This window comes from Acanthaster planci, linkage group LG09 (assembly GCF_054643075.1).
Source record: "Acanthaster planci isolate LZ-2023a linkage group LG09, COTS_SCS, whole genome shotgun sequence".
Lineage (NCBI taxonomy): Eukaryota > Metazoa > Echinodermata > Asteroidea > Valvatida > Acanthasteridae > Acanthaster > Acanthaster planci.
The window spans coordinates 14,698,869-14,942,661 of NC_141785.1; the positions used below are offsets into that span (position 1 = coordinate 14,698,869).

General features: G+C 42.7%; 9 protein-coding genes across 22 annotated transcripts in view; 2 read left to right on the forward strand and 7 right to left on the reverse strand.

Moving 5' to 3' along the window:
• LOC110982232 (uncharacterized) overlaps positions 1-486 on the reverse strand; it is a 14,857-nt gene extending 14,371 nt beyond the window's left edge. The window contains exon 1 of the mRNA XM_087140635.1: positions 1-486. This exon is cut by the window's left edge and continues 459 nt beyond it. Coding sequence (XP_086996761.1) covers positions 1-7 — 7 coding nt within the window. The 5' untranslated portion in view covers positions 8-486.
• Positions 487-5,656: 5,170 nt separating this feature from the next.
• On the forward strand, positions 5,657-7,630 carry LOC147798196 (uncharacterized). The gene is made up of 2 exons (XM_087141756.1): positions 5,657-5,908; positions 6,327-7,630. The coding sequence occupies exons 1-2, from the start codon at positions 5,671-5,673 to the stop codon at positions 7,157-7,159; spliced, it is 1,071 nt and encodes a 356-aa protein (XP_086997882.1). The 5' UTR covers positions 5,657-5,670; the 3' UTR covers positions 7,160-7,630.
• A 19,669-nt stretch (positions 7,631-27,299) lies between these two features.
• Positions 27,300-36,903, reverse strand: abhd15 (abhydrolase domain containing 15). Its single transcript, XM_022240514.2, has one exon. The coding sequence runs from the start codon at positions 33,231-33,233 to the stop codon at positions 31,893-31,895; it is 1,341 nt and encodes a 446-aa protein (XP_022096206.1). The 5' UTR covers positions 33,234-36,903; the 3' UTR covers positions 27,300-31,892.
• A 37,592-nt stretch (positions 36,904-74,495) lies between these two features.
• Positions 74,496-82,015, reverse strand: LOC110982239 (uncharacterized). Its single transcript, XM_022240530.2, has one exon. The coding sequence runs from the start codon at positions 81,403-81,405 to the stop codon at positions 80,299-80,301; it is 1,107 nt and encodes a 368-aa protein (XP_022096222.2). The 5' UTR covers positions 81,406-82,015; the 3' UTR covers positions 74,496-80,298.
• Positions 82,016-93,381: 11,366 nt separating this feature from the next.
• On the reverse strand, positions 93,382-99,986 carry LOC110982261 (uncharacterized). The gene is made up of 2 exons (XM_022240558.2): positions 99,471-99,986; positions 93,382-94,960 (listed from the first exon to the last, which is right to left on the reverse strand). The coding sequence occupies exon 2, from the start codon at positions 94,910-94,912 to the stop codon at positions 93,845-93,847; it is 1,068 nt and encodes a 355-aa protein (XP_022096250.2). The 5' UTR covers positions 94,913-94,960; positions 99,471-99,986; the 3' UTR covers positions 93,382-93,844.
• Positions 99,987-102,868: 2,882 nt separating this feature from the next.
• Positions 102,869-105,908, forward strand: LOC110982273 (uncharacterized). Its single transcript, XM_022240576.2, has one exon. The coding sequence runs from the start codon at positions 103,144-103,146 to the stop codon at positions 104,854-104,856; it is 1,713 nt and encodes a 570-aa protein (XP_022096268.2). The 5' UTR covers positions 102,869-103,143; the 3' UTR covers positions 104,857-105,908.
• Positions 105,909-110,775: 4,867 nt separating this feature from the next.
• On the reverse strand, positions 110,776-117,621 carry LOC110982224 (uncharacterized). Its single transcript, XM_022240503.2, has 2 exons — positions 115,117-117,621; positions 110,776-113,231 (listed from the first exon to the last, which is right to left on the reverse strand). Exons 1-2 carry the CDS (start codon positions 116,436-116,438, stop codon positions 113,123-113,125), a joined length of 1,431 nt encoding a protein of 476 aa, XP_022096195.2. The 5' UTR covers positions 116,439-117,621; the 3' UTR covers positions 110,776-113,122.
• Positions 117,622-118,179: 558 nt separating this feature from the next.
• LOC110982223 (uncharacterized) lies at positions 118,180-128,025 on the reverse strand. Of its 5 annotated transcripts, none has more exons than XM_022240500.2 (6): positions 127,867-128,025; positions 123,398-125,809; positions 122,722-122,911; positions 121,872-121,979; positions 120,072-120,251; positions 118,180-119,259 (listed from the first exon to the last, which is right to left on the reverse strand). In XM_022240500.2, exons 2-5 carry the CDS (start codon positions 125,780-125,782, stop codon positions 120,097-120,099), a joined length of 2,838 nt encoding a protein of 945 aa, XP_022096192.2. In that variant the 5' UTR covers positions 125,783-125,809; positions 127,867-128,025; the 3' UTR covers positions 118,180-119,259; positions 120,072-120,096. The 5 variants fall into 5 exon arrangements, with proteins under 5 accessions (XP_022096192.2, XP_022096193.2, XP_022096194.2 ...); XM_022240501.2 differs by having other exon boundaries at positions 127,845-128,017; XM_022240502.2 differs by having other exon boundaries at positions 127,827-128,017.
• Positions 128,026-129,198: 1,173 nt separating this feature from the next.
• On the reverse strand, positions 129,199-243,278 carry LOC110982238 (uncharacterized). 10 transcript variants are annotated; one of them, XM_087140856.1, is made up of 31 exons: positions 243,140-243,278; positions 218,546-218,683; positions 217,348-217,736; positions 216,451-216,604; positions 215,897-216,055; positions 214,365-214,460; positions 212,040-212,867; positions 210,410-210,655; positions 209,343-209,477; positions 208,323-208,454; positions 197,940-198,201; positions 153,030-158,663; positions 151,463-151,700; positions 151,137-151,214; positions 150,725-150,837; positions 149,360-149,522; positions 148,730-148,900; positions 147,447-147,575; positions 146,158-146,472; positions 145,388-145,483; positions 144,907-145,008; positions 144,409-144,591; positions 143,375-143,506; positions 137,405-137,619; positions 136,526-136,733; positions 136,115-136,195; positions 134,738-134,934; positions 134,127-134,202; positions 133,577-133,762; positions 132,893-133,057; positions 129,199-132,515 (listed from the first exon to the last, which is right to left on the reverse strand). In XM_087140856.1, the coding sequence occupies exons 2-31, from the start codon at positions 218,601-218,603 to the stop codon at positions 132,447-132,449; spliced, it is 11,010 nt and encodes a 3,669-aa protein (XP_086996982.1). In that variant the 5' UTR covers positions 218,604-218,683; positions 243,140-243,278; the 3' UTR covers positions 129,199-132,446. The 10 variants fall into 10 exon arrangements, with proteins under 10 accessions (XP_086996982.1, XP_086996976.1, XP_086996979.1 ...); XM_087140850.1 differs by having other exon boundaries at positions 151,463-151,703; XM_087140853.1 differs by lacking the exon at positions 243,140-243,278 and adding an exon at positions 242,831-243,083 and having other exon boundaries at positions 151,463-151,703.
• Between the last annotated feature and the right edge of the window lie 515 nt (positions 243,279-243,793).

Sequence of the window (243,793 nt, forward strand, 5' to 3'; positions counted from 1 at the left end):
GAGCCATGGCTGTCGTTCAGCGCTGTGACCACGTGGATCAGACTGATTTCCCTGTGAACTTGTTCTAATACCGCTGAAATGTCCACCAAGCACTTGGCGGGAATAAAAGCTATACACATATCACTGATTAGATGCTTTGATCCAAAACCATTCACACTGGTCTCTATATCAACCTTGAATTCTACAGGGTAGTATTTAGCACTTGGCCGATACGTCAATGCAGTTTCATAACAAAATGAAATGCAGTGCATTAACCGCGAACGCTAAGCACAGGCGCATCACGTATCATGGCGGGCTACACACAGTGTAAACGGAACTAAACAGACACAGACCCGAGCTAGTGCATAAAAACACGCTCTGATGAAGGGTCATGTTGGAACCTCAACCATGCCGTGTGCACAGCGTTAATCCCGCTGAGCTGTCGCCTCACACAGGTTCACTGCCGTACACACGACGAAGCGATATGATGAGCTAGTCCCCCTTAACCCCGCGACAACGACCCACCCTGATCCATAATGTGCATGATGCTCGTTCAAACAACTAGCGCTGTGTAGCGCGTGCTACAGAGAAGGCGGCCGTTGGAGTGAGGGGTATATACTTGCATTCACATGCTCAGTTACTGACCGTTGTCTGTCACCGTCTTGGCCGGGGGGGGTGGAATTGATTTAAAAACGCTTGACCAACACTGAAATCCTTAAAAGAATCGTAGAGTAACCAAATAGGTGGTATAAATGTATTACCGTTTCTAAAATGATGGTGCTTTCAATTTATACCAAAAATTGACAGGAGGAAAAAATAGAACTGATAGAAATGACAACATGTTTCGGGAGTGGGGATGGGGAAGGGCAACTTGTCCTCCCCTGGGGGATATGTCACTGCTGCTGACCCAACAAGGGAGCATATTTGCAACTCATGTCTCCAGCCAATGTTCTTTGACAACAATTAAACATTCCCGTGGGCACACAATACAATGGTAACAATGAAGATACATAGAATCGGAAATGTTGATCTCCATGGCCTTTTAACTGGCAATGGTTGACTGCTCTTGTTGCGCCCAATAGTTTAGAAGAATCTTTTTTTTTTACCTCCAAACTTGCTTCAAACTGCTATAGTAAAATATTGGGAGGAAACCAGTTAAAGGTGTCTCTGCATAAGGTTTTCCTACAGAGACGTGTCTGTGCATCTTTATCAATGTATAAGAACTACTTGACATCTTTCGTGGGTTAAAAGTATTGAAAAGTTCAGCAAGAAATCATGCATGTTTTTTTGGACCACGAGTGGTACTGTTGACGTGATGTCCACATAACTTTGCATGTAGCACCAACTTCAGCCTTAGGAACCAAAATGACTGCTCGTTATGTGTGTGCCGCAGCGTGCAGTTACTGTGTGCTAAAAGTCCATGTGCATTGACGCATAATCCACCATGTTGGTTCCAACGATCGAGATACTCATGTCACAACTCTTTCTAATATTATCAGCTCTGGGTGGCCCGTCATCACGGGAAACACTGTTCAGTCCCCAGCCCAAACTTGTTCACCGACAGCAGCTATGGAAAAGGTTTACTTGGAGCGGTCATTGCGTGTATTATGGAAGACAGATGTCTGCATGCTGTCAAAGACAACAGTGCGTGGTTAATTTCTACCCTTCGTGAAAAATACAACAGGGGAACCAGAGCCCCCCCCCGCCTTTTTTGGGGCGGGGGTTGTTTTTTGGTTTTTGAGGAGGTATCGTTACTTTTCCCTGTTTCTTCTCTGAGCTGATTCACATCTCGTTGATTATTCTAAGGATTGAAATATGTATGGATTGAAAATATGTCACATGTATTAGGTATAAATGCTGGGCACCGCACCCCCCCCGCTACCCACACCGATAGCGGTAAGCATTTCGATGTATGTAACTAATGTACGAAGCCATTGCAAACAAGCACCATTCGTTCAGGAATAGCTATCGAAAAATTGCTGAGTTCCGGTCCAGAGGGCCTAAAAGAGAAGCGCACTGCGATAGGAGATTCCCGGAATTAAACACGACTGGACATGACATCTGCCAATGACTTGATTGTCATCTCAACTGATGATTTACATCGAATACCGTGTATTCTGATGGGCAAAAGAACGGAGAACAAAAAATGCAGACTTATCGTTGCAGGTAACATCTCGGAAGCCTTTACCGCGAGCTTCTCAATTACATTTTACTACGTCTTACTGACAGCCAACTCAACAGAGGGCGTTATCGTTTCGTCGACCGAACTTAAAAGCATGTGAATGGTCACAACTAATGCTTCAGCGAGTTCATTCCAGGTGATCTTTCCAGTACGAGCGGCAAGGGGTTCACACATGAAGGTAACTTCGGGTCTCACGCCTTCCTCAAGATCGAGACATTAGTTAGTATGAGACTCGAGCTGGACCAAGAGAGGGCACAATTTTCTTAGCCAGGGGGCTCCTTTGGTCGGAACTGAACTTCCCTGGTTCACTGCCGACTGAAATGCACGCGTTACGGTCGCATCGCAACCAACAAAACACTCCCGACCAATATGGCTCTTTTCAACGGTGCTTCTGCTCGAGGCGGTATTATAACTCAATTTCCCTAACTAGATGTAGCAGGTCATCTTATCATAGAGCAAGAGCCCAATGAGTTGGCACAAACATGAACCATTTTTTCCACAACACAACTTTTCTTCAGTGTGGGCTTAGGCCTACGCGTACATCATTCCTAATTCTAGCTTACACCTTGTCTTCGCAGTCATCATTCATTTTAACACTCCTCAATCCTCAAACTCGAAAATGTTTTCGCACACCCTGAGGAAGTTAATATTAGTTAATTTGTGCATTATGCTCCAAGCAAAATTGGCCTGCGAGCTTTGGTGAACTCCACTTTCTCTGTAAAGTCAGTGTTGAGACCGCCTCTTTTCAGCCTCATCTTGGATACCGAGATATTCAGCGGGGAAAAAAAGCTCGATTAATCCGACAGGGAGGTTAGATGCTAGACGCGCAGTACAGAGGCGGAAGCCGGCAGTCACAGGCTGCATAGCGGTTAATGGGTAATCAGAAAGTACACGGGAAATCGTGCCTTTCCCGCCGATCTCACGGAGACGCTGCCAACCGGCTCGAAACAGCAGTGAATTAATTGTTAAGGGTGAATGTATGTGGTCTTTCATAAATTTGTCTCGGCCGTTATTGATGCAAACCGAAACGTGCTTGAACTCAAAGGAAAATAATAATCAATCAGCCACAGGTGCCCAGCAAAGTGCAATTTCTTCCTCTTCCAGTGAACCCAAAATATGCCGCTATTGTAATATTATTGTATTTCAGGATGTACTTTGCGCCGGGGAGATGTTAATTTTTAATTACAGCTTTTTTCCTTTATAAATATACACCTCGGATAAGGGGAAAAGCTGTAAATGAAAGTACCAATATTATTGTACCAACATTACATAAATGCACTTACATTTGGAATCAAGTGCAAGGCTGAGGAAAGTGAAGTAGGTCATCATGCTCACATGGGCGTCACCAACAGGGGCAAGGGCGCCCCCTCCCACACACACACAACGGAAATGAAAAAGGAAAAAAAAAGACCCCCCCCCAAAAAAAAGAAATGATAAAAGGAGATGGAAGTGAATGTTACTTGAAAAAAAGACCACTGGTAATGGTTCATCAGTTCGTTGCTGGTAGGTTCATCCTCGCAAATGTCAGGCTGAAAAAGCACTTTGCCACCCCCTCTCCCCCAAAAGATCCTAGCGACACCCAGGATTTTTCAAATGGTTGCGGCGTTGCCATGGTCTCACCGCACAGCGTTCTGCAGGTGAGAAACACTCTACACTGATTTAATCATGCCCAACTGGACTACAGATGTCCATCTATGATACCGCGTCGTGGAGTTTCGTCAGCATAGGTCTAGGATTGTGATTTTCAAGCCCTTGCAGGCAACATTCTCTGCGACGACGAGAATTTATAATTGTCACAAGCGATGTAGGTGCTCGTTCATATGTCCATAATGTTACCGATGCAAACACGAATACTGAATCACTCAACTAAGCATTCAAATGTAAAAAAAAAACTGATAACAAAGCCAAATTGATTTGAAATGAGAGTTAAGATTCCATTCTTTTTACTCTAACAAACACTACCCGAAAGAATTTATCAGACAAAAATGGTCTTCGCCAGGAAAATAAATAATCGTTGCTTAAAGAAAACATTATTTTTATTTTAAATGCGCAAGGGCAGATGTCCCTCTAGCTTTCCCGACAAATCTATCCCTAGCTAGATAACCAGCACCGGTTTGCAATGTGACCATCGTCCCAAGATAGCGCGCCCTTTCTATTTCGCAGGACTCTATCAGCCCCCCCCCCCACTATGCTTACTATGCATTTACACTATAACATGAGGCATTTGAAATCCTACACAACACCTTCATCCCGCCCGTGACATACGATACAGGGCAAAATCTTTCCGTCCCGAAAATGGAATCATCGGTTTACCGCCTGGCGAGGGAAAATATCCTTGAATAGCACAGGCCGCGACAGACGGAAGCGGAAGCCGTGTGCAATCACGTGGCCTTCCCAGTCCATTACGGGGGGGGGGCATTTTGCAGAGGCTGATGACGTCACTGTAATGTCTTCCCCAGGCACCGCTTAAACTCCTTGCCGAGAAACTTGACGCCCGGAGTCACGAGCGGTGAGGTGGCCGGAGTCACGAGCGATGAGGTGTGCCGCCGACTAGGTTTCAACCATGATGAGAGGATGGGCGCGTATGCGCACGTGCCTGCATAATCAATATCTACGTGGCAACACCATGGCTACGCCCCGGATGCGCAACTCGCACCTATCCAGAAGACCCCCAGAACACGATACATTAGAAACTTCATTTCTGCATCGCTCAAGCATAAACTCTCCCACAACATGTTCTGCCTATTTTACTAACAAAGGATCAGGACAAGTCATTGCCATGGACGTGTCCAGGATGTTAATAATCAACATCAATGTTCTTATATATTCACGCTGTTCAAAAATCAGGAAAAAACCTCCTATAACCAGACGATACATGCTATGACCAGAAGATCGTGTATTGCAGTCTCTAGTCTGTGGCTTTATTCTTTACAGAAAAATAACAAATCACACTCACTTATTTTTTTCTAAATAAAGGTTTTCCCGCCCAATTTCGGAAAATGTTTAAATGAATTTGTAATAGCAGCATTCATTTTCGAGCGAAATAGAATGAACATTCAAATCCCCGTTTCTATTTAACAAATAAAAAGTCTATTTAATAAAGGGTGAATTCAGTTGTATAGAGTCAATTCAATTTCCTGATATTGCACTGGTTTGGTACAGTGACACTCATTTTTTTATGCGAAATCGAACGCACATCTGCAGTTCTGCATTCATCTTAATTCGAACTCAGTCTGTTTCGTAAAAATAAATAAAATAATTAACATATGCCTGGTAACGAATTGGAATTCGTTTGTGTGCTCACAGAAGTTACATTCTTTGAAGTGTTCATAGTTCAGTGGTTAATGTTTGAATATTCATGACTAGAATAAAATATTCACGTTGCCTTTGGGAACATACCGACTATTGTAAGAACCCTATATAAACACTGACGCTGAGGGAACCTTCCTTCCTCTGCCACAATCGCATCATTATACAGCCAAGTAAGAGTTTACACATGCTTTCTTGCAATGGCTGAACGGAGATACAGAAAAATCTCAGACCTTGACCGGAATCGCCTTATTGATGCCTTTGAGGATATCAACGCTGACTATCTCCAGGTAGCAAATACGTTGGGCATCAAACACTCAACAACCAGATCAACTGTTGCTGTATATCTTCGAGACGGTCGTCGTAATAAGCTGCCACTAGGAGGACCCCAAAACCAGAAGATTGACGAAGACATGAAAGATGCCCTTCTGCCAAACTCTTATATAATATAATAACTCTTATATAATATAATTAATATACCCAAACCATGAGATATGATTATAATGTACAAGGACCTCCGAAAAGTAGAAGCAGTATTCTTCCTAGTGATACCTTGATGGTATCTCTCATGTCATGCATGACTGAACACCATTGTCTTGGAAATGGGGCATCCGAACTCAGTTGTAACACTTTGGATAAACCAGTGAATGAGGTTGTCCTCTGTCATGCCTGTCCTGGATAAGATAAGGGGCACACCGATTATTTACACATTACGTAATTTACAGTTAATTATGCACCAAATAAATGAATACTGCTTCTACTTTTCGGAGATCCTTATACATTATAATCATATCTCATGGTTTGGGCATATTAACCCCTTTCCTCAGGGTTTGGTTTTTTTCTGGGACACCCTGTATAGATGATAACCCCCTCCTAACTTTACGACAACTCAATGATCAACTGCGAGCCAATCTTCCCGACAAGCCCTTCGTGACCACCAGCACCATCGCCAGAACTCTAGATGGTGTGTTTGTAATTCGCAAGCTAACGGAAGATATTTCCGAAGAGAGAAATTCGCCGCGGGTATTAGATGAACGAGTTAGATTTGCAAACTGGTTTCTAGAGGTCGGTGTGCTTGGACACACCGTGTTCATAGACGAGACTGGGTATAACATATGGACCCGTCAGTCTCATGGCAGTGCTCCTCGTGGAGAGCCAGCAAGACGAGTCGTTCATGCCGAGAGAGGCAAGCAAGTTAATGTCACGTTTGCCATTTCTGGTGAAGTTGGACTTGTGGCTCACAGAATATCATCGGATACTGTGATGAGAGAAACATTTGAGGAGTTCTTAGCGACAACTGTACAAGAATGCGATATGCTATTCCCTGCTGGTGAACAGATATATCTGATATATGACAACGCTCGGCCTCATATCCGAGCCGAACTACCCCCTCACGCCGACAACTTTGCCATCAAGCAGTTACCCCCATATTCATCATTTTTGAATCCGATAGAAATGTCGCACTCAGCTTTCAAGGCGGGAGTGACGCGCACACTGGGCCTACCTGAATGGCAAGACAGATTTGGAGACGTTGCCGCCAGAGTCCAAGCTGGTGTAATCTTGCAAGTATGGAGATTTCTCCGTCTCAAGGAAGTGGCTGCACTCAACATTGGAGACGTGGCACCAGTAAAGTGCCCAGCCTGGTACCACCATGCTCGGACGTATCTCCCTCGATGCGATGCCAGATAGATCATTGATGTATGAAAATGATGAGAAAGGACTTTAAGAAATAAAAAAAGAACCCCAAAGTCCCAAACTCCCTTCGCAAGAACCACGACAAGATATATTTCCCAACATTTTCACAAAATCTCTTCATTTTGATTAGATTTTTATTTTGTAACATTTCATTTGCGTACACTGTTATAAAGACCTTTGATTTATATACAGTTTGATAACAAACACACTATAATTCTTCATGAGTAACATTACATTCATTATCAAAGTGGTTTCTTGATTTGTTTAACCCTGTATATTCTAATCAAATCGAACGCACATTTTGCGAATTTTAATTACAGCAAATGAAAATAATACTCAATACCGACTATTTACTGTAAAAGACTGATTTTCGGTGAATAAGACTACACATTGGTTACAGTTGATAACAAATACGTCAAATCTAAATCCCACTAACTTATTTGTAACCTCTTAAATGAAACGTAATGCACATTCATTTATTTGAAGGATGCAAAACGAAGTCGAATGCCCGTTTTGAGAAAATAAAACCAGGTTTTCTGTGAGTCGTTTTCAAAATCCACGCCAAATCGAATTTATATTTTACAAATTAAACTGCGCATTTTCCGAAATTAGCCGGGAAAACTATAAGTTTATCCTCGCACACGAATTAGCGACAGTTTCATTTAAATTAGCACGAAACAGATTGACGATCTAGATCACCATTCAAAGAGCAAAACTGATCATTCAATTTCATTCTAAGAGCATGCAATTGCACAATCTTGTTATTCAAAAAGTGACAGGTTGGCATTCAATTTGGAAAACCACGCAAAAAGCATTCAAATTCGCGCGGACACTCCCGTTGTATGTGTTTTGTCGTTCAATATCGTGAATTAGCAAGGATTTGTGAGATTCATGGGGTGCCATTCATTAAATGTTAAATCTTCTAATTTTTTTTCCTTCTTTGTGACTAATTTATGCAAATATTCCATGAAAGAAAATGTTTGGTTCACGGGTAGAGATCTCTATAAAACTGCAAAGTAACATTCTTTATATCACACATGGACAAAGTGGGGAAATGTCTAAAAAGGATAGCAAAATTAGAATGAAACATGAAAGCAAAAACATTACTCAAAACATTGACGAAAAAGAAAATAAGCCATTGTTTAAGAGAATCCTAAAATCTTAGCAAACATGGAAAGTGTCTCTTTTGTTTAAAATATGTAAAGAAATTACAAGTCAGTAAACTACATCTAAAGGATTTGGCTTTCAGCATCCGTGATGAAGGTCCAAGGACAGTTTCATTTCTACATTTTGATTACACGGGCAAATGTACTGTATTCTTGATGTGTAATTTGTTTGAAATGTATGAAATAAACCTGTACATTCAAGTCAATACGTCGGACACAGTCCTAGCGTGTCTTCTATTTGTAATCTCCCTTTCTGTTCTATGCGCATCTTAATTTGCCATACATTCCTCTTACCTTCAAGTTTTCCAATTAGAAGGTTCAAAATGCGAACATGATTGCCCAAACAACAATTTGGGAGGAATTTCTCATTCACCCAGCGCGAAATCGAATGAGGCTTTTGCACTGTTCAATTGAATGAAATCATTTTTGAATTGAATTTGTTACAGTGTACAATTTGACGCCTTTAAAACGAATTTGAAGACCACCGTTACGAAAAAGAAACACGGGAGCGACCAGCTTAATAGATTGGTTGGAATACGAATGAACAATAATGAATTTGACAGGGAAGATGACCAATTCGGCCGGGAAAACCTATAATTATAGCATTTTACTTTTTATGGTCTTTGGTTGTGCATAGTTGTACTTGTAAAGTTTCAGCATGTTTGCTGCCAATTGCATTAAAAAGGGGGACAAACCAGAAATAATATACCAGAAACAATTCCTTAGGACAGTAACATATCGACATAATGTATTTCTCAAGTCCACGTATCCGTGAAAGGGTTCAACAGGTTCCATGTTGGTCTCCTTTGAATTCTTATAGGGAATGAATCTTTCACAAGTAGAGAGCTTCAAAGTCACCATAGGTTGATTGTCGCACTCCATGATCATTCGCTGCAACATTTTTTCCCAATTAACGGAGTTTGCATTACCAAGAACATCCATAGAAGCACCAGACGGTTCTTGACAACACACAGATTGGTCTGGGAGCTGTGAAGTCTGCGTTTTCAATAAAAAAAAAAGGTCCCTTGCTTATCTCAAACAAAATGGGTCGCACTCGGACTCCTTGATGACGAAGTATAAATCCGGCGTTCTTCAATCCTATTTGGAAACAGGCCGAGAAACGATCATATTATACGATCCGGAGGGAGCCATCAAATAGGTTAGGCACCGCCCCGTCATCTTCCTCGCGCCGGTAGCTGCTACTGTGATCCCCAAGGGGTGGGAGTAAATTGGAAAAGGCAAGGAACTGCTTGCGTTACTTTGGTTGCAGATGATTGCGGACGAAGCATAGATCATGGGGAAAATGAGATCTTCGATTTAACGCGGTTCTCCAGAGGTTCGGTTAAATTGATACGTCCCGGGTATTCCACAGCACAGTGATAATTGTTCAGGGAAAGAAACTTGGTTTCCAACAAATTAAACTTGATGAATGGAACTTCCAGTTCACATTCCTGACGATATGTGCAGGCTTTAAAAGACGTAAGCTTGATTGAATGCCCAAAGACCTACACTCAGCAGATAGATTTGCTTCTAGACTCAGATATCAAAAATTGAACATTTCTGATTAAAATTCTTCCATAAAACTAACCTAAAAGGCACGTTGCCTGACAATTCGGGCGATTCACAAGAGTGCGCCTCCAAGAATTTGCAACGCGTTGGCCAATCACGTTGCGCGAAATCTGTCGACCCAATGCGCGTTTGAAAAGTGTCGACAGATTTCGCGCATTGTAATTGGCCAACGCGTTGCAAATTCTTGAAGGCGGATATTGTGTTGCCGTCGAAACACTACGCATTATAAAATCTGTGGTGTATAATTTAACACCGCACATAAGACAACACCTATCCAGCGTTGAATTATATGGATACCGAGGGTATTAATTTTACACTTATTTAACACTAAAGTTTTTGAAGTGTAATTGAACAGATTCATTATAAGCTCTGCCCCCGGTGTTTTGACGTGCCTGCGCGCACGTATGATACGCGCAGTGAAACATGCAGTGCAGGATTAGACATGTATCAGGTGTTCACGCTACCTCGCTACCAGCGCACTGCAGTAGGCGGGCCTAAGAAGGGACTTTTGAGACAAACCGGTCCCACCAGACGGGGCCACTACTGTTTGCATCATTTTGAGACTGAGAACGCGCAAAATCCGCTTAAACGTAAAGCAAACAGTACTGGATTGGTCATGCGGAGCCGGGGTGTTTGCCGCCACCACGCGTAAAAGTCTCCACTGATCGGTCTGTTGTGAGCTCGTTCAATCAGAACCACTACAAATCCTCCCCCCCCCAAAAAAAAATCTCCTTTCTCTGCACCTCCTGAGAATTTGCTTATTCTGTCTTCCTGGTGAAGGGGAGAGGGGCACTTTCTCGGCAAGAAGGTCAAGATGCCTGTTTTGCTTACAGCAGAGGCTGCCTAACCGAATTATACAGTTTTACCCACGACAGAATCTGCAGCTAAATCTACAATTCAATATTGGCGAAAGGCAGCCTTTCCCATCCACAGCCAGCCCGAAAGCTCGGCGTTGAGGCGGTTAATGGAACGGTGGTTCGGAGAAGAAAGGAAAAAGAGAGAAACCAGACTAAAGGCTAAAGAACTCACACACGCGTAAAATGTTATCAATCTATAAAGGAGTGTAAGTTAACTCTGCCACTCACGGCAAAAGAAATATGGTGTGGTGTTTCCCACCTACGAAACGGTTCAAGCATGACATGGCAGAAAAATGGCGTGGTATACCTCTTCGTATAATAGATTGGTTGTATATTAAATGTGTATTGTTGTTAAAAATGTACAGCTACAATAAGGACTGGCTTATTTTACTTTTTTTTTTACTAAATTCCATCAAGTCTTGAGTAGGAAGATATAGACTGCAATATGTGCAACACGATAGAAAGACAAATAACCAAAAATATAAAAAAGAACTGTACCATATCTTATAAGTCAGATCCAGTAATAACCAGCAGCCAATGTCATTCCCGGAAAAAATCTTAAAGTTTCATCAATACCGTGCTCTTTTTTTAAGATAGTTCGGGTTACCACGGAAACACTGTGGCGATGGTTTGCTGACAATTTAGCAATGTAGGTAACGTCATTGTGAACACAGGGACAACAAAACAGACATCTGTTTCAAAATATCACCAGATATAGTGCTGTCCTTAAGGAAACAAGGAAAGAAATCACGCTTTTGCTAGTGTTTTAAAATTACTTGTATTTTTTTACAAAAAGGCTCAGATTATTGAAGGTCATCCAGAGGGCGTTGCTTTTTTTCTGTTGGTGACCCAATTACAAATTCTTGAATCTCGAGAGCCATGAGCAATTCTGGTGCTATTGTCTAATGTTTATACGCTTTCGGCGCCGTGATGTTGAAACCATCTTCAGTACCACTGGCGACAACGCTGACAGAATACTCAATATGACTCATCAATTATAAGACAGAAAGATCTTCCACGAATCCACAACCAGTTATGGGAATAATAGTAATGTCATAGAAAAGCAGGGACCAGCAAAGATAAAAATGGAAGGCAATCAACATCTTTTTTTTCTCATTCCATTTAACTTGACTCCTTCCAGTTTCCTGAAGGTATCTCGCCAATGAGCTCAACAAAGTCTTTACTAGCAGAGCGAGCCTCGTGACTTTCTTTCAGGGACTAAGGGGCAATGGGTCGAAATTGATCCGGTTCCTAGATCGATTGAAATGCAAAGAAAGCGGGTAATTTAGTCTAGATTCTGATCAACACAATCAGATTTTATGAGGTATGGCCAGATTCCACAACAGGATTAAGACAGAACAGTAGAGAAAACCCGTATTTCCTCGAAAAAACACCAGACCGATCTCTTATTTTCATTCGGTTTAACCAGTTGCTCATCAGCGGTACGCCAAATCATCATTTCAACATGGTTCAAGGGACAGATTGTCAGCTCATCCTATTACCTCGGTAATGCATTGTTATAATTCCTCAGTAACCGACACTTCCTTTTGAAAAAGTCTATGTATTCAAGTATGACATATCAATATAAAAAATATGACAAGACAATTGCAATTAATGTGCCCCGACTACTCTAGTTTCTGCCAACAAGAGGCAATGTCCAGGAAGCCAATCTATTAACAAGCTCATTAAAAGGAATAGAGTGAGAGAGAGGGAGCAGTCTGGCTGGTCGCAGCTGTCAAAACGCAAACATCGGGCAAACCACTTTCCTGCTAATTTGTGAACGGGCTGTCAGCCGAAATGGACGGCGCAAAATGTTCATTTAAAGAGGGATTCTACTCGTATGACTTTTCCCTATGTAACAGTTGGCAGAGCCATATATGCATGAAATCCGTAAACTTTATAACCGAGGCTTCCCGTGGGCTGGCTTCCCGTGGGCTGGCTTTGTGTGTTCTCGCGCTGACTCATCGACACATTTAGGCTAATTAACTCAGCCAAAACGTGAATTTATCCCCCAAAATGCCCTTGGCATTTTGCAAGAATAAGTAGCTCCGAAACTCCAAACTCCCCCCGGCGCAATTTAATTACACTGAACATCCTCCGAACATGATGTGTGAGAAGGACGAGGTCTACAAAAGTGTCATCGAGGCTGGGACCTCCCTCGAACCTGCATTGTGACCATGAAAATCCTCTCGCATGTCACGATGCATTTTGGAAGGCCAGGACGCGAAAGGGTTGGAATTGATGAAAAGCATGGCTGTCAAAGTATAGGTCAAATAATGAGGAAAAGAGAAGAGAGATCGCAGCAGGTCTTGGTTCGCAACATCACAAAGCCCCTTTAATTTCTACTAACACGTACCTCTCTCAAATAATGAGTCACTCAAGTCGGGGTAATCCAGTGCCATTTTTTCTAATGGTTCATACTTGTCCAAATCTAGCCACAAACCCTCTGTCATCAAGTCCGTGTAATTAGGAAAATAATCAATAAGACTTGGCTGGAACCTGCCAAGCGGGGTCCATCTTTGACGCTTCGCACTTTTGGAGGGAAATTGTTTAAGTGCCAATTTCAGTGGCCCGAAAGCTTCTAAACCGCAAACTCTTCTGGTCAGTTGTTTCCAAAGATCCCAAATGGTAAAATCACCGTTAAAAATGACGACACAATACGGGCGATTCACAATAGTGCGCCTTTAAGAGTTTGCAACGCGTTGGCCGATCACAACTCGCGAAATCTGTCAACCCTTTCCAAACGCGCATGGGGTTGACAGATTTCGCCGTGCATCGTGATTGGCCAACGCGTTGCAAACTCTTGGTGGTGCACTATTTTGAATCACCCGTATTCAGTGAGGGAATCCATGGCGGGTTATAGCAGCTACGTCATGACAACAATCGCAGCGACATGCGACAATCTCCGGAATACAGTTTTGATGTCTCCCTATAAAATGCCAACGAGCCGAAGGCAGACATGGATCACTGGACAGGAACAGCGTCACGGATGAAAGTCAGCCTGCCCACCCTTTGCTGCTTGATTAGCATTATTAATACGAACGCCGTGACGAATAGCTAGACTGAACCTCAAATGTCAATTATGTTAAACATACTGATGTTATGTTGGTACACAAAACCACCGCCTGGAGCCATAACTTCCCTCTATACCTTTGATGGGCGAAACACGAGTATAGACTGTCTGGGCTGTGCAACTGTCGAAAAAGAAATCCTTCCATTGCCTGATGTGTATTGAGAGAAACCAGAAGCCACATCACATCACACGATGTCGACAAAACGAAGAGAGCAAATAACGGGGCCAGGAAACCAGGTCCTCTGTCCAAGTAGCCGAAGGGGGGATACGAAACGATAAAAAAAATAAAACAAAAAAAACCCCTAAGACATGAGCTAAAAAGACCTTAAAAGATCAAGACAACTATTCACAAAATAACTAAAAAGGACCGCACTTATAGCTAGTTTTAACTCATCCTACACTCAAATAGGTTCCCAGCGTCTTTATGCCACTCTCAAGATCTGATTATACTGTGTTCAGTGCGCGTCAGACAGTGTCAATATTTTCGCATGTGAAACACTCACATGTTGACGTCCCATTCCGGTAGATGGACGCAATTACATTTGACCTTCTCCAGCGCCCCTCCAGGGACAAAATAAAATGTTCCAATCGTTCGACCGTCAGCTGTTCAATATTTCGTCGACACGTGACTGCGCACTATGGTAACATGAATTGTCCTTTTATGTGTTTATCCTGCTCTTCCCCATAACGACCAACTGCCCACAGTGGTGAAACAAAAACTGAAAGTCAGACAGTCACCCTTGCATTGTTTGTTTTGTAAAAAAAAAAATAACAAAAACACGGGACTTCTCTTTATTTTGCGTGCGACAAAACAAAAATATGCTGGTACCAGGTGTTAGCATTCAGAAACTTAAGGTAAATTACACTGGGCGCTAGACAACGCCGTATTCTTGCGTTTATACGGCATGAGTTAGCATAATTTAGACGGCACGAAACGTAATGATATAAGAAGGGCTAAATACAAATTTAGAAAAAGTATACAAATAAAATATAGAAATTATCCTTATTTCCGAACACAGCGTCCAAACCATGAAGCAGTTCAGTGAATTCATATAATGCTGATATTCTTGCTGGAAAAACTTCTGATAACACAGAATGCAATGTCCTAGCCGACGAAGAGGACGCAACCACGACATGAGCGGTTCTGGTGGTCTGTTTTTCGCGGCTCTGATGTGCTACAAACGATGAAAAGCTGTGGACAGATTACATGGGGGAAAATGAGATGGGTGAATCGGGCAGAAATTAAAGTCTTACCGTTAGCTTCTCAATATTAGAGATGCACCGACTGATAGGAATCGGAGGTGGTTTCAACCAAACGATTAACAGTATCTTTTTCACAAAATACTGAGAATTTGTTGCGTTTTTTTCTACTAAAAAATGAACACATGCACATTGTGGAAATGGGGGACATGTTAAAATAAGACCCTGGCAGAATCTAACGAGCAAGGTGAATGGCCATGGGGAAAAATGATCCTCTTAAGCACGCCCTTGCAGTAATGTGGTATGTGTTAGCGTGGGGGCAATGTTTGCCACAGGAAGTACGCAAACATGAAGAGGTAGCAGGTAAGTCTCCCACTGGTCCTCAGAAGCCAGGCTCTCAAGCCCTACAAGTCCAACAGCGAACCTCGAAAATCCAAGCCAGCTGAAACCAGAGACCCACGAGCAGGAGCGCCGCTTGGTTAACACTTTCCGTACCTCGCACTTTGTTTTTCATTCGAACGAGTGGCAAGGCAGAATGGACGCTTTAAGGAACCCCCTCCACACCGAAGAGGTGATTGAATTTCGACCGGCAGATGCAAGGAGATGGGGACTGAGTGACCGGTTGGGAGATGTCGAGTGTCCTTTTCCGCACGAGTGATGGGTCACTGCATTAAAAGTTGGCGAGGACAACCCTTTCTCGGGATACCTTCATTGACACGAGCACAACGGTCCAAATTTGGGGTGGAAGATTCAAGGTTCTCATTCCATCACAATTCAAATCCCAGCCTTACTTCGCTGCCGCAGACGTCTGGACATGACATAAGCCTCGGTGTCAAAGAATACCTAATCGAGAATTGATGGTTTATCTTTCAAGGCAAAAGGGAAACAGTCGAACAAGCGCAACATGGATTTGCGATTTAAACGTTACCCGCCAATTTCCACGGAATTCATACGAAAAAATCTGGACCTGTATTGCCCTTAATCAGCACACAGAGGTAATTGAATCCACTGGCATCCATCTTACCAAGCCGAATACAATGTAATACAAAGGCTTTGTCAAACACATTCACTTGTGGTATAAATAGTGAATGACAGGCAGACCTCCTCTCGCCTATGTATTCCGCATAGTAAAAGAATGGCCGCCAGTGACTTCAATTAGGTGCAAAAGCATTACCAGTCCAGACATTTTACATGACGTCCGTACCGATTTCTAACATGGGGTGAATGCGCCAGAAAGCTTCTCCGATTGAATGAAGCTACACCGACTGCACGCCGAAAACCTAAACACGGAGACCTGGCCTTCTCCGCATGAAAGGCTCATGTACTTTGAATCAGTTTGATGTGCTAAGAGCAGCTTGCTTTGATGATGCCTCATGTTGGTTGAAACATAAACTGCTTGATACACATCAAAAGAATCTGCCGCTTGGTAGAGTTTCACTCGAGTTAATTAATTACTGAAATATTCCACAAAAAACACTGATTAGAATAACATTTTAAACACATATATCAGCCCTTCTCAGATTCGGTTTATGGGGAGTGTACATTACTTATAATATTTTCTTCATAACTTTACTGACAGTACCCTTTCAAAGTGAACAACTCAAAGATTGAATGTCTTTTGCATTTCTCGCTGCCCATTTTAGTTGTGGCTTTTCAATTAAAATATGAATTCATCTTGCGTGCTAAACCGTGGGTATAGCCTTATTTCGTTCAAAATGATTTAAGGAACTACTTATGACATACCTGTTTGTGGATTACAAAATGTAAGTTCTCTACTCCAAATTGAATAAGAGCCATTTTGCTTCAACCAACACTCGGCTCCGTTTCAGGCTTCGTCTGATTTTTGTACGAGTGGTTTCGATCACAAAGACGACACCCGAGACAGAAGCAAAGCCGAGGATTGGGAAAACCCCATTAGCTATAGTTTATATACCTGACAGCCATTTTCGACCGATCTTAAAAACAAATCGGCAAGATATTCCCATCAATTTCGAACGGTTTGTGCTTTCATGCACGGGTATTCAATAATGACACTCAATACACCGCCATCGTGCGCTGTCCCGTATAATCTGTTTACATGATTAGCTAAGACTCGAGTGGGTGGCAGTGGGAGCCAGGAAGTCCTCGCTGGATTACCACAACAAAATACGTCTTTTCCCAAAGAAAAGCATCAGAGTGCAATACAACAAGTTGAGGGAGAAAAACATACGACAGTTCCCGGCATGCGGCGGTATATGCCGGCGGAAATCCTCAGCGGAAAGCCTTGTGTTTGAAGGAGAAAGTCCGCGTCTCTGAAACGACTGAAGACTTCAACAAACACGATGCGCTCCTCCGTCTGAAAAAACACCTGCTTGTAAGGAAACGATTGTCCCATCTGATTGTCTCGGCCGAGGGAGACGGGCTTTTGTCAACCCGTAATAGAATGACTATGCTCCATTAGTGACAGCTGGGTTTGACCATCGCCACCCTCTTCTGCGGTCTTCCGTGAACCAAATTGCAATAAGGGATTCGGAGCAATAATTCCTTGCAATGAACAACTAGCCAGTATCTCGGAAGGAAGGAGCACTGGATCAAATACTCGCATTGCACGAAACGCAATCAGAGCAAAATAAAAAGATAAATAAATAACTTCGGAAGTCTGGGAGGTAGCTTGTAAACGTCTGGTCTGAGAATCATCGGCACGCTTGCCGCCATCTGTCCCTATAAGCTCCGAGATTGGCCAGAGAGGGCGCAATATTCCCAGCAACACAGGCTCCCTTTGGTGGGAAATGCACTTCGCTGGTTCACAAACGACTATGAAATGCACGCGTTACGGTCGCGTAGCGACCTACAAAAAGAAAACATCTGACCGGTATGGCTCTTTTCAACCGATGAGCGGGTGTCTCAACTCAAGGCGAAAAACAAACGTCAGACAGGCAAGTTTACGTCCAAATTAATGCGACCTCTTGCACCATCCTATTTCTGCCAGGTGAGATATTGTAACACAGTTTTGGTGAGAAATCCCACCAAGGCTGGCTGCACTAGGCCTATAAACAAAGTCAGAAATGCAAACATTTCCTTTTCAAAAGTTTTCCTGGTTACATTTATACAATAAAACCTTATTTTTTTCAAAAAATCCTTGAAAATATTCGATACACTGAAGAACTTGCAGTCACACATCGGCAGATACAATTCGTTCAATACCAAAACTCACTTTAATTAGTTTGGTTAAAAGGGAGACTTTTTCCATACCTATGCACTCTCGGATCCAAACTTTTCATTCAATGAGCATTTCGTGACTGCGCACCGTCACAGTGGGTTATAATGTTGACAATCGCGCGCCACACTACCGTCGTTGCGAAAGCTTTGCACCGCAGTACGCATGGTGTCACAGGATTCGACTTCAGGCTGGGTCAAAGTTCGACAACCGGAACTGACTGCATGTTTGTTAACGGTAAAATTCTTTGCCTGTATTCAAAATAATGCTGCAGTCTGTCCCCACGAAACGATTGTCGACCTCTTGTAGTTGGGTCGCCAGAAGACATCGAACCTAACGTATAGGGCCTAATAAGTGGAAAACCTCAGTCGTAGAAAACCTCTAATTTTCCATGCATGCCGGTCAGAATGATAGAGTGCTGATGTACTCCTCAAGCAAGTCCTCTGCATCGCGAACCGTAAGCCTGACATCCGTTCCACTTCTTCTTAGATCATTTCCTCGAAAGAAGTCGCTTGCCCTCCTGGCCGCATTATTACTGTTGATGATTTTCTTTGAAGAAGTACATGCGGGCAGCAACGACGGCGGGTCTCATATCTCTTCCCCTGAAGAACCAGCTGGATACGAGCGAGTATTATGGGGCGAAGGCGGTGCACGCGGTGCAGAGAGGTTGGGGACGCTGCTCCTTTTCCCCGCCATCCCAACTCCATCTCATAATCCTCCCCCGGGGTCATTAACTCATTCCACGACCACATGAAAGCATGTTCTCAGATTTGAGATCACTTCGTCGACGATCGTTCTTTCAAGCCCTTTCGAGACGTTTGGTCTTCATAAAATGCAAATGCTCGCAGCAAGGCAAACACATCACGATGAATTCCCGTTACCATGACTCAATCTCACCTGTGCGTGCATATTCCAAAATTGCCTCCCAGAAACTGAGGTATGATTTATAAATTAAAGGACATTTTGGAGCCAGTACTTTCAGAGGATAGAAGAAATGCTACGCTTATGAATCGTTATTACGAAAGATGCGCAGTTTCAGAATCACTACGTATAGCGTTGCGTTGATGTATTCCACAGACTGTGACTCAATACGGCTGTTTCACAAAAGTGCGCCCTCAAGAGTTTGCAACGCGTTGGCCAATCACAATGCGCGAAATTTGTCGACCCAATGCGCGTTTGGAAAGGGTCGACAAATTTCGCGCGTTATGATTGGCCAACGCGTTACAAACTCTTGGTGGCGCACTATTGTGAATCGCCCGTATTCTCCAGATAGTAAGATGGGCAAGTTGAACATGCATATCGTGTGACATTCTATGGCAAAACGTGAAGTACAGTTAAACATATTTTTTTTTAATTAGAAAGCACTTCAGCGGACAGACCAATGAACTTTTTGAATTTCAAAACGCGAATATCAGGCTTTTATTTCATTTTGGTGGTACCAAAGAAGTGTCATTGCAAAAAATGAACATTATGACCCGTATGAGTCATTCCATTCCACATTGCTTGATGAGGAATGTGATTGATGCAACGTGCCAGAGAATAAATACACTCCCTCATCACTCGGTGGACAGGTACATGTTAATTTTGCACCTACGTGTGAACACAGGAGGCCAACATAATAAAGTATTTCATGCACCATGGCAAATGATGCGCCTAGCACAGATAAGTCAGTGGATTGACAGTATGGGACCCCGTGTTTCACCGTGGGATATCACTGAACAAATATTATACGGCTGCACCGCATGCACGTATGGGAGGCGCTGGTGTCCAGAAAATAAGCTGTAAGTCTGAAATATTTCGTGTCTAAATTACAGACCAGAGTACATTACATTGACGCATGACCACAGCCAAGACTGTGTCTAATTAAGATCTTTTTAACCTCGCCCGTTGGATGGGATTCGAGGAGTTGTTTATGTTACTGTCTGGGGATGTACCATATACTTCGTTATAGGAAAATGGTTCTTGAGAAAGGACTATAGTCTTCATGCCTCATGGAAGCTTCCCTTGTTGAAATGTTGGACTTTACTCCACTTAATTAAACAAAGTTGGGTTTCCTCAGTATTTTGTCTTAAAACATCGCTGACGGGATGGTGGAGCCGCCGCCGAACACTTCCTCATTGACTCGGTGTCTTATCTCAAGTACCACAGAGTACCATAGAGTTGCGCATCTATGTGTTGCACAGGGAGGTCATTCAAGAATGAAACCCACGGATTAGACGCGGGTCGTCCCGTCGAAAGTTGGCATCGCGTCGATGAAGTCGTCTCCACCGTTCCTCTCATCATGACTTCACCCCGAAGACGGCACCGACGAGTGGAAAACGGAGGAAGAGGATATCCCTGGCGGGAACCGCAACGCGGGACCTGTATTAACCGACAGTCCCACGGTGACACCATCTCGGGGACATTTCACAAAAGATAACAAGTTACTAGTACGGCGGCGCTGATTCTTATGTTTTGTTTTGAGGAACGAGCCGCTAAGTCCAGCATAATTTGCCCTCTATGGGAGCCACTCTGGCTAGCCAGGCTGGGAAGTAACGGCAAGGCCGACCTTGGAACGCTGGCAACCGTATAGTGGCGTGCGACAATTAGATTCCATTCAATTTGAAATGTGGAATATATTTGAATGATGACAACTTGCCCCGAGGTAGTTTCCAGAGGGGTACCTGCAGTTGGATTACCACTGTATATTACTCCCGTCTCCCTCTCTCTCCCTTTTCCCCAATTCTAAGGCGGGGGTTCAGTTGTCAGAATTATATCGATACCTGGCGCCCGGGTAATGGTGGACGTAAACGACGGCGGGCTTCTAATTTGATATTGACGAGTAAGTGACTCTCCTGGTAACGGCCAACTGACGAGAAAACGTGGTCAGGGAAACTCTCGTGTAGATCGGCACTTATTGAAATAAACGGTTCAGGGCTGATGCTGCCAGCCTGTTGTTAACCGAAAGTGAACCCAGCAAACACAAATTTAAAGTAAATTCCACCAGTTGGGCATCGATCAGTTTGAGTCCACATTATGGGGGACCGGACAAATTGAGCACGTGCCTCAAAATCGGGCAAACATTTTTGAACTCATTTCGCATGCACCAGAAAGTACACGAGTTTGGTGCCTCCAGACGTGTACTTCAAGTAAAATATTTCTTACAAAGATAGGCGGAAGGAAAGGCCCGCGGCGTTAACCTCCCTTCCGAGAAATTAGCCACCTTTTCTATGATTATCATTATCATTAGTTCTTATTTTTATCCTACACAAGATATCTTAATTAATTAAACTTGAACACATTTAACGCATTACACTCAAAACGATCACTAATTGATATTTTTTGAAAAGTGCAAGGTACAAGTGTTTTCTGTCACAATAATATGTCAGATGTCACTACAGCCGCTCGCGCGTGGCTCGGGATGATAAATATTTGCCCTCATCGATTGTCCCTGCAGAAATGAACTCGTGAACATGTGGCTTGCACGCGCGCCCCTCCCATGGACGTGTGCTCTGCCGGTCCAACATGTCGACAACTACAATATTTGCGAGAATTCACGACTCCAAAATTGGCCCGGGAGTCCCAGCTCAAGCGGCGTTGCACGAGCTCGCGTGACGTCCGCACCAGCCGCTGATGTCCATGATGATGCAGTGTTTTGCGAGGAGCTGACGCTGCAGTGCGCTGTACTGGAAATCAGTACCGAGTCAATCAGCATGCAGTCACAAGGGTTCGTAAACGTCAATACAGTTTGGGCAGCCCGTATACTAATTTCACTGAACGTGACTCGCCTATTCCGTGGCGTTTTTTTCTGTTCCAATTTCGGTGTGGAAGAATTCTACTCAACCATGTCAAGTTCGCAATCGATAGGCCTAGCCTAAACACACTGTAGGTCACACTTTTTTTCAATAAACCTTTGGTAATTGTCAATAAAAAAAACAGTTACCAAGACAAACTCTGAAGAAACACGAAATAATTCATGAAAAAAATGCGACATTTTTTCTAGCCTTATTTAGCTTTACTTCTATCCACTCTGCGCCTCAATACATTGTAATAGATTTGTTCTGAATGGGAGAAATCCTTGGTGCGCCGCATTATACACTGGAATTATTCAACTTACTCCCCCAACCTTCCAGAAACAGAGCAAGATAAGTGAATGAGCTTATCATTATCCGCATGAAAAGACTAATTAAGTGGAACTCGAGATAGCAAGTGGACAGTCCCCGCCGAGATCCGTCCCTTGACCTAACGGGCGGAATTTACGTGCACCCGGTGCTGTGTTCAATAAGCTCGGCTCCAGTCTGCGAATAATAGGCACCTTCGTGTATGCTGATACATGCCGAGGAATGGCGCCCCGAAGAGGCATGGGGAGGGTAACCCTACCCGGATAATTTGAGGGCTCCTTTCTCAAGTTAGAGGCTATATTTGGCCCGATGTTTACTGCGGGCCTGAGGGGTTTTCTGTTCTGTTCTTCCCCTGTCCGGGGCAAAGAGAGGATTCCTCTTTTGGTTAAGCCCATTCATCAAACACACGTCCTCACTGGAAAGGGTAAGAATGCCACTGGTCCGGGAATAATAGCGGGACATTTTGCGCACTATTTTGTGCCATTTCCGGCGTGGAAAAGGGTCTTATCTCATCAAATATCAACGGTGCACTTTGTACGGGTTCGATTTCAAAATCACATGCTGTCAGCTGAGGATGACCAGCATATAGCTGCGTGAGAGCACTTACACTGCAGGTGGGAGGCGGCTATCGCGCAAAAGCAGAGACTGGCAACCTGACGGACGACTTGTTCTTCATCTGAGTCCTGAGACAGATTTTAACCAGAGAGGTTTCGATCTTGCTCCGAGTCCGAGCTTGAGTGGTATCCTTCAAAACAGGATGGGATGATGGCTACTCATGGACGAAACGAGACTCAGTGGGAAATTGGAAGACAAGTTACCAGGAATTAAAACCCTCATCAGCAAGTCGCAAGACTCCCGAATAAAGCATCCAAGTTTTCCACAAAAAGAAACAATATACATTATATACGGTTTGTGGGAAAGCAGTGAAATTCCGCCATTTTATTGATTGTCCCTCTGATATTTCTCCACTGAATTTATTACTGATAAATTGGAACATCCAGTGCCTCCTTCTGTGTAACCCTAGCCCTTTGCTGTATTTATAATGTGCGCAAACTCATATTCACGATTTGTGTATGAAATGGAGCTAAAAGACTCTACGCACCTTCAACACTCCTGCTCAGAGCCTTTCACCCCTTAGATAACAACATAAGTTTGTTATCAATTTGAGTATGTGACAACATTAATGAACCGAGGTAAATCCTAGACTCAGAGTATGTCAGGAAGCTGACACGAAAGGCTCGAAATCGTGTATGGCGTAATCTTTACACAAGGGTCCAATTCTCGATGGAATACACTCTATACCAACAACAGATGCAGAAACCCGTGTAAATTGAGGGAGCCGTCCAACTAATTCTCGCCTCTTCATTTAGCTGGCGGGGTGAACATTCGCGGCCCAGGGGAGTCGGGGCAGGGGTATTAGACACTCTTGCCCGTTTTGCCCTGCCCGTCTTTGCCGCTGATGCGGCACACTTATGTATTGATGTCGAGGTGGAAAAGAGAAAAACTAGGCCGAAGCGAATAGCATTGATTTTGGGGGAGAGGTAGGGAATGTGTGACATGCTGCCGTCAGGGTCTGAAGGGGATTCCCATGGGGTGTGCTCAACTCTTGGTGGGTAGATGATGGAAGGGGGGATGAATCAATGGTTGATGGAATGTCAGATATGCTTCGTGACGTCACTTAGGCCTATGGCTTCCGCGTTACCATTAGAGGCACAGCGAAGCTGGAGTCCAAGAATGCAGCCGGGAGCGCCTATACGAACGGCAGGTATATGAGACATTGAAACTAAAGATCAAGCGAGAACCAGTCACAGATAAAAATGTCTGACATGGCCTTTTTCTTGCCGATGCCCCCTTTAGCAAATGCAAACTTATTTTCTGTGATTGGCTGGTTGGTGAGCCCGGCCACCCTGGTCAGTCGACCGATCCAATTACCAATTGCTGTAATAACAAACGTGGATTGTTAGGCAAATGACGAAATTCGAAAAGTTTGATAATACATAATACATTATCATAGTATGTAATGCATGTGCCACTCAACAAACTAGGCTCCACGTCAATATTCGGTTGAAGTGATCTTTTTCCCTCGGATAAAACAAACTCCAAGGCTACAGATAACGGCAGGAAGTTAAACAATTCTCAAAGCTGATCTTTGAAACTTAATTAACAGGAACCAGACTGAGAAAACGGGAACTAAGAAATACCGTGCAGGAACCGAACCAAAGACATCCCCCATTCTTTCCTTTACACTTACTCCACGTAAGCCAACCTCTACCCTTTTCCCTTTAGTTTGTGTCCACGACGCTGAATAAAATATTTACGTAATTCAGGAGCCTATTCCAATGTATTACCAGCATGCTTCGTATCGAGGCATTTCACTGACCTAATGAGTCAGTTCGGTTATCAGGTGCACATGGGTACCAAGACATGCCGCTTTATTTTGGGATCAATGGCAGGAGATAAATTGTACACGTCAATGGCGGCAGTGAAAACTGAACTTACAACATCAGATGGAGCACATAAAACGCAGTTAAGGTTAAGACATACAGAGAAGTCAATTTCTTAGTTTATCTCACAAAGTTTGCATCTATCCAACGGGGGAATCCTGAGAAATTCTGAAATGCGTGTGCGCAGTTGGAATACCATAATGGCTTTCGGCTGTTAAAACACGAACAAGCCCTTTGAAAAAGACTAGCGGCGAGTTGAACCGGGCCAGACGAATTCGTGCGAGAACGCCAGCACGGAGACTCGGTGGACTGCAGGAGGGCATGACATTTTCATCGATCCAAAATGAGGCACGTGCGAGTGAATATAATGAGAGGCGTCAAATGAAGAGGAAGATAAACAGACATGGGAGAAGGTGGCAATAAAGGAAAAAAACAGCAGAGACAAACTTATCAGAGCAGAAGCGAGATGGAGTTGAGCCCTCGAAAAGCACGGCCTAGGTTGAGCAGCCTGGCCAATTCACGCCACAGAGATCCCTCTCGTGGCAGGTGCGAAAACACGATGGTTCATCTCCGGAGGTAAACGCGCCTTGGTAGGGCGATTTCCTACGCTTTATTGGCCGGTCAATTCGATTTATTATTTTTTTTTCTTTGATGTTGCACTTGCACGGCCGTGACTGCCGGGGCTTGTCTTTTTTCAGTTGTCAGAAATTAACTCCAAACCAGCGAGTCGCTCGCACTTGATGTCTTGCGGCGAAACGTGTTCTTGTTTCATCAAGATCGTAAAATGGGAGAAGAAAAGTTACCTCACACGAGGAACACGCACTTTCGACAGAAAATAACTTGGGGCGTTTCCCACCTTCCAAAGTGCTCTACACGAGCGTCTTAGGTTAAAGACCGCATCTGCATTCAACAGCTTATTTGTGGCACGGAAATGCATCTGTGTAACACTGAGGCAAAGTGAAGGTTTAGACTGGAAACTGGTCCTTCTCCGAAGAAATTTGGCGTCGACCGGGAGTCATTTGGCGTTGATTGTACAGCTTACAACAAAGTAATGGCGAATTAAATCGGTTGTTTAGTAAAGGCTAAGGGACCAACGCCTTGATAACATTTTTTTATACATTTACTAATAAGTGACCACCTATACTCTCCTCTTTCCGTAGATGTCGGATTGAAGATGAGCAGAGATGGCAAGTGTCATCTGGATGGAGGAAACTATCTTCATACTGTTCTTTTCAAACGTAACACCGTCTACTCTCACCGTGGATTTGGAAAGCCACTTCTTCTGCGTGTCCATGCAAAAGAAATTTTCTCTTTTTCAGCTCGACGTAGAAGTAATTACCAACGTTCAGTCAAGACGTACACTTCTTCAACTGTAACAGCATTTGCTATTCAGTCTTTCGAACCAAACTGTTGATTGATTCTTTTTTAAAGTCAACATTCGTAAAATATTGCATGATAAAGCACGATGCGCAATACGGTGGATGGCAATTCAAATTTAATTTGAAGTCAATTTTAATATCAGAGTAGAAAGTAAGAGAATGAATTTCTTTGCGGCCATGACGATATAATTAAAACGTGAACAAATACTGTGATAAGATCTACCGTTTCATTGACATGGCCATCAAAACAATGTCCATGTTCGGTTCACTCACAGCGTAAAACGTAGGCCCTGGCAATATCTCTGATTACGGAAGCAACTGCAACAATCTTCATATTTGAGCGTCCAACCGGCGACTTTAAACGACCTCCCTCTAACGCAGCGATCAGTCTTGCTGTATAAAGGGGGGAATTCAGTCATCGGTTAGCTTGCTCAAGAGATCGATGAAAGAAACCGTTTCTATGAGTATTTGGAACGTAAGACAGACCTCGCTTTGGATTTTTGCCATGGAAACAGCTCCTTCGGGTGAAAACGGCTGCACTGTCCATAAAAACGAAACGGGGGGTTTTGAATTACCGTTCGCATGTGCCTCAACACCCAAGGGGGATTTCAAAGGCAAAGAGACTCGAGCGGAAGGAAACCAATCTGCGTTTGTGGGTTAAAAAGCACATACACCACAGGATGAAGAGTTACGACCTTTTTTTTTCTTTCTAGGGCGAGGCCTGGGTATTGAGTGTCGCTGCAACTCATCTTCTTTGAGATGCTGAGCTGGAGGAGGGGGAAGTAGAGGGATCGATCAAAGGGTGGTTGGACTGGCTGGGGGGAGCCAGACATTGCCCTACCGTCTGTGCCTAACGCGGTTATGGCTGGTTCACCTGGTTGGTCGCATCAGGGAGATGATTGGTTGCAGAGGCAGCCTTTATAACGGCAATCATTGCATTCCGTCTGTCAGGTATACTCCCTCAGGCGCATCCAATCTAGCGGGTACTCGCGCTAATTGCATCTGCTCTATCATGTATAAACCATGCTTACGCCCTGAGTTTCTCCCTGGCAGACTCCCGTGTTAGATAACGGACCGCTGCATCCGACTTTTGACATTATCATTTGGTCCAAGTCTGCCCAGAAATAAATACACCGTGAACTCACTCGTGTCATAGGATCAAGGAGAAATATCAAGCGAAGACTTTATTCCAATTTCGAGACTTTCAAACGTAGATCACTAAGAAATAAGCAATTTTTGTGAACTGGGAATATCTTAAACATCTTTCGAAATATAAAAAAAATGAAATGAAATCAAGTCATGTTCGTTAATGATTTAAAGCATATACACTCTGCCTTTCCTTCTAAGACGTATAGGATGATTTTAAGAACACACGTTTCGGTCGATGGATAGTTTAATGAGAAATAAACAGCCGAAAAACGCCCTCTCCATCAAAAAATCAATGTAATCAGTAAATTTACGTTCAAGTATACTGCTTTTAAACAAACTTTTTGAAACAAGTTGAAATATTTTGAAATAAATAACGAGGTCACGAGCTTATTGAATGAATACCGATGGCATAGCATTACGCATGATTGGGCCTATACATGTACACTGCTGTTTCAGGTCAGAAGCAAGGATTATATAAACAGCATTGGAAAAAAACATAGATTTTGAGGATATTACCCCTTGTTATCTACATGTAAATATGACTAGTGTTCCGATAAGGAAACCGCACAATATTGGTTTAAATAGGCAATTAAGAAATCTCCAGCTAGCAAACACTTGATTTGTTCACTTCTGGTTTGTTTCATCATGCATGTTCGCAAAAAGACGGGCGTGAAATTACACGCAAACGTGCGTTTCTGCAAGGCCACCTTGACATTAATTCCTGTTGGTGGCTAACAGAAGACAAAGAGTGTTTTCGATTTCTATCAGAGGTCACTCTGATTACACTTCCATGTGAGTTGAGGCTTGGCGCACTTGACAGCAAAACAGTGACCCTTCGGGCATTGATATTACCAATTATGAGCCCATACACTCAGTCAACTGCAAGTACTGCGTGTGTCATGGACGAGATGATCAAAAATAGCTCCAAAACCTATTCGATGAGGGCAGAAAATGTGATTTGTGGGCACTTAACACACAACCCACTTGATCTGTTACTGTAGCCGACTGACATTAATTGAGATAAATGTGTTGCGTTAGGAAGGAAATTCAGTCGGGCGAAGATCCATTTGGGGGTTTAATTGATATCGTGTACAGTTCTCGTTTTTTTAACCGCACCTCAATTTTTGGATGGGAAACAGATCAACGAACTGTCCCTTGAATTCCCCAATGATCAATACGTTGTTTGTGAAAACCGCGGGCGTCAGACGTCAAGGCGGACATGCCTCGACGAGGAAATGGTTTGACATGTACTTGTAATTCTCAGGGAGCACAAAATCACAGTGCGTGCCCGAATCACATTTGACGTGTTGAAAATGACTTTCATTTTGAGACTGATAAGGGAGAACCTCGGTATCTTCCTTTCGGGGAAAAAAAATTGATCAACACGTCGTCTGTCAAAACAAATCGGCAACAGACATTCATCCAAAGTGTTAGACTAAAAGCATTTGGGTTGGATTTAACCCCCAGTTACCTGAAAGTATAAACAGAAATCATCTAAGGGCAAGAGCATTAGTACCTATGCAAGATTCCTTATCCTATACGAGCAACCTTTAATAAAGGAACTGAATAAAGCTCGATAGATATTATGCAATGCTGCTACAACTAGTCAACCAATACAGGCATTTATTTTGTTCATGAAGACGGATGTGGTATTTATCCCACATGAAAAGATGACCTTTCAGGATCACTTATGGAAGCTCACAAATAGATCCCAATCACCCTCCCTCATTCGTGGGCTATTTTCGTCATACCTGCAATAATGGTAAGACGACCTCTCTTTGGTACTATGATATAATGATACGCAAGGGCTTGGGTGTAATTCTACACCAGGCAGTCTTACTGTGTCACTTTCAAGGGCGGCCACCCTGGCCAATTGATTTTTAGAAGAGAACTATAATTATTAAACCGAGGCCATGTGCACTTTTTGAAAAATACTACAGAGCAGGCTTGCACATAGCAGACACTGTTGGCTTACAAATGTTAAACAGTTGCCACAATTTTACTAAACACCCATCGTGAAAAAGTCGTATAAAAAGTCTCAAATCTAAATGTTTGTTTACACAATAGACAAATTTGTTGGTAGCAGCTGCGATATTTATGTTCTTAGGTCGGAGGGTAGGGAAACAAACTTCTGCCGCAGGTGATAAATCGCGACTGGACTCATATTATTTTATTGCGCCTTTAAACACGTCGAAATGCAGGTATTAGCACTGTAATGGTCAAGGTCATTTTCCGATTATCAAAAATGTAGCCACCTGTTTCAAGGTACAAGGAATCATATTATCACCTGACTTACCCTCTACGACAAAACAATGATAAATAAGACTAAAAATGATACGGATCAATTAAATTATTCACAAGAAAAATGTGTTAAATCTCAGTCATCTAACAAAGCGCGAAGCTCAACAATCGAACTTTAGTACTTTTTCATTTTTCACTACGTCTAAAGCACTGACATATCGTTCAAATAAGAAAAAAATTGAAAATCCAAAACAAAGACACTGAACAGAAAAGGCTGAGCAAAAGATATTACGGAAGATTCTTCCATCACACAGGAGTATAAGGTCCAGAATACATTGTAATAGTTCGGCGACTTTTCCCAGTCAATATAGCTGCACTCTTGGCATTTGTGAACTATTTCGATTCACCCGTAATATTTGAGTTGGATGTTGGGTGCAAATACCGAGCGAGTCAGATGTCCGCCATCAAGGTAAAATCTTTGGCGGCTCATCCGCCCAAATGAGGGGGAGTAAAGAGACGCCGTCCGCAAACAAATCACCGCTCGTTTGGACTTTGTTTTCAAAAAAGCTGACCGCACTGAGGTCAAATTCTGGGCGGCAAAAGAGCTGACAATGTAAGACGTCCGATTGGGGGCTAAAATGTTTAACACAGAATAACAGGTAACCGTCTTAATTTCATTTCCCCCAAGGGAAATGAAACCTGTTACGATCAACGGGCACAGCAATCTTTTGTTGTGTTGAAGGCAAGGATAGGACAGTGCGACAGAGACAGCTAAAATGGTGTCGATCTATGTTGGGCTTTGCCGCCGGACGTCAAATTCCCCCAAAATGTCATCCTCGTAAAGGATTGCGATTATAAGTAGGAAACACTGCAAAAACTGGGATGTTAAATTTAACACCCCGGGTGTTATCAGAGGACTACACCAACACTTTTAACACCCTCCAGTGCACTGTAACATTCATAGGTGTGCAAAGTAACACCAGCAGTGTTAAAGTAGCACCCTATGGTGTGGCCATTTCATAACACCAAAAAATGTTTTTAACGCCCCAGTGTTTGAAGTGTACTTCTGCAGATTCTATCGATACCACTGTTTAAGGTATAATGCGCCTATCGCGTCAACCAAACCAAACAAAATGCATATGGCATGTTCTATGAATACACTTTTGGTTACAACTACGATGCTATACCAGGAGCAGTGCAACGATATGAATGGCGTTTGTGTTCACCTATTATTCGACAAAATTCAAGTTTTTTTCTGAGTTGAAAGAGCGCAGGTTAGGTGCTTGGATTTCAGAACGATAACGACTTTACATAGACTTTTTTACGCTGGTGTTTAACAATGAGAACATCAAAACGAGTATACAAATGATTGAATCAATGCAAACTGTCACTGGGCAGAAAAAGATAACCAACGAGTAAGAAGGGTAAACCTAGATAAAGTCGTCTACCGTTTCTGAAGGTACCCCAAAGTAAGTTGAAAATCAGTGGCATATTCAGCGGAGGGGGGGGGGGGAAGACAAGTTTCTCCCCGGAGACTGGTTGCCTTTTTCTTTTCAATTGAAATCACAAACACTTTAGAAACGATACTACCGTATTTCTTGCGGATGAGGATTCTTTTAGGGACGGAAAAACGCAGGCAAGCGTTGTGGGAAACATCTCCATATTGCTCTCTTCCACCCAAAACATGGATAAGCCTTTGCAGACAACAGACATGGGTAACTGTTATTAGTCATGCCGGCAGAAAATATCCTCCGGTGAAAGTACAGCGCCAAGTCTTCCTACACCGCGCGTTGTCATTTACACTGAAAATCAGCGCCCGTTATCACTCACACGTTTTGTACATGTACCAGCGCTGCCGGTTCAATTGGCTTGTTTATTGCATTTTCATTATTTACATTTCCAAGAACAATCAGCTGAAGAGTCCCTTTTATGGACAGCTATACTCGGGGGAACCTAAGCAAATATTTCGCAAATTGCTTAGACAGCCTCAAGCAGGCGTATAGAATTCTACATGAGATGAACCCACGAAAGAAATTGATCTATCGTGGTAGAATCGTGTTAACCCAACTTGTGAAATACTGTACAGTTACATCATATGCAAAAATGGACGCGGAATGCGCAAAATCTGAGACAAACAAAACTCAACGCACAAAATTCTACAGTGCTGTTTAAAGGGCGTGGCTAACTCGCGATAGGACAATATTTTAGAACTGTTGTTATCGATTAGGCTGGAGTGCGTCGTCAAAATAGCCTCAGTCATTCGAAGAACATATTTTAAAGACAAGTGTAAATGGAAAAGTATAGCAAGTACATGTACATTTAAAATTGAAATATGCCTAAGGTAGCGTCTACATTATGGTCGAGTCGTCTGGTTATTCGTACCCACACGAATTGAAACAATGTATTTCAGCACGGTGTCTATGTAGTCCACAGCAACTCGATGTGCCCATGACTGAGGTCTTAAGCCTTCGTAGAATCCACAATAACCACCTCGTGTGGTCGTGGCAAGCATGACATCAGGTAACGTGGTGAAAAGGTCATAGGGTACGAGGTCACTTGGGTGGACTGGATCATCCGTGCTGCTAAGACATAGCAATGGAGCTGAGATCTCGTCCGCCTCCCGCAGTGGATTGTTAACCTCCCAGTAGTCGTTCATGCTCGGCAGTTTATGAATTTTTGCGAAGACGGCCTCTTCTAGACGGGCGAGAGACGAAGCGCCAAAGGCCGCTACCGGATCAATGACTTCGGCCAGGTTGCCGGCATGCCGCTTGAGCGATAGCTTAGCACGCTGCAACGCCAGCCAGTGGTACGGCTGGGAGATTTTGCGTGATTCATAGAGCTCCTGGCAGTCGTAACTGGGCGAGATGCAGACAGCCGAGGCCAGATCTGTCGAGGAACCGTAATCCCCAAGAAACGCAATCAAGAGACCGCCGCCCGCTCCGATGCCCACGGCGCTGAGTTTGGCGTCCGGGTAGCTTTGGTGGATGTACGTTACCACTTCTCTCAAGTCAGACGCATCCCCGTAACTCTGAAGCTTGGGCGTGGTCAGCGGAATTCCTCCGTGGCCACGTCGGTTGAATACCATGACCCGATAACCTTTTTGCATGGCCAACCACGACAAGTCCGACACACTACGGTAGTCTGTATTCAAATCCGGCACGATGATCATGATTGGGCTGTTCTTATACAGCGTCCAGCCCGCGGGCCTGGCAATATCAAGAGCCACTACACCGCCGTCGTCCATCTGCAGATACTCCCGACTGAGGTTGACCCATTTTTGGGGCAGCAGGGTAACAAGGAGAGTCTGTACGTGCGCGTTGCGCGCCCAAAACGTTGGGCAGTAGGGCTTTGAGAGGGACGAACAGTGCGCGCGAAGGTATTGTGACAAGGGGGAATTCTGGTGATAGAGCTTCGGCGGGGCGAGCGTTTTGGGTGAAAATGACACTAACCTCTTAATCCATCGGCCGAACACCGAAGCTAGGGCTACGAAGAGAGCCAGTGTTCCGAGCAGCACGGCACTCATAGAGTGGGTCAGTGCGGTTTCTCGTAGACCGCTGAAGCTATGCCGTTGGCTTCCAAGAACGCTCCCACCGCTGCCGCCACCAGCTAGCTCGCTGGCTGCTCCGAGAGATGCTAGGCAAAATCCACGCTGATCGTCGCTGCAGTAGGTACTCGGACCACTGGCATCATTCATAGTTGCCAACGGTACGGTCGCCCCGCAATTAGCGCTGTCGACAGAATATTATCGGCGACTCCAGTGACTCAGGCGATCGAAGACGACGTTCGTGTAATCACACTGAAAGCAGAAATTGACAACAGCTGGTCAACAGGGTTGTGTTGACCACTTCAGCCAACGGATGCCCATGGTCAGCAGATGGGTCACTCGTAATTTTCTCCCGAACTGCACGGTAACCGAATAATGCGATTGGCGAGACCAATATCCACTTCACACAGTATGGAGGCTATTTCGTACGTGCAGTACAGTCACGTCAAGTGCCACGAGCTTGTTGACATGAGCATAACTTTATTTATTTATTTCTGCTGGTATCAACGTTGGTATGCTTCAGTGTTCGTTTTTTTCAGCAAAGTGCAAGCTTCAAGACAGGTCAGGTGCCTTCCAACACAGAATTTAAAGACAGATTGAGAAAAAACTGAACCCAGAATTGTCTGTACCTTTCAAGGTCTTCAACTAACGTAGTTTTATTCAGATGAAAGCTTTTGTCATTAGGCTACGCACTTCACGGCAACGACCGAGTGCTATGCTCTGTAAGGCGTTGCCAAGCTTTCCTCCATCTGTATGTGTGACTGACTCTGTCCGTCGGCGAAGAAATTCTTCAATTTCACTGGACTTCTCTTGGTTTCCGGGAAGACTTAAACGACAAAGATCGGCAATCTTATCAATTCGGCATCACAACAGGAAGAAGCTTGAACTCTGGAGACTTTCTGCGGCAAATCGTAATGCCATCAACTTGAGCAACTCGAGTCTCGGGAGAAAACAGAAATGACGGCGAGACAACAATCGCTGACTACACTCTTGATAACAGCGGCCATTTGCTCGTAATACCTTGAAGATTCCTCGCTGTCCGCCAACTCACGTTAATCTTCTTTAATCATTGTGAATGACGTGGGATGTAGAAACTGACACATCTGTTCAAAAATCGAATGTAGATGAGTTTGCAGGAAAGTAAGTGTAGATAAGTTACTCCGTTTGGCTCTAACGTCTTAGCAAAATCATGTAAACAAGCGCACAATCATATCGTGTGGCGAGTGGAACACACTCTGAACGGACATGTCACTCGTTGTGCTGTTTACAGTACTTTCTAATTAATTCTCAAGAGTTTCAAAAGGCATCTTGGTCCAATATTCCCAGCTGTCAAGCTACATGCAGTTCATAGTCAACTAGTCTTTCTGGTCGGAAATGACACTCTGGCTAGAGTCGAGCAACGCACTAGCAACTGAAGCCGTGTCGAATGTCTAGAACCATCCATCCGAAAACAAGAGCTCAAGCAATTTAAAAAATCAACACGAACGTCACTTGATGAGCAGACTTGGAATACATGCATGCGCATGAGTGCAGTGTCTCTCCATAAACGTGTGCCGTCGCCTCTTCACTCTGTTGAGTGTTTTCGGCTCCAGTGTCGGCGCTGTTGTTGCCCAACCGTTGACACACGAGCAGTGCCGTTCGCTCGTCGAGCATGTCACCGGCACAGTGGATGATGTCACGCAGTGACTGCCCATTGAGTATTTTTTTTTTCTTGGCTGGGCTTGCGTATCAGTGACTCCTGTACGGTGTGACATCAACCGCAGACCGCCTTGCCCACACGGCGTGTTAAACCTGTGACTCCTCGACAACCACAGCTGTGTAATAACTACACATTTTTTTTATATTTGTATGTCACGGACACTGATCCTTAATGCCCTTGATGATTGCAACGAGATGATGGCGTGCGTCTGCAACATCCAAACAAACACAGCAATTACACAGAGCACTGAAAACTTGACGTGCGAGAATTAAGTGCATACGCAAACTACGTGTATCGACTGCACTCGAAAATCGGTCAAAATGAGATAGAATATCAAGTGAGTCCGTCACGCGCGAACATCTGGCATGTATAATTTCGTACTACCTGTACACACATGCTCGGCAACTTCGCAAAACCTTACACTCATGCGTACTTGTTAACGTCACATCGCCTGGTTATCTCCTCACCCTCACCGCGATGTGGCATCACAACGGCGCCGTAACGCGCAGGTATAGTTGGTGTTGGTGGGCGGAGTGACTAAGCCGTGCACTGATTGGCCGCTGAACGACTGACTGGCAAAGAGATCGTGACTTGGTAATAAGAGGCGGTCTAGTCCAGGCAGGCGAACGTTCTGCAACAACTCGCCCGGGAAATGCTTCAAGGATAGGCCTAGGGATGATGGGGTTCCCATGGCAGGAAGTGGACCTACCAAACCAGCAGCTGTCTCGGGTGAGGCATTTAATTGGCCGAGTGATAGCATGCATATGTTATTATACTGAACCAGTAATATTTAGGGGCAAATAATGCATGCAGTTGGTGTTTGATTAAACTGATAATCGCCATCGGCGAGGTACAGGTACATAACTCCTCAGCCATTCAGTAACTGCTTTCATGCCGTGTACCATGAATGAAATTTTAAAAATAGAACACTGCTTTTTATTTTTTAAGAATGTCATTCATTTCAGACATCTGCGTCAGTTTGACATTAAAACATTTCAGACGGAAATGTGCCGAGGTTTCACTTTCACTCAACGCTAGCTATTACAAATTACACAGAGAAACTTCGCGTGTAGGGACATGTCGAGAACGCACTGAATTAGTCTTCGTTTCAAGCAGTACGAAGCTCAGTAAGAAACGGGTGCTGAGGGATGCGTCATTTGTAAATTGTCTTAAAATGTCTTGATGCAGCCATTGTCTCCCGCCAAAGTTTACTGCACAGGTTTCATGTGCCTGTCTTGCATTGTATATCACCTGTGGAGGCATGTACCCAAGCCAAAACATTGGTGATACTGGACCAAGTTCGCATGTGGCGAACGACTAAATTGTAATGTAAATTGTAAAATTCAAGAGTTCCATTGCAGAAACACTTGTCAAGTTCTTAAATCGTGTGCCGGTTGGCGACTAACTGCATAGAAAGTTGACCACGAAGGTTATCTTGTAATAGCAGAAGACAGAACAGAAGAGAAAAAACTCCGAATGACGGCCGTGTTTGCATCGATTTATTTTCTCATCATCTTTGCATGAATAATGCAGAAATCAAACCTGGCGCGCACAGTGTAGGTGGGTGCTATGGCAACATTTGCACAGGGGTTGGCAGGCGGCCAGAAGTTGAGCGTTCGATGACACGGAGGCCGCGACGAGGACATTGCATTATAACATTCACACCTGACACGAATTGTCTTCTTTATACGATGCCGCCGTCGATCTGATACTGTGCTTTGTTGATTCCTTCGGTGAAGCTGAAGACAAATGATGGTGTTGTCTTTAAAGCCAACCCTATACATTTCAATCGCGGTTATGAATCGTGGATTTTTCTGATACAAATTTTATGATAGTCCTTCTCAAAAACATGCTACTAATTTGGTTGAGTTTCTAGTGCATGTTCGTCTTTCGTGTTTCCATAATATCAAACACAGCTATTAGAAATTAAAAGTGAAATGAAATAAAATAAACTAATGCCTGCAGCTGACGCAAAATACAGCTTATCGACTTCAATGATGAAACAATGATTTCCATTACCGCTAATTAGGGAGACATTCCCATAAGAACGTGCACACAATTTTTCCAACTTTACTGTGCCATAATTCAATATTCCCTTGTCTGATCTGAACCAAGCTTTGTATGTTTTCAATTTAGACCCTAATTTATCATCTCTCAAAATTTGGACAGTAAAATTTGGCCTCCTTCTGGTAGTTTGAAAATAGGGAATCTCCCTAATGCTGAAAGATTTACCACAAAATGTCTCCAAAATGACCCATTTGTAAATATTAACCTTCGTTTGTAATTATTTCTGTACCGAAATACTTAAACATACTTCTGTGAAGGCAGCTAGTGAAAGCTTTAAAACAAGCAATGATAAGAAAATACAGCTTGCTACAGGTGTACTGGAACCACCAGAATTGGCTGGAAAAAAAGTCAGGTTAGAAGAGTTGAAAGAAAACGACTGAGGAAAACAGGGTCATGAATTTTTGATGCACGTGAGGAAGGTACGAGGAAAATAGCGTGAATGAATGCATGTGCTTCCAATTTACACAGTTTATGGGGCATTCTGTACACATACAATGCGTTGCAGTTGGAACAACAAGCAACGCAGCTGTGCCCTAAATATCGACTTGCTCTTCTGCGAATACAAATTGCTTTCTCCCGAGTACACATCGAGGGAGTTCGGTATCAGGGCCGCCCCAGGGTCGGCGTATTGTCCTTCCTTCTATCCAGCAATGCAACTGCCATGAAGTCAAGCAAACGATCTACACGTGCATATCTTTATGTGTATATACGTGCAGAGGATGTGCTGGCTTGTTGCATTTTACGGCTGCTGTTCTGAGAAAAAAATGCCCACACGGCAAGATGTGCAATATCATTCAGATACATGTAGCTTTGGTACCATGGATGATTTACTGCACACGTTTTTTTGTGTGTTCACGTATCTATGCCACCGACTACACCTCACCTTTAAGAAACATTGAATTAATTAAACCAAACATCCCCAACTGATCAAACACTTTCGAAGAAAAAGCAATGGTACATTGTAGGCCTGCCACACTTCCATATCATTATAATTCACCTAGGGTCTACAGCAAATTCGAATAGAAACGCCTACCATGAGATAAGTGGTCCCGACTTCTCATCTCGAAACATTGATTTGGCTGTTCCTGTTCTTTGCAGAAGTCTGTTTGGCTGTACCCGTACAGGTATGTCCGTAGCTTGAATGTACCGGTACCTTACGACCTCGGACCGGTTGAATGCAAGCGTGGTCGTACATGTATATGACAGGTCTGATCTTCCGTGCGCTCAACACAAGTGGTCTTTCTCTCTCCTAGACTCCTATTAAACTCCTGTGTTGTGATTGCAATCTGCGGAGGTTGTGATTGACCTCAATTCCGGCAGCGTCTTCGTTCTTTCATAGAGCATGGTGCCGTGGGCTGTCCAGCTTTCCTCTGGCTGTTTAGCCTTTCTCCCTATTTTGTCCTGAGCCAGCTGTACGTAGCTGAGTAGGCTAACTGTCTGTCACGTCGCTCTCGTCAGCGCCGCGTCTGAGTTAAATCCCGCCGCCATTTTGAAAGCATTGCCTGCATGAGAAGAGCGCCACCAAGAGATAAGATTGCGAGAGTAGCTGGTCGCTTTTCAGGGCGCTTTGAATTCTTTGTCTTTTAGAGTTTAGGATTTCCTTTCTGCCAATTAAATTTATGGATGTTTCTGTCGAGCCTTCAGTCTGACTTCCACAGCAGTTAAGTGTCACTTGCTATATTGTGTGAGACATCCCAGAGTGGTTTATGACTTCGGCAGGCAGAAGCTTGCTCTGTCGCATGGGCGTTTTTTTTCTCCAAATGTGTGTGTGAATGGGGGGGGGGGTCTTGATTAAAACTAATGCGAGCACGAAGTGCGACGTTCTGACGGCGTGAAATTCGGGGCCCACTTAAGGGCGCCAGAAAATGTCGGAATCTTAAATGCTCTGTGGTGAGACTTGAGGAAACCTTTTTTAACTATTGCATGATTTTTTTTTCAAATAAGTTTTATTTATGATGCACTCAAATGTAACAAAGTAAATAATGCATTTAAGAGAATAATTGAAACAAGAAGCCTCCATAAGGTGTAAATAAAACTGTTTGAGGCTTTCCGTTTTCTTATTTTAATTTGCACCGTTGTACCAAGCACCACATTTTTTCTTAAAATTTGGAGTCATAAAACAGCTAACCTGAAAAACGAATCAACTGATTTTACAAAAGGTTTCCAAAAACTGAGTGTGTGGGGGGGGGGGGACAATATGACGTCCCCCGTCCTCCACCGATTGATGCCCATGCCCAGTCGAAAATTTTCCCGTTTTGACTTTAAGCGTCAAGAAAGGCAAGAACGTTTCGATTCCATACTCCAACAAAATTTTATGTACTTTCAATGTGATTTTATTATTGAACTTTCACTCAGACTAACAGTTACAAGCTAATGCGACTCGTGGCCCTTTGACGGATGGTGGTAGAGTTTACCAATATGCCCTAGATATCCACAATCTCTTGGCTCGAACCACAGCTATAGAGTTCCGGATCCGTGGAATCGAACCCGCCATTCACGAACTTGCGGTGCAATCAGAGCCAGTCGAACTCTTGACATTCTATAAACAAAACTCGGTGTGTCTGGTCGGATAACCCCGTATCGAGAGGCTCGAATGTCGTTAATTTCCTGCACTTCGCATCAGCGTGCTGTAAATCTAGATGAGCCGTATTATATGGACGTGTCGGACGGTGTTATTGGTTTCGTCAGCAGTGCCGAGCTGTGACAACATTTTCCGGGCACAAATCATCCTTTCTGTGAGCCAGTTGAAGGCAGTGGGTACACACAAGAGTCAAAAGCAACTTATCTTCGGGCTCAAACAGAATACCGCTCCTTGGGTGTCCGCCATGATATGCTTATGTAACAAACAGTGTGGAATGCTGGGTAGGGCCTACAGCGCCAAAACACTCATTATGATTGTAAGATAACATGGAATGCCGGAGGGACGCACTTGAAAGCTTCCCAATTAAAGGGTGGTTGCAATCAATTTGCTTTAAAACAAACCACCATTCACCCTTGTGTCTCAGTTAACCTTATTTTCAACCTTTTCGTCACTATTTCAAAGGATATACCTTTCATTAATAAATTCATAATTATGAACGCATGTGCACAAAATTTGGCCTTGGCGGCAAGAAGTGTGGGCGGGCCATTGAAAATGTACGGGGATGTGAGTTTGATGATCATTTTCTCTCAGTTTTTCTGGCTTTGTTCATTTTTTTCTTCATCGTTTTTGAAGAATTTTTTTCTTTCTAAATCGTTTTTGTTTTGTTTTTTTCTGATCAAGCCGGATTTTTAGTGCTCTGTAAAAAAAAACTGAATAATCGTGATTTTTCCTGTGCGTACGAGAAAGCTGTTTCTGAGTATGCTCCCCCTTCCATCATAAGTAGTATATAAACTACAACATTAGTGTTCTTGAACCAACCTGTGCATTCGTAAGAACACGTACAGATGTTCAATCTACCTATGGTTCAATGTATATGTACCGATACTGTATTCATTTGATTCGCTGCTTTCTGAACTTGGGAAATCTTAAGAACCAGACCTCTTTCTCTTTGGAATCTGCACTTTGTCTTGTACAACCCCAAACGCAACAACTGGATACCATTTCTTTCGGTAGTACTCCAAATAACCAAGTTCAATGGTAAGCTATGTACGTACAGTATACGTGTACATTGAACATCAGGACGTGCTTTTACAAAATGCACAGGTTGGCTCCAAGAACACTAACGATGTACTTTATACTACTTCTGATAGAAGGGGCCACACTAAGAAACAACGATCTCGTGCACACAGGAAAATTACGATTTTAAAATCTTTCAACAGAACACTAAAAATTCCACTTGAAATAGAAACTAATAGCAAAAACGATTTCATGGGATTTTCTGAAAAAAAAATGAACAAATTCAGAAACCCTGAGAGAAAATGATCATCGAAGTCGCACCCCTGTACATTTTCAATGGCCCGCTCACACTTCTTGCTGCCAGGCCATTTGTGCTCATGCGTGCATAATTATGAATTTATTAGTGAAGAGGTCTTTAAGCAAGCATTAGTCCCTCTCTGAGACATACTTTCGGTAAGGATATCCTGGATTCAAAATTTAAACAGAAAATGTAGGCATTGATTTACTTCTTCCCCGGATGACATCACAGCTACAGTGCCCTCAATCGTCCTGGAAAGCACGGACAATTTTAAATGTTCCAAAAAGTGTTTTTCAGTGCATTGAACCAAAGACGAATGTATAACAGTTTTCATAAATTAAAGAATAGTAAAAATTTGCAAATAAATTTTGTCAAAAAAACTCATGGCAGCTCAACGAATTGTGAGAAATAAAGTTAGTTATGCTGCGATACATGCTTTAAACTTTCTCTTTCCTGGCAGATGCGTTGATCTGAACTTAACGTTTCGGCTCTTAAAGACACTGGCGGGGTCTGTTCCCTATGTACAAGTGGCCGTTGCTTGGCTATTTGCAGAAAATTGTACGAAGACCTTTACTGTTGGAACACCTTACATATGCAGTGTTAGTGTGACTCGTGCATTCAAGCTGTTTCGATTATTTGAAAGCTTGGGAAGTGATGAAGATAGCTTCTTGCTAGTTTGGCATAACATTTTAAGTGAAATATCCCTGTATACCTTATCACTGTCGATTGGGGCATAGCCTTTTGTGTTTCAACCTCAGTGTTGTCGGGTACTGTTGTCAGGCTGCTTATGGTGCCAGAAACTTAACTACTGGTGACACGATCCCGAAACCCTTAAATACAGTGTGGAATAATTTTCGAATCTGCATTTATTTTAGTACATTTGCTTTTTAAAAGCTCCTCTCCGTAAAGGCTTTGTAAATTACTTCCAAGAATATTAATTTTTAGACACTAAAAACTGCCAAATCAGGAGTAGAAATATCTTTGCCGAAATTAACCTCTCACTTCTGAAAATCTAAAAACATGACGACTTGCGCAAACCGGTATACTCGTTCGCAAGTGAAAATGTGCAAATGTGATTTGTGATGATCTTTAGGTAAAAACTGAAATCGATGCAGGACACTATAACATAAGCTGTACTTTTAAAAAATATTTACAGGAGCGATCAGCACTTACGAAAAAACATCCCATACTAATCTAACCTATGTGACAAGGACGACTGCACTATGCCAGTCCAATTAAATCTATAACCATCAGTTGAAGGTGGGTAAGTTCTTGTACATTTTTGGTTTTCTCGTAAGTGATGATGTGGAAACAAATGTGCATTAATAAGGAGTCCTATAGGTATGATAATGCGGGATGTTAACAGTGATATATGATATCTCTTGTTTTACCCATATTTGTTTTTTCCGCAGTTTTAGGCCGACTTCATGAATACAAAGATAAAACATTGATATGAGTGTTTTGGGGAGTGGTTTCAATTAGAAATCATTCTTCCAAAAATTACAGACGGTGATAGGCGGCCCAATGTAAAATCCCCATAGGCTGGCAGCACAAGGGTTCCGGAAGCTTGCTGAGAGACCCTTTACTTTCAGGCTTTATTGCAAAACTTCTGTTCTTACTTGCGTTCTGCCCATGTGTCTATCTCCGCAGCTTGTCCTTTCTGCTTCGGCTGCTGTGATACTTACCTCCGTCCAGCTTGGCCACCGAGTGGCTATATCCTCTTGGCGTTACCGACCGTCACGATTGAATTTCATCCAGGTACACAAGAGGTAATTACCGCAGACCAAAAGCCTCTCGGAACGCCATATCAGCCTTGGTGGCGGCGATAGCGGCGAGGTGGTTATCGAGTCTTCAGTCAGATGAACCGAGTATTAACAGGAAAAAGGTGTGAGATTGTAGCCGGTGCGTGAGATGAAGATGGATCAATGGAGCTATTAAGCGTGCGTCAGCGAAACAGTGGTCACTATGTTATGTGACCCGCAGTCTTCAGTGCTTCAAACCTCAAGTTGTTCTTGTGAAGCCACAACCGGTGCAGTCACAAACACTCTCGTGTCAATGGCACAAGGGAAAGGGCCCCCCACCAAACCCCAGACCCCTTTTAAGTAATTGCAAGCATTTCAGAAACAGAACTACTACCTTCAGGCGGGAGCATTTTTTTACGACTGAAACAAGTGGAAAGTCGATTTTACAAAAGAAATCCCAACTTAGGCCTCCTCCCAGACCCGAGACATATACGCCACTGGTTGACCTCAGTGTTTTGTCAAAAGAAAGACAAGCAATATTATGGTATAAAGGAAGCAATTATAATAATTTACAATCAGAACCTTAACATAACGGGGTTGTCGTTAAAAAGATATACAAATTGGGACTTGAATTGTCCTTTGTATGACTTCGAACTGCCTTGACAGCAGGATGTCCACCAAAGAGAGACGTCCATTTGTCTATACCTCGGGACGTCAATGTTTTCGGAAATATTAGTTATTGTTACTGCATGAAAGAAATTGTTAGTGTTTTGTTATGCATAATAACTGAAACGTTCTATACGGTTATATTGTGGGTTCACTCCGAGTTGTGTTCTTCATAATTCATCACTACAACCCGACAAACCTGCCTTTCCACTAGCATTCTCAACTACCGGCAAATCCTGATGTGATAATTAGTATGTGGAAAAGTCGATAGGATGCTGCGTTTGTCACGTATCAGGCCCGAACAATTCTACCGGTTCGGTGTCGAAGGAAATTTGCCAAGCATTAATTTTTCAGATTGGATGCATTTCCTCCCTACCTGGGACGTCTCCATTATGAACCAGTGACAGTTCTCGTAAAGCGGACGACTGCAGACCACTTCACTTTTTTTGAAAAATGAGCACGCTCAAATTAGTGACGTGCGTCATCTATCACGAAGTCGACACGATTAGGTAAATTAAGCGGGGTTTATAATATGACCAACGGTCTCGTATATCTCTGTTTACGTGTTCTGTGTTCGCGTCTAATGGTGTTTTAATCATAGACGGCACATTGCGTTACCGCTTTGAGTCCATCACTCCCCAAGTTGGTAGATTTGGGCATACATCAATGACAGGGCGAGAGTTCAATATGGAGCCGTTCGAAACCACTTAGCCGGCCATCATTAACTCGTTGCAAAGACCTCATCAGCTAGATTGGTCCATTAGGATATAATCAAATAAAATAAACGCGCATATTATAAAAATGTTTCCAAATGCTCTAACATTGCCCTATGAAGGTTGCATTTATTAATGACGAAATGATGCTTTGTTGGAAGTGCACGTTGAGTGAAGTTTTCTTCCTTGATGAACGAGCCCAATCTTAACTCGTTTCTTGGTAAAATACACTCGGGCTTGAATTGCAAGAGAGAGGAGCTGAAGTTCCAATCAGAATTTTGCATGGGGAATTTGGGGGTGTTATTGGGAGAAGCGATCTGCATTTTGAAGTACGGAGATGGCTCTGTGAATACCAAGGATTTTCAGGGTATTACCGTCAATGTTATTGTCATAAAGAAAACTTGATTTCCAGCTTTGTTTTCCCTCAAATATTTAACATTAATTATACAAGTCACAGCCCACTTCAGGCATTCATTTTTGGTGATGTGTTCCAAGGTGTTTTCCCAGAGAAAGGCAAACGTGTTTGAGTCGGAATTCGAAATGCCAAGTGCTGGTTGTAGGAAATTAAGACAAAAACTCGCACGGCTGCACCGTCGGCGAAACTGAAGCGAAGCACGAGCCGTCACGGGCTGTGGTGTTTCCTTTGTATAAATTTGCTCGCGGGCTGCATGCGTCGTGCGCCGCCCGACATCACGGTCTGGCGGTTTCTTTGGAAAGTCAAACACGCTCCGTCCACAAACTGGCTGCGGAAATGTTGGCATGTTTGGACTGGATTAGATGGGCTTTGCTTCCCCCCCCCCGTCAGTTTCCAATTCTAGCCCTGTCCAGCGAAAAAGCCTTCAAAATTCCTGGCACTTTAATTATGCTGAAGATTCGAGAGTTTCCATGCACTGTACGCCTAGACGCTAAGCAAGATTAGTAGTGTAACCAGAACGCTAACTCAAACCTCTGAGTTGAAGTTTCACCGCTCACTTCAAAACTGAGGTCATACCTAACCAGCTAGCAGCGATGAGAACAATTCCACACACAATTACCTTAGCCGCTCGGCAGTTCTAATGGCTTCCATGTGCGCACGTATTATATCCAGCCGCAGCCCTGGCTTTCGGAAGCAGCCTGACAACAGCGATTGAAACCCATCGTTGGCGTGTATTAGATTAACTCTTGCAACAGGACAGGGAACCAGACTGTACAACAAAAATGCCATGTCAGATGTTTCCTACTAAACTGTTTTGCTTCATTAACTCGGATATGCCACTAAAATATTTCTAGTTGGTACAACCTCATGACGTGTATTTAGCAAACTCGATCGTGCTGCCTGGGAATGGCCATTAATGTTTCAATTAAAGATGCTGTTCTATACACGCTACACATGACGACAAACTGCATCAGCAGGTTGATACTGAACGAACACTTCCCAGTGCACATAAATTATACCAGTGCCGTGTGAAAGTTGAATTCTGTGAACAAAATGGAGCAAAAGGATGCCAAAGGGAGTCACTTGCTTCACAGACGAGAAAATAACATCGGATTTCACAGGTACGAACATCAACATAGATTCGCGAGTTAATTGACACATTGTTTGTGGAAAGAGAAAACGAGGAGGAATCTTCTCTGTAACCCACGCCTAATGATCACTCCGGTTGAAAATGATTTTTTCCCCCAAGCGCGTCGTGAATGGTGCCCTTTATGCTGGTTTTCTGGAGTTGTCAACGTCCGGCAAGGGCCGTATACACAACATGTTCCGGAGTCCGGAGACAGCATATTCGCTTCGGCGGCAGGTGCATCCCGTAATGACGGGGGTTGATGGAGAGGGAGACGGGGGAAATTAGATAAAGTGCACGAATAAGCGAGGGCGAGCGATACATTCTGGTCAAGTGGCCAGCTGGTACACGTCGCGAAGGATCGGACAGGGGGGGTCGTATCCAATGGAGAGATCGATGTCCCCAATTTCATCGCCCTGTGTCTCCCGCAGGGAGACTTCAGATTCATCTCTTTTTTTTTTAATCCAAAATTGGAAAGGCTGGGGAAATTGGAGCAATTAAATACAGGGAATTCGGAACCTAACAAGGAAACTTGGATAATTTTCATCGGCTGCAGAAGTAATTTGCTGAAAAAAAAATTGGGAATGATTTTCAAAAAGGTCAGAGAATCCGTAACTGTCACATGTTACATACACATAAGAGAATTCTTTGATGACATGGTGAATAGACTTTAATATTTCAAAAATAAGTATCTTTGGGTGTAACACAATATGCGCGTTTCACAATAGTGCGCCTCCAAGAGTTTGCAACGCGTTGGCCAATCACAATGCGCGAAATCTGTCGACCCATTGTGCGTTTGGAAAGGCTCGACAGATTTCGCGCATTGTGATTGGTCAATTGGTCAATCGCCTGTGTTCGTTTGCACCTTTACCTGCATAAAAAAAGAAAAACAATTTGAGTTGTTAGTTTAGATGTCACGAAGAAATCTGTTTTGTAACAACTTCTTTTTGCAAAAAAATTCGTGAATTTCCATAACGATACTGACCTGACATTCCAAGGGATTTTTTTACGAACTCGCGATTGTTCCCAACCAATTGTCTTTACTATATCGCCCTCATTGTACCGTGTTGTGGAAGAAATACCGGCCCGAGAGTCACATGTAGTAACGTGTCACCGTGTCACGATACAAGTTGATTTCGGCTTTGGTGTCCCCTTGGGGCCACCTACCTTAAGGGCCTCCTCATCTCCTCCCGGGTATCTCCGCATTATTCCCGGGGTCTACATCCCTTTCAGCGGGAACTCATTTTGTTGGATCTTTCACTCACATGATTCGCCTAAAACGCCTTGCCTAGTTCTCGACGCCTGACAGAGCAGAAAGCAAGATGTGAGTCACGCGGCAACGACTCTGAGGAAGTATTATCTAAACTCACTAATGAAAAACAAAAATGCAAACTAAACACTTCAGAAGTTACACAGCAAAAAGTCTTAAGCCAAGAAACCAGTGCCTCTAAAATTATGTAAGGCCCCGGGATTTGTGCATCGCATGTTTAAGGTATCAGACTACTCCACAGCACCAAAAGCCTACCGTGTAAATTTGGAACCATCCGGAATCTGTTTTGTACCATAGTTAATGGTATGGACAACTTTAGTGTAGATTTAACGCTTATAGAGAGACACAGCTCCTTATTAAAATGGTTTCGCTTTACAGCCATTTTGCAGATCAGTTCTTTTGCCCCTCACGAACATGTACGAGAGGTCTATTTGTGAATGTCTCTGTAGAACAAAAGCAACGATCCCCCAGATAGCTGCCACACAAAGCCTCCACATACATTTTATTCCTTTTTTTTCTTTTAATAGCGAGAGAAAGGCAATTATGGTCTTTTTAAATTCCATTCCTTTCAAAAGCACTTATAAAATCCCCAAACTGAGTCTCACCCCTGAGGAAGGCCACAAAAAGTTACATGAAAAAAAACTTCCTAAATCCCGCTTGAACATAAATTTTGCCTGCATCCAACCCCCTCCCCATAAAAATTTGGTGCAGGATCCGCCTTTCGAAGGCCTGGTATATATGAACATGTAGTCCTGTCTGGGCACGATGGCTTGGCTAAGGTATGATAATATTTGAAACGTTGACATCCACTGCTTGGGCAATCATTTCAAATTTTCTCTTATAACAAGGTCCATACATCCCCCATTATCTGCGAGAAAAGAAGCGAGCATCCGCTAAATTTCCTCCTCACAACCTGGGCGACATACGCCGCCATAGATGACTAGGGTATTTTTAAATCGACTAGATGTTGTCGAGATGTGTCCAAGGGATGAGCTCCAGGCAACCAGAGAGACCTGCTCTCCAGCGCATTTCAATCAGCGTTCTTTATTATTGTGTTATCTCCCCCTGGGGGCATTATGAGGCCTGCATTATCAAAACAGCCAAAAAATGTGGACTTGCGAGATATGTCAAAATCAATAATGGAAAAAGGGACAGAGGAAAACTCATTTCACAGTGCCTATTTTTCTCCCCATGAAGCACACGTGTTTAGAATATGCACTAGACAAAACAACGTTACCATGCTTTCTTGAGACTGCAATTTTGCTGTTGCTGAGCCTGCCAAAGCCAGTATCTTAAAGAAGCCTCCATTTTCAGATGAGTTGAAGAGGAAAAGAAAATCTCGGCAATTAAAAACGATGGGCGAAACTCTGTCCTACTGCTGCGCGGTGCACATAAAAACCAGGGCTAAGATGAGCGGGGGAGGGCTGCCAAATATCCATGTTGATGGAAGTATCCACGAGCCAACCAAACGGGTTTCGCTTAGACCAACACTCCAAATAAAATGGGCACATGTCTGTAGATAAGCACATTTTGCCCTCCGCAAAAAAAAAAAAACCACACAACCAACTACTCTTGAAATATCTTCAATATTTTGATCAAACTTTTGACAAGGCTAAACAGAAACTCAGGCCCTTCCAAACAATCTTTCGCATGTAGCACTGCCCACTATTTTTTTATATCATAATACTTGAAGTGAGCAACATTAAAGTGAGTATACGGGTTGAAAGACACCATTTTTGTTGCGCTTGTCTTCAGCAATCTTGATTTTTGATTGATGAATTGCTGTTATCCATCATCACTTCTTATATTAATCTGTTCTTCAGAAGAGTACCTTCGCCTATACAGTATCCACCTGTATAGGAATAATGCCTGTAGGTTTACATTATTTTAAGATACACAGGAATTACCTGCATGATGTCTTCCATTACATGTAGTCTTATGTAATATTGTTGTCTCAGTGAGGGCCAGCGGCGTAATACCGTTTGATACGGCAGATAGTATGTTCTAAAAGCTAAATAAAATGCCAACAGCTGAGGTTTAAGAAGACTATTTTTTTTACTACACTTCATTTGTGAGGGTAGACCGCAATATTTCAGGGAGTAAACATCAGCATTTCTGATTTACCGAAAATGTGCCGTTGCTTGAGACATGCAATCAAAGGTTTATCGAAACCGATACCTTTGTTGTCACGGCAATTTAACCCCGGATGAGGCTGAAAAGCCCCGTCGACTGTAAACTTTGCAACCAATACACGCCTGTGCCATGCTTGAATAACACAGAATGTTACTCCAGTTGCAAGCGACCGGCTGGCGGAGGTCTTGCGTCGTCTGAAATTCCTCCTGTCGCATCCAAACATGACACGCGAGGCGGCGCAGTTGGATTTGCACGCGGTATATTTTGTGCCACTCGATATGGGCCGTCACCTAAGCTATTCAGACACACACCGCCTCCGACGTCCAGTTACCAAGTACGATCAGATGCCCGTCGACGAAGAATGAAAAGTGACCAAAAATGTCCCCCAAACAGTTGACATTTCAAAGATTTCAGCCACCGTTTGCCAGCTTAAACGGTTGCAGCAGCGTGGCTTATTGCAGGTCCAGGTACTGAGTCCCTACCTGACTCATTTAGACTGGCCTGCAGTGAAAACTTGCAGGTTTTGCTAAACGTCACAACCAGTGGTTGGCAAAACTATGTCTGGCTGACTGTGAGTACAAAATCGAAACATTTCACAAAGTCCTACTCACACAAAAATACTCACACAAATATTAAAACACCTTCTATTTTAACACTGATGAAGCAACACGAGCCCTTTAAGGCAAACATCGTGGCAAACTTTGCAAGGGTGTACTTCCAGTAAGCTCTGGCCACCCATACAAAATGGCGTCCGACGTAAACAAAAGAAAGGTCTATAGCAGTGCGCACACTTAACGGCAACAGCCACCATTATTAGTTTTCTTTTAAATGAGCGCAAATCTCGCGCAGTAAATCCTTAGCCGTCCTCACAGTTTTCAGAGGCCTGTATCGTTTCTCATCCCCGTTACGTCTGCTCTCAACATGTGATTTTTTGAGGAAACTATCGCCAAGAAGATAAACCCTATGCCACGTTCAAATGTTCACGTTTAATGTCTATACTGGTATCCATCCCCTGTTGTAATTGCTAAATCCACCGCTGCTATTGGTGGCGTAGCTAGGGGAAGCTACCCCTTATGGGAACCCCCCCCCGAAGAGCCTGGCTACGCCACTGTTTTCAGCCAGTCTCCATGGCTGATATTAATTACCGGCCAATAAAGTGGGGGAGGTAGCATCGGTTGTGCTTAACTACACAAGATGGAAATCTTTGTGCGGTATACCGGTACTGTCGCTCTGGTAACTCGACATTGCACTTAAACCGAACCATTTTAAGGATGACAGTAACACGTGAAATTGCATCGTTTTCCTAGCGCCTGAATGGCAACTGAGAAGTTATACAGATACGTCTCCGTCAAATCGGTCACGACGGTGCCGAGCTGGAGCGTGACGTAAAAATGACGCAAGACCGCCTCGAGTCGACAAAGGAACGCCAACGTCACTCCTCTGGGATATTACCGTGTCATTAACTAAACGGGAACAAATTTAGCTTATCTTTACTTGGCGACTGCAACCTGGCCGTCCGTGACGCAAACCGGCGTCCAGGGGACCGGCAACACGGTGAAGAAGCTATACCGTGCTATCTGTAATGTGTCATCTGTGGAGGAAGGGGGAGAAACACAATCAAATCAGACGCTGTCTTGTGCAGGCATATGGAGGTTTTATCACCGGCGGGGAAATAGGACCATTTTCCAATTTGTAAAATGCAGAAAGCTGAAAGTGATAAGAGCACCTTGCTCCGGGCAGGCGGTTAGTATTGCACTGACGGAGCAGCTATACAATATTTCAATTACGGAGGATTTTCTTTTTCCTTTCATAAGTACAGTGACTGCCCTTAGATGTAGGGCTATATGATATCATACCCCAGAACCGCCCATAACAAGGTTATTTTCAATTAATTTTTTTGCCTTGGAATTCCTTTTTTTGGGTCGCTAGTAGGTCTATTTGCGCTGTTCAGGCTCGTGCGTATTACACATGACCAAAACGAGCTAGCTTATGCAGCAATTATTTTCTTGGACTTACGAACAATGATATTTTCTATTAGGTTGTCAAAGGGTTAAAGTTTTATTTTCAAAAGTAAATTTTGTAAGGAAACGAGAAATCTCTAATAAACAAACCTAGTCTTTTCTCCATTTTTATTATGTATTTTAATGTAACACAAACCTTGAAGTATTGAAGTGGTTGTTATCAGTGGTAGAACCGAGATTAAATTGGGAAGAGGGGCAACGCAGGGTGGGTATTTTTTTTCTTCAAAATTTGGCACGGAGAGCAATGTAATTCTATATACGTTGTGTTCATTTCAAGATTTCGGGGGGGCGGCCATTACCTGGGGTGGCTCGTTTTTCTCTGGGCCCCCTTTTTTCCCGTTGTAAGCCTATATTATGCGACTAGGTATTGTCAAGTGAACCCATTGGTGTCCTTCAGGACGCGTGATGGCAGCAGACAAATATCCTTGATTTATTTGCTTGCGTCAATTGGAACATGTGCACGTTAGCCTCAGCATGACGAAAACGACACAGAAAAGGGCTGCTGTGTTTGCTGAGCATTTCGAAAGTTTCCCAACTTAGCACACTATGGGCAGAGGATCAGGCACTACCGCCTGCTTATTGGCAGCCGTTTTACAGGCAACCATTTCTGTGAACAAATACTTATGACATTCAACCTAAATCCCAATCTTTTTTCTTCATTAGTGTTGGGGAAGATGTTTTCACGAGGATGTTTTTACGGAGTTATTCATCTTTAAAACAACCAAGGGCTATTTTAGCACCCCGTACTTTGTGTGCTTGGTTTGCAGGAAATTTGACGCTTCGCAGTCAAATTTGATGATGCTACCGGGTTTCCTGTTTTAATTTCTTAGCTTTCATTAAAATTGTCTCTCCACATTCATTACACTCTCCCTCTCTCTTACCCAAATCTCTTGTAAACTGTGCTCCATCTTCCATCCCTAAAAGACAACCTACAGGGATCGTTTAAGGGCATCCGTGGATGCGTAATGCCATGGTACGACAAAAGAGCCCGCCGCCGCTTCTTGCAAATCTCGAAAACTACCCCAAAAAACGTTGAAGCGCCAAATCCTCCGTGGGCATAAAACCACTTAGGCCTCTGAAGGGGGGACCGTCTGCCGTCCACCGTTTAATCAGACCGGCAAGACCGGTCGATCGCGCTCCAGGTTTTTGAACCCCGGCATTGGAAAATTGAATCTGAATGAACTTGAAATATTTATGGACCGGGCGCACCGTTGCGAGGGAAACTACATTATGCTGTGTATAGTACACAGCCAGTGGGGTTAGATGTGTTTTTTTTTTTCTTGAAGCGGTAAACGGTGCATTCACTAACCCCCCCCCCCGGCTAACGGCTATCGACGGAGAGAATGTGAACCAACATCAGCGCTGAAATTTAATTCTTGCCCGATACGCGTAGCAATGTCCAGCCTGATAATCAGATAAGACCGCATAATGAGCTATACACTCAACTGAACAGCGTCTTGTTTCTATCGCTGGTCAGTATTATCAAAAGCCGTCTGAAAAAAAAAACCAAAGCCACTCATGAGAATCCACAGGATTTTGCCTGCTGGCCCACTCCGCCGGAACCGAAAAAAGTTGAATGAAAGAAAGACGCTGTGGTAAACGTCAGACTCGAGAGAGGTAATGCGGCTAATGTTTCCAGGGAAGCTCATGAAATCGCATAAAAGACTAGTTTGCGTGCAGGTGTAATGATGATGGCGTAATTATTCCGAGTGGCAAATTATCCTGCGACATTCATCAAAGCTGTAATGGATCACTCTAAGTCATTCAACGCTCCCCTTTAGGATAAAAACCAAACCGCAAAAATGGCGCCAATTTTGAGGCGTAAACATGACATGCTTACCACAGACTGTAGATTACATGTTATGTAATTATACGTAGTCCCAAATAAATTATTTACGATGGCGACAAACGGTTTGCAGAACAGGCTGTGTACCGTCATTGCCCCACTGAAAATGGGCTCGTCGACAATGCATTGTGAAAGGCACACAAAAACCTTAACATAAACACAAATATGCACAAATACGTGACGAAATTTGTACGGAACAACTAGTCGTACTTTTTCATTGTGAAATTCCACAAATATGACTAATAACTGAAGACATGACTGATATGACTAATATCTTTGATGAGGGTTGTCCTAGGACTTCGAGTCAGATTCACCGTCCATTCCAGTCTGCCGCGAGGGCCACCATTCCTCCAAGATTTTTTTTTTTTAAATCGGGGACCGCATTCATTGTGCGGCCGAGCGTGCATACGTCTGACGGCATTAGCACAGCCATACAAAAATTAACCGGCCTTGGACGGCTGGCCAATCCCGCCTAATTCCGCATGCCTGACAGCCGACAATCAATGCAAATTCCCGTCTCAATTTTCAGCGCCAGGGCCGAGGTATTTTTTTTCTTTTTAATTTCACCATCTGAGCAGGGCAAATTGTATTTGCGTTTCATTTATACCAAACATGCGGTCTATATTTCACGCAACGGTGATGAAGCGGCAGGAAATCCTTTTGGCTTCCGCAAACATTCAGGGAGAACAACGGTTCGCAAAATTCATAGTTTCGTTGTTTGAAAAACAAAATTCTTTTTAATCGGTGCCGACCTGCTCAAATTAGAAGTTTATATTTCATATCGAAGTTTCATTCTTATAATCATGAAAGCATTTTACTTGAAAATGACTTACAGGTTACACGTAAATTCAACACAGCCGACCATTTATGCCACATGTGCGTCAGTGTGAAACAGTTTTATGACCAATGTGACATGCAGATCACTCCTTTTCAAGGGCATCAAGAAACCAGACTGAAAAAAGTGAAGGAACTCTCACTTTAAAGTGATGCATTCTCTCGACCAGAAATTTTGGAAACACGTTTTTTTTTTCGAAATCACTCCCCTGTTTATTTTGTTAATTCAAACTGTGGCCACGGTGTCCAGAGACATATGTCACCTTTGTACCAGCTGCTACATCAACAACAATTTTATTCTGAGTCATGAGTAACAATTTTAGTAAACACTAAGACCTCAGAAAAGTAAGCTGCTCGCTTGCAATGCAAGAGAGACGGTTGTATGCTGTTGAAGGTGTCACGACTGGTAGAATAAGAGGACCCTTCAATACAATTATATTACTTCCCATGTGTTTCAATAACTTTATTTCCAACTTTTGATCTGCTATTTCAATCTGTATTTTGGAGTCTTTTTGGTTTTTATGCCAATGAGAATTTCCATATTCATGAGAAAAACTGTAATGTCATCTCTGATACTGAATCTCAGTTTTGAACTGATTGATATACAAAACAGCTGGAATTTTTATATTTCACTGTTATGTTACGTTTCTTAAGCCCCTAAGCAACCTTTTTTTCACAAATGCTTTGAGAGAGCAGTTTAAGGGATTCTAAATTTAAACATGAAAATATGCAAACTAAAAAGTGTCTTCCATGATTTACATTACAGCAATATTGCTCTAATTTCTCTGGTAAAGCTTGAACAGTTTTTAAAAATGCACTTTTCAATTACTCTTAACCACAAAAGGATTCAAAACAGTTTTCCTAAATTAAAGAAGAATAAAAATGTACCAAAAGTGAATCTAGGAAACACTGACATGGATCCTTTAACAATCTGTATTCGTCAAAATGCAACATTTCAAGAGATCTGGGCCTCCGACTGCAACAGCCTACTGTCGCCTGCCCCGTTATGATGTGTAATCAGCTTCAACTGGATAAGGTACGTTAGCCTGCGGCAATCTTCCCGTAATTACAGCGGCGAAGGTTGGGCGGTGGGGCTTTTGTGGTGAAAACAATCAGAGCAGACGTGCAGGCAACATGATTAAAACGAACAATGACGCGCAACATTGTAATCCAAAAACATGATTTGGAAAGTATTTCAACGGATCAATAAGAGCCTACCTATTTACCTGTACAAAATCTGTAAAACGCAACTAGTTCATGCTTAATTAATATAGGTGTTCCTGGTCAGTTTAACGCATAAACATTCAACGGAATGATGCTTCGTGCTCTTCCCAAAGACTTCCTAGGCTTGTAATAGGAATTGGAGTTCGTTTACAGTGTAATTTAAGATTACGTACAGCATTCCAATCATTTCTGCTTTGTTTGTCCCGGGGCTATTGAGAAGATAGTTCTATTTTGATCATTCAAATGCACTTTCCATTTAAATTTCACGATTTCAAAAAGAATCTATATCCAGCCGGATGTCTCTCATGGGAGATGAGTGATGGGAGATAGAAAATGACAACGTCCCACAAATCTTGTGCCTGGGGAATGTCATGAAGTATATAAGTAAGAACACTGCGTGATTCTTTATGAAATATTTTGTTTTATGTTTCCATGTTGATGCATGACTTTTAGCAGAACATTTTAGTGTGGATTTCCTTTTCTTAAAGAAGAGCTGAAAGAATCTCCTAGGTTAGGTTTGATCAGTAAAATGTTTTGAACTGTTGAATATGTATCCGAAGAGAGTTAAATGAAGCGCATACCGGGGAAACTGTATAGATGTACTTTTCAGACTTCTTCGGCCTGCACTTCTCTTAAGAAATTAAGACCTCTGAGTAAGTCACAAATAAAGATCAGCCAATGTCAGCTAAAACTGCAAATTAAATGGCATCCTTGACATTCTTGTGTACAATCCAAAACAACATAACGTTGAATCAGAATGTAAAATGTTATATTCACACCGCGTATACGGGTACCGAGGCATGGCAAGCTGAGGACTGCTTGGTGGTACTTCTTGCCTTGAAGATTAGCACCGTATATAACGACATCTAGATTACCAGCGGAGGCAACACCTCACCAATATTGCACGGCATTTCGAGATCGTACCGATTGGCCAAATCGCACGACACACACAATTACGGTCCCTTGCACCGCCACTCAGTTCAGCGAACCCTGGGCACGATCTCCTTGCTTTGGGGCCCCTGGCAACGAGGACACCAGACTCCTCTTCCGAGCCCGTCCCCCGAATTAGTCTGGATCCTGATGGCGTCAGGCCTTGACATTGATGACGTCAGAGAAGGAGCGGCGGGGAAAGATTCCAATCAGCCGAGCTCCAATCCCCAATCAAATTTCCCCTCCACGACTTGGAACAATATCGCCGAGGCTAAGACGAACTAAATCCCCAGGGACGTCACGCCACGTGCCCGCCCCGTCACCGAACGGGGGGGGGGAGATAACCACTTTAGATAGCCAAGTCCCCGCTAGTGCGTTGTCCACCTTGCTGACGTAAGTCCATACATTTTGATGAGAACCGAAGAGAGTCATTATTCTCCACTCCGCCGAAATTCCAGCTCTTTGGGGGTTTACCTGACCTGTCACAGACGTTTTTTTGCTGAAGATCATCTGAAGTAACATTGTGATCGGGGACAGGGGATTGAACAAAGATCTTAATCTGAAACTCTAATCATCCAATTTCATACGAATCTGCCCCTGCTCCGTTGCCACAGGCTGGCTTTCAGTGGTAAAGGTCAAAGGAAAAGTACTCCAGAGACATCGTGGATTTTTGACTAAAGACACCCTTATTTCAAGGGTTTGCAACAATAGTTCATTTTCTCTATAATTTCGTGGCTAGGGTAGACATAATGGTCAAATTCTTGAGTCGTTGCTACAAAATTGATACCATAGGATTTCAACAGCAGAAAAATGTTCTACCGAAGTGTCTATGCTAGCCTCCAATAGGGTCAGGTAGTATATTACCAGTTTTTCAACCCTTGTGAATTTCAGGACCACACGATTTGAAATTACTCAAATGTGAAATTTAAAAAAATAGAGGATGCACTCGATTTGTTCCTTACAAAAATTTCATCCTAATTTTGTTAAACTCATTTTACACTTGGAACAAATTAATCGTTTAGTCTTTAACAAGAAGAGTAGATACGAATATCAGGTTTATTCCTGCCTCTCATTATCTTCTTTATCAGGAATACTGCACACGAGGTTTACCGATTATTCATCTGACTCATTTAATCATTCCAGGCCACTCTTACCTGTCTAACTCGTATGGTAACGGCCTCAGCCGTGCATTTCCAATCAGAGCGGATGTCTCGAACCGCTGGTCCAGTAAGATTTCATCAAGTCGAGGAGGGCAGAAATCTGTCTTCTGAGTTATCAACAAGTGAAGCCTGAGGATACAGTGTCTTCCGAAGGCCAAAGAATCCACCACTTTGTTATTCCTTATTATACTGTAAGTCAGGTCAAAGTGACTTAGTAAACGCGCAACGCAAAGGCTTCGGAGGAATAAGATGTACGCACTCAGCTCAGATGATGGTTGAGACCAAGGGCTGAGGCGGTATACAAGATGGCTGCGTGAGTATTGAATAGCTACCGATGCCCTAAACATTGGACGTCATTCTGGGGTCCGGACTTCGGTTCATAAAACTAAAATGTCGTCACTACAGGCACAAGATGACACCAGAGACTGCAAACGACTCGAGACATGGACGATAGTGACACGAGAAAGTGCATCGAAATGATGGAAGTTTCGGGAGAGAATGTTCCCATCTACTAAGTGATTAATAATCATATTTTATTCAGAGCCGTAGCTCCTGGCCGAATCCCCAACGGGGATGTCCGGAGGTAAGACGTTCCTCATTCAACAAGCACCGTTTTTATTCATTATGTTCGAGGGATTGTGGGTGGCTCATGTCTACTAAGTCTTGGTCAGGATTTCCCCGGTTCACTATAGTTCATCATAATTACTGTGACATAGGAGGATAAGATGAAAGAATGAAATGCAAGCTTTTTTGGATTTAGGAACAGTCGGGTTATTTGTACGCGACATGGACGGTGATAAATAGACAAACAGAGCCGTAACTCCAGCTGGGTCACTCCCCCAGGTCTCGAGGTAGGACACCCCTCGTTAAACAACCAGCGTATTGTTCATATTGTATGAGGGGTTGATTTTTGCCCGGCTATAGTTTATCATGACTTCAAAGGGTAAGATGCAATGAAAAAACCCGAGCTTTTTGTGATGTACCCTTATACGGACATCTCATTCTGTGGAATGAAACCTGCAATGTCGCAGTTCCTTGTTTAATACGGTCGATTCACAATAGTGCACCTCCAAGAGCTAGCAACGCGTTGACCAATCACACTGCGCGAAATCTGTCGATCCAATGCGCGTTTGAAAAGGGTCGACAGATTTCGCGCACTGTGATTGGTTAACGCGTTGTAAACTCTTGGAGGCGCACTTTTGTGAATCACCCGTATTTAAATTTGACGAGAAAGAATGAACACGAAAAACCAGTAGTTCAGGAAAAGATAAGGATGTGTACCGGTATTGTGTTGGGTGTATCAAGGTTGTTCACCTCGGCGGTCTTGATTTTGGTCCTTCGAGCCCAATGCTCTCAAAGCGTGCTTTTAGATGAAATCACGGTGTTATCACCAGGCACCGTACGGTTGACCATTTGCGCTAAGTAGCCTGCGGATCGTTCGTCCTGCGTTGCCGACTGTTTGTTTCATTTTAGATGAAGCCGATAGCGATATTAATGGAAGTTGACGCAGATAATGTCACGAGAACATTAACAGATCATCGTCCAAATTGGAAAGATGCTCTGCCTTGCCGGTTTGAGTGAGCATAAACACGACCTGCTGAAGAGGTAGGGATAATTCTCCGCTCTGCAAAGTAGCAACTGCGGTATCTCTTTAATCTAGAAAACTTCCAGCTGACGGTAAAACATCCTCTTTCAGGATAGTACCTTATTGGAATCGTATACAGTGTATGTTTAGCTCTGGAATGACAGTTCGTGCCAATATGGCATTTTCAACTCTGTCAATTCGCGGTTTTCTTGTACAGGATCCCCATCAATGATATTGTAGCTTCAGTCATCCCTATAGAGATTCCCCCGTCCCAGTGTACCTGACGCTGACACGATGATGCCTGCTGCATCCACTACATGAGTTTGGGTTGTAATAGGTAACCAAAAGGGGGAAATCGGTCTACGCACTGAATCTATCTACACAGTTGTCTAGAAGTGGGTAAAAATATCGATTTTTAATGGCGTCTATCCTCAGCTGCGAGGGTGCAAGGGGCAGAACTTTGAAAGTGGAATGACTGACGAGGGACAGGCCCGGGCCGCGGGCGATTGTGTGTGTTGTCCTTTTCCCCTCTTTTGCAGCGGTTCGCACTAAGCTTTTCCTTAGATCAATCTCTGCTCAATCCCTTTTTATCATCCGCCAGACCCTTTTTTTTCAAATGGTCAATCTAAACTCGCACTCCACTCTGCCGCAGTGCGTTTGTTATGATATCCAGAACCGCTTTTGCCATAAAAATAGACGTTTTCGACATTCTTGAATTTGCGTGCAAACAGGCTATTTACTCGAGATAAGGGCGGTAATGGGTGAGCAAACAGAACCGCAGCTCCGGGCCGAATCCCCCAGGAGAGGTCCGGAGGTAGGACGCTCCTCGTTCAACAGCCACCGTTTAATAGTCATAATTCTGGAGGGGTTTAAGTAGCTGGCGTGTGCTTGGTAAATTTATGTCCGTCTCATTAGTTTTGCGTTTTGGTGCATTTATCTTGTGACCTCCACGGACTGTCGTGCTCAAGGATTCATGACGTGACTTTTAGATCTTCCGTGGAAGTTTTCGAGTATATTTCTTTAATCGACTATCCCACATGACTGCTACTCGGTGCACTTATTTTTGACACTCAACAGGGTGTTCTGCCAGTATTCTACCTGAGTATCCTGAAAGAGTACCTTTAACTGAGCTATAAAATGAGAGTACCCTCGATGTAACCACAGTTTGGTACTCGATATAGGCCTACTTGGTACTCGATAATAATACCTGACTTCAAATTTCAGTGTCCACTGTATATCACAGAGGCCTATGTACAAAAATGTTTAAAAGTTGTTATGGAGAAGATGAGATTTGAAGCTTTTCATGGTGGAGGTAGCCAGTAAACTGGATAGGTTTGTGGTATCTCTTTTTAAGCATTTGGGGTACCACCGGTGCTTTTCTGAACCCTACATGCTCAAAAAAAGAGATATATCCATGGTGCTACCGCAAACCTATCTAGTTTACTTGTTGTTGAAAACTTAGTTTCTCCATACGAAACTGCAACAATTAAAAGTGATATTCTTAAAGAGCGATTTTAAAGATTCGCTTGTTTCCCTTCTGAATTGGATGGAAAACACGTAAAGACGCCTTTCCATGTACGCGTCAACACTTGCACCAAGCGTTGTGTATCTGTCCAAATCGCTCCCGGGGCGATTTTGACAGCCAAACGCAACGCACACGTGTGTCCATTTTGTACCCGTGAAACTTTGAAAGTGAAACAAAGAAACGCATCGTGTGCGCAACGCGCGCACCCAAAAAACGTACATATGGAAAGAAGCTTTTAAGAAATAGCATAGGTGTCCTCTCACTGGTCAGCTTTTGTACGCTGAAACTGTGTAAAAGCAGATTTGTCAGAGGTTAGTATTTTTACCCCATAATTACTGTAGAATGAAGAAATAATCTATGTCCGTACTAACTCCAGATTAGTGATTCTATAGCCAGTCCAGAACGTGATCGATCAGTATAGACCCGGTGTTTGTTTATAACGCAAATCAGATGGTCTTCATTATAGACCTGCCGCTCTTTCTTCGCAAGATGAGGAACGACAGGGTTTAGCATGGATATTTATTTATTACATGAATCCCACAAATGCAATATTGGTTGCTATGTCGGACTCGAATCGGCTAGTTGAAGAAAAAAATAGTGGGGTTTGTGGGTTAGAGCCCCGGCTTGATGTTCTTCGCCTGCTCAGCAGAATGGACACTAAAATTCATATAGTTCTCCCTCATTAACTCTAAAAGCATCCCGTCTCACTTCATTACCGGATTGAGTATTCGAGCGAAACGCATAAGAGCTTGTTTGCTTGCACTTATGGATGTAATATGGAGCAAAAAAGGTCCGCTTAAATCTTGGTATGGCACCAACATAACATGAAGTTGTATTGATTAATGATGGACACCCGTAACATGCACGACTAAAAACAGTTCAGATACAAAGCCTATGGGTTGATCCAGGCACTTGAGCGACCCCTTTACGATGACAGCTTACATTTTTGTGCACAATTCAAAAATAGGCCCTACTGGGCAAATGAAGTACGCTAAAGTGGGTGGCAAAAGGTGAACATTCCCATAGGCTTATTGATGAAACATTCATTAAAACTTTCTCATCTCGTTCTCAGAAAACGCACAGGCATGCATATTGAACGATTAAGAAACAGGAAAATTTTGCGACTCAAAGAAGGTATACGTTTTGGAATATGAGTTAATCTCCATCCGGGGTCTGCCCTCGGAGGGACGGGGCGTATGATCATATAAGGGAGGATACGCGGTGTCTCAGAAACTAAAATCAATTAATTTTGGATTTTTGTTGTATTTTACATAATCTCTGAAAACATTTCAACCTTCGTCAGTATATCTGTATGCATACCTCTCGCCATGGGTAAAGTCAGACGGTTCACCTAGTTGACATACGGACACCCGTCAGGCGAAAATGGAATGGCATACCCAAGTTGGAAATAGTCCACAGCTCCATGTAGTATACTTTGCGCAACGTACGTACCGCTCGCGTGAGAGCGCTGGTTTGCGTGCGCAGGACGAAAACTGCGCAGTGTCATAGGCGTCGTATTAGACGATGGCCGTATGACGTTTTGCCGTCGGGGTGCGCCTATACCGCCGGGCAAACCAACCCAACTGCCTCATTGTGACTAACCCACCCCGAAAATCACAACTTGACTTTAACGATAATCTATGCAGGTCTATCAAGACTTCAAGTAACAACATGCAGTTGGTTTGCTTTTGTTGTACACAGGAAGTTGATGCTAAGTGCCCAAGAACACTGGTTTCTAAGTACGATTTTCGAAATATTCCAACTGTTTACTCTCAAAGCTGAAGGCGTATGTTTGTTCGAGTCCACTGGAAGTTGTAAGTGCCAGCTGGTGACTGGTAAAATTTGTTCCATCAAATGGAGCAAGGAGATTTCAAGTGAATTTCTTCTCGAGGGCCGAGTCACGCTCGTATACATGTACTTGATCAACCGTCCACTTGATGTCCCAGAATGTTCAGTGTCACCTTGAACAGAAAAAAAATCTCTGGAAATGTAGAACACTTGAAATTCTTCACTTCAACCTCTGCACTGTTGGGGAACTTTTACCCCGAGAGGTTTTGTTTTGTTTTGTTTTATTCTGGTTTTTTTTTTTTTTATTGCCAGTTTCTCAAACAGTGTTCCGTGTGAAACGCGCAGTAAAAGGCGGTTCAGAAATGGGATATTAGAGGGCGCTGTTCAATAAAAGGCCAGGTGCTCGCGATTCTGAATCCCAACTTTAAACCTGGGCTGATTTGATCAGCACCGGTCATCTGTCAAAAGATTTTGCTAGGTATCCCAGATACATTTATGCATATTACAGGTGACTAGGTAAAATCGACCCGCGGGCCGATGTGACAATCTGTCGCTGATCGACCGTCCGGACCGGCCCAACGCGCCATCTCCAATGAAACTCAAACCAAACATGGCAAAACCTGAAAATAACAGAATCAACCACGTAAGTGCATATGTTGGCATTATTTCACATCATCTGTAGGGGCAACTGACAAGGGTTGTCGGTTGTCCCCTGAACGGGCGAGCAGTCAGTATCGTAAACCTTCTCTTACGTGCCTGCTCCATCTGCACCGTGCGTTCGTCCCACACAGATCCGTGAACATATTATACGTACAGTACCCGTTTCCCAATCGGAGCCTAGCGAACTAGTCCATTAGGCGGTACGGTCTGAGTCTGCTTGACAAAGCTCTTATTGCGTAACCCTCGAGCTGGTTCAGCAAGTGCGAGTCGTACGCTTAGTCGCTGGGCCGGGCGGACGACCAACAACCATGTTATATCTTAATTGGTAAGTACGCACGGTGCTCAAATAAGGCGTGCGTTCGGGGGTCGGACAAACTCGCTGCTGGTGAACAGCACATAGAGAACCAGCAGGGGGAGGAGGGTTGTTGGAGCGCGGCGCAGCTCCCGCACAAACTTAATCCATTCGACAGCGGCTGCAGCAAGTATATATTCCTCTACCAACGTATAATAGTGACTAGAGAGTCAAGAGTCACGATCCACCTACGAGTTACATCTCCAGTCTGATCTGGGGGGGGGTACTTCACGCCAATCTGCACTTCGTTGTCCTTCATGCGTAGGGGTGTGTGTTAGAGCATGGAGCTATAATAAAAGAGCTACCTGCGCCAATATTGGCATACCATCCCGCGGCAATAGAAATATCTCAGCCATTTCGTGCCAAGGAGAAAAGCAGCAGTGTAATTAGCCGTATTTGCTTAGGACAAACTTTTCCCTGACCCACGCGCGCGTGCGCCCTGTCAAAGGCGACAGGTTCTACATTCACTCGTGCACCAATAAGAATGATTACCATTGTGCGTCACGGACACGTTTTAATGGAAACCGGATCCCACACGCGCATTCAGAGTCAAAAGCATTGTTATTACTTTTCTCCGAACACTCGGGATGGTAAAAGCGTCCCCGCGGACGTTTATTACTTGTCCATTTTGTATTTTAATGCAATAAAAATAAGGCCGAGGGCAATGACATGCACAGTTGTCCTCGACCAAATGCTTTTTTTCCCCCTCTTCTTCGTTGTCTGCATCCTTTTGCGTCTCCACAGACGTCATTCACAGTTTTGTCCGTGGCACTTCGGTAACATCGAGCAACGAGTGGGCCGAGCAGCCCGTTGGATCTGCTTGGATTCTGCCGCAGCGTGAAACCCATTCGAGTCGCCTTCCCTCCCACAAACGAAAAGAGTGAGATCAAACTCTTCGGCCGGATCGCTGATCAGCTTACTGGTGACACAAAGTGGGTCATTCGGCCCCAGCGGGAGTTATAAGATGATTAGTCCCGTCCCCAACACTGGTATAATTTTGGTGATTTCCACGAATATTCTATGAAAGTGCAAGGTTTTTGATGACATCAATGATACCTTACGGGCATGCAGTAGGTGGCGACGAGTCCCAGAGGAGATGGCCAGACGATGGTGATAAAAATGACAATTACATCGAAGAGGAGAATTTATCAAATGGATGAAATGTGGCTCCATAATAATCTTAACTAGTTTTGTCTTTCAGTGCACGGCTGAGATCCAGAAGCAGTGGCGTATCCGGGGAGGGGCAACTTACCCCTGCTAGATTTTTTTTAAAGAATATATCACAGGTAAGAAAGTAATTGGTATTATATAAAATATTAGCACCAACATCCTAAGAAACAGCACCACGAAATAAAGGAAGGATCTTGGGACCGCGAGTAAGGCTTTTGATATTTTTCTCTCCAACATCATGTTCAATTAGCCCAAAGCCACATTCGCTTTTGAATTTGCCCCCCCCCCCTGCCAAAAGCTGGATTCGCCGCTGTCCAGAAGAATTACCTTCTGGCTCGCGGCTACAAACTAAGACACGAGCGGACGGTCGCGTGTGATTTAATGCTTTTATTTAGTTCATTTGGCGCCGTGCGAAGAAAGCCGTTTCGATTGTGCTTGACAGGAGTTAAAAAGGATCTGCTGAGAGGTAGGTCAGTCCTCCAACTTTGTCACTGGACCAGTCTGTAGCCCAGTAAAAAAACGGATCACTTTTACGTGTGGTGACAAGTGTCCACTGTGACTAAGGGGCATTCAACTCAACCTGATTCCCCAGTCATTAAAAAAGTGTCGAAGTTTAACCTCTCAAAGATAACATCCTGTACACGATTTCCTTTAAAAGCATTGGACACTCACACGAAGCCCTGGGGTGAAGGTTTACATAACCCGGCCTCGCGTAGACAGTCCTCGCCATTAATGCCACGCGCCTACGTGCATGGCTAGGCGGGAGATAACGACTGAAACGGGACCGGCTGTATGGCATTCGGTTTACGGAGTTTGAGCTGGCCGTGATAAGACCAGGCGACAATCAAAGTCAGTGCACCTTTCACCAAAATTTAATTACTCCGCCGGCTAATCAGGAACTTTGTTGAGCCATTTTTTTTTATTAGCCCGAGCTCTTTGAGTGCGACAACGCTGCTTGAGTGAGAAGACGGAGAAACTGAGCCGTCGTGCCGTCGGGTCAACGTCATTTCTAGTATTAAATCTGCCCGGACTTTGCCAAATCTCTCGTCGGGCATTTGGGGCCTTCGAGTGTCTCGCCTAAGTGATTTCTGAGTCTGGATTATGCCAATGTCGGTGAGGTAACTTTAAAAATATCCAAAATGTCATTCGAGAGCGAGGTCATTTTTAACCGTCTTCACTCCATCTCGCCTCGGTGAGACACCGAAATGCAAGTGTGCTAAGCCAGACTCATTCAAATCTCGAAATTCGCGTATAGCTGCGGCTTAAAACATTGCCTTTGGTCGGCTAGAATATAATTTTTTTGAAGTCACGTGGTCCAAGATATGTGTCGTGTGATGATGAGCCCCTGGTGAGGAGATATCAAAGGTTCAAGGCAGCGGCTAGGAAGAAAACGGTTAGATCCCGGGGAATACGAGCGAATGGTCATCGGGAGGCATAGAAATGCAATAAGTCGGTGCATAGCTGCTTTGTTGCAGGTCAGTGCTTTTGTTTGCACCAAGTAGGTTTTCCTGTGGAACAAGGCTGCCGTGCAAGATGGCTACAATGCAAAGCCTCTACTGCTCGATAATGCACGCTGTTGATCTCTGTATGTCTTGGTTCGGATGTACTGACTTCACTTTTTCCAGCACTCCCAACCGATAGGTACATATATTTTCAGGTATTTCCAAACAGTAGTTTTAAAAGGAGAGTTTTCTTGGATATAAAACCACTCATGAAACTCCTGACAACCCATACCTCTCGCATACATTTTATATACTGCGGGGATTCTCGATCTGTAAGTGACAGCTACGAGTTTTGATCTTTTATTATCCGGGCTTCGGACATTTCCAGCGAACATATCAGACAGCGTCTACCCACGCCATCTGGTCCAATGCCCCATCGAATTCCCATGATCTCTGCTACAGCTCCAAAGAAACCGTAAGAAAAGTCCTTACTTAATTCTCGCTCATTGGAAAGGGGCGGATCCCGAAAAAGTTACTTTCCTGTGATCGCTTTAGGCCACCCCTTGGGACGTCAAGGCCTTCTTGGTTCCGCCTTGCCGATGGATATTTGCCGGCATGATATATACATCAAGTGGGGGTCCTCAGGCCTGTTCACGGTGAACATGACCCCCCAACATTAGACATGTCAGTCAAACCTGAAGCTCTCCGGATTGTGGAATGTTGCCGTGGGGACGATCAGAGCCTTAATTAAAGTAAATCGCAGACAAAAATTCACATTTATTTGGCGTATGGTTGAACCATACAGCAAGGACACAGCGGTTAAAACAGAACCACGGAGCTCCTCGTAGGCGTATGCCTCCACTGAACGTTTGCACCTGCCAGATCACGACTGTCGAGCGAACCACCCCACCCAGCCGACCAAGGGTTTTAAGTGATCGATGTAAAACTGGTCGGTTGATTCACGCACCTCGCCACAAAAACGTCTGATACCTTCTGCCAGAGTAAATGGGAAATGCTTCTTGCATCATGTGGGGAGAATGCAAAGGGTAACTTTACTACACTAATAAAAAGAAAATGTTTAACTTACACGGCCACTTTATTAACACGATTTCATCAACACCTCTCAGTATAAGTTGATTAATGCTTCTTGTTAAAACAACACCTTTTGGTCAAGGTTTGGGACCTCTACTTACTTTCTCTGGGTTTGAGCATCCTTGGGTTGCCAGGTGTCGTCCTAATAAGTAACTGCCTTCTCGACACTGTTAAAAAAAACAGACAAGAATGGAAAGCAACCGTTTAGTCCTCCGAATACAGGAGTCTTGCAGATTTTATTACAGTACCAACAGTGAACATCGGCTGATGTACACTCACCTCTCTCCATAGAGGCTTTGCATGCTAGCCATCTCACAGGACAGCTCTTTTGTTCACAAGAGTACGCATAAAGGAAGTTTCCCCGTGGAACAAAACAACTTCCCCGCAAGATGGCTATCACGCAAGGCCTCTATACATTGGGTGTTTGTTGTTTATTCCATACGACACAGGTTACTTCCATCACACACACCTCCGCAAACTCATTATGTGTGTTCAGAAAGTCTGTTGACGTCCAACACCCACGTATTGTTTGTTGCCAGCTCAACCGATCCCATTTTTCTTGAAAGGCGCGCAAAGTTTCGACAGCTCACGCATTCATCGCCAAGCTTCTCGGGACTCAGACACGGCTTGAACCCGACACACTTTCCATGAAAATCTAAGAGATAAAAACAGACGACAGCTGAGAGTCACCTCGGGGAAGAAATTCTCCAGCCGGATGTATCCACATTGTTCCCATCGTCATTAACACAAAACGAGACCCCCCCCACACACACACACGTGCACACGATTCTGACGAAAATAAGTGAACAGAGCCATTCGCGACGACAACCCGAGGGGAGGAAAGAATCGAACGACACTCCTCCAATTATTTTCGGCGGGAATATAACATCAACGATTAATGTGTCCTCGGCAGAATAACAGTGGGTGTAGAGATCTTTTACTTGGAGAATGTGATTAAAGCCCCCGGCCCGTTGGAACGACAGGAATTCCTAATCAGGACCTGACGTCGAAGACTTTGTTTCCAAGGAACGACGACATGTCTCCGGACGAGAAAGACAAGTACTTTAAACAGGGTAAACATACACCCGAAACTTCTCAAATCCAAGAACGATCCAAGTTATTTCGCACAATACATTTTTCGTCAAGCTTAACGTGTGGATTTTAATCGTGATCAGTGATCCGTTGTGGGTTCACTGACACCAGAACCCGCAAAGCGGATGGGGTGAACCCAGTGTTGGGTTCATTGATCGAGATCCAGATTCGTGTGAAACATTAACAAAATGGGCCTCCCTGTATTAAGCATAGTCAGTGATCTGTGGACGGCATTCGCAGCTCACTGCTCTCCCGGATACATACTTCTGTTGTCTCTTGCACGTCGAGTAAATCGTCAGCTCAGCTGTGCTAAACTGTGGACACATCATGCAAATGAAACAGACGAAACATTACCAAGCGCACATTCCCAGGAGGCACACCTGTAACACTCCATTCAGTAATATATTTTGAAGCTTCACGAGGGAAATTCCAATTAACTACAAAATCACCCATTTACACCTTGCACGAAGTTGAAAACATAATGTAAGTGTCGAACTTGCAGCATCGTCTCATAAACCCCAGAGTAAGATCTCTAAAATGTCACGGGGGTTAATATTGATAGCATAATCTGCGGGTGATTTGCCTCAAATTCAAATGGGCTCTGGAACATCACACTGTAGCGGACGTGATTAAATCCTCAAGCTTAATGTGTCGTTTCGCGCATTCAATCTGTTAATTTCTCGTCTGAAGACCTCAAAGCCAGGCGAGGTTGCTGACACCAGGGACTGCTTTTAGTTGCAATCCCTCCCGGCTTACGGTGATGTTTGTGGATCGGGTTAGAGGAATGGAAGGCTTAGTTGCTTTCCCAGAACGGATGATTGTGGATGCCGTGATTGCGCAGTCGTGTCACAGGAGGTGCTGCTTGCAGGTAGGACGTGGGCAAAGCGAACCCGCCTGGCGGTACGGCTGTACCGAACTCGCCAACGGAAAAAATGCTGAAAGACATTGCACATAGGCAGTTGGTTATTTTTCGATTCCTAGACAGAATCTGAGTAAATGCCCGCCATCTGATTGGTGGGTTGTTGATAACGTGTCACTGCACCCAGAAGTACGGGCGGCCACTCAGCAAACAACGGGACTTTGTTTTAAACTGTGGCTAGCATGTGGCTAAATCTCATGCACCTATCAGAACGCTTGATTATTATATGACACAGCTAAATGCAATGAAAATGCTTTTACTAAATATATATACTACCTTGGAATGACCATACATACCACAGTCGAAGAACGATTGTCAATTGGCTTTATTTTCTGAAGACTCAATCGTCAATATATCAGTCAAAAATTGTTGATTCGCTTATGAGCGCCATCTGTTATTGTTAATTTGCCAACTGATAGCAAAGGCTAACATTTACTCAAATTATGGTTGCAACTTCCCTATAAAGGTCCTCAGAGCCAATGGTCAAATTTAGGATTGGAAAATACTTTGAAGGTCACACAAGATGAAACAAGAGGAACGCACCTTGGTCTTGAAATATATTTTCCAATTCCCACCTGATGACCCCTAAAAATTCCGATTTTTTTTCTCTAGAGAAAAGTACCTCCAAAGCGGACCTTTCCTTGACTTGACGTGAATTCAAAGCAAAACCACTCTTCCCCCCCCAAAAAAAAAAGATGTATGAGGTCCGTTTTCTTAGGGTCCCACATGCTCAAAGTCCGTCCTCACGAAGACAACACATCATAAACCACACTTGCCGCTTGCGAACTCTAGACTTCGCAGCCTTCAAATCAAACCAGTATGGTTAAGACTCTTTGGGTTTCACTTGATCTTCAAATCAGCTGAAGGATACTCTTCCTTTACCGATAGGATGCACCCTTATGACAGTTTCTTCGACTTGTTGGTGTTTGGAGGACAGTGCTCTTCTTGCGTTCCCGTTCATCAGGCGAACTCTGCCGCGAGACGCAGACTCACTTGGGAACTTCATCATCACTCCTGCAGAAGCGTGACTTGAATGGCAGGGAGGCACGGGGACCCAGCAGCGTTGTTTATGGGGAGAATCTGTCTGCGGGGGTCGACTATGTGAGGAGCAGAGGGGGACTTACCGTCTGTGTGTGTGTGTGGGGGGGTATATTCTGGCCCGTCAGTCCTGTCAGGCTTAACACTCAGCAGTGAACCGGCTTCAGTCGGGGTGTCGACGGGGAGGGGGCATTCGCAGAGAGGGCACGCGCGGGCATCGGGTGTCTGCTCCTAATCAGCAGTGTTCATCCGGAATTTGGACGGCCTCACTTCACGGTTACCCATTGCCGGTTCGTCGAAGTAAAAGGTGAAGGCACAAAATCCGCGGGCCTAAGACTGTCTGTATGGAATGATCACCACTGCAATAATGAACATTGCTAAAGACTATATGAAAAAGAGCTGGTGACGTTCCGAATTTAATCGCAACGCCAATGCTAGAGGTATATCTTAAATATTCCATTGCAAACCATTGAGATTGTTCAAAGCAAGAGATCAGGAGATGAAAGATAGACATGCGCTGATTAGAACCCTTTGTAAATATGACCTTTACAAAAATCCAATCCCGAGTGTTGTCTGATATGAGTCCAGACTAGTTCTGTTCAAATAGAATAAACCTTTTCCATGTTTCACTTGCATGCATTGCAGACAAGGAAAAATCAGTGACACCCCAACAAACCTTGAATTTCCCTCCGTCTTCCCTTCTTGACAGCCTCCCCCCTCCCGTGAAGCGATAATACGGCCGTTTCAAGATAGGGCGCCTCCAAGAGTTTGCAACGCGTTGGCCAATCACAACGCTCGAAATTTGTTGACCCTTTCTAAACGCGCATTGGGTCGACAACTTTCGCCCATTGTGATTGGCCAACGCGTTGCAAACTCTTGGGGGCGCACTATTGTGAAACAGCTGTATTAGAGACCGAACTGGAATACAATATAATTTCTTGGGTCCAAGTCATCACGAACAACTGCTCCCTCTCATCGCCACTATACATATCGAAAATTTCCGTCATACACAAAAACCTCATAGCAAAATTTACCTGAAAACAAAACTTAATACCTACTTGAAAGAAAGGCCCAACTCCAACAAAACTTTTTCTGGGTTCAAAAGAAAAAAACTGATTTTTTAAGGTGTTGCAAAGGAAATCAATTAACTCACCTAGGCAAAAAGGGTGGAGTTCGGCCTTTCTTTTCATGAGGTAGTCAATCCGGGCGATTCAAAATAGTGCACCACTTAGATTTGCAACGCGTTGGCCAATCACGATGCACGAAATCTGTCGACCCTGTGCGCGTTTGGAAAGGGTCGACAGATTTCGCGCGTTGTGATTGGCCAACGCGTTGCAAACTCTTGGAGGCGCACTATTGTGAATCGCCCGTATTATTAAGTGCAAAAACGGAGCTGCTGAAAAACAGACGCATGTCTTGAACTAAGTAAAATATTTAATCAGAAACAACATCAAACACACTATCCAATAAACACACGTTCTGCCGGTTTGGGGGCTCTGATATAATACAGGCAGAAAACTGATGGGCGATTTCATTATTCCTTTTCACACGCTTTCCAATTTCCGTAACATGGCACATCCCGAAAGACGTTGCTCGTTTGGCGCGCACTCACCAATGATCTGACAGTAGAGACGATTCGCGTGCATTATCTTAATTAAAAGTTACGGACACCAGCGCTGTGCCAGCTTCGCACGTCGGCGGTGCTTGCCACGCCGTGAAGGACGTGGAATACTGAGAAACGAAGACCATCCCATGGCATGGCTTGCCAGTTGTAGAGGAGAGACAATTTCCCCCGAGCAACAAATCTGAACCTATTTGCCCCTTTCGAGGTACTGAATAACCATGAACTCTTTTCACGGGGAACGGAGTTTAACGCCAAATGGCTACCTGTCCGGATTGCACTCCCCAGACACTATCTGTAAACCAACACGAATTCTATCCAGAATACAGCTGAGGTTCAATGACCAGTTGATCGTTGACGTTGTGAAGTTCAGAGATGTTTCAGGCACGCATGCACAAAATGTAGCCCTTGGGGAAAGTTGACCAAGGTGGACATATCTGGGGCTCGAAAGTGACGTCTCGGCGCTCGGGATTTCTGTTCTGGAACACTGTTATTACTCGATACAAAATAAATACTAAAAAAAACGTGTAAATGTTCGTGCAACATTCTAATATGTTTCAATACGGATATAGTCTTTGTTCATGCGGGGCGAACTGTCTGAGCTCTCTTGCTATGACACAAGTCCAGGTTGAATTTATACAACCCTCTTGCAGAGCAAAGTCTAAGCAAGACCACCAAGGAAATGTATGGCGCCCTCACCTGACCTATGCGAACACGTTTAGATGGATTAAAATTGGGTAAGAAACTGAAGACTACTTGCCAACCTGTGTAGCCCCTGCGACTGCACGGTGAAGCCGTCAATTACATGTTGGGATGGACAAAAAGTTGACCATACCGTAAAACGTGGTTTTCACATGAAAAAAGAACCACTCTTCGTTACCAGTGTCCGTTCATCAGGCTAGGGGCTAGAGTATAGTTCGTTACATGTTAGCATTATTATGCGTCGGGTTTGATTACGATATTTGAGCGTGGAATACATTTCCATTTACATTTTCTGCTAAGTAACCATTATACGTAACGCGGACGGACAGTAACGACCCAAGAGTTGGCGCTGTGCTGCCAAACTGGTTGTCCACACGTTGAGTCGCTCCATCAGCCTCCGGTTTTATTTGTGGAATTAAAGATAGTTTGTCTGGCGTCTGAATGCATGCTTCAGTCAAAAATACCTATCAGAGTGGTAAGAGAGTAAGGCATGGAAATTATTGCTTTAATAAATAATAAATGGTAGGCCCTTGATGCGTACATGTGTGTCCTCGTAATCCTGTTTGATCGTTATTGGATATTTTCAGTGTATTCGTGGCCAAAGATTCTGCAGGCGGGCGCTCCACCTAACGCTCAATTAACTATTTTGAAGAGTGGCAGACACAAAAGGAGGGCGCTGCTTGAAGTGGGTAGGCCTATACTTGGAGTATAAAGAAAAACAATTTTTCTCAAAACGATAGCCCCTTCCAATTGTGTTTGTCATTTCTCAAATAGACTAATAGGCTTCTCCTGGAAGCCACGTAAAGTTGCACGTTAATCGTTTAGCAACAATAGCGAAACGTTGAGCACGGTGTCCCATGCAGCACCAATCTATTCAACAGTACTACTCTATCCCTTTAATTTGCCAGTGGCGTCACTACGGGTGGGGGGCGTGGGGACACGTCCCCCACCCCAGCAGATGCCTGTGTCCCAAGATTCCCCCCTGGAATCTATGAATAACCCCCGTTGCAGGTGCAGCTTATATTTTTGTGGTTTTCCCCCTTGAAAAAATGTGTGCACCCCCGGGTTCCCCCTAGACATTTAGCCCTGGTTACGCCACAGCACTTTGCGTCTAATAAGAAGACCAATTTCAAGCATGGGCTTCTAAGTACATATACAGTACATCACGTAAACTAAGCCATACAAGGCATACAACTTTTCAACGACAGCGGCAACTCAGACACATATAGCGAGGGGGAGGTACGTGCCCCCCCGGAACTCCCACCCCCTCCCCCAACCTCTCTCAAGAGGAGACTGGCTACGGCACTGGTGCTTGGGTGCACACGCGTTATTATAGCAAGGCCCTGGTTTACTATGGATTTTCAATTTGCCGTTTTGTTCAACATTCCAAGTGCCTTTTATTTTGTAGTTGGCTTTGGCGCTTTATATTCACACTGTTTTCTCTGTGTGGTCCGAGAGTTGCGAAAAAAATCACAAGTTTGCCAAGAATGGGATTCGAACCCATGACTTCTTACTTGTTAGTTTAGTCATCTCAACCAAGTTCCTGTAGTTAAAATTTTACCTTAGTATTTGGTTCAATTAAAATCTTATTTTCAGCTAACATTTTGGAATGTTGAATTGAATATTGAAAATTTGTTGGCCAATAAAATCGGTACAGGAAACTTTTTACTGGAAGGCCTTGAGAATCCATGATGAACCTGTCAGCTGTTGATGCCAATTTTAATAGCAACAGTTTGGTTCAACGAATGTGGCCTCTGCTAATCAGTAGTGTTTGTCGTCAAGAAAAACAAGATCCACTCTTTGCCTGCTCTCTTTAACGTCCGGCTCCATGCCCATACCCAGATCAACATTGATGACCGACCTACATAACCAGCGTCGTGAGCCAAAGTGAACAGCGCCATCTGCTGATCAGGGATCAAGCACAGAGAGAACCAGTCCGTCTGGCATGAATGCCACCATCGACGACGAAACACGACAGCGGCTGCAACAAATCGTACCTACATGTACATGTACATGTATTTGAGTACGTGTAATCGGCCGGCAGGGCATCCTGTGGGGTACAATGATATCTGCAGGTGCGATGGGTGGTGGAAGGGGACTTCTGTTGGATCTGGGGGTCGAGCCAGCCCCTCCTAATACAGAGGCTTTTTTTATTCATTGAAGGCTGGCGTTTTTTTTTGGGGGGGGGGTTCCTTCTCTAAGAGGGAATTTTTAACTGCGCATGTCCCATTCTAGGGTCATTTGCATACGTAATGAGGGTCATGAGAATTCGTGCCAGGCAAACAGCTGTATCATTTCATGAAATTTACGTCTTATTTTCACTCTTTGGAAATAAAAATATCTAACCAAAAATATTTTCATGGTATAGATTAGGCCTTTTCCTAACGTGTTTTGTTAAAATAAAACTAAGAAATATTATTAGAGTGTGTGAAACTCTTTACGTGAGCGGTAATTTGTTTACGTTTTGATGCGATTTTTGAAGGCTCTGGGTGCGCATGGACATCACCATCAACAAAATTCATCATCGTCCTCTTACTGTGGGAAAAACTTCAGCCCCTAATTCAGTCATGAGTTATTTCAGTCACCGAACCAAGACTTGATACAACGATACAAAAATGTGAGCTTTTTTTTATTATTCGATTCATACGAAGACGCTCGCCAAAAAAGGACCAATGACAATGTGGTTGCATATTCAAAGCAATTCCTGCACAAGCGACTGTTTATTGCTCCAATTTATAAGTAGAAAAATATTTTCCACCAGAAGTATGTACACATACGTGCGCTCTCTATCAAAACATACAGGTAGACATGCATACACAGTGATTTTGTTGCTATATTCACGATTACCGTCTAAGGCATAGTGGCCAGGTTAGCTCTGCACACTGCCGTTAATGGATTTTTCTCCCTCGTTAATTGGGTTCTCTTTCTCTGAGCCAAACATTTTATTGCCGCCATTGCATCGATCCTTCACGGACTACACGGATTCTGACCTTTTCAACAATTCTATTTTAAGCCACCGGTCGGCATGGCAACCGCATCAGCGATGCACTGGTTCCCGCGCCTTATTGCACGAAATGCGGGAAAGAGAAATATATCTCTAAACAGGGCAGAATGCCCTTTTTTGCCATGGCATACAGCTTGTGATGTTATCGACACAGATGAGTGAACAAACCAGACCGGTGTTAAGGGTACTGAAATCGGCACTGTGACAAGTTTGCATAGGTAATTAACAAGGCTAGACCATGCAAGTGTGCAGAATACCAAATGTCTTTGCTTTAAAAACTGTGAGAAGTCGCATACATGTATTTATAACAAAAGTCAGCATGTGGAGTGAAGGCGATTTCTTTTTACCTGCAAAACCAAATTTTCACTACACCCTCAGCTAATTTTCAGGAGTAAACGTGCAAGAATAGTGCCCTTTCTAGAGATATATTTCTCGTTCCCATATATAAAGTAGTTTTGCTATTACAGTAATTTTTATCTCGGAATACTTTTTACGTGGACACCCTGTACATGTACACGTACATGTATAAACATGTATTCCATAATAGTCTGTTTGCCGTTTTCTTATTGATAACAATGGTACTGAATAAACGGCCTACGGCATTATAAGTACACACTGCAATTGATCCTCCCAGGCAGTGACAATGAATAATTAACAGGGGAGCCTTGAACTAAAACAGGTATGCAACCTGGTAGTAACTGCAATAGACTGTCTTCATGTGCCCGCCATCTTGAGTTGAAAGCGAGGCGAACCTTTTTCATTTAGGGAACCTGGGAGTAGATATAACAGCGACAAAATGAAATTTCAATACATTTCATTCCATTTTGATAAGATCGATTTAACACTTGTGATGAATTATATCTAAATTGTGAAGCCACACTCTAACAACTGAGAGTGAGGTCTGGAATACAAAACAGTCCGGCACCATCCATTTCAACAGATTAGATTGAATAAGATAGATTCAGGGAACATGATAAAACATGGCTTCCCCCTGAATAAGGTCTGCTAACCGATTCCAACATACTGCTGTTTCAAATTTAAGAATACGATTTCTTCTTTACCTGTTAGTGCTTTACCGCGGTATATGCAATACTCTGATGACAGCAATCACAGTGAAGATTGACAAACGAGAAATATAAATATCCCATTTTTTTTCAGCATGAATGTTTTCTATAAATACACGTTAAAATCACATTGTGACAAATTATACATGCATTTGAACTACCAGTACTTTTCGTCTGTTAGAAAGCCCCCTTTTGGAGTAGAAAATCCGCGGTCCTGTCAAGCAGCATAAAGATCAAACTTAGTTGGTTCTGCTGAAAACGAATTTCCGAAAATGTATCTAAACTAAAACGTACCACTTGTTTTTCACATTGTAATAAAAACATTCATGTTTAATTTAAATGAATTGACGTACAAATCTAACTCAAGAAGCTTATGCCACCCCTGAGTTTGCGTATCCTCACCAGTGAAAAAAGAAAATCAGCAGAGAAAAGAAACCTGTTGGCTAGAGAATGCCACGCAAACAAGTCATCTTGTATTACAGCGCGCCGCCTGAGCCAACCGAACAATGAATAGATTAAGGCGCACCCATTCCGGGTAAATATTTAGCGCTCAATTCTTTTCCCTGCCAGACCCTGCAGACACTCCCGAATAGACCAGCGAACAGGCTTTGCTGCAACAGCTGCTAAACAAAAAATCAACTGGTGAAGGCCAACTGGTTTTTTTTTTACATCATGCATGTACAGTGTATATACAAAATGAAAAGGGGCAGGATTCGTTTGTGTCTGCGGCCATAACGTTTTTTTCGTTCTTCCCATACCTGGCAATAACCATTTCAGCATTTCTTTACATATGTCAGAAAATGAGTACATGTACAAATAAACACAATGTAGAGCTGTCAAATGCTATCGTGAGAGTATGATATCAAACATAGCATTGTTGAGAGAGACCTCATTGAGGAGTTGAAACTATTTGAACACTTTCGAGTTTCGGAGGTTGCACGAGGGATCTTTATTTCTTGGGTTGTGGCAAAAATGATTTCAATTTCAGAGGCAGTGCTTGCAAGCCGATGGGTAGGCTGATTTTAACGCCCCTGATAATGATTTTCTTTACAATTAACACTTCAACAGGCTACTACATCCACGCAAGTAGTCAGTATAAATTTGGCAACTTATACAAAGTAAGAACGAATCGCATATTTTTTTCAAATCTTGAAGTACACAAATTAATGCCTACCCCATACGCATTCTTATATGAAATTAATTTCATAACTTCCATTTTAGCATATAGTCAAAATAAACTGAAATTATGCAGCCAAAATACACGCACTAGATTAACCTAAACCAAAAATGTAAAGATATAGGGGGCCCTACACCATGCCGTCGTCAAATTTGTTTCCTTTACGAATGTGCCAATGAGAACACCGATGCACGTGGGTAAATACTGTACTACAGAAGTCTTGCACTGCTCGATCATTGTGTACTCTGATGCACTTGAGGTGCTCCTCCAGATACACACTGCAGGCACAGAAAGGCAACGGCAATTTGTCTAATTGGATGCATGAGAGGCAGTTCTACTTTATAAATCTAACAGCTGCTGTGTGGTCTGCGTGTACAAACTACGACAATAATACGTGTATTTTTCGGGTATGTTTTCCCTGAAAGAGTGCCCTCCGTGTTGTGCTGAAGACAGATCTACCTATCCCCTAAGCTCGGTTCTGAATTCCCAGCACCGATATTTCACTCAATCAGTTTTCCGCCCACTTTCACAAATATATGTATTTTCATTTGTGGCAAGTTAAACGAAAGTTTTGGAGCCGTACGTCGAGGCAACTTTCACCGGTCAAAATCCCACTTTCACTGCATTTCAAATGCACCCTAATTTGCCACAAAGCATAGGGCCTAATAGCCACACAGCTTATCATCGTGAGTTAAGTAAGTACCTCAATAAAAAGCCATGTTCCATGACTGTCATTTAAGAGCATGTCACCCCAATTCCTGCTGGCGTTCAGGATCCAAACTCACTGTAAATGAAAATCCCTCCAACATGTAAAACACCGTATACATTGTACATATAACTTGTCATCACACGCACGCGTTCCCTCCAATAATACCTTTCGTGAAAAACCTCGGCCTCGTGTGTCCACGCTGGTTTATGGTCAGCCCCTTGTACGTACACGTACACACACGCTTAACGATGATACAAATTAACAGTCCGCCAAGTACACGCAATAACAAACAACAGTGGTCCTTTGCCCTTCCGTGTTTTCAGACAGTCACACGACGTTGAGCACTCAGAATAACGCCGATCAGACTGCGAATAGGGACCAACATAAACATGTCGCCGAGTCTGAGCGGAGTTCTTGACCAACACAACAAACTACGGTATAAGCAAGGGTAACAAATTACACTCAGCGGTGAGAATAACAACGAAAAAAGATGGAAACTACGAAAAAGGATTTCAAGGTGAAAACATGCCAACGTGTTTTTCCTCTTCCTCGGAACGCAAAATTCGTCATCCCCTATTTCACTCTGAATTCAGAAATATCACTGATTTTACATTCACGAGTAAGAACTATCCTTTTCGTCGCGTTCTGAGAAATATCGATAAACCTCCAACTGAGAGCAAGCTTTGGAAACTTTCAAATTCGTTCCTTGTGTCTATAGCCCGTGTAAAGAGAGCATAATATACAAGAAAAAAGACCCTAGTTTAACAACATTCATACCGCAGGCCAAAGCATCACCGGTATAGCAACCATATGGCTCAGAATACCTTTGAAAAAATCTATGAAAATCAATAACTTCAATTTACCTATGCATATTTGCAAAGACGCGATTATCACGTGGGTTGATGTTAGGGTTCATCGCCGTGAGTGTCCAACAGAGAGCAGGTTATTCCGTGTATGTGAGGCACCATTTTCGATTAAATTTGAACTAGCTTTTGCTCACAAGAAAAAGATTGGGTATCTCAGGTTTACAACATAAAAGCGAACTGTTGCCAATCAACTGACGCAAGGAAACAAAATACCTCGTTTGCTAAACTGTCTGCATATCAATGATAATTTTCTACTTTGAACAACCCGCAAATATTTAGTCTGGTTCCGCCACTGTTTGCAGAAAAACTCGTCTTGAAAATAACTGTTCTTAACTACACACACGTTCCACAGGAGGTTATAAAAAAATTAAATACATCCAACGGTCCGAATTAGCATGAGAATGAAAAATTAATGGGGGCAATATTTACATATCGAAAACAGGTGTGCGGATAGCGAATGAATTCAGTTGTGTGATAGGAACTTATGTTATGTTTACATTAAATTAAGACCCAGAAGTCTTAACTAGCATCACCAAAGAAAAAAATCGAAAACTTGTTCCTCTTCTTATGTAAATTACTACATGTAGTTTTAAAAATGAACTGATTTTGAAATGTTGGCCCATTTTCTTACATTATTTAGGGCGACATAAAACCAACTGTGCATGTTTTTGTTTTTTCCTTCTCTTTTGAGTCCTCACATAATAATTACGAGAATATATATATGCCGGTGCAAAACCGAACAATGACGAGGAAAAAGTGAAATGGACACAAAACTAGACCCCCCCCCTTGTGTGAAGAGAGCGAGATTCGTTCCTCGTGTTCCGTCTAGGTATTATCTTGGCAAGAACATCACCACCAGATCCCCACCAATCATTTCTTTATGAATCGACCATCTCACCCGGCATCAAATAGCCTTCTTTTCCATGTCGCCCCCCCCCCAAAGCGACGGTAAAGTGAACAGGGTAGCTTATGTTTTTGATGGTAGCAGTCTATAATATATTGCGGAAAGATTAGATGTGATGTACCATTCCTCAGCCGATTTGTTTTTCGTATACTTTAAGAAAATGAACCTTTTTAGTGGTCATACAGCTAAGAAATTATTATAACCAAACGTTTTCTACGTCATGTAAGAAGGGGTGGTTATTATTTCGTCAAAAACCAGAACAACTTGTTCATTGTTAAACTGATGGGCTCTAGATCCTCGGTATTTCAAAATCTCGAGAGTTTAACGGTAACCTGTTTCTATTCCACATGAAACTTTTAAAAAAAGCCTCTTAAAATATACCACGAACGTCTAAAAACGAGACTCGCATATAGTACAAACATTAGAATTTTTGACATAAGCAACAAAATTAAGTTTCCGTTACTCATGACACATTATAAGTCACCTGTTTTAAAAACGTAGGATAGGAGTGGGTAGGATTTCTATTTATGATTGCCGGGTTTTGCTTAAGTACCAGCATATCTTACACAACTGTGGCATGAGCTTCATTGTACACTTCGTTACTCTTCAATGCCAAATTACAAAGTAATGCGTAATGCTCGTTGTATAATGCCTTGCCATCCAACTGCTTCGTGGGATCGTTTGCTCGAGTGATCCTAAGTTGATTTTGTTTACTTGTTTGCTTTTACAGAGAATTCACCCTCAATAAAATAATTACCCATCCTCAAATGATCTCAGCATCGTCCGCAAACCTCACCGATTTTCTCTTGTTAGATTTGTCGGTGAGGTTCTCTTGAACCTGCTGGTTTTCCTTCGAGTCCGCAGCTTTCTTGCCGTCCATTTTTCTCTCTTTGGGACTCTGCTTTGGGCTCGAGCTCGGACTTTGCTCCTTGACCGTAGACAGCTGCGACTCTCGAAGTAATGTGCTGGGCGAGTCGGACTTCCTGGTGTTGAATCCAACCACCGAAGTCTGCGTGGTTTTGCCGCCCCTGCTCTTAGCGGGTAGCACAGGGCTCTGGTGACTGAAGGATGACGCAGATCGGCTGGACCTCTCCAAGGCGGGACTGTCGCTGCCCTTCATCGGGTAATCGGCCGCTTCGGACCGGGCTGATTTCTCGTCCTCCCGCTTAGCTATGAGTCTGGCAATTTCCGAATTGTTGTTGGCCTCGGTGATACTCGACTGGTGCTGCTCTCCGTGCTCCACGTTCATCCGGATCTTGAGGGTCGAGACGGCCTCTTGCCGGCCACGTGACCGGGGGAGGTTGAGAGACTGCGACCTGAGCAGTCCCTTCTCCCGAGACTGCTGTTGGTTGGATCGCACCGTGGCGTAGTCGTAACTTTTCCGGTAAGCCAGCTGAGTCTCGGGTTCTCCCACGCTGTTGAACATCTCCACCAACTGAAGAGTCAGCGTTTTGGCAGCGGTGGCGGAGTCGCACAGAAACGCATGACACTCATTCTGCTCCTCGGAGTTTTCACTGACGTTCCTCTTCATGATGAAAAAGACTTTCGGGCGAGCAGGGTCCGTTGCCCCAAAGAACATCTTGACTGCCTCCAGGAGGATGCAGTTGTCCGAGGATTCGGAGGGATCTGAGGGGGGAGAAAACCCTTTGATTTTGTTGATCACCAGACCGTTCACGATCACTTCCACGGTGACGCGTTGCGCCTGTTCCTTACCCTCCTTGTAATTCCGGTAGAGCGTGTCCAGTGCCACGGATGCATCGTCCAAGCCAGTGGTCTCAGCCACGGGATGACGCCCCAGGTAAAGGACGGGCATCCTGTCGTTGGACGACGGGGCGAAAGATCCCCGGCTTCGTCTCTTCCAGAACGCCATGTTTGACGGGGACACGACGAACGAACAAGCCCTCCGCCGTGTTCCACTTCAGCGCGTGGTGGCCATAGGGGATCGTAATGAGTATTGATGAAATAATCCAACGTGCATGGCAAACAGCTACCACGGGGTTCCTTCCACTGACACGTCTGCTTGACTACGGTGGCACAGCGCAGGCGCGGGCTACAGTACAATGTATTTATGTATTCATGCGTTGTCATTGTGATGGTACAGCCATAAGGGCATGGCAAGGCCGGTACAAAACGACTGCCGGGCAATGTGTAACCAACAAGAGCCAGCCTGCTACGCAGAAAGTGTCCTATCATGAAAGCACACATGCAAAGTAAACGTACTCGTCAGGAGCCTTTTGTTGTCCCCCAACAATGGGACACAAAGCGGAGTAGGCAGTCCCCCTCGTGAAAAGTTAACCCGGCGTTGGGTGTGTTTGCGTCAGTCGATTCAGTAGACAAGCACACGGCGCTATTGTGGGTGAGCGCACACTGCGATAAGGGGCGTTCAACAACTTTCACGTCAGAGGCACAATTTTCCTTTTTTCCCTCTTGATGCGTGAACAAATTGTAACAAATAGTCACCCGACGACACAACGTTTATCCACACCCATGTACAAAATGCAGTGAACAGATTATCACAAAGTTGGTCTTAAATTAACGGCCATGTGTTGCCACCCGTCTGTTCCGCATGTCCAGCGGTGCTAAAGCGACGTTGGCCCTGTGCCGTGACAGTGTCGACCATCATGTCAAGATTATGTCAAACCGACTTCTCGGAAATCATCCATTCACCTGCACTCAAAGTGACAATTCAATTAGGCATACAAACTGAGCGGAGAATTACAGCGTTGCGACCCTATTACCATCATAGATAGGTCCCCTTTTTTCAAAACTTGTTAATTAAAAGGCTGCCCATCCATGTGTAATCCCACAAGGAAAGGCAACCAGTAATTCACTAAGAATGCTTGTTTAAAGACTGCAACGCGGCAGATTTGCCAGATGAAGAGTGAATTTTTATTCTTGCATCGTTCTGCTGGAAACTGAGATAATAAAATCATGGTTAACGACAGGACCACAATAATGGTATACGCGTATTCGAGGAACGGAATGTGCAGCTCATGGCTGTCCTCAGTACCATTTTGCATGGTTGTTTTATGCAAAACACCGAATAAGCAAGGTGCATTCAGCATGATTGTGGTCGTGTGTACATAAGGAATTTTCCTAATTAAGCTAACTGTTCAAAACTCTGATCCCACCACCCACCGCATACGCTTCCCAAATCCTTTCTGATGTTCTTATGGGCATTAAAATATTAAATGCATGTTCTTAAGGAAACGTACTGCAATAGGAAATGCAAATACTCAAATTCAAATGTGACCGTTTATTTGTAAAATTTGAAAGCCCGCTTAGGTTCAATTAGACGTGAGGAGCAACTGTACTGCAATGGCAAACTGCGGACAGACTCGCATATAAATTTCACTCCATCGAAAAGACAGACACACACTGACAAATTATAGGAAAACGAAGGAAAATAGCAATGTAGTGAAGCTTACAATATGAGACAGAGGAAGGTACGTGAATAAAGTCTTCTCAGTTATATTCAATGATTGATCAACACCCAGGTGTTGAAACTCAAAACATGAGTCAAAACGTTCGGTCAAGGACTACGAACTTGGTGTGAGTCATTCTGGTTGTTTTCGGGGTGTTGCTTTAAAGGGCCCATGACCCGAAATTTACTCGAAAACTTTTTTATGTCTAACTTTTTACTTCTCTTCGATGTATGAAAAGTGTTGAGGTCCCTTTTGGGTTTATCTCACAGAAAAAGTACACTTTTGTACACAGTCATAAAATGCCCATGCCTTCTTTTCTGACTGTGAGGGCGCCGTTGCTGGAATGTCATCTCAGGATAGGAAGACATGGCCCACTGGGGGATTCTGTTCAAACTGTGAACCCAAACTTTGCCACTAGAAACAAGTTGCCCCAAATATTTTGCATTATGGCCCAATGACATGCAAAGAAGGAGTCACTGAGGAAAAGAAAAGTCAGGACTGCAAAATCTCAAATATTCTGGCCAATGTCGTAGTGAAGACTATCACAAGCGATTGAAGTGAATGCTATCACCTCTTTTTTTTCGAGAAAGATTCTGCTAGGATCCAGCAGTCAGGCCCTCCTTATTTTGTGATTTGTATTTTAGGTCACTGTTGTCAGCAAGCAGTTTGCAGCAATTTTGTATTACATACGTCCATTTTTATTTGCGTACGGCTTGTATTCAAAAAGAGGTAAATTTCAAGGGTATTTATACGCAACTCGAAAACTACCAGAAGTCTTTTTGGCACTCTGTATCCATCGTGCAAAAGTAAAGAAATATGAATTTCTTCTTTCAAACATTGTAAACAAATATCTGTCACTTATGTTACAGAAGTCGGGACGACCATGTTCAGTCACAGGTCACCTCCTTCCACAAGATATTAACAACGTGAACAATCACAAAGGAATACTTTTGGCAGAGTTCACTTGAGTAGCTTGTAAACTGTAAGGCAAAAAAGCTGTGATATTTTCCTTAAACATTAATGTCTCAAATGCAATTTCCCTTAGCATAAGAATGAGAAGGCGCCAAAATGCCCTTAAAGTGGCAAAATGAAAATTGTAATGAGGAGTAACTGGCACATGGATTGATCATGTTTATGTCATATGGAGTGATTTAAAAAATCACACTGCACGGCCCTTTAAGGGTTGGAGCGTTTCATACTGCGCCTCCAAATACGGTGGTTTTGTACCTATCCATTGTCAAGACTTATTCAACACATGCTTTGGTGTTTTTCGGCACCTTCATTCAAGGTTCCCTGTGGCTTTATCCTTACATTTAGTGTGACGTAGCGTCTCGGCCAAGACAATGAACTAAACCACGGGAAGAATGAGCCCCTCTTCGACTGGAAACATTCTAGCCGGTACATGTACACGTTTCGAGTAATTTCTATCTGAATCATTCGGAGTGTAACTTTGGAGGGGCATTTTGAAAGCCGCTAAACTGGAATGGTGTATTTCAAAGCAAACGCTTGTACTTCCGCGTGGATGGAAATTGAACAATTGAACCATAAATTCTGATGGCTGTTGCAAAACATACGAAACGAAATGCTACTGTACGGTCCCACCCGTTAGTCGAAGTGGTGCGTTAAGACGGAGGAGTCAATATTGGGCCAAAGCTTATAAATTTCACGGAGAGGCCCAAAACCGGCCTGAGAAATCGTAAGCAGAGCTGCATTCAGAGACCACAGAAGCACACTGTGAGGGAGAACACTTGTCCACGAAACTTTGCTTTGCAAGATTTGCAAGATTTGTGGAACCATTTTATTGTGGGGGGCAAACTTGTTTTTAAGGGGGGCAAAATTTGGAATTTTTTTAAAGTAACCTTTTACGGCTTATCTGAGGGGTGAGACTATCTTTGGCGCCTTTTATACGCTTTAATTTTTGAATGATGGAAATTAAGTTGGCCAAAAAATCGCCCTTTTCTCAGTAACAAATAAAAAATGACCGGGGGGGGGAGGATGCCCCCTTTCCAACCCCGGATCCGCCCTTGGAAGTTTCTTGCCTTATGCAATGCAATCACTTTCAGTGTTTGCTGGCTAACGTATCAACGATGGCAACAGTTCTGTGTACACCAAGCCATACCTCGAATTGCACAGGGTTGCTTTCTTTTGAACGACATAAAAGCAACACATCGGGGCTCCAACAAACCGTTTAGAGAAAACCACAAATAATAAAGTAGGTGCTTTCGGCAGCCCTGAGGGTATGACAAATAGTGAAGTTGTCACACGTTACATGTTCTTTTCCACCTGTTAAACACTATGCCTATGGCGAACAGGAAAAAAGATCAAAGCTACAACCATTGCGTTCAACCGACAAAGTCGAATTTTGCGCCGAAAATATGGGAAGTATTTGTGTGCGTCTCCTTGCGACTGTCGAAGTTTGTAACCAAGGACAATATGACACAGAAACGGCCCACAGACGACATGTCCTGAAATAATCTTTACTGAGTGAGCGCCTCGTTATCTTGGGATAATCCCGATTACCCTATTCAATGACCAATTACCCACAAGGTATATGCAAGGCTAATTGGTGAAAGTCTAGACTAACAATCTCCGACTTTTTGTGCTGGCTTTGGTGAGGGCGACAGTAAGGCCATGTGCGATTTGAAATCTTCCTTGCAGATGTCTAATAAAGTTCAAGCTCCATTGCTTCTAAGATACCACGGCCATGAAGCATTTTCCAATATAATTGTGATAACTGGTTGCAGGCGATCGTTATTTCTAAGATTTTCGAGTAACTAACGACTGAAAGTCCTTTAGGCCTGATATAATCGCCCAGACTGGCAAATTATGACGGTAATTGCACAGCAGGTAATTATTTTCCGATCGTGGGATCGGGAACAGCTTTTGTGGCCAAACTGTTGGAAAAATCTCTTTGGCACAACGGGAGTGAATAGGTCCAAACAGATTTGAATGAAGTCAATCAAACGAACAGCCACAAAACACGCGTGGACAGCAAAACTAAAAGATTTGACCTTCCATACGGCTGACGGCGTATAAAAGATGAAGAATGGGGAAATATTAAATTCTGAAAAACTGCGACAAAATAAATTGTTGAATTTAATGTTTAATGCACTGGTTGCGCAGATTGAGCTGATTTAAGAGACGAAAAATGTGCGTCATAACAACCATCGGAAATTTGGACACTACAGGACATACAATGGGAGAGAAGTACTGTAACATTATGAAATATAGTCACAAAAATTACGAAGCTCAGGACAGTATTTAAATCTCAAGAAATACTAGCCATATTCCGTCGAATTTTGTGAGTTCACTGCTGTGAGTGGGACTTTTTACCATAAACGAGAGCTCGTGTTGATATCAATAAAGATTTGTAAGCATTTTCGCGGGTTCCACCCAATGTTCCCTGTCCCTGTCTTCCCCAGTCCCTATGTTCCCTGATATTCCCCAGTCCCTATGTTCCCTGATATTCCCCAGTCCCTATGTTCCCTGATATTCCCCAAGTATATGCTCCCCACTCCCTGTTCCCCGATGTTCCAAGTCTCTATGCTCCCCACTCCCTGTTCCCCGATGTTCCAAGTCTCTAGGTTCCTCGGTGTTCCTCAGTCCACTTGCTCCCCACTCCCTGTGTGCCCTGAGTGTTCCCCAGCTCCTATGTTCCCTTGTTCCCCAGTGTGCTCCAGTCCACATGCTCCCCACTCTCTGTGTGCCCCGAGTGTTCCCCAGCTCCTATGTTCCCTTGTTCCCCAGTGTTCTCCAGTCCACATGCTCCCCACTCCCTGTGTGCCCCGAGTGTTCCCCAGCTCCTATGTTCCCTTGTTCCCCAGTGTGCTCCAGTCCACATGCTCCCCACTCCCTGTGTGCCCCGAGTGTTCCCCAGCTCCTATGTTCCCTTGTTCCCCAGTGTGCTCCAGTCTACATGCTCCCCACTCCCTGTGTGCCCCGAGTGTTCCCCAGCTCCTATGTTCCCTTGTTCCCCAGTGTGCTCCAGTCTACATGCTCCCCACTCCCTGTGTGCCCCGAGTGTTCCCCAGCTCCTATGTTCCCTTGTTCCCCAGTGTTCTCCAGTCCACATGCTCCCCACTCCCTGTGTGCCCCGAGTGTTCCCCAGCTCCTATGTTCCCTTGTTCCCCAGTGTTCTCCAGTCCACATGCTCCCCACTCCCTGTGTGCCCCGAGTGTTCCCCAACTCCTATGTTCCCTTGTTCCCCAGTGTGCTCCAGTCCACATGCTCCCCACTCCCTGTGTGCCCCGAGTGTTCCCCAGCTCCTATGTTCCCTTGTTCCCCAGTGTGCTCCAGTCCACATGCTCCCCACTCCCTGTGTGCCCCGAGTGTTCCCCAGCTCCTATGTTCCCTTGTTCCCCAGTGTGCTCCAGTCAATATGTTCTCCAAAACTTTAGAAAGAAAGGGCTCATTCTATGTTGAACATTGAGAGGGGGGACATAGGGACAGGGGAATATCGCTACAAACTTATTTGCAAGAAATGACTCGTGCAAGGTTATAACGGTATTTTGGTTAGCTCATCGCCAAGCCATCAGCCTATTTGCAGTTTGGCGAAATTTTGCGCCAACACAAAACCTTTTATCCAAACCAAATAGCACCCTCCTTTTGTGTCGGGCATACATCAAATAGGCTAATGCAAATGTGCCTTTTGACAGGGAACACTTGGCCCAAAATCTTTAGATCAACCGCCAACAGGTGGACTTTCTAAAAGCACGTGCCTATGAGGCGCCCTTTAAGACTTTATTAATACAAAAAAATCAAACGAAAAAGTGTCGAAACTAATATATATAGGACGAAAGTGAAATAAATCTAAAACAAATACATAAAGGACGAATAAAGTATATATAGGACAAAACTAATACATAAAGTACGAAACCAATCTATATATATGACAAAAGTAGATTTAAAGGACAAGGGTGATTTATATAGGACGAAATTAATAAATGTACGACAAAACTCATATATAAAAATAGAACGAAAACAATATATAGGATAAAACCAGTATATGAAACTAATATATTTAGGACGAAACTAAAAAATATAGAGCTAAACTAAAAAATTTAGAACGAAACTGATAAATAGGTCAAGCGCCGCCACCTTGACGACAAACCGGCTGTGATGCAGAGCAAAATGTAAAATAGATCGAACAAAAACGTAAAATATAAAGAACGAAAACGTAAAATATATACCCCCTTGGCAATGGGCCTAGGCCTACTGCTACTAGTAACGTGCTACTCGCGTAATGCCCGACACTGGGCAGCAGTCCCCCTGGCGCCGGAGGCTGACTGTCAATAACGTGGTCAATCACAATCGGCATGATCTGGCAGCAACCGGCAACGTTACAGTGTGGCCTAACCGTGACGAGGGGCTTTCTCGGTTGTTCTGTATGACCCTAGCATTTCGGAACAATATTGAGAAAGCTCTGCATCACTTCGGAACAATTGACAAAGCTCTACATCAGGGTCAGGAGCGACGTTCACGAACCCGGCGGTCGGTAGATGGCGCCTTGTCATATATATTTTGCTCTATATCGCAACCGGTCTGGCGTCGAGGGGGTAGCGCTTCGCCCTATTATTAGTTTCGTTCTATATTTATTAGATTCGTTCTATATTTATTGCTTTCGTGATTTTTATATACGATTTGTTGTAGGTTTCGTCTCATATAAACCACCTTGTCCTTAAATGCACTTTTGTCTTGATATACATAGACTGGTATCGTACTAATGTATTAGTTTTGTGTGACATATATTTCCTTTAAATATTTGTTTTAGATTTATTTCACTTTCGTCCGATATTATATTAGTTTTGGTATATACATGTTTATATTATTTCCGGTTGATTTTTTTGTACCAATGCAGCCAAAAGGACGCTCCATACGTGCCGCCGCTTTGGTTCATAGCCTAATGCGCTCATCAGCCGCAAAGCGTAACCAACCCGGATTCGAAATCCTAACGGTATGATTGAGAGTTACAAACTTGAACCACTTGGCCATATCCCTCGGCAAGATTGTATTGGGAGATTAGGACTAAGGGTGCATTGAGAATCATGTAGGGCTCATAGGGAAAAATCAGGGTTTCTTTGTCTTTGTGGAATCTTGGGAGTAAGGTGAATGAAGTATAGTTCCTAAACTTCTCCTTCCCTTATTATGCTGCTTCCTCCCTAAGGATCAGACAATGATCAGACTGAAGCCTGCACCGCCACAGCTGTCTAATTGGACAAACACTTGCAAAAGGACTTGCAACTCTTCTGTTCAGCAAATACTTGGGCATATTCGCCATAGCACCTTTCCCAAATACTTTACTCGTAACAAGAGCCGCCCTTGACAGACTCCACGGATAATACGTCATCCCATGCTGCAATATAGCGCCTTGCGTATGGTGTGCTTGATGGTAGGGTGTTTGCGTTAATTCAAATCATCTCATACCAATGTAAACGGGGAAATTAAAGGTCATTGGTCGGCCCTGAAACATGAAACTGATTGTAAGTTAATTGCTGGCCAGCGTCCACAAAAATGCACTGTTTACAGAGAGATACAAACACATTTTTGCCTATAGTTTCATTGGGATTCGTGCAACATTTGATTCAATTTTTCGTACACAAAGAACGGAAAAAGTACCCAGCAATCACGGTGAAACATTATCTCTATTAATTCTAATATACGATAGTGTTAGTGCGTGTAAAGATTCCGAAACTCAGGCCGTGTCTGAAACGGGCTTCCAGAATTACGGCTAGGCCTAGTGTCTGCGCGTCTCCACACATTTCCAATGGAGCGAAGACCTAGACCTAGCTCCAGACAAGAGATTCGGATATGATGTGGCCTCAGTGCAAATAGACAACACTGTGACATATTTCGTAATAAGTATACAGACCCTCAAAAAGGTCAACTTTTTCCAAGATTTAGGAACTAACAAGTAAATATAAGTTTCAGAGGGGTCTAGTCTTTTGCTTACAGTTTTGTTGAACTGAATATTCTCCAGTCTGCTGTTTTCCGCTGTCTCTCAATTGGGTTATTTTCTACCGAACAATAACAATTTACAGCCACGTGGACGGGTACGATGCAACCCAAATGGTAAGCGTGCACCCCAGTAAATAAATTCCCACAAACACCAGTGATAAATCTCTATACACTGTACTTCAAAATTCTTTTAAAAATACAACATAAAATGATGATCAACAAGTCGACTTCAGTTTCATGTTCCTGTCAATTTTTGGTGGGTTGATCAATGACTCTTTAAGAAACTCTCACCTAAAGCAGACCAAAAACGAAGGAAATTTCCCAATAGGAAAGTAACCATTTTGAAACAGCATCTCTCTGCACTACTGTATAAGTAGTGCCACTTTCGGAACCGATCGTATCCAAAATGCTCACAATTGGAAGCTCTGTGAGTCCGAGCCAGATGCTCAATGCTATATTTCTTCATTTCCCCAATTACGTGGCTATCGTGAGTCTGATAATGCCTTGAGTGTATAACTCAGCGGACAAACTTTGGCATATTTACGGACAATGGCAACAGCGCCCTCTGGCAGATGGGGTCTCTATTTTCCCTTTTCTAATTTCTAAGTCAGCAGAACCTTTTAGCAAATGGTGAGAGCTCCCTCTCGCTATCGGGACAAATTATTACTCATGTTGGTTCCAGCTTATGGGCCTCGAACTGGACCAAGAGAGGGCGCTATTTCTTAACAATCATCGCGGAGGGTTGCAAGCCAGTAAATAAACTATCATAGCCAACAGTGATAAACACCTGAACTTCAAAAATTTGGGAAATATACTCACGAGTTTCTCAGGCGTTCGAGATGCACATCAAATTAAAGCCCTTTTTATTGTTAGCTTTGTTTTCAAATTTCCATTCATTAAGCCACGACTTTGAAGTTTTTCCACGGAAGGTCACCCCTAAAAAGCACTCGTGAAGTCCCACGCCAGTTTGAAATATTGATGCTCACACTTCTCGAAAAATAGGCCGTTTTCGGGCACTGGTTTCTTCCAAATCTCAGTCAGACACAAGCTGGTATTCGTTTTGCTCGCTTAAACCTGTCTTTTCTACAAATCTTCAAGTTCACGGGCCACAAAATTCTCTACTTCGTAGCGAGGTTCTGTGCATACAAATTGTGATTTGGCCCGAGCAAGACGTTGTCGGCCTATTTACTGACCTGCAACCGGAGGCTCCTTTGGTACTAACTGCGCATGGCTGGTTCACAAACGCAAGCGTTGCAGTCACATCGCTACCCAACAGATGGAGTATTCACATCTATGTGGCTCTTTTCAACCGATGAGGGAGTGCTTTTGCTCGAGGCGGATAATTTTGACTCTCGTCAAATTCCGTCTCACAGCGGCAGGGGGCCCTGTCGGTTGTCAGAGCTTCGTGCCGTTAAAAACTGTCATGTACATGACGTTCAATTAATCTGATTTGTCAGGGTAAGAACTAGAAAAGAACCAGCGGCCTCCAAAAATGAAGTTACGTAGAGAGCCACAAATGAACTTATTATCCGTTTGACCCGATAAAAGTGATTTATCGTTTTAAAAGTTACAAAATCACATCGTTAGGGAGCACTTGGCGTGGACTTGCAGTGCTCTGGTGATCCAGATGACAGGATTTCCAGACCGCATACCCATATATTCATTTCACAGCTTGTATTTCGACTGATCAAAGTTTAGATTGAAAAACGAGTCACGAATGTTTAAACATTCTTGCCACATTTGGAGATTTTGGGACACCAAACTGTATGACCACAAAAACTTGACATGTTTTTATAGCCAAAAAAGTCTCTTTTTCTCATGCACCATAAAATTATTTTTGCTAATTTAATTGTTTACAGAAGTTAGACCAGGCGAATTGATCATGAACATATTATTCCAAATAAGAACAACTCTCGCATATTGGTTTCAATGAATATATCAAGGCTTTATTCTGAATAATAAATTTGTTTTAAAATGAACTTTTAGAGAAAAGTGAAAATTACTAAAAATTCAAAAATGTATCAATATTATTTGAAAAAATAAGACGCGTTTTCTATACATACATGTAAATGTTACAAATATTGAAGGCGAGAAAACTGCCGGTCATTAAATTTGCAATGATCTGATTTAATATGCCCTCACATTTCAACACCATAAGCTAGTCCGGCGTTTCAAAACCTAAAGCATTCGAGAACAAAGCACGCGGATGTATATTAACATGTCCAGCAGTACTTGCGAGTCAGATGGGGCTGCGCTGATAAGGCCGACCACGCGCCAACAATGGCGGTGCGCATGCGCTGCGCTTCAGAGGGGTATCGAGACGTTAATTTACAACATACATGTAGGCCTTTGTCTTACAGCAGCTTTTGAAGAGCTTTAGGCACTACTTTTTACCTTGTTCTTTAATGTCAATTCTGTAGCCAACTTTTCTAGCATATGAAAGGATTTGGCGCAATAGCCCGTCTTTCAATGTTAGCTTGTTAAAGTCAAAGAAAAACGCGCTGACAGAGAAGGGATATGAAAAAATAAGGAAAATGGCCCATTAGTTGCGGCAAATGCGGGGAAGCTTTACTTTCCTTTAGATTTAAAATAATCACCAAATAAAGTGAAGTTACACTGTACATGCAGTGCACGTCTCGATCCACTCCTGAAGCTTCGGCTGCGTATTTTTTGCGCAAAGCGCGATGTCCTTTCCAGTCTTAAATTAAGAACGGTTTATCAACGGCTCGCAGTTACCTTTCAGAGTGATCGAGTCCGCTGCGTGTGAGTATATCACACACTTGTATAACGTATAATCGCAAATTTCATCATATTAAGCCGATGATAATTGCTTGTTATTTTGACAACACACTTTTGTCACAAAGGTGAACAGCAACCATTGGAAAAGAAATGATAAATTGTCCGTGCTATATACATACAACCTCAAGTCAAATAACATGCAGCTAGCTGTCAATAAATAGGAGTAAATAACAATAATACTCTCATTAGCTGTTTACACAAATGTAACTGCATTTTGAAATACAATAATGATTAATACTAGACAAATATATTTGATTGATATTTGAGATATTAACAGACAAGTTCAGATTCCACACTGTTAAATATTTACAGATGACACACATCATTTGAAGCTTCGAAAATACTTTCAAGAGTATTTCGACGTATAAAATGTGGCACAGATTTAAATCCTAAGTACAGAAAATAAACGCAGTTAGTATATTATAGCAAAAGTAGGGTTATTAATATAAAAAATCTCAGGAAATAAATCGAACGCACTGTGAGTACAGTTTTACTTCAACTCTTTATTTTTGAAGTTGAGCCCTTCTGTTACTTTTGTATTACGCAGCTTTCAATGCGGTTTTTCTAAAAAGAAAACGGACTTCATTCATTCTTCCGTTGACTTTTACCAACATATATTTCAAACACTGAAGCATCAGACTTATTCGTGGTAGGTTACTTTTTGAAGAGGTAAAACGTACGTTTTAAAAACGTTCAAGCAGGTTGAGAAACAAAATCATCAAGAATCAGCGAAATCTTGTTCTCAGTTAACTAAGCCGTCCTTCTTTAATCAATCATCACATGATCTTGTTTCAATAAATCTATCCTTTTTCTAATTGTTTTAGTGCTCTGTTATCGATCATACCCACTACAACCAGATTGATAAGAAACTGACAAAATCTGCGAATACTGATTTAATCAATTAAAAAGATAGTATCCTTCCAGTTCCTAAAGTCTTTTCTAGTAATATGAAACATTTCCCTGGTCACTCTTCATATTGAAGCTTCTTGTACTAGGTTCCTGCGGGATCATTTATCTGAGATGGTGGCACGAGCGTTTTGATGTGCTAAAAGAATGACTGACGAACCCTTTTTTACTCACCAGCCTCGAAACATCAGAAATCTGATGTCAGTGCAGCCTTTCAGTTTTGTTTCAAACCACCACTCCACCCGAACCAGCTGCGGATGAGCTAACCGGAGGCTCCCGGTTTACAACTTCACTTAAGGCACTGCAGACTTCGACGTCCTTCAGTTCTGCTTCAATGTCGACGTCAAAGTTCAGCAGGGTCGGGTCAGAGAACTCCATCATTCTCTTAGAGAACTCCTCGAACTCCGACGGGTCGGATGACGGCTCCTCCGAGGAAAAGATCTCGCTGTGCTTCTTGTTGTTCCCAAAGTGGAACCACTTGTCCATCCATGCGGCCACTTTGTCCACCAGGGGTGCTGTTTCTTCTGGCGGCTTGGCCAGGGGCTCCACAGTCAGTAGCTCGTGGTGGGAGTTTTTCCTCCCCGCTTGCCCGCTCTTCCCCTGCTCCGATGCCCCGGTTACGCCCGGTCCAGCCTTGATCCTCTCCCGCAGTCTCTCGCTCTTGATGCACCGGCTCCACGACTCGAAGGCCACCCTGAAGGCTTTGAGCAGGTAGACTACCATGGCACGGGCGAGAACGGGGTCGCGGCAGAGGAAAGCGTGGCACACGAACACCTCTGAGGAGGACGCCTTCACGGACTTCAGTGCCTTGAAGTCCTCCACGTTGTTCCCCTTACAGTTCACCGGGGCGCCGCTGCAGTTGCTGCCGTTCGCGCTGCCGGTCGCGCTACCGTCACCGCTACCGCTGCCCCCACTGTCCTTATCCTGCCCGTTCGACTTGTTGATCGCACCATTGGGACGGTAAGTCGTCACAATAGTAAAGACGTTCTGGTACTTTTTGTCTGCGGCACCGTACGTCACTGAGTAGATCGGAATGAAGGTCTCTCGCCCGTTACCCTGGCCGGACTTCTCGGTGACCCATATCCCGCGGCTGGAGATGGTCAAACTGACCGTCTGGAGTTCCCGGCCGTGAGCCTTCTTGACCAGGTCTTCCACCACGTTCTTGGTACACTCCCGACCCATCTTGGTCTTGGTCAGGCTTCGGCCCAAGTAGTGCACGTCGAAGAACGGCAGTTCGTTGTTCAATTCCAATTGGGCCTTCTTTTTTCCCTTTCGACCCAAAAGGCCCGCCATTATGAAGCTCTATTTTCAAGCGTATAGTCTACGTTTCCTCGATCATCCCTGAAATGAAAACATTCCATGCCAAAAACTTTTTTATCATCTCTTTCAATTTCATAAACAAATGAAATATATTTTTTTGTTAAATTTGAAATTATTGTTAAATGCAATTTTTTTATTATTGTTAATTGCAAATTTTTGTTCAATTGACTTTCAGTATTTGTGATTTTATTGTAGTGATTTTTTAAATTGTAAGTTGTTCGCTTATTCAGCTTTCAACATTAGCAAAACAGTAATGCCAACACACTCTAAAAACTCCCGGGTCAGATTGACCCAGAATTGGGTCCCATTCGGCGTAACCCTTTTCCAGATCCAAATATGACCCCCTTTCGGGAATGGGTCATATGTGACTCTTTCTGGGTCATAATTTGACCCGGAAAAGGGTCACGCCGAATGGGACCCAATTTAGGGTCAATCTGACCCGGGAGTTTTAGAGTGCACGTCATACTATTCAGTGTCATGACGTTGGGTGCCGCAAATTTCCTTTCGATGATTGCTTATTAAAAGGAGAAAAGAGACATATGTTCTTTGATTATTTCATTCTCATGGTCGGTCTATCATTGGAAAACCTGCGTCGAAACTGTTGCAGGGAAGATCACCTATGTCAACCCACAACAAGGTTGCAAGCCAGGATCCAAAAATTGCCTGCGCCGACAAAATCAACCAGAAATTGCATGCTGTCAAATTCTCTGCTATCAAAGCATTCTGTGGACTGGAGGGTATGTAAACTATGAAAGGTGCAGGCCACAAATAGGAATGCCAGCTTCTATTCCCGCCCCTTTAAAAGTCCTGTACGAATTGATATATCATGAACCAATTTATCTTGTACCCGAGTGACGGTCGTAAATATGGGGGCTTTAAACGCTTTTTACGGGATAGCACCAAAGCTTAGTTCTGCTGTGTCAGGTATACAAGCTTTCTCGCAATCCCTTTTTCACGCTACAAAACCCACAACAGCCTCTCACTAATCCATTCTTAATCAAATCAGACCACAAACATGACCAAACAGTGGTCCGGTGAAGCAGGATAATTTGCCCGTTCACTTTCAGATCCCTCAAGGACGGCAAGGTCATTTTTATGAAGGTCTAAAAATGGCATTCTCATATATTATGGCGATCTCCCACGGGAAGTTGGAGGAAACAAGGACAGAATTTCCTGTCAAGCCGTATTTCTAAATAATGTTCAGCGAAAAATCCCCTTTGGCAAAGACCGTGAGAACATCAGTGTATGTTGGGCATTTTTCTTTTTGCAGTGAACGTCTATACTCAGTTTATTTGCGACCCTTTCAATGTTCCTATTTAGACGTTTTGTTTGGGGGCGTCAACAAAAGCACTGAGCCTGCTTCCCCTAAAGGTCAGCCGCCAGTGCTCTTTAGCGCGAATGGGTTGTGGAATGCTGTTTTTATTATGTTCTGAAAAGCCCCGCGTCCACCCATCCGTCATGCTGTTCTATTGGTGTGGTCGTTGGTTAGTTTTGTAAGCCTGGTATGTTCGCATGCACCCAATTATCTAGTTCTTCATGAACTTAAAAGGTTGATACAGTGTCTTTATTTTGCCACAGCCCTGGAAAATGTGTTTCAATCTACCTTAATGTCAAGTTTGTAGTAGTATTTCAAACAGCATTTTTTATAGTCTTTTTATGCTAAAGCAAATTTGATGTTCATATTAAGCAAAACTGTGATGTCATTTCAGGGAGAAAAAAAAATCTACTGGAATTTTAATTTTCTTTCCAAATTTCCTTTTCTGAGGGGATTTGGTTTGTGTATGGCAATAAACCACTGAGCAAACCTTTCTAAGACACGTTTTCACTGGTAAAATACATGTAAGTTTCGCCTTTTGCACAGAAAAGCAGATACACTAAAACTGAGTGTCTTAAGTTTCCAGCAAAGCTTGAACTATTGTAAATGTTTAAAATTATGCACTTCACGATATTCTTCATCCACAATGATGCCAACCTGTTTACCAACATTGAATTGGAATGTCTGAGAAAAATCCATTGCATAGACCTGTTTACATTTCTTTCCCGGCGAAGTGAAACACACTGAAGGACGTACAAAAATGATTTGCAAGGAAATGTTGCGGCCTGAAGTAAATCCGAGCGCTGTAGACAGAATCAATTAACCCCTTAGGGTGTACGTAAATCGTATTGAAATCGGAGAATTTGGGACTGTTAGGGACAGCTAGAAGCTACCTAGTGATGTACACAGCTGTCCAAATTGCCCTTCCCATTTATATAGGGGGGGGGCTCAATGTTCAATTTTTTCTACTTTTCATGCCTGTATGGAAAAAGAAAGCATAAAATTACCGTATGAGGCGGGTTGACGAATTGAAATATGAATTCGCAGCAAGACGTTACGATAGGGACGGCATTTTGTTTCAAAGATTGGTGGTATGGTCGACAGGCAATCTATGCACCGTGTAGCCCCCCCCCCCAAAAAAAACCGGGTATAGTTTCTTTGCTAAAACTGCCACACAGATTCTTGTCATTTGATTGGTGGAACACGCATCACGTGACATTCACAATTCCTGCCATTCATGCTGCGTCAGGTACTACTCGCCCAGGTGCGGATGGTGAAAACTATACTGCGGTTAACGACATCCTTGTATCCTCGACATGTGAATGGCCTCGTCCCTCAAAGGGCAGCGCGAGCGCAACATGCAGCACTGATTGAAACCTAGGGGGAATAAAATTTGGTCCGGAAAGTTACTAGGATTTGAAATTGTCTGAAATTTATTTCAAGATAAATCAAACGACAAGGATCTTTACGACAGTTACATAACACGAGTGGAAAAAACATTCATTAGTATGGGAACAGGACTTGACGTATTTCGCCATTATCTGAATCAATGGGTACGGCGGCTATTTTACAAAAGTATCGCCTTGACTTTTCTCATGAAAGGAGAAACGACACAATCTGTTCGAGTAGTAAGCGTCAGTATTCGATTTTAACCTCACCTGACCTTTCTTGAAACTTCAGCAATACTGAAACAACCACACATGGATCATATGAATAAAACAAGATGGCGGCTATATTTTCTTTAAAGTAGTGTTTTTCAGCATTATGTGGAAAGGGAAGAGTTCGGTTCAGATTCATGCAGTGGAGTCCAAAGTGTGGGATGTGGTTAAGATTACAAACTGCTGCTAAATTTAAACAACCGTTATTAACGTGACTCAGACTTTGTATAATGGACACACTCTCTGCAAAAGAGTGAAAACTCACCCTCGGGAGGAGCAAAGCCTTTAAATGTACCACTCCAAAAGAATGAAAACCACTCTAAAAAGAGACAGTATCACTTGAAAAAGAGCAAAATATTCAGTCTTTCTGGAACCATTTAAAGGACAACTATGGCCTCTCTTTGAGTAATTTTTATTCTTTTGAGGTAGTTTTCACTCTTTTCTAGAGTGGTTCTCACTCTTTTCAAGTGGATTTATGAGGGATGCACTCCTTTCAAGAGTGAGTTTTTCATTCTTTTGCCTTTAGAATGCACACCAGTAACGTTTGTTAGTTAAACATTACCGTCTGCGTTTTCACAACCCAAAAGCAGCCTGTTGCAATTTTGGTACCAGCGCTTCCGGAAAATCGAAGAAAACTGTCTCACTTGCAGCTGTCATTTCGCGAGAAAAATAGAGCAGCCATGTTGATATTAATATGCAGACCGGTCGATAATTTCTACCACACGTGTCTGACTCATTTACAAGCCATTTTGACGTCGCTCATTTGCCGGGCCTGCTCTGGGACAAAACAGGTTGATGGGGAACCTATCAGTTTTCATGACATATTCTGACCACACCCCGAAATAATGCACGGTTGCATTATTTCTGTTACTTAAAAATGCAAACAATAACAACAGGACGAAGCACCTCTCATGATAATTTTCTGCAAATTACTAGCCCTGGCATTTTCTAACTTCAATTACGTGCTGCCTGAATTCGAACAGAAGGAGTGATGATTAAACAAGTACACTGTAATTAAATTCACTGGCGAACGAATGCGTATGTGTCTTGTTAATGATAATGGAGGTCTCGCAGTAATACATGTACATAATACCCTTATGATGTTACTGAAATTGACCGTTAGGCTCACTACGAGGTGCCCGCACAGAAAACTAATGGACCAACGGCACAGCAGCAGTTGTAATGGACGGGAGATGTACATGTATAAATTACGTAGCCAGAATTTGATTGAACGGGCCATAGCCATGTTACATTAAACCCCATGACGGACCTGTGACATGACACCTCGTATGTGTTTAATGTTGGCTTTTGTATATTCGTAACATATACAGTTTCACTGTCAGACTGTATTGCAGTTTGCAGTATAAAATGACATTTAGTACGGAATGTGCCAAGCCACTTGGGTGGATTTGGCATAACTAGACTCATTGGTTACGGCAGTAACAGCACATAATATTCAGCTCTGCCCTCGAGAATCAAACTTCATGTGCAATGGAACCCGTAAAGCAGTGACCCTATTAATATGATCTACGATCATTTGTAAAATATGAAAGCTTACCAAGCGGTCCGGCGTCTTGATCTCCGACACGAGGCGAGCAATAATGGCGATGCTATGTCGGAGGGTTATTCTTTCCTTATGCTGTCGACATACCACAATTCAGACTAGAATTGTGACGAAAGCCTGCAATTCTGGAATCGTGTAGCAGTTGGAGTAGGTTGTCCAGATTTCAAACGGGGCGGTACACTCAGAGGTAGGGGGTTCCATGTGTGGTTGTGAGAGGATGCGGTCTTCACATTGGCGGCTGCACTGTCCACTCATACTTCCATGTTAAGAGCTATTGATTCTGACTGCGCGCCCCACCGTGTGTACATACTTCGGTATGGCGATTCGAAAGCCTCTACACTACGTGGCATTCGATGGGGGAGAAAAAAAATTAGATGGCTGTCTTCACGGTCGGCTTACTATGGTGAATTGTCGCGCTCCCGGTGACTATTGTGCTTTCAGCCGTTTTATACCTTGATGACGGTACGGTAGGGTTGACTGCTATATAACCCCAGTGCGAGATATTCATGCAAGATATGTCGGGCAAGGGGAAGTTAAAAAAAAAGAAAGAAAGAAAGCGTGACGTGGGAAAGGGCCGACGTACTTTTCTCTCCTGTCAAAAAGTTCATTCCTTGAAATCTTGCAAAAACAACTACCACTGTAAACGTCAGTCTGCGTATATTTGTGGTAGCCCTTGCCGTTCAAGCATAATTTCTCCCCTAAAGTGAAGAACAATCAAGCTATGCAGCTGGAGAAATGAGTTCGTAATCGCTCGCTTGTTGCACTTGTGTTTCGATCAGACCATAACTGAACACATTGGCACATTCTAACACATAACTGATCAGAGACGACTTCAGCTATGTTTCATTCCCAATGGCCCCCCCTTTAGTGGCGGAAATTGGCATTGGGATTTATGACTGTCGCAGCCTGCATCCTGCCATTGACACGGGCACTGTGTAAATGACCAGCAATGGAATTTCGTTACCATGGTCACACTTCATGTATATAACATAAAGTAGTGGCGATGTGCTTTGACACTTTTGATTTAAACATAATAGTCTTGTGCAGAGTAATAGCGTGATATTGAACTTCATCTCACTTTGTAACCCTTTCTGTACACGGCAAAGGAAAAAAAATGCAATCTCAGAAAGCCACGGCAAATCATCCAGTGTACACTTAAATGCATTTCACAAGCCATTGTGATAGTGTCGAATTGCTTTATATAGCGCCCCCTGCTGACAGGTCGTTGGCACTGCATGAATCCGAAGACGTTCGGTATACATGTACATATGTTCATGTACAAAGTGAACAAAGTGAACCTCATTGATTTGATTTGTTTTGATTTATTCACTATTTCCACACAATATTATTACATAAAAATAAATTAAAGAAAAGCAAACTCAAAGATTCCCAAGAGTAGAAATATTACCGGTAGGGATGACGCAGTTAAATTAAAAAGTTAAATTAACTTATTTCCATTGCGGTCCCAATTTCCATCGGTAATCATTATCGACACCAATAGTCACACTGACGTCGAAAAAAGTCCATGCCAAGTTATAATTATTATAGTACAAAGCGGTACGTGGCACGGGTGAAAATTAGTCCCTCCTGCTTCTTGGAATCAAGCAGGTTTACAAACTTCGAAGACATTATGCCGGGCAAGGTTTGCAACACCGTCCCATTAACATTGTTGACAAGTTCCGTTGTTGAAAATGGTTGTGTGACTGGCGATTATTTAATCTGGGCAGTGCACTACGTATTAAAATACCTGATGCGTTATTTTAGTTCTTGAAAGATTATGCAGCAAAACACGCAAGCCCCTCCAACCGTTGCCCTGTTCATTTGTGACCCGGTATATTAAAAAAAAAAAAAAAGTTATAGGATGTGTCTGGAAGGTGATACCAATATACACTTGAACAATTAAAATTCAACATTGTTCATTTAAATGCCACAGCTTTCGGCAGACATTGTTTTTTGTTTGTTTGTTTGTTGGGGTTGTTGGGGGTGTTGGGGTGTTTGTTTGTTTGTTTGTTTGTTTGTTTGTTGGGGTGTTGGGGTGTTTGTTTGTTTGTTTGTTTGTTTTTGTTTGTTTGTTTTTACTTTGGATCACTTTGAAGTATTAGAATCAAGAATCAGGGAGAGGTTCACAATTACCAAGCATTAGCGTGGATTGGGAATGGCAGATCACATTTTACGCCGACCGAAAAAAAATCTGGCGGGAAAGAATAGGGAAGTGGGTGCACTCTTCTGACGCTTTGCCACAGGGGTTATTATGACGTCAATCCCCATGCCCAACACATTGATTGTACCCTCTCACTCTCTCACATTCCCCCTGTATGGGGTCCGTATCATCCTTCACCATCGGTATTTGAAGAGCTTATTAAAGCGTCAACCTCTAGCTCGAATTTCTTTGCATTGGGTCAACTTTTCCTCTTTAGTCGACGCGGTCGCCTTGTTTGCATATGTTTTTATCTCAGGCGCCATTTGGGCATGTTGTAACAAAAAGCTGTATAATTTGGTTGAGGCCCTTGGTTTGGCCTAGAATCGTCAAGAGCATTTTTTTCCTGTCGAGATGCAGCAAAAATATCATGATTTCAATCTGTTGTGACAGAAAGGAATGACACTCATAAATATGATCTAAAATCAACTGGGAGTAGCCAGTCAGGACTTTCAGAAACACTGACTTTTTTGTTTCTCGGTGGTCTTTGTGGTCTTTTAGGGGGTTGGTTTCTTTCTGTTCTTTGTTTATTTTCACTTAATGTTTTGAATATCTAAATGTTTTTATCGATCACAATGATGTATTGCCATCATTAAGTGTGCTCTGTACTTTTTAACGACAAAAGAAAAGCACAAAAACTTTTCAGAATGCTTCCACACACTTTTGGCGACTGTGTACGGAAACCATGAGTTGCAACAACTTTTTTAGCTGCGCATAGTAACATGAAAACGTCATGCGGTGTGTGAATCATGTCATGCTGGCGCAACACTGTCCTGACGACTGTTCTGTTTTTGTTAAACTGCCAGTATAGCAACATAATACAGTCATTTTATCAATTACACGACGCAATAGTTGTTGGCAAGACATAATTGAAAGAATCCCAGCGAGTAAAAAATCACTTGTTTCCCGTAGACACCGATACTTTACATTCTAAAACACTTGACTTAAACACGAACACGGTATCTAATGATCTAGTTTAAGTTTTCCGCCAACCTAAAGGAGGAGGCAAAAAAACCAAAAAAAAATAGGCAGATCACTTTCCAAACTCTGAACACGAACCGAAACAGCCGCAGGGAAAATCTTTACTTGACAACAAGCATATCGCTCAAAACTTCATCGAACCACCGTCTGCCATCTCTGCAGTGTGTTTTGCTGATGTCACGTATGTATGAGGCCGCAACACGAAAAGTTTTTGTTCGATGCTTAGTGGCCCGTACATTTCCTGTACCGAGTACTCAGAAAAAAGACGTGAGAGTCAATTGAAAAGGTCCTTGCATAACAATGGCGCCATGATCCGGATTGTAAATACAATACCGCGGTACCAACCAGAGCCAGACTATGGGGCCTACCTGTAAAAAAAACAGGTGCGCCAGGACACGGTGAAGGTGCTACTCCGTGGGTACGGCACGACCTATACCAGGGGAAACATCTATTCAAATTTTCATCGTGAAGTACGTTTATGACTTCGAAATGGCGTCCAAGGCGCTCCCGAGAAGGAAGAAAGAGGAGAAGAAGATCTCCAAGAAACTGGTGGTGCCCATAGAGCAAGAGCAGATGGAGAAGTGCCCCGTGTTCAAGGTACACTACCTGGGCAAGATCCCGGCCCGCGGAGAGTACGGCCGGGAGTTCATCGACGAGTCGGTGGAGACGTTGTTGAAACTGAAGGACAGACAGTCCAAACTTCCCAAGACTGTCCTGCAAATCACTGAGAGTGGATTCCACTTCTTGGACGTCAACGGCCCTTTCGGGAAGGAGAAGCACGTGCTTATACCCATACACCACGTCTGCTATGGCGTGGCCGACGAGCAGAATCCCCAAGTCTTTGCCATGATCACCCGGACCGACTCCAATCCGGAAAACAGCCTCCTGGAGTGCCACGCCTTCCTGTGCGATCGCAGGAAGGTGGCGGCTCAGATCACCTACTGGCTCCTCAGGACCTTCCTTCACGTCTTCGAGGATTTGCAGAGGAGACGACGAGAGAGACAGGAGAGAAAGCTCAGACGGCAGCAGGAGGCAGCCCTGGACCCAGCAGCGAGCATTGCCCGCCAGACGGCCGGGTTTCAGGACTTAACCCCCAGCTCACCGACAGAGACGATAGCCCCAGACATTTACAGCATCACCCTTGAAGGGTCTAAAGAAAACGGTGGTGTGACGGCCGTGAGCTTGACCAGAAACCGACCTCCGAGCTTCGGAAAGGAAGCAAAGCCCCAGGATAATCACGTCGGGAGTCCCCGCAGCAGCGGGGGGAGGAAATTCGCTACCGTTCCCGCCATGAGATTCGGCGCGAACGAAGACCAGGTGGGAGGTGGGAGTCGCTGGCGGCAACCCGTGCACCAAATGCACAATTCCCACGAATCGCTCAACTATCATCCCCCCTTGAAGGTTAGCGTTTCTGCTGACCCTCCTATCACACCGCACCGGATCCGAAATGAAGACACAAACCCATCTCGGCCCCATTCTTTCAATGAGGGCAGACCGAACATGACACCCAGTAACCTGCAAAGTGAAGCAGCATCAGTGAAAATGGAACCCTTGGGAATCAAGGGGCTTTCGAACCCAAACGCTCCACTTCACCACCAGCAACAAGAAAGAGCGCGGTACATGAAAAACCCAAACGCAGGACGAGCGTCCCCGTCAAAGACACCGGCGAAACGCGCCAATCGTCCCCTGTCCTTCACTAGAACAATCCCCTCCTCTTCCGGGAGCACTTCCCTTAGGAGCTCCGCGACCAGACAGGAGTCAGACTTCATCTTCATCGAGATGTTGCAGGAGGAGTTCTCCGCGGTTGACGCAGCCAGCACCGAGCACAACTCCACCATCCGACGGGTACCTGGTCCTCGTTCCTCCCAAGACCGCCAACTGCCCCTAACGGATACCGTACCCGGGTCCGACTCCAACGCAGCGGCCCCGCCACTGAATCAGAAACTCAGCAGCGAGGACATCGAAAAGAGGATCCGAGAATGGCTGAAGCGGAATTCGCCGGACGCGGAGAACATTTCTTTCGATGACAGCGGTCTCGACCGAATTTCTCTAGCGGGAACTCTTGCTTATCACAACTCCAAGCGCACTGCCAGTGACACCCCACGATATGCATCAAGTACACAACCGACTCACTCGCGAATAGACCGTCGAAGTGTCGCTGGAGCTTTCAACCACATGCCATCTGACAGGGAGTACTTCTAACGACTTGCTGACTTTCACCTGTGTTTCTCCCGCAAATAACTACATCAACTGAACATTTTAAAAGCATTGTGCAATTTTTCACATCCTGGAAACTCAAACCTTGTTGACCCTCTTTACAGACATTCTAAGAATTTGTTCACGATGTCCTTCATACTTGTGAATTCTTAACAGATTCCTTGAGAGAATCTTCATATGGAGCAAACTAAAATCAATGCCAAATGTGCTCAATGCCAAATACACGATTCAAGGTGACTGCACTTCAGATTAATGGGGCCAGCCCAAAAATCCCCATTTTCATCTCGTCCAAATTTATACTTGAAAAACTTTACTCCAAACTACCCCGATACAAGGATGGAACTGGCCTTATGAATTATGGGCCAAGAGAAAGAGAAAATGCTACGTTCATTTTCACCCTCTGTCATCTCAAGTTGTCTTATGAAATAGCACTCGAGACACCATATTTATTATAGTCATACACGTCATGTACATGTAGCGTTTTTTTTTACTCTTCAGTGCGACCTGGCGGCGGCTTGCTATAACCAAGGACATACATAGCCTACCAGTCAAGTCGTACATGTCACCTTCGTTTTAATGTTCACGGCTTGCTTTCACCGAGTGTTAATTGCTTACCTTCCGAGTCCATTTTCTGCTATTACCCTGAAAGTAAGGCCTTCGTGCTTCAGACTCCATGTCATTCAGTATCATGGGTAGGATGCTGAACGAATTTAACACGGTGAAATGTCCCCGATACATATTAAAATATGTCGATATGCACATCATTTACAATAACATTGTGTAAAAGAAGTCCGCTGAATTTATTTTATGAGTAACAAGCACGTTTTGAAATGAGTGATATAGGTATAAGTTTACCATTTTTGTCAAGATTAATCGACATCTAGAAGCATATTTGTACACAGAAAAGACAAACAAATACCACCAACAAGCATGTGGCAATTTGCTTTTAAACGTCAGAATGGAAAGCTGTTGAATGATACGTTGATGAGATTATGTTAAAGACGGGCGGAATTAATAAAACGATTAAGTTTAAACAACGTTTCCTTTACGTACGTGCGTATTATGTTAGATCATAACCTTTGTCCATCATTGGTAAAACGTTCTAAGGAATACTTTGAAAGTGCTAAGCTGGGGTATTAATATTTATGTATAATTTGGTTACTTTACTTTACCCAGGGTATTAGATCAGTTTAACACTTGTTTGATTGGGCCCTACATATACATTTCTATTCATCAAAAACGTAGATTCACTGGGGAAAATGAAATGATGAAATATTAATCAATATAAAATGCAAGATGGGCAGAAAATTACATTGACCCATAAGTCTATATCAGCCCGCAGTTTGCTTTTAAATATTCTAGATCATGGCAATCGCCGATTGTATGGTATGGCCAAAGTCCAGCACAAAAACCGTCCGATAAAATGGGGAGATTCCCACCCAGCTCAAGTTCGTAGTCTCTACATTTCAAAAGGTTGAAAATTCATTCTATTCAAATGAAAATTATCTATCTCCGATCGAAGCCATAGGGACAACGCAAATTCGAGTGAAACTGAATCAATCAAATAGATCGAGATTTCACTCAGGTTTCCACTGTAAGGGGTTCTTTTTCAAACTACATATGTCAATCTAAATTCAAAGTGAGTTTACTTCAAGTCCCCATTGCTTTACTCTTACGGTTTCAGAGGGCAACGTTTTACTAGCAAATGGTAAAATTTAACAGCTGCCTTTATAAAAACATTCTGGATTGAAAGAGGAAAAGACTTTTATGTCGTGCCAGGAGTTTACAAAACATGTTTGTCCTTCATAGTTTCATATAACTACAGAAATAACGCCCTATTTCACCTTTGAGCGCATGGTCAGTCTTTCACTATGAATAAAAACCCTTCGAACACTAACGAAATAAAAACAAGAGCGCTGAAAAAAAAATCGCCCACGAAATCTTGAAATATTAGTTCAAACCTGAGCCATCTTTTCTTTGCACAAACGTCCCTGGAGACCAGCATGCCGCTGAGATAATGGTTGACATGACGGAATATTGGAGGCGCCCCCAGCGGGAAATGGCGCGCGCCGCCAGAGGATATAATAGCTGGAGCTAAATCATTAAGAGAAACAGTGATATCAGAACAGTGGTAGGCGAATGGTTATCTTACATGTACTGTATACCGATGCTGAGTAATGCATGTGGCGCACAAGGCATGATGGGAAGCAGGGTAACACAGCGACAAGTGACATGAAACATCCCACCGGATGCACTGTTGATATGTTTTTCAAAACCGTGAAAAACACTTGGGAAAGTTGATCGAGGAACTGGGAAATGAGATTACATGGACAATTTTGATAATACCAAAGGCAACTCAAACCTTTGAAAATTGTCTGAACGCATATGAATCACTCCACACCGTATTTTAGGCACGCTTTTTCCTGTAGTATGGGGAATAGGATTCCAAAAAACCGAAATATTTTCAGCAGAGAAAGAAAACCTTCAAGACCTGATAGCCTGAAACAAATCCTATTCTAACCAATAGTCGACCACAAGTCAATCCACTTAGAACAGGGTTTTCGGGCTGGGATGTTCAAGCTATGCGTGCCGCAGCCGGCTTTATTCAAGAATTTCCGAGAAAACGTGTACAAAGTGCCTTGCACAAAACACACATCATATTAGAGGCTTTTAACCTGCAACAATGCAATGGAGATTTGTATCTTTCCCCAAAAATGTATGCCGTTAAAGATTATCGCGCTAAATAGGCACCTTTCAATTTCACTGACACAAAGCAACCGAGAAGTGGTCGTGCATTCGACAGTGCATGCATTATTATATTGTTTTTACCGCAGCTTATAAGCTTTTTAATGCGGTCCTCGTAAATGCACAATTGCGTCCAATTTAATCTTACTGTGATTTTCGTTGTGCCATTGGGGCATTTGGGTGACTTTTTGGTTACAGTAAAGAAAAGTGTGCTACCCGCTGTATTTGGGCTAAAGAATTTGTATAATTAACATCCTGGATATTTTCCTGTCTTAAATTTTCTTTCCTTTGCTGACTCGTTGTTGTTTCAGTTCATGACTGTAGGGAACTGGGTAAAAGTATCTAACACGTAAGATGTAATAATCTCATTCTGGGGGGCACAATTTCAACAAAAAAAAAGAAAACAACAGTGAGCAGTCTTAATTCTTGCAATGACATTATCGCAAAGGCGCCCTCGTTTCTCAGAAAACAGCAGGTTCAATACTAATTGCTAAAGTTCACTTGTAAGGATGATTCGCCTAAAGGGGTGTCAAATAGTTTTCATATTTACAAAAAGAATAGAAGGTTGCGCCAATGATAAGTTTTTCAAGTAAACACACGTCATGGCCGTTTAAAATGCATCTCACCCACGAGATGCTGTATTTCACGGTTCTTCAGTGGTGCTTCGATCGTCTTGGTTTAACTTCTGTTGTAATTCATGTAGCACCATCTCTTATTACTATCAGTGATGGGACATGAATATTGAATTATGTATATGCAAACAGACGTTTCTGTCATCTCGTCACAAATACAAACTTTGCCAACCGATGCTTGGCAAAACTAGGGTTTTCTGTAAATACACATCCAAAAGAATATTTGCAGTGTGGAAAAATATCATGCAAACAACAAAATAAAGAATGCTGAACACTTCTACTGGAAGAAAATGCTCGCTATTTTAAAACCACTGAAGCAAACTGTGCAGTATAAGGCAAGGGTGACCTTTCTGAATAGTTGGCAGCCCGTACAGGTCTTTGAAGAAGCAGATCCCAAACTTTGCGGGCAGTCAATGGCGCCCTCTGTTGGCCTTTTCTTCAGATTCTTCCGCTAATTTTTATTTTATTTACCGGGGACTTAGTGAATTCTGACATCAGACGGAAAAAGGGGCCGGACAGACACATTCACTGTCCTCCGCCTATGGATGCATGGGCAAACGATCGTAGAAATATTGTCATAGAAAACTTTTATTGACTCACACCTCCATTGAGCCCGCTAATCCCGTTTGTTTTTCTCTGCAAGGTGTATTTTATATGAGGTGGGAACGTGATGCCTTTTTTCATATACATGTATTTAGTCAAGCTCTCACAGTGTCCAGGGAGTTCCAAAGACCCTATCTCCTCCTCCCTGATTTAGTTTGATCTGTTCTTTGCTCTATGGTTTGATGAATTCCCCCTTCACCCCCCAACTCTCATGGTCTAGACAAATTGGGGTTTCATTTAGTACAGGGGTATACAAAACACAAAATACAGGCCAACACCTCCTAAATTCTTCAAAATCTGGGTAGGGGGATTTTGAATATAATGAGAGATGGAAAGCCCATCGTTGCGATTTTCCAAGAGGCACGATGTCCTTTCAAGTGTTCCGCACAGTTAAAGATTTATGTCAAGTCTTAAAATAGGTCTACAACCGGTCGCTCCCGTCTGATATGTAAATCTTCTTACAAAGTTAACAAACTCACGTGCACGACGTCACGGTCCCCTGCTATGCTGCTTTGACAATCTGCATTCTGCCCTTAATCCTCACGACAAATTTGACGTAGCGATTTAATATCTCAACCATAGCTTGGCACCCTGCTTCGTGACCGTGGTCGTCGTCTGTAAACGGTGGTCCCACACGTCATGCACCGCTCCTAAGCTTGCCACACTGCACAATAAGTCCCGTGAGCATGATCTCGACATACGTCTTGAGTAATCTCCCTGATTAACTTGCAAATGGCACAGCTGGGCAAAATATTCGCCAACATGGGCAACATCTGTTCACTGAACAAACGTCAACATGACAAACGAAATCAGCCACTCTTGTCTAAAAAAAATGCCACCCTGGTTCACATCGTCGATCTCCTGCCGTTTGGACAGCCGCCACTAAGACTGGTATCCAAACGTGGTTAATAAAACGAATTTTGAACCAAATGAATAATACACGTAAATGGTCACCAGCGAATTTGAAGACATTGAACTCCGTCCATGGAAGGACCAACTCAAAACTGCGCCAGGATCTCAGCAAGATCAGGACTCCCTTTGTCATGTTAATACACCCTGTACACAGTACAAAGCATGCGTTTCTTAACGCCCTTCTTGACGTATTTCTGTTTATAAACACGTTTTAGGGTGTTGCCCGGGAAAGGGAAAGATTTGGGTGTGCTTCTAAAATAGGCCTACTGACGTGAGATCGAAGGCATTCATTGTGAACGCGGTAAATGACATTTACGCGACACAGCTCTCTACCTTTCTGCCGACGTTGGCCTCTGTATTGGTAATGAAACTGCACCGATTTGCACGCTCATCCGGGGCAGATGGAGATAAATGAGACGCATGCAGTCAGCATATTGGTTTTAAATTAACTGCTTAACATTTGTCATGGCCTTGCGGAACAGCGATCAATTTCAAAAATTTACACATGAAAAGTGAACATTTTTCCTCTATTCAGCCACAGACATTATGTATAGAAGGTTTGCATGGTCGCCATTTGCAAAACAATGTTTTTCTCCCATAAAATTACGCACAATTGAGGTTTCCCCGTGGAACGCCAGAACTGTCCTACAAGATGGCTACCACGCAACTTATATGAGGCTTAAGTACTTGTATGAGGCCCAAAGTCACGCACGATCTTCCGTGAAATTACAAGCGTGGGCGTTTTACGTTTGCGGTATATCCTGTATAACAGTCAAGCAAATGGCAATTTCTGTCCACACATTAACGAAAAAATGTAATGTCATCTCAAGAAGAAACCTCAATAGCTAATTCAGCATACAGCTTTTTCTAGTTATGATACCGCCGCGACTTTGCCCTTAAGTTATTTGTCAGGGAAAAAAAGCTAGGAGGAGAAAACAAAGAGAAATAGTAGTTTTCTTACATGTAGAAGAGGAAAAGAAAGTTGCACAAAATATGTTCCGAGTACATAAACTCTATTCACATCAAGGACCCTTTAATAATAAATCAGATGCAGTATCCGGGATTACTCGGATAGATCTGCAACCATGGATGCGGTTTTTGATTGGAACTGTATGCATGGTCGGTCAGAAGTGCATTTTTATTAAAGGATTTACTGTAGCAATTTTTTCTGAACGAACTGTACATACCATCAAAAGATTTACAAAAATAGCTTCACAGAAACAACTACTGAAAACAGGCAAATAAATCTCACAAAAGTATGGTATCATTGCTACTTAGAAATTGCACCGTTAGGCTAAAACAGACATTATTTCACTACTTTGCGCCTCACCAAACCACATTCCTTTAAAAATAGAACTTGTTTTGACCGAATACAATAAATGCATAAAAATGGAGAAAAGAATTTCAACTATTAGAAAATAATATTTCGATTACTGGCCATCTTAACCACTAATCCCTTATGTTAAACGTAAATCTTTCTCATGTCGATTTTTGGTGTGGATTGGTCACGTCAACTGGCAGCTAAAATAGAATTGGAAATTGGGCTCATCAATGCATATACTAGGATGCACAGAAAACACATAAAACACCCGAAGGGTTTGGGAAAGATTAACAGACCGTAAATATGGGACATACTGCCTCTTCACCTGAACCATTTTGAGAACGTCAGACATTGAAAGATTTTGACCATTAATTAAAAACAATCCTACACAAACCAAACCAAGCCCAATTTAAATATCCGAAAAACGCAATTGCAAATCCTGGATTTGAGCACAATTTTTGTTTTTTCAGCTTTTCGAGCATCACAGTCATGGGACTGCATAATAGTTTAGACCTAAGAGCCATCAAGGCAACACAAACTCTTTTCTAGATCTGAAAAAGCAGATTAATAGTATTGGATCATCGATATTTTGGGACTGAATTTCAGAGAAATGTACAGCGTGTGTCCATTCTTCTGGGGAATATCCAGCTGTATGATCACGCTCCTTTAACGGCGCGTACATTATTCCGAACATGAAAGCGGAATCCCCCTGCCCGGCAACTTTGACCTAAATGCTTTTCATTCCGAAGGACTAACTTGGTTAAAACGGATAATTCGCCTCTGCTCCGAACAGCAAACAGGAAGCCACTCTTTCCACTCATTGAAATAGTATGGACATTCCACCAACTTGCACTTTCAAGCTGTCAGACTACATCATTCGGCTTATCGTTAAGCTTGGTATTCAGACAGCAAAACAAAATTCACAAGAAATGTTGGTCGCCCACCAACACACACAGATAATTAATATTGAATCCAACTCTGGTCAGTTATCATGCACCGCCATGAACATACGCCTATAGATGTACCTTACACAAGTAGGAACATTCAATGTCAATAAATACATGTCACACAAGAAATCTGAAACATGAATGTACATATATGTTATAGAATAATGTCACGGCTCATTCTGTTTGGTTTATGCTGCTACCTGTACTATCAAAGTAAAGATTATATTTTCAGTGCCATGGTTTGTGCGGTCTCGTATGTCTACGTTGAATACCAATGACAGATTTTTTTTTCACACACTGAGCCAAGAATAGCTTAAAAAGATTTGTCCGAGCAAACAGCAGTGTCATCAAGACAATATAAATTATGTGAAGCATGAAAAGGATGAAACGTTCATGAAAGATAATTTTTTTCAGATAATTTCTGTATCGCTATTCACAAGCAGTTTTTTTTTAATTTCAACGGAGCATAGCGAATAGTGAACAATTTAGTAACTATATTATGAAAAATTATACATATCGTCAATAAGGGTTACCACTCATAATTTATTAGGCATCCTGGCAGAGTTTTGGGGAGGACATCAGATCAGGTAAGACTACAGGGTTACCCCAAAAATGCAAGCCAAAAGTAACATTTATTTTCTCCCAAAATGATTGGCAGAAACAGTTTTGGATATCAAATTAAAGATTACGATGTCATTTTTCCAAAACTGAAAAACATGTCAATTTTTTGTATTAAACTGAAACTTAGGATGTTATCTTTTCACAACTGTTAAGTGACATTTCTGAGGGGGCACCTGGGTGTTCACACATTTTTCAAGGGGTATTGAAAGCTAAAAATATTTGCATGTAAAGCTGCATCGGCTGTGCACCTTTCGAAATTTTAATAAAGGACACCTGTGCGCTCTTACTTCCGCGGGGGGGGCTGCTCACATCGTAGTTACGCCCGTGTGTTTCTTCCATGCCACAACCCCCTCCCCCTTTGAGAGAACTATATACCGATAGGAAAAGGGAGCAAAGCTTTCCACTGCCTCATTCGGGACTTGTCTTCTCAGTTATAGTTGGCATGTAGCGGTTGGTGATGTTGGGCTAGGCTAAGCGTCACTGGCCTCCGGCTCCGCACCCTGACCCTCCCCGCCAAGTTCCACCTTCTCCTGGTGGAAGACTCCTTGTGTGTCCACGGTTGCCCGGTAGCAGATACGCCTGAAAGACACAAGTGAATGGGGGGGGGGAATTCGTCAGCTGTTGGATCGAGATTTTTCACCGGGTTGGATCTTCTTTTGACCCGGTGTCTATTACAGTCAAGCTCCAGTCAAACACAAACAAATCAAATAATTAAAAAGAAAATAAAATTCAGAAGAAGCAAGAGTATACGATGTACAATAATGTAAACTCAATAGCCACCCGGGATTAAAGGCTGACAGATTTGAGATCCTGAATATGGCGCTATGGAAGACTCCTAAATCACTACAAAGCTTTAACTAGGGAGATTCGGGACAAGGCTGGTGCTTATATTAAATTCGTCATGCCCACGGCTGGCAATGGACTTTCACATTAGAGGCGCCCGACCTTGAAAATTTCAGGCTCCCCTTGTCACTTTTCTTGTCTCTTTTTTCTGATTGATACCGGATCAACGCGATATGCCCTGATGATCCAAAATTAGTTTCTGATTTTCCATGCACTATGCCGTTTCCAGCTCAAATCTTTCAACCCCAGTTTTCAGTACAGTGATTAATGGTTAAAGCGACAATACCTATTCACTGCGTCATGCCATTTCCAGCCTTTGGCTTTGTGTATTACACAGTTGAATCTCACTAATAACATGTCCTTGGGACTAACCTTGAATCGTCAGGAATGAAAACACTTTAGAAGAAAGGATTCAGACCTAAAATGTTCCTTCTTACAAGCAGAGTATTGTATCAACATCACAACGCGCGAAATCTGTCGATCCTAGCCAAACCCGCAGTGGGTCGACAGATTTCGCGCGTTTCTGATTGGCCAACGTGTTACAAACTCTTGGAGGCGCACTGTTGTGACTTGCCGTATTGTAACTTGGTATTCTCCACAGATCTCTAGGTATAAATAGAGATCAGTGATATTCTCTCTCTACCTACAAGGTAAAAATGATATGGGCAAAGCAGAATAGGCTGTGCTGAATGGAAGGAATTCCTTCATGGGTTCGATGGTAGGGGATGTCAAACTCATGTAAAAATGTTAATCGCTTTGATGTTCATCCTATAAAATATTTATTATTTTTTTAGAAGGGCCGCGGACAGACTGGTCTATACAAAGAGATTCATTTCTTGGTGCCCACAACCCAAATCACATGATTTTAAAAAGTTGTAATAATCATTAAACATACCCAAACCAAAGACATAGCTATATGACTAATACATGTTTTGCTTCCGAACGTCAAGCCAACGAAATATAAAAAGGAACATTATCCTTAAGTACGTATGTATGTACACATACAAATACCATTTGTCCTAAAAATTTGTAAAGCATTTTTTTTTTCGGGGGGGCAAAACTTTGGCATTTTTTCATGTAACCTTTAATGACCTTTAGCTTTCTGAGGGGAGAGGCTAACTTTGGGGGCTTTTGCACGCTTTCAGAAGGGAGGGAAATTAGACAGACGAAATATTGCCTCTTCTGTAATCAATATGAAAAGGCTCCCTTTTGAAGGGGGCATTAGGATGACCCCCTTGCTGCCCACCCACACCCTTGTTTGACCATCCTCATGGTTTGTCCCTGTTAACTGCCTTTCTTGATAGATACATGTATACCCATGGGAACTAACTTTCAGATAGGATAGGAACGTGTCCATATCCGAATGTTAAGATAATGCTAATGATAATATTTAATAAGTTTATGGATCACAATTATCATGTTGATGATCATGAAGGTTTTGATGCTCATGGCGTCGGAAACTGTGACATTATACATGCTATCGATTTAAGTAATTGGCTGATGATTGTAGGTCATTTAAATGCGGTGTGATTATAATGCTAACCCTGATAATGCACAGAGCCTGAGGTTAGAAAACAACGCTTTCTTTTCATGTTTATTATTTCATAAAAGAAAAGGATACCTTGCTAATGTTGGGTGTTCTGTTACCATCAACTTCTTCAGCATGTCAGCGTCCATCTCCATAAACTCCTCCAGATCCCCGATGCGCTTCTGCAGTGAGGTGTCCGCTTTCCCCTCTCCGTCCCAGGAGGAGACACTCCCTTCCCTCGACCTGTCCGGGGCAAGGACCGGAGGCGAGTTGTCCCCGTCACTGGTGGAGGAGTCCATTCGCATGGGCCGGGACACGATGCGAGCCCTGTGCACCATGGTGCCCGTGGCGGCCCCCGACGCCTCCACGAAAACCTCCGAGGGATCGCTCTCCTCGACGGTGTTATTGTTGGACGGGAAGGGGGAGACTGGGGCCTGGGAGCCGTCTTGGAGGACAAGGCCCACGGCCTTGGACGGCCCGTTCGGATTCTGTCCTTCATGGATCCCCCCAGACTCAACGTGCGCCTTCACCTTTACTTTGCCCCTACCCTTGATTTTCACCTCTGTGATTTCTTTACCGCTGTTCTTTGCAGGTTCCTCCGGTACGGGCGTGATGGTCGGGACTGGCGTTGATGTCTCCCCGTGGGCTCCGGCCATGGCCTTTCTACGCCGGTCCCGCAGTATCCTCTTCCGCTTGAGGTCCTCGTAGGCCTCGATGTAGGCCTGGAGCTGCCAGTAAGTCAGTTTCTGCGTTACTTCGGGCTTGGCGCAGACGAAGGCGTGGAGGATGAGCATCTGGTCTTCTCCCGGGGCAGGCTCGGCGTTCATCCTGATGATGCAGGCGAAGATGTTGGGGTGGTCGTTGCTGCCTACTCCGTAGGTGATGTGATGAAGGGGCACGCTCATGGTGAACCCGTCCTTCTTGGTCTTGAGGAAGGGCCCGCTGACCTCCCAGCACCGCAGACCGTCTGGGTTGAAATTCAGCATGAGCCGGGACAATTTCTGCTTCTCCCTCAGCTTGCAGAGCTGCTCCACGGGCTTCTCCACCGCATCGCGCCCGTACTCCATGTGGGTGGGCATGCGACCCAGGTAGTGCACCAAGAAGGTCGGGTACTCGTTCGATGGCCCCGACGGCGGAATGGTGATCCCGGACATGTCCTTGTGCTTCTTGCGCTCCCGGTCTTTCGATGCCTGGTACCTGTTGGCCGACTCTGACGTGCCGACGGCAGAGTCCGTGGTTGCCGCCCCTTCCGCATCCTCGCTGGGCGGTGCCTCCGACCGAGATTTGAAGCCGGACAGCCCCTGGACGCTACTCCTCTTCTGCTTCTTCTCCTCTCGCTTCTGAGCTTTGACGGTGTCTTCAGGAAGATCCACCGTGGACTTGTTGCGACTACCGATCCTCTTCAAGAACGACATGGCGATATGATCTGACGCGAGGGCAAAAAACCCTCTCCTATATTCACCACAGGCTCTACGCGATCATCATAAACTCTACGGGTGAAATCTGGATATGTCACATCCGTTTGCCGGTTTACAAGAAGTCCTGACAACAAAGACAGTCTCGTGACAGATGTAGGCGTTGGAATGTTAAAACTTTCACGACGGGAATCACCCTAGAAACACGGGACAGTCACCACTCCTGCCGGGCGAAATAAAAATGGCGGCCCCTTACCTTTCGGCACGGATCTGACGCATGACTCCCCTCAGCTTTCACGGTTCACTGAAGCCAACGAAATCATGCATGCACAAAGCCCAAAAGTGGTCCCCTTTTTTTCTCACGTCGGGCCACAATGAAAGCCAGAGAAAAATAAACGTCAAACGTACCTTTCCCACAGACTCGGACACGGTGATCGCACACAGCGCTGTAAAATTATGATGGTATCTGTACGCCCCTCACGCTGAGTGCTAGCTCGTGCAACACAGTCCCGTATTTATCATACATGATTCACTAGGCTTGGCAGCAGCGCAGACAAGGCATTCCATGCTGACATGGCCCTGATGACTGCAATTCGAATACTGCGGATTCAATCCACTATTCCCCCCGGGACGAGAATATTAGCTCCAACCAGGCGCGTCGAGCTGTCCACACAGACACCGATTTAACTCATATTCCCGTCTTGACGCATAAATAATGAGCCGACGAAAAGCCAAAGCAAAGCCCGCGTTTTCTTTCAGCACAAACGCTAATCGATACTTGGACTTCCAATCTCACTTCGTCCGTGGAGGCATATAGCTTATTCAAGGACCCCCCCCCGAGACTTCACAGTTTACCCACAAATTAAAATCGATAACGCTGGGGTCTTTTACATGTCCGTGTGTACCCTTTTACATGTATGAGCTCCGAGTGCACCAGGACTTCGAACATAAGGAAACAGTTTACCCCTGCAATGAATAGATGACAGGCTAAACCAACAAGCGCGCACAAAAGAAAACTTGTTCGAAGAAAAGCAGACGCCCTTGGAAGGATGCGCTCTATTTATATGCAAAGATGACCCGTCCAAGCTGGAGCTGGAGGTTTTTGAGATTCACGGGAACTCCCAACGGCATGTCTACGCACACACACGTCAGGCTTCTGATGTGCGCGGTCCGACCTTACATGTACAGTCAAGTGTGAGCACGATGAATGATGAGACAGCAAACAGAGCTCGGGTCGACGGACCCCCAGACACGACGTCATACTGATTATGCCGCCATGAATTCTGGGAACCCACGTGGGAACTCCACGGCTAATGTTGTCATCCATCATGTCATTAATGTTCTCCATGCACGGCGCTGGAATTTCATTCGGTTTTTTTTCCTGGCTGAAAACAGCCGAGTGCTAATGTGCAAATACGCGGTCGTCTTTCTCTGTTTTTCACTGTGTCAGTTTCATTTCTAAGAAGGCTCCTTAAAACGACTACAGCGATTTAAATTTAGACGTTGAAACCAACAGAGATGAGGTGTGGGCAAACTATTTCCCATAACATGTTCCCTACCAATAAGCCTCTCGGCTTCCACTTTTGGCCAGGGATTATTCTTTAACCCTAACCCCTTGGGTGTACGTAAAATCATATTGAAATATCGGAGGATCTGGGACTGCTCGGGCTAATTTTGAGCCCCGCTGACAAATTTCCCTCTCCAAAATAACCTAAAACAAATACAAACGTTTCTAGGTATATAACTTTTAAAATGATTTAATTTCAATTGACAGGTAAGTAATGACTTCTTGTTAATAAAACATTAACTTTACGGAGACGTTAAAAAATGTCTTCAACAGTGGATGAACTTCTAAACATCTTTGATTCCTCAAAGTGACTTGATTTTCTTAAGAGGGTGGTAATTTAAGATGTTTTGAGGCTCATGCACCAAAGTTAATTCCATCTTTATCTTGAGCTCCACATTCAAGCTGTGTCAGAATTCGTGGGCTTGAGGCTTGAAATGTGCCGTAGCTGTAACCGCTGGGCTCCAGTGTTATTCCAATCCGCAGCCGAGAAAGTCAGACACCACCTTCGTTTCAAATGTTTGACACTGGAACCACATGGAAATACTCCCAACACTGGCACCCAATGGATGCTTCCATGCCTGAAAAGGGGAAGCTGTGATGAGCTGGAGAATGTCAAAGTAGTGGTTTAAATTATAAAAAAAAAATGAAGCCTGAAGCCAAAGGCAGAGACGGAGCTGAGATTTAAAAACAAGTCTGGTGCTCCAGTGAGCAAATACAACTTCAGTATAAGGACAATTGAAGAAAACACGGTAGACATTACAATTAGTTCGGTCTACAATTTGGCAATGTTCAGGACCGCAACCTCCATCAAAAGAAGATGAGATCTGAAATTTTGATGACATCAACTCAAGCTGACAAATAATTTGACATGTTGTGTTTCAGTGCATTTCAGCAAGTAGGAGTACAATACATGAGTAGAAGTCTGCACTGAATCTCATTTAATCTCACCCCTTTAACAAAAAACAGAAAAACTTAATGCAACTGAGGTCAAATCAGTTAAAGGCATTCCTCAAGATCCCAACAGGTTTCTGTCCCTACAACATTCAAACCACTCGGTACTGCATCCAAAGTTTCCAAACCATGCATCTCTCCTCTAGTGTAACTTCTTGAGAGCCAAGTCACTTCTGTGATTCAGCCACATTGGAAAAGGCAGCATCATGTACTTTACGTGCACTTGCAGTTTGTAAACATCTTTTTCTCCGTCAAACCAGATCTTCAGTTCATCAGCCACTGTAGCAAACATGAGAATCATACCTAAAAACCGAAATCAGAGTCCTTCTTCAGTACACATAAGGAATGGCAAAAGCATAGGTCAAAAAGGTAGACAGTAGGGAAGGTTGCTCAGACAGAACTCCTATTTAAATTAGCAATATGAGAAAAATAACCCCCTAAAAGGGTAATATCTAACATGAAACCAGCAAAATCACAATAACTGAATGGTCCATGTTATGCCAATGTCTTAAATTCCGTGTTTGTCAAGCACTGGGGAATGACTGTCATCAACTTGGGCATCAGCGTTGAAGTAATGAGTTTTGGAAACCCCCAAAAAAGGAAAAGCTGAACAAAAGTTCCAGAAATGGTTCCCAAATTAAACAAACTTTTCCTCCTCTAAATACATAGCTTTGGAAGTTTGGATTGCTCTCTGACCCTTGATAGCTTTCAAACCATACTCCAGTTCTGAGCCCACAAATTCCCAGCTTGACATGGACATCTGTATGTTTTGAACAACCTCCAGCAGTGTGATCTTTCCCTCAGGACGTGTGATGCTAAACACTGATGTAGCCAGTAGACAAACAGGGCTACGGTCCCTTCTCCCAATTTTGTTTGAAACTAAAAGAGGGCAGAATGATTGTTTTGGACAATTTCATTTCTTTCCTCATCCAAACTGATAAAAAGACCTCAAATTTAGCCTTATACCTGAGAAAGCCAATAAAGGGTCCACAAAGAAATGCCCCAAGCAAAAACTTTGGTTTTGCCCCTTGGCTGCTGCTTACAATACCAGATCGATCTTTAGAAAATGGTATCAAGGGTATCAACAGTTAGCCCAATACAGCGTACACACACACCTTCAATGTCCTGCCGCTCAGAGCTTTAGTCACTGTCCGATGAGTCGTCGCTGATGATACCGCGGAGGTTGGCAAAGTGGTCGACGGGCTTGGCACGTCTGGGGCTAGGGCTTCCCTGTTGTCGGCCATCCGGAGACTTCGCCAGGTAGAGGCTGCACACATTCCTTCTCCTGGACCGTCCTGTTGAGTGCCATCATAAAATCTGTGGCTTCAATTCTTCAACGACAGTATTTTACATGTACCTACAATCACCCCCAATCTTTGTAAGTTCTCTTAAGGTCGTTTTGACGCCTTTGTAATTTCTTTATCAAGGCAAATTATTCAGAAAAAAAGAAATAAGAGAGAAAACATCCGTGCCAAAAAGACCAGGTGCAGATCCAGGGATGAGGGGGGTCAACCCCCTACCATGAGAAAAAACAAACAAACAAACAGGTAAAATATAGGGACAAAAATAAAAATGACGAAAGCAAATTTAAAAACAAGACAGCATCTCACAGATTCTTCAGGGGTGAGATTGACCAATGACAAAAATAGCTGAAAACAACTGAAAAAAGGCATAAAGAAGCTGAACTGTGAAAATCTCCTATACTTTTGTACACAGCCAGTGAGGAAAAAAGAGCTGAAATCCAAAACAAAAAAAGCTGAAATCAGCTAAAAAGCTGAGAAATCTCAACCCTGTTCTTCTTATGTGTACAAGGTGATTTTTACAAATAGGAGAATTTTGTAACGCAGCAGGGGGCAAGCAAATTTTCACGGACTAACATAGAGGGTGCATGTCACAGATACCAACACATACAATGTCTGCAATAAAAGATGCACCACAATTGCTGTCGGGCAGTTTGATGCTGTGGAACACGGGCTCAGGTAGAAGCCTGATCAAAGGAAGCTATTAAAGATAGAGCGCACAGTACCTCGCCTGAAGTAAGGCCGAAGGATGGTAAGCTGTATGCTTCTTGTAGGGACTGGGACCGCTGATAGCAAAGGCGATATTGTGTCCCAGGAGAATAGGTACCGTGTGTATCCAATACAGTCTGAGCGTATTGGGAGTAGCATTGTCTACTAGCCGCTCAGCTCATAAGAGAAGCATTGTGTAGAGCGCCATCTGTTGAGATACGTTATTCCTCGCCTCCATACGGCTGGGAAAGTTGTTGATCCATCCTCAGAGAAGATAAGCTCCTTCGCAGGAACTGCTCCCACACGGGGGATGTGACGTCCCAATGTACTCCGCAAAAATGAGACATTAAAAAAATCTCCGACCTGAGTACCCCCCCATCGGAAAAATTCCTGGATCCGCCCTTGAAGGCTTAACCCTAACTGCCAATGAAATGACAAATCCAGTGCTGAACAGTCCAAGCACATGTACTACTAGACAGACCACCAGCAGTATTTCACAAGGTCTTCAGCCCCAGATATCTATTTTATGCAACATTATGTGCACAAAATATTTTAGTCTGGAATCCATTTCAAGACTAAAAGGGGCTCGTAAGTGCTGGTTGGACAGAGGTCAGTCACAAAAAGAACTAGCGAAGGGTTTGATGTAGTGGGAAAAAATGTGTGCTCTGATTGTCTTCAGGAGGAACTTACTGCTTTGTGCGGCCGAAACTTGCGGATGCGGCTAGGAATAACACGTATGCCTATGAAAGTCACTGATTAGTGGCTGTAACCACTTGACATGTGTGCTACTCCAAGCCACAGCGGGTTGATTAGGACACAGCATTAGTGCTCAAAGCCACATTGTTTTATCATTACTACGTTTCAGATTTGTTGCTTGTAGAAAGCACTTCGTAACAAGTTACTCACCCGACTTGGAGTTTCCCTGGATGATGTTTTCGGCATTAAGAGCTGCTAGCTCTGCCAGTTTCTCTCTCCTCTCCTTCAGCTGACAGCATTTCCTGAGAGTCGGTTTGCCTGCCAGAAAAACAAAGAGGAAAAATCACTGATATGGACAACCTAAACACTGGCCGGGTCCACGGATCTACCACAGAAATTTGCTGTAATAGCGTGGCACAAAGGTTGCTTGGAATAATGCACACTGACTCTGGTTTCCAGTTGGCTTCTTTGTTTGGCAAGATAACCGCCAGAGTGGAATTTTGTCTTCTTTTTTTTTTCCCGCCAATCAGCTTCCAGGAGTGTTCACCAGTGCAACAATCAGCTCATATCAATGAACATGAAGTTCCAGCCGGAGGGATGTCTGGACTTCTGTGTGGCAAATTGTTGGCAATTTTAATTTGGGGGCCTCATTTTGGTGAAGAAATTGACTGTGCACATAATTTCAAAGGGGCACTCCCATTTGCCAAGCATTGTACGCATGCACGTATATTTAAGGCATCTTTCTGGTGTCTGTTTGAACGTGAGCACTCTACTAATGTACACCTCGACAATGCCAGCAGAGTATTTGTGGTGTTCTTCGGTGATGCCAGTGTATTCAATTTACATTGAAATAGCCTTTTACTTCCTACGAGTATACTCGTAGTGGCAGAATCTGGTACACTTGTGGTAGACAGTCGACGTGTTAAACATATAACAGCATGAAAAATTTTAAAATGTGGGCAATGGTGTGCCCCGTTTTTCACTTTGACATGTGCAGCTGGGCACCCAGTTGTCAGATGCTGGATAAAAACATAATGTGGTGGACACCTCTTCCACTCACCTTTCATTCCAGCATCCTGGAGAACCTTCTGAAGGATCTTGATCTTCTCTCTTTCATCCTTGGCATCAGCAAACAACTTGACGTACGCCACCCGCAGGCCGCTCTGTCGGACAAACTTCTTGAAGAGCTCCAGGCTATTGTTCTGTTTCTGGGCAGCCGTCTTTGTGTCCCGTCTGCTGTTGGCAGAACTCTGCACAGCATAATCAAAGACCATCCTGAATAATACGCCTTGAAAGCAAGCGCTAAAAAGCTTAACAAAATGCATTAAATTACAGCTACTAATGCACATCCTTGACAAAATTTGGCCAGGATGCATCAAGATAAAATGATAGTGCAGGTGACAGCGAATAGGCAGTGCAATTTGTTGTGAGAGTGTGATTTATTGTGAGAGTGAAAGCTACCACTTTGAAAACAGCTGAACCCTTAGAGATACTTCTGATGTTCTGGGGTACATGGCTGACATACATGGTGTATGTTTACAAGGGTTTCACTTTTCCTTGCTGGATGTAGTACCGTCAATGAGATTTTTCCGAAGGACAAATGCAGACAAAATTTCCCCAAATTCAAAACTGACATTTCTTGCCACAATACAAAGACAACATGCCTCATCAAATAAAAAAATCAAATCAAAATCAAATTTGATTTTGACAATGTAATGAAGTGAGGCTGCTCAAACCTTTCTTACAGTTCCATCGCTCCCTGAGGTACCTCTTCTACTCTGGGCATCTCCTCTCTCCCCTGAAGATCTCTCATTCTTTGTCTTCTGGTTCAGCTTTGTTTTCTGCGTGTCCTCCTCTTCATCAACTGATGAGAGACTGCTGATGGTCAGACTGCTGCTGACAGAGCTGGAATCTGAATCGCTGTTGTTTTCTTGATCATCTGTCCTTTCCTTCCTTGTTTCTTCTTCTTGGAGATGCTTCTTTGTGGACAGCTTTCTGGACTTACCCCACCTTATCCTCCTTTTTCCTTTTGAAGAATCTGATTTCTTTACCTTTCGGTCACTTTCCTCACTGCTACTAGAATCTTTAATTTGTTTGGAAAAATCCCCCCGCTTCTTCCAACTTCCATCCTGTGGTTTCAAGTCTGTTTCTACGGCACCATTATACTCTTCTTCTGATGAGCTCTCCACTAGCGTCTCGGTTTTCCCCCGTCTTGCGGATGGATCTTGCTTGAAGAAATTTTTCTTCAAAGAGAGGGGCTCATCATCAGAATCACTGTCAGAAGAAACACTCGCGTCACTAGCAGATGGGCTGCAGGGTCTCAAACTCTCTTTCTGAAATTTCGATGCAAGGCCTTGGTCATCACCACTATCACTTTCAGATTCGGATGCACGATATCTTGACTTTGCGTTGTGAGCAGAATTCTTCAGAGATTTTGTCTCCCGAACTTTGGATTGGCAACGGGGACTTGCCTTGGATGCCGAATGTTTCCTTGGGCATTTCTCTCCGGAAATTACAGTGAGTTTCACTTTGGAGCTATGGGAATTTGTTTTTGAGATGCGACTGGGCTTGTTGGAACATGCAGTGAAGTCACTGTCTGAATCACTGACATATCCTCTTTTGGAGCTGCCAAAAAGATTTTCTTTCCTCTCAACAGAATGAGACTTTTTCTTCGCTTTCTTTTTACTGGCAAGTGTGATTATCTCACTTCCAGTTTCAAAATCATCTTCAGTATCCGAGTTCTCTCCCAGTTTTCCTTTTGACAATCTTCGCTTCACACCGACCCTGGAGGAATTACTTCTTGCAACAAGCTCATTTTCGCTCTCACTGTCAGAATCAGATAAATGGACCTTGGAATTTCTTTGACTGGAAGACAATTCTGCTTGAGCCTTCCCTAGAGGCTCGTCAGAGTCAGGTGAGGACTGGGTGCCAGATTCTTCATTTTCATCACTGCTGGAATGCTCGAGACCTTTTACTATCCCCTGTGAGGACACCCTCTGGGAAGACTTTCTTGGGCTTCGAGTGCAGTTTTCCTGATTCTGTATAAATGCCCTCCGTGAATTAATTGAGCTTTCATCCCCGTTGGAAAATTCCTCCTCAGAAGACTCCTCAAACTCACTGCTCTTGTTGTCCTCCTCAGAACTGTCAACTTTAACCTCTACCTGACCACGTTTACGCTTGACAGAAGACGTCTCTTTTCTGTCGGTATCTACATTATGTTTACGATTTCCAACCTTGATCCTGCTCCTCGGCAATGAGACAAGATGTGGTGACAGCCCTTGGAGAAGTCTCTTATCCATGACTTCAATCTCCACGACAGGTTTGGACTTCCGCATCTGACTTTTCAATGCCAACGTCCTGGGACTTTCAAAGTCTGCTGCCGGCACTTTTCTTTTCACATCCTTCAGGGTATTTGAAATCTCTTTCGCTGCAGCTTTGGGACGTGCTCTGCCAGCACAAGGAGGATGTAGTGATACAATCTTTAGCTCTTCTGATACCGAATCCTCTTCGTCGTTGCTGGAGGATAACAAATTTCCTCTAAGTTTTTGTGCACCAACACGCACTGAGACCTTGCCTACATTTGCACAATCATTATCAGCATCGTCATCAAGATCATCGTAACTGTCATCGATATGACCATCACTGTTGCTTGCTGATGGTTTCTGATCACCAGGTGAGGAAGCAACATCACAGTCTTCATCATCACTTGAAGATGCTTTACTACCAGGGGCCGACGTATCTTTCTGCTCCTGGCATCTAGACAGTTCCTTCAAATCGCCATCCAAATCACTGTCAACATCTTCATTCTCCTCATCATCTCTGGGAGAGGCTTCAACCACATAAACAGGAGAAATATTCTCGTGGTCTTCAGATTCGTCACCGTCTTCCTCCTCGTCGCTCAGAGATGTATCACTGCTGAGTTTGTTCACTGCCCCACCCTCTTTGTCACTATCTACCTCCTCCTGCCTCATTCTCTTCACGTCTAGCCTGACATTGGCAACACTCCTCAGTCTGTGAGTGAGTGCACCTTTCCCGGAAGTTTTCCAATCCCAGTCCTCTTGTTCTGATTCTGAGGAACTCTCCGGTAGAAGAATCCTCTTCCGTTTCTTGGTAGCTGCCATGATGTTGAATGTTTGGAAGCCAGAGCCCTGATCACAAGGAACCAGGAGAACAAAGTAAAATATCAGCCATATCAACAAGAAGCAAAATAAGTCAAGTGGAAGTGCCCCAAAAGTTTTAGAGCACACTGAGCAATATCTGGCAATATTTGTTTATAAGTATGTTATCCCCTTTGGTGGATTTGCATGGCAACAAGGTACTAGGTAAAGATCTGTGGCTAGAGCCTAGAAGAAAGATGGAGACACGACCCCCTTTTGCCTTGCCACAGTGTCGGCTGTGGTGCAAAGTCAGGTCAGTGTCCCTAGTTCCAAGGGACATAATGTTCCTGCTTGGAAAAAAACTCAAATATGTATGGTTTATGTCATGGGGATATCTACCATATCTGCTGGCGAGTCTCTCCGCGTCATGGGCCATTGCATCGGCTGAGTTTTCTGAGCTCTACATGTGTATAAGTGTACATCTGGTCACATGTTTAGTTGCCATGCCGTCAAAATACGAAAAGCAAACACGATCAAATATCTAACTGCCAATGCCGTAATGTTGGGGTACAAAAATCAGCAATTATGGAATTATGCAGTATTTGTAGAGCTATAAACCTTTCAAACAAACCCTACTCATCTGCATCACTGTAGAATAAGACTCCTCCTAAACAAACAAAATACATGTAGGACAGAGATTGATGATATTATATGCCTAACTTTGGTCGGAAGGAAAGAGTTCCATATCTAGACACCACTTGACGGCCTGTTCACAAACTCTATATGAGACTGGTCTGAAAAATGTTAAGTACTTTCTAATCACATTGTAACTGCTCCAGTATTTTCATTGCTAAATTTGACTCGTGGGACATGTTGTCACTTTCTGATTGCTACTAAACTGTGAGGGAAAATTAGAGATGTCCATATGTGGTTGTCCCTAGCTCTACTGACTGGAGCCTCTTTTTCAAATATTGGACTGGATCAGCCGTTTTTGAAAAAGAGGAATAGTAAGTAACGCTCCACTCAGTAGAACTAGGCTGTCCCCTACCTTCAGCACCCTGGTCCTACATGTATAAGGAAACAAGGTTCAATTTATGACAAAATAAGTGACATTTTGTCCTTGAGCAACCATTCCTTCGTGCTTAATCCTAATAACTCTGGTTTAGGTAAATTTTGACAGTTTCTGAGTAAAAAAAAATACAACTTTTTTATCTGCGTTTGGCAAGAGACAACTGCTCAGTCGGGTCATGCCATTTCGTTTCCAGGCTCGTTAACAGACTGTGCCATTGTGAATATACCAAGATTCATTAAGATTCCTCAAAAATCTTCATCCAAGTCGAGGAACCAGATTGCACTTGCCAATTTGTCTTTGCTCACAGCTCTTCCATGACTTCGTCGAGACATGTCACATACACTACCAGCCATTTTACCCCATAATTTTCCTAAAAAAATCAAAGCCCATCCTCTTTTCACAAACATACCTAATCTTTATGATATGAAAGAGGGCATCAGTGGAAACTTAGGCTACATGTCTCTAGGTGGGTTACATTCCTTTGTAAAAGCAGACTTTGTATCCTCATAATTTACAAGAACAGTGTACTAACGGATACCAGTACCAGGGCATACACTGAGGCTACAGCCTACAGGTATTGATAGGCCTATATGGAATGCTTTACGGTCGACTCTGTCCATGAGTCAACTCGGTCCCAAATCAACTACATGTATAGGCCAGGCTCAGGCTGGTAAATGAACCATTTACCATGTTACAGGCCCAAGCCTGGCATGCCTGGCCTAACTTAGTTTTAATAAATTTTGTGAATTGAACTTTTATGTATTCGAATTTACTATTCATGTTTGCACAATCTTGAATCTTGCGTAAATTTATTGTAGGCCTAGGTTTCTCCTTCCTGAGTTATCTAAGTTTTCTTACAAATGGATTTTTTTCAAAATTTACTCAAGTCAAGGCAAATCAACTCGGGATGATTCCTTGGGATGAAATAGGCCTATCGCGCCGTAGGCCCCAGGCCAAATTTGCGTAAGAAGAGTCAAGATTGTGCCAAACGTTTGCACTCAGAGTTACACTAACCAAACAGCACCAGCAAGCTCACCTCACACAGTTGCTGGATGATTTGTAATGGGCGCCAACATAGAAATTTAACTATGAAAACCGCGCGTTTCTGTACGCAAGCTATACAAGGGAACGGAGGTCGGAGAGGAGTTCATTTCGAGATTGGCGTATACGGCTAAGACTAGCTATTTACCGCGTAGCGTGATGCACGCACAGGTCAAAGCCCAAAGCCGTAGCCACTAAACGCGAGGGTATTAATCAGACTGCGGCTTTACAGCCGGACAATTAAGGCATTTGAAATAGCGCCCTCAAACGGTATTAAATACTGCTGCAAACTTCGCTGTCGCCCAGCGCGATTTTGGATGAGCGAATAAAGTGTAGCCTATTGAGAATATTTTCAGCAATGAGGAAGAAAAATAAAAAAAAATATCGAATTGATAACCGCCGCCTGTGAGCCTTGTGCAACGCACTGAGGGAACTCCCTCGACTGGCAGACATTTACCCAGATGCGCTGCGCGTCGTCAGCTGTGACCCCATGTGACGTATTTCCTTCACTAAAATATCTGTGCAAGGCCATCAGCCTTCCCAGCTGGGCGACGAGCAAAGCTGCAAACATTAAGTTAGACAAAGTGTGAGACGGACGGTGGTTAGCTCCCCTTAAATCGGAGTGAGAACGAGTGAGAACGAGGAAAACCCATCTCAGCAAAAGACTTCCCATTTACGCTCAGTTTGGTGGCGGGGACTGACGATTGTGAAATTTTGTGGCAAATTTCACTCCGAAAATATCTAAACCCAAACTTGAAGGACTGTTTACGAGATAAGCCTAGTCTGTACCGGCGCGATAGGCCTATACATGAGCCCTTCAATTCCCTTGTGTCTCGGTAAATCGACTTCCCACACTGGAAATCCATTCTGCCGGTTATACGCTGCCTACACGCTCTAGTCATTATGAGGGAGACCACTGTGACCACAAGTGGGCAAAATACAATGTAAGATGTCACTTCCCTAAAACACAGAGAGATCATGATTTAACTGGCTGAACGAAAGGCACACGTACAGAACGTTTAGCAGACACCCATCCAGTCCTACCTACGTCCACAGCTATAGATTGATGACTTCACTCTTACTTGGTGAATCGTATTCCCTTTGCACCCGTCTTCTTCTCGAGTTAGTTTTTCTCCACAGCTGAGAATAAGTACAGTATATCAGTGCCAATCACAATCACAGACTTGGATATAATGATAAATAGTTCGTTATTATAATCAACCCTGATAACGATAGCAATCTCCAGGTGTGCGGACATGCACACGCATTACTCGGATCAGTGCGCTTATACAAAATACCAAAAAAAACTTCGAGGAAAACAATCAAATAAATCGTATTCAAAATACTTTAATTAATCTATCAAAATACAATTCTCTAAATTTAAATGATCACATTATACTCTTGAACGATTCTTGAAATAAAATTCTGAGTTTAAAAATACAATTCGTTGTCAGGCAGTCTCCGAAAAAAAAGTTCAGTCCGTACGTGACTTAAACTCGATTTGTGTAATTATATGGTCAACTGAGTGTAATGCGCTCAGGATATCTTAAGGTAAACCTCGACAGGAGGGTCCCCGCAAGAATTCAACATACCAAGGTACAATTATACGCTTGAAAGACCGACAAATTGATATAGAATACGCATGCCATACTTAAATAATTCGAAGTCACATTTTGTTATTTCTCAGTGGCTGTTAAGCACTAGAGAAAACAAAGACCAACGGTACTGAACAGAGTTTAATAGGCCCAGTCTGGGTTACAAGTTCAAAGTTCATGAGAACATATAAACGGCTCTTTATTTACTGTTAAGGTGCCAGAAAAAAAATAACTTCAGCTAGTTGGTTTGTGAAGTCTGTGCATATGAACAGTAAAACTACAAGTACTCACGATAATAGAGTCTCTACAAGAATACTGCGGGAAAACGCATAATTATCATGACGTGGTACACGTTTGGAGAATATATGCCATTGTCAATGAACAAGACTGTGGTCATGATAAGTGCAATATTAAGTGGAGTCATAGTATGATAAACTATTTATATCTATAAACTATTTCGGACGGAATATTTAAAGGTGCATTATTTGGAATGAGCTTAACGTTTCGTGAACAGAAAACTCGGAGAGATAATCTTCCTTTCCGCTTCAAACAGACATCCTCACGATCGCTTCGACCAGGTTGCCGTATGAAATTCTCTTCGCTGTAACGGGTCGGAAGTAAAATCGACCAACTGCACACGTGAGTCAATTTATGCGAAGTGAAAAAAAAGATGCATTTGTCAACTATGAATCGAGTTCAATCGTTACCATATCCACCCTTATATCTGAAGGATACTGAGAATATAAAATCGATAACAATAAAATGCGTGTCAGGTTCATGCACATTCCAATAAATCAAAAAGGTTACACAAAAATATTTTAGTGCCGTTTTGGAGACCCAAACCTTGTTCTGGAGGCTTGAAAACATTTTTTTTCTCGGTAAAAAGGTACTGCCGTTGTAATGAATGTATGCCTTTTGGGCAGTCATTAAAATGTCAATACCTCGTTTCCACGGAACAGTTTAGAGAAGGAGAAATCGTTTGAATTAAGACGGATAAAAACGGCAGGTTTCCTTTAAAAGAAACACAATCACAATTTCATTACTACGTTAAGGTTAGACAAACCATTCAAATGTAAGAAAATTTACTCGTCGGGAATGCGAGTTCCACCAACAATGAACAAATGATGTGGATTTAGCTCCAGTTGGAAGTTGTTTCAAGATAAATAATCACATTTTACAAAATTCTCAAGGAAAAGCACGTGATCCCAACAACACTCGCCATTTTCTTTTAAAAAATATAATTCAAGACTCCAAAAAGTCGATCTGCCAGTTTTTGTGAAGACAGCAACAAGCCAGCGGCAGAACTTGTAGCTTAACAACCAAGCGCTATCACAGTAAAAATGCATTTCTTTAAAACGCAGGCTCACGCAAGTTCCCAATCAAAGAACTCATTCAACTCGTGTCCTTCCGACAGAACCAAACCAGCAATCATACTATCTTCCTGCAATACCAAAATGGTTGATTTTCATTTCACATCAAAGGAAATTTCCAAAGTGAAAATTTTGCATAATCGGGCTGACACTTCAGCAAATTCAAACAATCGTGCATTTTTTTAGAATAAATAATTTCATTCAGTATTTACACACATTTTTTTGCATTAAAATGAAAGATCGGACAGATAATAGAAATCTACAGAATTTACGAATTAACATACAAGTCTAAAATTTTTGCTTTGGTCTAATTTCAGTAAATCACATGGTGGGAATGTGTGAAAGTAATTTTAAAAAATGAATGCATGCACCGTGATTTAACTATTTCAATCAAATAGGCACATCTGGAAAATCTTAAAATGCTAAAATGTTTTATATAAAAGAAATAATTTGAACTTTCACTTCAAATTATATACAAAGAGCAATCAAGACACAAACATTAAAAGTAGCACACAGGCGTAAACAAACAGAATCTCTGTATTTTCCCATGATAAAAATTGAAAAAAATTAAATTTTAAATACCCTGTGTTAGCCGACCGTAAAGTCATTTTATGTTCAGTTTTCATGGTGGAAAACACACTTAAAAAAAATTGTCAGTAAATTTTAAATTATCCCATCAACATTTTCTTCAATGTTGCATGTACAAGAAATAAATCTGTATCCAAAAGTGTGGATAAACACAAACACTGAGTTGATAATAAAGTTCAATTCAAAATAAACGGGGTAATGGGTTACCTATGTGAACAGACCGTTTAGCTCACTGCAGACAGAAAAAACTGCAAATATTCACAGAGAAACACGTGGAAAAAAATACAGATGTCACGTTCAGTGACTTGTGAAAAACTTAAGGCTGTTGTGTGCGTATCAAATCTGGTCTTGAAATAATAATTATGTTGCCTATTCCCACAAAGCCACAAGAAATAGTGACGACTGATTGAGTGTAATTTCTCTGTGAGGTGCTTGCTCTGCAGAACGATCAATTCTTTCAGTACAAATGTTCACCCGATGGTGAGTGGCTGAAATTCTTCTCTTCCATTTTCTTCATGTTTGTGCAAAAACAACAAATGTGTGCAGGGTTGAGGACCCTAAAAGCTGTCTGCTGTAACTAAACTGTGTTTCTTCTTTTCTCAATGGGTTTTAAGTTCTGAAACCACAAGCTTGGGGCTGAGATTTCACATTGCAACATTAGATTACTCGGTGTGATCAATCACGATGGCTACCTTGTCTGGGACACAATGCATTTTCATTGTAATGTGCACAAATGCATCATGGTTTTCGCAGGATCACCAGGTGAGCCATGCTGACGGTGTTCAAGTGTCTGTCGCCTCTTTCTGAGGGTGCCCTGGTGAGGATTTACTCAAGAAAACTGGGTCCACGAGACACACTGTGGAAAAGCCACCAGCCGATTTGGAACCACTTTGCTCTAAATTACACGGAACATGTTTATTCACTGTATATCCTTCTTGGCCAATGCACCGATGGTTTCAGTTAAGGAGGTTGGTTTGTCGGCAAACTTTCATGGCAGTCTCGTAGAAGATATGGACGGTTTATCACAGACGGACGGGGGTCCGAGTTGGACTGGCTAGCTTGGAATAGGCTCGCTCCATCTTCATCAATTCCTAGGGAAAATGGATAAAGAATTCAGCAGAGAATAAAGTGATGGAACCAGCACTTTTTTCAATTCTTCCAAGAAAGCATCTTCTTGTGTTTGACAGCATGTTGCCATTCTCAGCATTTATTTAGCCCACAAATCTATGTTCACACAAATAACATAAAAAGGCCAAGTAACATTTTTTAGCTTTGAGAATTCCTAAAAATGCTAATAAACTGTGCAATTAAACCGCTCAAAATATCTGCCTGCTGTAACAAACCCAGAAAACAGCTGAGAAATGTTTTAACTCCAAACTCAAGTGTCTCATGACTAATCAAATCAAATCATACCAAATCCCCCAACTCCACAAAAATCTAAATGGTTTCAGCATCTATTTTTTCTTACTTTGGTTTGCTGCGTGAGGGCCCCCTGCAGCCGGCTGTTCTCAGAGATCTTTTCGCTGACGGAGGCGGCATTCTCTCGGCAGCGTTCCTCGGCCACCTGCAGCTGCCGTTCCAAAAGCTTGACGCGCTGCTGCAGCTGGTACAGAAGGTGGTCTTTGTCGTCACTCTGCTCGCAAAGGAAACAGATGTGAAAAGAAAACCAAATAAGCCATGACTAAATCAACCAACTACAACTGGGAGTCAGACCCCCTCCTAAGAACTCGGCTTTTCACACACCAATCTTGTTCAAACTTGGCATGAATGTACGAGCATTCATTGTAAGTACGCCTGTGAAGTCTCAACTACAGCAGGCGATGGGCTTTCTCTATCATTTATAGTTCACTCTCTCGCGAGTGCCACTTTGTGTACAATGTGCATGTGTCAATGAGAAACGTTAACATTTATTGGCAGACCTGTCTTGGTAAAAATGGGCTTTTGTATTAAAGCCATCTATGGAAAAACTCCTGCTGGCTCAGCATGATAAAAAAGTTCACTTCAGTGATGCAAAAGAAATATGTTCTGCACCCTCACCACTTACAGGGTTAACACCCCCACAAGCACAACCTCATGACACTTCAGATGTAAGGTAGACCACAATTAAGTTCCTGTTTGTGCATTTTTTTCTCCCCGGTTCACATCCTCATACCTCACTGTGCTTGCTGGAGTGTGGGCTGGCCCTCTCCTCCCCTGAGCTCTCAAACGGGCCCCGGCTGCTCCTCCTCAGGCTCATGTTCTCCGACCGCAGCTGCTTGACTCTCTCCTGCAGGTGCCTCAGGAGGCGGATGGTGGAGGCGTCGCTAGCCGAGGAGACGGTGGAGGGACTACCATTCCCCTAGTGACATAGACAGGCACCAGAAACATTGACTTTATTTACGCCGATGTGGGGAGGGGGGAAAATTGAAAAATGGGATGGGTCGTGATGCGAAATTTGTTTCGATGTTGCATAAGGTTTCACAGGATTTTGTGGGGTAGAGAGCTTTGTGAGAAATCCTCATAAGCAAGCAGTTGAACTAGTCAAGTCTGGAGGTGAATGACAAAGACATGAATGAGTTCTTCTGTCACTTTCCAGGACAGCAGTCACCTGATTTTTGTTATGACACCCCCCAAAAAATAGGAGCTCAGGCCTTGCAACTGAAGTGGCTTGGTGCATAATTAACCTCTACCTGAGAAAGCACGACTAGATCTGAAAAACTTACCGAAGAGTTTCTAGACCTGAGATCGGCTTGGCTTCCTCGGTAGGACCCATCTCTCTTGCTTGCCTCCTGGAGACGACTGCCACGTAAGAACGATGATGAAAAGCATGATAAATATTAACTCTAGCTACACATTGCCTATTCCACACACTTACTTACTCCAGAAGCATAGGAACCACAAACCTGTAGCACTGTAGTTACTGAAAGGATCAAGAATGCTGCTGACATCATCGGAAGTTGGAACCAGTGTTGTATTCGAGTCCATTACAAGTCCCTGTAAGTCCATCACAAGTCCATCACAAATTATTCAGCCTTAAGCCAATTCACAAGCTATTCATATGAGCTGTGACAAAAGCATTGTTTTGTCATTGTTCACCCTGTTACATAACTGGCTTTGTGAAGGGACATGTGACTGAAATTTTGAAGGGACTTGCAAAAGGACTTGTGATGGACTCAAATACAACACTGGTTGGAACAACTCACATAAATTTTCCATGAAAACAAGTTTCCCAATAATGTGGCATAAACCAAGGCACAAACTTTCTCAGACATGAGTCACTGCATTTACGGTCCATCTCTAAATTTGCCAAGAGATCTGGAAGCAACCGGCTTACATCTCCAGTTCCTTGCTGAGCTCCTCCTCAAACTTCTTGGCCATCTTGAGGGCCGTCTCTTCCTTCCACTGGGTCATGCTCTGCTGTATCTCCTTCAGCTCAGAGTCCTTGTCCAGGAGGCGCTGCTGGAGGGAGGCCTCAGCCGTCCGCTGCCGGGATATCTGCTGCTGGAGCTCCTCAACCTGCACCAGGTGATCCTGGAGAAGAAAGAGAATGGAAATTGAGGTATGACAGCAATGAGGTCTGGGGCAGACAGAAAGAAAGAGACAAGATGATAATGGACTGTCTGTTTAAGGGATATCTGCTGTTAATGCTTCTCAACCTGTGTCAAGTGATCCTGGAGATAAGACAGAGTGCATGGAGCCAGTGATCTACAACAGATATGAAGGTTAGCACTGGGTAAGGTAGGACAATCTGGGTCTGAGATGTTGAGGGCCCCCTCCCCCAAAAAAGAAACACACAGGGGATGAAGGATTGTTCAGGTCTACTGACATATTATCTGCCCATGCAGCTTCCCCAGCTAGCATTGATACATTGGGCCAACGTCGGCGATCGTCGCATCCGTCGCAGTCGTATTTCTGCTGTTGTTATGACGTTGGTGAAGGGCTGGAATTTGGACATTGGACTACAAACGTTCAGTCAACATTGGCAATTGGTTTGTTTTATTGACGTTGAGGTTGCCGACATTGAGCCGATGTTAACGCCCAGTACGTTATTTGACGTCGGCATCAGGCACAATTTGAGAAATCGTTGGTGAACTGTAGCCGTAGTTATGTTGTTTTGCAGGAAAATCCATTAATTCTGCTTTTTTGAGTGGAGAAGAAATTGCAGGAAACGTGTCGTTGGGCATTGGTTTTAGTGTTTATTATCTGGAAATATGACAGATATTGAAGCTACTACAAGAAGTCATAACCGTCGTGGTCTCAAGCAAGCTGTGAGTGCTGCAACATGTACAATTGTGATTCAACATAACATTCCAATTTCTGTTGCAAGCTGCATTTTGTCTACAAACGGTATGTTTAAACTGTGTTATGTGTCTTTCGTGTCTGTCATTATATAATATAAAAAAGCTTAGGTCAAAGTGGTAGTCAGAAGTAATATTTTTGTCAAAATTACGGAGTTCAAGTAGGTTACATTTTTTTCATTCTACAATTGAGGAACAGTTTGTTTCAAGTCGGCGACAAATGAAATCTCAAGTACATCAAAATTATACATGCATAGTGATATTTGATACAACAATAACGGGAAATGGTGTATTAAGTTTGATAATTGTACAGTCTAAATTATTACCAACATGTAGGGAAAAATTCTTATATAGAATGCCTATTAAACTTGTTACGACGGCTTCTTTTTTAACTATAAAGCAATTACATGTACCTGTATCAGCCTGTCTCTCATTGTGTCCATATCTCCAGATTTCTTCTCAATTGTACTTGCAACTTTTTTCACCTCTTCATCCTAGAATATAAAAAATAAAGGAAATACTTGTTATCAACTAATGTTATAAAATTCAAAGTACTCAAAATCGATTACACTCACCACTCAAACTTGAAGCCTAAAAAAACAGAAAAAGAAAAATTTCCTTTCCTTCTGAACTAAAACAGACCTAAGTATCTTCCAAATATTCTTCATGAACCGCTTATCTCTGTTTAAAGTAGCGACTCTCCTTAGACCCTTAGGGGAATAATTTTGCAGTCTTACAATTATCAACTAGCACTTAACAACCCATCAACAGATCAAAGTGGTGGAGTTTGCAGTTGGTTCAAATGATCAATTAAATCTGACTACCTTTTCTTTCTGCGCTTTGGACAGCGCCCTCTTCTGTCTCTCAAGGTCGGCCTTCAGACTCTGCACGTAGTTCCGCAGCTCCTCGTTGCTGATCCTGAGGTTGGTCAGGGCGGCCATGACCTGGGTGCGGCCAGGGGCCTGGGCAGAGTCGGGCATGCCGTGGAGTGGGCTCTTTGGTGACCGGGTTCCGTTGAGGGACTTGCTACCCCTGGTATACAGTAAGGTGAAAAAAAGGAAAAGCATAGTGTGGTCCCTGTGTGCACAACCCCGCACTCTTCGGGAAGAAGGAAAACATTGCTGTTACAGATTGACAATTCATAGGTGAAGCTGGCGGAATGGTGAGGTTAAGGGAGTTTGAACAACCACGCCCCTCCACTTGTGGGCCTGCTATGGCAAAGATTTTTTCCGCTTTGCCAAAAATACATGTAGTAACCATGAAATTGCAACATCATGTCCATAATTATTATTAAGACTGGTAAAACTGTAAAAAAAGTTCCGCAGGGACTTCTGTTGAACTGAACCCATTTTGTGAAGCAGGTTTCGCCCTGATAAACTGTTGTTGATTTCTGTTGTGAGCTAACATTCGTGTGCTCCCTCTCACACAAAGCTTAAAAGCTTGTACACATTCAGTTGAAAACTGGTTGCACACACTCCGTGAACTGACATATGCAATGTGTGCTTTTTCATCAACGAACCCCACATCACCATTCCGAATTAACCTTTGTATTGATGACGCCACACTTTGTTTGGTTTGCGCTTTCCTATGGTGCTCGGTGGACCGTGGGTCCTCATTGACTACATAGGAATGTGCATGTGTAAAAGAAAGGTGCATCATCAGTATGTAGGCCTGTCTATTCTGGCACTACCGTCTATGCTTACCTTGAGATGTTCATCTTCAGCGGCGCGGAGCCGATGACTGCTGCCGTCCTCTTGCACTCCTCATTGATCTCCGCCAGGATGCTCTTGCTTCCCGTCACCCCAGCTGACTTGGCCTCGCGGTCCTGATGAACTTTGACCTCTGACCTCAGCCTGGTTACCTCCTCCTCCTGCTGGCGGATTTTCATGCGAAGTTTGTCCGCCTCAAGTAGGTTTTCCTTTCGGAGAGAAAAAAAAAATGAGACAAAGTCAAGCAAGATTGTTTTAATTGATCAAACTTATTCAACCACTTCATGCCTGAGGCCACATGGACACAGTGTGGCAATCTGTATTTAAAGGGGCAACTAGGCATTAAACCATTAACTGTTCCGAGTCTTCAGTGACAGATGTGTATCTATGCATTTCATTACCCTTTGGTTACGTGCACACATGAATGTGATGCCTGGAAAGTTGGCAAAATATGAGGCTGCGATAGGAAAAATTGGTAATGTGCCTATACTGTTCAAAATGACTCTCGAACTTCGGAACTGGTGCCACCAGGCTGTTCTTCGAAAGTTGGCTGCATAACTGTCTCTTTTTTAAAAATCAGATATTCTGGTGAAAAATAAGACCAGCCCCATCACCAGCTTTGGGCAGGGGGAGCACAGTACTAGCTGGTGGGGGTATATCATATAAACACACACGACCCCTGGGAGGCCGGGGACCCCCAGAAGAGGGGGTCTGGTTCCTCTGGGCCCCCCTAAGTGACGGGCCTGAATAAGACTGTGAGCTGTGAGTGATTAACCATAGGGATGAGTTTCTTTAATCCTCTTTTAACTAAGTATTTGCTAACAGTCCTGCTTAATTTGAACACTAAGCAGAGTAAAGTCAGAGGCACAATCCTTGTATTTCAAACAGAATTCTCTCTCTTCAAGCCCCACTGAAAATTGCACACTGTCTCTGGGGTCCATCCCAATTCCAACAGAATCTTATCATCATTGATCTTGATGGGTTTGGAACAGAGAAGATTACAAAGGAGGGGTGCATCTGCACGATAGGATCTACGAGGCCAAACAAATTGTCATAGCTGGTAAAAGTTCCAACAGTGTGAAAGGCTGCAGTGTCAGCTTTTTCTAAATACTTAAAGCCAGTGTATTAAAAAAACCAGTGTAATGTCAACCTTAAAGCTAAATTTGCATTGGTTACAAACTTGTCAAAGGTTTGAATATCAAGATACAGCATCCAATCATATGAATCCTAATATTTTCATGTGTCTATAAAATTAATCTTTTGAACTTTTTCACTTGTTACTCTTATGTCACCCTGGATATGAAGTTCAGCAAAGCCCTCCAATGAATTAGGAGAAGGGTGTTGAGCATTTCTACATTGCTTACATTTAACACTTTTATGGTGAGTCGCAACAGGTGAAGACTCTCAACGTAGGGAATATCACGTGAGGAATTGCTGGTGGTACTGTTATCGATACAGTAATTGATATCGCTAGCGCTGTTTACATCGCTCGCTCTATCCAGACATCGGAAAGTCTCCATGGCAACTACTCATGCACTCTTCCCTGGGAAGATGACAGGACACTCAGCCAGACTAGTCACTCACTGCTGTCGCTCCTCTTCATACAAGTCATCGGTGATGTGCATGGAGGTGCTTCCTGCAGGCTGCCACTCTCAAATTGGTTTGCACAGGGAAAGATCTTTCACACCCTGTGCGATGCGAAGGTCAAGATGCGCATATTCATGAGGGCCTGGTAAAGTGATTGGGGGTATACAGTTTCAAAACAGCTTTACCAAAGAAGAAACATTGGATCATCAGATCAATCCCTGAAATACCTTCTGCTTGGGTGGTTTTGTGATGTAGATATCTCTCTCCTAATTTGTCATCCGTTAATGGTTGCCTGGGCTAGGTGAAATTCAGTGCCTGCTTGTCATCTCCTTTGACGAGGAAAAGTTCTTTCTCCCACTCCTGCATGTGACATGAAGGTCAGCAATCCTCAAAAATGCTGATGTACATGTAGAATAATAATGGAGTGTACAGGTATAGGGTCTGGATGAAAAGTCAACATTCGACTGTAGAATCCAAGTTTTTGAATATATTCAAAGTACGAAGCTTCCAACCCTGCATAGCATTACTTATCAAGTCCAAATATTACAACAGAAATGAGTTTTCCGCTGCCATTTATCAAGTTCAATAACCAGCTGGGAGTCATGAGAAAGTCATCCGAATGCCATCCATAAGAAAATATGTACATGTTTCTGGCAGAGAACCTGACATTCATAAAATGAACACCAGAGACATGAAGAGTACCAAAGAACCCGCCATCGCAGTACTTGTTATCCCACAACAAAATTAACATCCACAGTGGATATGGGAGCTTGCAAATCTTGTCTTGAATGAGTGGACTTCAACAGATTAAAAGTCCAACTTCACAAAACGGAGGAATCTGTGACGTAACAAAAGTAAACCCGCTGAAAGTGTCATAAAATGGGTTGGAAAAGTGGGGACACTAAATCTCTTCACACTGACAAGAGGAATGACATAGATGACTGACCAAAGCAAGCGACAGAATTGATCGTCAAAGATACGGCAGGAGATGATGTATCAGAACAGAAAAGACACAACAGAGCAAAAGGGGAGGATCATCTCAAGTCAACCAGCAAGTAGGCAAATCACGCCATCCAGACGATGACATGGCCAGATCCACTATGCAGTCCAGGAGTACAAAATACTACATGCGGAGATGTTGACTGCTGATTAAGAAGTTTCTGATAAATTTATCCCCAGAATGTAGCTGTTGACACCGGAAGCTGCAGAGGAAGCCAGCACAGCATCAAAGCCAATCGTTATGAACCACTTGCCAATTTGTTCAGCGATTGTGCCTATCAAACTGGCGACAGACATCAAGAGATCAGTCCAATCCCACCAAAAATGTCAATACCAGAATAGACTTTGGCGTCCTTCAAACACCTGAAATGAACTTGAAAATTAACTACCTGCACTCCTTCAGCTAGATATTACACAAAGAAGCCTACATTTTCAAGTGGCCAATCAGTTTGACCCGGGACATCAACCTGTGTGTTTGCACACTGAACGAGCCACTGCACTTGACATAGTTGTACAAACTCTTTTCGGCTATGCTTGGCAGTGGGCCAACAATATCCAGGCAATAAAAGTAACTGTTAGATCAGCAGACCGGGCCATACAAATAAGCAAGACCATTCCATGGTTGACATTAGGGGTTCTGCAACTTTGAGGAGAGACATTAAATCATGTGTGTAGCATTTGTCACGTACAGCATATGGATACTTGTGGCTAGCTTCACAGGCACAAAAGAAGGTACCGGCCACCTCCTATAGCCACCTGCTCCAGAAAATCTCGACTTGTTTTTTTCTTTTTCATAGAGCTTTTTGGAAAGGAAAGAAATTTTATCATGCACATCTACATACAGTGTATATCTCTGCATTCATTTTAAGTTTAGGAAGATGCTGATGTTCCTTTCAATGCTGGAAGAGACACTTCAATTTAATAGAAATTCATCCTCCGTTGCCCGCATGAAATGAAAATGCACACTGGATTTTTCTTTACACTGAAATGTTTCCTTAATAAAATAATAACAATAATAATTACACTTTAAACTTGAATGCCAGTGGCACTTTACAGCATTAAAACATGCCAAAGGAAACTACAAAGACAGATTATAAGCACAGACAAAAGGCACATCAAAACCTAACCCTTCCCCCTTGTAAAAATCATCCAAATAGGTTGGTTAAAAACTCTTTAAAGTCAGTCAAAGAGGAAGTTTTACAACAATAAAACATAAAGAACAATCAGAGATCAGAAATTAAAAACATTAACACACTTTACAACTTTAGCAGAACATACATGTAAGCGAACGCTTCTTTGAAAAGAGGGGTTTTAAGATTTGCCTTAAAATCAGTAAAAAATTTTAACTTGTCTCTGATGGCACATGCAGTTCATTCCTTGAACAAGCTTTCTTCCCATCCCCCAAAAAACCTCCCCTGGCCACACCCTCTCCCAAACTTGCAACACCTACAGAACTCTTTTCAACATGGGTGTGTATTATCTAACGGTACTTATCTGCACAGAGCCTGTTGTATATGTCAACAAGAAATGAAATCCTTCATGTATGTGCTACATTTCCTATCATTTTAACCACAGTTGAACGGAGAAATTCATCATTAAATCACTCCACGTGAAAAAATAAACCTTGAAATTCTATCTCCTTTTTTCACCTGTAGCTGCAATCATGTAATGCATCTAAATCCCTCTGGGAACAACTTGAGAGGCTTACAAATGTCAGACTGTCATCTTGATGAAAACACACCATAAATAACAGCCTTTTCCTTCACCTTTGGAAATAGAAAGGTCATTGGAAGAAGCGTGGGTGAACACTGAGTGTCAGGGACAGGTGATGTTGAGAGGAAAAAGCAATCCACTAGGTGTACTCCCCCTATACAAATTGCTCACAAATCTACTCTTTTGAAATAAACATAGTTTAAACACAAACTCTTATATGAAATCACCCCCCCCCAAAAAAAAAGAAAATGTTCAAAGTATACTTCTGAGCTCCCACAACCAACATCCACAGTCACACAGAAGTCTGACAAATGCCCTTATTTTATTTCATCTGCAACTTCTGTCCTAGGAAGTTTATTCTAACAGACTAAAATTGCCCCAAAATCTTTCTCAGCCTTAGCAGCTGTCAGAACCCCTCCTAGCTGGTTCACAGGACATCAAAAAATGAAGTGGAAACAACTTGCTTGTCAGTAAACAATGTCATTATCATTATGCTACTGAATGTGACCCAACAGGGCAAAACTTGATGCAAGTCACTTCTGACTTAACCTTAAATGAGACAAAAGAGGGGGTGGAATCTGCCCCCGAACATTTCCTGCAACAGTGTCAGAGTGCATGTAGTCCACGCACTAAGCCTCAGTAACATCTTGCAGTCATTTTTGGCATCAATTTTATGAAAATCGGATATACTATTCTTGCACATTGCACACTTTTTCAGAGACATGTAAGCCAAAACTCAATACTTTTTCCACTGACCTGCTCCACGCATGTGGGCCAAAACGAGTGAGGCCATGAACTTCAAATGATCATAACATCAAAACCCTACATCGTACTGCACTGCAACTTCACCTTTATACGGATAAGCGTCTGCTCATTTCAAAACAATTGGGCATGTGACAGCTTACCCCCCTGCTATGAGATAAAATACGAGTCCAAAACTCCAAAACTTATGTTGAGGACTAGCTTGCAAAGAGGATGAGGTTAGGTTTTGGGATATCAAAATACATTTTGTCACTCACGTTAACCACTAGCTGCCGGGGAACCTCGTTTCGAGCACCATGGGTTTATACACAGACTTTGGATGCCCGAAATTGGACAAAAGAGCTGGTCTGTGTAACAAAAGGCAGTACTCGGAACAAAAGTTCTGCTGCTGGGAATTGCCCTCATTTTTCGGCTTGCATTTTTTTAAGGTAATCCGTCACTGTTTTTAAACAGTATACTACTCTTTTGGGCGCACAATGGACAAAAGTGCTCCAGGGCTCCATTGATGAGCGACACAGCACCCCTGCATGCTAATCCAGCCGCGCTTGAAAAGATACCACTCGCATTTACTAGGAACAAAGGAAATTACGCATCACCTCACAAATTCTGGGCTCTCTTTACAGGGCAACAGACCTGGCTGAAATACTCAGACGTCAATGGAGGTTGCGTGTCAGCTTAGAGTCATTCGTATGGATGTAAACATCCATTAAATGAAATGATGAATTTTTGAAGAATTTTGAAAACTGAAAATCTTGAAAATGGCCCGTATGTGTTCACTGCATTTTTAAAAGCACCTGGCAGCAAGTGGTTAAGAACACTATCATAGATGACTCTAAATAGGACATACAAGTTGACATAATCTTTCCTGTGCCTACAACTGAGATAAAACTGTAATGTGGTTACCTTGGCAAGCTGTTCCCTGAGTTGGTCTAACTCCCTTTGGATATCTTCCCTGGCTTTCTCTCTCGCCTCAGACACTGCCTCCACTTTCTCCCGACCAGCGGCCAGATTCTCCTCCCGTAATTTGTCCAGTTCCTTCACGGTTGGGAAACGAAAGACAATAAATCTTAACTGATTTGTTCCTTGGAAGGAGGCAATGGAGAAATCATCTCCTTGTGTATGTAACATGTGGCCTCAAAATCTTCAGAAAAAGGATCATTTTACTCTTTTGACACCTGGACAGAACACCCGATTTTATGGCATTCGACTTTTGCAAGAATGCAAAGGTCTCAATAGAATCGCCCCAAAACTGTTGTCGGGATGTTGGTTCATAATCCTCCGAGGATAATTTACTGATTGTCATCAGTGTATGATTTTTAAGACTAACTCTCCATCCCCAGGGTGTATGCAAAATCAGAATCGAAGGATTGAGGGCAGTAAGGGCTAATGGGCGAGTAATAGTCCAAGACTGATTTAGTCAGAAGTGCCTGGTTTGGAAACGATGTATCACTCATGTTCAGTTGATGGCTTGTAAAGTAACCTCTGCTGAAGTAAATCAAACTGGAGGCAGCACGAAAATACTTGTTAAAAACTTTACCATTTTTAGATCTTGAAATACATATTAGTTCAGTCTGTAACCTGGCCCACCTTTGGGGGAGGAGTTTGTCTGCTGTGCAAAGCTACAAAGCTGGACTAGGTATAGACAAATGATCGAGACCAGATCTCTTAAAGTGACTCCTGCTGCCATTTTTAGAAGAAATTCAGTTTTCGATTGCATAAGAAAAAGCAGGCTGAGCAATGTTTTGAGACACCAAAATTTGGTATCCTGATGAAAAAGGGGCACTGGGTGGCTGAAAAATGTTGAGGGGTTTATAATTGTGCAAATTGTGCAAGATTATTTCAAAATGCCTTCAAGTCAAAAGTGCCTCCGCTGACTTGCGACTCATTCTGTGCGGTCAGGTCACATTTTAAGGAATTTGGTTAACATCGGGACCAACCTCCTTCAGGACACCGACTGTTGTCTGCATCTGCTCCAGCCGCTGCTTGGTTACGTGCAGTTCGCCTTGCAACCGCGACGTCTCCTTGGCAACCTCCAGCTCCTTCTCCACATTCTCCTCTCTCCGCCTCCGGGAGTACTCCTCCTCCATCGCCCGCCGCTCTTTCTCCACGGCCGCCTGGACCTGGAGCAGAGGGACGGCAGTCAGTACAAAGCTTGGCAACAGGAAGTGCCTTTTCTGTATTGTTCTCATAGTAGTCAATTTGTGCCTGACAACAGACCTGGACTTGAAATTTTACGAGACTGCAATGTTGCAACTACAGCCCTGTTTAATATCTCAAGGATGGACAGACCAAAAGTTGTTGTTGCTTTCTGACCGACTGTTACCAAATTTGGACATATATCCTTGTGTGGTTCCTTCTCCATACAGTTCCACTAGCGAAAGCTATACTCCCCTGGACAATCTGACTCATTTTAATTAATTCTAATTTCAGTGTACCTGCTCCTCTGCCTGTTCCCTGAGCTGCTGTTCCATCTTGTTGGCTTCCTCCGTATGCTGCACCAGCTGCATCTTGACTACATTCAGGTCTTCCTCTTTCTCCTGCAGGGGGAGGGAGTGTGTTGGATAGCATGTGGGTCCAAAAGTGTGACATTTTGGTGTCCCTGTTTCACCTGACCCGTGTGATTTGGCATGGAAATATCACTGAAATTGATTTCAAACTATTTCTATTTGTTTGACAGGTAATTGGCATTAATTTAGCACTCTTAGAAATTAGAAAATGAGTTCTGAACTTACAAACTCATATGTCAGATGTGACAGGGACAGAAAACATTTGGACCCCTAATTTATAAAATGACCCAAGTTTTAATAATTTCTGTATTGTTCTCACAAGATTAATCACATAATTATATTCTCTTTGTAACCCTGGTAATTTAAAGACTACTGAATATTTTTGAGGACTACTGAATTGTAAACTCACTGAAAGTGAGCGCTGAGTGATCCTCATCATCTCTGAAGTTTTCTGGTCCAAAGCAGTGAGTGCTTCCTTCTTATCCTTCTCAAGACTCAGTTTGAGCTGTAGGATGACGAGATGCCAAAACAACAGTCACATCAAATGATAAAAGTCAAACATATAGTTTATATGGTGTAATATACGGCTTGTCTTTGTCTGCACAAGATACCCCAACCAGCGTTGTAGACAAGTGCCTAAAAAAAAACTCCAAAGTCATAAGTGCCCAATCTAAATAAAAGCAGCAAACTATCAATGGTGGCTGGGGGGAGAGAGGACCCAAAGGGCCTAGTCACAACACAATGGGATGAGGTTTAATGAACTGTCTATTAAAACCTGATGCCCGGCAGTCTCATAACTCCCCCCCCCAACTTTGAGAATAATTCCACTGCTGTTGCAAACTGTTCATATATTAACAGCAACAAAGGCACTTAAATGAAAGTACCGTGACAGCACTTGGAATGACTTATGAAAAATATTAACGTAAAGTACTAGTGAGATACTTGACTGCCACACTGAAGTACTTGTAAAATACTTGACTAACTACATTGCCCAAATGTACTCATTCCATCTCCTCCTCCCTCTACAGTGATTCAACTATGCTGCCACTTGTGAATGTATGTGTAACAGCACTTGGGATTACAAGTGGAACTTTTTGGCACACCTAACATTGTAAAGCACCCAACTACAACACTGAAGTACTTGTGAAGCACTTAACTTGCAACACTGCCCTAACTCACTTGTTCCATCTCCTCTTCCTTCTCCCTCAGCAGTGCCTCCCTCAGTTCCACCAGTGCCAGTTCCTTTGCCACGTCGGCATTCCGCATCTTCCCCTGGGCTTCTCGCACAACCCTCTCTGTCTCGCTCTGCCCTTCCTCTGCCTCCCGCTGTGCCGCCAGCACCTGGTCCCTCAGAGCATCGTTCAGCTTGTCCTTCTCCGAGACGGATGCAGCCAGGGACTGCAACCGTTGGTCCTTCTCGTGGGTCTGGTGCCGCAAGGCATCTAGTTCCTTCTGGAGCTTGCCACTCAGCTGCTCCAGGAGAAGGTTCCTTTCCTGGAAGAAAAAAATTAAGCAAAATTAAGCAAAGAGCTTGAAAAGCGGGCATGAGCACTGCCAATATTGTTTGTGATTATTGTCTGGCACTTTAATTTTTTTCCGTTTTATTTTTTTTTAAGTACATGCAATCATATTTTTAAATTCATATTTGAACTGTTCATCTTTACCCTTGGACCCCGGGGAAGACCATGAAAATATTGTGAAATGGGCTATCCTGATAAAATATCAAACATAACAAAATAAATCAATATTAAAAAACAATCAAAACATCTACTATTGCAAATGTCACTTTCAGGAACTGTTCCATATCAATGGATCGGCTGTGACCAAGCATCAATTTCTTACACAATATTTTTGAGTGAAGGTGCTTGTTTTCCACACTGGATACAGACTTTACTGACAACTGAAAGGTGCCTCTCCCTACTTTACAAAGAAGATCAGTTGTGACTACTCCTTTTAATAAACAATGGTGAAAGCATTACACTGGCCCTCTTCTACTCTTCAGAAATCTCAGGTAAGAAGGCAGCGTAACCACAAGGTTACAGTCCAACCAAGAAGCAGCAAGAAAAGCACCACCTGATGAAGACGGTGCACAGCCAAAAATTCAGAGCATTGGTATAAAAACTGCCAATTCTCGTAAGTTTGAATGCGAGTCCTTGCACTCCAAACGTACACATTTCAGACATTCGTTATTTTCCTCTCAGATTCTCAGCTTTTTGAACTTCTTAAAAACTTTTCAGTGGCGTAAGTTTATGTCCGAGGGGGGCCCTTTACAGATGAATCTATCGTACCGAGATTGGAATCAAATCAAATCACATCAGATAACTACATTAGGGGATAATTCAATTATACAGCCAGCAGACAGACTGAAGCTACCAAGGTATCTGATTGGGCCCTACTTCTCAACATCTACCATAGACCACCCTGTACAGTGCATTGGAACTGCTAAAAAGCTTATTAGATTGGTTTACCTCTATGTCTGAGTGCATTCCATCAGTGTGCTCCGAGCCAACCGTGGCCTGTAGTTCCTTCACCTTCTCGGCAAGGTTGGTCTTCTCCACCAGCAGTTCTTCAATGGTATGGCGGCTCTCTTCCAGCTCCTGAGAAAAAGAAGTGTACTTTGGGAAAGGAACACAAGATCCGTTGCTGCAAAGTGCACCATCTGCTAACCCCAGTTAATTTTTGCTTGTGAAAGATGTATAGTCTACGCTTGTTCTTAATTTTTTCTCGTGGAAAATGTGAACAGACTATTTACCACTTCGTGCCGGGGTTCCCAATACCGGAGGCCTTAGGCTTATATGCATAGCCGGGGGGTGCCCAAAATCAGACAAAGGAGCTGGGCCTCGTAACAAAAGACCGTACTCGGAAAAAAGACCAAGATATAATCACCAGGGACAAAAGCGCTCCAGCGATGAGCGATACAATACCGCTGCACGGTAATCAGGTCACATTTAAAAAGACATCAGCAGCGCACTGGGCCGATATCGGGAACAAAGGAAATTATGCAATACCGCACAATCTGGGCTCTCTTTACAAGGTGGCAGGCCTGGCTGAAAAACTCTGGCATCAATAGATGTTGCTTGTCAGATTAGAGTAGCCACCAGACGGTCATTCACCCGGGTGTGAATGTCCAGTCAATGAAGTTATGAATTTTTGAAGAATTTTTAAAACGGAAAATCTTGGAAATCCCCCGGGAACTTGTCATGCAAATTCTAATTAAATCCGGCAGCATATGTTTAAGCATATTCCTTTTAGACAAAGAAAGTTAAGAGCACTGTATACCACAGTTATCAATCTTAGACTGTACAAGGGAGCTGATCATGTTGGTAAAGTGTACAGGAAATGCTAAAAGCTCAATATTTTTCTCAAGAACACTATTACATACTTGAACAAAAATCTCGCAGTGATGCAGTGGACTATATACACAAGTGAACCCTAGTGAAGAATAAAGGAGAGGCTCTACCAAAATGTTAATACCATAGCTACATGTACCATTTGTCTAGACACCACATCAACCAAAAAGAGGTGAGGACTGCATTTTCAGAATTGACACAGGACACGGTTGCTAGGGTAGGGTACTCAAGAGCCGTAAGTCAACCCTTTGTGGAGTTCACAGAATGGGTCACCTCAATGAGCCACATTCAATATGCTGTCACCCCTAAGTCAACCCTTTGTGGAGTTCACAGAATGGGTCACCTCATTGAGCCACATTCAATATCCTGTCACCCCTCAGCAGTGACATGACTCGTCTTACCTCCTGCAGGGATTCTAACTTCTCCCGGGACGATTTCTGCCCACTGAACAGCTCCTGCTTGGTGTGGTTGAGCTGCCTCTCCAGCTCCGACCGCTCAATGGGGGACAGGTCTCCCTCGCCGTTCCGCAGCCTTGTCTTCAGCTCATCCCGCTCCTTGATGACCGCGATCACCTGCAAAGCCATGTTAAGCAGGGGAGAACATGGAGGAATCACTGCGCATGACAAAACATCAGTAGGCAGATAGCTGAAGTAACAAAGTTATGAAAACATACACTATAATGCACACTATGTCAGGATGCCATACTGCCATAAACTTTTCATACAGAAGTAGTTGATTAGACAAGTTATGAGCCGTACATGCGCATTCATCTATAGAACTTCTTCCAACTTATCAATTTGATCAGAATTAGTGATAATCCTGCTTGGCAAATAAATTGCCCAACCCACAAAAAAAATTACAAAGACCGTAAAATCAAACTTATATGTTGAACTAACGTTTAACATTACTCAGTGCTCTGTAAATATATGAATGCAGAGTTTGACCTTCACAACAATGCACAACTTTTCCAGTGCATTCACTGCTAACATCTTGTGAAAATACGTGCATCGGTATGTTACTGGCAGATCTACCTCTTTTGGGGATAGCCCAAGCAGATTAGTGCCTGTACCAGCATTTACTTCTTCGGTGCCTCTGTGACTCTGTGACTGCTTGATGGATCCAATGGACTGGGTCAGGTCTTCCAGATCACGCCTGGCCTGATCTCGCTGGTACTCTAAGACCATCAACTCCGACCTGGCAGATGAGAAATATTGATCATCAAATATCTACAACCAGTGGCATAACATTTTTTATTTCTCTAATTTCTGAGCGCGAAAGTGATAAACAAGGGTGAGGAGAAGGCACAGGCCTCGAGCGGGAGGGAGGGAGGCTCTGCCCCTAGTGGCCCCCCTTAGTTACGGCTAGTTACTACTGCGTCTGATAGTGGTCTATTTAAATTTCACCATCAATGCAAGCATACAAGGGAAGGTGGGATCTTCCCTATCAACGAACACTGTTTAAAGCTGGTTCCCTGCCCCCTCCATTAAATTTTACATTCAAAAGGAGTGAGGCTGGAGTCCATCTATGATTACGAGAGAATTGTCACTTCACTGCTTCACATGAGACATATGCTTTATATGCGTGGCCAGGGTCTCCGAACTCGGACAAAGGAAAAAGAGCCCTGTAACAAAAGACCGTACTCCAAACAACAGACCAGGCTGCTGGGCATTTTCACTTTCAAAAGTGGTGATAATCCAGCCTTGTTTTGAAACCGTATACCAGGGTTTGAGGCATTTATAGCGAGCGGATTACCACCGGAGACAAAAGCGCTCCACCACCGCAGTGATGAGCCACACAGCACCGCTGCACGCTAATCTGGCCCCTATTGAAAAGAGGTCAGCAGTTCACTGAGCCAGGTTCATGAAGTAAAGAAAGTTACATAACACTGCACAATCTGGGCTCTTTTTACAAGGCTGCAGGCCTGGCTGAAATATTCGGGTGTCAATGATGGTCACCTGTCAACTTAGAGTAGTGCCTAAAGATTATTTTGTGCGGCTATAAATGACCTTTAGATGAAATGATGAATTTTTGAAGAATTTTGAAAACGGAAAAAATGATAATTATGCCGGCCCAGCATCATCAACATTGAAAAATGCCCGAGCATGAAGTGGTTAATACAATCAAATGCCACAAAATGTTACAGACTAGGAAAACGCTCGGACTTGTAAGCTATGGTTTGTATTTTCGCCACTGAGTGAACCTCTTTTAAAGACATTCTGCTCACTCTTGCTGAGTTGAAAGAACCATGAGCAGTAATATGGACTTCCTTTACCATAGGTTTATAGTATTTCTACAAACGTTCTACACCAAGCCTCTTGTAAGTTAAACAACACACTTTGCCCTACTGATCTACAGAATGTCTGCCGACTAGGGCATCATTTCACTTTCGGTCCTACCTGAGGCCATCAGCTCTCTCCATATTCTCCCTAGCTATCTCCTCTGCTTTCTGGATGTCTCGCTTGTTACGATGGACAGCCTCACGGAGCCTCTTCAGATCAGTCAAGGCATCCTGGACACAAAAAATATGAAAGTTCAAGAATCTGGCACTCCCGCACGATTTTTTCCCCTGAATACTAGAGAGATTGCCCTAAGTCTGCGGGTTTTCAAACCTCAATTTTCAGTCCCGGGTTTGGCCTGAATTCCATGAAACTTAATCCCATAATTAAGATCATCTGGCACATTTTGCATCACACATTTGCTGCTGAAGAAACACTGAACTGTCTCATGTCGCGCCAAAATTTGAAATATCTGAAAATCAATCTAGAGCCAAGGCCACAGATTAACCAAGATTTTAAAAAAAATTCACACCTGTTTTCTGGAGGATACCTCCTCAAAACTAGACTCCAGTTCATCCAGTTTTCTTCTCATCTTAGTCTCTGTCTCAAGCTGCAAAATTTTATTAACAAAACATCAGGAATTGAAAAAATATGTTTTCCCACATAAAAGTCCACTCTGTCCAGTAATGTGTCAGAGAGCAAATCACATTGTAAATCAAGTTGTACCTGAAACCCCTCCAGACCTGCATAAGAAAAACATTCATTTGTCATTTGCCCTGTCATTTGTGTCAGGTCTTGTGATGGGCGACTATGACGCGGCATTGCTTCACAGAAGATAAACTTCAAAAAGTCACTCACCAGTTCTCTAACAGTCGCTAGGTGGTCATTATTGGTTCCCTCCTCCACGTCTCCCTCCATCTCTCGGCCGTTGTCTCCCTGGTGTCTGCCACCAGGATTTGCCTTTGGGGTTGATGTCTTTACTCTGCCATCCCACAACAGTTTCTTTTTCCTCCTCTTGCTCTCCAGTTTTATCCTTGCAGCATCTCCTGGATGATGATTGTCGTTTTCTCTGGAGTATGGCTTGGCAAGACGATATCTGCTTTCAAAAAAGACAGAACAAATGTAGAATTCCACAGCAGGAAACTGTCTGGCACCCTGAAGGTTACTGAGAGTTCGCCACACTTTCTTTCACTCATGACTTCATTACTAGGGCTAATTTCATAAATCTGCAAAATAGAGACATTATGCTGCACATTAAGTTTGCTTGACAAAAACAGATTCCCATCTGCAGAGCCATACACAATACAGGTTGCTGGCAACTGGTTCTCTGCTGAACATGCTTAGCACATAAGCTTGCTGAGCAGTATTTTATTTCCAGAGGCTGTGTGAAATTCAGCCCTGGAAATGGAGTGACTCACAAGTGCACCATAGCAGCTCCTTGCTTGAATGACTTCTGTCAAGGGTTAGCTTCACAACCCGGGCACACAATAACCACACTAAATATGCACAATAACTGACACTGTGTATCCGCAGTAAATGAGAGACTCTATCGTGTCTACAAACCAATCTGGCAAAAAGAATTAGAAGCCATTACTGCGGGGCCAACAGGTGGTGCAAGCGTCACATTCCTCTCTGACCAATAGGGTCGTGACTCGCTTAAGTGCACACGCGAACTCAATTAAGACATGTGTGAGTGTGATATAGCGCCGCAGGAATGGCGTCTCCTCAAATTTGTCTATAGTCAGACCTTGCTCAGTGATCTATATATAAAATATATTCAGTCTGACTTTTGAGTGACAAAAATGCCCCCATGTCATTTTTTCCATCTTCCAAACTCAACATACGATATAGAATTTGCCAAAAGTACCCTTTTCATCAAAACATATGGTCTTATTAAGGAAACTCGCACAACTCACACTGCAATATAAGTTCAATGTTGGAACAGACCAGAAATACAACTCCAAAGAAAAGAACACTATCAACCCCGCAAAAAAAAGTGCCGAAAGAAACTAAAACCAAACCAACCTTAAACACAATAAAACAAACACAAAAGCCCGAATACACCCCCCCAGAAAACTGCACCACTCCCAAACAAATTTTAAAAACACATAAATGCAAATAAAAGTTTGCCTGCTTTAAAACACCGAAAAATGGCCATCATAGTAAAAATCTATCTCATTGCAAATTTTGCATGCTTATCTTTGGAGGGGGGGAGACATGCTATTTTCTCCTATTCAGTGTTGTGCACAAGTAGGCCCCTGACACTTCAAATTCAATGCAATGAATAAGTCTGACCTGAGAGGAATTGATAAAATTACCCTCTAGACTAAATTCTCCATTTCAGAATAAAGGGCAAAACTGATCTGAGAAACAAAGGAGAGATTCCTCCTAAAGTCTGACTGGAACCCTCCTTTACAGGGTATACCTTCTCACTTCACCCTCCTCCTCCCCTGGCTGTGACTCATTTTCATCAGTGCCCATGTTATCTCTGCTCTCTGTAGCTGCCGGCGACATCTGGTTACCAGGGGCTTCGCTCGCCAGGGCATCCTGCAACTGCTGCATGAGCTTCCCTGCCTTGCTGCAGATCTCCTCGAATGTCGGTGAGAGGCGGGACGCAGGGACAGGCGAGGGACAGTCTAGACTGAGGCTCGTCTGGGAGCAGCTCATTGAGCCGCCCCAAGCCGGCTGGGCGGAGAATCTCTGCCAAGCGCTGGACAAAGAGGGAATTTTAACTTCCGACCGGAAGGTCAAGATTCGGTGAGACTTGCATGTCTTGCTGTCATCCTCTCCGGCTTCAGCAAAATCAATCCTACCATCGGACGAGGTTGAGACATTCATAAATTTCTCACACTTGTAGAACTGTGAGTGAACAACAGCACCACACTGGGATGGACTGGAATTGCTCGTAGGCAGCACTTGCACAGACACAAAATCTGATGCTGGCTGTATTCTCTCTATATCCACTTCAGAAACACTGCTGCCAGTAGGGGAGACTAAATCAGGCTGAGAGTGCATTTCAGCACAGTCTAGTGGTGAAAGTAGGTCCTTTTCACAACTCCCCAAAGCATCATCAACGAGATCAAAAGAAACCAAAATTGACTGAGGACTTCGTTTCAAAATGGAGTGAGTCTCTTTCATAAATTCAGCTGCTTGTGCAGATTTATTTTGACCCTCTTGTTCTGTGCCTGTTTCTGTACACAGGTCAACTGTAGATTTGTCCTGACTATTTTGATATTTCTCATCATTTACATGTCCCATTACAAAGTCACAAGAGACTTGCAAGTCTGCTGTTTGGGGTACATCACCAGTATCAGTGAACCCTGATGGGACGGACATGTTTTGGTCCCTGCCTCCTTCACTCTTTGAATATTCAAGAGTCTCCTCTGTGACAGGGACCATTTCTTGGAGTAGTCCCACTTCTGAGTTCAATTGTGTTGTGCTCGGACTTGCAGAAAGAGGGTTTCCACTGATGGAGTCGGTCAGCGGACCAAAGGACGGCACTGAGAGAAAATTGGAGGATTTACGGCAAGTGGTCGCCTGAAATTGCCAACTCTTCCTCCTGGAGCTGGTTGTGATTTTAGGAGTGAAACCTGAGAAGTCATCAGCGGAAGTACTGGCCAGAACTGTGAAGTCTGACTTGCTCACTTCTTTGCAATCATCACTGCTTTCATCAACTTGAATGTTTGGCCCCACAACTTTTGTATCCACAGCTGAAAAAGTAGCTGTGCAAGCGCTGTTACCTTGAAGCATATTTTTATCCAACAGTTTAAAGGAATTTTCTGCTTCTTTTCTAACTAAAATATTTTTTGACATTTTTATGGTGGCTTTGTCAACAATTGGGACAGGGATGTCATTTTCATCTCTGGTGTTTACTTCCTCATAACCCTCATCATCGAGCATTTGATGTGCCCAATTCTGCTCTGGCGCAACACAATTTCTCTCCCCAGTGGAATCCAATTCTGCTGATCCCTTTATTCCAGGGATAGCTGGTTTTTCAGGAGCTGGCATTTTCTGCTCATTCTCCTCCTCACCCTCCTCGTCCCGGATGCTGACAAGGCTCCGTTGCCGGACATGGCTTTCCAACTTGGCAGCGACCTGCTGCAAGGTCTCCGTCACGGTCAGCGGGCGACGGAAGATGTCAGAACCCAGTGAGCTGAATCCCTCGGTGGAGGAACTGCTGCGCTCAGTGATGACGCGGCCAAAGCCCGACAGCAGGGGCTCCATTCCATCGCTGTACAGGGTGCTGCGCTCGCTGAGTGTCCGCAATTTCCTCCGCTGGTAACTCAGGTGAGCTTCCACGGAGGTGCTCCTCATGATCTGGGGCTGATCCAATCCCAGCTTCCATTCCTCAATGGTGTGTCTTTCTTTCTGCAATTGGTCCAAAGGTTTAGTGCCCTTTTCCGTTGGTCCTAAAGCAAGGAAATGGTTTGTAATTGCTGAGGTTAACTTCATTTCACGGGCTTGTAGCAAGCCACCTTCTGTTAATGAATTGGACACCTTAAAATTTTCAGAATGAACAGTGTCTCCCACGAGGATTCTTCTGTCTGGTTTGTTGGCTGCATCCTGGCCTCTATGAGCAATGTGATCAGTGATGAATTCTCCTTCGCTAGGTAATTGGCTTTCATTTCCTTGGGGGTTACACATCTTAGCATCCTTGGAGGGTTCATCAGCTTTTAATGAGGTGCATATGCCATAGCTCCCAGGATGACTGTTGTGCGGGCAATGATCATTATATTCCTCGTAAGTGTTAAATTTTTCCTCGCTTTTGCCGTCATCACTAGTGGAGATTACTAGTTCAGGCTGAACTACTGCTTTATTTAGAATATCATTCTCTGGGATGGGATGTTTGTTCAGAATGACAGCATCACTTGGGGCCCTCAGATTACCAGATTTAGTTGCATCATCACAAACAAATCCCTCCCAATCAGAGTTGGTATTATCTTGTAGGCATGATCCAGTAGAGTTCACACCAGCCACTGATTTATCCTCCAAACTCTCAGATGAGATTTCCTTTTTGACTTCTGTTTTTTCCAACTGTGCACTCTGAGCATCAGGGCTATCCTCATCCATTGGCAGATGGGAAAATGAATCCTGACTTTCCTTGCTGTGAGCGTTATTGTCGATGTGTTCGGCAGCTGGCATCATGCCAAGGTCAGATGTCTCATATGCCATCGGGGTTACTTCGGAAAAGGTGACTTTAGAGAAGCTCTCCCCATCGGAATATTGCTCTCCGTCCTCGTCCTCTTCAATGGTGGCATCAAAATCAAAATCAACGTTGGAATGGTGAGGGGAGGAGTAAAAGCTGTCAGCCATCTTGAAGGGGTTTCGGGATTTCTCGATCGGATTGGAGGCTAACTGCTCGAAGGTGCCAAAATTTTGATGCAGGTCTTCATAATGGAAGAGGTTCTGACCTGCATTACCTGAGTTTTTGTTGTTGTCTGCTGTGTGAGGTATGTCTTGATTATCTTGACTGGTCATATCCATTACGGAGACTTGATCAGAGGGTTCCTGGGATGCCCCTTGCTCTTCTTCTTTCTCAGTTATGATTGACAGTCCTCCATCGGATATCTCCTGGCTCAGATTTCTGAGCGGCAGATCAGAGACAAGTCCATCTGCTGTGGTCATTACGGATTCAAGTGAGTCGCGCCTCTCCATGTGGCTATCATGATTTTCCTCGACTGCAGCTACAGTTGAACTACTTGGCATGACAAATATTTCTGGCGAGGAGCTGTGCCCATCTGAGTGTTCGCTAATCGATCCAAGGAAGGAAAGTGGAGAGAGTAGAGGGGAGTGCAAGGTGGGACTGGTCTGACAACAGGCTGAGACTGACTCAGAGATGACACTTCCCCCAGGTGAGTCAAACACATTGTCATCATCCTCATCTTCTATGATGGTCAGGTGAAAATCATCCTGGATATCTGCAAGTGAAGGTCCCCTTCTCTCACTGCTTGAACTGAAAGAGCGGCCCTTGACTTTTGTGTCTCTCATGTCAGTTTGAGGTAAGAGCTCTGAAGATACATGGGCATCGGAAGTGTCTGGTGTAGATTTTTCCAATGCAACAGGAAGCTCCTCTTTATCAGGCAACTCTTTCTGTGAGTTGAGCTGACTCTGGAAGCTTTTAATGGGGGAAGTCAAAAGACCTGATTTGCTTGTAATGCCTAGTTCTTTTGAGGGAATGGTCACTAGCAAACTATCAGATTTACTGTCTAGGAGTTCACCAGACCTGGCTTTCCTGAATTTAGACTCTGCAGTGGTGACTGTTGTTGAACAGGTGCCGCGCACTGTTTCATCCTCACTGCTCCGGGGTGAAATCTGTGGGCTTCCTGTCCGGGACGGCTCGTTTTCAAATCCTGAATCCTTGGAATCAATTATGGCTTTGACCACAAGGTACTGCTCCATGCTCACTTTGTGATCTTTCTTGTCTGTGTCGACATCAGCAATGGCCTCATCTACATCCACATCAGTTGTGCCTTGCCTGGACATGGCCTCCCGCGATTCGACACTGGGCTGCTCCATGACAATCTTCAATTTGCAGTGAAAGGCTGGCTCATCTCCCACTTCTAGACTCTGTGGTTTGAGCAGATGCTTCCGGGCACTGGGGATTTCATTTTCTGTTTGCTTTGATTTGACCATCCCGGGTTTCAAGCTCTCATCCTCCTCCTGAAGGGTCTCAAGGGAGATGGGCAGTGAGCTCTGCCTCTTCATATACTTTCTCCGTCTGTCCCTGGAACTTGATTTGTGGCTCTTGTGAAAGGGACTGTACTTCCCTCCTCCCGGTGATCTTCTAGCTGCGGGAGGCTGATCCCCTTGTTGGAGGGCTAAGACTTGATGGTTGGGTGGACCCTGCTTGGATATCTCTGAGAGCGTCTGTCCAAATGAGGACACAGTTGCAGCCTTTCTCAGAGAGCGTCGGAGCCCTGCTAGTTTTGCCTTATCAGCTCCCCGCTGCCTGCTCATGACAGCATCTTCCATTTGGTGTGAATTTGCACCTTCAGACCCTGTGGCATTTATTGAGCTTGATTTAGGGGAGCAGACTGAGGTGCTCGGTTGAGACAGGCTCTGACTCAGCCAATCCTCTTTCCTTGCAGGTGGAGACTTTTCTTTTGGGGAAAGTGCCCTCTCGGGCTTTGCTGGCAGATGCTGGAGCAGGTGATTGCCAGTTGTGTTGCCCAGAAGCCTTCGAACCTCCTCCATCCGTTGCTTGACCACCTGCTGCCTCCAGGACTTCAGAAAGCGATTGGGTATGCCAATGCTTGCTCCACCGAACCCTAGGTTTATTAGGACATTCTCTGCAATGGTCCATTCCCCCTCTGGATGGTGATCACTGCCCGTTGAGCTATGACTGCTATCCACACTGGCACACCGGGAAATCATGCTGACTGGGGAAGTGCTTTCCACCCGCAGCGCCAGTTCTAGGTCTGTCTCATTTGGCAGCCGCATACGGCGGCCGCTCCTCCCTGGGATCACGTCCCCACATTGCATGTTCAGTGCTGTCAGGGACCTCTCCTTGGACAGGGCACTGCTCTGCTGTCCCCCTTCTGGTGCCTCATGGCTTCTCACAGGGGGGTCCTCGGGCAGTCCCACGTGAGACCGCCTACGGGCTGTCTCCGCTCTGGTTTGATCCACCCACTTGGCAACACTGGAGTTCATCTCGTCTTCGTCATCCTCTATCAGACTTCGCCTGGATTTTCCCTTGAGGTGGCCCGATCTCCCACCCTCTGCAGAGGCAGATTGGGTTGAATCAGAAGTCAGTGAAGAGCCCTGATCCTTGTGTTGGCAATCTTGCAATTGTTCCTCGGTAGGGATGCCACCAGTCCAGGGTCCTCCATCCACTTGTGGATGGGACTGGTCTAGGCTGCTGGAAGTGCTTCCAAAGCTTTGCAGCCTGCTGGGACAGCAACTATTGTCCAGGGACTGGAGTGAAGAGCACTGGTGGCTGTGTAGGCTCTCAACTTCCTCGTAAGTGGAGAAAGAGTCTTGGCGCTGGGCGTTCCAGGCAGCTGCCCTCTGCCGGCCCACTGAAGGGTCTTGCCATGATGGGAAGTTGGGTTTGTCGGTTCTGCATTGAACAAAACACAAAGACACAGAAACAAATTATGAAGGCATGCCAAAATCGAAGTGTAATAAACGTCAGGTCATGACACAAATGCCAGTACCTTTCCAACAAGTTTTCATCTTCTTCTGCACAGTGCATACCTTCAGGCATGTCCTCAAGTCAATTTTTTGTCTGACACTTAAAGCTGCAACCCCCCAGGCACCCGAGCTACGACCACATCTGCTGTCAGAATATGCTCTCATTTATATGCAAACAGCAAAGAACTACACTTTGCTCTACACATGGTGTAAGTCTATCTGAACTAACACAAATGCATTGCAGATAAAAGAACTCACAATGACTACCAGGTACGATAAAATTCACCGAGGAACTAAACACTCTCCAATCAAAATATTTGAACATAAAATAAAAGAAATGTTACACATAAAACTGGTGCAAAATGCTCGCTGGCTACAGTGATCTAAAATGCACAACCAAAACAGACGCCTCCAAATTTCTAATCCAAGCCGAATCTTCCTCAAAGGCAAACTGACATGTCAAAATGAAAAAATAACAGAGGAGAGAAAAAAATCCCAAAGACACATCTCATATTCTGCAAATGACCTTCACTCATTTACTTTTAGAAGTTTGTGAAATGTACACGAGGTTGGAACCTTCCCCAAATTAGTGACACAAAAACTCCAATTAGGTTGACAGGCCTTCACTATAAAAGGAATCGATGTTAATGTGAGTCTGGACCCCACACGCACATACGTGTGTCACCTCTACCCTCCCTCCTAATGGGTGAATGACCCCCAACACAGGATAAAAACCGCATCACTGAAAAAGCTGTTTTTCATGAGCTGCCACTTCTTTCGAGACAAACATCTGATGAACAATGACAGAGAATCGATCTGGGATAGGTGGGATTATTAAGTTACTCAGCAGTGCCTGTAAACTCTGACAGTTTTACACAAACACACTCAGCTTGAGCATTCTTGTGTCAACAATGAATAGATTGGGTACAGACAGACCAAAGACTTTCGGTTAAATCTCTGGCCTGTAAGGCATCCTCTCCAAAAAATACATTTCTATCTGAAGCGATTAGGTTCTTTCTTTTTTTCAACAAAATGTTTTTTTCCTTTTTTTTGGACAAGATGTTTCTTCAAGGGAAGAGAGCTGAGCTGCAACTTGATGCAAAAGGACACAAGCTGGCAATATCGGTACAAAAGAAGTTGTTTCAAAGACTTGCGGCTTCAAGCCTTCATAAATGAATGTAATCGATTGCATTCAGACATTTCTCTGGTTTGATCGGGAATTGCACGCGGATATCTTTTAAAAGGTTTGACAACAAGCAATTTGTTATCAGTAACAGATTGCCAACTGCAAATTGGATGGCAAAATATTTACGGGTATATCTGTGGGTACAAAGTAGACAAGTCCTCTGCTGTTACAAATGAGATAAGAAAAAAGGACCTACATACGTGAATTTACATCACATGCATGTCGTACGACCAGATATATTCCATGTTTGAAGGATGGAAAATCCCACCCAGCTAGAAGTCCGTGGAACTCTGAAAAGTACTTAAAAAACTAAAACTCAATTAAAAAAACACCCAAAACTTTATGTTCTAGTTGAATTTCAAGACCTTTCCAAGATTGAGACAAAGGGAATGTTAAGAAATATCAAATGGCCCATTTATTGACCCTCTTTGGGGAATCCTCTACTACAGACAAATGTGGAAGACTACAGCACAGTACTCAATTTATAACATACATGGGTGATGAATTGGCTTCTACTCCAACCATTTACTTCAATCCTGGACATTAAACCCAAGAAAAAGTAATAAAAGAAAGTGATTAATACTGAATGACAGGCAATTCAGCTGAATGAAATGAAATAAAACAAAAATTGCTGAGGATACAGCTCGTGGAATGCATCAGTTTAATATAACTAGACTGTCTATTATTGCCATCTAGCAAAAGGAAGGAAATTAGGGTCACTTAAGTGCTGATGAGTGGAAGGAGTTGTTGGGATGTTTTGTGCCATTAAATATCGCTACTACAATTCTCCATATTATCTCTCAGTCCAATAAAGTTTGTGTACACCGAATACCCAGAGCTGCACATACACCTTTACGACGTATGCCTCATTAAATATGTTTGTTGAGCGTTGACAAGGATCCTCAACCAACAGCCAACACAGAGCAGACTGGAACAAAATTGACAACAAACTGAAATGCATATACATGCACATGCATACCATCCAGTTGTCATTAATTCCTTCAGTAGGTTGACCACACCCACCTGCCCTCCAATAAACATTAATTGATTTGCGACACACTCTGCTACACTGCTTTCTAATCAGCCAGCTAGCCCCCCCCCAGCTGTTGGATGTCTGCACTAATGAACAGGATGTCATGGGTTAGAATCCCACCCAAGCAAAGTAAGGTTGCGAACTTCCTTTCCCACACTCTCATGCTTTACCAAGTGTGCAGTGCTCATTTTGTCAAAAAGCTATGGCAAAATTTCTGTCTAGTGAGTTGTGGACAGTAAAAACACAAGTGACAAGAATTTGCTGTATTGCCCAAGATGAATCAATACTTAACATCACGTTTAATATGTTCTGTTACCTCTTCCCCCAAACAAGACAATGACTCATTTATCTTCAATAAATAATCTGCCCGGTAACATAATTGTACTTAAAAATTGATTTAATTTGTCTTATCTATAGTTAACCTTATTTTGGAAAATTGTTGGTCCATTCTTGAGACAACAAATGTTACGATTTCCTTTCAATGTGTGGCACTATTCTGATTCCAAGTCGATATGGCAGCTATGCACTGAGCCATGTAATCCGCTGTCACATAGGTAGATGACAGCAAAGCCACATGAGCACACAGTCCTGGATGGCCTCGTGTTATGATAATCACTTCTGACACAGGTTCGGAATCGATTGGTTGGAAAAATAAATCCACTGCAGGGTATGATAAGATAAGGACGGAGTTACCAGATTGTCACTGCCGATAATGCATCTGCAATCTAGTTGCCCAAAGGAGGAGATATACCAGAATAGAGTGGAGAGAATTTTTTTTTTCTCCAAGCGAGGTTACAGGTATTGATAACTGAATGCAACACTTCCTGGCCGCTGTACACAAATCCGTCCCAATCTGCCCAATGCTGGGACTTACTATGTGAAGTGTAGAAAGGTGTAAATCCCGGAAATCAGTACTACATCACATACAAACTCTGGCAAAGAATGTCTGATTAGTTTTGAAGAATCCATGCAGCTGGAAATTTAACTCTTACTCATCATGGTGGCGGTAAAAAAATACCAATCTATTTCAATTTTTCCTGGAATGGACCTTTATGAGGCACAACTTCTGAGGAGTATCGGGAATAAGAGAGACGGTAGCTGTACGCAAACATCTCCAGCCACGAATTGTTCAATTAAAGCAAAGATGCACTGGAACTGTAAGGAAATGATTAAATGGAACAAGACAACATGATGGAAAAACACATTGTCAATTTCCCACTCTTGAAAACCTGTGCCCACGCAGTGTGGACTGTGTACACTGAAAGATTGATACAGGACCAAATTTTTTTGCGGGGGGAGGGGGTGAAGGGGACCCATGGGGGGGAGGATTTGAGCATTTCTTTATGTATGGCCTTTCTGAGAGGTGAGGCTATATTGAGGGGCTTTTCACATACTTTGGGAGAAAGGACAAGTGAAATAGTCCAGCAAATACCTTTCATGTTTCAAAAACTAACCCTCTTTTCTTTTAGAGGGCGGGGTGGGGTTGGGGGCTACTTTTGCTCCTCAGATCTACCTATGAACACACTTCACAGACAATGAATGCAGGACTGCTCAACCACCAACTTTATCATCCATTCGTGCACTCTTCATTGCTTATTATTCACAACATATTGCCGAATTTGGCATTTTATTTCCCTTTCCTTTCCAGATCTTTGTTCCATACATGTATGTTCAGGGGTGGTGAGATGGGGGCAGAGCTAGCACTAGAGCTGAGGGAGGGTATATACTTACATCAATGCTATAGATTAATTTGAGGAACACTATCAAAGTGTTAGACACCACACGATGTACGTCAGGGGTGTGGGTGGCCGCATACAGTACTGGAAAAACTGACACAGCTAGCATTAAGCTGAAATGTCAAAAGTTCCCCTGATTTAGTTCCGAGCAGGTGTACAAAAAATTTGAAATTCAGAGTAAAAATCTCTACTCCCAAAACCTGAAATCAACTGCAAAGCTGAAATCTCACACCCCTGGCATGTGCATACCATGCTAACGATCATAAAAAAGCATTACTATGATGTGCAAGAGGGATATTTGTGGAGTAACGTGATAATGGCATTTACATGTAGGGTGGCGGTTTGCAAATATACTGAGAGAATGCATTTTAAGAAAACACATTCAGTCTAAAAAACAAAAACGATGGCAAGGTAGCAGGTGATATTCATCAGCGTATACTGCATTGTCCATTAGCTAGATCAGGTTATCGGATCTTTATTTGCCAGTGAAATTTTCTCTCACAGTGTCTTCCACCGTGCAACGTGACGTAAACTGTGCTGTCAAACGCAGGGCTGAAAATACCTGATTGCTAAACAAGTTGGACGAGTCCTTGTGTATTTCCAGCTTTGTCAGGATTTTGATCAGAGCTTTTCTTTTCCTCTGAAAGGAGGGAATTAATGCACTTCCAGCCAGTGAAGAGAAAAAAAACCAAAGAAAAAAGCTCTTCATTTGTAACAAGTTATTTGACAATAAAAGTCACGAACACTGTCAGCAAACTACTTCTGCTTGTCAGTTCACCTGTTTTCAATGCCATCTACACGCAGGGATGTAGCTGGCAAAATTTGAGCTGCTGGAGATTTTGGGGGCTAGATGAATCAGCGACAAGAGTAAGTTCGCTTCTTCCCCATTGGCAAGCAAACAAGAACTGCCGGCCCAAAACAAGTGCGCATAATGATCAACGTTCTAAATTTAAAAAAAGGGGGGCAGAAGTGAGACGATGCTATGTTTCAGTGTTTGATTGGTTGCTGCATCAGCTTTGTCCCAAACAGTGCTTGGACAAAAAAAAAAACCCAAAACAAAATAGATTGCTGTCTGGATTTCCATCATCATTTCAGACAGGCAGCAATCTCAGATAAAAATCCCATCCTCGTTGATTACAATCACGCCAGCTGGAGAATCGTCCAACGTGGCTGTACGTGAACTCCATGCACTGCCAACTAAAACCTGATGCCTTTGCCTCAGCCTTGCTAACAATGAAAACCCTGATTATTTTTAATTAATGTAGCGCACGTGTGTTCAACCATTGGTGACACTCATTAGACGGGCCTGATTAGCAGTACAGGGAGTCAACAAAGAGCAGATACAGTTTAATGATGCACAACACCTCAAGGACAACATTACTAATGTCTTCCTAACTCATTAAGGTCCTCATTACGGTAGGCAGCTCAGTCATGACAGCTGCGTAGCACCAGATGTGGCAATCATGTGTTGATGGCTTCCTACCACTGTCTTGTCAGGCTTCGCTGTGGTTGATTCTTTTTATTCCTTCCGATAAAAGTTGTCCCAGAGTGTTTTCTCCTTCCGTCTGTTTTTGACATAGGCCTAAGTGTTTTGTAAATGCCAAACCGAGGTAGACGAAATAAAGTTCACACTGAATCTGCCTACTGGCCACGTTTCAATGACAAAGAACAACTTTTCACGGAATAAAGTTGAAGACGCACAAGTATCATCTTTTGAACTTGTGCTACGGTAGGCCTATATACTTCTAGAATGGCAAACCGGTACCAAGGCAACCCGTCTTACTGAGTCAGTGGTTAGGGTTTTCAGCTTCTGATTGCAGATTGTGGTGATATTGTTGTGATCATGGCCAAGTCACTTCCCCAACCCCCCCACATGCCTCCATCCACCCATGCAGAAGCATAAAAATGGGTGTCTGACACTGTCTGTGAGGGCAGAAAATGGTTAAAGTTCATTTGTGCCTGAAACGGTGTCACACCATCTAGGCGTACACTCATGGAGAACTGAGGTGATTTCAGGAAAGGTTTTAACCCAATGAGCTAGAGGACTCGTGATTCAGCGCCCTTGATTGACAAACATTGCCAGATATTATGCACCTCTAATGCTGCATTACTGTCTACCTGTTCTTTTCTCCTGAGGATAATCTGAATTCCTGGAGAAACCCCTGTGGCGAGTTTCCTACCGCAGGACAATATCAACTCATTAAGGGCGGACGCTGCGCTTTTGCTTGTAATGAGGCCTTACATCTATCTGTATGCATAAACAAGCTCAATAAATAGTACACTACAGGTTAGAGACACACACCTCTGTGTTTGTACTGGCTTTCATGCATATCAACGCTGTATATGTCAACAGTGACTAGGACTTACAGGAAGAAAGATCGGCACAAGTGGAGCATGCTACTGCTACAGGCAACCTCTAAAAAAAGCACTCAACAGAGGGGACTGCCCTCAGAGTTGACTTGAAAGACATACGCAAGCGACGTATACGAGATACATGCACACTGAATTTGCACTGCAGTTCAGTTTAATTCGGACAGTTTTTTCCTCTTTATGTATGAGTGGATCCTCCCAATTTTAACCTAAAACAGGATGGCTTCAAAGTATTACTGTGAAGGATTGAGGAATTTGCACTTAAAGAATATAAAGAAGGTTTTTTAAAGCCGAAACTCTATACCATTACTGGATATAGCTCTAAAAGTTTCCTGTGGTAATCAGCCATTTGCGAGTTAAATTTGAATAAAATCTTGGGCACTGAGTTATCTGACTGCACATAAACATAACGATTTGCAGTCCCCAGACTAAAGACACTGTTGCTATACCTTGTGATTCGGGGCAAGCTTTCACATAGCGACCACCATCTCTGGAATGGACTGGTTCCTTTGTGCTCTTCTTATCCATTGAGAATAGTGTATTGTTAAAGGCATCTCTTATGTAACTAAGCAAAAGCTTGCCCCGAATCACAAAGTATAGCAACAGTGGCTTTAGTAAGGAGAATTCAAGTTGTTATGTTCACATGAATTTAAAGAACTCAGTGTAACAGATTTGGGTCAAAGTTAACTCGCAAAAGGCTTATTTCCACGGGTAGTTTCCTGTGGTCATTTGAAAAGAAGGATCAAGAGCATTAACTCCATGGGCGGTGCTTGATTCTGACCACAGTGGTATAATTCAATAACCATATGACAATTGACTGCTATGGTAGAGGAGACCGGGATATGTAGCAGTTGGTCTTATTTTGGTGGGAGTAGGTCCCACTTGTACATGTTGATGACTGGAGAAAGGCAATAACCACAGATGCCCAATGCCCATATGTATGGTGCGCAGCCACCACTGACCAAATATTTAATGGTCATGGCATCATGTCATCTTTTTCCTTCCCAACTCCCTGTGATATGAATGAATCTTTAAAAGGATCCAAGATTGAGTTCTTGGAGTCAAGGATGATTTATACATGCAGTTATTAAGGTAGAGTCTTAGAATCACAATGCCACATCACCAGATCATGGTTTGACTATGGCATCCTTGTGCAGACGGGTCCTTTGGAGGTGAGCAGAGACATGCAAAACAAGGGGTTTAGCTCTCAATTTACTGGGATGAAAGGACTCAATGACAGATCCCAATCATGGCAACTGACATCTGATGGCAATAGCTTGGGAAATGTCAAACACCTAGCAGAGTTCACTAACCAAGTAAAGACTGTAATAGCAAGGAGGGAAAACAGCGAAGGATTCCAATCCATCTCCCTAACACTGCCTGGAATAGGGGCTACAATTGGAACAAAAGCCCAATGATCACTCTCACAAAAAAAACCACCTGCTTTCATTTAAACATGACCACCTGCAGCTAAGGCCTTCCATAAAAGCCAACAATCACAAAAAATCTCTTGGGGGTATTGATTGGTTTGAAAAACCTGTTTTTCTGTCACGCTCTTTATGTCCCAGAGACACTTATTAATCCAGACTGCAGTGAACGAAGTGCCAATTCTGGGAAGAAATTGGGTCAACTGCAGTCAACGACATAATGGAGTCGAATGGACTTGTTCCAAGCCACTAAGAGTGATGTACTCATTACTCAAGTAGATGCAGAAGTAAAGAAATGAACAGACCTTATATTAAAAATGCCAGATATTTAAGAAATACACGTATAATGTGCATACACGTGTAATTGAGGCATCCAGCACCAACAACCAAACTTAGACACGACAGCATGGATTGACACTGTGGCCGTGTCCAAAACGGGCTTCCAGAGCTACGGCTAGGTCTATTGTCTACACGTCTCCATGCATTTCTAATGGAGTGAAGACCTAGACCTAGCTCTAGACAAGAGATTCAGATGCAGCCTGTGTGTAACCTCACGGTTAAAAAAAACCCCAAAAAACCTCTACATATGACAAGAGACACTGGGGCGCCATTTCTGTCCACACTCAAATAACTCTCAGGCAAAAGCCATTTTAAGATAATATGCACTCTGTTGGACAATGTTTGCAATCTAGCACTCACGTCATGTGCCCCATTGGCGCAGCCTTTGGAGTAGGCCTCAATGTAGGCCTAGTCGTACAGCTCTTGCACGGCAAATGCAACATTACCATACACACGTACCTGTACCCGAGACCACTGGAAATGACGAATAGCTGGGGCATATACTAGAACATATACAGTATGTTGCTGAGTGCATCACCGCTTCACCCGCACACCATCAACAATGTAGTAATACATCTCAAGCTAAGTGGGGAAGGTTCAGGTAACTGTCTATCCAGGTTCCACAATCCATGCTTCACGCATGTCATTTCTTACAAGCCCTAGCTGTTTATAAATCATTAAGAACTTGCAAAGTCCTTTTTGTATATGTCCACTGGCAGATCCATTATTTAAAAATGAGAAAAAGGAAGTTGTAAACCTGGCATTTATAAAAGGCAGGTGCCCAAAACGAAGGTAAACCAGAACACTCACACAGGCTGGGTGTAAGTTTAGGAGAACTTCGTCCTTTATGATAGTTTTTGTATAACTGGCTGAAGGCAAGAACAAAAAGGGGGGGAGGAGATAGGGGTACATCGCTACAACAAATTAAAAGAGGAGGCAGAGTCATATACCGCATTGATCTGTCGCAGTCAACGCTGTGTGGGTTATTTAGTAGTCAAATTCGGCTCTCTGTTTAGCCAGTGGTAAGGTGCTTCAAGTGAGGTTTATCAAAGTACCCAGCCAATGGCGAACCCGGGAGTTGTCGGGGGGAGGGGGGATGGGGCTAAAACAGAAATTTACCCCAAAATAGCTCATAATGGTCAAGTCTCTGATCCCCTCCGTTGTGCCACAGAAGACTCAGATGCGTGGCCCTGAGTTATATTATCAGCGGTAGTAGTAGAAGATGTGTAAGATGTATATTGTATCTTCATTTTTTCAGAAAGGAAAGTACAATGAACATTTGAAAACCCCCTGGGGGGGGCAAAAAACCAAAGCCCCAGCCCCAGCTATCCCCCTTTGTTTGCAACACTGTACACAGCCCACTGTTCAATCCTGTGGGAGTACCATTACGTGAGAACGTTACAACGGGCCAAATTTGTCACCTTTGATATTTAATTGTAACCTTTGAGGTGCACCCATTAGCTCCAGTATTTTTTTCTTAGAAAATCAGAGAAACTTCTTCGTGATAATGGCCACTTTAATGGGGCAGACGTTAATGGAAAAATCACTTTTCCAAAAGTCAAACCCGCGTGCATCAGTCCCTATTTCTTTGCTTTTGATATTAGAAATTTTCTGGTGGTGAGAGGGCGGATAATCTGAAACACGAGAAACCTTTAATATGACTGTCATTCAATAAGGCACGTGCAGTGGTTGAAAGGAAGAGGTGCTGCATGGGTGTTGGTTGAAGCTTAGCATGGAGCAATATATCTCTGGCTCTCTTCTGTGCATCTCCAGACTACAAACAGAGCACACTGTTCTTTGTGTTCTTTGACCAACGGCTCTTCTCGGAACCAACACCTCCGCCCGAAAGAAATCGCTTCCACAGTGTAAGAGCAAGCACGCCTCTCTGTGAGTTTTGATGGTGTCATGATCTCACCTAGGATGGAGGCCGTGCTGAGCTTTGAGAAATCATCCCCCCCTCATGTGACGAGAAATCTCCAACCATGAAGATAGACAACAATATCAGACTGAGACAAATATTGGTAGGTGGTGGGATGGAGAAGGGGGGGTTTACAGAGAGACAGAACTATGCAGTCGATTCAGACAGGAATTTCAATCACATTGACCACATTCAGATGAAAACTTGCAAATGCAAGAGGTAGGCCTACATGTGAAGAAGAAATTTCCAAAAGTAGGGTGCTCCAATGGACATAACCTGCAGTGTTTTTGCAACAGCAAATTCTTCCAAATTAAGACAACATTCACTTAACAATACAAAACAAAAACTCTCATTATGCCATTTCACATATTTTGTCGATCAAGCTATCAATCCAGACTCGAGCAGCATGGACAAGTGAACCAGATGACTACTGAAACTCTGGAGCATCACTGCTCGAATCATTTTCTGTGACAGCAAGCAGATTTGTCTGCTTTCTGTCTGCCACCCTGGCGGAATTGAAGGCAACCTCTGGTTCTCACTCTGTCCAAACAGAAAATCTCCAGACCACCAAAGCTAAGACATGTCTAGCAGTCCCTGTTCAGTTTCATTAACAGCAGAAGAGTGATTTTCTTTGTGGCAGACCTGAAAGCGGATCTATGGCGATCTTCTCGCACATCCGTGTTGAAATCATTGCGGATCCATTGTGGGCGGGCCCAGGTCACGTATTGAAAACTGTTTGGTCGGCCACATTCTTTTAATTTTCCGCACAGAGAGCCTCTGAGCCCCTGTGGTCAACCAGTGCAGAATTGTACCAGTACACAGTGCCAGCAGGACCCGTGTATAAAGCCAGCAGGTTGTAGCTCTACACTACGTGGTCGGTTCTTGTTTATTTGAAATGGGTTTACCAAAGTCGCGTGGAGGAAATTGAAAATGACTTTTGTACACAACTTGCAGGAATAAATTAAAGCAGACAACACTCTCATAGTCTGGCCTTCGTGTGAAGCCTCGAGTTAAAATTGACATCACAAATACATGTTGGAATGAAGTCATAGGCAGTGTTCAGGTACATGTACATTACTCCTGTTTAATACAAGTACATGTACATGTATAGTCCTGAGAGCATAAACAGCAGAAGTACAATCTGTGAATATGAAGCAAGCATAATACTCTCAATACAGGCGATTCACAGTAGTGCGCCACCAAGAGTTAGCAACGCGTTGGCCAATCACAACACGCGAAATTTGTCGACCCTCTCCAAACGCGCATTGGGTCGACAAATTTTGGCGCATTGTGATTGGCCACCGCGTTGCAATCTCTTGGTGGTGCACTGTTGTGAAGCGGCCGTATTAGACTGAGAGTACACTCTCGCATCACTTGGTTATTTCAAGGTGGCAGAAGGCAACCTTGAGCATTTGAAAAGTACGAGAGTGATAAGTATGCAAGATTACCCTGGACCCATGAGTACGGCGAGTAACAAATGCAACTAACGCAGCCATAACAGTGTGCAATGACATATAGTATGCTTTGGTCGTTCTTTGCAATGAACTAAGGCTCACTAGCTGTTGGCCCAAGGTCAAATTAGTTTTAAAATAAAATGTGAGACTTCATTGTACTATGCTAATCAAATTTGCTATTTTACTTCCTGCCCGCTAAAAGAATTAAAGCCTTTATTGATAGAGACACACAGCAGGGTCAGGGAGCAACTTCTGTCGACAAGAGGGGAATTTCTTTCAGGGAAATATGAAAGCTGGTGTTTGTAACGGGTGACACGCTCTGAGCAAATATTTGGTGATAGCAATGTCTCTTTCAGTTTTCCCACCAAAAAAGTAGCATTTGAATAGCTTAAAGATCTTGACATGCATTTCATATCTGGACATCAAACTGTCATAAAACGGATGGCATGGGACTGAGTACATACAACTGCGCATAAATTGTGAGCTTTGCGCAAATTTGAATTTTTTTAATAAGTCTGTTGCCCCTGCAGTTGCCATGGAGAAGAGGTATCTCTCAGAATATTATATTTTGCTGGCTTTTACTTCATGCACTGCTTTGAGAAAACTCAAAAGGATTGCCGCGAGGAGCATAATTTCCTTTTGGGAGTTGGGCGAAAATGAATTATGTAAATATGCACTTGGAAAACTGCCTGAGCGGTGCACAATGGAAGACAATTTGTACAATCAATTTAGTCCGTGTACCAGATTGTGCCTGGGCAGGAGCTTGCAATTTAATTTATTACTCGCATCCAAGGCCGGTGGCCTTTCCTTTCTATTTTTGAAAATTTCTATTTCTACTTTTTGGCGGTGGGCAGTGGGCTAAGGCAGCCTGAAATATCACAAATTCACAGTTTGGAGATATTTATCCTTTGCATTAGAGGAAAGAAGGAGCTCTTCTTTTGTTATTTTTGTTAAGATGATGTGTAAATTAAAAATATTTCTTTATAACTGTAATAAGATATCGTTATTTTGTGGGAAGGAATCTACAGTGCTTTGAAGGGAAATTCAATATAAAACCAAACATGGGGGAGCAGTTTGACCTTATAAGGGAAGAGAGTCTTATGCCAATTATTCTTTTTTGTATCAACATTCAACTTTGGAGTGACTGAGCACCAGGAATCTTCGACACGTGAAAGGCTTGCCCTTGAAAGCCCATTCCAGTACAAAATGAGGGACAAAATATAGGGTGTGCCTTTTCAACCCTCTCCGCTGGAATGAAGAGGACCACAAGCTTCACGATCATTGTGCCCTTGCCAGCTGTTAAGGGGAGTATTCCCTAGGGCATGCGCCGGGGAACCGAGACTGGGGATTCATCATCCTACGGCACAGAGGTCTGATATCAGAGGTCCGGTTTGGCGACTTTATCAGACTTTTGGGGCTTGGATCCGAGTCTGCGGATCCTGAAGCCATCTCTGAAGACGGTACGACATGTGTAAGCACATTGAACACAGCATGGGCTGGATTGATCTGCTAATGCGAGGATACGTTAGAAGAGCCCCGCCCTTTTTTTGTTTTTGTTTTCCCTGATGTGTGTTATCTAGAATCATCTCTGGACAGTATCGAACGCCACAAGCACCACTTAAATCAACCAAGAACAGAACTCTGAACATTTTATTTAATTGAGTTATGAGTTATGGATGCTGCTCGCCCACACTTTGCAAGCATAAAATGGATCTAACCGATAACCTGTTTTGTTTATAGTGATTTAAATTTTGTTCAATTTAAGTTATTAAGTATTCATAACAAGAGTGAAAAGTGGTCTGTTTTATTCATGTTCACCTTTGTTTTGGTTTCCCTCTAAGGAGTAAGCAATTCAGAGGGCTGGATTTAATCTTTGGGGTGGGGATCATAACATTTGTCGTTTGCGAAGTATAACTCGACCAGCTTGATATCAGATAGGAAATATACAAGGCCAAGACTGCAGGAACACTTCGAACAACTTTACATTAAACAACTTGCTCCAGCTTCCAACGTTGTCGTGCTGATGGAGACACAAAACCCACTGCTGTTGTATTAATCCTGTTTTTTTCTTTTCAGATTTGTCCTTTCTGGTTTCTCACAAGTTGACACTGTTTTCAGTCCAACCACAAAGGACTGTTTTTATGCTGTCATTGGTAAGCCCACATCCTGAAAATGGCTTCCTGATTTTTTCTGATAACATGGATGTTTCTGGCCGCTATAGGCGTGGCGTCCACTGCCGGCTGGTATCTCTACAGGCCGAGACTACTTGCCCGTTTTGTGGCCTGTATGATCCTCGACCTGTATTACTGCCTTTCTCGGCCTGTACAGGCTGGTCTAGCCCGTCGGCATTTCAAAGTCGCTGAATTGGGGGCTTATTTCTCAGGCCTTCCACTGATGAATAACAAGGATTTAAGCAGATTAGTGTCAAGTGCGTTAACAAACTAAATTTCTTGATTAGAGTGGTACATTTATCCTTGTCGTACAGATACTTTGAAGGAAAGCATGAAGGAATAGGTCAAAGGGCATGCACAGGTTTCATAATAATTCATGACTCTCCTGGTTCACGGTCTTGATCCGTCGATTTTATGAAAGTGTAAGGTTCTTGTGAGAAAACTTTTTTAGTTTAGGCAACATTACTGCAAGAATGCAGTTTTCCGACTTCAAAGACTGGTACACTGAGAACAAATGTAGAACTGTACTGGCCGTAAAGGAACGCTGCAAAAAAAATCTGACAGGAGTTTAAGGATAGAACTGTCAATGAAGACGCGGTAGTAGGGCCCTTAAGTGCAGATTCGGTCAGAAAGGGGCTGGCCTGTAGAGAAACCGGCCAGCAGTGGACTTCACGCCTACGCAGCGACATCTCTGACCAGGGATGTTGCTGAAAATGTTTGTGACTGTCATAAAAATGTGACTTGATAAAAACCCTCCAGCCTTCACCACTCGCGCAATTTTCACATACTTTTTGAAGCCATTTTAAACCAAAGATTGACAAAACACAACCATGATATTTCATTATGCAATATGAACCTCTGGGTAAATACTCCCCAGTGAAATGTCAGTGACAGTGAAATGTCAGTGACATTTCACAATGAAATTTCACTGGTGTGACAATATCTCCATGAAATATCTACCTCAGGGTAAATATTATGATAAATATATCACACACAAAGTTTACTGGTGGGACTGTTTAACCATTCTCAATACAGCTTGTCCACAACCATGTTCAATACAATCATTGATTGCAATCTCCAGTCTAAACTAATCAATCGTCTGAGGAGAACACCACCAAAATGTTCCCGTTCTCACAGCCTGTGAGGTTCTGTATTTTCCTTTCAGTCAAATCTCACCCCTCTAAGCCAAAGTACATGCCACCTTTAGTCCGGCGCAAGGCAAACAACAAGCGACAGAGGCTTTTTTGACGTCTGAATGTTTGCCCAGGTAATTTGCCTTGCCCACCTTGTGGCATGAACATGGACACCGGACATGGCTCGGTTGCCATTGCTACGGGAATTCAATGCCCCGAAGATTTGACGTTTGGATTCACAAAGCAATCCCACTGATGCAATGATCAGGTTTGTTGACCAGTGACCAGGGAATGTTTTTCCTCTATGTGCATTACTTACATGCTAAAACAACTCTGTATGGAGACCTTTTACATAACGAGCAAATAAAACTGACAAAAATAAGAGTTAAAAATTACAAACAAAAACAAACAATACATAAAACAAAATGAAAAAAAAACCACACAAAATGAAGTGAAACCCTAACAAAAACAAACCAAAAAAATGCAAGCAAATTAAGAATACTACCAGAGCAGAAAATATCTGATAAAAAAGAATTATACACGGTCATATCGGGTCTCACTTGATGATGAATGAAAGTAAAACAAAACACCCACTCCCAAAAATCCAGACTCCAAAACACCAAGAAAAAGCCCCTGATGAAAACTCCAGTCTCCAAGGAGGTAACTCCCATGTGTTCAACCTCTTTTGACCCCAGTTAATGTCTGATGCTGAACTGTTTGATTATATTACTCCCAGATTTTTTTCTTATCTCTAAAACTTCTCTTTTCATTGCCTTGCGTCAGTTCATTTCTGACTTTTTGTAGCACCACAAGCACTTTCAACAGCGATCCTACTGATCTTTCAATTTTTTCCCCCAACAAATGTCTACAGGCAGTGACATTTTGAAGGCAACCTACAAGTTCATGTCAACAGCAGTCTGATGACTGTGTCAATGTTTTTTAAGTTGAAACCTGAGAGCTCTGCATTCAAAATAGACAAGCAAAGGATGAAGCAAAGATAACATTTAGACAATGCTATGCTCTATCGAACATGTAAGGCTTGCGTGCTACCATGGTAACAGCATGCCATCTGAAAAAGATATTTTGATACTGGCAAGTTGGCTAAATGCTGCTGGCACCTTCAAGACAGACAGAAACAAATTACTTGAATGCTGTAAAAGTACCAGTGTATTCCAGGGATTGAACTCGGAAGAAGGAAAAACAAGAGTAAACCCAACTTTGTGCATAAACAGTATATCTGAGTTTGTAATGGCATTCTCTGGCTGCAAAAAATCATCTGTTACAAAATAAAATCAATATGTGGAGGTAATACATGTACATGTACATCAATGCATCAGAGTACACAGCAAAGGATCTAATGATAAGGTTTACATGTATATTTCCCCCAAAATATCCAATCCATGCGGGTTATGTTGAAAATTCATCGTGTAAGAAAAAATCAAATTGTTTAAAGCATCCATTGAAATGTCTTTAAAATAGCAAATGCAAAAAGCCAACAAATTTAAGCTCTATTAACAGCCGAATGAATAGCACAGTACGTCCACGTACATGTATAACTACTTGCTTTCCCGTTCAAATAGGAAATTCTCCTTTCACACAAAACATACAAACGGATTCTGGAAAAAGTACCAGACACGCACAGACTCAGAGCACTAGACGCAGTATCTGGGCAAAATCTGGAAGTAGCCAAAGCCCTACAGACATACAGTGCATGTATTTCCCCTAACAGTAAATTCATCCCCCTTTGATATGGCTCAGACAGTTTGCCAATATGCACGACGGCAAGCAGTGCACAGACTCCGACAGGTAATGGATTGGAAGCGCGGGGAGGCGCGCAAGAACTCAGCACCCCGACGCCTCAAGGATTTCGACTTCCTACAGTCCCTAGACAAACTCGGATGTATCCTTCCCAGGCTATGTCTGTTTCTGTTTTCCATTATGCTGCAAGGCAATTTGCCTTCAAACCCCTCTCACTTTTGAGTGAGATGACATTATGAAAAGCCAACGGCACAGGAAAAGAATCGTCTGGACTGTATATGTAAACAACGCAACCGTTGCCACTCAAGAGCAATGCTTTTACAGGACGTCAACATTGGTAGTCAAGCAAAATGTGCATGGGATTTTGCAAAGTTAGAGCCAACAAAATGAAAGGAAAAGTACCAGTGTGTCTGTAATTGGACGAGAAGCAATTTACATGTACTTGATCATTCAGAAAGCATAATATGGTAGAGGATTTGTTACTCACATGTACATGTACACTGAATCAACAGCGTACATGTGTATGATGCATTTAAGCAGGGTGCAGATACTGACATGTTGAGTCATTCCCAGCCATAAATTGCCCCCTTGAATACCATTGGATTGGCTGAAATTTGAACTGTGTCGATTCGTTTGTCGGAGGCATCAATTTCTGCCAGAAAACTGAGAGGGATGGGGGGTTGGGGGTGACAACTTGAAATGACACCGGGAGGGGGCTAGTGTTCATGATTCAGATGTACATATGTAACACCTGCTACACTCCTGCAGAACCTTCTACCAAAATGGTGTATATTTAACTTTTTTACATTGTTGTCCCTTTTGGAATGCTACTGAATACGCTTTGGTTGTTGGGAAGTCCAAATAATCCTCCACAGCCTACCTTCATTTTTTACCCCACCACAAAAAAGTGTGCGTGTGGGGCGATTCTACTGTCCATCCCTCCCTGGTCAAAAAAGTGAGAGATATGTACCCCCAAGGGCCCCCACCCCCCCCATTTACATCCATGTCGTTTGTTATTCATTTTATGATCGGTGATGACCCGTATCAGACATCAGCATGCAGTGAGAGAACAAGATGGCCTTTCAGACCAAAACAAAATGCAAAGAGATTCAGTTTTTCATTTTCTCCATGACAAAAGTCATGCATTTCATACCGGCAGGTATTCGATAACAGAAAGGTAGGCCTCAAGGGAAATGAGTTGGTGGCTGACGAAGTAAGAAATGAAATTCACATGTACAGATGAGTTTTGTACTTCTTGGCAGATACCCTTAGGGGATGTTATTGTCTCCCAAGGACTCTTTGTATTGCCTGCCCTTCTGCTGTATGTATTCAACACATCACTGACATCTCCATCTTTAATGCATGAAAGCAAATCAAACCGTGGGAAGCATCATGGTCATGCCAAGCGTGCAGGGTTTGCAACTTACATGAGACTTTGACATACACAAACTGGTGTACTGGGGCCTGCAAGGGCCACATAAAAACACCCACTACTTACAGGTTTTTATGCAGATGAGCCCATAGTTAGGGAGAAACACATTGATTTGCCAGTGCCGAATTAACGAAGAAAAATGGGGACAACAGAAAAAGTCCAATGGCCAAAACTGTGGACATACAGATTCAACCAATGAAAAGAGAAATTAGGGGCAAAGTCTGCCGCAGGTCCCAGCTGGTTACTTCCCAGCTTATGCTGGTGTCCATTTCAACTCCTGGGTGGAGAGAGGCAAGTAGGTCAGAAGTGGCTTGCTGAGGACGCTATACGGCCAACAGCTAGATTCAGACCCGGACCTTCTGATTGTCAGTCATGAAGTCACAAATCCAATACCATCGGGCCACACGGTAGGGGACTACTTGAAAGACACTGGGGAATAATTCAGCCAAATTGTTACATTGACTCCTTTCAGTCTCTAAACATCATGTTTTCTTTCTTCTGCGACTTTCCAAATAAGCCAGTAATTGGGTATTCAAATGGTGCAGGCACAAAACAGAATGTACGTATCGTCCGTGTAGGTCATTTGGGAAAATCAATATGCAGAAACGAGATTGGCCGTATCAGCATTGCTGCACTCAGACGCCCATGCTAATCAACATGTTTGAGCTGGCCAGAGGACACTTTTTTTTCCAAATTGACCTTGCCTGAATTGGCTTATTGATCATTTTTCGAATAGATAATTCTCAGGCAGTATTGCTCCAATTCTAAATAATTAAAAACAGCTGATGGAGACTATGCATACAGAAATTTAAAAACTGCTTGGTTTTATCACAAGCAAATGCACATTATTACAAAGTCCATAACTCCTAGCCCAAAAGGTACAATATGTGTTGAGGCAAGTTGGCATGGAAATGCACATAATAGTAAGATGATGCATGAGGTATTACAAAAATACATCATACAATGCAGGATCTCCCCTACAGAAAATTTTAAAAGATTTCAGTGTAGCTGGCGGAGTTCAATCAATAAAAGTTTGAACATGTCAACTCTGTTGTCAAGATGAGAGAGACAGAAAAAAAAAAAAAAACGAAAAAAATAACCCAAAAACAACGTGAACGCACTCATCCACTCAGATGCAGTCTGGTGTGTACCCAGTATGTAAATGTAAACATGCAAATTCAGTTTGCAATTCAGGTTCCAAATTCAGTTTTTTTCAATTATGTTTGCAGTACTCTTTAGGTAACTCCGAACGCAAAATGAAAAAATCTGTTTGAGAGTTTGCATATATAGCATGCAGGCACTTCAGGGGCTAGAATTTTTTCAAACCGACATGTGCCAGCCGTATGTGGACAATGCTGCTTTAGTTAATCCCTTACTAGCAAAGAACTGAATACGCCCTGTCAAAGTGTGTCGTTACTGCATAACAAATGCAGAAAGTTCCATCTCCTGAGGAAATCTAGTCTACCATATGAACCCTACGCATGAACGATAGCAGGCACTTTGTGGCGTTTCAATGGCATCAGCCCAATGGACTGACTCCACTGGTTGACAACTGCACTAGCCTGGTTGATGCAGGCCACTCCTTGTGTACACTCCAAGGGAGCTGGTAGGCCGTTCCCAGACACCCCACTGTGCATTCACTCAAATCTTGGCTACTGGGGCTGATTTGAGGTTTCTTCACTTTTTTTTGGATTGTGTATATTTTTTCACGAAGAATTCCAATTTTTGTAAAAGTTGGTAAACTGGGTGGTATTTTTCCCCCCACAAGTCCAACAGATTCACTTGACCCATCAAATTAATATACCCTAATTTAATTGCTAAGATAGCAAAAACAACAAAAGCAAACAAAGAAGAAAATATCCCGAGAGTGATGGCAATCCAAACCCCAAATATTCACACAGGAGCATGTGAACCTAACCAACTGTAAGATGGAATCACAGGTGCCGTATGCGGCATTGTAACAAGCAGATTGTATTAACCATATGCTGCCGGGTTTAATTTGAAGTTGCATGATGTATTCCTGGGGGATTTTCAAGATTTTCCGTTTTCAAAATTCTTCAAAAATTCATAACTTCATTTACTGGATGTTTACACCCACACGAATGACTGTCTGGTAGCTACTATAATCTGACAGACTACATCTATCGACACCCGAGTATTTCAGCCAGGCCTGCCGCCTTGTAAAGAGTTCACTGCTGGCGTCTTTTCAAAAGCAGACCAGATTAGCACTTGGCAGTATTTCATCGCTCATCCCTGGAGCGCTTTTGTCCCCGGTGGTAATCGGCTTGCGCTGAATGCCACAAACGGGGGTATAATCTTTCAAAACAATGACGGATTTCCTCCGCTATTGACAACTGAAAAAAATGTTGGCAATTCCCAGCAGCCCGGTCTTTTGTTCCAAGTACAGTCTGTTCATACAAGGCCAAGCTCCTTTGTCCAATTTTGGACACACCGGCTTTACGTAAAAAGCCAACATCTCCGGTACTGGGCACCCCGGCATGAAGTGGTTAAATAGTGCATGAAGAAGTGTTTCAACTGCCAAGTTTCAATGTCCCCAAGAGCTTTGGCTCAATGGTCACTAACCCTTTCTAACAGTTCTCTTCACATTTTTTTACACCAACTGTGTAGGCTTATGGCTAAAGTTTTAATAAATATTTACTGTTTGGCTGCAACAGCCCTTGCCGGCTGGAAAATGGAAGAAGAGGGTTTGGAAGGGGAAAAAGAAGGAAAAGAAGAAACGAGAAACTACAGCAAAATTGGAAAAAACCTTCTCTCACTGATAGCTTCCAGAAGTGAAAGTGACACAACAAGAGCAGGTGCGTCTTTGACGGACTTATTAGAGAAGACACAAACAATCCAGTGCCATCATCGGTGTTTCTGTGACACTACTCCAGGGCACAATATTTTTAAACATTATCCATAAGCATTTGCCAGGTCTAATCTTGCCCAGAAATCTGACGGACCTCCGTTATTAAAACCGACTGCATCCTGAGACTGGCTAACGAACAAAACGTTCATGCTAGTGGCAACCTAGATTAGAAACGGCACATATATTTTTCTAACCCCCTTGATGTGTCGTTAGGAAAAATGAATCAATTGAAATAGCACATGGAATAGCCAAATGGATCACGACAGAAATACATTTGTGACTCGCTGATGTGCTAATTCAACACTTGTGCTAATGGCACCCTAGATTAGAAATGGCAAATCCCTCCCTCCAGAAAAGCACTGATAAAAAAGTACATCCAATATAAAAAAAAAAACATGTAAAAGGACAACTGACCTATCACGGCAGAACTGCATATCTTTGCAGATTGGGAAATATTGTCCAATTACAAAATGGATGCACCACACACAACTCTGGGACAAAATTCAAGATACATAATTCCATAGGGTTGACTGGGAGACCCAGCTAACTTGCAAACAACGACTGGTCAACTCAACTTGGACACTTTTTTGCCACGCCCAATTCTAAGAAATGAGTGATCTTTTCCATGTAATTGTTGATGTGAAGTGTGACTGTACATAGACAGGCATTTGTTACACAATGGCTGAGTAAATCCCCATCGTCTGACAGGTGGGTATTTTATCTGTGTCACATTATTTCTCCCATGGTAAAGCTAGGCCAGCAGCATTACGAAAACAGAAGGTCTAGTGCACATTAAACAGAAGCTCCATTCCACAGTGAATGGAAATCCTATTGCAAGGTCATACTGCTGTTAGTGGTATGCAGCCCTATACACAAAATAGCTCGTGCTGGGATTTACAAAGGCACTGTATTAAACAAGCAGCCCTCATTGTTAATGTCTAGTGAAAAACCATGCAGAATCTTGTTGGATTTGGATTATCATTCCTGCAATAGAAAAAAATTCTTCAATGTAAATAGGACAGTGGATAGGAAAATATACTAACCAATGCACTCATAACCATTACATATAAATGCGAACACAAAAGCAGAAAACAATTTGTCTAAAAAAACAAAATGGTATGCAAATAAGAAAACAACTTTGTATTTTGATAACTAGTAGTATCACATGTCAACAGAGCTTTGTTAAGATGATGTTTCTGTCCTATTGCTTTGCCATATCCCTGTCATCACTTAGGAATTGAACACTGCCCAAGCAAGCTGCAGTGATAGCCCCAGATTTAATGTATGCACAAAGTAACACAGCTCTTTGAAACGCAGCAACACCTGACATCAAACCGCAGTGGGGAATACGGGAGAGAACAAAAAAAGGATAACATGCACAAAAATAATACAGATCGGATTACTTGCATCATAGCCCGAGGGAACACAAGATATGAACACGGGGTTGTAGGGGGATATAAAACGGTTGTGGAATGAAGCCTGACAATCCAAAATGATAATGCGGGAGAAACACTTTGAGTAAGTGAGGAGAGAAAGTAATTGGCTTTGATTTGTGAGCATTATAGCAGTGATTTGGCTACGAAAAGGAAGGCCTAGTGGTGTTCAAAACGGGCATGAGCGTCAACAGAGAGTAGGATGAAAGCATCAATACTTTTTTAAAATCGATTTTGTGAATTTGAGGCACGGCATCATGGAGTTGCACTTCACTCATGTCTGCCACGCTGTTTGCTGCTGAACCACGTATACTGGACAGACACCCTGTGGCAGTGCAACTTTCAACAGCTGACTCCAGCAAAGTTAACTTTGCCGAGGTACAGAACCACACAGCACCAAATGTCACTTTCATACGGCAGCTCCAATTTATCGGCAGAGCAAAAAATCAGCAGAGAACCGATTGCAAGAACTGTGGAGTGTATGACATCTTGGCTGGTAACCTGTTCTTACTAAGATAATATGTTGTGTACTTTGTGCATTCTTGTCTCAAAAGAAAAGGTTTGAAGCCAAACAGTCAAGTGATGTTTCTTTCGTTTAATTTTTTTCTAGTCACTGGTTTTCAGTACAGTTCTGCTCAGCACAAACATCGGACAAGTGATATTTACATCAGCTCTACTAACTTGGCAAAACTCCCAAATGATCTTTTTACATCCATGCAGCATGCTCCAACATTCAGCACACTTGTACTTGTGTCACATTTGTTGTGTGCCTGTGAATAAAAGTGGTCCACATTAATGTAGGGTTCAAAGACAGTCTGGGGACTTGCACAGGTCCTCTCTGGAATTCAGCTTGAGAGACATTTTGGGCCAAGATTATCTGTTGCAAAATGAAGAGGAAACTAGGTAAATCATCAGAAATCTGGGTGAAGGAGCAGTCCCAGTGAGAAGAACATTATGGTTTTCTCTGACTTATCTAAACAACAGGGGAAACATATACATGTTAAGTACACGTATGGTACATGTACATGTATGCGAAACAAGTCCACATGTATGAATCTGTGCATAGTATTCAGTGTGTGTGTGTGTTTCCAAAGAAGTGAACTGACAATTCCTGACTGTGTGCAGACTTGGTATCAGGTCAGTAAGTGATATGTGATTTGGTCTGGATCTCCAAGCACTTCTGGCTGCTGCAAGGTTTGGGATCAAGAGGCACAATGCGCAACTTGAACCTTGGTATGAGTGCATTTGCTACACCCAGCCTCACTTTCTGAATGATTTTACTACATTTTACACGCCACTGCGCAAGGAAATTTCAGCTAAGCTTACGGACAAAACATGACTGTTTAATGACTTGTCGCCAAGTCCCGAGTGTTTGCGACAAATAAAAGCACTGGGTCAATTACCAAGCTAAAAACATCATTAATTAATTAATAAGCTTCGCCCGGCCTGACAACTAAAATCCTTCGTACATGTACAGGCTCTTCCTGCTTCTTGAAACCGGTATCCGCAGCTCGGGCTGATGACAGGGCAGGCTCAGAGCTCGGAGGTGGCCCACGTACTTGCACATGCGAATTTAACATCCCCCTTCTGTTCTCTGCTTAAACTTGTGTGTGGTTGGCTAAAATGTTCAACTCATGGAAAAGCCGAGGCCAAAAGTACAAAGGACAAAGTGCTCTCACTTCGCTGAAATAACTTCTCTGCTCTTCTGATGTAAGATGGCCACTTTATATTCGGGTAATGAGGTGCAAACATGGAGACACTTGTAGGTAATCGTCGGACAATAATTATTGAGTCACAACAAAATGTCAAACGAACATGTCCAAGTCACTGTGTGCTTATTTGCACTTTCCCTGATAAATGCATACAAGTTTATGGTGAACTGAAACCTAAATCTGTATAAAGTAAATTTGGTTTGTTTGAAAAAGAACAAAACAAATTTGTTTGCATAGTACACTGGTACATCAAAATGACTTTTTAACAGTATGCTTACTAAGGGTGAGATTTGGGATGAAGTGAGATCCACACAATATGTGACTGTTCAGGGAGTAAAGTAGCTAACAAGGCATTAGTTGCAAATCTTACACAATGAAGTCTCTAACATTGAACAATGTTTGAATTTTAATTCTACAAAATCTGGAAAAGCCAGAGAAATCACACTCCAAGCTAACTTCAGCAAAAAACCCTTGTCTTCAATTATGTCAGGCTATGTCTTGCATGATTTGACATGGTTTGGGCAGTGCTATGGCAAAGTGTTTCATACCTGGCCGTTTCCACTAACAAAGTGTAGTGTTAACATGTTAACCACTCTTAGGAGATTTGGACTGTGTATCAATGATTTGATAACAGTTTACGTTGGATATATTAGACCACTGCTTGAATATGCAGTCCTGGCATGGCATTCTAGTCTCACCTTGCATCGACATGATGCAATTGAACAAATTCAAAAAGGGCTTGTAAAATTATTTTGGGTAATGGTTATTATTCTTACCGGGAGGTGCTTCAAACTTGTAAACTTTCGGAACTTCAAGAAAGATGACAACAAATTTATGTGAAATTTGCCAAAACTTTATCAATGTCTAATGTTTTCCGTAGTTGGCTACCTACATGTAAAAAGAGAGCTGAGGATAGCGGTTGAGTCTTACAGAGTTCAAACTTGCTTTCTGTTCCTAAGGTCTGTACCCAAAGACACGCCACTGTCTAATGTTTTCCGTAGTTGGCTACCTACATGTAAAAAGAGAGCTGAGGATAGCGGTTGAGTCTTACAGAGTTCAAACTTGCTTTCTGTTCCTAAGGTCTGTACCCAAAGACATGCTCAAAGCCCAATTCCGTACATGGTAAAGCTTTTGAATAAACAGAAATTGTAAAATGCAGTGTTTACTCAATGACCGCTGTTTTGCATTTTTGTATATATATATGCTTTGTTTGCAATATAATTTAAATTTTTACACAATAGGTTAAGTACGTTATATTTGTAAATACCTTTTTTTTTAAATTCCCCCCTTCAACGTTCATCCTACCTTTTTTCCCCATTCCTTTTGTTTAGTTATCCGGTCTGTTCTATATGCATGTCTATAGATGTCAGCGGGTTTTTTTGATGATTTTTGTTTGCTATGTCATTTTGATACTTGTTTTTTTAATAGGTGAAGTTTGATTACATGTTTTTAATGTGTACTGTCGTTATACAAGATGATTTTAGTGATTTTCCTGTTTTTATGTTTTTAAATAGAAAGATTGGTTTGTAATGCATTTGTAATTCAGCCGTATTGCTGTGAAAAAAAACAAAATGTAAAAAAACCATAATAATAACAATAAAGTAATGCTCGTGTGCATATTACAAATATTCACAATCAGCTCAGTGGGTGAATGCACATATTATAAGGCACTAATGCAAAATGCCTCAACAACAGGACTTCATGAAATACAGCCAATATGTGGAGGTTCTGCAATCACAGATCACCATTCCTTCATTATCCAGATGGCCTTTGAAAACCTTATCCCCCATGAATATGGAGAGAGATACAATGCTGGCTTGGGGTTCCAACAAATCCGCTACGTAGGGAATGAAATTAAGATACAGGTACATGTGTGGGTCAAATGTGACCCGCTCTGCAAAAGAAGGTAATAAGTCGCGCAATTCCAAAATATGTTATGGCTATTTGGTGAGGGCAAAATGTCTTCCGAAATGTGATGTTGTGTTTTTTCCTCTATTAGCTTGTACAAAATTTATGTTTACAGAATTTGTGACGACAAACATGGATACTGACGAATAAAAATGAAAATTGATCATTCACTAGGAAATCCTACATAGCATTGTGTTTCCAAGTGCTACACTTTCTGAGTTTTTCTCGAAAAGTGTGGATAAAGTGTGGATATGCAAATGTTTAAATATCTCTGGAACGCAGTGCACTACAGGGGTCATTCATAAATCAAATTGTAACTTTTGATGAGCTCAATCCAGCCATATCAAAAACTGATAACCTGAATATGGCGACTTATTACCCATTTTTCTAGAGCCGGTCACAAATGTCAAAGACATGGTTATGATACTACATGAGTGGTGTCCCTAAAATTATGTTATGGTCTAGAATTTTTGGCCCATCTGATTGGATTTTCTTCCCTGAAGGATTCCAGAGAATATTAGGAAAAAACCTGTCTCAAATGGAAATCTTAAAAGACATCTTTGCCATGGCTCTGCCGTCAATTTCTCTTGGCTTGTAAATTTCATGTGCAATTGAAGACCGGTTGTGAGTGGGTTGAGGGAGGGGCTGGGGTGGGGCTGAGAGTAGGGCTGGGGGTGGGGCTGATTTGGGAGCTGAGGGTGGGGCTGGGAGTGACTGTCAATAAAAAATCACAAAAAGGACTTTGAAGTGCAGTGGCAAAGCAAGGAAATTTTTTCATCTGCCTCGAAATGAGTCCTGAAATTCTTCAACCACAGAGAAACTTGGGTCTAGACGAGTCCAATGAGTAGAAGTGGAAATCATTACTGCAGTACAAATTGTGCAGTGTACCCTTGCTTTTGGTGCCTCAACAGCAAAGCTCATGAAGGGAAGCAAAAGAGCCCTGGAATGAAAACTGATCAGATAAGAGTGCGAGCTGATAACGACTCTGATTGCCATAAACACCTCAAATCATCTTCCTAACCCATTTCAGACAGACTTGTACATACAATTCATCAGGCAAGCCAGCGTGACTAGTAAAGAAATGTACATGTACATACCTCTTCTGACAGACCTCCAAGTCAAGTTCCATGGAGCGCTGGTGCCAGCTGACTACAGCCGAGCCTTGGTCCTCTTCTAGCTGATTGCCAGCCATGGCAGGTTAAATATTAGACTGCTTTTTTTTCAGTTACAGGAGGTACAGAATGGAAATGTAGCTTGAACTGTGCGAGTGTTACCCAGACAGCCAATGGCATTGGTTAAAGACCCTCTGCGGTCGTCAGTCAGCACGCACATTGCCAGCATATGACAACCTTGTCTGCACCTCTACGTCAAGACTTTGGTGGTCAATTGTCCACTTTTGAGGCAGTCAAGGTGTGGATCTCAGAGTGTTCATATCCGGCCGGCAATGCATCGTGGCCATTATGGGGAGCTAGTCTGCACTTGACCGGTACTTCATCCCCTGATGTCATTACAGGATGCCGGCCGCATTCACTGCATTCTTGCTTAAATTGCAACAAAGCAGTATTCATTGAATGCACATCACGCGAGGAAGGACACTTCTGCACAGCAGCAGTATGGCTAAAAGATTACTTTGTTGACCATAGAGAGACAACTCTGTAGTTTTTCATTATGGAGGTCACACAGTGAAGTTTGGTCCTCCTGTTTCACCCATTTTGTGCATCTTACTGATGATTTTGCTCGTACATGTACTCACGTATAACTCCTTCCAAGGGAAACATGTACCCCAGCCTGTTGGTCATTTCAGAGATATTTGCAAACGGGTCAGTCTCAAAATGCTGCGTGGAAAATTTCAGCATCCATGCTCCTCGCAAGCTGAGCTAGAATTTCTTGGTCTCCCCACTGATGCTACAGCAAACTAGAACGTCAAAAAAGAATCAGTTTGCATGTCTAGTTTCTTCCTTCTCAAAATGGCAAGGACGATGCCATTTTTTGCCCTGAAAGATGCAGGAAGTCTTAATTGAGTCTCTGGAGCCCTCACTTCATGAGCAAAGCCCCCTCAAGAGTGATTGCAGCTGCTGTCTTGTCTTTAAATCAAACTATGCTTGGCAGAAAGCAATGAAGCATCTCCGCGTCCCACCAAACACAACTGCATCATACGCAGGTACCGACACACACACGATCCTCCCTGCACTCTATCCTGTTGTTATAATTGGCACTCAGCATGGATCAAGAGTTACGCTTTCCCCCTGCATCGCCCTAACCACCGCTTCCAAACAGCCAATCAAATCAATGCCAGCAGACTTGTTGATCTGTACGGGTTGTTCCATTCCCAGATTTTGTATCCCACTCGGCGAAAATGCTACATTTGCTGGAGTATCGGGACGTTGTGATTTCTTCTTCCTTTCCTCATCTATTTACTACTTCCAGATGTCTGTGATTTTTGTGACATATACTGGAGAGAACGTGATCTTTCTCCTCGTTTCCTATTAAAGCACTCAACGGCTGTCAAAGCACATGCCACTCCATTACTGATGGTCGTTATGAATAAGAACTGAACAGCAAGCCCGGACAGATAAAGCAAGGCGACAGATATTCCTCGATAAGTGCAACATATACATTTTCTTAGGCATGTTAGGCCTGCTGCGCCGCACACCACGTGCAAGTGGTTCTTGGCAGCTGATGCATATTCAACAGCCAGCAGTTAATCGATGGTACAGTCCTAATCTTGATGGCTGGTGCTACAATCAAGTCAAAGGGGGAATGCATCAGCTGCACTTAACTACCAGACACAAGCAAGCTAACATTTTAGCTGAAATACCACTTCCTTCTCCAGTGGGAAAACGAATCAGAACGAATGCCAAACACTGAATACCATAAAACAAGGCATAGTCCATGTGCACATGATTCCCCCTCTTCAGCTTTGGAGTATACCTGCCATTTCAGGCCAAAAAAAACACAAACCTCAATTTATTTGATTAACTAAGCTCCGCCTTGTGTTGAGAATGCCATAAAAAAATTATGCCCATAGTCAGCAAACACTCACATCAGTTCTGCACTGTCGCACGAGAAAAAAAAAATGTAAAAAAAAAAATTAAAGCAAAAATTTATTGCAAAAGGGAAAATAAGTTCTTGGGTCTCGTGATTTCATAGCCGGTGCTGATGTGCGAGACTAGATGGCAAAAGCACAGATGCAAATCCATCAATCAATCAGTGGAGGGGGAAAGATCTTTCCCATTTATACGGCCGAGCTCGCCTGACCAGCCTCGTACACAATCGGCACAATCCAAGCATGAATGAGAGCCCAATAAGAGATGGGCGAGAGAGGCAGGACACATAGAGCTTTATAGCAAGCAAAGCTCACGTTTTGCTTTGGTGGCCGGCCCTAATGACGCACACCGCACAGCTGCGTGCATATGCTATGCACAGTCCACAGATGTGTGTGTACCCAGGAGCAATAAAAGCATGTGTCTGGTGTCCTGTGAACCACTGGTGAGATAACAGCAGTCCATTAATGGTAATTGAAATCCCTGAGTACACATCTTGGTACCCCCAACATATCATGATCTCTGATTTCTGAATTGAATCTTCTTCTCATTGAAGGGGGTGATTCGGTTCGTAGGGCCCAGGGCCTGGTAATCCAGTAAATTTCATTCTAAACCTGTTCACTCAAAAATCGTCTCGGTCATCCCTGCTTCCCCCCCCCCACTTAAAATGTAATGGTTCGATTTAAATGTAAATTATTCCGCCTACACCTGTATGCAATTTCCTTTCAAAGTTTAAGGGCCTGGTTGCTTGTTCAGGTTCAATTGTAGTTTCATAAACACACCAGGATCCTGTCAATTTGTATGTATTTTGAAAAGAACCTCTTCATATACGTAGATACTTTTGTAAATTTCACAAGTACTTCTGGCACAATAGCGCAGACTGTTCAATAATATTACGCTTGGATGGCTATTAAAAACACAAATCAATCCAATATGTGCACACAACAGTGCATTACACATGTGTACTGGAAAATGGACTTCATGTTTCCATGCAAGGGAAAAGTAATGAAGATAGGGGATAATGAATGGAACTTTAGAAATTCTGTATAAATTGCATTTGCACAGATCTGATCAAGAAATTGGCTCTACTCAATCACCGGTACTTTGATGAGCCCGACCTCACTGCAAGGCCCCCCCCCGCATCACAGAAAGGCTTGTGTATGCAGAGAGCAACTAGACCATTGATACCCTGTGCCCATTGTACCAGCTCAATGGATTTAAATTTCATTAACAGTATTTGCCAGAATTTTGTCGTTCTCCATGACCAATCGGGTAATTGCAAAGCGTACTTCATCTGTACATGGAAACAGGAAGTATTGCAGCACGAATGTTAAATAGAAAACAATTTGCCGTGGACTGCACGCACACGGCAATACCTGAAGTGCACGTGAATGCAATCACAGTGGTCCGCTGAGTGTTGATATGGAAAATGTTTCCCAATCAGTTGTCCCGTGTGTGTACTGCGGCAGTAATATTTAATGAGAGGACATTTGAACACTAATCCTGAAACATCTCAAAGGTGATCAGGGTCCTGATACAAGTTTGGCAACATGGCATCAAATTTCAAATGTGTATGCACACCACGACACAAGATTATTTTTGTCAAGATCTCGTTGTTGACTGCACAAAGCACAGATGTTTTAATGTGTTCATTCCTTCGCCTGAACAGGGAACTGTCAATTCAATTTTGTCTGTATCGTGATTTTAACTTTTGACTCTGGGAGAAGGAGGCAACAAAGAATAGCAGCTTGACAATTCCACAGTTGAGTCCTTTCTCAATCTCAAGATGGTCAAGTGAACTGGCATTAGCGTCTTCCGTGATAAAAAATGGGCAAAATGGGCAAATTGACACTACGTATAACACTGCATTTAGATGTTTACTCCCGATAAAACTTGTGGAGATGAGTGATGGATATACACCGATACGTTACCTGTGCAAGGGTCGATCATGATTTAATTCATGCATCGAATCCAAAAAGCTGACTTAAATCAAAACATGTGGCTTGAACTGAACAAAGGGTAATTCTAGAAATTAGGGGTCCATTTTTTTGTGTCCCTGTCACATCTGACAGATCATTTTGTAAGTTCAGAACACATTTTCTAATTCCCAGGAGTGATGAATCAATGCAAATTACCTGCCAAACAAATAGTAATAGTTTGCAATCAATTCCGGTGATATTTCCATGTCAATAAAGGTCAAATGTAACAGGGATACAAAAATGTCACACTGTTGGACCCCTAATTTCTGGAATTACCCAAAAACAAAACAGATTAAAAATTCCTGCCAAACCAGGCTGTATGTAACACATGTATACATGTGACACTTTTTATCAATACTACAAACAATGATACAAGTACACGAACACGAAGGATTCACAGAAGGACATTTGCCATTTAAAAAATGGGACACCTGGAAAAAATTACATATCAGTTGAAAAAATGAAAACATTTTTCCCTTGTCAAACTCTGTTTTTTTTTAATCATTTGATTTAAATTAATTAAAATTGATGATTTAAATCAATGTGATTTAAATAAGCCTTTCCAAGTTAAATTTGAATAAAATCTGGTATACTGAATTATCTGATTGCACATTAACATAACGATTTGAATTCCCCAGACGAAAGACCCTGTTGCTACACCTCGTGATTCGGGGCAAGCTTTTGCATAGCGACCACCATCTCTAGAATGAACTGGTTCTTCCGTGCCCTTCTTATCCATTGAGAACGGTGTATTGTTGTAAGGCGTCTCTTATATAACTAAGCATAAGCTTGCCCCGAATCACGAAGTGTAGCAAAAGTGGTTTTAGTATGGAAAATTCAAATTGTTATGTTTACATGAGATTAAAGAACTCAGTGTACCATAATTGGGTCAAAGTTAACTCACAAAAGGCTTATTGGCCAACCCTGGCATCAATGCTATCTGACTCCACAGGGCCATTGATTCTACTGGTAGGTTAAAAGAACTCTCATGTCTCGCCTATAAAGACGCGAATACCATGCTCAGCATCTGGGTTCAAATTCACACACTGCAACCATCTGACCACAGCACTTGGAATGAACTGAGTAGGACCAAGACACTTCAAAAGAGAGATCCACCGATAGTCCTGCTGGAGAATTGGAAGACTTGTAGCACTCACAACGGTAGAGACAGACAAGCACCGATGTTAAGGACACGCTACGAAAATCGGCAGTGGGGATTCAGAAGTGGGACAAAACTCAAGAAGCCTTGAGGGCAGTGAGACCCAAGAGGGGCTCTTTATATGTACAAGCTGTGCATAGCTCCAAGTTGAGAGACTTCAAATTTAAAAAATGCAATCAAGTAGTCTGCCATGTCTAGAGTGCATCGACTTATATTAAAACACAAACCCATGGCAGAGTATTTACATTCAAACACACACACATGCCATTGTTAGGCTAATAATCCAACCTGTGTATTTGAGTATACATATACGTCTTCAGCTGCTTTTAGCTTGCACCAGGATTAGCATCAAGACATACGTCTAATTTTACCATACATGTACATATCTATCATCTGCATACATCAGAGACGGGATCTATTTCAAGGGAATCACCAACATGATTATATACATTGCCCTGGGTGAGAAAAAATTATCACTTCAGTCGCCAAGGAGATTCCTCTGGATTTCTTGGTAGACTGCATAGTATGGCAATATCCCGGCTGCATGATCATCTCTTTCATTGCAAATAATGCAGGCCAAGGTCACTCTTGAAAAACAATGACATTTCTTTTGAAAAAGTCCCTATTTTAATCCACTTGTCTAATCACAAAAGCAACAACAGCACATTCGTACAATGTACGTGCATATGACAACAATCACCAAATCTTGCAATGTGAAACATTAATGTTAATCTGTCCAGTGAGAGAATATACTCACAGCCTGTGTGCCAAAACCAAAGCGAAGGGTCCCCAGAAATTCTGCAATTGTAATGAAATTCCCAAACTGTTGGCATGGAAACCCTGAATCAAGGATTTTCTATTGGGCAAGATATACTGTCTGCTCACTGCCTACGCATCACAGGCAGGACCCTGTCACGCTTTCTGCTCGCTTGCCGACGGAGCGGACAAACAGCGCCATGAAAGTCACGTTGCCCAGGGAGATTGGGAAAAAAATTGGGATTACATGTATCACAAGGCAGCACGAGCCAGCATCTGATGAGGGCAGAACAGCCAGCTGGAGGCTTGGCTAGCTATGGCCCGCATCGTTTGGCTGCACTGGCAAAGGCTGGATGCTACCCTGCCGTCCCACTCTCCTGTCGCCGCATGGTGGTTGCTATGGTGACACTCCTGAGCTCGCAGCAAATGTGTGTCTGGCTCACTTGTCCCTTTGTAGGTCCCCCCCTCTCTCTCTCTTTTTTTTGGTGAGCATGTTCCTTTGTTTGCAGATCAAACACTTCAAGTCATTGCTCCGCATTAGGTGCCTGATTTGCAGTGCCCATAAACAGGGTTACGGATAACACAACTCATCCTACAGTGGCGTAATAATGGAAGTTGAATTAAAATTTCCCCTTTGAATGCACTTTCGTTAATGTTAAAAGGAAATAATCAGGAATGTCTGAGTACATGTAATTGGGTTCTGACATTTTCACTTATATTTCAAAAAAATACAGGCAAAGTTGACTTACAATAAAGGTGGCCCTGTATTATGCGATACTAACCCTAACCCCTAGGGTGTCTGTAATGATCATTTTAAAATTGGAGGATTTGGGACTGTTAGGCCTATGAAAAAGGCACGCTATATTTAGGCTACGACAGGAGGATAACATGAGTTGCTGTAGACTTGAGACTTTCTCTGTTAGGAGGGAAGATCACTGTTAACGATTTGCGAAACTTGACACCCTAAGGCTACTGACCCCTCCCCCATTGAGAGTCATTTCTCTGCAGTCTGCGCAATTCTCATAATGTACTCTCCGTACCAGGACTCCCCGCTTTCAAAACAGTCTTATTCCTTATTTTGTGAACTTATTAAATAAATAGATAGTTTTAGTCCCTTTCTAGTACTAACTTGCATGTATTGCTTCTTTTTTGGTCCATTTATACCTGCTTTTATGGTATCTTACCAAGGATGATAGTGGAAATTATAGGTGGTTGATTTATTTGTGTTTCAAACCTAATTTCCAAATGTATTTTGTGTGTAATATTTTTAAACACAATTTTGCTAAATATATATATATTTTTTGATATGCAATGAAATTGTTAAATAATTGGTGTTTTAATTATTGAGATTTTATTGTGATTTGGCCATTGGCCATGAGAGAAAAAAAATTAAACAAATCAACAAACCAAATAAAACATTATTTTATTTGACCATTTTCTCAGGCTCCGATCAACAGCACCTTTAACTGGGTTAAAGAGTCCATTCCACGCATTCAGAGATATCTCATATTTTTTCCTCCAAATGTGGTCCAGCTTTTAATGCAGATTGAAGAGCCAGTAACAGGGGAATCTTCTGTCCACCTAACACAATCCCAGTGAATGAATAATTGGAATCAGAATCTCAAGTCCGCTTGGTTTCCGTTTCTAAGACAACAGCTCTGAAGTTCCAATCAAGATGTCACTGACAGAATATAAATCTCTCTCAGCAGGAGGAGCAGGGGAGGTGTTGGGAGTCAACTTACAGTTTGTCTTATTTGTCTTCAATCCTCAATGGATGTGGAACAAGCGGGCCCAATACATGTAATTGCAGGTTCATCTAAAGTCTCAACTGGAAGTTCCAGATAAGAGCTATAAATGGGACAGCTTGGGAAAACATGGAAAACAAATCCCTGAGCGATTGTGTATATACTTAAAAGCCGTGAGCACATACATGTGCATGTAGGCACATGTGAACGGACCAGTAAGCCAGTAAGTTGAGAGTGCACACGGTTTGTCCAAACATGGCCTTTTGGCAATCAAGCCGACCAGCGCCGATCAGTGTCTAGCTTCTGCCATTCACAGATGCTCTAGCAAATCAAAGTGTCTGATCCATACAAACATAAGGGGAGTCAGGTTGATGCAGTGGCTCTTTCCTCACCATCCACCCCGGCGACCCGGGTTCGAATCCCGCCTGGGTCAGCATGTGGATTGGGTTTTCAGTCCCTGAATGATTCTGTGGGTTTTCCCTGGAATATTCATATGTGGTTTTCCTCCCAGCTCTAAATTGAGGTTGTTGTCTTCTTAATTGTCATTTCATCCCGTAATTGGCGCTAATTTTGGATGAACACAAATAAATAAATCATTCCATTTTCAATACTGTACATGGGTCACTCAGAACCTTTCATAATATTAATTTTAGGAAGAAAACAATTTTCCAACAACAGTGTTCAGTATTATCTTGAATTCTGCAGACCTTCCCAGAATTTGCATACATTACACATTACCTTTTAGACCAAAACAGGTGCAAGTATAAACAATAGGGACCTCCACTACACAATTGGAATTAGCTGCTAATTTAGTTTCCAACAAGTAGACTCAGATCAGTGAAAAGTACCACCATAAAACAACATTGTCTTGTAAACTTTGCCACAAAAAACACACATGTAAATGAAACAAAACGCTGACACAACAAACAGGTTCCTTACAAGTCTGCATCACCAATACCCGTTGCGGCCTCGATCAGCATTTGACCAAAGCCACTTTGGACCGGGAAAAGCAATATTGCCCAGGCAACCGCCGCTTGAACGACTAATCAGAAAAAGCTCTGGTACATCAACAACCGCTGGCACTAATTCTCTTCTCACAGCCTTGTTTATTTCCTATGTCTCTTCTGTTTTTTCACTCGGAGCAAATTCTTCATGGGTTACTGATTGGTGCACTGGCAACTGCAAAAACATCTGGGAGACTCTTTACAGGAATGGAACGGATGGCTTTTAGAAATGCTTCACGAGGTACAGCTTGACAGGGCGCAGGTAAATTAAGTGACTTGTTTCACAGGACTACACCGCAACCGTACCTTTCAGAATTTTGAGGCAATATGACTGCATGCACTTGTGCCAAAGATAACATATCCTTTGCTTCTTGTAATCAAAAGCTGTATTCTCAGGAATATTGTCGCTGCACTTTTATGCTATTCATATTTTTTACATTTTTCCAAAATATCCTGCAGCCTCAAAGGGAAGCAATTTTTGCTTGATTTTACCAATATATAATTACCATTCCTACATGTATATACGAAGAGTCTGTATGGAATTTCTATTTAAATCCCAAACACTGATGCAGGATAAATTCTAGTTAACTTGTAACATTACCAGCTACTTTGTGTCCTTGCACAAGCCCATGGTCTAGCAGATTTTCCACTTCAATGTTAACGAGGTCCATGATTTCTCGGTGTAAAGAGCTAAAAATTGTATTTACAAAGGACGCAAGACTCAACGATATCCAGAGCATGTGTGCTTTGCATGAAGAAGATCAGTTGCTGAGCTAATCTTTCAACATGCCAAAGCCAAATGTCTGTCCAATCAAAATGAAGCAAAAACCTCCTCAGCTAACCAAGTCTGTGAAAATTTGCTTCAGATCCAACATTCCACTCAATGCCCTGAACAAGTTATAGGAGCTTGCTGGTTTTGAGTACATTTGAATTTGTGATATGAACTCAATGTCTCAGAGGAGATATAACAAATGCCTTGTACGGAGACTACACAAGCACTGTTTTAAGCTGATTGGTTTCTGAAGAAAATAATAAAATGGCAAAATGTGATCCTCCCTGACACTGAAGATTCACTGGACAACAATTATGCCCATCTTTCAAAGGATCAACGACTGGCTGCAAGTTTTCCTTGATACAAAAAACCGTAGCCCAATGGAACACACTTCCGGTAGAGGCTCCCAAGTTTAACTCAGTCCTCAAATCTCAAAGAGCACTATTCTCTCACACTGAAAAAAAGGGTTCTCCATGAGCAGCTACAAGTGACTATTACATCCATGCCCACTTTGGGACATTCTACTCACGAATCTGAACTCTATCTATTGAAATAGACACTTTTAAACTCAATCATGCCTGATCTTTTAAAAAAAAAGGTGTAAGTCCAACCATTTTGCATACTAAACATTCCTCATCAACAGCAGCCGAACAGTTTCAAACATGGGGCAAGGCCCAGCCATTCGACTGAAAAGAATATAATTACAAAGTTGCAATGTGCCTCCAAGTGCTGACAGGCCTATAAAGTGAGGGACAGGCAAAATAACTGCCTTTACTATTGTGGGGGAGACAATCCCCCCCCCACCCAGGCGCCGGTGTTCCTCATTCAAAGAATTATGATTTACATGACACTTAAGGTATAAGTACAGAATCCAATTTTATAGTGCTACATAACAGTCAGTTTTTTTACCGACGGACCCTCTACATACGTGTATGTGACCCACTCTGCAAAAAAGGGTATTAAGTTGCACAGTGCCAAAACACGTAATGGCCTGTTCTATTTGGAGAGGGCAAAATTTCTTCAAAATTGCGATTTTCTGATTTTCCTTTAACAGCTTCTACAATATTTACATTTTCAGCATTTGTGACTACAAACATGGATGCTGATGAATAAAGATGAAAATTGATCATTCAGTAAGAAATCCTACATAGCATTGTGTTTCCAAGTGCTACACTTCATGAGCTTTTTCTCAAAAAGTGCTTTTATTGATTCCAAAAATGTGGATACATAAATATCTACATATCTCCGGAACGCAGCACACTACAGGGGTCCTTTATATATCAAATTGTAGCTTTTGATGTACAGAATCCAGCCAAATCAAATCTGGCAACTTATCCACTTTTCTAGAGTCGGTTACATACGTCATGGAGCCCATTAAGCAATAAGCACACTATAAGCACTCTTAACGCTAAAAGAAAAAAAACAGCACATCCATGCTACGGGACAACAGCATGGCTTTCTGCTACTGTAAGCATAACTTTTCTGAAAACTGTGAAGTAGCAGTAGGAGATTTTTCTAGCTTTATTTTGCAAACTTAACATTTTTTATAACGAACAAAAAAATTTAATTCACATACAACTTTGCAGTTAATTTTTAAACTCCCAAAACAGCCTTAACCATAAGATAAAGGATCAATAAAAAATACCAAAAGCCATGTAAATAGAATCCCATTACAAACAGGTGAGAAGATTTTCAAAAGGCCGATGAAATTTTTCAACTTGGTTAACCTTAACACAGAGTGTTTGATGAAACCAGTGACGTGTGGTTAATTTGAGGCCACTAACAAAAGCAAGCAGAAAAGTGCCTTACCTTGACACCAATGCCATCTTCATCATCTGAAGCAAAGCCCTGGTCTACGAAGTGACGAGCTCACATACACGTAGAAACACGATTCACATCAAATGACCACACCACAGCCAATCACAGGGGAGCTGAGGAGGAGAGGGGTGAAGCCCCACGCCACCCAGTGCAGAGACATATGCATATTCCATGTGCTAAATGCAGTTATACTATATGCAACTCAAAAAAATAACACTGATGCAACAGAAAACTGGTATGGTAGGTGACGAAGAAAGAAAGTGATAAATAAAAAAAAAAATTAACGACTCTTGACGGGTGAATAAACAAATGCCACACCAAACACAGAGAGTATTTTGAACTTTGAATTTCCTAAACAGGATATATACAGTACATAACCTTCTGAAATGACAAAATATACAATGGGCGTCACATTGAAAATAATAAGCAGTGAACAGCAATAATGATATTGTCATCGTTGCCATGAACTGAAATGTACGCTTGTAATGTAAACACTTGAAAAACAGCTCAGCAAATAAATCTAAATTTTACAGTTATGTGGGTGTGAGCCAAACTCCCACTCACTGAGATGTAAGGAGGCAATTGCACTTATCACAAAATGACATACAAACATGCGGAAGGTATGCATACCTTTGGGAGAAAAATGCTTACAAGAGTTTTACATTATATTTACTCAATCCATATTCACATGCTTGTGAGTTGTGGAAAGAAATCCAACTAAATGCCTTTTAATTAACATGCAAAGTTAAAAAAAGTTTTGCTTTGTGAACATAAAAAAGATTGAGTATTAGGTAGAAATAAATGTAGTGCTAATGTAGCATTCGTGAAAGCCCAAATTATGCGCGACCGTAAATTTGGTGCGAGAGGAGCGTACTCAGTTTCCATTATCAAGTGTCAGTTCATGGTGTAAGAGACAATATGTACACCGACGTGCTTACAAAGATACAGACATGAATGACATCATCTTCAAAAGATCGAACACCATTTTTTTCACAGGCAGAACATACACAGAAAAGCATAACTCGGCAGTATATACAGCGTCTCACCTTGCTGGGTTCTTCTTCTCATGGTTGGGGCACGGCTTGGCTGCCACCAGCTGACCGAAGGGGAAGTGGGGGTGCACCCCGACCGCCGTGGGGCTGCGCTGGGTGGGTGGGCTGGGGCTGATGTCCCGCGGCGTGCTCCAGGGGCTTGTCAGCTGCGACCGGATAGGGCTGCTGGGCACACGGGAACTGGACCGGCTGGAGTTGAAGGCACTGGCCCGAGGGGAGGGGTCTCCAGAGCGGCCGGAATGTTTGATATGTGCACCTGTACAGATCAAAGAGGCTTTATTTTTTCACATTTTTGTTAATAGTTCTAAGTGTTCACATTTGGATCCACTTAATTTGACACCAACCACTCTTTTATACAATATTTGCCTCTCGGTGTATACCTTCACCCGCATCACAAGTGCGGTTTTCATAATGGCCACAACTACTAAACCAAAAGAATCCTTCCCCAAGTGTTTGAAGAACCTGGTGTAATTTTAAACAGTTATACTTCTGCAATTAATGCTTCCAATGTTAACACTGAGAAAGCAAAATGAGCTTTTTGAGGAAGCATATTGTTGCTATTTGACCAAAGGTGAATTTTTTTTGGCAAACATTGTTTGCCCATGCAAAATGGCGGTCCATGCCTGTGAACAAAAGAAATCTCTACTGGTCTCTCCACCTCAAATTAAAAAGGACAAAGAACTAAATCGCATTGGTTTATCCTGTCAATTATGCATATAGCTTAAGTTGACACCTGTGTCCACTATGTACAATATAGTGGTCTTTCAATAACGGCCTCTCGAGTCCAAGTAAAAATTTGAGGGCAAAGGATTGAAATTGGAAATCTTGGATCTTATTAATCCTAAATTAAGCTTAATTGACAAGGGTCTCTATTATGGCCTTCAAATGAAACTGACCCTTTTTAATATCACTTTAAAAATAGCTTACTGCAATTAATGCAATCATTACATCAGACCCTCCATGTACAAAAATGGCAAGTGCTTTGAACAGGCTGCCACCAGCCATTACAAGTCCCTGCAGGTCCCCGAGTCATCCGGTCTCAAGCCAGTCAGTTGGTATTCAAATTAACTGTGACAAAGGCTTTCCTGTGTCATTGTTCACTCAATTACTTGCCACTGATCTGGCGATGTGACTGCACTTGTGAAAGGACTTGTGATGGACTCCACTAAAGCACTGACAGTAAGTTCACTGCATGGGGACGCAATGCATGCAGCGGTCGAAGTGTCGCGAATAATGCTGCACTAGCTGCAGAAAAAAATTTACTGCTACAACGTCCGATCCGACTAACAAGGGCTGTCAAAGCAAATTGCTCCAAGTATGCTGGTGATATATTATTGCATAGTGTGACATGGTTTCAAGCTCATAAGTGAGGCTCAAATTGATATGTGTTGAAATTAATGCTTTTCCCTTGCATAAAACAAATTTCACGGCCACATATTTGGGCAGTCTAGCCTTTCAAAAGGGATCTTTTCCAACAGGAAAATGACTAGGGAAAAAAATGGACCCTGACAATTCAAATCATGCAAGCCAGCTCCATGATAGAAGTCAGCTTCACTTAACTCCCTTTTTTTCCTTCTTTTGTGTCCGTGCCCCCCCCCCACGATCCATTATACATGCATAATTCATGTGCCTATTATGACATATTGTCAGTGGGCTTCAAACATGACATTTTGCTTCAAAAGCCCTGTTTGCTAACAGCAGTGGGAAGTCGGGTCAGATAGCTACAGAAATTCGGAGCAAGCTGTGGCAACTTTCAAGTGGCACCAAAACACATTGGACACAGTACAGGTCTGGGGTACCTACTACTCTTGATGTGTTTGTATCGACGAGCGTACGTACCGCACAGTTATTACAAAACTTTCCCAATATGGATAGTCAACAATGAGGGGAACTGTTTTTAAAAAAACTTCAAAATTACAAAAGTGTGAGTTGTGCATCTTTCACTTGCACACATGTATCTCACGAAAGCTACTTTTTTTAGTACAACTTACAACCCTAATAACACGCAAACATAAAACAAAACATAACTCAAACAAATGACAATAGTAAAACATGGAAAAGGAGGAAATAATATCCTTTTTCAGGAAGCAATAGACATATATTGCAAAGAACTGGAAGCTGTGAGATAAATCTCTTGTGCCAAAAAGAGGCCGTTATCATTGAAGTTAAAGTCTGTAAGTCTCTGTAAAAGGCAGAATGGACCAACAGCACAGTTACACTGTGTTCATGGACATCACGTGTGTACAGAATCTGTCATTAGTGACAGGAAATGCCAACAGACCTTGAAATATTTGATATTCTGATTACAATCTGAGGGATAAAAGACGAATGCAATCAGCAAGACAGAACAAAACAGGGAATTTCTACTGGGAGCTGAAGGCTTTATTTACTCAAATTTCAGTCTGTTCATGAAAACTGATTGTCATACTGCCGACAGCGATGTGTATGACATTGACCAGCCCAACAATGAATAAGAGGCAGCCAGTTGTGTCTTCACATCCGTGTCATGATGAAACCTATCTGGTGAATGTACATCAAGTACATTCTTTCAGAGCTTCATCCATAGTCTCGCATGCTTGTTCATCCTGAACCCATCAGGTGATGATGAGTGAAAAACCAAATCGTATTAAAACTGGAAGACTGGCGACTGTCCGTGGGTTTCATATCATCGAACGGCGCGGGTCTGAGGGACGGCTGAGGAGAGGGAATCAAATAACACACTGTAACAACACAAGGTGTGTTCCCCTGGGGGAGGGGGCAGGGGAGGAACTGCATGCATGATTAGAGAACAAGTTCCTGAGCTAATGTGCAGTTGCACTGCATCTACATGTCCACTTGTTATCCATTTGACAAGGTATCTTACAATAAGTCTATCAGAAATACAGTTACACTAGAGGTTTCATGTTTGTTTCTGCTGTAAAGGCAAGGTGATTCTGCACTGCTATCTTCAAACAGCATACTGTTCAATTCCATTACGGATACAGTGTCAATCTGCAGCATTATTGAAATCATCACTTTATCAGGGTTACCAGTTAACATTTGATTAAATGCAGCTTTTCGGAGATTACTAATTCGCTTTCAATTACTTTTGCAAGTAACTGTCAGCTTCATGATCTGCAACCGATCTGCCATTAGTGAAATCAAGTGTCCATAGTGTGCAAGACTATGAAGTTAAGTATGCATTTTTTTCTGATCCTTTCTGATACCTATGTAAAAAAAAATCTGAAAATCCTAAAAATAGGAAAAATATCATGCCTGCCAAGTGACACCAAAGGTCACCCCACCTTCTGGGTTTTGGGGCATTAATCTGTTGTCTGAATCTGTTCACACAAAGCTGATCAGGCGTATCTTTTGGGAAGAGATGCGAGGCGCTAATAACTAACTAGGACACTGCTAACTGGCATATCTCTTTGCAAAGCAAAATTAAGAAAACAATGAAATGTCTCCGACTTTAGAAGGGCAGCCAATCAAAAGCCATCAGCCCAGTGCAATCATTTCTAGAAAAAAATCAATCCCATATCCAATGTTTATTGTGAGAAACCCACCTGTTCAGCAGCTCAGCACTATTACGCTCTATGCTTTGTATTAAATAAGGGCAGATCTTCTAGCATTCATCTAACTATCCCAAATACCAAAGATTGCAATCACCAATTTGCTCCATTTTGTCAATCTGACATGCACATGTGTTTCAACAGTTTATAATTAAAAATATGCCTGAAAGTTGAAGTTTGTATGTGTTTAAAAAAGAATTATTCGTCACATCGTACACAACATTCAGAACAGCAAAAGATCACATGACATCAATAACTGCACCAAAGAAATTGTGAAAAGATCCTATCAAGTATGGCAAGAGTGAAGAAAACTGTATGACGACTACATACATGGTTCGTGAAGAGATTTTCCACGGTGTTGGCCACTGTTCTGCAAGTAACGGAAGTGGTGCATTTTTTATCGCTCCTGCAGGTTTCTCTGCGACAGTCCCAGGTCTGCTTCCAGGAGCTTTGCTCGACGAGAACTGCGTATTTGCCACAGCAGACAGCTTCAAGTTGTGGCTATTATCGGGGGCCTCGGAGGTCCTTGTGCAGGGGAGCTTAAACTAGCAAGGCGAGATGACCTTCCGATGCTCCCTTTACCTCGCAGCCTTGAAAGATCCAGAGATAGGGTACTGCCAGTTTTTCAAACACTGAAAGGCTAAACGGCAGCTGGGAATGGTTAGATCCGAGGTTTTTTCCCTCCCAGTGGATGTTGAAGACGCTTGAGAGAGCAATTATTGTACTCCTTTTGAGAGGAATTCAATTTGTTCGATAATGGCTCCGGAGCAGCCGAGCTCAAGACAATAGAGGGCAAAAGGGAGGAGGAATTGAGTGAGTCCAGGTTTGTTTGTAAGCATCCGAGGATTACACACGTACGTTAGAACCCAAAATACAATATGATATCACCGGAACGGAGAAGAGAACTGACTGTTGCCAGATGGAATGCCAACATCTGGGCGAGTTATGTGCAGCAATGACGGAAAAAAAGGAAGGCGGCATTGGACAGTGTGCGGCAATAAATTATGAATTCCACTTTGAGAAACAAGAGAAAGAAAAGCTAATTGCCCTGGTCTGGCCTTGATAGATTGAGGCAAAGGTGATGATTTTCTTATGTGTGCTTTTACTGCAGTATGGCTGCAGGTAACGATGATGAAGGCAGGGAGTTCTGATGAATAATGCTCAATATTGATTTCCTAGTAAGTGACACACTAGAAAGGCCAACAGATTAGCTGGAGTGACTGCTGTATACAAGGACTTTTGTATATGAGGTGAGATGTGCTGATTAGTGAATTTGGTTTATAATGTCTCTATTTTCCATCGGGATGAGACTTTAATGGTGTTTAAATGGAGTGCCTGGTTATTTGGGGATTTATGAAAACGGTTTCAGGGCACAACAAAAAATGGGACCAAGCATAAACTTTGTGGCTACTTGTTACTGCCCCAACTCTCTGACAGTATTCAGGATAAAATGGAACACTAGTATTCAAAATGCAAAATTGTGTACATCACTGCTAATGGTTCTTGCTATAACAACCACTATTTTCAACTTCAAATTGTGCAAGATAGGCCGACTACATGTATGGCCATATCAACCAACTAATTATAAAGAATTAAATACAAGTTCTCACGAGCCTTGCCCCAAGAACCCTGCTACCAGAAAGCACTGATTCTGTCCTACTGTACAATGTATTTACGATTCTGAAAACCTTTTGCTCTGTTGCATACAATGTACATTGTTTTGAAATGAATCACAATTCGTTTGTCATCAAAAACATGAAAGTCATCTAGAAGAGATGCAGTGTTCAGGATGTCAGATCACATTATCTTCTGCTTCTTTCCCATTCTAACCAATAACTTTCTGAAAATAAGGCTGCGTCCGAATCTGTTGTCTAGAGCTAGGTCTAGGTCTCCCCTCCATTGGAAATGTGCGGAGACGTGTAGACAATAGACCTAGCCGTAGCTTTGGAGTAAAGAAGGAGAAGTATCTTTATCAGTAGTCAACACTTCATTTCAGCAGGCAAGCTTTACTTGTAATTTCAATTTGAAATCTCGATTCACCCATTTCGCTCTCATCTTTATCAGTAGTCAACACTTCCTTTCAGCAGGCAAGCTTTACTTGTGATTTCGATATGCAATCTCGATTCACCCACTTCGCTCTCATGCTACAATACATCCAGACACTAATTTGTTTCTTAATGTGTACGGTGACAATTCATCATGTGAGATTCAATGATGATGTCAGGGCAAGGAGAAAGATAACAGGAAAAAAATGTATCTTGATTGATGGAGCAAAAGCAGGGTCTGTCAGAGAAAGGGGTTGAGTAATTTGATTGCCAGCCAGGCTAGGCCCAAGAACAGGGCAAGTATGACAAACTGATCGCACAGGTACAGGTGTATTCTGGACAAAGACAGGAGATGTCACAAAGTGGATCTAATCCATAAGGAATATCAGACCAATACTGAGGAAATGAGGTTGTGTCACAAGCACTGGTATAGTAGCATGCATGTGCCTGCATGCCTGGGTTGTCTCTCTCAATTTCGGCAGACGGGCTGCCGACTTCGTTAAAGTGATTTTGCCTCTCCAATTTTTAGATTGTTTTAAGTTCAGAATTCGGGTGTTGATTTTTAACTTTGAGGCATTAGAATTCCTCAAGCAATTTGTTCAATTCTTTCCTCCTTTCTTTTTCACCGTGGGGAACTTTTTGGTGTTTTTCAGAGGTTCTCAGCAGTTGAAGTACAATTCATTAAAATTCCAATCACAAACAAATTGAAAATACACTAAAACACACCAAAAATATAGAAGAGTAAAAAACATACACAGAAATATAAAAACACATTAACTTTAAATCTGAAACAGCCCCCCCCCAAAAAAAGACTAAATATCTGACAAGCAACAAAAGTAGTGCTGAAAACATTTCAAACGAGGCTTTTTGTGCTTTTAAAGCTAGCTAGGGTAGTGGGAAAAGGACAGTTAAGAGATGAATTATGTAAAGTCCAGCTGACCAAATTTATCATTTGTGTTCAAGTTTCATTGCAAGGGTTTGGGTGCCAGCCTAAAGCAGCCTAAGAAGGCCCACTGTGGCATACCGGTAATACGTGCGCCTGTTTATCTGTGTATGTACATGTACACATACACAGGATCCCAGACTAAAACACTTCCCTGACTAGAGCCTGAGTTTAATGGTAATAAATTTCCCTACAAATGCATTTCAACATTTCATTTTTTCCTTTGGTCATATATGTTGCTTTGATTTAAAATTGGTAAAAATATATATTCACAAGAAATTGATTGGACAAATGCATTTTTGTACTAGTTCAGAATGGCAAATAGTCAATTTATGAGTGCGCAGAACTCTTTAAAATGTGTTGGCTCAGACCTTGGCATTAATGGTGCTGCTCTGCGACAAGCATCAAAGGTGCTACTACTGGAATCGCCTAGCCAGACCAACATCAGCTATCCCTACAAACACAGATTGTCAGACTGTGTTTGTACATGGCCTATGCTGCAAAGTCTGTGTACACATACTGGCTTATATGCTTTAGCAGCTGTGCATGATAAAATGGAGGAATTGTACTCCATATGTTTCCATGGTTCCTTGCCATAACAAACGAGCTGTCACTGTGTACCAGTTGCAAGGGGGCGTATCTCAGTTGAACATCAAATTAAAGTTCAATTTTTAAACTGAAGTTGTTTCCTGACAAAATCAAGACGGGCAGGATTTCGTCAACAGCAAATTCAGCAAGCAGGATTTAAATCTCCCACAGTTCCCTTGTATTCCTTCTGAAATTCACTTCGCTGCAACGCCTCCATGATATACATGTATATGCTATTCTTGTGCAATTGCCAGTAACTTTGTTCAGGCAGCAAGGGAACTTTTGGCATGATCGGCCATGTGCATCAGGATGTATTTCCTGAAATTAATTCTTATTCCTTGCACAGCACTCCCAGTACGCTTGTGGCAGGCATTAATTGACAACATCTGAGAGTTTATTCCGTGCCAAATGTTGATGACCGATTGTAAAGTACAGAATCGCAATAGAAAAAATAGCATTAATGGATACAGGTAACTTCGAGAAAGCTGACATTTTAGAAGTAGAAGCTGAGATTTCAGAAGTATTTTTAAGACGGAGGGAGGCAGAGAGGCAACTGTCATTTCAAGTATAGAGTGAGCATGAAAATCTTTCACCAACCATTCCTTAACAATGTACACATAGGCCTTGTGTCTCTTGAAATTTGTTTTAAACTCAGTTGTAAGAATTTATCACGATATTCAGGTAAATTTCAGAAAATGGTTGGTAAATGTTACACTTCCATAAATTTGGGCGTAAGACAGGATAGGGGAAAGACTTCATTTACCATTTTGTAGAGAGATCATCCCCTGATACACTCCACTTGACCTTTAGAGTCAAAATTTGTTCCTTTTTATTTTTGGACATTACAGTACAAAAGCACAATATTGGCGCAACAAATGCAAGCGCTCTTGATGTCATTTAACAGTAGCAAAGATGATTGATGCAAAGTACACGGGATGATTCCCCCCTTGCAAAAAAATACATAAAAAAATGAAAAAAAAAAATAGAAACAGAAGAAAAGAAGACAAGGGAAGGAAATGAAGGAGAAAGAGGGGGAAAAATCCCCAATTTGCTGAAAACACCTTGGAAGTGCCCTCCTTGCACTGTTGACAATTTGACAGTTTGCTGCCAAAGAGTGCTCTGGCCCTTACCCCCCCCCCTCACCCCAAAATATAGCAATTAATCCCCATGACTGGTATCAGAATACAACCACTCAGGAAGATCTTGGTTGTGATGCATCCATGCTTCTCAAACCTTTAACAAAAACATTTATGTAATGGCACGAGTGCCACAAACTTGCCCGGCAAACTGACTCACGGCGGTGGCAGAAAATGATGTGCAGCTGAATTCCTGGGTCCCCTGAACTGCAGGGTGGAGCAGATTACGTTGTACATTACTTGTTGGAACGTCATCCCAGTCCGGCGTTCCCAATAAAGATCGCTGCTTCCTTACGGGTAGAAAGCACACATGCCAAGTCGTCATTTGCGTACACTTTTTAAGTCTTGTGATGCTCCCGACATTAGAGAAACAAACATAACGTTACAGTGCAGCGGGATCACATTCCGTGGGGAAAGCACTGCACAGGAAATGAGCTTCTTTGCTTGGGGGCACAAGACAAGAATGTACTTGTATCTGTCTTTCCTTGCTGTAAACTATCAAGTGGGCCCAAATTAATTAAGAAACATGACTGTGCCTCGTCCTCTAGATTAATTTCAAGCCCTTGGCGGTCTTTAATACCCAACCTTAGCATGTCACAAGAAGATCAGTCTATCAGTTAACCAACAGGAGTTATACCCACTACGTTTGCAAAATGACATTATGAGGTTGTAAGACCATAGCCTTCCACATCTTCCGAATTAACCGTGGAGGAAGATGGAATTTAATGCTCCTTGGAGATACCTAAAAAAAGAGTCCTCCTGAAGACAACAACTGCCTATTGGACTAAACATTGAGCCCCAACCACCAGACCTTATCAGAGGATACTTCTTCTCAACACAGATTTTTACCAGCACTGCACACCCTCGTTTACCGAAATTTCCTGCGCAGCGGGGGGATTTTTGTGAGCTAGGATTCAGGAGAGTTCCTTGCAGTAATAAACTACCATGACAGCCGGGGTTAAGTATAAACTTCCAGAAAGCAGACTTTGGTAGAAATCTCTAAAGCACATCACCATGAGACAAAAAAGGACGGTCATCTTACATGTAGTTCTGTCACAAGAGGGCAGCATTTAGATTCAGATCAACCCTCCGGGCAACTTGCATTGTGAGGAATTAAGAGTCATTTTTAAAGGCTGAAAACTGCACTACTGTTAATAACATGAAATAACATGGAATTTTTCAATTAAGCATGGAAAGTACTGACTACCTATGTACTTCCAGCATGATTTCTGCAGGAGCTTATAGAAAGGGTTAGACTAGAAAAATGTCAAGCAGCTAGAGGAAGGGTTGAATAAATCGGCACAATGGCTGAAACCAATCAAAAATAAGCTGGTCAGTGGTCCACGATTGAGCTGTCAGTGGGCTGTTGATGGTGACACACTATAATGGAGCTGACAGTGGGCCAGCTGTTCCTAGCTGACAGGGGAGGAATACCGGTAGTAAAGTCAGACTACAGGTTTGTGCAAACACAGACTTCAAGGGACCACCTATTCCAAACAAACCAGTGAACAACTATAGGCTAAATCACAATCACCGTTTTTGCACAAAGCAATGAACTAAGCCCACTCATTCTTCTGAGTTGATACAGAATGCCTTCATCTAGATCACATCCAATCACCATTAGTGCTGAAAGTAGGTGCCAAGGTTTGGTTCGGGTTCGGTTCGGACGCAGTTCGGAAATTTTTTGCCGAAATTCGGTTCAATTTGGGTTCGGACATGTACTGTGTTGTGCATGTACATGAAATGTACACACATGTCCGTACATGTACAATGCACAAGGCACAATGAGACATCGAAGAGCTCGCTATAAACGTGCCGTATATGGTACTTCCGTTAATACAAGCAATAAATCTCCTCTCCATCCCTATCCACGAGCGACTTCAACGTGAACAACAGTGATATATGCGAGGTACTTAAAAGCAGCTGTCATCATGTCCCCGGTGCTCACAAAGCGTGGATACTGAAATTTTGCGCACATCTAGACGGAAACTGGTCATGAACATTCTGCTCAGTATGCCTGCCAACCAGTGGGTGCAGCACATGCCTCGGACACACTTCCATGAGTGGACGAGAGAGTGCCGTCCAAACAAAGTCCCTATAATCTAAGGTCTCACCATTCTGATGTCTGCGGCCTTGACTCCGTCCGTTCAGGGACTGTCTGGTCGGCGGACTGCCAGCCTCTGACTTGGATGGGATGGCCCGCACGCTGTCCAGATCACTGGTGCCTTCATCTTCTGTATCGCCCTCTGGAGTGAGAAACAGCCAATGAGGAATGTCACCGACAAGAATTTTGCCTCTCTGTGACACAATTATCACTATGGCACAGGATACCCGGTGTAGTCTGAGAGCCGGTGAAGAAATCATCACAGGCCTGTATGGGCAGGACTTGAGCATGTAACATAGTGGTATTTGCCTGCTCAAGCAGAGAAAAACCTGAGAACTTTCCTTGCTTCCGCCATGGAAATGCTGAGTTCCAAATGAAGAGAGGAATGCTTTGAGTTCTGATAAAGGCTCTAAGGTTGGACAATCTGTTGGAATATCATGGTCCCATGCTAATGCTAGAAGTTAACCTCGGTCATGCAGGCAACTGCCCCACTGCCCTTGGTCTCTGTCTATGCCAGCTGAAGCCCCGTCAAACTTCCCAATGATCATTGCCTTGCTCTCAGTGACCCTTATCTCGATGACAAGAAGCTGTACACACTGGCGAGAAAATGACTACTCACTCGCTCACAACAGCCCCAGCAGCGAGATCATTTTAGCTCAAAGGCACAATATTTCATGAGAATGAATTGGCCAAGTTTGAAAAGCAGTCTAGCATCACACATACTGACCCTTAGAGTCATTCATTCAATATTAATTTTGTAAGAAACTTTGTTCTCTTTCAAACTTCATCATTGGAAACACTTCAAGGACCCACTACAGAACGGTATTTGCAACAGAGACAACTATGCATGGTGGCCAAGTTCTTATGAACTACATCAAAAGATCTGTGTTTAAAATGCAAAATTTGATGGTTTCACCTGAGCTGATGTCAAGAACTGAAACGTATAAATCGCTGGGGATTCCCTATTCTCCAGCATTACTGGTAAAAGGTTTTGGAACTCAAGTGCAAGGCTGGAGATATTCTCTTTTACCTTTTGGGGAGTGCCTTATCTTCTCTATCTTCTTTTTCCTGAGAATTGCCTGGAACTTCCTCTCTATTTCTTCCATTTGCAATGGATCCAGGTCGCTCTGGTCACCAAACTCATTGAAAACCCGCACCTCGGGACCTGCAGACAAGAAAACAAAAGTAGCAGCCTTGTTGTTTTTTTTAAATTGATATCCCTGAGGTTAAAACTGGTTCTTGCCATTGCTTTCCCTTGCCAAAAGTTTGTCCTTGTTGATGGAACAAGATATCGCACCCAGGATGAATCCCCGGTGTAAATCTCACAGAATTCTTTACCTCGTTTTTAAGGGCAAGTGAGGTCGAGTTGAATCTTCTCATGTAAAAGACACAAAGAAAATAGTTTTAACATCTGTGGTCATCTCAAATGGATAGCTTCCTCTCAGAGCCCCCTGAAAGTTAGTTTAGAGCTGTGTCTCACACACCTAACACAACAGAAAAATCTTTAGGTGGACTCAGACTTGTACTGTCTTTTTACCCCCTAGGTGTATGTAAAATTATTTTAAAATTGTAGGAATAAGGACTATTAGCATGATTAGGGTCAAAGCTTCCTGATACATTTGCAGTGGCATTACTAGGGCTGAATGTCCGGGGGGCACCCGAACATGCAAACATTTTTGTCCAGGGAAAACCACAAGCAAAAAAACTGTATTTCAACAGAGATTATTTACAGATTTCAAATGAGGGGCACCGGGGAGGGGAGAGGATGGGCATCTGCTGGGGGAGGGTAGTTACACCACAGGTCATTTGACATATCATATACCTGTCTTGCATATGCATGAGCTACCCTTCTAAAGTTCTTTGCCTCATAATGGTGGTACTCTAAGCGCTGCACCTCAAACACACACACCAACTGCACTCGACATTTGACCTTGAGCAGAAGCACGCCCTCATGGATTGAAAGAGTCATGTTGGTGGGGAGTATTTATTTTGTTGGTAGCAATGTGATTGCAACACTTATATAGTTGTTCATGTACCAGTTGCTAAGAAAATTGCGCCCTCTCTTGGTCCTGCTCAGGGCCCATCAAAGACTGATACCTTTCCTCAGAGCCTCCTGGAACTTCTGATGCACCATGCCTGTCTCCACCGACTCCAGGTCGCTGGGGATGGTCACCTGGTCAAAGCTCTTGACCGGCACTCCTGCCACCTGCTTGACCATCAAGGAGCGGAAGCGCTGCTCGTACTCCTCGGTCTGGATGGACTCGGGATCACTCTGGACAATTGCGGTGTGCCTGCCCCTGGACAAGTTGCTGAGATTTGCATATTTTGGAGAGTTGTGCTGATCTGGTGAATTTGACCAAAAATCACGAGAAACATTTCAAAAAATCGTCTGAGACACTACGAACTAACACTCAGTGGTGTGCGAGGTGATGCAATTTTTGTGAATTTTAGAGCAGCGAGGTATTTTCACTTTCACGAAATGGCACCCACTACAGTGTGGCACTTTCAGCGTGCACTGCGTGCATTTTTGTTTTCACGAACTGATACCAATCTTAATTTCACCAGTTTAAAATGACTTTTCATTCAATTTTTGTGCGATGCAACAAGTATACAGATGGATTAGATTCATGTTAAACTTTTCCAAGCATTTTTCTTTGCACTAGTGTTGTTTTTACGAGCTTGGGTGTCAGCTCATGAAAACGAAAATTAGTGTATTTCACGTCAGTTCCAATGTGTGCACGCCCCAATGGTTGTCAGTGCGTGAAACCAAAATTGTTGATAACGCAGTTTTCACGAACTGACGCCCACTTGTGGGTGAGTGTCAGTTCGTGGCGTTGGTGACAAAACCAGCAGTACATTTTGTATCATCGGGGGAAAACACATTCGTATCAAAAGTGGAAAAACAAACAATAAGCATGCATCCAAAAAAGTTACCCAAAAAACACAAAAGTGTGAATATTTCAGCAATTTTAAATTTGAGGATTTACAGCTTTGCATAGTGGAAAAAGCAGGAAAGATTGCTTACAACATCACAATGGAAAATAGCTATGTTAAAATAATGATTATGAGAAAATGATGGAATAAATCAAGTGTTCCCCTTTAATATTTTCGGAACAATGTCCATACTATGCAACCAAGTTAATCTGCATGGCACAGTGACCCTTCCCATTTTCTGAAAGTGATTGGGTGCCAACTAGGTTCAGATTTTTAGAGTCTCTTCCACATTTTTGATCCACAGAATTTACAGAGGTGATCTCCAAAAAATGGTTTTCATTTCAACAAATAAGCCAGGCAACAAAGATGAAATCGTGACAGCTTCTCAAATCCTGACAAACACCTGCCAAATTAATTTCAAAACAAGGCGCTGACTGAAATTTTAAAAAGCAGTAAGATATGTGCATGATTAGAAAGCTGCTTGAAAGCATAAGCGAACATGAAGAAAACGAGTTTACATGTGACCAGTAAACTCAACTAATATAAGCAAAGCCCAGATCTTATCACACCGTAGCTGTCTCACTCCTTCGGGCAAAACAGTGTCGCTAAATATAGATAGAGGTAAACAAGCCATGGTGACACTGGTGTATTTCTGTGATGCCCTACGGACTCGCAAGCAGGGAAAACACAGGATGGAATGCTTGGTGAAGGCATTAATGAGACATAGCTTGACGGCGTAAGATGATAAGGCATCTGATGATGAAAACTGGGTTTCAGACGCCTCTGTTCTTACCCGTCACCCTCGCAGCCTCAAAATGACCTTCATAATCCTCTGTTCTGATGGAGTCGGAGCCAACGTCGCTCTCGGTTACACCTTTACGGAGATACATGTATTCTGGAAGACCACTGGGTTTGGACGCCGGTAACGTGACCGTCCGCTTTTTCCTATTTCTTGATTTTCCTCTTTTTCCCATGCCCGGAACTGTCAGACGGTCGGTCTTTTTCAGGGGAGGCGGCGTCGCTAATTTCTTAATTGGATTGCTATTGGACGGATTATTGTGGATTGTTCTCCTTGGGGTGCTGCTGGTCATGCTGGACGGTTCGTGATAGACGATGCTCTTCTGGAAGACACGTTCAAAGTCCTCCGTTGCGATGGAGTCTGCATCGAAGCCTCGCCCAGCTCGGCGATTCTCCAAAAAGGACTGGCTGGTCGGGGCCAACGGCTGCCGGGCACCTCCCTGCCCATCAGAATTCTTTGCACTTGTAGTTCTTAGGCTGTCCTGATTGGTTATTGGAAGATTCTGACTAAGTGACTCCTTGTCATGGTTTGGTGGTGGGACTTCTTCAAACAGTGGATCACTGGTTGAGTCAGACAAAACTTGAGAAACCATCTTTTGGATTCGAGAGGATATTTCTTCTGTTTCATTGTTATCATCACTTGGGCTCGTGACCTCATTCTTGTCACTTGGCATCTGGTCAGGTATCCTGCGCACCCCGTATGGACTCTGTGCATTGTTTAATGCGGGGTCTGAGGGAGGAGACCTGTAGTACTTTTGCAGTGCATCGTGGGAATGTGAAGGACCATGGGAACGCTGTGATGGCGGTGCATCTTTGTCCGAATCTGTGTGTATTAGCAAAGCAAAAAGCAAAGAAAGGGAAGGGAGGAGTGGATATTAACAAAGCTCAGGTTAGAGAAATTAGCGCAGGGGGATTAACCACACTTCCCTAGATCTGCCCAAAGTCAAGACTAGGCTGCAATATTTTGATGTAATAAGGATCCGCTATTCAGTGTAAACCAGAACCACAATGGGAATTGTCTGTTGCTATGGTCATCAACTCCACAGCGCAGGTCAAAGGCAAATTCTTAAGCCCAACTTCTCGGCACATGTAGGCCTATGTTGAAAATGAGTGCAATCTGATCACTTTGCACGCAATATTGACTTATTTGTTGTGAACAAAGCCAGAGAGACAGTAGAAAAAAAGTGAAGTGGTACCAAAAAACTAAACTTGAAAGTGCTTTTCAATTAAAACTGATAGACAGAAGCACTCGAGTAAAAAAGAACTCAAAAAAAATCTCCAAGTCAGCTCGGGGTTAATGGTTAAACTGCATTAGCCACTCAAATAAATTTTCTAAATGTTAAGCTACTGCAAGGGTATGCCTCTAAGTTTTCTCAGTAAACTTAACCGACTGTTTGTGTGATGGCTTTTTATTAATGAATTATTACTGCTTTGGTAATTAATATTATAACTACAGCAAGGTTAGCAGCATTATGCAGTAATGAAAGGCCAGTGATGTTGGAACATTCAGTACATATTCAAGGCTCGATTTGATGAACATCTGTTAATAATGGAATTCTGTGCTTATGATCGCCATTGTCTGTCTTCATTACAGAGTCCTTTACAATACTTAGTATTCGTACAAGAAAAAATTTCCTGATATCTTACAAAATACATCAACTGTCAGCAGAGAACCTTTGGACGATAAGAAAGGCTGTGGGATTTGGCCCAGACATCTAAATTGGCTGAGTTTTGAAGCGTCGCTATTTGGTTTTCGAGAGGGAATCAAAATACTCGCAAAGACCAGCAAAATTCCTTGATGTTCCGTGGGCCCTTCGGTAACCCATATTTCAGGACTGCACATGCACCCCACAGTACAGCCTGTATCCAATGATGGCAAAGTGAGTGCAGAGCACAAGACTGTACCACTGATCTCTATGAGACAACTCATTGATCATACAAACAAGTGAAGTTATGTGCCATCTGGTTCCTGATCTCCTTCATGGGAATGTGTATAAAGAACCAGTCTCAACCACTACCCCCATCAGTTCAAACATCTGAAGTCTACTGATCGTGGAGCGGTAAAATGGAGGACACTGACTTCACTTTTTTCAGCCAATAGTCTGGCACCAACAGCAGGAACCATACACGACACATGTAGATCATGCTCAGTGAAAGCATACAGTACTGACATATACATGTACATCTCATTTCACCCTGCTTGTCCACGAATTTCTAATGCACGTGCAAGTGGGGGGCTCAAGCGTGGCTGCTCTTAATGAAAACAAAATGGAGCATCCCAAATTCAACTAATGAGATACTCAGCGATGGTTCAGGATACCTTGAAGATGTAGAGTTTCTTCCACTCTCATCCGAACGTCCTCAGAACAGATGGAGTCAACATCACTGAATTCCACGACCACCTGTCGCTGGGGAACTTAAACAAAAACATTAAAGAAATTAAAGGCTGATATGTCATAATAAATCAGTAAGAATACAGATTACTGTGTTCCACCACTGCAGTTAATTTTTTTACCAACCTCCAGCATACGTGTATATCTAAACTAGAACGGCATGGCTCGCTGCTTGTTATGAATTTGAATTTCTTTACTGTAATAACAGGAAAGAAAGAGACATCCAAGTTATACAAATATGGTTGCTAAATTAAACAAGAAAATACTAACCAAGCTTCATCCAAATTTTTTACAAGGTTGACATACGACTGCAATACAGATGTACAAGATATTTTACTGACCTTAGCAATAAAATTCATTGTACTCTAGGAGAAAAAATCTAGTTAGTGCTGTGCGCAGACTGTGGGTTGAAAGGTGCCTGTCGTTTAAAAGTAAATCAACAAAGATCACCAACAAGGGAGATACAGGTACAAAGGCTTCACAGTTCTTTACAGGAGACAGGAATGCCTATAGAATATGTGGGTCCAGTACAGTCAGACTAGACCTGCAAGCACTCAATGGCACATTTAAACACCTATAGACCTGCAAGGAAATACTTTAACATTTAAGGGCGGCCGGCCGGCCGGATGGACGGATAGAAGACGGAAATCAGTATTACATAGGCTCACACTTGCTTCGCAGCTCGCCAAAAACTACACGTAGATCAGCGAGTCACGAGTCTGTCAGTTTCGTCCTTATTTTCTTTGACACACTCACTCCAACATGAGCTTCTTAAAGAAATAAGGAACTTTGTAGTTCATGGCCTTGCATTTCGCGACCTGGAAGTTTGATTGCTATTTATGCAACAGAACTGCAGCCAGGTTGCAAAAAAGCCTGTATGAGGTAGTTTCATTTTCAAACTGAGAGTTTTTCAAAAAAAAAAAGGCTGCTCTCAAAACTGCACTTGTGAATTTGATAAAAGTGTCATTCATTTACAATCTATCAGCTCTGCACTTCAGGAATTGAGGGCGCTATACACTAAAAACAGAATCCATCCATGAGGAGTATCCACTCCACGCAGGAACAAGAGTTGGCGTCGTTTAACTCACAAATGGTGTCCCTTTGGTGGGTAAGCAATGCATGCTTAAACTGGTTCGTGCTCGTTTGGCAAAGGCCGTGCTGAGCACACGTGCCCAATTTTGTTGTTAATGCACCCTCTCTGCATGCGCACTTGGCACAAAGTTGAAATCGTCCCCATCAGCTTCTCTTTCCTTTGTTGGCAGAGAGGGGAGGTGCTTCTAATCTGATTGGATTGTATTGCTGTGTTTCACTGACTTCATCGCTTGTGAAAGTTTACAATAAAAAGGGACATTAAGTAGGTAACTAAAATAAAAGCCAACCGTGTTGGACAAAAAATACAACGTATTGTCAATGATTCCACGAAGGAAGAAGTTTAGTGAAGGAGATTGATATAACTTACTCCTTTTCTTCCTAGGTTTCTTGCTGTTACTGTTCTGTCTCATTCTGTCCAATGCTACATTCTGTGCGGACCTATGATGGGCATTCTCCCCATTGGGTAAGGGGCTTGAGTCCCCTGGGTGGCTCCCTGTACCTAGGCCAGTGTCTGTGGCACTCCCTTCTGTTTTCAAGACAGAGATATGAGCAAAATCAATGCAACGAGCTTGCTCGTGGCTCAGTGTAAAGCACTGTAGCCGGAAAACGTTTTGCTTAACTTAAGCAGAACATCGTTTTGCCGCTTAAGCACCATTTCAAGGCGTGGATGTCCTGATGGTTGTATGCACATGGAGTTTAATACTGTTTCCTCACTGACTTCAGCAACTTTTTCCTCCAGGGCTAAGCATGGCTTTTCTGGGCTTACTGGTCTCTATGAGATAGAGGCTCTTACTGGTCTCTATGAGATTGAGGCTCTGATTGCACAAAAATCAGCTGTTAGACACGACCATCAAATTGGGCCTAAGTAGTACTCTTCAACCCACAATCTCTCACTCAAGTCCACTGTCCATGTGAACCTACCCTCAAGGGTTCCTTCAGCCGTTTCACTGTCACTGGACTCTGTAGCTGAATTTATCAGCATTGCAGATTTCTGACTGCGTTTACTGCTTCTCGTCTGGCCAGAACTGGTACTGTTGCCATGGTAACTGTGCTCGCTGTGCTCACTGTTAAGGCTCTACGTGCAGTGTAAAGACAAAAAGGTGTTCCAGTCAAAAAGATATTGTATGGGTTCCATTAAGGTTCCGTTCAGTTGGACTGATAATGCTGTAAACTCATTGATTAGTCTTACAATGAGACTAAGAGCCAGACAGCAAGGGGTTCCCCACTTCCAAATGTCAAACTGTGAAAAGACCAAACATCTATGATCATAAAAACACTAATCGGATTCGATGTTCAAGAGGATGTCACAGTGAACCTCACAAATGTTACATAATGAGGATGATCTCCCGGTTACAAAGGAAAATATAAAAGGACGAAATTCCAATTGTGAAATGTCCAAGAATGGTCAGGTTTTTCATTCTTTTAAATAGAATTAAGAAATTTTTGCACTAAGCAGTCGGCACATATTTACAAAAAGAGGAGAGTCTTATGAAACGTTCAGGAACTTCAAGGTTTTGAACTGTTAAACTGACTGATTGATGTGTTTCTGTATATTTTCAGTACAATTGTCACTGTCTGTCCATTTACTCACTAATTGCTCCATGCTAGAGAGGCCTACTGGTTCCATGCATATCCGGATCGCTATCAGTGATTCGGTGTTGGTTCACTTACACCAGAACCAGCCTAACGGATGGAGTGAACCAACGTTGGGATCACTGATTGAGATTCAGATCCATGTGACACTAACAAGCCCACATTAATGGTCTGTTCTGCCCATCATAAATGTATCTCAATGATCCCTAACACATATGGACTCACCCTGTTGATGATGTCATTCAGCTCAGCATCTATATTGTCCAGGATCAGGTCCACGTGGTGCATGTTCAGCACCGTGTGTCGCTTCTCTCCATTCTCATCTGTCCGCGGTCCCCCGCTCCCACCCAGGGCCTCCCCAGAATCCTCCAGCATCTCACGGACTCCTCCAGCCTCCTCTTCTCCCGCAGCCTCCGGATGAGGGAGATGCTCAGAGGTGTTGCTGGCATCTTCTCCTGCCTCTGCCTCGGTGGACTGGTTGTAATTTGTCTGGAGCCCATCCGCGTCCATCTCGTCACTGTGGGGATCTTCATAGTCTAGGTTGTTTTCGTTGGCATGATGGCCTCCGTCCTCAAAGCTTTCAAATTCCCCTTCTGAAGTGCCTGAATGGGAGTCTAGGAAAATTCCCCCCCCCAAAAAAATGACGATACAAATAAGCTTTTTCTAAGCTTGTGTAGAGAAAACAATCATTTAAATTATACTGTAAAATGTGAATTGGACACAATTCAACTTTGGGCAAAAAAAGATGCAAACCACTTTATGACATTAAATTCGTCATCAAATTCAATAGGAACTGACCTTAACAGTGTTCAGGTTATTACATACTGTGGTTATCCCACTAACACGAGTGTAGCACACAGTATGTAGTGTGCCCGTGTCCCACATGCTTTTTCACACCTGTCTTTAGCCTCAGGATCCCATCTGGTTAAATTATGGGATGTACTACAGAAGGACAATCGTCCATTTGGGAATACCTCCATCCTATTTCATGCTTTCCTCATCCTGTTTCTCTGACCTAGGTTTGAGGTATTATCTACACTCAATATCCCCTTTCTTGAGTTTCTAATCAATTTTCCATCCTACTTATTCTTCTTTCAACATCAGATACACGTGTTTCTCCAACCAAATTCCCCCAGTCCACTGCATTCTGCCACCCTATATGTCTTCTGGCAACTTCAGTGTCTTTCCAGCCAAAACTGCACTCAGACTACTTCGAGAAGGCGCCATGACTACGGAGGCACTGCACCCGCACGCGCTTTCTCAAGCTCGATGCGACGCAGGCATTTGGTAAATCAAGACATCCTATTGGTGGAACGGGCATGTCTTACATGCATACCACCTGTCCAGGATCACTGTGCTACCCTGCAGTAATGGCTTCTACCTCTCCCTGCCAGATCACACTGTGGACCAGTCCATCACTCACCTGGTGTTGTAAGGTCTGACTCCCTGCTTCTATCCTGATCACTCCATGAGCTGTTCATCCTGTCACCCCTGACCCTGAACCAATGTTAGAGCACTCTCCCCTTCACAGCTACATGTACGTGGTCACTGTCTCATCTCCCTGCACATGAAGAGATAAAGTAGAATTAAGATGTTCTGCATTCTTACACGATCCGGGAGCTTCCAATATTCACCTTTGTCTATACACGTAGAGGGCTCCTCCTGATCTTTAACCCACCCCCCTCACCTTGAAGGTATAAACTCAGTAACTCACAAAACATTGTATACATGTATATTGCTACCAAAACATTGAACATTCATGTACTATTGACCCAACAACTGAAGTGTTTTCACGTTAGCCTACTTTCCACAGATGTATAACGATCGCTGACAGCGTGGCGGGGTGTTAAAACAGACAGACGAAGAGGAGATGATACATGGTGCCATTGGACCCAACAAATGAAACAAACAGGCATCCAAAACTGAAAATGTTGATATAAAATTTGTTTAGGTGCCGCTTCATGGACACAATGGAGCTGAACTATTGACACATCCACTTCATTTCTTTTCTGGTCAGCTACTTTGTTGACACGTGGGGTTTCATTTCACAGTCACTTGGAGAAAATGAGTGAAAGGAGGTACTCAATGGCGAGAGAAACATTACTGTACACCTTCTACATGTACATGTATGCCAGCAACCATGTTTGTATTCTGACATCTCGACTCAGAGAGTTAAACTTGACCCAACGCTGCCGACTATCTGCATCAATGTTTTCAACCCTCGCAATGACGTATTTCTGTATGCGTATACATGTATGTATCATGACAGACTGTTCAACAATGCCATCTGCAATGCTTTATGCCAACGTAAATACTACGCTTTAATTCAGACATAACAGGCCTAAAAGTACGTGGAGTTTACTCTGACATGGAGAGAAAGAAAACTATTGGAAAAAAATCCTTTTTCTGGGTTGAACACAAGCACGTCAGAAATTTACCAAAGGCAAAATAATAAAGCAGTTTGACATTCTGTGACTGGGGAGGAGAATGGGCACTGGTCACGGTTACGTGAATCTCAGACAGGAAACAAAGGTAACGGTAATGCAACCTGGGTAATATGTACTCTAAATGCACTGGATGTCCATTAAATGGGTTTATAAACTTGAAAAATAAGGGAATAAATATGTGCTTTGCCAGTCTTTAACCTGCATTTAAGACCCGCTCCAGAATGGATGTGACTAGTGCCTGAGCTGCAGGCAAGGGCAATATCAGAGTTCTGTCTCTTGAGCCAATCTTAAAGGTACCAACCAAGCACATACATGTATTTATTTCCATTTATACAGTGCATGTAGCCAGAGAGTCAAAAGAAGTCAACATATGATGGATTTCCAATTATTTTGTTCTAGAATTACACTTTCATTTTCCTGAGCAACCCCGTCCATTTTATGGTATATTCCTTTTGCAAGTTGTCCAAAAGAATACATGTATCCATATATATGGACTTGACACGCACGTGGCGAGTCACATATACACAGACTCTTGACCAATCAGATTCGATTGACCTGTCTCGTATCCAGATGCCAGCGCGTGATTTACACAGCGGGCATTATCACATCTCAGCAGGCACTATCGAATGTTAATACAGGGTCAAGTTGTACGTTGTTGAATAGGGAGACTGTCTGGGGTATTTATGATTGCACTTCCAATGTGTACGTGACTGTACATGTACAATGTCTTAAGGAACAGTATGAGGTAAGATCTGTCTGGATGCATTTTAGGCTCGACATATTTACATTAGCATGGAACCAAACACAACAAGATGGTAATGCTGATGAAAGGTGTGACAGCATGAATAAGTATTTTTTTTTAGACTGCTTCCCACTGGCTTGTTAAAAATAAAAATTATGCAGCAATCTGACTCCCTCAGAGTAACAGTGAAACATTGTTGGTAAAATAAATCTTGACAGAGTGCTAGCAGGAGGACAGGTCAATGAATTTTAAGAAGAGATGGGGGGTAAAGCCAACTAAAAGACCCCCAACGACTTCAATGACAGCTTCCGCTTTACATGTTCAAATTGGTTACATAAGCCCAGCCGCCTGTGATGCATATGCTATACATGGTCAATCGCCCTCTTCGCGGGAGCTCCAGTTGACTGTCCTCGGATGCGAACGACGTTCGTCTGAGCCCCATCTATATTGATTAAGACACGCAGCCGACCAGGTGGAAAAAGACGAGATCAAGTTGGGGCAGATTCCCCCCCCCCTTCCTCCCCGATGGGATTAGCCGGCTGATATGGCCCAATTAATGAGCTCACACAGGGCGTGAGCTGAATTCATTCACAGCTACTGCCCACTTGTACACTGTTGCTATGCAGTGATGCAGCGAAGGAAGGGGTTCCTACTGCAACGTATTTGGCTTCAGTGGCACCAGTAGGAGATGATTCTTTCTCAAGCTGGACCATCAGACAAAAAATCATAGTTCAATGTGGTAGGTTCGAACTGGCAGACTTCTGCATGATGCTTTTAACTATAGGGTCTGCTCCTTTGACAAGTGTATCTGCTGGAACTATGGTTGGCCATCAATACAAAAGAAAAAGAGTGATTCACAAAGTGTTACAAATCCCACGCAGCTATAATGACACTAGATAATGATACACATACTACTAAATACTAAATGAAAATACAAACCCTATTTAAAATCAATTTTGAACAACTTGGAGGTAAAATTAAAAACCAACCAAAAAGTGATATTTCTGCAAAATTGTAAACCAACCAAAAAGTGATACTTCTGCAAACTTTGGCCACCCATGCAAGTTGTAGGCAAAATGAAAGTGGTCTTTTAATTTGGCTTTACAAGATTGCTTATGCTACAGGTAAGTTAAGTCCAAGTAAAAGAAAATGAAGAAGGAAAACCTATCACATGAATAAGCCACTTGCGAGTTAAATTTGAATAAAATCTGGTACACTGTGTTATCTGATTGCATAGAAACGTGACAATTTGAATTCCCCAGACTAAAGACACTGTTGCTATACCTCGTGATTCGGGGCAAGCTTTTGCATAGCGACCACCATCTCTGGAATGGACTGGTTCCTTTGTGCCCTTCTTATCCATTGAGAACAGTGTATTGTTACAAGGCGTCTCTAATGTAACTAAGCAAAAGCTTGCCCCGAATCAAGAGGTATAGCAACAGTGATTTTAGTATGGAGAATTCAAGTTGTTAAGTTCACGTTAATGGAAAGAACTCGGTGTGCCAGATTTTATTCAAATTTAACTCGGAAATAGCTCATTAAACTGTCTTTGTTATCCTGTAGAACTCTACACTTTCAAGTTGGCAGCATTACACTTCAAGAACTTAGAATCACAAGTAAGGCATCCGAAAGCCAGGAGCTGTACATGTATTGGTGCTCTTATTCAAATAGGTGGGGCCTTAATTTTTACTTGTATGTACTTGTCAAAATAAATTTTAATTGGACAAAAATAATTATTCAAGAAAAAAAAAGCTGCACGATGGAACATGGCATTTTAAAAGTTCAAACATGGCAGAGAGGCAAATTCACCACTTACGTACCATAAGAAAACATTTCCCACTCCTCTGGAATTCATTAGAACAATCACTGCTGGGTATTTTGAAATTAGTCATTTCAGAACACCCATGTGAGTACTCCTGAACATAACAAAGGGCACATAAATAAACACTGAACAGTAGACAGTGCAGAAAAGTTGACAAAACATACCACAAAATGATTCCCAGTCAACTGCCTCAACTGTCAACAATCCGGGGTGCATCATGAACACAAATATGAGGTGGCAACAGGCCTAAACCTGTTTATAATTCATCTTTCATAGACACTTGTCGAAAGAAGCTCACGTGGGAATCCACTCAGCCAACAACCGTAACTTGCCCACAACAATACGAAAAAAAAAAAAGTGGGGCGTTTCAGATAAGGGAGATCCTTTGAGTTCCATGCGGCCAATTATCCGATGAGGTTTGATAAATATCCTAATTAGTCCGAGGGTCACTTCCAATACAGGGTCTGTGACAAATTGAGAATTAATGGGAGCAAAGGTCTGGAAAAGTGGGGGGTGACAAGTTTGAAACGACTGGCTACTGGAGATGATATGTTTGTGGCATTCGGATATGGGACGACGTGTGGAAACCCGTCTGTCACTTGCAGAATCAGTGTTAGGCTAAGCGTGGTGTGCCCATCCGGTTGCCTGGTAACAAGACATCCACTTAATGGTTTATGTGCACAAACCCTGCATTCGATGGAGATAATTGGATTTCACATTAGAATGTTGCAGGGTCAGAGGACTCCATGTTTTAATCTGTACCACTCGCTGCACTGAAACAAAAAAGAGAGCCCCCTTAAAGCATCCAAGACTGTGGCAACAATGAAATTTTCAGGATGTTTGGCAATATATTGTAGCAAAGTTCTCAGTAGAGGGGGTTGTGGCAGGCAACAGTGATTAGAGCGCACGGTCTGGTGTGTTAATGTCTTATTTGGTTTAACATTTTGGTACGCTGCGCGCACATATAATTTTTGGCTTGTAGCACTCAGTAGTAGTTAGTCAAGGCTAGGACTACGTTGCAGGAAGAACTAGGTAGCCTTCTCCAAAGTAAGTGCTGAGTTTGTTTATTGTTGTTTTTTTTTCTTTAGTAAATAAAGAATTGGCGTACAGACAATACACTTTGTTTCCAAACCAGTTTCTTTCATTTTCCAGCCGTCCATTCATCTGTGTTTCAGTTCAGCCCAGATTTTCGGCTTTACTCATTCCCTTCCCCACTAATGATTGTTGGCCATTCATAACAATCCCCCTGTGAGATCGCTGTGTTCCACACTCCCTGAATCCTGCTCGGAACACATTACAATATGCTCATCAGGAATGAAAGCAATGACATGTCGCAGTGATGACAGTTTCAATGCCAACTCTTACATATACATAAATTTTGAGTACAAAAAGACTTTTGAAATTAAACAATAACATAATAAATGACTATCTGCCCAAGCGGCAAAAGAAAGACAGATGGTTGTAAATTATCGAAGTGGGTTCTTGCAGGCGTTCTGTGTGTACACAAAGACCCATACATTAAGGAATAAATTTGTTACGCGTACTCAGTGCGTTTCGTGTTAAACACGCCACTGATCTCCATTATAAACGCGTGCCTATGCGGTGATTACGAAAAGAGCATGCCCTCTTTTGTTCCGCTCGGAGCGGATTAAAAAAAAAAAAACACTCTTAGAACATTGTACTTAAGCCCACCTACATGTACTGCAGTCTCCATTATAAGGGTTTATCAGGCCCTACAATCATCCAGGTACACATTAGTTTATTTAACGTCCATGTCCAGCATGAGTACTTACACATGTACCCACTTATACCTGAGACAAACAATGACAACAGCTTAAATGGCTGTATCTGGAAAAATCTACAACTTGTATCACAGAAACTACAGAACAGCACACATGTGCTTAGTTGACAGACCACTGAAGTAATCTCTGGTTTTGCCAAATGTCAAGGATATTATTCATATAGAAGCACGTGCCTAATTTGCTTTCAAGAGCAAAATTCTTACAGTCACCGGTGCAGAGACCTATATGGGCATATGATGCAAGATACATGTACATGTATGGGGCGGAGAGAACACCCCCCCTTTGTGTTGGTCATTGTTTGATCGGAATCTCAGGAATTCTTTACAGACTTCTAGGGGGGATGTGTTAAGTAACAATAGTCTAGAGTGTGTATAGGGATTGGACATGTGGGAGGGGGTACCCAACGGCCCCATATCGTGCACGGTATCAATGTGGGTGTAAAAGCTGAATGACATCACCGCTGAGTTCCTGATGAGATGAGCTACAAAGTGTTGCTCAATCACGCTGGATAACATGCAGTTTGATGGAACAAGTACTGGTAGTACACAGCACCACTTTGAATAGCCCCTCAACATGGCTGAAGATTGAACAGTAAAATGAAATGGCCGAATGAACAGCCAATCAGAATGACTTGCAGCCAATCCAAATGGCCAAATAGCTTTACAACATAGCCAAACAGCCACTCAAAGTGACCCAACAGCCACTTTGCAGAAAGCCAACCCTGAATGAACAGGCTCAGTAAGTGCTTTCAGGCTAACAACAAGGAAAAGATGTACCCCGTCCCCTACGACAATTTATCATAAGATCTCCACTTCAAAATAGAACAAATACCTGTAAAGACAGTAATTTTCACCCGAGATGTAATGACACAGTGCTGCTATCTAGGTTATCTGAAGAAGAGATTCCTTACAGTATAATAAAGAGTAGACTTGCCTCCTTAGAAAACAAAGGTAAGAAACGACGACGCACACAGAACATTTTACTGCGCCCTTGCATGAAATGATCAAAATAAAGTCAATGTTCTTCATGCCATACATTTTTCTGAAATGTCTTCCATTGCAACATTAGGGTCTGTACGTTTACCACTTACTACACAATTCATTCATACATTATGGCTTTCCAACCGTGAGCATGCATCTCACTTCGCACATTTCAATCACAGTTTTTACGCATTGGCTACAACACGAACATTCACAGTGTCTAGACAGGAAACCATCATGACACACAGAAAAAAGGACAATGGTAGAAAGTGATCGTGAGTTACTCATAGGTATTCGTCATTACCTTTAGTTATTGAACCCTTTTACAGACACAGAAAATCTTACAAAAAAGCAAAATACTAACCAAATGACATAGTGTCCAACATTCCCATGAAGCTGCCAACAATATGATATTTCCACACAACTGTGCTCATGAAACTAGACAACCAGTGATTTTAAAAGCTGGGATATTAAAATCACGCCCCACAAGGGTGCCCCTCTTAAGAATGTGATAGACAAGGCAAAAACACAATATGAGTAATGTTTTTGGCCGAGTTCGCGCACCTTGTTCTCATATGTTCACGAACAAATCGATGGGTCGGCCGGTCAAACGCCGGGGCTGTAGTGGCAAGCAACGTGCAGCATGGTGGCAGCCATGTGCATTATTCATGAGTAAATGTTTGGATGGGCTGAATTCTTTTCTATTTAAACAGGAACATTCATTTCTGTGTTATGGAAAATAATTAATGTTAATTTGGCAAAACTTCCCATTGTCTGTGGCTTTAGAAGCCATCTCTCTACTTTTTGCAGCTAATCAAAATCAAAATCTCATGGGTTTTTCTGTGTGTTCATGTAAAACCCTGGAGAGGAGGTGGTGTGTGATCCTGTATTGAGAACAGTGTTCTTCAGTCGTGTTCGCGCCGTTCGAGCGCGAGAACAAGAAACCTGTGCCAAGAACAGGCCGCCCAAACTCGACCTTTGTGACAGTGTTGACAGTGTGAACAGTGTGAAACTGAAAACAAAGAAAAATTGTCTACTGTTTACTTTAAATGTGATGCAAATAAAGAGACTAAACAGACTCATTCATGCACACATGAATAACCAGATTCCTGGTATACATGTGCCAGTACGTGTGATCGGCTACTAATGGTGACGATTAAATGTTGCGAGGTACCAGTGAACTGCAAAGTGTCTTTGTAAAAGTAAGACCAGATGGCAATGGTGTGAATAGAATATAGATTTTTTTTTTATTTGGGATCTGTTTCAATAATAGGGACAATTTGTAATGGATTAAGAATGTGTTCAGTTAAACTTAAATGTTACATTTCCTGTGCCCTAACACATGACTAAACAGTCATTTTGTACCCATTCAGGTGAAAATTAGTGAAGTATACAAATCATCAGTGCAAACAATGTGCCCTTCTTTGGCTGTAGTGGGTAGGCCATTAAGTTTTATTGTGTTCTTCCAGATGATGATGAATAAGCCTTCTGCAGGTTTCTGCATCCTTAAACACTATCTTATACCGAGTTTTTGGTTAGAAAACCACCATAAGGCACTTTACATTTTAATGTCTACAGTAGACATGTTGACGAGGATCTTTTAACCCATTATCCATCCAGTGATGATGAAATCTAGATCATTCATGAATCATCGAAAACACAGAATAATCAAAAAGCTCAAGTAGAGATTAAAAAAAAGTGAATCTGTTGTGGTTGTTTCGGCTTGGCAACATGTACCCAGCACATCCAAAACCATGGGCTACAGTTCACAATGGCTATTGTAGTTATACATGTAGGTGTTTCCAATTCCTATCTCCGCAGCTACACAAGTGACAATCTTTAAACAGCCTAATTTAAAACGGAACAAACACAAGCCACTCACCATATGTCATTCAATCCATCTACCTCGCCGAAAATGATGTGTGTACGCGGCTCCAAAAATTATGCATTCAAAGCCCTACAGCTAAGAACCTTGATCTGAAGCAATTAATCTTAAGTGGGGCTACAAGAAGTCTACATGCATGCAGGGAGGCCAATTGACAATGTACGAAGATGTTCCAACAGGCAGTCCACGCGTGAACATACATGTATGTAGACATGACAATTTTGACAACACTTGTGTTCATAATTGGGAGAGAAAATGAAAGTAGAACTTGTGTTTCTATGATTGGTTGAATAAAAAACCTGTTATTGATTAAAAGCTTGAATATTCATCAGCTCATTTTTTTTATTAAGTCAAATAAAAGATTCTTGCTCGAATCTTCAAATATGTTTTCTGTGTGATATTTTTGCCAAACTTCAACAGGGAAGCATCAAGTTGTTTTCATTTCATAAACCTACATAAATTCATGATCCTAAAAAGAGGAAAAAGGAGTGAAAACTCTGTCCAATCCCAATGAATTCTGGCTCCAAAAAGTGGGTCTGGCAAGCTGCATATGATCTATGACCCTAGTTGAAAAAGCTAAAAATATGGACTGTGCACATATTTTTGTGTACCTTATTAGAGTCTTTGCTTGTACTTTTAAGGATGCTTCCCAAACATAATGCATCTGTCCATATGCCAAAACAGAGTGCTCTTACCTTTGGAAGACATATCAAATATGAAGACCATTCTTGGGTAAACAGAATCCGGAGAGCTGTCTTGACAGAGTTTAAGAATGAACACTTGAATCAATGAGACATGTCTGCCAAATAAACCAAACAGAAGATGCACTCCGCAGAACGAGCAAGTTCATTTATCCAAAACGAGTAGCATTCAATCAAAATCCCGCAGCGTACACACAGAGGACATAACTTCCTATGGTGTGATATGCTTAATGTACCAAGAAATTATTTCCTTGATGAATTCCTTCCATCCACTCAGAGAAACGGAAAGAAAAAAATGGAGATCGCGAAAGGTACCACAGTTTCCTCCTGGCACTTGAATATCCAGCCTTCAGCTCTGACTGTGACGATCTTTTGAATTTGAAATCATGCGGGCTGTGGCTTTAGATTATAAATTGGACTTGTGTACACACACTGTGCCCAGGGCAGAATGCTCACATATGACATACCAACTCACCCCCCCCCAAAAAAAACTAAAAAAAAAAACCCGACAAACGCTGATGGCATTATTTCAAGCAGGCTTATCAGTTTGCTGGGAAAATATTTGCACAGATCGCATTATTGAATCTCGGCAGATACAATCTGGGCTCAGACCCCCCTAAACCAGCGTCTTATCAGTCTGGCCAATCAGCCCGGTGAAGATGCGGCTTCAATAAACTTGTTTCCTCATCAGCCAGCCGACCTGGACGGCCAGGCAAATGGGAACGAATGTGGCGTTGCTAAGGCAGTAATTCAACAGAGATTAGGAGGCGGGCATGCCCCTCTCCCGAGCAGAATGGGGCCGGTGAATGCACGGTAATTTTGTAGCTAGTAAAACATACATAATATTGGCCCTTCGTGGTTGGTTAAGGGCATGGGTCGGGAGCCTGGATATGACAGGAGAGTGATCAATGCAAACAGGCTCATCAGCGGTCCTTGGTGACCACGCATGGGTGCAAAGTTCCTTCCCTATCTCCTGTTCGTGTTAATCCTCATGAATGATTCTGTTGCTGATGGGAGACACTGGATTTTCCATTTGAATTTCCCTCCAAAGAGGGAAATTAAACCATGACCAACTGTATAACTCCATTTGCTTGTTCATAATGTACGCATGTATGTGTATGTGCATGTCCAGGTGCAAGGTGTAATTTGACCTCTATGTGAAAGGAAAGGGCCCAGGGTTCCACCACTGTATTGTAAATGTCCTAGTTAAAAAAAAAATTTAGCTTAAATCTCAGAACAAGGATCTTTTGTAAACTTGGTAACGCACATTACATTTTAACAAGAAGGTAAGGTACAAAATTCTTGAATGGAATAATGTGGACAGTGTTTAAACAAAACCAACTCAGGCTTCATCATCTCACATGGGGTGTAATTTTGCCTCACAATTTTCGTTCCACAAATGGGCCACTAGATTTACAAGACAGTGCAAGGACATGTATGTACATGTACTGATACCACATCATCCCCAGCATCATTGTTGATTGGTGAGGTTACCAGTGACAGCCAAAAGTTTAATAAACTGCAATGCTGTTGATAGCACAGTCCACCATTACTCCACATGCCTGTCAACTCTAAGATAAGAATGAAAAAAAGAGCTTGCATATCATCTACTATACTTTGAACAGAATGCTGTTAGTGCGTTCAGCGTGCTTTACCAAACTACTTACAGAGCTGAGACACATATTAACGCTATTACATTTTTTATGCCCGATCTAATTTTTCTTTACACATTTAGCTTATACCTGTAAATTGCCACTCCAGTTAGGGATGTTTTTATAAGGTCAATCACTATACAAGTGATTTTTTTCCCCAACTTTTATCAATGGCTGAATAAGTGCACGTAGAGTTCTCTTGATCTTTGGTCAGTTGTGCCGTCACTTAGCAGGACTTTGATTTTACACGGGGGAAGATTTTTGTTTGAAATAGCCATATAAACTGAAAGAGCTTTCAAAAAGGTAGACATCTGATATGAGAAGCAATTCAGTTTGCAATTGCTGTGAATTCTGTGGTTGAACTATAATAAACTCTTGACGGTTTGATATCAAATTTGCGTGTGCACATTTTTTCCCATTGGATATTTTTTGTTGTTGAAGGGGTTGAGATAACGCATTCACCACAGTGGGCTTCATCTTGCTGGTCAACACAGGGCCTGCCACTCAATCTGAGGGTAACTTTGGCTGGCACTGGAGAAGCCTTAACAATGGGGGCAATCGGCACAGCCAAATGGGAATTGACAGCTCAAATCTTGACCGACACTTCATCACTGACCATCGACATGCCGCATAAAACTCAGTTACCACAACTTGAAATTAACGTGGGCAGTCCAAAAATCAGGAGAATGGCAGGCATACCTGTATCTCTGTAGCGTACGGACCCTACGTGCATGCACATGCCAGATGCATCGCGGGGGGGGTCAATTTGTCATAGGACACCTCTTCAAATGAAAGAGCAGTTTAAACAAAGCATTGACAAATGGGAAGAACCACCAATATATAGGGTTGCGTAGCTCAGCTGGTGACCACCAGTACTGTGTTCCAGAGATTGCAGCTTCAAATCCTGCTCTAGTCAAGTGATTATCTTTAAAAGTGTTTAACTGACACAACAGCAGTATCAAATTAAAATTCTGAAGGCATTTCAGGGACAGAATACCGGAGGGAGATTCTAAAGGTGGGCAAAGAGAATGGCAGTAATAAAATACTGAGCCATTTTAGGGCTTTACGTGCACGTAAATAGCTAACGGGGCACAAGCGCTCTCCCACATGGCTTGACTTACATGTATGTGAATCTTGCGCTCAGATTTCTGTTCAGAGTTTGGCAAGTGGCAAACTCCAGATAGCAATGTACATGTACCCTCTGAAAATCCAGACTTCTGGGGTTGAACTTCCAAAATCCAGAACATTCCTGAGAAACCACATCCCTCCATGTGTTGTTTATAAAGCCCCAAAATTGTCCAATTACAAAATGTTTACTGACAAGATTTTTTAGATCGGTAAACTTCTTATCTGATTCACCAGCTGCTTTGTATAATCAACATAAGGTGAAGATATTATCTGGACCTCTGACAACTTGTCCTCTCCTCTTTATTAGAGTCTCTACTTCAGCTTACTCACAGCTAGGTGTGAAAAGACAAGCCAAGTGCCCTGAAAACTGATGTTTAATTTCATTTAGTAAAAAAGGTACGAGCACCATTACTATCTGCAAGAGAGAGCGGACTTTTCCATTCTGCTATAAATTTTCATACAATTCAATCACCCTTTGCACTACTTCACGTAATTGGCCAAACTGTACCACTGTGGCAGCACCGCACACCAACAAGGCTAACGCTTGCTTGTCTTTCACCCACACTCGGTGGGATTCAACCTGATACTGATTGCCAATGGGTTTTTCAATCCCCATCCAATAATTGAATCACAGAGTGTCTCTCGCAGAGGACATACGATGCCACAGTCCGATATTGCTTGATCTTTTTCTCTGCTTTTTTTCCCTCAACCTTCTTTCTTTGGAATGAATTCAAGGGTGAGGAAGCCACACAGCGCGTCAGCTACGGCGAGCTGCAACGGTGTGGAATTTCAGTCCCGGGCGGCTTGACGTGTCGACTGCTATCCCGATCAGATGAAAAAAGACACCACAAAAGAGGTGGAGATTAAATCAGAGAAAACAATGTTTGTAGCAAAATTGCCATTCCCACAGTCAAAACAAAGACAGGCAGAAACTCCAAAGACAAGGTGCACAGGAAAGCCACAGCGACATTATTTTCAGCAAAACAGTCAGCAATACAGCACTGTTTATCACCACCCCACCCAGCCAGTTACTTGCAAAATCAGGTTCAAGCAGCGTCATTTACAGAAACTGAATTCGGGTTTCCTTAATGATCTCTGACATCAACTTTATAATTTATCGCCATGTACTCCTCATCAAACTCACAGATATGTCCCTAATGGACCCCCATTACGCATCAGTCAATACACTGACGCCTTGCTTTAGAGCCTCTCGTTGGCAGATCAAGTTCTGTCTGTCTGTCTGTCCTCCCTAAATGCACCTCGTTCAGCAGAAAGGAGCAGTTATGACAGCAGACAACATGTACTGATTACAGTACCATGGAGTGACTGAAGCAGACCAAACCAAGCATAGTTTTTTCAGTACGGTTCTATTTGATGCTGCGATGACTACACTGGTATCTTGATATGATATTTGTAATGAAATGGACGTAAGATACCATGCTATTGCATGTATGAAAATGTATAACCTTACCTACGCAGCTTCCCTAACCCCCCCCACCAAAAAATAGTTTAGCCTTGATTTTTATTCCTCTGTGCTCAGACCAATCAAAATACATGATAGGGGAATGTATAGAGCTCCATCCTGGCTTGCTTCCAGGTTAATATGAGACTTCACAAACAAAATGGAAGGCCCCTTCAAGTATTATTTGAAGTGTTGAAATTAAACATTCCAGGCTGCATGTGGCTTCCCCCAACTGCGCTGTCAAAGGTGTTTCCTTCTATTGCCTAAAGACTGGGATACGAATACCTAGTGTTCTGTTGAAGAGCCTGTTGTGAGAGTTTTACATGTACTTCATGAGCCAACATGCCTTGGCACTGATATGGACTTCCTAGACTATACATGTATGCTACAATGCTGTCTGTATCAACAGCTTCACAATATACAAACCTGTCATGGCGCATGCAGTCTCAAAGTTGCATGCAGTGAAAACTGATGTTCAGTTTAGGGAAGTAAACAGGGTTTTGTAGTAAGAGCTGAGAACTCGACAGAGTTGCCTGATATGTGGAATATAATTTATTTTATGCAAACACAGAAACAAAATGAGTGTGTGGACCGCTTTCAATGCAAAATCTCACGCACCAAAGACTGTCACCAGAAAATAGACGACTGTCCAAAAGTTTTGTCCAAGACATTTGTTTTAAACAACAATATACCAAACTTCATTGACTCAACTTCTGAGAGAGATGACTCAACCTCACTCTCTATTCTCTGCTTCTGAAGTTTTGAATCACTTTGGCACTGTAGTATAAGGTTTGCTGTTGTCCCTAAACAGTGATTATTTAAATTCGACCAGTATGTATCTTGGATATCTTCCACAAAAATATAACTATTAGCCCTTGTGTAATGCAACAAATACAGCCCACATGATTTTCCTACTGTACATATGTGATACTTGTGCAGTACTTGCCTCATTTTGATAAATCACATCACAGTCGGTACAGAACTCTCACAGTCCACATAGTACAGGGTAGAATAGCAGTTTCCTCAAAAGGGCATGATATCAAATGAGGTACAAACCTAGCAACACGAGCCATCAGACAAAGGCCAGACATAGCAACAAGTAAGGTGATATTTCATTACAGGTGTAAGACTGGTGGCAATGGAATACCATGTGCTGTCCGGTCAACAATACCTTGGCAAGGGTGCACCTGGAATTGTATTCACTCATCGGAGAATGGAACTTATTGAAGGCCAAAGAAAATATTTTTAATGTCTTGTCTTGGACAACTGAATTGCATGGTAAGAAGGCACAGAAACAGTTTCCAATGGAAAAAACCTAAATTTAAAAACCTCATCCTCACTCAACTTCAGTTCTCCCCATTAATCCAAGAACTGTCCTTAAAAAAAAAGAAATGTTCTTGTTTTGGACAACTGCATTGTACGCTCACAAATTAAAACTTAGAGATACATGTAGTTTCTTTTATTGAGAAAAACCGAATTATCACTCGACTTCATTTCTTTTACTCCATCTTCATGAATAGATCCACTTGAGTCAACTCTCAAGACACATTAACAAAATCCTGACATAAATTTCCTTCTGGATGCCGTCAGCTGATTGGCAGTTGATCAGGTTACTTTCAAAGCTGCCCATGAGACAAAAAGGATCTACTTTTTTATGTGAATGGATATAAAACTCCTTTGGGAAATAACCGCCCCCAAAAAAATTCCCTCTGGAGCAATTTTCTTCTACCTTTTCATCTGATCTGGGACGCTGAAAGCACGACCCTGCTGGTGCACAGAGAGCCTTTTTAAAGGGGCCATAATTACTGACAGCACGTTCATCACGAACCACATGAAATTGTTTTCACTGGGTGGGCACATAGGATGCTCGTCGATCACGACAAAAGGGATTTAACAAAATTACACCATTAATTCAAGTCACAAAATTGGAAATGAGATCAGATTCCCACTGTGTATAGGATATCGAATTCCCAGGCCCTATGCATATAGAATTTGGTGCACTGTACCTGGACATGTATATATTTTTTTACTCCACTGTAGGAGCTGATGTAACACTTCAGTTGCCTTTAGACCTTTTAAACAGTTCAGTTTTTTACCAATTCCCAAGAAATATCAGTTCTGAGAATTTTCCCAATCACCAGTGCTGTTCGCCACCTGCAAAATGTCGTACAAACCCATCACTTGTTTCTTTTGTTGAGAATCACCTCCATTCTTCTATTTCTCTCATCAGTTTCATTCCCTATCCTCCACTTCCTGTGGCACAATGAGCTTTCCTCTGAAAAAGCCCATCTCGTGCCTCGTTAACGTAAATTTACAACTCATATTTTTCTTTTGCAGATGTCAATAGTGTGAAACTAAAGAAAATAATGTAATATTTTTCATTTCAATCATTAGAAGTGTTAAATATGTTTGTTCCATCCTCAATGTACCTTGTTTTATGCAAAAACCATCATTAACAAAACAGAAAACAAAAATTAACAAACAAGCACCCCTGACAAAAAAAGACTGGACGTAACTGTATCAAAGTAGATTACAGGTAGCTTTTCCACAGAATCAACTGGCTGAACAGACAAAAGAGTTTATTCCAAAGCCTCTTTACCACTTAGTGTAATGCAGCTGAGTGTAATGTGAACAATGTTCCCATGCCCAGCGCCTCAACAAAGCAACACAAGACAATGGCAGCTGCGTGCCAACAAGCACTGAAGGCAAGGCAGTCTTTCTCCGGCTTCACAGGTGATCCAAAAAGCCCTCTCACTAAAAGTGGGGCTCATCCCCCGACCACTTGCTGCTTCCACACCTTAGCTATTGTACCCATTATTCCCGCTCTTACACCCAGCACCTCCTTTCTAAAGGAGGGCACAAACCAATCCATACAGTTTAAGCCAAGCTGAGGCTGAGCATTTCTGGGGAAATTAATGCCTCCCAAATCCAAAATGAGACAAATGGAATGACACCTTCAGAAGTTCTTGCGGGGCTCATATATTTTGGGGAGGGGGAGTCAAAGTCTTTGGCAAAATGCACAATTTTGGAGTGGCTTGTTTTTATGCAGTGCTACACAAACTTCTTTTCTTGCCAATTAATAACGACTGTATCAAAGTTAAGAAACATCTTGCCATGTGGCAACAATGCCAACAGCCAGCTTGGAGCCCTACTTTCTTCAAAGCTGGACGCTGCATAATCTCATATGGAATACATGGTCTCCACCCTTGAATCTAATCTCTACACTGTCTAACAAAAACAATTTTCTGTGTAGTGGGCACTCTTAAGGTCAAAGTGAAAATAGTCAGTTTCACCACGTTCATACAACAAAATTTCCAATGCAAGGCAAGAGCATTATTCCTTGCAACAGCGACAGAATGATTTTCAAAGTAGGAGGGGGCGACAACTGTAAGACCATCCCTCTGCAGGACCTGCAAAAAAGTGGGGAGCCACGCCCCCAATCAAAAAAGTGGGGGCCACAGCCTCCTCCCCCTTCCGCCACCAGTTGTGTGTGCTATCTTGCCACAATCACAGGCAACCCTTTAATTCATCTTCTGTCTGACAAGGGGGGAATAATCAAGCCTTCTGTTTTCGTTGTAAGTTGTGAGAACAAAATTGTCTGCACGCCCCTCTGCCTGGTGCACAACAAATTGGTCCGTTGCTGGTCACAGCAACGACAGGCAAGAAGCACAAGAATTTCCAGGCAACTGATGTGCGCTGGAGGGAGGAATCAATAGAATTGTGCAAAGATCAATTAAAATTTATGTGTACATGGTAGACAGATTTGTGGTTTATTGGAAACTACTCATATGGGCATGGGCGTCGCCGAGATTTTTTCCGGGGGGAGGAGGGGGTGGAAGGGAGTGGGGCAAGGACTCATCAGCAGCGACCTGACAGACCATTAATGGTGGCAGTCAATTCCGACGTCATTTCAAGACAATTGGTATTTTCCATCCCCTTTCCTAATTTTAATGTTTTCTGTTTCTATCATTTTGTCCCGCCTTTTCCTCCTCTTTCTTCTCAAGCCACATCACAATACAGTGTATTTCTGATATTTCAAATTTTGCACTTTGACCAGTCTGCCAAGAAGATACGACGTATCAAAAGACCTACGAGAATTTTCTGCTTAATCTGTGTATCTTCGTTTCCTTGGTGGAAAAGACATACATGCAGCAGTATGGTTTTCAGCACAAGTGATTAACCTTCATATACGGTACTATTCAAGATTGAGGGCTGACTTCTCACTGGTCCATTCATCATCATGTGTCAATTGCTACATTGCTGTTTACACTGGGCATGCACCATGGGCGGAAATCTCTCCTCTATCGTGGGGGGGCCCATAAATTTACACTTTTTGTGCACAATGCGTGTTTATTATCTTATTCCATTTATAAACAATCCAAAGGGAAAATCCTTGATCCATCAATTCCTTTAGTATTCTGCTTTGCTAAAACCATTCGACATTGTGTCCCCCACACCCAATTTATGGGGGGTGTGTGTCTCCCCTGTCCCTCCCCCCTCCCGAAATTTCCACCCATGGCACGCACGCCAGGACGAGCCCACAACTCAAATATGCTACTGTTACCTGGGAACGGTTTAGTGAATTGTCGACCGGGTGAAGTACATGTACATGTATGTGCAAGCATCGCCCTAGCAAGCTGCGCTGTACATGACACATGAAAATACACATTACGGTGGCACACACACATATTCACAAAGTAATGCTGCCTGTCCTTTGCCCCAAAAATTCTAATGGTAACTGAGGACTCGTAGTTATTTTAAGAGGATCGCAGTAAGTCTCTGCGCTAATGAAAATTGACAAACAAAAATATTGTCAACTACATGTACATGTATCTACCTTCAATCATGTTATTTGTATGCTGTAAACCCTTCCTTAATGATAATTGAGCCAGAAATCCACAAATCATAAAGTTAGTTATTAGATGTACAGTAAGGTGCTGCATGAAATGTGCACTCGAACTGCAACACATACCTGCTTATATACCTTCTAGACAAGTACATGTACATGAACATGTATGAACATTTATGTACATGTAGATGGACACTGTACAAACCAGCAGGAGAACCTGCTTCAATGGCATAGACTATGGAGGAAAACTGAAGTGTACACATGTACACCCACCCATATTGACAAATGAAAACGGTTTCTTTCTCGCACTGCTCCGAGGGAGTCAATGAATACCCCAATATCGAATTTCCCATTTCACCCTCAAACTTGCAACATTGAAGGGTTCAGCAGCCGTGCGATCCATCACTCAGAGACTGTCTATCAAACACGCCCTAAAAAGCCATACTCCTTCCTGATAAAATGTTGCCAACTGGTTCAAGTGTGTTGAATCGCATGCTTATTTCCACCCAGAGAGCGTGCCAGTGAGTACACAAAGTGAAGCACTTCCACATTTTATGATTTTCACAAGTACATTTTACCCCTCAAGTACACTGTCCTCTCTGCCAGTATTGGGCTTTTTTTAAATGCCAGGGTTCAGTCAGTACTCAAAATGTTTGTACATTTTTTCAAAAGAGCATAAACACACTTTGGGTCTGATCTATTCAGACATATATGATAACGATGACACATCAGTCTGGAGTATGACCATATTTAGACAGCCTATTACATCACAAGTCTCGCATAAGCTAACCAATCACAAGGCTTGTTCTAGCAGCCTGCAATGGATTGTATGGGTGTTTCCATGTTACAGGGTGCTTTTCTTAAACGTTGCAGGATACGGAACAAAAACACTAACAAAAATTTCAAATACAAAAACTTGATTTGCTGTGCAAAAAAAAAACTGACTACAGACATAACTAGAAGTTCTAAAACACATTTATACCAATGGGATTTAACATTCGTCGTTGCCAACATGATATTTCATGTTGAATTTGGACAAAAATTGCTGTATCAGTAGGGAAAGGTCACTATGTCCAAATGTGGTAACACTCTAGACGACACATCAATCACTGAGAAATAGCAAAACTATGGAATCTTGCACATTGCTCATAAGACTAGTGTTGCTTTTATCTCATCTATTTCCCCAAAGCACATCCACACAAATGGACTGAATTGACATCTTGGTGGCTTAGAGTGTGATTAAATGTCAAGAGCTAACTAGCGCAAACGAGCACAGAAAATTTGGTTCGCATGGGTGCTGCAGTTTAGTCTGTTTTTGGGGGGGGCATTTCTGGTGGCATTTGTTTGCTTGTCTGTGTTTGTCAACGATTCCTAAAGGTATGGAAGTTCTAGTACAAGGTAACTGGTAAGATTCCCTGGTTCTTGACTCTTTATCTGTGTGCTTCAATGTGGTAATAAAAAGCAGATGAAGAGAATTAACAGACATACTCCATCTTACAGGCTATGCACACAGATGACTGCCTCTTCTGTTTGCTGAAGTACAGGGAAAAAATCTGGAGAGTATCAAACTATCCCTGTAAACAGGCAGACTGCCAGTGTCAGAAATGGCAAGAAGCTGTGGGCAGCAAAAACAGCATACTAATCACACTGACAGAGTTCCAAACTGCATTCAGTACATTCTGATTTTCCCGACCACGTCCTATCAGTGTTTCATGTGGCATGAAACGCAGTTGTCATCAACCTTAGCAACAGTTATTTCCTCCAGCCATGCTTGAAAACAACAAAATCAAAGAGCAAAACTCACCAAGAAATTCTCACAATTGATTCCAGAGATAAAACTTTCTCACTTCCTAGAACGCAATGGATAATCATTTTATGCTACGTAAGGTTTGCTGCGGTGGCCACATCTTGGAGGGAAACTGCGCGTGTCTGCCTCTCTTTGCCTTGTGAAACTACGGGTCAGGAGTGATGCAGCTGATTCAACCTGAACACTGCACAGCGCTTAATTTGCTTGTACAGGCCTCCAGGACTAGGCAGCTTAAGATGGAGGGTACACAGAGCTTGTCTCGTAAGGGCTCTCCAAGAAAAGAAGAGAGACTGAAGGGGGGGCCAAAGACAGTCAAGGGTCCCCGGGGGGGCAGCGAAGGAGGAGATGGGTCTGAACTGTGCAGAGCACAGCCACCGAGAGAGGAGAGAGTAAGGGACTAAGGACTGATGATGGGAGGATATTGGACTGCCACGACAGACGAGAAGCTGATGGAAGGAAGCCAAGGAAATGTAAAACAACACCAATCTTCAGGAAGAAAAGCTAAGTATTGTACACGTACATGTACACTGATGACAGACTAAATCGAGTGTCAAACTCCAAGCGCATTCCACATTTCTGTTTATCACTACACTTTGCTACGTTGTTCATAGATATCACTACAGTTTGCTATATTGTTCACAGATGTTACTACACTTTGCTACATGGTTTACCTATGTTGCTCTCTTTCTGTTTGTTTATTCCACAAAATGCATGACTGTTGATAAGGCAAAACCTGCACACTTATTGGAGTCATGTGCCAAACACCATACTACGTGTACATCAATATGGGGTCAAATAGTGCACACATGTACATGTACTAGGAAATATATGGAAAAAGTCTTACAATACAAAACACAACATGCAGACTTTTTTTTCATTATGAACAGAAGTACAATTGGTCAAACTTCATTTATAACCTTTTGCAGCTCATGATTAATATCCTATGATGTATACTGCATAATTTACACATTTTGGACTATCAAAGTATCAGTACAAATGTTCTTTCTGATATCATAACTTATGAAACCCAATGATAGTAGTCTTTGTCTGGACAGTGATGACTAGGCTTATCCACACAGTCCTGCATCCCTGTCACACTAACTGTGGGATTTGGGGGGCAAAGTGGTATTCTGTTAAGAGCAATCAATTGTATTTTGGAGCAGATACTAAAGGGAGAAAAGAAAAGTACACGCCGGCACTACATGCTGGTCTTCATACAAGTACCTGTTGTGCCAGAGAGTGGAGGGTGGGGTCAGAGGCTCCTCCCCTTTCTGAAAATCATCAATTTTGCACCCTAACTTTTGGATCCCAGCAGTACGTACTCTTCCTGCTCCTTTAAGACCTTTCTGCGACCTCAAACTTAAAACCCGCTATTTCAGGGGACTACATGGCACCATTCAATGGCAGTCTGGAAGCTAGACTTCACAGCGAAGTGCAAACAACTACCCTGAGCTCACACTGCTTGCTGAGAAAAAACTTGGCATGTGAATATGAGTACACTGTCCAGGATACAGATTAAGGCCGGTTACTGGTATTGCCAGCAGGGTTTACACAAACTATGCACACTGCTGTGTGTGTTTGCATTGGCTGTTAGGCCCCAGATTTTCCACAGTGGAGTGTTTGCAGATTACATCGTGACTTTTTAGCAGGAAGGACAAAAACCATTTGGAGAACACCAACAAACCTGCTGCCCTGTGTGGTACACCACTGTACATGTACAAAAATAATTGTTTCATTCCTTAATCAGAATAACAGTAATATATACTGAATCTAATTTAGACCAGAGAAAAATTTCCCACCTTTTTGTGGCTTACAATAGGTACGGTATACTGAATCTAAGTTAGACCAGAAAAAAGTGTCCATCCTTTCTGTAGCTTACAATAGGTACGGCATGAATGTACATACATGATACAGGTGATGAATATTTACAAATTTGGGTGGTTTGCAAAAACGAAATTGCATTTTAGCAATATATCAAAAGTGTACGATGCTTAAGGGTGTATTCAACTGAAACTTGCTAGTCTGTTTATAACTAGCCAAGTGAAACCCTGAAATGTCGCAATCCCTTTTGTATATGTATATCCAAGATGACACAGCAGGCCTAAAAGAAAAAAGAAACAAGTCGGAGTGTGACAAGAAAAGATTCCAGAAAAACAGTAAAGCCACCTTCTCCCACCCCACGCTGTGCCTTTGAACTTCCCGCTAAAGGTGCTTGAGCAAATCCCTAGAGTATTCCAAAAATCACATTTCCCTAATCGGGACACTAAACACACAAGTCCACGGGGAGAGATTTGACATGCATTTGTAGTGAACCGGCGCAACCTTCCCGTGCAACACTGGTTGCTAAAAGGCTGGTAAATGCACTACCAGTAGCACCCCTGCCCATTACTCAGTCCTGGGGAACTATCCTTTGGAAATTTTGTTTACGGTTGCCTGGCAACCAGGTAGGCCACCCTGGGCACAGGGAGCACCATGACATAACAATCATGTGGCGTGGGTACCTGAAAGTGATTAATGTTTCTTTACAGCCAATTTATAGGGCTGTATACAAGCGCAGTATATAACCCGACATTGTAAAAGCATTGGTAATTTATCGGGCGTGTCTCTTCAGGTGAAAACGCAATTCTGATATTTTCCAGGCCTTTCCATCTCTTTAAAGTTTAGGGGATTCTGGAGTCAGGTTACATTATTGAAGACAATATGAGAACCAATGAGCTCGTAGATAAAATTTATGGCCAGTGGGTGTTTATTTGATTTCGAGACACTGGCGTCAATTCCACATACACGTAGGCCAAAGCAATTTAGAAATTTATAGGTCAGTTCTCTGTATGTGTTTAGATAAACTTATTTATCTTGTTTTTCCCCCTCTATCAAATGTTTCTAATACTTCAACTGTTTCATTTTGTCATTCTGCTCTTCATCCCAAGGCTAAAAAAAATGTAGTAGCTTCTTAAGCTTGGAGATTAATCTGTAGCACAGCGATGTCGACTAAGCCTGTCACTGCACTGTCACATTATTAAACATAGCTCTGTTTCTATCACGGAGGCTTGCACGGCTGACTTCATGTCAAGTCAAGGTGGGCGTATGTTCTTCCTTTTACTGAAGAGTGCCTTGGCCATCACTCAACAGCAGTGTAAACAATGGTACTCCAGGATATTGCCAGAAAGAAGACAACCATTTACATGCAGAAAACAAATCCAACAAGCTTTCAAGCCGTGGACATTTGTCTTTCGAGGGCGTACAAGACAAACCATTTTTTGGGGGGGTTTACAAAGTGACTTTCCTCTGAGTCATTTCTTTTTCGTTCTGGTCTCCAAGTACTGTAGCCTATATGGGATTCCTTACAGCTTGTCTTGCTCATGGAATATCATTCTGGGATACTTCAGCCTACTGTGTGTAACTTATTTCTGCACATGGAACAAAATTGCTAGAAAGTGCCTCAGCCCTCACTTCAGCTGTCATCACAAATCCACGTATTTTATTCAGAGAAATATACATGTATGTGCATGGCCGCTCTGTAGGATCAGTACACTGGATGATGACAATGACCCTTTGCCTCAGGCCTTATCAGCATCCATTCTCCTGAGCTTGTCTTAGATGTTAGCCTAACACTGACCAAGCTCTTCTTTATTCCCGTTCATAAATACTTTTATAATCACACAGTCACATGCCATTTCAAAAATTATTAATTTCTAATGATTGCGTCGAGCAATTTTACTTCATTTTTAACCCCCCTCTAGCTAGGTCATGGTATGTTCCTCTCTCAAGCAGCTGAAGTTGAAATCTAGGCTACAGATATTGTGAAAGCTGAAGAAAGAACCCTTCTTGTTTGTTTGCGTTTTGGGAGGATTAAGCCACGGAAGTGCCAATTTATAAAATGTTTAAAAGACTTAAATCAAAGGGGGCTACAGTCAACAAAACTTAACATACCCCAGTAGTGGGAAAGAATTCTGTACGGGGCTATCACAAGTTTCCACTGTCAATGTACCTTTAATAATAAGGTTCAGAAAAAGATGGGACACGTGTTCTGAGGGATTTTATGAGAAAGGGGACTTCCTAGCTAGGGGAACAAATTTTAAGGAAAGAATTCCACAGAGAGACACTGCTTGACACCCTGTGCACAAACAATATAAGACTGGTCTACTTCTGACTCTGTTTTCTAACTACATGTAGGTGAATGCTAATTGACTTTTGTAGGAAACTTTACTGCGTTCAGATGGCTGATAGTTCAATGTAGCTGGGAAAAATTTGTGGTGTCCACACATGAAATGCTTTCCTGAATTCTTTTCACACCCAGCGCAAACCACAGATTCACTATCATGCATAGAATTGAGTGATGCAAGTACATGTATGTACACAACACCTAGTGGACAAGAACAAACACAAATCTGCTCACGAAAAACTAAAGCCAGTTTCTAGACGCCACCATACCTCCACGGTGCCACAAACAAGTTCCTTCGCAACTAAGTTCAAGAAAACAATGGGTGATATTTAGTGAGAAGTCAATACGACCAGTGCCTTGCACAGTGTAGGCCGTGCAGGTTCCATGTCATAGGAAAACAGGTGCACATTAAAATTGGGTCGAGTAGATCTTGGACGACTCGATTCACGTCCGTCGCCCCCATCGCGACAGGTGTTCTGACCTACCTACGAACGACAAAACTGCACAATTACATTGAGTGTAAAGGAAGTAACTCCTTCATGCGTTAAGTTAAAATAATTAGTGTGATGTTAACTCACCCTTTCCGTTGAATGCACTGCTGACACACTTGTGACACGTTTTTGTTATTAGTTCTGTGAAGGAACGCCGTAGATGTCGCGAACGCGAGCTGTCTGGACCAAGTTGTATCCGAGCGCTGGATGCATATTGGAAAAAACCGCTGTGGCGTTGGCTCGCTGTGAGAGGGCGCTATTACTACTAACTGAAAAGATATTCGATTTGGAGGTTTGCCCACGTGCATAAAATAGCGACCGTACAGAATGTTGTACGTTAGAACAAAAACAAACAAAAACGACAAGAAAAATATAAAGCAAAACAAGTTTAGAGTCCGGATTTGTTTTGTTTTCTTTGTAAAGAGGAGGAGCCATGCCTTCTTTTAATTCTTATGCGAGTCACTCTTCACCGGGAACATTAGGCCCATGACTACAAAAATGAAGTAAGCTTGACGAACGAAATGCACTTCTAAACTCGCCAAACATAATTTAATGTAACCAGAATTTATCACACAAAGCAAGGTGAGATGTACCCTGGGGACACGCTGACGACCACTGGCTTTAGTGGGCCACGCTCATCGCCATATTATAGTATAATACCCTTAATTTATGCGAAGCCAATTTCCATGCCGCAGGCACAGGCTAAATAGTTTACACAACATTATTAAGGTTCCTTGTGGA

Excerpts from the sequence above, each read along its gene's own strand:
- LOC110982239 (XM_022240530.2), bottom strand. The coding sequence starts at position 81,405 with ATGGCGTTCTGGAAGAGACGAAGCCGGGGATCTTTCGCCCCGTCGTCC.
- LOC147798196 (XM_087141756.1), top strand. The coding sequence starts at position 5,671 with ATGGCTGAACGGAGATACAGAAAAATCTCAGACCTTGACCGGAATCGC. Across the intron at positions 5,909-6,326 it reads AGATGCCCTTCTGCCAAACT|TAGATGATAACCCCCTCCTA; the intron begins CTTATATAATAT and ends GGACACCCTGTA.
- LOC110982273 (XM_022240576.2), top strand. The coding sequence starts at position 103,144 with ATGGCGTCCAAGGCGCTCCCGAGAAGGAAGAAAGAGGAGAAGAAGATC.
- LOC110982224 (XM_022240503.2), bottom strand. The coding sequence starts at position 116,438 with ATGTCGTTCTTGAAGAGGATCGGTAGTCGCAACAAGTCCACGGTGGAT. Across the intron at positions 113,232-115,116 it reads GAACACCCAACATTAGCAAG|GCGTATCTGCTACCGGGCAA; the intron begins GTATCCTTTTCT and ends TGTGTCTTTCAG.
- LOC110982261 (XM_022240558.2), bottom strand. The coding sequence starts at position 94,912 with ATGGCGGGCCTTTTGGGTCGAAAGGGAAAAAAGAAGGCCCAATTGGAA.
- abhd15 (XM_022240514.2), bottom strand. The coding sequence starts at position 33,233 with ATGAATGATGCCAGTGGTCCGAGTACCTACTGCAGCGACGATCAGCGT.
- LOC110982238 (XM_087140850.1), bottom strand. The coding sequence starts at position 218,603 with ATGAACAGCTCATGGAGTGATCAGGATAGAAGCAGGGAGTCAGACCTT. Across the intron at positions 144,592-144,906 it reads GGGAACAGGCAGAGGAGCAG|GTCCAGGCGGCCGTGGAGAA; the intron begins GTACACTGAAAT and ends CCTCTGCTCCAG. Across the intron at positions 134,203-134,737 it reads CTCAGCAAGGAACTGGAGAT|TCGTCTCCAGGAGGCAAGCA; the intron begins GTAAGCCGGTTG and ends CTTACGTGGCAG.
- LOC110982223 (XM_022240498.2), bottom strand. The coding sequence starts at position 126,199 with ATGCAATGGCCCATGACGCGGAGAGACTCGCCAGCAGATATG. Across the intron at positions 125,810-126,157 it reads GAGACTCGCCAGCAGATATG|GGCTCTGGCTTCCAAACATT; the intron begins GTAGATATCCCC and ends CCTTGTGATCAG. Across the intron at positions 120,252-121,871 it reads CCAGGGAAACTCCAAGTCGG|GACGGTCCAGGAGAAGGAAT; the intron begins GTGAGTAACTTG and ends GGCACTCAACAG.